This window comes from Bombus vancouverensis, chromosome 1 (genome assembly GCF_051014615.1).
Source record: "Bombus vancouverensis nearcticus chromosome 1, iyBomVanc1_principal, whole genome shotgun sequence".
NCBI lineage: Eukaryota > Metazoa > Arthropoda > Insecta > Hymenoptera > Apidae > Bombus > Bombus vancouverensis.
In genome coordinates, this window is record NC_134911.1 from 11091583 (window position 1) to 11358701 (window position 267119).

The 267119-nt window shown below is 34.5% G+C and overlaps 27 protein-coding genes and 8 long non-coding RNA genes across 86 annotated transcripts; 14 read left to right on the top strand and 21 right to left on the bottom strand.

Moving 5' to 3' along the window:
• The first annotated feature begins 11885 nt into the window (after positions 1–11885).
• LOC117153532 (protein SCAI) lies at positions 11886–36875 on the top strand. 7 transcript variants are annotated; one of them, XR_013058574.1, is made up of 6 exons: positions 11886–12291; positions 16766–17616; positions 24000–24413; positions 24744–24826; positions 24902–24964; positions 25305–27119. XR_013058574.1 is itself a non-coding variant. In XM_076619065.1 (4 exons), the coding sequence occupies exons 1-4, from the start codon at positions 12098–12100 to the stop codon at positions 27202–27204; spliced, it is 1464 nt and encodes a 487-aa protein (XP_076475180.1). In that variant the 5' UTR covers positions 11886–12097; the 3' UTR covers positions 27205–27327. The 7 variants fall into 7 exon arrangements, 3 of the variants coding, with proteins under 3 accessions (XP_076475180.1, XP_076475175.1, XP_033183563.1); XR_013058573.1 differs by having other exon boundaries at positions 24902–27119; XR_013058572.1 differs by lacking the exons at positions 24744–24826; positions 24902–24964; positions 25305–27119 and adding exons at positions 28734–32622; positions 32916–36875 and having other exon boundaries at positions 11891–12291.
• LOC143302788 (uncharacterized) lies at positions 27398–37758 on the bottom strand. The gene is made up of 3 exons (XR_013058577.1): positions 37666–37758; positions 28676–29064; positions 27398–27798 (listed from the first exon to the last, which is right to left on the bottom strand). It is a non-coding gene; the product is annotated as an uncharacterized LOC143302788 (long non-coding RNA).
• Positions 37759–37791: 33 nt separating this feature from the next.
• Positions 37792–49229, top strand: LOC117153528 (uncharacterized). 7 transcript variants are annotated; one of them, XM_033327652.2, is made up of 4 exons: positions 37792–38349; positions 41292–41643; positions 44082–45426; positions 45484–49229. In XM_033327652.2, the coding sequence occupies exons 1-4, from the start codon at positions 38174–38176 to the stop codon at positions 48384–48386; spliced, it is 4776 nt and encodes a 1591-aa protein (XP_033183543.2). In that variant the 5' UTR covers positions 37792–38173; the 3' UTR covers positions 48387–49229. The 7 variants fall into 7 exon arrangements, with proteins under 7 accessions (XP_033183543.2, XP_033183547.2, XP_033183548.2 ...); XM_033327656.2 differs by having other exon boundaries at positions 44082–47417; positions 47545–47584; XM_033327657.2 differs by having other exon boundaries at positions 44082–47360; positions 47545–47584.
• Positions 49090–63261, bottom strand: LOC117153530 (ubiquitin specific protease 47). 13 transcript variants are annotated; one of them, XM_033327660.2, is made up of 18 exons: positions 63173–63255; positions 61838–61892; positions 60713–60907; positions 60358–60610; positions 60111–60289; positions 59853–60027; positions 58310–58431; positions 58048–58241; positions 57761–57972; positions 57475–57695; positions 56854–57400; positions 56409–56777; positions 55881–56321; positions 55536–55792; positions 55090–55449; positions 54836–54996; positions 50801–54748; positions 50295–50522 (listed from the first exon to the last, which is right to left on the bottom strand). In XM_033327660.2, the coding sequence occupies exons 3-17, from the start codon at positions 60902–60904 to the stop codon at positions 54598–54600; spliced, it is 3834 nt and encodes a 1277-aa protein (XP_033183551.1). In that variant the 5' UTR covers positions 60905–60907; positions 61838–61892; positions 63173–63255; the 3' UTR covers positions 50295–50522; positions 50801–54597. The 13 variants fall into 13 exon arrangements, with proteins under 13 accessions (XP_076475142.1, XP_033183551.1, XP_033183554.1 ...); XM_033327663.2 differs by lacking the exon at positions 63173–63255 and adding an exon at positions 62352–62482; XM_033327662.2 differs by lacking the exon at positions 63173–63255 and adding an exon at positions 62283–62477.
• Positions 63262–63927: 666 nt separating this feature from the next.
• On the top strand, positions 63928–68971 carry Tsc1 (tuberous sclerosis 1 protein hamartin). Of its 4 annotated transcripts, none has more exons than XM_033327322.2 (15): positions 63928–64068; positions 64481–64749; positions 64824–65089; positions 65165–65398; positions 65464–65651; positions 65731–65843; positions 65901–66151; positions 66217–66534; positions 66624–66812; positions 66879–67122; positions 67201–67424; positions 67510–67635; positions 67710–67946; positions 68010–68106; positions 68187–68971. In XM_033327322.2, the coding sequence occupies exons 2-15, from the start codon at positions 64641–64643 to the stop codon at positions 68693–68695; spliced, it is 3105 nt and encodes a 1034-aa protein (XP_033183213.1). In that variant the 5' UTR covers positions 63928–64068; positions 64481–64640; the 3' UTR covers positions 68696–68971. The 4 variants fall into 4 exon arrangements, with proteins under 4 accessions (XP_033183213.1, XP_033183215.1, XP_033183214.1 ...); XM_033327324.2 differs by having other exon boundaries at positions 66624–66740; XM_033327323.2 differs by having other exon boundaries at positions 65913–66151.
• A 133-nt stretch (positions 68972–69104) lies between these two features.
• Sugb (Sugar baby transporter) lies at positions 69105–72522 on the bottom strand. 2 transcript variants are annotated; one of them, XM_033327328.2, is made up of 10 exons: positions 72334–72522; positions 71719–71830; positions 71288–71643; positions 71063–71212; positions 70725–71001; positions 70472–70665; positions 70019–70341; positions 69776–69951; positions 69531–69698; positions 69105–69418 (listed from the first exon to the last, which is right to left on the bottom strand). In XM_033327328.2, the coding sequence occupies exons 2-10, from the start codon at positions 71780–71782 to the stop codon at positions 69348–69350; spliced, it is 1779 nt and encodes a 592-aa protein (XP_033183219.1). In that variant the 5' UTR covers positions 71783–71830; positions 72334–72522; the 3' UTR covers positions 69105–69347. The 2 variants fall into 2 exon arrangements, with proteins under 2 accessions (XP_033183219.1, XP_033183218.1); XM_033327327.2 differs by lacking the exon at positions 72334–72522 and adding an exon at positions 72039–72298.
• Positions 72523–73234: 712 nt separating this feature from the next.
• LOC117153742 (uncharacterized) lies at positions 73235–84557 on the bottom strand. The gene is made up of 9 exons (XM_033328081.2): positions 83778–84557; positions 82667–82755; positions 82304–82468; positions 82112–82228; positions 81701–82033; positions 81064–81629; positions 80828–80973; positions 79388–80766; positions 73235–79293 (listed from the first exon to the last, which is right to left on the bottom strand). Exons 1-9 carry the CDS (start codon positions 83803–83805, stop codon positions 74974–74976), a joined length of 7143 nt encoding a protein of 2380 aa, XP_033183972.2. The 5' UTR covers positions 83806–84557; the 3' UTR covers positions 73235–74973.
• Positions 84558–84684: 127 nt separating this feature from the next.
• RanGAP (Ran GTPase activating protein) lies at positions 84685–88469 on the top strand. Of its 3 annotated transcripts, XM_076619083.1 has the most exons (6): positions 84685–84819; positions 85382–85510; positions 85643–86062; positions 86134–86936; positions 87002–87241; positions 87305–88469. In XM_076619083.1, exons 2-6 carry the CDS (start codon positions 85393–85395, stop codon positions 87524–87526), a joined length of 1803 nt encoding a protein of 600 aa, XP_076475198.1. In that variant the 5' UTR covers positions 84685–84819; positions 85382–85392; the 3' UTR covers positions 87527–88469. The 3 variants fall into 3 exon arrangements, with proteins under 3 accessions (XP_076475198.1, XP_076475194.1, XP_033183974.1); XM_076619079.1 differs by lacking the exon at positions 84685–84819 and having other exon boundaries at positions 85207–85510; XM_033328083.2 differs by lacking the exon at positions 84685–84819 and having other exon boundaries at positions 85207–85510; positions 87017–87241.
• Positions 87575–91415, bottom strand: LOC117153744 (phosphatidylserine lipase ABHD16A). Its single transcript, XM_033328085.2, has 11 exons — positions 91198–91415; positions 91070–91123; positions 90365–90675; positions 90101–90285; positions 89913–90027; positions 89690–89825; positions 89288–89452; positions 89052–89179; positions 88779–88978; positions 88536–88687; positions 87575–88469 (listed from the first exon to the last, which is right to left on the bottom strand). The coding sequence occupies exons 1-11, from the start codon at positions 91285–91287 to the stop codon at positions 88362–88364; spliced, it is 1644 nt and encodes a 547-aa protein (XP_033183976.1). The 5' UTR covers positions 91288–91415; the 3' UTR covers positions 87575–88361.
• An 898-nt stretch (positions 91416–92313) lies between these two features.
• mbf1 (multiprotein bridging factor 1) lies at positions 92314–94100 on the top strand. The gene is made up of 4 exons (XM_033327560.2): positions 92314–92700; positions 92792–92843; positions 93130–93290; positions 93376–94100. The coding sequence occupies exons 1-4, from the start codon at positions 92626–92628 to the stop codon at positions 93529–93531; spliced, it is 444 nt and encodes a 147-aa protein (XP_033183451.1). The 5' UTR covers positions 92314–92625; the 3' UTR covers positions 93532–94100.
• Prosbeta6 (proteasome beta6 subunit) lies at positions 94091–95355 on the bottom strand. The gene is made up of 4 exons (XM_033327558.2): positions 95126–95355; positions 94755–94944; positions 94417–94653; positions 94091–94344 (listed from the first exon to the last, which is right to left on the bottom strand). Exons 1-4 carry the CDS (start codon positions 95221–95223, stop codon positions 94159–94161), a joined length of 711 nt encoding a protein of 236 aa, XP_033183449.1. The 5' UTR covers positions 95224–95355; the 3' UTR covers positions 94091–94158.
• Positions 95356–95552: 197 nt separating this feature from the next.
• On the top strand, positions 95553–102005 carry Gmd (GDP-mannose 4,6 dehydratase). Of its 6 annotated transcripts, none has more exons than XM_033327546.2 (8): positions 95559–95702; positions 96064–96176; positions 96398–96640; positions 96720–96912; positions 96992–97224; positions 97300–97515; positions 97594–97662; positions 100619–101197. In XM_033327546.2, exons 2-8 carry the CDS (start codon positions 96123–96125, stop codon positions 100706–100708), a joined length of 1098 nt encoding a protein of 365 aa, XP_033183437.1. In that variant the 5' UTR covers positions 95559–95702; positions 96064–96122; the 3' UTR covers positions 100709–101197. The 6 variants fall into 6 exon arrangements, 4 of the variants coding, with proteins under 4 accessions (XP_076475284.1, XP_033183437.1, XP_033183439.1 ...); XR_013058602.1 differs by lacking the exon at positions 95559–95702 and adding an exon at positions 101872–102005 and having other exon boundaries at positions 95825–96176; positions 100619–100777; XR_013058605.1 differs by lacking the exons at positions 95559–95702; positions 100619–101197 and adding exons at positions 97805–97993; positions 98156–98472 and having other exon boundaries at positions 95830–96176.
• On the bottom strand, positions 98579–100094 carry LOC117153471 (forkhead box protein C1). The gene is made up of 2 exons (XM_033327557.2): positions 99008–100094; positions 98579–98762 (listed from the first exon to the last, which is right to left on the bottom strand). The coding sequence occupies exons 1-2, from the start codon at positions 99593–99595 to the stop codon at positions 98598–98600; spliced, it is 753 nt and encodes a 250-aa protein (XP_033183448.1). The 5' UTR covers positions 99596–100094; the 3' UTR covers positions 98579–98597.
• Positions 102006–102556: 551 nt separating the features above from the next.
• Positions 102557–107003, bottom strand: LOC117153465 (retinoid-inducible serine carboxypeptidase). The gene is made up of 9 exons (XM_033327539.2): positions 106872–107003; positions 105754–105983; positions 105016–105246; positions 104806–104916; positions 104471–104705; positions 104199–104348; positions 103882–103959; positions 103500–103654; positions 102557–103328 (listed from the first exon to the last, which is right to left on the bottom strand). The coding sequence occupies exons 1-9, from the start codon at positions 106927–106929 to the stop codon at positions 103272–103274; spliced, it is 1305 nt and encodes a 434-aa protein (XP_033183430.2). The 5' UTR covers positions 106930–107003; the 3' UTR covers positions 102557–103271.
• Positions 107004–108664: 1661 nt separating this feature from the next.
• LOC143302474 (uncharacterized) lies at positions 108665–112951 on the bottom strand. The gene is made up of 5 exons (XR_013058017.1): positions 112308–112951; positions 111329–112024; positions 110989–111191; positions 110001–110918; positions 108665–109907 (listed from the first exon to the last, which is right to left on the bottom strand). It is a non-coding gene; the product is annotated as an uncharacterized LOC143302474 (long non-coding RNA).
• An 8743-nt stretch (positions 112952–121694) lies between these two features.
• Positions 121695–128526, top strand: LOC117153461 (uncharacterized). Its single transcript, XM_033327535.2, has 3 exons — positions 121695–121855; positions 125517–125578; positions 125935–128526. Exons 1-3 carry the CDS (start codon positions 121841–121843, stop codon positions 127571–127573), a joined length of 1716 nt encoding a protein of 571 aa, XP_033183426.2. The 5' UTR covers positions 121695–121840; the 3' UTR covers positions 127574–128526.
• A 2067-nt stretch (positions 128527–130593) lies between these two features.
• On the bottom strand, positions 130594–133657 carry LOC143302791 (uncharacterized). Its single transcript, XR_013058589.1, has 6 exons — positions 132987–133657; positions 132754–132907; positions 132472–132554; positions 132264–132355; positions 131977–132090; positions 130594–131595 (listed from the first exon to the last, which is right to left on the bottom strand). It is a non-coding gene; the product is annotated as an uncharacterized LOC143302791 (long non-coding RNA).
• A 5795-nt stretch (positions 133658–139452) lies between these two features.
• Positions 139453–141741, bottom strand: LOC143302894 (uncharacterized). The gene is made up of 4 exons (XR_013058756.1): positions 141236–141741; positions 141088–141131; positions 140754–140995; positions 139453–140429 (listed from the first exon to the last, which is right to left on the bottom strand). It is a non-coding gene; the product is annotated as an uncharacterized LOC143302894 (long non-coding RNA).
• A 44-nt stretch (positions 141742–141785) lies between these two features.
• On the bottom strand, positions 141786–143867 carry LOC143302807 (uncharacterized). 2 transcript variants are annotated; one of them, XR_013058612.1, is made up of 4 exons: positions 143407–143867; positions 143117–143345; positions 142390–142607; positions 141786–142203 (listed from the first exon to the last, which is right to left on the bottom strand). It is a non-coding gene; the product is annotated as an uncharacterized LOC143302807 (long non-coding RNA). The 2 variants fall into 2 exon arrangements; XR_013058611.1 differs by having other exon boundaries at positions 141786–142607.
• Positions 143385–146524, top strand: LOC117153462 (uncharacterized). The gene is made up of 3 exons (XM_033327536.2): positions 143385–143494; positions 144410–144504; positions 144708–146524. Exons 1-3 carry the CDS (start codon positions 143471–143473, stop codon positions 146257–146259), a joined length of 1671 nt encoding a protein of 556 aa, XP_033183427.1. The 5' UTR covers positions 143385–143470; the 3' UTR covers positions 146260–146524.
• A 745-nt stretch (positions 146525–147269) lies between these two features.
• On the top strand, positions 147270–154153 carry LOC117153463 (methyl farnesoate epoxidase). 13 transcript variants are annotated; one of them, XM_076619118.1, is made up of 14 exons: positions 147278–148416; positions 148640–148782; positions 148924–149165; positions 149243–149346; positions 149430–149588; positions 149889–149998; positions 151150–151401; positions 151506–151794; positions 151922–152160; positions 152239–152450; positions 152573–152659; positions 152730–152871; positions 153210–153411; positions 153793–154153. In XM_076619118.1, the coding sequence occupies exons 5-14, from the start codon at positions 149437–149439 to the stop codon at positions 153815–153817; spliced, it is 1710 nt and encodes a 569-aa protein (XP_076475233.1). In that variant the 5' UTR covers positions 147278–148416; positions 148640–148782; positions 148924–149165; positions 149243–149346; positions 149430–149436; the 3' UTR covers positions 153818–154153. The 13 variants fall into 13 exon arrangements, with proteins under 13 accessions (XP_076475261.1, XP_076475233.1, XP_076475229.1 ...); XM_076619114.1 differs by having other exon boundaries at positions 148891–149165; positions 149243–149588; XM_076619103.1 differs by having other exon boundaries at positions 149243–149588.
• Positions 154154–154165: 12 nt separating this feature from the next.
• LOC117153464 (putative cytochrome P450 305a1) lies at positions 154166–158812 on the bottom strand. Its single transcript, XM_033327538.2, has 8 exons — positions 158529–158812; positions 157295–157549; positions 156618–156855; positions 155997–156156; positions 155791–155902; positions 155341–155521; positions 154866–155122; positions 154166–154537 (listed from the first exon to the last, which is right to left on the bottom strand). The coding sequence occupies exons 1-8, from the start codon at positions 158617–158619 to the stop codon at positions 154356–154358; spliced, it is 1476 nt and encodes a 491-aa protein (XP_033183429.2). The 5' UTR covers positions 158620–158812; the 3' UTR covers positions 154166–154355.
• A 740-nt stretch (positions 158813–159552) lies between these two features.
• On the bottom strand, positions 159553–169070 carry LOC117153459 (small subunit processome component 20 homolog). Its single transcript, XM_033327530.2, has 11 exons — positions 168912–169070; positions 168564–168844; positions 163211–168463; positions 162884–163139; positions 162198–162803; positions 161559–162122; positions 161283–161465; positions 160881–161208; positions 160379–160809; positions 160024–160293; positions 159553–159942 (listed from the first exon to the last, which is right to left on the bottom strand). The coding sequence occupies exons 1-11, from the start codon at positions 168954–168956 to the stop codon at positions 159793–159795; spliced, it is 8367 nt and encodes a 2788-aa protein (XP_033183421.1). The 5' UTR covers positions 168957–169070; the 3' UTR covers positions 159553–159792.
• A 120-nt stretch (positions 169071–169190) lies between these two features.
• LOC117153468 (splicing factor C9orf78) lies at positions 169191–170822 on the top strand. 2 transcript variants are annotated; one of them, XM_033327550.2, is made up of 7 exons: positions 169191–169295; positions 169488–169603; positions 169676–169784; positions 169856–170001; positions 170071–170289; positions 170381–170514; positions 170607–170822. In XM_033327550.2, exons 2-7 carry the CDS (start codon positions 169488–169490, stop codon positions 170771–170773), a joined length of 891 nt encoding a protein of 296 aa, XP_033183441.1. In that variant the 5' UTR covers positions 169191–169295; the 3' UTR covers positions 170774–170822. The 2 variants fall into 2 exon arrangements, with proteins under 2 accessions (XP_033183441.1, XP_033183440.1); XM_033327549.2 differs by having other exon boundaries at positions 169232–169392.
• Positions 170823–171303: 481 nt separating this feature from the next.
• On the top strand, positions 171304–175583 carry Flo1 (flotillin-1). Its single transcript, XM_033327542.2, has 10 exons — positions 171304–171810; positions 172130–172205; positions 172349–172439; positions 172532–172675; positions 172772–172891; positions 173464–173679; positions 173774–173961; positions 174023–174233; positions 174320–174484; positions 174560–175583. Exons 1-10 carry the CDS (start codon positions 171759–171761, stop codon positions 174575–174577), a joined length of 1281 nt encoding a protein of 426 aa, XP_033183433.1. The 5' UTR covers positions 171304–171758; the 3' UTR covers positions 174578–175583.
• Positions 175584–175722: 139 nt separating this feature from the next.
• LOC143302813 (ADP,ATP carrier protein-like) lies at positions 175723–177173 on the top strand. Its single transcript, XM_076619229.1, has 4 exons — positions 175723–176020; positions 176085–176343; positions 176400–176631; positions 176694–177173. The coding sequence occupies exons 1-4, from the start codon at positions 175867–175869 to the stop codon at positions 176976–176978; spliced, it is 930 nt and encodes a 309-aa protein (XP_076475344.1). The 5' UTR covers positions 175723–175866; the 3' UTR covers positions 176979–177173.
• Positions 177174–177432: 259 nt separating this feature from the next.
• Positions 177433–178546, bottom strand: LOC117153473 (uncharacterized protein CG1161). Its single transcript, XM_033327559.2, has 5 exons — positions 178343–178546; positions 178153–178271; positions 177930–178044; positions 177729–177869; positions 177433–177635 (listed from the first exon to the last, which is right to left on the bottom strand). Exons 1-5 carry the CDS (start codon positions 178400–178402, stop codon positions 177486–177488), a joined length of 585 nt encoding a protein of 194 aa, XP_033183450.1. The 5' UTR covers positions 178403–178546; the 3' UTR covers positions 177433–177485.
• On the top strand, positions 178515–179189 carry LOC143302816 (uncharacterized). The gene is made up of 2 exons (XR_013058622.1): positions 178515–178604; positions 178708–179189. It is a non-coding gene; the product is annotated as an uncharacterized LOC143302816 (long non-coding RNA).
• On the bottom strand, positions 179173–182817 carry Syx7 (syntaxin 7). The gene is made up of 6 exons (XM_033327553.2): positions 182386–182817; positions 181674–181798; positions 181539–181608; positions 181293–181467; positions 180398–180610; positions 179173–180324 (listed from the first exon to the last, which is right to left on the bottom strand). Exons 2-6 carry the CDS (start codon positions 181780–181782, stop codon positions 180076–180078), a joined length of 816 nt encoding a protein of 271 aa, XP_033183444.1. The 5' UTR covers positions 181783–181798; positions 182386–182817; the 3' UTR covers positions 179173–180075.
• A 661-nt stretch (positions 182818–183478) lies between these two features.
• Positions 183479–198628, bottom strand: ACXD (Adenylyl cyclase X D). Of its 3 annotated transcripts, none has more exons than XM_033327531.2 (21): positions 198440–198628; positions 195382–196136; positions 191086–191220; positions 190265–190485; positions 189439–189595; positions 189021–189170; positions 188827–188948; positions 188498–188745; positions 188061–188410; positions 187608–187888; positions 187347–187523; positions 187091–187271; positions 186925–187008; positions 186748–186846; positions 186501–186644; positions 186317–186412; positions 186109–186232; positions 185824–186033; positions 185565–185745; positions 185357–185492; positions 183479–185282 (listed from the first exon to the last, which is right to left on the bottom strand). In XM_033327531.2, the coding sequence occupies exons 2-21, from the start codon at positions 195487–195489 to the stop codon at positions 185118–185120; spliced, it is 3369 nt and encodes a 1122-aa protein (XP_033183422.1). In that variant the 5' UTR covers positions 195490–196136; positions 198440–198628; the 3' UTR covers positions 183479–185117. The 3 variants fall into 3 exon arrangements, with proteins under 3 accessions (XP_033183422.1, XP_076475319.1, XP_033183423.1); XM_076619204.1 differs by lacking the exon at positions 198440–198628 and adding an exon at positions 196230–196320; XM_033327532.2 differs by lacking the exons at positions 195382–196136; positions 198440–198628 and adding an exon at positions 192493–192788.
• LOC143302817 (uncharacterized) lies at positions 196660–198436 on the top strand. Its single transcript, XR_013058623.1, has 2 exons — positions 196660–197749; positions 198051–198436. It is a non-coding gene; the product is annotated as an uncharacterized LOC143302817 (long non-coding RNA).
• Positions 198629–201159: 2531 nt separating the features above from the next.
• On the bottom strand, positions 201160–207201 carry LOC117153479 (importin-4). Its single transcript, XM_033327565.2, has 15 exons — positions 207057–207201; positions 206598–206684; positions 206419–206526; positions 206198–206350; positions 205951–206136; positions 205580–205874; positions 205347–205504; positions 204671–205268; positions 204366–204601; positions 204070–204281; positions 203658–203998; positions 203417–203592; positions 203130–203332; positions 202726–203036; positions 201160–202628 (listed from the first exon to the last, which is right to left on the bottom strand). Exons 1-15 carry the CDS (start codon positions 207108–207110, stop codon positions 202504–202506), a joined length of 3243 nt encoding a protein of 1080 aa, XP_033183456.1. The 5' UTR covers positions 207111–207201; the 3' UTR covers positions 201160–202503.
• A 2686-nt stretch (positions 207202–209887) lies between these two features.
• Positions 209888–216874, bottom strand: LOC117153575 (uncharacterized). The gene is made up of 2 exons (XM_033327738.2): positions 214953–216874; positions 209888–211589 (listed from the first exon to the last, which is right to left on the bottom strand). Exons 1-2 carry the CDS (start codon positions 216157–216159, stop codon positions 211327–211329), a joined length of 1470 nt encoding a protein of 489 aa, XP_033183629.1. The 5' UTR covers positions 216160–216874; the 3' UTR covers positions 209888–211326.
• A 764-nt stretch (positions 216875–217638) lies between these two features.
• LOC143303006 (uncharacterized) lies at positions 217639–221762 on the bottom strand. Its single transcript, XR_013058965.1, has 5 exons — positions 220703–221762; positions 219881–220019; positions 219342–219589; positions 218682–218875; positions 217639–218607 (listed from the first exon to the last, which is right to left on the bottom strand). It is a non-coding gene; the product is annotated as an uncharacterized LOC143303006 (long non-coding RNA).
• Positions 221763–251720: 29958 nt separating this feature from the next.
• On the bottom strand, positions 251721–258691 carry croc (forkhead box protein crocodile). Its single transcript, XM_033327740.2, has 2 exons — positions 256603–258691; positions 251721–255755 (listed from the first exon to the last, which is right to left on the bottom strand). Exons 1-2 carry the CDS (start codon positions 257961–257963, stop codon positions 255629–255631), a joined length of 1488 nt encoding a protein of 495 aa, XP_033183631.1. The 5' UTR covers positions 257964–258691; the 3' UTR covers positions 251721–255628.
• Positions 258692–267119: the final 8428 nt, after the last annotated feature.

The window sequence follows — 267119 nt, forward strand, 5'->3', positions numbered from 1 at the left end:
AGTATGGTATTGTTATTGAAGATTGGTATTTGATTCTGTATTAATGATTATGTTTAAATATGGAGAATGTTTGGTTGTGTCCTTTTTTAGGTACAGCATACTTTTATAGATTGTTTGTTGTTGTTGGTGCTGTATAATGATGGGTTAGAAAGAACTGCATGATGGCTTCTTGGTGACTAGATAAGATTGGTATTTGATCTTTCAATGAAGTCTTAGGATCAAACTGAGGTCTGATTTATGGTTATTAAAGATTGGACACTTTTGCAAAGGAGGAAGATTGCCAAATTGTTCTATTTTAAACAGAATTTGCCTTGTTGCTTGTAATGTCTAGTGGTTGATATCCTATTGTGGTTTGATATATGATTTATAGTTGTTGGATGTTGAATTTGTTTGAAAAGAAGGAAGAATTCTGGATCTTTCTGTTAGGTAAAGTACTGTTTTGTTGACAATATAGATGAAAAGAAATTAATACATATATATATATATGATTTTTACAGATATATAATTCATAATTGTTGGAACTTGGTAAGATATAGAGTTTATACTGCACATTAATTTTATGGAAGTAATACATAGAATCCCAAGATTTGCAGTAATATTTTCCTTAATTATAGATATATTCTTCCTTATGATTCCATAATAAACATAAAAGAAAGTTGACGATAATTATTAACCATTTAAAATTAATCCTGAGATTCGCTGTATAATATTAAATACAATCGCACAAAAAGCCTGCCATTTATTGCACAACAGGAGGTGAACAAGAAAAAGAAAAGAAAAGAATTAATATTAATACCAGGGCATAATGCTATGCGCTTGATTCGATATACATATTCTATCTCGATATTTCTCTTCTAATATGCAAAATACAAAGTCCAAGGGGCAATGACGTTTTTCAGACGAGGAAAGCAGAAATACTAGTACAGCGATAAAAACCGGAACGACTTCCATGATCACGATCCATGCTTAATACATGACAAAGTTCATCGATGAAAAGAGAGGACAGCGAGGAAAACATGGATATTACCTGAACGAGGCGCTCTTCCTCTAAAAACAGGAATTCTTTAACGACGAAAATAGAGCCAAACGATAACCAGTGAACAGAACCCCGCAGAAAACAAGAACACCTATTTAACGATAGACTCGAGTAAGTCTTGAATTCTTCTTACTTGGTGCAACAGAAATTTCCGAATTAAACGGCAAAGAGAAAAGAAGAGCAAAGACAAAAATGGATGTAACCAATTAAAGGCTAACTTAAAATTTTTAATTTTAACTTTAAATTGTAGAATCTAGGTATATGAAATAATAATGAAAAAAATATCAAGTGGAATTTTTAGAATTTCTTTTTACAGTCGGAATGTCAAGGAAAATTCAACGATGCAAATTGATCGCGAAAAATTGTAAATGAAATGTTGCCTTAATTGATCTTTAATGGGTTAAGAAATCTTGCATAAGAGATATTATGACACGAAATAAAAAACGATGATACAAGAGAGACAAATGGGGCAGGATTTGTAGAATTTACGAGGCGTTAAAAAAATGAATAACAACGTGGTGTAGAGTGCGGGCCAATAAAAGAGTCGGCAGGAAAAATGCGAACGTGGGCGGTAATTTAGCGTTGAAGATACACGCCGGAGCGGTTAATACGCGAAACATGCGTGCAGACAGGTGAGGCTGGTGTTCACGAGGGTGTACACAGTGTATATCATAAACGCGAACCGGTAAAACCCGTGGGAAAGAATCGGGAATAATAAACGTGCCGATTTTTATTCGGCGGTTATCGGAAATTCGCCCACGAGGCGATAAATGTTCGGATAGTTCCACTACTGTACGCCTCTAAATCATTGTAGTTATTTTTCACGAATGGTGGAAGCGATATTACACCCTGTCTGGCTGTATGTATGAATGTAACGGTAAAATGATTTATACAAATCTCATAATCTTGTAACTATTCTATTTGACTTAGACTTAATAATCATTATATGCGTTATATATCAATTGAACATTGTTTATTAGCGTCCGAGATTGTGTTATCATTTTTTCTATACTTAAATGTTTTATTATGAAATTAACACTATAATGTATAACGTATTTGCTACAACAAGATCTTTTGTTCATGATGTTAATATGGAATTTTCTTATTGTCAAAATAAGCCTAATTCCAAGGCAAAGCAGGCAGATAAAACTCAGTCATTGTAGAGTCATTGACTTCCTAATTATCAGGGAATTTATTTCAGAGTCGTCTTAAGCTCTTATTTCCTATACTATTTATTACAATTTTCTACAACATCCTTACTTACTGTACTATTTATTACATTACTCTTATACAATTACAACTACAGAATCATTAACTCTCAAACTACATAAATAGTACTCTTATTTTGGTTAAAAATATTCCAAACTCTTACTTACTACATTGCTTACTAAGCTGTTTTCATATTACAGTTTCCATATTATAGGTACAATAATATATGCAATCACAATCAACTGAAAAGTCCAAAATGAGATCCAACTCACCGTCAATGCGGGGTCCTGCGTGTAGCCTTATCCAGCACCGTCAAATCCAGTTCGTCTTTCGCACCAGGTAGCTCAAACCGAGTCTCAAACCTTCACCTCCTCACTTGCAATAAAATCCCAACCACGATCTATATATACTTCACCCAATACTAAAACCTCGTTCCTCTTTCAAGTATCCTTCAATGAGAAGAAAACTTCAACGAGGAGAACCAAACCAGGAAGTCAGCAACATTGGATGAACACGCGGATTGAATGATAGCAGAGAGATTCAACGATACATAAAATAAAATCCAAAGGAAGCCGTAGCTTCAACTAAAGCAGACAGGTGAAACAGACTTAACAACCAAATGAACCGGCGTACGATGGCCGATAGCCGGCTATCCGAGCGGATTACAACCCCGGAGGATGTAACGAGGCTGCGAGAAACGCGTGGACCACCGTGGCGAACTCGGCCGCGATGCGACGGACGCACATTTGGCAGCGTCGTTATCAGTCGCGGTCCGACGATTGGCTGTGTATCGGAGCCTGCGCCGGGACGCCGGGAGAGAGGGTGGAGATGGCGGTGGAGGAGGTAGGAGGGTTGGTTGCTAACCCCCTCGTGCCCGGCTCTGGCATGAAGCGGCTCCTTAGAGGCGGGATCATCCACCAGGGTGGATCTTTCCTCTCCCTTCCTGCCTGTCCCTCTCGCTCACTCTCTCTCTCTCCCTTTCTCTCTCTCGTTCTCTCTCTCCGTCTGTCCTTATCTGACCTGTTTCTACTACTACGTTCTACGTCCTTGTCTCTCATATTTGTTTGGCGTATATCACTGTGTTTGTTGCACTTTGTCAGGAGCTCAATTTCACTTTTTCCATCATATATCTATTGTTTTTTTTTCTTTTTTGGATGCTTTGGATTTACAATAACGTCTTCGTTGGGGTGATCAGTCTCTTAAGAGTTTCTCAATCTTCGGAGGTGTTGCGTTTTGGCTTTCAGTTACCTTTTTTGGGTCATGGATGTCTTCGAATGGCCCTCTAAATATTTTTTAAAGGAAACTATTGTCGTGAGATCCACAAAATTTAATTAGGTACAATTTTTTAAGATATAGTTACGGATACACTCACAGATGGATGTTCTGTTTAAAAAAGTTGAAATGTATTGAATGCATATCCTTTAACTTTTCTGGAAAGGGACAGATACGGATAAGGATCTTTCATTGATCTCCGGATTTATTTTACTCCGAATTTTCCATGTTAAATACGATGAAATGAAAAATGAAAAATTCATTGAACAAAAGAAAGTAATTAATTTTAATATCATAATATAATACTATATTATTGGCTCGAATATTTTATGTTGGTATTTTAGATCTAATACACAGTAGTAAAAGCCCGATAGACGGTGAACGCAAAGCAGAAATATTAGGATGAAAAACCTGAACGATAATTAAGGTCCATGCTTAATGCTTGACAAAATTGTCTAAGCATAAAGGGAAAATATAAATACTGTTTGTTGGACATTCTACGATGGACAACATTGCAAAGTGTTTTGTAATACTTTTTTATTTTTAATATTTCATCTATTATATTTGCTACTTGATGAGAAAATTGAGGAAATTGCTAGTTCTTCTTGATGTGATTAAATTTAAATTGGAATCGATATGTTGACATCTTTATAGCGACTGAAGAAGTTAACGAAAAAGAAAGGAGGAGGGTTTTCAAGCAAAACAGAACGAAAATTGTTGCATACAAGAGCTGGAAGTTTGGCGTGCAGCGGTCATGGGACTTTGGCATAGGTTCAAGATGACGGGAACATTGAGCTTTCAATTGTACTCCGTAATGGGCCTTTACAATAATCCAATATTTCCAACTAAATGTCTTTCACCTCCGATTCGCGGGGATTTATCCACTTAAATCTTTCAACGCTGTAAAATAAGAGGATGTGGTAAGAACAACGTCTATTTCTTTGTAGCTTCAGTTAAGTGCACTGATTGGAAATGATGTTAGATTTAAATATGGAATTTTGAGTAAGCGTGGGATTAAAATTACTTTAAATCCAACTTAGATAAAGTAATATCCTAAATTATCCTAGACCATAGTTAGGTAAGAAGAATACCTATAAACTTTTATACGCCCCATCTAGCTAGTAACATTTCCAAAATAACAGATTGTTTTTATGAATAATTCAACGTTATCTGTTAATCTTTATGCGACACAACTGTATTATACTTTGCTTGTTATTGCGCTTAGATCAAAGATAGATCAATCTTTTCTCTTTAAATTAATATTTTAACCAAAGAATAATTGTCAAGAGAGATATCAAATGCTAAGAAAACCAATCTACTCGTTTCCATAAATTTAGCCATACAATAACAATACTATAATGACAATTCTAAACCAGAACTAAAAGAGAGCGATATCCATGAACACGTAGAGATTTCGTAGAGCTAATAACATTCCCAGGATAAGTAGTAAATTCGATTAATATATCAATGTTATCTCGTGATCTTTATGCAAGGTCATGGCGTATACGTTCCCGCCCTTCCACCGGGTATCTGCTTGTACGAAAATTATCTGATCTACGGCGTGCAGTAACAACGGGGGCGCGACACGTCGGACACGTGGCCAGGGCACGATTTCGAAAGGGTGCTGGCGGCCAGCCGCCGGTATATGTTCCAACATATCGTCGATAACCATGTATCGTTATCGTCCTATTCGTTAACCGTAGTGATCAACGCGAATTCACGTGTTATTGTTATCATTTTCAAGATCGCATTACTACGCTATAGAAAATCCGGTCCTATTGTTTTTCGTAGTTCTTCGGATCTAAATCAGATTATAGTTTGCAAATGTTTGTTGCTGAATTTGTTCTCAATTTGGTTTTAAGAAAACTATACATAGGTATGAACTGTCTCTTTAAACTTTAAACAGTCCTAGCTGTAGATCTTTCTTCTATTTCTTCCCAATGCCTATTCACCTAATAATATTCTTATTTTCTTCACAGATTCACAGGCCTGGAACCTAATAACGTAGAACCAATTTTATCCACGGACTTGCACTCAAACAACATTCTTCTACATCCTCAAACCATCTTACCTCTTTCAACAAGAAGAACATGGCTTTATCAACCGCCATCTCCCTTTATCTCAAAAAATTGTTACACCATATCTCACTTCTTATAACTTTTATCCGTAGATAGTGAGAAAGTGAGACGAGCAGCATACCGTGCATAGTCGATTATACGTGGAAACGGTTGACGATGGCCGCGACCGGAAGTAGCACGGATCCACAGTGATCCGGACACGAATACGCACTCATCGATCAGGACACAAAAGGTTCGATGTTTCTCGCACGATTGACATCGTTCCTTGCTTCACGATCGGAGGCTTCACGCATGAACAACGAGACACGGCTAGACATGGTTCGTGATTTCCACCGGAAACGAACTGGCCAAGGGGGATGATTGTTGAAACGGAGAAGAACTGCTCGATCTGAGACTGATTCTTAACGGTGATAGCTTTAATCGATTATTCACGAATCACTAGGTAAATAATAAAGAAATTTTTGTTTCTTTTTCTGCGAAATTGCAGGGGTCTGAAGGATTATTGGGTTGCGTTTGGTTTAGAGATTGTGCATCTGTGCGATGCTACAAATAGGGTTGAAAATTGCTGTAAAATATGAGAATTGATAAAGAGCGGCGAAAGTTTTCTCATGTCTTTATTTCTTATATTTTTTAACAACTTACTCTTTACTGTCGTGGTACCATCTTACTAATTATGGCGAATGTTTATCTCATTCAGAATATCATGTCATTTCAATACTTAGTTAAGACAAACCTAGAGGATAAGCGACCCACTTAAATTTTCCATTATTTTTAAGGCCACTGTTACGTTTGGAAGAAAATATTTATCTCGTACACAGTATAATGAATTTTCTCTCTAAAGACATAAAAGAATCATCATCATCCCAAGAATCACTTAACCAGGCAAACAATAATTTGGAGGACTCCATAGATAGAATCTTTTTCTTCTATTTAGAACAAAATATTTATTCTATTTAAAATAATAAATTACTCACTTCCAATATTTCATCCAGATATCATTCAACCAAAGAAGGTCATTTTCATATTCTTCTACGCTGAACAAGCCAAGATACCAAGAACAAGATAGCACTCAAACCAAATCACCCTTGGTTGGCAATAGAATTCTGCAAGAGCCCAAAATAGAGTCTTCCTCTTCCAAGAGAATCCGAAGGATAATCAGTTCAGGTCGAAAATGTTCTCTCTCTCTCTCTCTCTCTGAATCAGGATGATCCGTATTGTTGTCGGCAATCACGAACGGGTCGGGTACGGTGGATAGAGGCCGAAAACGAGTCTATCGGCATTTAGCCGGGTTTCGTGAATGTAAACTAGGCGTTTCCTGCACGTATCGTACAAAGTGCTCGATTCGCTGGTCTTTTTTCACCGGACCGATCGATAATGCCATTGCAAACACCCTGTATGTGCTCGGTTAATGTTAATGGCAGGGGCTGGCTCGGGTGAACGGTGTGGGTTGCCCCTTTGCCCGTGAGTTAGAGCTTCCTGAGGCTTTCCCCGCATCCACCGTGCTACCCTCGCCGACTAGAGGACTGTGTCTGGCTAATGGTAAAGCCAGGAAATATCAAAAGTCGTCTCTGTTACCGTTCTTTTTAGTTTTCCCGAGTTTCTTCTCTTTTCCCTGTCGTACCACGCATCGAAATCCTTGCACTTTAGTTCTTCTTTTCTCTTTTTTCCATTTTCTTTTTATTGGTTGATAGATAGGGATCTTGTTAGGGATAAGAAATAGTCGAAAGCTTGGAGAATGTGAAACAGTTATTTAAATATTAGTATACATTATCTTTAGATTTATTTTGATATATTTCTAGACTTGAAAGAATTAAAAAGATATTTAAATATTAATGGTAGCCTATATATTTTTGGAGTTGTAAGAATGTTTATAGAGATCCTTATCAGAAATTAAAGTCAAGAGTTATCGGCGAATTGAAGTGCTTGTGTTTGCTTCTTTTTGCTCTTGTTTGTGTGGAAAAATATAATACATTTTTTACTAATATTTACATAGATCGTTGCTACGTATACATAGATTAGGATAAAGAGTTATTAAGGAATTTGGAGAACAAAGGAAGTGCCTTTGCTCTTATTTGTATCAGAGAATATATCAAAGCATCACATTGTTAGCTTTTTTAGCTTTTAACTTTATATTTAGAAGGATATTTGAAAGTGAAAGAGAGTAAGAACATAAATTTATTTCTGTTGCCACACACGTAGAGTGAAGATGGTTAATTTTTAGTCATTTAGTAAGAAATATAGGAAAAGTATGGGCTGTTTGAATATTTTTATTCAGATACAAAAGGAATTTTTACGAGGAGAATCAGTTACTGCAACAAATTTTCTGGCTTCCCTTTCATTGTTCTTTCTGGTCGGTTTTCATCGAGTTAGCCGCGAGACCAGAAAGTAATATATTAAAGCACCCTTGATCTACAACGATACCGAACAGCGGTTAACGCGGTTATCATCGGTAACACGATCGTTGAAATGATAAAAAATGTATCTAACTCGAGAGAACAAATGTAATCACTGCTTGTCACGAACACAATGCATTCAACAGGTTAGTGCTGCATATTAAAAAGAGTTTATTCGCATGCTTATAAATCTAGCCCAACGTTCTGGAGGAAGATTTCTCTCGGTTGCTTCGCATAAGGTTCACCATACCTGCTAAAAATCTGGAAAAAGGGGGAAACAGGTAGAGTTATACGATTTTTATCATTGTTCTCAAAATAAAATATTTACAAATTATTTATTAATTTTGAACGTTCTTAACTAGGATTGTTAAGTCTTGAATAGCACTCGTCAGATTCCTTGGATTTTGAGTGATACAGATTGAGGTTAGGTTAGGTTAGATAGGTACAGACTGAATTCCAGAATATAAAATAGACTAAATCATCAAAGTAAAACAATATCAGTTTATTACAATTGAAAAACCAATTTCTCGGAGCTGAAACTTGTACAATAATTATTTAATAACTATTATCTTTAAGAATTAATTAATATCGATTATTGTACAAGAAACCCCTATCTATAATTCTATTCAAAATTTAATAGAAACCAAAATCTTCAAGGCACATGACTTAACACAGCTTAATATTACGTATAAAGATCGCAAACCTAAACGAACCTATGTTACAGATCTGTATCTTGTACTAATCTAGAGTAACTAAGCTCGAAGCATGGCTCGTAGTTGAGCGTAAATCTGGGACCCTTTAATTGGAAACAATGGTCCGACGAGAATAGATTAGAGCGTTGAAAAGGCGTGCACAATCGCGGCACGCTTCTGCCGCGCGTAGATTTCACCCGAGGGAATCGTCGATATCGCGTGATTTAATTTGTTACAATTAGGGCAAAGGGTCCCTTAGGTAGGACAGCGCAGAGTACCCGGCCAAAAGAGCGACAGAACGTGACAGACAGAGGCAGTACGAGCGAGTTCACCGCGCCCTGCTATTAATATCAGTTAACGACCCGATATGATCGCTCGTCTATACTCACGGACAGGCTGCCATCGGTAGGTTCAAGCCATGGGGTCGAATCATGTGCTTCATCCATGGTTTCGACCACGATTCACACTGACATCGATCCACTGAGTCACCGGGTAGAATCCATCCTCAGCTTTCCGGCTAAATCAATCTAGAATCTGTCGTGGTTGCCTCACCTGGAGAAGAATAAAATGGTCTGACTGGTTCGGGCTATTTATTAAGCATTTCCAACGGGCTTTATCTTGATACGTGGTGTATGTGGAAGTGAAGATTGATATTGGTATCGTTTTGCTTGTAAATGTTTGGAGATTTAAAAAGTGAGTCCGTAAATTGAAATATCTAAGTTACGAATATTTAAAAATAAATTAAATTTAAGAAATCTATATGTCCTTAAAGATTCTATCGAGATATTATTTTTCTAGTATTTTACATTAGCTGCTGCGAATACAACCAATAAAAGGTTAGGTTTAAAGTTGAGGTTAACAGTCCCTACAATTAATAAAATGCATCGTCTCCTTAAAAAAAATCAATAATTCAACGCTTTTCGAATATTCTCTCTTCCAAAATTAACACAAAATCTATATCTATAGGAAATGTAAGAATCAAGGATTGGCTGTCAAACCCTATGGACATAGGAAAAGCGGCGTCGGGTGCATGTAGAGAACGACCGATAACAATAGACAGGGGCCGTGCTCTATCTAGCAGGCATCCGGGCCAACGTCGAAACGAGGCTGGTGCCGCGCGCGGATTACCATAAGCATTCATATATGCAGCGGCGCATTATACTTGCATACCCGGCATAAAGGTGGCCGTGTCGACGCTCGTATTGGACAGCGGCCGCAGGTATATGTATTGCACCGGCTGGCCGGTCGGCCACTTACTTACGTGTACCGAACCGCCTTCACGAGTCGCTGGCACGCGAGCCTGATTGACTTGTAGATGAGGCGACACAGTCGATATACGCCAAGTCCACCGTCCGACTCTGAAACCCCCGTCATGGCTACCGATGTCCGTGCAATTCTACCTCCTCCCCCTTTCCCTATCGGTTTCTCTGTATTGTTACGAACAAACCACGGATACTTACATGTGTATACATCGATTATATTTTACGATATAACACTAGAAGTATCAGTTAGGATTGATGTTTTAGTATACTTTGATCTGTATGTATTATTGTTTGGAATGTGATTGAAAGTAGGTAATATATTATACACTGCATTATAGAATCGTTTACCTTTTTGTTAGAAAAATGAAGCGTATTGTATATGAGATGACGCGCTAATTAGTTAGGTTCAGAAAAATATACATAATGGGATATAGTGCTAGTATAATGTTTAGTATAGATAGAGCGGATTAGGTCAGATTTAACAAGATATATATTCCAGATAATTAATAGAAGCATTTAAATTATATATGTATTACAAAATTCACAATGTCTAAATTAATTATGGACAAATATTACGGAACATCGTCACATTCCAAAATCTTCAAAAACAACTGTCCATTACGAGGCGTCTTGAGACCATCGGTAGCCATGGGATTTCTACACCGTGGCCACGCACCCCCACGAGCATTTCCCGTCTCGCTCTTCCACTCCCTCTCGACGAACCTCCTTTTCCAACGTTCCCTCGCAGCCACCGACCGTTATCTAGTTAATTAATCTCCGCCGACGGCGGCAGCCGACTACCAGGGCGGCAAAACTCCCACCGTTTCTGCAGCCGTAACGAGCCACGACAACGAAAGTGTCGAGCGCCACCCCCTTAGTTCACTCCAGATTCGCGACTCTCCCCATCTTTTCAAACTGCGAAAATTTAATCGCTTTTAAAGAACCTTCGTGCGATTTATCGAAGGGGATAATTGAAAAATGGTTGAAGAAGTGAAATGATTTTGGAAATAATAGTGGAGTGAGCATTTGAAGATGAAGACGCGAAAAGAGCAAAGAAAAACAAATACTTGGTGTTTAGATCATTAGAGGTAATATTCTTTATTATTATTATTATTATAAATCTTTTCTTCATTGATATTATTATTAGTAGTAGTAACTAAATTAGTAACTAAAAATACCAAAAATACACGTTCTGAATATTCTTCTTGGTTTTATATGGTTGCGCTATATACTAGTTTATCAGTGAACTATATATTTCAAGATAAATATTTCAACAGATTCAAACATACAATTTACTCAGATCTACACGGCATATAATGCAAGTTGAAACTATAAAAATTACACTAAAAAATAGCGGGCATGGAGTGATTTGAAAATAAGAAAACAAGCGAAACGGGTGACAAGTAAATTATTGAAAGAATTGGATGGGCCACAAATGAAAGGAACAATAAAGAAGGTAGATTCTACAGATAAGGAATATAAACGTAATACATATATTTTCATATTATTCCCATTTTACTTACTCCAAATACGATCAATTTAAGTCATAAAAGAATTAAACACATTTCTCTAGCCAATCTTGATTATTCCAGTAACATTCAAAGGATTAGTTCTACACTGATGACCGTCGTTCCTCAAAATTCCACCAAATCCCGCTTTAAGCGAAACTCTGCTGTTTGAACTTCGACCACGGAACACCAGTGGCGACATCCTGCTCAACCTACATTCTCTACCACTCGCAAGATCACTCCGACGAGTCAACGCCTGATAACCTACCATCGAAACAATTTACCATGAAGCTCGTCAGATCCATGACAGTTACCCTCCGAAATAAATCTATCGATCGCTCGCGTATTCCGAACGAGGTCCAAGAGCGAGTCTATCGGCGGAACAGACAGATGTCTCAGGTCGACGTTGCGACGCGTGCGGGGTGGCTCGTGGCGTGGTGCTCGGTGGCGTGGTACGACACGGACGGTGCGCCCCCTGATGCGGGGTGGGCAAGTATTGATTGGGTCGGCGCGTTGGTCGCGGCGTCCGTGTCCAGAGTGCAGGAAGAGAGGGTGGCGGAATCGCCAGGCGCCATCACGCGGGGCCACCGCGACCGTCGTCTGAAGGGCCGTCCAGCCAGTGGCCGCGATCTCGATTCACCGAAAAGATGGTCATGATGGCTGGCATGGACGACCACGAGCGAAAAGTCGTCCTCGAGTTCTGCCACCTGCTCGAGAAAAGCAAGCAGCTGTTCAACGGGCTACGGGATTTACCACAGTACGGGCACAAGCAGTGGCAGGGTTACTTCGGGCGCACCTTTGACATCTACACGAAGCTGTGGAAGTTTCAACAGCAGCACAGGTGAGTGAAACTTGAAAAAAAAAGGAAGAAGAGGAATAAAAGCAGCAAGATAAGGAAATAGAAAGAAAAGAATGAAAATGACGAAAGAAAAGATAAGAAAAATGAAAAGCATCATGCAACATTGTGTCGCGTATATACCACACGGAGGCCACACGGTGAGTCATCGTCGGACGAGGGTGGCCGCTGGCGTGGCTGAAGCCATCGATCATACACGTACGACGTCCTCCACGCCACGAGGTCCTTCGACACGATCCGCGACTCTGTCAGGATAACGCTGAAACAGAGCTGTGTTCTCTTGGTGATTCCTCTATCTCCTTCGGAAGGGCCTGACGGGCCGCGGAAGCCCGCCTCGCGCAGAAAAGACACGCGTGTATCTACACGTACGTGAAAGACGTACGTAATAGGCAACAGGGATGTAAAACTGGGATCGGTTGCGCCCGTTCACGAAGGACCACGGCACGGTCCTTTTACGCGCTCGACCCACCATGTGACGTGAACGTGAATGGAGAATCGTGCGCGCGAGTGAACACGGTCACGCGTGTGTGTATATAGCTATCGTGTATCTCTGCCGCTTACTCAGATCTTCATCGCGATTTCCCTACGACATGTCGGTGCTTTTAGTGGGTTACACATTACTCTTCGTACATCTACAAGGACAGGATAATCTTACTGGTTTCATCAATTATCGTTTTCCTAATTTTATCACTTTCGATTTGGTATAACTGGACTGCGGCTGTTTGTACAAACGCTTTTGTTAAAGTTTTAGTTTAAGAAATGAAATTTAAGCTTTGAATATTTTATGCACTTTTAGGACTTTGCGCATTCCTTGCATTTTTGCATTAAATTCCCCATAAATATATAAACATCCGTAGTCTAGTAATAATGCTAGCATTATAGATATCTTTATACCTTATTAGGTAGATCTGACACTGCAACTGGAAGAATAGGATCTAGCCAGAAATTTGTTTCACTCTTTAAATATTAGAACGAGTATTGGACTTTGGATATTTTATGTATTTTGCGTGTTACGTACGATTTATACACTTTTGAATTTTTAAAATCCACAACCCAGATATTTTTATCGTTTGGAATAAGGATTGGAGATACGAAGAAACATCGAGCATATTATATTAGACTTTTATAGTTCTTGAAGCAGATTTTGTATAGCATATTGTACGTATGATATAATACGTGTGATTTAATTTTATAAAATTCAGAGTATGAAAGATAAGGATATATATATATATGTACGAAGGAAATATGAAATTAAATGACGTTTTACAAAATGGATATATTTGTGTGAGAAAATTATATGTGTGTTTAAAAGATACATTAATTTCAATTTAGTCTGCTTTCACGTTTCCTTTGTACATCTTCTCTTTTATACGCTGAATTTTGCGGAATGGAACTTGAAATATCCTTTAAAACGATCGCTTCAGGCTCGAGTGTTTCAATATCTTTTGCTGTGAATTAAAAGATACATCAGTTAACATAGAAACTGCACATGGTTTCTTTTAACATTAGATCTATCAATCTTTAATATGCACCTGGGAGTATATACTATATGGATACAGATGATTTCAATGAAAATAGATAGATACATACATATAACTATATTTAATAGTTTTCTATTCCAATAAATCTTGTATGTTTTAATTAATTATAAAGCATATTGTCAATTATTTTATTGTTTAATTAATTGTAAGATTCCAATGTTCTTGATAGTTCAAATCTTTAAAAAGATAGAGCTTCTTTAATATATTTTATTATTTAATCAACTGGAAAGTTCAATGCCTTTGGTAGATCTTGTATTACAAAATGGAGTTATTATTTATAACTTTGAAATTCTTCCATTTGCAATGAAGATTTCTACATCATATAATAGTTTATAGTAATTATGCATTAAGAAATTATATTTTCATCTCTAAAATTACTAGGCTCTGTTCAATTGCGTTTCAGATATCTTTACAGATCATATTACATGACTTTTTCTCGTAATACGATTCAGAATTTGCATGATCTTTATGTGATTTCTCCGAAGAGTTCTTGTACGATGAAAAGCACGTGACTTGGATTCTCGTGGCCATCGCTATGCGAATGCATCCATTTATGTTCAATCTTCTGTATGATTTAATATACTTATTCCAATAACTACGAATTTTTTGTTTCATAGCAATTATTAGTTATATTAGATTAATAAAAATATGGTAATTTAATCGGTTATTAGTATTATTATTATTAGTGCATGATTGAAATTAACAGGTCTTAATTCTTCAATATTTAATTATTGCAAATATTGTTAAAATTTCGTGTTCAACGTCATAAATTATTCACGTAACTTTTTATAAGTAAAATGCACCGTGAAGGCCATTGAAAGTATGAATCTGAGACTTACGTAAATGTTAAAATAGTTCAACGTCGATTCTGATGATCTTTCATTGGGGAATAAGTCAAGAAAGGTCAGTAAATGTCACCGATAATAATATTTTAATAAAGATTATTGAATATAATTTACGGTGAACGATAAGGGAAATACTATTTCAAAGGAAACTAAACCGTTCTATGATTATTCGCCACTTGACACAAATTGAATGAATACATAAAGTGAACCTTGAACGTAGAGTTTAAAGAATTGTTTAATTCTGAAACTGATTATTTACTTATTTATTTATATATTTAGGGTCAGTATAAAATACAGATACAATACATTTACAATACATCTTTACAATTTACAATACTCCTTTACAATATATTTTTTAAAAAAGCGAGTCAAAAAATATTTTTCATTCGAAAAAAATAATTTAATTTAATTAAAAAAATAATTTAACAAACAACTATCATAGCGCATGCAGTGGCTGAACGGTAAAAGCGTTTCCAATTTCTTTTCCTTCCGTTTCTTGTCTATAAATTACGACAGAAGGAACATTACGATCGCCACGAGGATCTGTGTCACGTGGTTTCCGTCGTACTCCCTGTGGACTATGGGGGTGATATAACGATCGTGCAAACGTTTGCTGTAGTCACAGCATTCTATAATCTGTTTAGTTTACATGTAACCTTAAAATCAGAATTAATTATTCACTGCGTTAGATGCAAAATGTTGAAAGTCTGAAAAATTAAAATCAAGTTTAATTGTTTCTCTCTAGCGAAACTTTTTTAATTACAAATCGCTTGTTTCACCTTTTTTCTGAACCGTTCATATATATAAAGTATCATAAATTATATATTATAGACCAATCACATTACTCCATCCCTTTCCAGTCATCATTTCATTCATAAACTCACCATAGTCTCTACCCATAACCTCTTTCACTAAGTAACAGTCGAAGCTAACCCTAGACCGATTTACTTGGGTGAGTTTGCTTCGTTGGCCCACTTGGACCACGTTACACACACGTCTTTATTTACCCTTTCGATTCTGTTGCACTGGATGCCCGGTAATCTTCAGCCCTTTGTACCTTTCCTTTTTGATCGTAAAGTGTCATCAACATGGGCCGGTTGGCTGATGGTGCGACTCGACAAAGAGTCAATTGTCTATCCGGCTATTCACACCGCTCGCGTTCGTGCAGACATGCGACACCCAACTGCTACGGTACATCTCCTATATACACACACGTACGATATATGTGCATACGTAACACGTGGCTGCAAGTATAGATAGGTAGACACGCGATCGTGCCGTGTCGACTGTTAATAAATATCGGGGACGCTCTTTCAGCATCGGTTCCACACGTCAAAACAATAGGGAAAAGTTTCTCGAACGTACGGCCATCAGTTTCAAAAGTATCGCTGGTATCTGAGCTTGTATTATGTTCCCCTGTTTCTCTTTTTTACCTTTCTTTTCTTTCCTTGTTGTTTCGTTTGTCTAGTTTTTTTATTGTGTTGCAGTTTCCTTGTACCTTTTTTGTCGCGGAAGGTTAGGTATTGAGACTTTGTTACTAGCGTTTCTTTGATCTTAGTCTAGGGAGGTGTGATTTCTCGTGAAAGAAAGTATTGTTAGGTTTTGCGAGGATTTTTTAATGATAATTGTTTAATGGATAGGGTTGGAAGTATTGTATTTTTGTAGCCTAGCTGGAGAAGGTTTTAAGTATAATATAGAATTTTATACAGCGTTCTCCATAGAAACGTTAATGTACCTCTCTTCCTTTATTATCTTAACTTCAAAACTGAAAATACATACAAGCAAAGAAAAACCAGTACCAGTTTTTTATAATTGGCACAACAAGATTATAAATCTCTTAATACTTAATATTTGAGCAATTGTATTTACTTCAAGCAACAGTTACTTAATAGAAGATCCAGAAAGACATAAAAGTATAAAATTATACTTCTTTTCTTATATCTAGTGCCTTTTGTTTGTTTATTCTTATGTCATTATTAACTCAATATATCAATCAACACTCCTATCAAAGCGCCTACCAGACCAATAACCATAAAAGGCGCGCGTGAACCCACGCGCGCCCTCTTCTTACAGGACGATACTGGACACGAAGTACGGCCTGAAGAGGTGGCAGATCGGTGAGATCGCGAGCAAGATCGGCCAGCTCTACTACCATTACTACCTTCGCACCAGTGAGACTTCGTACCTTCACGAGGCCTACTCGTTCTACGCAGCGATTCGCGGCCGCGCTTACTACAGCCGTGCCGCCAAGGAGGATAGGAGCGACCTGATGGTGAAGAAGCTCAGGTACTACGCCCGTTTCATCGTCGTCTGCCTGCTGTTGAATCGTATGAAGCTCGTCCGTGAATTGGTCCAAGAGTTGGATGCCCAAATCGTTGATTACACCAGCACCTACGAACCGGACGATCAACTCGAGTGGAATTTAGTCCTCGACGAGATCAAGGCGTTCGTGAAGGCCGAATCGGCCGTCGGAGTGGTGCACTCGGACTCGAACCCGGTTATACTAACCCACAGGTTGGGGCCCCAGACCTCGCCGCCAGTCGAACGTACGCCACCCATGTGCCTATCCCTGCAGGAGATCCTGATCGTTGGCAATTGCGCCGACCAGGTGAAGTTTAGTGAATTGTCGATGGACATGTTCAGGATGCTGCAAACGCTGGAGAGGGAGCCAAGGGACGACCCTAATCACCTGCACGATGCGTCGCCGGCAGGAAGGATGCCATTCAGGCCTGGCGCGTATCCTGGTGCCGAGAACGGTGCCCCGAGGCGGGACAATCCACACAAGTACCTGTTGTACAAGCCCACCTACAGCCAGGTACAGGTATTCCTCGCGAGCGGCTTCAAGGAGCTGCCCGCGAACGGAGCGCTGTTGCTCTACTTGTCCGCCGACGGCTGCTTCTCCACCGTCAAGCATCCGGAAGAAAGTGAGTGTTGCCTTTGATCGCGACCGATCACGCTTCCGCGAGTATCTTAGAGCCTTGGCTGAGCCGTTTTTACGTTTTGCTGTCAGGGAAGAGATATGGAATAGATGTAGGCAGCCGATGTAGGAGTAGAGCAGATTAGAGAGTTGGAGGAAGTTTGATAGATGGTTGATGTTAATGGGTTTTTCTTGGGAAGGAAAATAAGGAAGAGCGTTTTCCGTGGTTGCAATATTTCTGTTGTATAGTTAATCTTAATAGCTACGAAGTTTTATTAGCTTTGTCGATTAGAGTTGTTTCATAAAATGTACAAAAGCAAATCATCATTGGGCTAAATATTTTTGACGATTTCTTGAAATATATTGTCACCGACAGACACGTGTCTAACCTAATTTCAGAGTACTATAACCACATCCGTATATTGATAAGTATCATATGCAACACAAATCCAATATTTTATACGTTTGTACTTTCTCGCACTAATCCTAAAGCCAACATTTCCAAATCAAGTTTTACATAGCTTTCTTTTCTAAATCTAATACCGTATCTTAGTAAATTTGTAAAACTTCTCATTCGACAATTCAACTACCCCCACGACCTGAAAATCTCCAAATCGAAACACTTCACGCGAACTAATAACCAGTTGATCGATCAAAGCATGTTCGCCTCTTGTCAACGAAAATAGTTTCCGTTTTAAAAAGGCGGTTGGCCTCCGATCGATTTCGTTGATCGGCCGAAAATTACTTATCACGGTAGAGGGCAGTCGTTGATGCAAGGCTAAAACGAATCACGCGCTTGACGAAGCCGAATGCGAACGCGTGTCGGCATTTTCGGTCAGTTTCCTCGGCCGGTAATTCGACCGGTCGGGTAGAGCGAGTCTTCCGTGTCCTATCGATACGTCTAACTCTCCTAACGATCCTTGAACGACGAAGAAAGGATTTTTCCATGTCTATCATACAAAATATTCGTATTCTGTTCAACAAATTGAGTCTAGAGAGGCAAAACCACGTAACTAGAATCTAGAGAAGATAGGGTTGAATTCACAATTCTGAGATATTGTAAAATATATAGAAGCTATTTTTCCGTATATTAATCTTTTAACTGGAAAGAGTTAATTTAGCAAAGATAAAATCGAATTTAACGAGATATTTGTTGCTTTAATTAAATTACTGAAAAATGAAGCTGCTTCCTTTGTTACAGCAGTTAAATACATTTAATCAAACACGCTCAATTAAATATATATGTATACTAGTAAACCGCGGGTATTTATACAGATTCAAATTTTTGTGATTATAACTAAAAAGTTGTAAACTCTGTAGAGACTTTTTTTCATAAATATTTTTGAGAATATAATTAAAAAAGGAGATATTCGATCAGAAAATTGTTTTATCTATCAAGCATTATACACTATACTTTGAATATTTTATATATTTTTTGTATCATGTGTATTTTGTGCAATTTTGCACTTCCAAATTTCCTATAAATGTCTAAAAATCCGCAGTTTACAGATAAGCCGTGTCGCAACAATGTTACACGATGCCTACACCACCGCGCGTAGATCTACCTTTAAACGCATGCCACTAATTGGATCATCGAATCGGACTATCACCTTTCTCCGATTCGTTCAAGGGCTTCCAGTGAGCATACGACACACGAGCCGCACTCATCGTTGATTTAGTTACTGAAAGGAACGCTCTTTTCGTTAGTAGTATTCGGATTATGTATAGTCGAGTGGGAAAGACCGGAAAGTGTTTCTGCATTTCATCGGAACTGATGATGACGATCAGTTGCGGTAGTTAAATTTATTCTGGCCTTTGTTTTTTTCCGAATTTGGAGGATGGAAGTTTGCAGCTATTGTACTTGGAAGGGAATGGTATGCTTATATAATGTTTTTTTTTAAATTAAATAAGTTGTTGGAAATTGAGTTGAGGTTAAGGTAAAGCAATGTTAATCCTGTATGACACTATGGAAGTTACATGTATCTATTTGTTAAACTCTACTTTATTTTATTTCTACTTCATGATATTTTTATAATAATAATTAATTCTTATATTTTAGATTAATACGAATAACTATAATAATCTGTCATATTTTTGTTTCATAAGCAAATTAAGTTTTGGTTACAAAGGGTTAAAGAATAACTCACATATATAGTGGATAGTTTTTGAATGGATTCAGTTTTTTATAGGAAGTACAAAGAGCAGGAAATCTAATTATTAAGACATTTGTAGTAGGATATATTTTGTTTAGGCTATATTATTTACAGCTTTAAAGATTGGTTAGAATAGGAGGCTTATAGAGTCAGAAGCTTATATGTATATAATCATAGATACATATAGAAGATACCAAGATCTGCAGAAAAAATTATTTAGCTGTAGACAATGCTACACTAGCTTAGATGAAGTATTAACTACTATATAATAACAGTTGAAAATTTCACAGCATAAAAAATCAATATTTAAGTATCACACTTCCATACACAGATTCAAATGATATCTATGAAATTCATAAATCAAACATACATTTTGAAAAGGTATAAATATTTATACTTTCACGTATATAATTAAATGCATTACACATTACAGAAGGTAAAAAGTTCTATTTAAATTTGCAGATGAAATTCACATACCCCTAATACAAAAACTAGAACTACTAGTAATTTTACGAATTTCTGTTATTTAATAGCAACAAAAATTATTCATATCCAACCAATTTGTTGAGAACAATTCAATTACACGCCTAAAAATAGTCTCTTCTCATTAACACGTTAGAACCACATTGTACCACAAAGAAAATTCCTCAGTTTCACAATACAGCGTTCCTTTCTCCTTCAGAAATCAACGCCTTTAATTGGATTCGCGAAAAGATCAGTACAAGGTGTCCGCGACTCGAAGGAACTTGAAAGAACACACGCTAGCGTCCTCTTCTTTTTCGTCTTTAATTAGTGGGCATCCTCATGAAACTTTTATGCGGATCGAAAGAAGACATCTTGAGAGTCGACATACGAGATACACACGACCATGACCTCTCGCGGTGCATGTTGAATTAACTACATAGAAAATCCAGGTCGTTTAAATGGTTTCCTAATATTCCACGTGCCACGACGTTCAACCGCGACGATCTATTATCTTCCGGCCGATCTGGAATAGTTGCCCGTCATTCATCGCATTTCTGTCCTGGTTTAATTAGTAATTCGTATATTTAATACCAGAATTCGTTATGCAATGCTTTCGATGTCTTTTGTGATACATGTATAGTGGCTCGCGGAAATGTCTGAATATGTACTTGCTATGGAACCTTTTATGTATTGTTTGTGCTATATAAAACATTTTCGAATTTCATCAATAGTATAATTAGTAGACTGCTGATTTTTATGTAAATTCATATTTTCATGAATACAATTAAAAGAGTAGGATCTGAGCAGAGATCTGGTTTACCTGTTAAATATCATAAACAGTACTATACACAAAAACAATACTGTATCTTTATACGTTTATATGTTTTGTATGCTTTTGTATGTGTTGCGTATCATAACGTTGCATATCATTACGTATTTTTGTATCTCAAAATTACTGATAATTGCATAAAAATCAGCAATAAGAAACTACTGTTACTGTTTTTCTACTACATTTTCAAACTGTTTCGTATAACACACATAATACATTCATGAAAAGTTTCTATAAGTATTTACTTTCGCGAGCTACTATATTTCTGTGTGTTCTCAGTATTTGTCAGTGTCCGCATGTAAATGTAAACAAGTATTTATTGTCCTATGGGTATTTATTATCGCGTGTATCAAGTGGTAAATTGGTGGCAAAATTTTGGGATCGTGTTTAATTTTATATGCAGGTTAAATTACGCTATAAATATGATAATGTATAATAGACGTTTGTGTTATATTACAGATATTTTGGTTCAAACTTTGGATTATTAAACCTCTACTTTTCTTCCGTCTCGACGAATAAAAAGATTTTGAATATCTCATTATCTATCAACTTTCGTAAATTTGGAAAGTTTTTAATAATAAGAAATAAGAAATAAGTTTTTAATAATAAGAAAATTGTGCCACAGGACGTAATGAGGTTAGGAAGGTAAATAAAAATACTTTCCTTCAGAAATTACTATTAGTCATATTTCTAACTTTTATTATACTCAAAAAATTTCGTTTCCAAAGAGGTATATACATATAAAATAAAGTAACGTTGATATATTTTCCAGTATAACATGCGTACCTCTACAACTTGAGATGAAAACGTCCGCAAATCCATAACCTTCACGTGACCCGTTTTCATCAGTAGAACCGAAACACGCTGTAAAATTTGGCCACCTATTTCCAAACGGATCTTTTGTACAGACTACTTTATTCTGTATCACAATTCCTCTCCAGTCATCGAGCAATCTCTCTTTCTCCCTTCCTGCTGTTCTCTTCAAAGTACGTAACACTTTCCACTTATCGTCCATTTGTATGTTGCCTAAATGTTACACATAAAATACCTTTAAAAGGACGAAGGAGAAGTGAAAGAAAAAAGAAAGAAAAGAGGAGGGATAGAATAGAAGAAAAAAATTCGAGTCAAGACCGAAGGTCGAAGATGTTGAAAAATTTAGCAAGCTGACCACCAAAGGAGCGCTCGGAAGCCGGTATTCAGAGCGCAGTGAGGTTACAAGCCGCTCGAGAAGGCGAAAACGGTCTTTCAACGAAAGTAGAGTAGCGCATCCGTGTCAAGGTTATTCCGCGATAGAGATTCCAAGCTGTCGGCCCAGTAGATTCTAAGTTTGCAATCAATATCGAAATACGCGGTGACGCGTCGATATCGAAGAAACCCCGCCGGTTACATTCGACCGACAATTCTTTTGCCTCTTTTAAATAAATCTCGGCTTTCGGTGTCGTTAAAAATCTCACTTTTACGGTTGCGATAGATTTTACAGATAAACGTTGGCATTAGACTATGGATGTGTGTTCTGATCTCAATATATCAAATATGAAGACCATAAGGGATCAATATAATAAGTCTAGCTTCTTTGTTTTTTTTTATTTTTATGTTACATAATGTTAAGCAGAAAATATTTTAATATGGAAAGAAAACAACTTGTTACACTTAAAGATATAACTATCTCAAAAAAAGGTTAATATATCTTTAAAGCTCCGTAAAAAATCAACAACATGATTAGAATGTTAAGACAGTCAATAATTTTGGAATATTTAGCATAGTAACATACGTATAAACATAGATCCTTGTTATTTTTATTTCGGCTTTCAAAATACGCATTCACCATACCGTTATAGCATTAGACAAGAAATTAAATTTGACCTTTTAAATTTGAATAGAGAACATATATAGGGTATTTAGTGGAAAAAACTAGGAATGGTCAGACGCGCGGGAAACTAGGTAGAATTTAAAAGCAGAATTGGTACGTTCCAAAATGCGCGATACAAATTACAATGTCGTGGTACGATCTAGTCCGGACACAAATAAATCTTCCAAGGATACAGGCAACGATTTTGGTAACGCTCCAATTTCAAGCGGCGAGTCTCGAAAACCGACACGGTCGGACAAGCTTCTCTGCTCATTGTTTCGCCGAAATGAAGCTCGCTCTTTCAAGCCGGCCGCGCGTGAACAGCCGATGCAACTGATCGTTGTTTTATTTATAGAACGCTCAGTGCGAAAAACAGGCCTCAGCAACCGCAAGTTTCGGTTTTATTCGGTCCTTATGGAAGATTTGTTATAGCTTTAAAAAGATAGATTACGTTAGAAAATAATACTTCCGGTTTCAATGTTTCAAATCTCCGAACTTTTCAATTTTTTTACCCATGAGTTTTTAATTTTTAAATTTCGAAGCGCTGAGTGGTTAAACTTTCAAATTTTGAAGCTTTGAACTTTCAAACTTTTAAATTCGGAAGCTTCAAATTTTTAAGCTTCTAAATTTGGAAACTTTGTACTTTTTCAGGATTTTCAAATCTAGAAGCTTTGAATTTTCAATTTACTAGATTTTAATGTTTTGAATCCGCAAATTTTTAAATTACAGGGCTTTAAATTTGTACACTTTCACATTTGGAAGCGATAAAATTTTCAAATTTGAGATCTTCCAGTTTCCAAATCTTTTAACTTCAATGCTTTGACACCTCAACATTCCAACATTTATATTTAAAAATTTTAAATGCCTTAGTTCCTAATTATAAATCTTAAGCACCAAATCCCCATATTCCTATCTACGAATTTCCTAAATACTCTTTGTAACTCGAAACCTGAAAAGCCAAAACTGACATAAAACACAAAACGAAGCCAAGGAAGGGCGCGTAGCCCGATAGTTAGGGTACCGTTCCCACGTGACATCACGCCGCTCCACGAAACCGGAATTGCACGATGTTGATAAACCTTCCGATTTTGCAGTGGGGTACGACCTGGGTGGCGTGTCCACGTGTAGCAAGAGGGACCCGGAGCACGGGAAGAGGCCGACAGGTGGCAAGGAACCGCACTGCCTATACCCGGGTGACCTCTATCCATTCACAAGGAAACCGCTGTTCGTGGTCGTCGATTCGGACAACAGCTTCGTGTTCCAACAGATACCTCGTTATTTCGGACAGCCGTTGATGGTGCTGATGTCGCCCCAAGACACGCCGTCAACGTTACGCGACGTTCGACACGGTGGAAGCCTGTTCACTCTGTTTCTCCACGCCCCCCTAGCCGCGTTTTGCCTTATATGCAACATCGGCAGCCTGGCCGTGCACCACTGGGAGCGGTGCCAGCGTTACATCGAGCGATTCCTCATCGAGGCTTGTCAGCTCGTCACGCGCTCCAGATGCGGTAAGGATCCAGGACGTTGTTTTTGTCGCCTGACACGGCCTGCAAGAGCTCTGCTCTGGCTTCCTTCTCTGTCTATCTATCTCTGTCCCTCTTTCTCTTCTAATTGGATGGGGAACGGGGAATGGGGCATATCGGTGAAACTTTCTTGGCTCTGGTCTGGCTGCGTTCGATCCGTGGACTGGGTGATGAGAATATTGCTTTTAGAGATTTATTAGACGGATCTTAGAATATTTAAACGATTGTAAAGACTGTATAATAGATTTATGTTTTTTGGAATGACGATAATGGAAATGAATTTGATACAGTATTTCACTCTTTGGTTTTTTGTAGAGGATTTTGTGATACAGGTTTGAAGATTGTGAAGTCTCTCTAATAGGACATTTTGTAATTAAGAGACGTGGAATAGTGCGAAGGTAAATTAGATGTTATATTATTTATGTGCGAATGAATTTATTTTGGTATCATCTATCTTTTTTTTTCCTCCAAAGGGGCAAGGATCGATCTTCGTTGAAAGGAGTGTGGGCTCACAGAGAGGAAAGAAATCCACCGACGTAAATTTCTTTAATTATTAAAATCATCAATTAGCAAACGATATGCAATCATACATCAGATCTTTCCCAAATGCAAATCATTTACAAAAATTACCATAGTGTTTCTCCTTATATCAATTCACATCCAAGAAGTATGTTACAGCTCATAAGTATCGGCCCATTTATAGGAAACTTCTTTCTTGAGAATAACGTTTAAGCTCATTTTAAAAAGTAAATACAAGGTGTGTCTGTTAGGAATTGTAAAAAGAAAAACTCTTTTATGCGGATATTCAGACATTCAATTCCACGATTCTGGGATAAGCGCCCTGCTATTTTTCATAATCTCTTTATCTTTTACCAGATATCGTTGACCCACGTGGCGCGGGTGCCAAATCACATAAAATTGGCGTGACAGCGGAACGCGTTATCCTCCACAAGCAACGCCATCTTCTCTCAACATTGTTTCGCTCGTCAAACGACTATAAAGCATCCAGCAATATAATTTAAGTGGCTATAATAATCGACAAGCTTCCAGATTTGAACAGTTGAAAATTCAAAGCACCACGTTCGAAAATGATGAAGTTTAGAGTTTAAAATGTTGAGAACTCAAATATCTATCTATTCGATAGAAGTTTATATTTAAAAAACGCTATAAACTTCTCGATCAACCCGATGGTTATTCCTTAATAACGATTATAATCGGCTTTGCTAACGAGGAGCGCATTAGAAGAATTCTCGATCCCAGTCTTCGAAATCGTCTCGGTTCGTTCACCGGCAGCCAGAACGCGCCGAAAGGGATTTACGATTGCGTTCGAACGATAAACAGAGCTGGCCTAGATCCAGGTCGTGTTTATCGCTGAACCGGCAATCTTTCCTCCTAGACGCGTGGATCTAGGGTCGGCTACAAAGGGGCTCTCCATTGTTCCTCTCGCGACAGCGATATGTCGTGTGCGAGTTTTGAACGTACGAGTGGCTTCCTTTGTCGCAGGCTCTCCTCTCTCTCTATCTCTCTCTATCTATCTATCTATTTATCTATCTCTCACTCACTCACTCACTCACTCACTCTCATTCTCTTTATAATAATCGCGTCGTTAAGTAAAGCTTTGTGCGGATACGTTTAGTTCACTTTACCCTTAGAAAGTTTCACCGAAATCGATCGGGACAGCCAGCTGGCTGTCTAGCTTGACAATAATTCGTTCGAAAGTTGAAACAACAACTACAACAACAACAACAACAGGTTCTCTAGTAGCAGGCAACAACAGCAGCAACAGTAATATGCAAATTTGTCGGCCATATCTTTGGATCTGGAACCGTCGTCGAATTTTTGTTTAGAGGAAGATCGTGGACGTCAGCAGGCGATTTCCAGTATAGTATGACGAATTAAGAATCAATTTTAGAACTTCAGGAACCAAGTTAACGTAACGTTTCATTTCCAATTGTTTTAATATCAGTTCACATCAGCGATTTCTGTTTTCCAACGTTGTGACTATGAAAGGGAATTCGGTATATGTTTCCTTATTTCTTTCAGCCAGATTCTATCATTTTATGAAATTCTATAATTTTAAAGAAACGTACGTATCTGTGGTGTTGGTCCTCAATCGATTTCCAAGTGTAGTCCAACCGAGCGATCATGACAATGCTACTGCACGTAAATCATAAAAGTGGATGGATTTTCCCACCACTTTCTCTTTTATGTCATATGCTTCAAATTTTCAAACCACAGCGTGAAAGAAGAAAGATATGCTTTTCGTAGGAGAATGTTCTCTATCTGTATATGCCAATTGTCATAATTTAATTGTCTTCCTATTCTCGTTAATTACATCCTATGACATATGGGAACGAATAGCGAAATAAATGGCTGTACTGACGGTATAATGAATGACGGTAATGTAACTGCGCTGACGAAACAGTCGCAGATGCAATTGACTGCTTATCAAGAAAATTTTCTCAAGATTCTCCACTGCTTACTCTTCATTTCTCTTTTTAGCATCACGACCACCCGATTGGACTATACAGTTCCGAGTCTTACGAACAGAGTAAACTATCCTTGTCATGCATATTTTCGTCAGTTTAACCAGAGACAGCGATAAGGTGTAAAATAACCCATCTAACAATTAATCTAATTTTCTAATTTAATTTCATTTCAACGCGACTATTATTACTATCTACTATTACTCTTGTACTTTTTATTTACTTTTGTTTACTTTTTACCATTTTTAATTTCATTCATCTGATTATTACTTTATTCTATTTCAGATTAAACCGGAAAAATTTTGGTTTAGAGATACAATCTCTCCTCTTATAAACAAACGAAATTCTAGCACAATGAAGCTGTTTGTAATGCCAGGAATTATTTAGACAGTTGTAGTAGACAGGAATTATTTACTAGATGTTTAATATCAAAGATATAAGTGATTTTTACTTCCTATAATACAAATTCCATATTTCATGTTACAAATGCAAAAGAGGAAAGTTTAGATGAATATAATTGCCTTTATAGTTGTTATTCTTTCCTATTTTTTAGATAGAAGATAATATGTATGAAGGAACAAGAAAGTTTTTTCTTGAATAAGACTTGGACAATGTTGAATTTCGAGGATTGAAAAATACACCTTAGAAAAGATGTACCTGCCGGGTTTTTCCATCTGGAACAAGAGTTACCAACACTTCTTTTGCGTCGGGATCGAAATAAACTTGTCGCAAACATTCGTAGAAATCGGGAAAGTTTATTTGCCCGTAACGGAGAGTTCATAAAAATTTATCAAGTGCAAAAGGGTCGAGTTTGACGATGGAAGTTACCGGCGAGCTGACGTCCCCGATCGGAACATAAATCCAATTGCTCGAACGTCAAAATTCTGAAACGAAACGAACGAATGAGCGTACAAAGTGTTGGAAGGGTCTCTCCATGAATCGGTTGCCCGTTAACGTGCAGTTGGAGGTGTTTAAACCTTTCACTTTTCTATGGTATTTCCCTTCTCTCCTCCAATATTGAAATTATGTTATTTTATGTTTCCCTTTATTCCCATTTATCCTATTTCTTTTTCAGAATTCTGAATAGTAATATGGCAAGAAGTTAGAATATGCAGGAAGACAGAATAGTAAAATTGTGCGGCGGGGATCTACTTTTTAATTTAATCCCTTCATGCTTAGTATTGTTTATACGCAAAATTGTATTTTTCAATCGTCTTGTACTTGTCGATTGTAACTAAACGATGCTTATGTATAATTATTTTCGGTAAAACAGGTAAAATCTAATCTTAATGCGTCGTGTCTTCCTTATAAGAATACGAGGAAAATATGTTCTACCACTGATAAAAAAAAGAGTTTCTCCCACAACTCAAAAGACAGGATTAATTGTTTCGAGCGATAAACAAATTCTACGCAGTAATGTTACTACTCTCATGCAACAAACTCCCTCACAATTTTGCTATTCGTTATTCACCACATCTTTCTAAATTACAAAGAAGAAACACCACAAGCTTGAAAACATTTTCCTAAAAAAAATCCGAACAACCTCAAAGGGCCTCGTTTTAATTTCTAAAACCACCAAAGCTCTCTAAGAGCGAAAAGCAAAAAGAAGAAAGTGAAGAAAAAAGAGAAACAAATGTAGAAACTCCAACTGCACACCCATTGTACACAACCACGGAGACACTGTTACAACCATTTGTACATACGTATACATGTCCGCATGTATATCAAAAAAAAAAAAAAAAAAGAAAAAGAAAAACGTACCAGAACTCCGAGAGAAACCGCCTTGGACCTGACCGAGCGCTTTTATCGGTCCACGCAGAAACCAGCGTGTTGCAATTCTTCGGCGACGATTTCCTACGACTGTTGCTGGTGCGCTACGTGTTCTGCGACGTGGTGTTGAATCTGCACCGGTCGTTCAGGGGTCGACAGCAGAGGCCCCGTTGCCATCCACCGTTGCCGGACGCGGAGGTCCTCGAGCATCCCACTCTTCATCACCTGGTGCTCGATCTGGCCGCCTGTCTTGACTGTCGCGACCATTTCCCGGACAGCAACGAACTCGCCTGACCCAGGCATCTTTCCTGCCCGGCCCCCCATGAGTCCACATCTCTGTTGCCGCCGTACAGCCACGACTACGATTACGATTACTGTAACTACAATTGCAACAATAAAATCGTTACACTGAGACCTCATTAAATCGCGTCTAAACAAAAAAAAGTAAAAAAAGATTTAAAAAAAGAAAAGAAAGAAAAAGGAGAAGAAGGATAAGAAAGAAAATGAGAATCGAAGGAGTCGAAACAAAAACGATGTATGTATGTATGTATAGGAAAGGAAGAGAAAGATAAATGATAAGCGAAGAACGGAAGAAATCACGTGTGTACAGTCCACATGCACGTGTATCGTCGTTCGATAAATCACGGGGATTAATTGGCCGCTCGTGTTGAATATCGTCGACGCCGTCTCAGGGTAACCCGGCGTCGTACTTTTCGTTCTGTCATCGTCGTTCTCGTCGTCCGTTCGTCGATGATCTTTCGATGACTTCCGCATTCTCCTTGTCAATAGGTATTTGTCGATTGGAAGGTTGAAAAAAGACACACGACGCCGGGTAACGACGCGTTTTTCTCTTCTCTGCCCGCGAAGAAACGTGCGGATACGGAAGAGGAAGTGTTAAAGAAGGTGGAGGAGCAGGAGGAGGAGAATGAAACGAACGAGCGAAGAAATTATATTCGCGGCTTCGTGTTTCTCCTTTTAAGGACTCGTTCTATGTTAATCGCGACACACCGCTGCCAGTTTTTTGCTACGGACTAGTAAACGAAACACAAAACAGAGAAAAAAGTCTATATGTATATATATATATATGTATATGTATATATATATATATGTATATATATGTATGTATATGTATATATATGAACATACAAATATATATATATATATATGAAATATATAATATATTCTGTCACTGCGTCGATGGTAAAAAGAAAAAAAAGAAACAAAAAAAAAATTTGAACGAGAAAGATGACTAATTATAATACGTATGAAAGAGAGGGACATTGTGATTGTCAAGTTGTATGTATAGACGAACGGAGGAGTGAATTTGTACGCACTGGTGCTTTGTACGATTTTAAGAAGCTTTTAGCGTGTCGTCGAATGACTCGGTTCGGTTTTTCCGTGTTTTACGGTTTTCCGTTCGGTTCTCGGTTCTCGGTTATTCGGATCGCAGGCCACGCACCCTCCCAATTCTTCTCTGTCTCTTAAAAAGGAAGAAGAAATGGAAGAAAGATGAAGAAGATCGAAAAGAAACGAAAACATGTTGGAATTTACGGTGATTAATCAATTTATAGAGAAATAAAGGGAATTTCGTTATTTCAATATATGTAGAATACTGTGAATGCATTTTACGGTTTCCGGGTATCAAATTAGGATCACACGCAGAAGTTTTACATATACTATATCAGATAAATGACAAGTTGTCTTTGATTGTCCAAATTATTAATAATTACAAGCATATATGTAGGTAATTATGTATATGTAACAATTAATTTATTTAATTTATTTAATTTATTTAATTTATTTAATTTATTTAATTTATTTAATTTATTTAATTTATTTAATTTATTTAATTTATTTAATTTATTTAATTTATTTAATTTATTTAATTTATTTAATTTATTTAATTTATTTAATTTATTTAATTTATTTAATTTATTTAATTTATTTAATTTATTTAATTTATTTAATTTATTTAATTTATTTAATTTTTATTATGTCACGTCGCAGAATATTTGTATTCCCATAATCGGACAGTTTATTTGGCTTCAGTACTATTGGACATATTTGAAATCTGATCAAATCACTTGTTTACCCATTGTTGACCACTACATTGTTCAACTTAAAAGCTTTGAGTGGTCCTAATTCCATCATCCGGGACTGTAGAACCATTCGGACCGCGAATTATGCCATTACGCAGTAAACCTATATCCGACACTTCTCACGATACATACATATACATATGCAGTAGCTCACGAAAGTATTTGAATACTAATAAAAGTATGTGGTGCATAAAACGTTCGAAAATTTGATTAGCATTCTAACTAGACGCGATTGACGTAATTATCTTGATAAAATTTGAAAGCAATCTGAAAATGTGCATAAAAGTTAGAAGGTATTCGTTGCAATCATATATGCATATATATATTAAAAATTTAGTATACAGCATGAACAACCATCAAACATGTAATAAGCGTTAAAGATGGTTCCATTGTATATTGAGGTTTATTAATGTAATGAATAATTCATTGTTTATTAAATACCTTTATGACCTCTGCGAAATATATATTTGCACTAAATGTCTTGTAACTTTCATATACATTTTCTGATTTATTTTTAATTTTATCAATATGATTACGACAGTTGGATCTCATTGGAGTGCTGTCAAAGTGTCTTGCATAACACACATAGTAAATTCATAAAAGATTTCTACAAGTATCGGAATTTTTTCGTGAGCTACTGTACATACACATACATAATATATGCGTACTTTATTGTAGAAACGCGGGTCCGAGACTTTGCGATTCTATTTTCGCTGATGTGTCCGCGAAGCACAGGTTTTCCGGCGCTTTTTCTCCCTCCCTTTTCTCTCTTTCTCTTTCTCTCTCTCTCTCTCTCTCTCTATTCGTTCTCGTCTCGTAATCGTCACCCACGCAGACAACGTCTCTTTCTACGGCTATCCACCTGTTTTTCCCTGTTTGTTTCTCCCATTGTTATATAATTCCCTCTCGTGCAAGGTGTTTCCGGTTTTTCCGGATAAACCGAGGGCAAATAATACACCGGTAAAAATGCGCAAAATACATTTGCAGAAAATTATATACACACATCTTAAATGTAACTGTAAACGTTTTATCGCGAAGTTTTAGGCGAACATTCTCTTCTTTTATTATGTACGCTATCAGACAGAAATTTGGTATCATTTTTCTTCTAATTGCAACTATGTATATTGAGTTTTCTGCTAATCTTCTGATTAATTTGAAATCAGCAGCTTCTAAATTGCGGATTTCTATGAATACAACTAAATAATTATTATTTATTTCTTTTATTTAGGTCCATTTTAATGTCATAGTTCGTTGAACCTGTCCACAAATTGGCTACAATGTTGCAATAAATTAAACTAGTAAAAAGCGGATGTTAATATGAGTGATCTTAAACAGGAAAAATAGCAGCGTTGAAGACAATATTGAAAAGAATCTTTTTATCATCATCGGATGTCGGATCAAACTATGTAATCTTCACCTAAAAACTGTTTTTATTTTTTTTCACTATCAATGAAATTACAAGTGGAACGCCAGGTATATAATTTTCTTACAATATTACCATATTTCTTACTTTCATGTTTTCCTATTCTTTCTTCCTTTCTTTTGTTTAACCCTCCAATTTCATCTTGGCCATTTCACGCTTGTTATCTTCCTCCTCCGTTCATTTCGATTTTCCCGTTCACAGCTCTACACAGTGGCCCGCCGACGTCACAAAGTGCCAACCGCGAGGCTCGTTTATTTATAAGCAAAAAGTAGAGCGACCAGAACGCGAGAAAGAGTGGCTCTCATTGAGTCGCCGAGATGACGATTCGCCAAATTGAACTTGCTCTCTCCTATATGACGGACAATTTAGCTTACGGGATGAGATGAACAAATGGAAGACTAAGAATCATAGTGGTTGTAAGTTGGTTTGCTATAATTTACTAAAACATCAGTTATGTTTTTTCAAATCATAAAGAAGCACAGAATGCATGCAATATGCAAGAACACATAGGATATGTAAAGTACTTGTTATAATATGTGAAGCAAATCTGTACTTAATTGTGTTTATATTATAAAAATATGAATCTGCAGTTATATAACTTAATCAAGTATAAAACCAAAAGAATGATACATTTAAAAGTCGAACTACATATTAGATTCAAATCCTCAAAATCTTGACTTACGCCACTATGATTTCCATTTTTAAATAGCTGTAGAGAAAGACAAGGAAAGAGTAAAGAAAGAAGAAAAGGAAGATAAAGGATCGAGATGAAAAACGAAACAAGTTCATTTGTGTTCGTGTGTATATAGGAAATACTATGTACAATCTAGTCTTTATAAGAAAACGAGAGGAGAAGATAAAAAATGGAGTTAGAAGGAAAAAGAACGAGGGAAAACGGAGAGGGGCAACGACTTGAGAGCAGAGTAATAGCAGTTTTCTCGGACGAACGTTCGTCGAGTATTGTTGTGTTTAAAACTATACAGAGTGCCCCAAGTTTTTCTGCAAAACAAAATTGTTCTACGAGCAAAACTAAAAAGACCATAAATATAGGTTATTTAAAATAAAAAAGTTGTAATAAAAATTTTATTTTTATTTCATCTCAATGAACGAATTAACTGTTTCTATCAGTTCACCACATGTACTACTATTTGATTGGTATATCTTTCTTCTTTAAAGTTATTCATATCTACAAGCTCAATAGTATGCTAAAATATTATTCTTTTTTGGGTATTTCACATTTCTCCTATTCATTTTTAATGAAGCTGTAAATGACCTATATAACATTCCTTATTCATAGAATATATAAAAATTATGAACATTGTTTTGTATGAAAAATCTGGAATACTCTGTATACATGATTCGCGGTCACTGTATCATAACACATATACATGCACATGAAATCTCTGTCTATCCTCTATGTTTTGCAAGAAACGAAAAGGAAACAAGAAAGAAAGAAAGCGAGATCCAGAAGAACGTACGAAATACGCTTGCGTCCTATTATCACGGATACGACGATTAACGCAGAAGATTCTACATTTACCGTTTATAATGTCCAGCATTATTAAGCGAGCAATGTACCCGATCACATATGTGCATACTTGATATCAGAGACCATACGATTATCAATCTCTATGATAGTCCTCTGGTTCCTGGGTGTCATTTAATTCTACCATTTAATAGCCGAGTTTATTTCTTTGGTTTTTTATGTCTTACTGTTAATTTCATTTCATTATAAACTGCCGTTATTACATGTTATTATATTCTTGAGAATATTCAATCTTTTGTTTGATTATCGAAGAGAAGCATTTTTTAGGGAAATAAAACTAATTGAGGAAACTTTTTTGATAAAAAGGGTCTATAGGTTTATGGCAAATACATATACTTCCAGTTATAAGTATTGAGACACTTACATGTTATATTTATTGAAAGACTTTAACACATTTTACTTTCTTACATTATATTTTGATATAATTATAAACACAAACGTAACTAATATTTTAAAAAACTAGAGTCACTTTGTTATTTAATCAATTCACTATTTTGTCTTCTGGACCCTTTTTCAACAAGGCTCCTTAATTATAAAATTCATTCTCGATGAACAAACAGAGTATATTTAAGTATATTTAAGATTAATATAAAGGAGTTATAAAAATAGTAGTTGAATGAGAAAGCATATTTGGTGATTCGTATCACAAGTATTTTTGCATATAATTGGCGAATATATAAGTAGAAGATTTCTAAAGTCTTCTTGTAATATTGTAAAAATGATATTTTATAAATTAATAAGTAAGAATCTGCCTTTCTGTACAAGATGTTTTATAACATAGGGAACTATGTAGCTTTAATGGTAGATAGAGGACACGAAGGAATGAGAAAAGTTTGCATAAATATGTGCCCTGTTTAACCTTTTTCTCGAATCATAGTCATTTTTGTATATCAATAATGTACAGCTGCTTAACCATATGGGAAGTCACTTTCGACCTAAATTCAAGCCTGCGGTTGTCATGTTACAGCGCCGTTACACTGGATTACGTAATTGATGTTCCAAAAAGGAAAATCTATTTCTTTAATCGTCAATATTAACTGTATATATCGCTAAGTTTAATTTGCATTAATGTCGAAATGTATCGTAATACTGTAGTTTGTCTATATGTTAAAAGTTTCCCAATGTTTATGCATTTTTTAAATTTACTAAATTTATTAAATATTTGCTATTAAGTTTAAATACACAAAAATATAAAGAATCTACACGATATACAAAAGTGTCTAAAGTACTCTTTTCTCATTGCTTTTTATAGAGATACAGATTTGCAATAACTGTCCACAGTCTACTCATTAATAATTTAATGTGAAAAAAGCTAGAACTTAAGTACAAGGACAAACAGGGTTCGCGTTTACACCAACTTTTTTCATTGTTTTCGCGACTACATCCACCATCGAACGAGGTTCTACGTGTTACAAAACACCCCTGTATCATTGTTAATTATAGTACAGGAACGATAAATATTTTTCTCACTTGACATTCCTATGCTATGGTGTACTAAAACGGCAGAAATCTCCTAAAAATATTCAGAACTTACTATTAACTCGAATAACTACCTGCATTATTCCAGAACACTGACATCTTTCAATTTTTATAGTTCTTGTAATATTCACGTTTCTTTAATTAAACAAATTAATTATTATTAATGATATTTCACCATGAAAAAGAAATCATAACTAATTATATTTCACCATAATTCTTTTATCAACTGTACTAACACTATACTAAATAGTATTAAACGAATTGGCTGAAAGAGTAGATACTAAAAGATCGACGTTTACACCCGGAAGCCAGGACTATCCGTAAAAACAGCCAAGCGTATAAAGAGCCAAGAGAATCATGTTGAACGCAATGTTCGCTACTCTATTTTACTCATCGACGGAAACACGCGAGAGGAAGACGACGTGGCTCCATGATCGAGTGCCAAATCATGACATAATCATCAAATTTGCACGTTCGATCATTCTGCGCGACGACTCTCATAATTACGGCACAATATCTACGATCCTCTACGTTTCTTTCATGAATCCGTCATAATATACACTGCTAGCCATAAGTATATATTAGAATACCTACTTATATTTAATACAAATTAGATACTTTTCGTCCTTCCTATTTTTTAATTATTTTATTATATGATTATCACAATCTAGATTGCAGATTTATGGAAAATTTGATTGTAGAAAAATGTACAGAGTGTATATAATATGGGAAGATATATAAAATTTCTAATGTAATCTTCCCAATGTAACATTTAGAAGGTAAAACAAATTTTTACTTATAATTAAGTACCATTTTTGTAGTTGCATTCAAATATGAAAAATATAAATTCGCATAAAAAGCCTTATCCTAATTATTATAATTATAACATATAATTATAATACAATATAAAATCTCAAATAAACCAAAATTTGTTAGAGTTTCCCAATAATTGTAATGAATAGGTGCCCTAACATTTATGGCTGGCAGTGTAGCTTCGATAATTCTGATTCACGCGCCATCGACATCTGGCGATCGTCGATTATTCTTCACAAAAGATTTTGGATTGGTGTTTCGTTCGATTAAACGTTTTGTTCGTCCACTTCGTCTGGTTCGATCCGTTTGCTCCAGATACTTCTCTTGGATCTCGTGTTCTTTCATACCAATTGTTTTGTTTGAATTTCATCAGGTCGGGTTGTTTAATAGATGCGATTAGTGGATGAACCCGCGTTTCGATGATTTTTAAGAAAAAACGAGAATGTGAATGGGATATTGTAAATGTAACGAGAAAGTGCTTTGTCGAATACTTTAAGGATATATTGTAAAATATTATGGGTAAAGTGCGTTTTAATAATTCTGAAAAGAAAAAGAAATGTAAGATATGCGAGTTTCTTGAGTGATTTCGTTAAAAACAGCAACGGAACCCTACGACATAATTCGAGAAATTGTTCGACGATTCAAGAAGGCAAGAAATAGAAAAAAGGTATTAGTATCCCCTCTTTGAACGATCGGTAACTAAATTAACCTTCCATGTGATCGTTGTTTAATCCTCTATAACCAGGATTTTTTCAGTTATTGAAAGATATATTATAGTTAATTAAGATTTTTAACTGAATGACAAATAAAGAAGACAAAGTTTAAAAAAAATATATATATGCGATTTCTAAGTTTCATAGTGTTATAGAGGATTAAGAAGCTAGTAATTTTGATATCATGCTTTCCCACGGAAAAAATGAACCACTAAAACTAAAAAGTTAAAAATGCATACCTATAAGAATTCATTTCTAATGTTTAAAAGTTCACAGTTAAATTCAAAGAGTTAATATCTTTAACAATTCCCTGGAATTTCCTTGGAATTTCCCATCTCCTAAATGATCTATAAAAATTAAATTTAAATGCAACAAAATAAAAAAGAATTATAATATTTTGAACACTTAAACATTTTCGAGATGTGCAACCAATTCTTTACTATATCCAAACAACTAATGTCTTGAACATTTCTCTATAATTGTCCATCCCTTAAAAAGATCATTAACAAATCAGATTTAAATCAAATGAGATAAAGAAATATATACAAATCAAAAAATAATCTTAAACAGCAAAACTCAATAGGATTATCAACCAATTCTTCGTAATATCATTAAATCATTTTTTAAATCCAAAGGATTAAACATCTTTAACACGTTCAATTTAGAGTCGATATGTGTATGTATTTTTTTTAATATTTTTTATCAACAATCTAACATATGTTCTAGATATTCTTTAAGTAAAATCAAATAGGCAAAACTTGTTAATCTTCGCACTACTTTCCCCAAAATCGTAATCTCTAGAGCGCCATATAGGGAAATTGAATTCCCGCGCTCCGAAAGCGCCTTACATGGCGCATGTGCGAAAACCGTGTAATTGCCACGCCGTCAGGTGGTACGATGATACGCACATGCAGGTGAACTCTGGTCGGCTGAATTAATAGACATTCAAGACGAAATGTTTCTATAAATAATCTTGATGCCGTGATGCGTAGATGGACCAGAGAGGGTACAGAGTCGCCTAGAAGCCGCTGCAGTGGCGGGCTGCTCTAGGTAAACCAACTCTCCACTCTCTCTTTCTCTCTTTCTTCTATTTCGCTGTTTCTGTCTCTCTTTCTATCCTTTTCCCCGTGTAACATACGGGGTGGTGGTGGCGTCACGTAACATCGACTCACATATAACCTCCAAGAATCTTCACCAAGAACTTAAAGCAACTACGTGAACCAACAAACTAAAACTACTTGTAAAAGAGAAAGAAAATATACTAAGAAACGCAACGTGGATTCAAACTGGAGGAGGAAAGGGCGCGATCGTGAATAGGCCACACGCGACACTTCAAATCAGCCAGCACATCGTCATCAGGTAGGCAGAGAGGAAGAGGAGACTGGAGGTGGACAAGTGGAAGCTCAGGGGGTGGGGATGGAGCCGGAGCAACGTGGACGCACCTCACGAGCGTCGTCGACGTCGAGCCTCGGCCGCGAGGTCCGTTGTGGCTGTCAGTACTACCAGAGCGACTCGCTTCTGCCGGAACGACGTGCTCTCCACGGTAGACCGCCGTCCAGGACGATGCAGCAGCCACCTGCGGTCCGCTGCAGGTCAGTAATAAGTCAGACCAAACATTTTATTCTACCATCGACTAATAGACCAATCTTGGAATTGCGTCCAAGTATTTGAAACGCAGTTTGGAGCTTGTCTATTGATAGTTTTCTTATACCTCTGTATATATAAATAATACGTGTATATTTTTATATATGTGTACATGTACATGTATGTATAATGTTGTCTACGTGTTTCTAGTTAGGTTATATCTAGCTCCACGTTTATGTATGCACGACAATAACCAAGCAACGCTTTGAAGCAAATGCTAGTAATTTGGTATCCAGGCTAGTTCATTCCTTTTCCAGCTGAAAATAAATGAATATTCCTTCCGATTGGTATCCCACACGCATAGATACCAGTCGATGTTGTATAGGTTACGCGTCTCGACTATGCTCGCGTTCCACCGCAGCTATTTAAGGTTCGCCCGGCTGGCTATACATAGAATCCTCGGTCAGCTCGGTTCCGCGTCCAAACTCCTCTCGTATCCCTCTGTCTATCTTTCCAATGATGTATGTGGATATACCTATGGCTGGAGTCAGTGGATGACTGTAATGTACAGGTATATACATGTGTGCGTATATGTATATGATTGGAACTGTATGTGATTTTGAATGGTGTATATCATTGTACATTTATGTACGAATGTATATGATTGCAGGTGTTCATGATTGGAAATCTGCGTATATGTATGTGAGTATAAATAATTGTAAATGTACATGTGGATAAATGGTATGAATGTAGATATATACTTTTGTTCATAAGTTATTCAATATCTAGTACATTGAGGATAAGAATAAATTTTGTTACAATTATGAAAGGGAATTAACATTTGTTAACCATTTATATTACAAAACAAACTATATTATATTATAATTACCATATATCTTAAAACTTTGACACAAACTTTATCATTTTAAATATTTTCTTTAAAATTAGCGAGTGACTGATGGACGAGTATGAATATGAGAAATGTACACGTGTAGGTATAATTTGATGGATAGAGAGGGGGTTGATGACTGTCGGAAGCGAAAGGACGCGATTCTAACCAATCCAATCCAAGTTTAAACTCGATGAAAGGGATGGATGAATAGACACGACGCGATTAAGTGGGCATCGAGTCATTGTACCGCGATAATAGCAGCACTGGTATCGATGATCGGTCTGTGGAAAGTCGTGATAACGCTCAACCAATCAGGACAAAGATAACAAGGGATTCTGTGTCGAGGATTCTTCAAGATAACCGAGAGTAACTTGTGCTGGATGATTTTTAGATGCACTGTCGAGCGTATCCACCTTTATAGAAAAGCAGGCATAAAAGAAAGTAAAAAGTTTAACAAATCTAATTTAAATTGCGTATAAATATATTCGTACTGTTGCTGCAAGTATAGTTGATTGAAAAAATCTGGAGCTAGATATTTTTGAAAATTTAGTATTGGAAGGCTGGACGCCTTTTTATTTAAACTATAAGGCATTTCGAAATTTATGAGGTATGTAAGAAACTATCAGCAATATTCAATTTAATATAAACAATTTAAAAAATTATATACAGAGTGTCAAAGGGTTTAACAACCAAACTTTTTTAATATATTCCATCTTATAATCAGTTTTATAATTGTACGTCTGTCATACTATATAACAATTAGTCATAGCAATTATTAAAACTTCTTAACAAATTTTTAAATAATTTATGTTTATATAACATTTTGTGCTTGATTGTGTATCGAAAAAGTTTAACTGTTAGCTCTAGAGCACCTTATGCACATATAATAGCTGTAAAAATATTGTTTATTAATTGTTATAAAGTACAATTAAACTAAAATTTAATATTTGAAAATTTAAGAAAGATTTAGTAGAATTTAAAAATTAATTAATATTGTCACTGTAACAGTATTCCTGCCGCCCTCGAAGAAAATTATACCTAAATAAGGATGTGTCTTCCTTCAATATTGCCCTCCTGAATAAGCCGTCTGCAAATTAACCCTGTGATCGAAACATGAATACTCCAACTCACCGCTGGAAGTCTGCGGTCTGTCCGACCAGTGGCTACTTTTTCCACTGTGACGTCGTCTTTCAGTGAAACGAGCTTGAATTGATCAGACCTCGTTCCCTAGTGTTTGCTCAATAATAAGACTGACTCTGAAACTAACAGTATTCGTACTAATGGTACAAACGTAATCACGCTCAAGATAAAATGGATAACATTAACAGTTATTTAACGTAAATGTGTAAATTAGTTGATAAGTGTTTTTTGTATAATTACTCAAGTTCTTAACGCTCAAGTTTATAAGAAAATAATTAATCGTAAAAATTACTACAAAATAATAGCGATAGTTAAACTGATCATTAACTCCAAAGACTTAAGTTAGTACGTAACATCAAAGTTTCAAGTCGACAATCCATTTCAAAGAATTAAGTTATCAAGCATATAACATTAAAATTCATGCTGACAACTAATCACTGCACAAGTTAACAAACTTTAAGCTATCATAAATTGCAAATACCACTGCAAAGATCAAGAAAATGCAAGATAACAAATAAGTAAAAAGACTGTACTATGTGCAAAGATTAACAAAACTTGAATGACTAATTACCTATTATCACCGACCTAAAGGAACCATCTTAAGAGTTAACAAAATCTAAATTGTGCATCACATCCAATAAGCCAGAATAACTTTAAAAATTAACAATACCTATAATCATCATTTCAATCAAAATTACCCATTTATACAAAAGTCATCCATTACCTCCAAAAGAGAACCGCTTTAAGAATTAACAAAGTCCAAGCTACAGATAACATCGAACAAGATAATCTCAAAAGTTAACAATATCCAAATTGTCAATTAACCATTTGTATATGAACTAATTTTGAGAGAAAGAAAGAAAGAAAGGAAAAAATGCCGGTTAGAGCGAGAAGAAAACAAGTGACTTTTCGTAACAGCGAGCACGAGTACGAACCGATCGCGGCGCCGTCGCCATCGCCAAAGCCGGCGACGGCGCCGGTCGTGCGAATCACCGACACGGATGTGGTGCCCGTCGCTGACAGCGACGACAGCATCGACGACCGGGCAAGGCTACCGCCGGAGCTGACACGGGCCGGCGATGTCGTCCTCCCGTTGGACGGCAAGATCGAGGACACCGCGATGGAAGCTCGCGAGCTCGTGGAAACCGGCGACACCTCTGAAGAATTGGAGACCCCGCAACAACTGCAGGAGCGGCTCGAGGAACGATTTTTAAGCGCTGCTACTCCAGGCGCTGAGTCCAGGACTGATGGAGAGGTCAACACTAGTCAAGTGAGTAATTTTTCTCTGGATATATGATTTTTGCATATACTTATGTACAGTTTAATTTTATTGATAATTTTTATTTATAAATCTTTTGTTTACAGTTTTGATCTATCTTTTCTTTCTTGTAGGATATTTTTGATGTGTGAAGTAGGAATTGGAAACATTGAGAATTTGTATTAAAGTATCGAAATAGAGTATTGAATATTGAAAAGACAGAATTGTTAAATATATTTTCAATTCCATTGTAATATTTAAAAATTTTTGGGTTCCATTAGATTAATCATAATGAATTTTCTGAAGTTGATATTACCAAGTATCTACTATTAAATTAATGTTATTCTGTATTTTTAGTTAACTTGATATATTTATGTTCCTAAGATTGTACTACTAATTATTACTAAAATTATATACAGTATCTAATAATAACACACATCGCGTCAGCTGTAACTAAATTCTTCCAATGATACGGATGACGCACTGACAGTAGGTCACTAGAGCTGGAAGACTCAGTTTCTGAATACTTCATACCATACAATACAATAATACTTCATACAATAATAAGATTGAGTCAGCAAAATGTGGGAATTATTTTGATATGATGAATTCATATTCCTGAAGTTACACTCTTTAATATTAAAAATATCAGCTACATAAAGATCAATATTTTTCTAATTAATATTTTTTCAAACTTCTTATGCAAAGTTTAACCTCGTCTATATTTGAATCTATTTAAAATAATTGTTTTCTTGCTGGAAGTATGCAGACATGTTCCAGTTTACTTAAAACATTTACGTTTGAAATTTTCCAATTTTACATTTCTCCAATAAGAATATTTCCAACCTTAAATTTCCTACACATAGAATACAATAATAAAATTCAGACAAGAATTTTTCATGCACCTTATATAACAATATTCAATTGTTTTTTTCTTTCACCTTCCTACCTTAGGTCAAATTACTACCTTCATGATCTCGAAGCAAACATTTCCAAGCCAAAAATGAAAACCAACAATCTCCTTGGTCAGATTTACCCGGCAGTTATCCCAGCAATTCTCCCCATCCAAAGCAACAAATCAGTCAACGGTAACAAAGTATGTAACAATTACCTTGTCACGATTTGGACTCTTTTTTTTTATACCTTTTTCTTTTTAAGGAAGTAATTCGATGCTCATCGCTCAGGAGAAGAATTTTCCAAAACGAACACGAATTGAGGAATGTCGCGCGAATATTCATTCGTTTGTTGCCCACGAAGGCCTATATTTAGCAAAACACGCGTATAAAAAGCATTGGAGCCAACGTGTCACTGTCCGATGGCCATTGTGCAATCACATCGCGAACGTTCCAGAAAACTCGGGCTTTTCCCATTCGTTACACAATCTTATCTTGTCTCCTCATAAATCCTTAAAAGAGACCTACCGTATTTAGCACAGTGAATTGCCCTACGTTTCGTTTATTTGTAATTATAATGTTTCTAGAAGATGTTATCACAACGATTCTTAACATTTATTTATTTGTTTTTGAGAAATATTTTGTTAGATTGTAGATTCTAGATTCTAAAGTTCAGGAGAGTATCCGACCCCACATGAAAATTTTCTTCGGACAAACGCGAATTCACCATCGATGAATTTCGACGTGCATCTGGTCGGTTATGCAACACTTTAGAAGCTTTGGTTAGCGAAAAAATAATAATTGATGGATAGAAATGCAAGGTCTATTTTGAGACGCAGTAGTTTCCGCGCTCTTCGCGAACTCAAAAGCGTTTCTGACTCATTAATGTTGCGAGATGTCTTGGAAATGCAGTTTGAAAGAAAAGGAGGTGTAAACCCAGTGACAGTAATCTCTCATTGTGTCCATTTCTGCTTTGATTGTAACGACTGACTCCCGTTTTATTATTTGAGAATTTTGAAGAATATCAAAAAAATATGAAAAAAAGAAAATTATTAAGTTTATTCATTCAAAGATCGTTACATTATATAAAAAAAATATTGTTATATTTAGTAAAGAAGAAAATTTTATTGATCACAAAAGTGATAAAAAATTTGTTAGATTCTATTTCTGGAACTTCACTAAGGTTTCATACAAAATAAAACACAAAAGTATCACTATTTCTCCTTTTCTTATTCTTTTGTATCCTCTTTTCATTCACATCATACTACTTCTACCAAAATCTACCACCTACCTCACAAACCAATGTGCCCAATCTGTTTTCCTCCTTAAACGCTTCTTCAAACTCTAACATTACGTTCCTCAACCTGTAGAAACGGAATTTGATTGCATCAAACGCAATGAAACATCTCAACCATACCAAACATGTTGTCATCGGTAAGGTAGCTCACAATAAATCTCAAGCATCTCTGCAACGTCATCTGCATTCAATCTCGATCCTCACGTGAAAGAGCCATTCGATCGTTTGACGAATTAAGCATACCAATCTTTTTATTTCAGGCAGACTCATTGGCATTGGAGGAACTTCCTCTCCGTCGCGGTGCTCGCGGCTTGCCCCAACGTCTAAAAACGCAGGCTAGCAAGCTACGTTCCCGTCTGAGAAACATGCAACGACCCACGTTCGCCTTCACTGAGCGACAAAAGCAAGACAAGGCCAGGACGACAAGCAGCGGTCGCTCGGACAGGTCCAGATCCGATAAGAGACCCAGTCGAATGGATAGAATACGATCTTCCTTCTCAGAAAGACCTAGATTTAGCTTACCTGATCGTCCGAGGTTATCCTTGCCAGACAAATCAAAGTTTCATTTACCCGAACGACCGAAATTCAACTTTCCTGAAAAGACAAAATTTCATCTACCTGAGAGAGCAAAGTTCAATATCAAGAAGCCTAACATTCGATTACCTAACGCTCTGACTCGCAAGAAATCCCCTGTTCACGAACAGCGATCTACAGATTCCACGATGGGCTCCAAGAAGAATATTTTCGACTTTCCTACTTATCCGCGGATATTCGATAAAAAATCAAAGAGCAGAGGCGAATACGCGACCTCTACGCCAAAAGATTCGAGGGCACAGTCAGCAGAGAGTGCTACGTTTCCACGGACACGTAAAAGAACCGACAGATGGACTCAGAGATTTAACAAGACTACTGCTTTTGGCGACGAGGACCAATCGAATGAAGAATCTGCGGCAGAAAGGGCTCAACCTTGGCGACACCCTTCCATAGAGATGCCTAGATTGTCTATGAGCGAAGAAGGAGCAGTCACGATACCCTGGGAAGAGAAACACAGGGAGGAAGAGTTTCAATATATGGATTATGAACAGGAATCCCCAGAAATTTCTGATCGTCAGCCACATCCAAGGTCAGAAACTTCCAGGACAGAAGAAGAATCGTATAACAGAGATAGACCAGAGTCAGATCTGATATTGTATCCAACTGAAAAGGAAATATATCAACGCGATGCTAGAGAAGAAGATGTGGAAGAAGATCAAGAAGAATGGAGACCAGAGGAAAAGATACCTAAAAAGCAATTCAGACCTATTCCAAGATCCAGGTCCTTAGAAGAGGTTCTTCGAGCCAGGCAAGAAGGTTATGAAGGATCTTTTGCGATGATGGATCCAAGAAGATATGGAGTACACAAGACACCATCCGAAGAAGAAGAATACGAAGAAGACATGGATGAAGACGAGGAACCTGAACCATCATCCGCTCAATCGGACAGAGAACAACAACATTCGAGTGCCAGCTCCTGTGATCGACGTCGACATGGGGTTATTGAAGAAATTGATTCCGACGAGTTCTTCCTACGAGAACGTGGACTCAGTCAGGATGACATGACTCTTGGTAAATATTTAAATAGTGAAATCAGAGATGTTTTGAGAACAGAAGGAAATGTTTTAGCCAATGACGACATGGTACCAATTCCTCCCATGAGAAAGAGGTCAATAAGAAAGCAAAAAGAAGGTTCCGTGGAGTCATATGATGTAATGCCACCAGTCAGGCCAAAAAGGGATTCAAACAAGGTTCATCGGAGCGAATCTACGGATGAACAGGTCCGTGATCAAAGCAGTAGCGACTCCAGACACAGGATAGTCTACCAGACAGAAGGAGAACCTGCGAAACTTCCAATTGAACCGTTGGACGATATTGTAGTAGTGAAGCCTATGCGTAGAAAATCGAAATCCTTACAACGCAGTCGATCACAACTTCCTGTGGATACTCCACATCCACCATCACCAACGCCAGTGGCACCAACTCGACGGAAACGATTGCGTAAGGAACTTGAGCGTAGAAATGACGAAATAGAACCTATTTGCAATGGACACACCGATTGGACCAGTGATTCTGCCCCTGAGAAACCTCTTCCATTGCCACCTACAATGACCACAGAACAATTAGAGAAACAAGAAGTATACACAGTTGAAGAAATCATGACAACGAGTGAAGAGAATATTCAGAAGCTTGGAACGAGACTTCAAGGAGAAAAATATGTGGAGCCAGCACCTATACCACCAAAAAGAAGATCTAGGTCTAGGGGAACTTCTGTAGCACTTGATGAAGATAGGACATCTCATGGTGCAGAGTCATTGCCAGAAGCTGGTTATGTGGAGGAGGATATTCCACGAGATGACCTTGATCTAGGAAGAGAATTAATAGGTTATGCCATTATAGAAAAACGAGAGAAGCCACCTAGACCTCCTCCTCCGAGGAGAAAGAGGGACAAGTTTGCTACTACTCCCAGATCTGTTCCTCCTAAACGTCCCCAAAGAGCGTACAGTACTCTTGGCCCAGCTAGGTCTAAGGAGACTAATATATTAACTGACGATACTTATGATATGACCCTGCAAGAAACTGAGTCTACTCCATACATAGAAATCGACTCCGATGATGGAGAACACAAAAACCTCCGTAGCAGTGAAGTTCTGAGTAAAATGCAGGGACGACCACTGCCAGCTCCACCTAGACCACCAAGATCTAGAAAAGATAGATCTATAGAAAGATCCACTCGTGAGATACAACAGGAAATTGCTATGGAAACGACCACTGCCACGCAGACAGATCCCTTACCTGATGACATGGTGATAGAGGAAGAAGTAACACAGGCAAAGCTACTTGTAGCACCATCTAGCTCAGGCTCCCAGATTATGGTATCCACAGAGAGAATACCCAGTCCATCAAGTATGAGCACACCACCTGTTCCTCCTTTACCAATGTCTCAAAGACTACGTAAGGATGAACAACCAGAACCTTCATACGATACTGTCTCATTAAAATCTCCATCTCCAACTAGAGAAATGGAAGCTTTTGAGGACAAACACTTATCCGCGCCACATCTAGGTGAACCGATTCATAGCGACGAAGACACGCATTTAAAGTCCATTAGATCCGCCCTGTTTTCAGATGAACCTGTGAGGATCACCAATCTAGAAGTTGCTGACCTAAGAGTGGATCGTCTGAGCGTTTCCCAAATTGAAGCTGGTAAAATCGTTGCATCTGAAGTGGATGCATTGGTCGTTACTGCGTCTGAGTTGAAGAACATAGGTGGCAGCATGGAGGAGAGTCTGTCTCCTTCTATTATTAGGGAGTTGATGGCTATAAGAAGCCATTTGGAGACTGTGGCTGCATCCAGGGTTCAGAGTCAAAAGGAAGAGAGCAAAACGATTGAGGCGAAGACAGACATTCCCGTTGCACAGAGGCGGAGCGTCGAAAGGAAGCCTGAAGAAGAGTCAGTTTGTGGAGATGCAGAGGAAGAGAAACCAAAGAGCGAGGATCAAAAGGTTGTTAGAAAAAAAGCAAAGGATACATCAAGCACACATACACTATCGGTCGCGCAGGTAGAGGACAAAGAGTCGACACACACCCTAGCAATTTCGCAAGTAGTACCGAGTGACAAAGATACTCCTAGCACACAAACATTACTAGTTGGTCAGGGTACTGAAGATAAGTCCTTACGAATTCTAGATACAGAAACCTCTCTTTCATTGAGCCCGGATACTACTAAGGAGTCCAACATGGAAGAATCCCGCGTGTCCCTTCCCCCATCCATAGCGACCGCCATGGGAGAGAGCACGGAGCCCAGGGTGTCTCTGGATCTCTTGTCCGAAACTAGCAACGATCCAATGGACCCCACCTTCGACTCTAAACCTTCAGAGTCACAAGAATTTTTGACGTCACAGGAAAAGGACAAAGAGACTTCGCCAGAAATCAGCGAATGGAAAATACGAAAGTCAAGGTCCAGGTCGCCATCTCCAATAGGTATCCCTAGAACACGACAGACTGCTTCTCCAGTTAGATCACTACCACCTGCCATCTCTGTGACTCCGGACACACCAGACAGTATCGTGAGTCACGGCATTACCAACGAGATGCAGCCGCAACGTGCTGTAATTTCTTACACTTCATACACAGATCAGTCGGACAGAGAAAGTCAAAGAGAATCGTCCCAATCGCCAATTCCTCCCTTCCCTATAGGAGGTACTCATCTCATAGCGTTTCCAGCTTCACAAGTTCCCTCACAATTTTTATCCCTGGCCAATCCTAGCCTTGACACAGAACCGAGTATTGCAGACAGTACCAGACAATTGGTCAGAGTTCTTCGATTAGCTGGTTTAAAAGTTATGAGACATTTTGTGGGATATATGTCATCTATGGTGGGAGAGGAGTCGAGAGAGAAGATCAGAGAAGTGGAACTAACGCTGTGTGCATTGTTGCTTCTGGTTGCTGGCTTATTGATATTCTTCTTCAGCAACCCTAGAACAGTTACGCATCATCATCATTGGGACTATTTTAACCCACCAAAATAATAAGGTACAGATGGTGTAAGAAGACTATCTACAAATAGAATCTATGCTATTATGTTTGTTTCAATTGTCCGTTGCAAAGTGATTTTATATACGCATAATGGGCATTCTATTTTTACGATCGATAAGGAATAAGAGAATAGACCTAATACTTGCAGTAGAGTAATAAGTACACGTATTTAAAGACAATGAAGATTTGGTCATGCAATTAAGTAGTTAGGTTTGTACTCTATAGTTAATTGTTGAACGCTTGTTATGTGTTGGACAAATATGTATGAGTTACAGCCAATCAATTGACTGATCAACTTTTCCCAGGCGAATATTCATTATGTTAAATGATACATGTGAAAGAAATAACACCTACCATAATTTGCTATGAAAATACTTGTATTTAATTTCTTAAGCAATGAATATGTATAAATACAATGTATATACATACATATATATCATGTATGTGTATATGTATAATTCAATTACAGATACCTTATTACCAAAAATAAATTTTGCAACGACTATTTTTTTATCGACACAGAGACTTGTAGAAAAAGATCAAATACGAAATATCATCTAAAACTCATCGATCGACAAAGTATAATACGTGAAAGAAAATAAGATAAAGTTTTTCATGCCTTGTCTAACCATTTGACTAGATACGAATATACAATATCAGCGCCGCATCATAACAATTAAGATTTGAAGCATGATTTGAAGAAAATATTTTTTGATACCTTATGAACATTACAGGCTATGTACAATTTTATTTTAAAGTAAGATTCCATATACTGTAACAACAATAGACTCTAAGGAAACATAGAAAAATTAAAAAATATTGCGTTCACACAAAAAGATCTTCCTCGTACACTATTAAATCTCTCCTATCTTTGTGTGCACTTTTCTGTGAATAATTCGCCGCAATCGGCGACCACATGGAACTAGATGTAGCGTCAGTCATAGCTTCTATTATGGGTTGTCTTCGTGCCAGTGATACTTTCAACTGAATAGAAGACACCATACTGCCGTCCATTTCGCTAATTGCTCTTTCAGCAGCTTCCGTTTTATCAAACGTAACAAATCCACGGCTAAAAAGTAAATAAAATAAATAATTCAAATAATACAAATTTAAACTTTCAAATAGGATAAAATATCTGGAATTAATATTAATTACTTTTTTTCTGTTTCCATCGAGATATTTATAATATTTCCAAATGTTTGAAAATGCTTTTTTAAAAAATCTTCCGATATCTTGTAACCACATACAAATATTGTATTTCCAGCTCGTGGCTTCATTTCTTGCTTAGATGGTGGTTGAATATCTCTGTTAGTACGATCCTCTGGGTCTTGAGCACTCACAAAACTATCGTACAAATCTTTAACTCTTGGCCTTACTGTTTCTGTTTCTTCTTCCTCCATTTGTGTGGCTGAGAATGGTTGATATGAGCTCACCGTCTTTTCTGTACTGTTTAATTTTCTTACTAAACCACGTGGTCTTTTAAAAGATTGTTCCGGCCGTTTAGGAGTTTTTGGAGCAGTAATTACTCCAGATTTTATCAATTTCTTGGCAACTTCCCTGGCATCCCTAGCTTCTGTTGGCCGCTTTGGAGCTTGTGGTATTCGTTCAGCTTCTTGCTTTGGTGCTTTCAAATCTTGCAATGCCTTTTTCTATAAAAATATTAATATAAAATACATAAAAATTACACAGAAAATAACAAAAACCAAAAACATAGCCTGTAAACATATCAGTAACTTCCCATCATAAAATAAAATTTACTAAAATAAAATTAAATTAAAATAAAAAATCAAGTAATTTAAATACGATTTATTCTAATCATGCAAATACATAAATAATTAATTCGTAGTATTAAAAATTAAAATATTTATTACAATATTAAAATGTGTAAACATAACCTGTACCTTTCTTTTAAGCTTATTATATTTCGCTTGCAACATCAATTCTTCTTCTGTTAAATTCGAAGGGAAGTGTAAGTATACCATATTTTGCATGAAATAAAAACAAGTATAAATTTCTGTTTATCCGCACAAAAATTTTAAGGAAACATTCAAAGTCAAGGTTTACGTTTCACTTCACTGTTTGATGTTTCTAAAGATTTTGGCCACATACATATGTCGGCAAGCACGAAACTGAAAATGGGCGAAAAATTTCTTTAGATTCATATATCATAGATTTATCTCCATCTCATTTATAATAATATTATATCAAATAATACTATGAAATGAACAATATATATTTTCTAGAAATATTTTTTGCTCAATTCTAAAAAATTGGATAATTTTTAGGTTATGTTGGAATGTAAATAATAAATATTTTTTTAATCAATCAGAATTAAATAATAGCTTATAAAATTGCTAATAAAGTTACAAAACAAGATTTTTATTTAACTTGCTGTTGAGGCACGTACACAGCACAAGTCCAGTTAGCCCGAGGACCCGTTATAAAACCTGGCTATTTGCGGCAATTAAGATTTTCCAAACGGACAGACAGTCTTTGTCCCAAATTGACCAGTTGACAGCGACGTCAACTTCCCTTACTTTCGGAACGAGGGCTATACTATATATCTCGTGTCCTTAGACAGACCCCATCATAATTTTCCTCTGTGGCATTATTGGGACGAAAATTCATTCTTTCTTGAGATCCCATCGACGAAGGGAGCAGCGCCTTACGATCAGTACACGTTTGAGTTAGAGCAAGTATATCTTTCATCCCGTTGACCGTGGATTCGTCATCGAACCTAAGACTAACGTCACTAACATCGCAAGTGCCCAACCACCGCTGTTGATTGTCGAATCGGTAGTGTCCATACTCGTACTCAGGCCGTATCGTCGTTCTAACACAACGATGGCCGACTCCAAGGGAGGTCTATCAAACGCCCACAACCCTGTTCCTGACTCTTCTCCGACATATGAATTTGCGATTTTATCATCAAAACGATCGACTTATCTCTTCTGTAAAGTATTATATATATAGTTAGATGTTATATAAAATAAACAAAGCTTAAATCGAAGAAAATAGATTCAACGTACTATTTATTCAGTCCATTTCAAACGATTCACGCAAAGAAAGCATATTTAAGATGAATGAATGTAACAATCGGCTGAGATAAAGAGGAAACATCGGTAAAATTCAAAAAACAAAATTCAGTCACTTCGGTATTCAATTATTAATAATTATAAATAATAATTTGATTTCGTAATCATAGTGTATGATACAAAGAACAATATTCGAATTGTCGATGATGAAAAGAATTCGATAGAAACTACAATCGTAACTTGTAAAGTCCGCGCGCTACAATTATCGAGCGTTGAACTTATCCGCAAAAAGGATATAATATGATTCTTCAACGTCGTTTGTATACTCCTCCACTAACATAAATATACGTAAATATTTTAAATGTTTCAAACTATTACCAAAAAGACAGCGAAATACTCACGTCCAATTTAAATATTTAAAAAGATACTTAAGATAGTAGTAGGTACACGCAAATATCGCGAAAAATTAGCGAAATATTAAATATAGTCTTATCTTACAATAACGAAAAGACATTCCTTTTTGTTCGCGAAGAAAGTTTGAAAAGTATTAATTTAATAACACTCGAACCATCTAAACGAAAAAAAAAGAATTTCAAATTCATTAATTGAATCTTAAGGCCTTACAAACGATTCGTTAAATTGGTACAAATAAATATAAAAATATCAGTTTAAGGATTGCAGAGAATGCATAAGTTCTTTTTCAAAAATTTCCCAGCAATTTTATAAATTTCCAAATTTATTATTCGCACATACCCACTATTATGCACAAAGGACACTGTTTCAATATTTGGTAATTACAAAAACAATCATTAAACAATACCAAAGCCTAGTTCGTTAAATTACAAATAATTATAGATGCGAGATAATATAAAACTAGAGTATATTAAGTAGTAATGACAAACATGTAATCAATTATTAAACAAAAAACTATAAAACTATATGAAAGATAATTTTTTAAGTTTAGGTTTTTTAATTAATTTCCATTTTCAACTTTTCCAATTTCCTACTGTTTAAAATTTCTTTACATGATATGATAGGAAAGAATATTCATCATTTCTTCCTTTCTTATAGATATCGATAAATACAATTGCCTTACTAAAATTACTAAAATCTTAAATGTTTATAATGAAATGATAAATTATCTTAAATTTAATAAATTGAAATACAATTAATAAGAAATAGATAAATTCTTCAATTATTATAATGATATCCATCAACAAGATTTTCATAGCATTGAACTTACAACTTTTTTTGTGTTTTAATTACTCTATAAACATCTAGATTGTCATGTTTATAACAAGTTATCGTATGACCATACACGAACGATTTGAACTAGGCTTTCATGTAACAAATATATCATAAATATAAATTACAGCTATACGTTGAAAATTGTGAGAGCATTGTAAAATTGTCATACAACAATCGATATCAGTATATTTCAAAGGTAATACATATCTATACTATATAAATTCCTCCTTTTTTTTAATTTATAGAATTTTCAGTATCTCTCGATTGTTGATTAAGTAATTCAATGCACTCACTTCGTATGGTGAAACAATTGCAAAGAAATAATATAGATAAGTCTTAGACAGTCTATCAAAACGTTCTAATAGTGACAGGGAGTAACAACAACTTTGTATTTAACCCTTTCAGCACCAAAAATTTTCTAATAGTGTGGAATTAGCAAAAAAATGCCAAGTTGAACTGGTGATAAATGCAAAAAGGATGATGTGCTATGTATATGCATTGCATTATCATACATTTTAATACAAAACATATTTTTTATATGTATATATTTATATATATATTTATATATTTCTGTTTATGTATGGTGATATTGATATGAAGAAAGATATCAATATTTGATTCATAAGTTTTATTATTTACAAGCATTAGTCTACAAAATGTAAATTTGGTGAACTTCCTTCCAAGAGAAAATCTTTTATTTTCATTATATTCAAAACTCGATTCGTAGGAAATAGCAGCAATTGCCAAAAAATGGCTAAATGTTCTTTTTTGGTTTTTTCCTAGTGGTACAAATTTCCATGTACCAATAACGTGTAATGAATGATAAACATACATAATTAAATAAATTAAAATAGACTGTATAGGATAACATGCCTGGCCAAAATTAATCTTTATGTTCATATTGATAAATCTTTTTTTAACTTGATAGTAATAGCGTCAAATCTATGTGTAAATAATAAGTATTATGAAATGTAAAATTCTATTACCAATTATCAATAAATCTCATAAAACGTATCTGCTGATTCATTCAAAACAATAGCATGCATAATGTTGTTTCGAAGTAGTAATTTCTAACGAAATCCAAGCGCTACAACTACCAAATTAAATGATTGAACTCAGGACTTATGATATTATTATATTATAAGAATGCGATTTAACCTATACTGGCATTAAAAGGGTTAATTATTGTTGTGTCAGATAAATGTTTTTTTCTCTTTTTTTTATCAACAAATGAATATACTCTGTGCTGCATTTCGACATTAAAAATCTATAACATCTTTAAACAAGACGATTAGCTAAAACGTTTTGATACAGATATGTGAAGATATCAAAATTCTTAGGATTAAGAAATATATCAAGGAATTTGTGAAAATAATGTAGCTGCAGGAACTCCAATTATATGTACGTCAGTTACACACACACATATTGTAAGAAGTTCATAGTGTAAATTCGGATTATCACCAAGCAATTCAATTTTCTCCCCCCCCCTTTCTTTCTTTCTTATAATTCATTCTTAGTCAGCACTTGCATTATTTTCATCAGTATTTGTGCTCTTGAATGAGATTCTATAAGTCAGTAATCCGTACGTTATTGGGAGTATCATGATCCTTATGATCTCGAAACACATTAAAACGAAACGAGATAATCGAGGTCTGAAATCCCTTGGTAACGCGTAGTGTTTCACAAAGTCGAAGAATTTTACGAATCCGATCGATTCCAAGAGCCAAAAGGCTTTAGAGATGCGGAAGCTTTGAAATATTGAAGACTTACTGAAGCACAGAATATTTTGTAATTGTTGAGTACTTAATTCCACAAATACCTGACACGATTTAATCACTTTGTACGCAAACGTTTCATGCTCCCACACATGCCTATTTAACAATTGTTTTTCAGTGTTATTAAACGTATATTCAATGGAGGATCATTCACCGTCCAAATATATTCTAAGCGCTTTCTCTTTACGCGCATTACAACGTGACGCGGAAGAGAGTGGTAAAGAAGGTGATACTTCTCGAATTGCGATTTCATCGTACTCTTCTTGGGTTAATGGATGTGAAGTTTCCCTGCTATCTCTGTTAGACATAAATTTTACGAATCAACTATTCTGACATCTCATTGTAATCTTTTAGTGTATACCAGCTTAATTATTTCATGCATACCTATATAAGAACACAGCACCATCTTCAACATTAAATTCAACAAGAGTTGTTAATCCAATCCAGTCTTCCTCATTCTCAATTCGTACAATAGGCATATGTACTGAACCTTTCCCTCTTATTATATTTATATATTCTTCAGGTATATCCGATATTAAAGATAACTAAATCAAAATTCAATATAGTCATTTTATTAAATTCAATTACCAATTAGTTTTTTGTAATTAGGAAATGTACAAGATATTCAGTTCACTTACTTTTTTCATCATTTCTTTCAAGGTCGTTTCATCTAATACGATTTCTTGTGGTGGACCAATGTGAAATTTTATAGGATACCAGCGTCGGACAAAAACAATGACTTGATTGCTATTGGTAACTGGATCTTTATCAGGTAACTCTTGTACAATCATTTCAAATTGAGAATAATATTGGAAATCTTTAAACTTTTGATGATCTAAAAGAACTTTTGAAGGTAACACAAAACACTTTTCCCTTAATCGACATCTTTCGTATGGTATTTCTATATTATATCTTCTTTTCATTTCTGCAAGAATCTCTTTTTTCGCCTGCCCAACAGTCATGTCTTCCGAGACTATCCATTCGAACAAAAATTTGCTCTGTAAAAAGTGTCGAAAAGAAACATCATTTATGGTAAAAAATAAATAATTTTTATAAAAGATCTTAATAATTTGCGTATTCGTACCTTAGCCGAATCAAGGAAAAATTGATGTAATTTTACTGTAAATTCACCATTACGTAAAGCCCGTCCTATTTCTATCCAAAGTTTCTCTCCGTCTTCATAAGAAACAAGTTGACTAAGTAAACAGCTACATTCTGACTCACCACATTCATCAAAATAACGACAAATTTTAAAATATTCTGCAGGTACACCAACGTACGGCTCTAAGTTTTTCTTCAAAGTATTGAATATCATTCTTTTATCCACTAATACTTTCAAAACTGTGATCAAAATAATCATCATTAAATATCTTCCCTATATATTTCCCTATATTTCAAATATTTTATAAAACAAGTTTAAGATACATACATTTCTCATTATGATTTGTATATGGGGTGGCTTTGAAATAATATTCTGAATCATCGATGATATTATCCCAGTTTTCGAGTCCAACTTGGTTTAACATTTTAATGGCGCGATTACTTGTACTTGATGGAAGGTAAGGTAATTGAAAGTCCTCGTCTCCTGGAGCATCTCCAACTAAAGTTTTGTCACTATCACTGAGACTACTATCTTCGCTATTACTTTGTTCAGGAGTATGCCATTCCTCACCCTCTACCAATTGTGGGCTTGCATTTCTTACTGAAGTATCTTCAACAAGCTTTCCACTTTTTGAAGTCTCATTGCATTTTGTACTAGCATCTCGATGCGGTTCAGGAACGCTTACTTTGGATGGACTATCAGTCACAGGTTTTTCTTTGTCTTTATTCACTTCGTCTAACATTGGAATATTTAATTCTTCCAATATTTCTGCATTCAACAAAATATAATATTATATAACTATAATTTTAGGAAATATTATGTTAGTTTCATAATTAAATATAATAATCGTCTTACCTTTGCTTGAATTAGGAGGTAACTTTATACGTAGTGTTATAATGTTTTCTAACTGTTCAGCAATACCACATATTGTTGTTTCAAAGTAAGATTTATTACACTCGGCATCGGCATTCGTACATACAAAGACTTTAATTAAATTACAAAAATCTGCAACTGCTAATATAGCGTCATCATTCTGTACGAGTATCGCATCTGTTCCGTGTTTTCGTAAAACTATTTTCATGTCGCCCGGATCCATATTAATAAATTTTCCTACCACCTGCTTATATTCTCTCACTGTTTGTGTAAATAAACCTCGTACATTTAATGGTCCTTCAATAAGCTTCTTTCTAGATACGTCGACGACGTACACTTTAGTTACAATACCTATCAAATAACAGAAAAACATTATTTTTCTTTCTACTAAAAAGGTATATATACATATGCGTAAATAAATACATACCACCTCGTAGGTGTGGCTCGAATTTTTGATCTTTATCACGTATTTCTAATAATAAACTATACCGATTCACTCGATTACCCCAAATACTTGCAAACGTTTCATGTTCTCTACCTTCGTAACTAGCCACGATTAACTCATTATTGTGATCGTAAACAACTAAACGACATTGATTTAAGCTCACCGTTCCTTCCAAGCCAAAATTCTTATAAACAATCTTTGTCGTTTGAGCCCATGTAACATTAGGCGAAAAGGGAAGTCTAAAATTCAGTTTCTTATCTTCTGTAGGATGTTGACAATATACTTTCACCTTAGGTGTTGCAAGATCTTTTTCACGACTCTCCCTGTCGTTATCTTCATTTTCTTTCATCTTTTTCAACAATTCCTGTATATGTTTTGGAAAATCTTGCACTTGTATGGGCAAAGCATTGCGAGCAGAATCAATTTGTCTATACATGAGCATGTACGCATTAGTACTACTATAAGCTCCAGTAAAATATGACCTGGTTGAACCACCACCATACGTTTTCTGAATATCGTCATGAGTTATCTGTAATATAATCAGACATTTTAATACTCCTTTCTGAAAGTATTATATAATATAAAATAAACATTTGCAAATACCTGTGTTACGCTTTGATCATTGAAACAAAACCATTCGTTTGTTCTAAAATCTTTTATATAAGCATAATAATGACCACCACTAGCACTACCGCTATGAATCATAATTGAGAACAATTCATAATTGTAAGGTCCTTTTGCTGCATTACTGCTACGATTTTTTTCGTTTTCATGATTATGCACAGTACAATTTGATGTTGAAGGTCCATTACTCATATCTATACCTAAAAATAAACTACTTGAATAGGTATTAATTATGGAATGCATATAATTTATGGAATCAATATACCTTCATCATCATCTTGGTCATGATTTGTTGAATGATTACTATTAGGAAGACTGTTTTCACAGGGAGGACAATCATCATCTAATGTGCCGCTATCTGTTATAGAGTTATCGTCGCATTTCGCTAAACTAATATTTTCATCAGTACTCGGAGATTCTTGATTTGGCATAGAAGCAATAAAAGAATTTAAATTTAATGTATCTGGAAAAGTAACCCTAAAATTAAAAGTTTAGTATGAAAGTATAAGACTGATAAAAAATGATTAACAAGGACAATTTATATGCACTCACTTATCATTAAGTTTTATTCTATGAAAGGTTTTGAAATCAAAATCGAATCGTTTAAGGTGAAGTGTCAGAAGATAGGGAAATTTTGTAAATTTTAATCCTTTATGAGCATCACATTTTTTATTACATTTTTCGCAATGATACTGATTGCTTCCTTCTAAAATTTCATGTTGAACAAATGCTCTTAAAGCTTCTTCCTATTACAAAAATAAATTTTTATATAAATTTAATTCATATATTAAAATATAACATTATATATACTTACCACACTTGTGTATGCCACATTACTACCAAAAGGTCTTACTGGTAATGGTATATCAAGAAAAGTGTCTTCTCTAGATTTTTCAGTACCACACTCAAGACATTTAACATAATCAATCATCTTTCCTAACAATATAAAAATCAAATTAGAAACTCATTTCTGATATATCTAGATGTTTCAGATATATATATTCTATAGTCAAATATACAGGGTGGTTGGTAACTGGTGGTACAAGCAGAAAGGGGGTGATTCTACACGAAAAAAGAAGCCAAAAATATAGAATAAAAATCTTTTTTAATTTTTTTTTTTAATTTTTCCATCGAGACAACGATCTACAGTGAGATCTGTTATAACGTACCGCATGCGTACCGAGCGAAAATTCAAAGTCGATTTTCTCGAAAACAAAGCCTAAAACGAAAAATTTGTATTCTATATTTTCGACTTCTTTTTTCGCGTAGAATCACCCCCTTTCCGCTTGTACCACCAGTTACCAACCACCCTGTATATACCATATTTTCAGATATATATATCGGGTTTACATTAGAATTAGAGTTAGGGGCATGAAACGAATCTTTGTTCGAATTACACGTTGTCGTTATGCAATAGAGAAGACATTGACTAGTACAAATACGATTATTATAGAATTGGACAAGTAACAGTGGTAATTAGATACTCGAGAAACTAGTGACAATGATCCTAGGTTCAACAACGAATCCGCGGTCAACGGGATGATAGATGAACATGCTCACAATATCTAAGTCGGACTCTTTGTTGAAACGTGGAATATCCACCGAGGGGTACAGACACTAAGTCACTCGCTAATACGACCTCACGAGAGAATGACTTTCCGTCGCGATGATGCTGCGGAGGAAAACTATGATGGGGTGTGTCTAAGGATTCGTTGAGGATAGCCTTCGTTCAGAAGGCGAGGGAAATTGGCGTTGCTGCTAATTGGTCAATCTCCATATCGGTGGTTAGAAAAAGACGCTAACCGCCCTCGAGGGGAAGTTGCTAATGGGAGACGCCGTTCGTTGAAAAATAGGTCTCTCCTATTTTCCCGTAGTTGAGACAAAGACTGTTTGTCTGTTTGAAGGACTTTAGGTAACTAGATCTTAGTGTTTATAACGGCCCTCGGGCTAGCTGATCACGTACTGTGGAGACGCGTCGGCATCTGGTAACCATCATACCCGAAGAATAGGATCTGCGTGTGGTGAGCCACGGGACAGAAACCGTTGGAATGTTTACGGTCGCGTGCCGCTACAAATATTTCTTTTAAGGAGAGCTATAGAATTACTCCGTACCTTTGTTAGACAAAGCGTTCATCCCGTGACCGCGGCTACGTTCGGCGACTGGCTGTAGCCTCGAACCCAAGCTCATTATCACAAATCTCGAACAAATACAATCGGATCGAAAGACGACAATTGTTTAATTATGCCTATGATAGAATTTAGATTACGGTGTTAGGGGATTATCCCGAAGTTCCAAAGGGGAGGCTTCGATGTCCTTTCATCTCCGACATATATATACCATTTGGATAAATATATACCTTCATAAAGTCTGTTTATTAAATCAGCTTGTTCCGTATTTTTAAATTTTTGTTCTAAAGCATCAAACATAACTCTACATAGTTCTTGAATATCATGTTGTTGCCAAGCTTCTGTAGAATCCCAACCAAAACTTTTTGTTAGTGCTGTAGTTTCCACTGCTGATTTTGTTGATGTCTATAAACGTGCATATTTATTAAATATTTCGCAACAACCATACATTTATTAATCTTATAGATATCTGTAGATAATATTAATACCTGTAAATTTAAAAATAATTTCTGTAGTTGATATGGAATACTATTAGCTTCATCTTTTTCTGATCCTTCTACATATTCCCAATTATACAATGCATTCCGAAACTCAGGAGTCATATATAAAGCTTGTAATAGACTATTTAAGTAACATGTCATTGCTTGATTGACTAAACCGACATAGCCTTTAAAAAATAAACAATTAATGATAATACACATCTTATTACAAAAATATAAAATAAATATTACATACTTGTTTCAGACTTAATAAGACTTTTAAAATCAACATTATTATCTTCACCCCACACTGACGAATGATTAGGAGATGGTGGTGGAGGATTATATGCATTATATGCAGTCTGTTGGCGAAATTGCTTCTGCATCAAAATATCTGCTGGATCCATAACTACAAGTGTGTGCTTATGCTCAGTTGATGATTCTCGATCAAAAGAAAAATCCACACCAATTTCTGACATTGTTTTATCTTTCTTTTCTGATAAATCGATCTAATAGCAATAAAACAACTTTAACTTCTACATGAGCAAAACATTAAACCATTGATAAACGATTGTACTAACAATAGAACAAAAAGAAATATAATTACTAACCAATTTTCCACCTGATACTAAATACAACTTAAAACTGTCTGGTTGTATTTGACACTGCTCTCCAATATAAACATAAAGATCCTCACCACGGGTAGATTCATGAAGCAGAAGTCTGTCAGTAGTAAAGATTTTATTTTTAACTCCGGGTAGATTGCACTGAATGAAACATATTTGACCAGCTCTACAAACCATGGTCTGTAATAAAAAATTAGATACAACATACAATATTTGAATGAAATTTCTGTCTAAAAATAATACATATTAGATATCAAAGAAGACACAATATAGTACCTTATATAGATTCTAAAAAAATTATGTAATTTAATATCATTTTAGCTTACACAACATTAATTAATATTTGTTCCTTAGAAAAGAAACAAATTACTTTTAAACAAATTATACATTAATTGAAATACTTCAATATGAATAGCATGAAAATATTAAAATTCCAATAAATTAATTATACTTTACTTATATCATTTTTAACATATATCAAGATTATCAATCAACAAAAAGACTGAATAAGTATTACCCTAAATGTATGGAAAAAAAAGGAATAGTCGCTTTTAATTAACAAATATGATATTTAGAGATAATGTTACAAATGGATCAGTAATTTTCAGACAAATAAAATTGGCATTATGCCATACTAAAGGTAGAAAATGAGCGAGATCTACGCAACACAGTAAGATACTACTCTGCACAGTATGACACAGTAAGGAAAGCCTATAGAGCCTCCAGTTATATTTAGAATGTCTAAACGAAGACTTGGAAAATGGCTCTCTTCTCCGACATCAGAATTCTCCCCTCTTTCCCTCTTTCTTCCTCACTCTATTGCCACTTCCCTATTCTACACTTTTCTTTTTGTACAACTGCCAAATAAATGAAAGTGAGTTATATTAAGTTTAAAAAAAAACTAGACTTAATTTCCTAATGGAAAATTAAGAAAAGCAAAAATTACTTTTTACTACAAATACAAATGATAGTTTATGAACACAATGTGGTATAATAATTTTTTGTTAGTGTAATAAAATATAAAGAATAGTCTACAATTACAATGAATACAAGTCATTCTTGATATTTATAATATCTCTCAGCAGAGTTACATTCACTTTTAATACTTACTGGCAATATATATACGTAAGAGTCCAGTCCACGTATACTTCTTTATTGTTTCAATCTAAAAGATTTCAAAACAATATAAAATTGCAATTAACATTCCATCGAACTCAACATTTCAAAAAAAAATTTTTTAAAACTAACATTTTCAACTTGAGATATGTATATATAAAAATATATATCGTATTAAATTACATTTCACCAATAACTTCTTATTGTTACAGTCGCTGAAAGTAGCAATAAAAGTCACTTCTTCTTACATTTTTTGTAAACACAAACAAGACGACCATTCTTTTCTTTTATTCAAACCAACAAAACTAACGTTTTCTTTAATGAGGAATACGTGATCGAAATTTAATGTCCTAATCCTTAGCTAATCTCATACGAATAATGTGTTAAAACATCGTCATGTAACAGTACTTCATTTTCTTTTAATAAAAACAACACATACTGTAAACAAGTCACAATACGAAGAATCCACGAAACGCCAAGCATAGACAAAAATTTTTCACACTTTTACCGGTGTTACTGTGTTGTGGAGCCAATTAGACGAGAAGAGGACTGTGTTAGCGCGGTTGAAACGAAATGTTTATGCGATGAAAAAGCGATTGGCTAGACGAACGAAAATCGGCTGCGTAATAACTCAGGAGATCGGAATGCGCTCTCGTGCCAGTGGAACCGAGTTAAAACCCTCGGAGCCCGGACCTTCTGAAAACGCCGGAGGCGGATAAAAAATGATCCAGTATATGCATCACTAAATTTTCTTATTCTTTGTCATTATTTTTGAAAAATATTTTTTGCATCAGCTCAAATACATACATTTTGTTAGTGATATTATTTAAAAAAAAAATAGGTTTTTAGCATAGGCTCGAATGTGACCCGGTACATATATATGGAAATTTTGTTATCTTCTCGTCATTATTTTCGAAAAGATAGGTTTTTAACGTCGGGTCAAAATGACCCATCTTTAAGGGTTAGAACAAGAGTACAAACGTTTTCATCACACGACGAACGAAACTGTTGCCTGTCGATACGTACGACTGTTGGATTATATTAGTTAGCCTAAAAAGAAATGGAAACATTCAATTGATGCGACGCCAGTTTGTTTACTAATCCGACACTAATAAGAATAAACGTAATAAAAATCTTATGAAATAATTTGCCAAATACTCCTCTGTTCTTGTTTCATCTCAACTTTTTAAAATGACTTACTCTTGAATGACTCTCGCATTTCAAATTCGTTAATCATTTTTAGGTTCTTTTATCATATGGATGAATAAACGATGTAGTTTTCTTGTATGTCGATAGAGAAATTTTTCGGTGTAATACTTAAACTCTTACCGAAATCACTAAGAGACATGTGCGACGTTCACTTTACGCCATATTTTCTACACAACACAAGTTTAGTGCTGCCATGTAATAATGCTATTATACCAGTCGAAAGCATTTAAGCATAGAAAAGATGTAATGCAGATAAACGATTTGATGTATTTTTATAGAACTTTATTTGGGGAGTCTGTCTCTTATAAATTTAATATGTATTATATGTGTTATACGAATTAGTTTTAAATTTCATTAGCACTGTAACGAAACTCGAGAATGATGATTACATTGGTAAAGTTTGAAAGAAATTTGAAAATGTATATATATACTTGTATAATTTGTTCAACGAAACGAGGCAGTGAACGTAAACAAATCTTAATTGCTGCCACGATCATATAAACGTTTATACGATTGTGGTTGCTGCATTTAATTACAGCCGCAGCAATCAAGTTTTCAAATTCAGCAATCAAGTTCGTTGGACAGATCATAAAAGTTTTGTATGATAAGTTTTCTATTATAATCATGTTCAAATACTTTTATCGGCAACTGTATTTCTAAAACACTTTGAAACTCATTGAATTGGGATCATAGAGATATAAAGAGATATAAAGAGAAAAAGCAATATAGGAATAGAAAGAGAACATTGCATAAAGACCCTTCGTGTCCTCTCTCAGAGTCCAAAGAAAAAATGTTCTCTCTGTAAACATTTAATTATGGTGATTGTTATAAGATCCACTAGAAAGAAAACTGTTGAAATTTGAATAATTTTTGGAACGTACATGGAATTGTTGAGCGATCGTAGCGCTGCTGGTATTGTAGCAATATCAATGCGTACCAGTCTATGATATATCTGCGATGGTGTACAAGTCGCCATAGAACTCGTAAAATTGCTTGAAGTACTCGATGAATTTCGGGTAAGTTAACTTGTTAATTTTTGTCAATATAATCATTATCGAAACCAGGGTTTGATGCATTATTAAAAAGTCGAAGTGGTATTTACAAAAAGTATTTCTCTCTTGCAAACATGGTTCTGAATGACCTTTTTATGAATATCATAGGACCGAACCGACAAAATTTTTTTTTTTTATGCAGAATGAAATATTCATTGATAATACAAAAATATCGTATATGAAATTCTTCATTGAACGACCGAGAGATTCGTACCGTTGAAGATTATTTCAATGCCGGATTATAGCATCAAAATCTAAATGCCGATTTATATATGAAATTGACAGTTCGTGATAGTTGAAATTAAAAGAACTTTATTCTTTTTGTATTTCTTCTTCTGTATAAATCTTTTGAGATGTTACGCTCTTACTGTTACAGGTATTCCAAAATTTTTTCTGCTTCTAATGAAGCCAGTTTTACATAACAAATGACAGATGGATGAAATTAGATTTTATAAAGTCACTTCTACTTCCACTATATGATCAGACGATTAGGATAAGTATCATTTGTCCATACCGGAATATCAACTATCATCAAGATGAACATTAATTCAATAGGCATAGCTGATCTGTTTAATTTATTGGAATCCAACAAACTTGCGGAGGTAGAAGAAATAAAAAAAGTATTCCATGAACTTTTTTTATCTAGTAAGTAAGATTATGAATTGTAAGATATCTAATAATCTTGCCTTTTGTTTTTCATGATTTCTTAAATTTTTCAGCAAAAGACAATTGGTTGGTAAATGGTCTTTTTGATTATTATCTGTCCACAAATTCCTTAAGAGCTGTTGAGGTATTAGCTGGTGTTCGTGATCCACATGACAAGCATCTCTTAGATCGTTTGTCGGAAGCTCTTTCCAAATCTGGAAGTAGCAGCCAAAGAATTCAAACCCTTACTTTGTTAGGTCATATTGCTCGTCGTCAGCCAACTTGGTTATACAAGCTTGCCAGTCATACCTTATTTCGAGATTTACTTAGGTTACTTAAGGTAGAATTCAATTTTTCCAAAATAAGTAAAGAATATATTGAATTGATGATAACTCTCGAGTTAACTTGTTTTTAGATGGAAGCAAATACATTATCTCTTATGAGTGCGCTTCTTCTCTTGGTGATGTTATTACCAATGTTACCTGCTGCTTTAGGGCCATACCTCACAGAAATTTTTGAAGTATTTGGTCGATTGGCCTCTTATTATTATCATCAGTTATCATCCGTATTTTCATCTCCTGTGCGTTTTACTTCAACAACAATAACAGGGACAATAGATAAGAATCATTTATATTTATTACATTTGCAAGTAAGTATTAGTATTTATTTATAAAAGTAAGGAAGGTTTATTGATGTTTCTTAAATTTCTTGTAGGTGGGACTATATAATTTATTTCACAGATTATATGCCATGTATCCTTGCAACTTCATTTCATATTTGAGACAACAACAACAAGATCAACCTGCTACTTTTATCCATACAATTAGACCAATGCTAGATTCTGTGCGCATGCACCCTTTACTTGTTACTGCATCTAAAGATACAGAGATTTCTGCTGCTAGGTAGATATATTTCGTATTATGAAAGTAGTCGTAATTCAGAGAAAGGATTTTATATTTATCGTTCGTCCATTATTTTTAGATGGAAAAAGATGGAGCATCATGATGTTATAGCAGAATGTGGTCGTTTTACATTAGATAAATGTCGAGAAGAAGTATTTCGTACTACGAATTCACGTTCTACGCCACCTTTAGGTTTGTGAGTTTTATTATAATATATACCTATGAATATACAAATATTTACAGTATCAGTACATGTTCTAGATTACTCTTCTATATGTACTCCAATAAACATTAGTGGAGGGATAGCACCATCAGAAATCAGTAATGGTGAAGATGATACGTTTTGGTCGCCGAGTATGACAGTGCCGCCACATAGTCCGCAATTTCCAGTTACATCTCATGAACAACGGTCTACTCCTTCAACACCTAACAATAACAGAAGCGGTACGTCTCCACCAGAAGCTGCAGTCGAAGCCACTCCAGAAACAACTCCTGTTAAGGTATACTTTAGAACTTCCGAGAATGAACAAACTAAATCGGATAATATTTAAAATTGTGTACATAGGATTTACGAAAGATGCCGAAACCTACTGGTTCTTGCGCAGTTCGTGCTCTTACTGGATTTGGTAATGGCACAGTAGGATCAAGTTCACGACCATCCACACCAATCCCTTTAAATCCGTCTGTATCTGGCACCATAATTGGAAGTGGGGATACAAATAATGCACATGGATTTTTTTCGCACAAGCTAAGTAAAATCATCGCAGATAGACAAGCCATTAGTCAAACCAAGTCATCTATCAACGTTGATGAAGATGGAAGATTTCCAGAAATGAACACAAATCAAAATGGGAAAAACGATTCTTGGCAAGAAGATCAAGAGGTTCTGTATTTTATGTACTTTTGTATGTAAGAATATTGTGCATTAATGAATATTGATACGATATGTTTATACAAAATTGCATTGTGTAGGTTTTAGAAATTGTAAGCTCTCAAACTACTGGAAAATTTGAAAGTTCAAAATTAGTCGAACAACAAGAACACCATAATGAAAAAATGCAAAATGCTTTTGCAGATTTGTCTCAAAAGGTTTATCAGCTACGTTTGTATTCTCAAAGCCAAGCTTCAACACAACATTTAAATTTGAATTCTCTTTACAAAGTAAGATATGCAATATTTGTTGCAGAAAAAAATTTTAATATGATAAAAATATATATGCATTTACAGATTCGAGAAAGCAAATCTTGTCCTGATATCAAAGTTCATAAAAAACTGGAAGATACAGCGACCCAAACATCCGATTTGCTTCCATATGAAGATTTATTGCTAGGAATTTTGGAACAAAAGACGCAAATGAATTTACAAAAACGTTCTGTACAAGATACCGAATTTAGATTATCACCAACTGCAATGCTTGATCGATATGTTGAAACTTGCACGCATGGTAGTAATTATTCTGGCGAAAAAATGAGTTAGTAAAAAGTAAAGTTTAATAACAAGTCTTATTGTAAATCAACAAAATTGTGAATTAAGTATTTTTTCTTCGAAGGGACAAATGCAATTAAGCAGAAACAAAGAAAAGAAAATGGTGGGGAAGATGAAGTAGCAGAAGAAGATACTTTCGATGTCGAATGTGCGAGTCAGTTGTTACAGCTTATGCAAATGCAACTACAGTTCGAACGACAACGTAGAGAAGTACATGCCGAACGTAATCGACGGCTTCTTGGCAAACTAAGGGATTCGCGTGCGTTAGAAGAACATAATTATGCTTTGGTCAGTTGACATTATTTGTTCAAAGTAAGGTTCGGTAATATTTTTAATTCTTTCTATTGTTAAATACGAAATTCTTATTACATAGACTGATCGTTTAAAAATAATGGAAAAAGAAGTAGAGAGTTTAAAAACTGAATTAGAACGTAACAAGAGAGAAGCTTGTCAAGCTGAAGATCAATATAAAGATGCATTACACCACTGGCAAACTAAGGTAATGTCTATGAAAATTCTACTGATTGTATTACTAGTAGAAATTTGTATAGTAATGCGAGTAATAACGTATAGTGTGTAGAAGAACAACGACAGAATCAAATACTGAAGGATCGTCTTGAATCTGTGGAAGTCAAACTAAAGAATGAACAAAAAAAGGTAGCAGACTGTGAACAGCGGATTCAGTCTACGGAGGCTTCCCTGTTCGATGCAGGTCATCAACTAAGAGTAGCTTTAAAAGCTGCAAATCGCAGTAAAGAGCTAGAACGTACTCTTGATACTGTACAGAAGAAATTTCTTTTACTTGCAGAGGTATTATTAAAAATTATATATATCTTCGCATGATATATTAAATTTATTTTTATATATCTACAGGCACAAACAAAATTACAAGAAAGTACAGGGGGTCTTTCACCAATGACAAAACAAGAAGTAACACAAATACAAAAATCATACGCAGAAGAATTAACTAGTAAGCAGATTTCAATTATTCACAAATATAAGAACATATTTGAAACAAATAATGTAAAATACAAATTGGTGTTCGCATAGATTTACGACGACAGTTGGAGTCGCGAATATCTCTTGTAGAAGCTTTGAAAATACGTTTAACTGAACTAGAAAACAAAGAAGCACGAAAAGAAGCGCAACTTGTAGAACTGCAACGGCTTTTACAAGAAACAAAAGATCAACACGAAGCTGAATTGGAAGCCGTCGAGTCAAAATATAAAGCACAAGCTGAAATAAACCTTCTTCTCGAAGGCCGTATACTTGAACTTCATGGAACATTAGAAGCAGCAACTTGTAGTAATACTACTGTAAACAATTTAGCTTCTTCAGCATCGCCTAAAGAAAGATCACCTCCATTGTCGGCTAGTTTAGCCTCTTCCAGTGAGGGAAGTCTTGCCTTTATTCATTCAGGTACTGGAATTATAATGAATGACTGCTGTGATACTGCAGGCGAAATTCCTAATCTTCAAGCTATCGTCGAACCTGTGCCAAGCCAGGCTACTTCACCATCTCGTCAAAATCAGCAAAGACGGAATCCTAAACAAGACTAACGCTACGCAAATTTGACCACCGAGTCTTTTCGTATGCAGCTATTCCGTTCTGCACGCGTGCAACTGTTATCCAATGACGTGGTATTGAATCAGAAGAAAGTTATTTATAGCTTTTTATCGACATATTATGCGGAATTCATAAAAATATTATTATCGCGTGATTTCGATAAATAATTGAAAATATACTGGTAATTAATAAAATTACTAGCATGATATAATTTCACTCTGAAGAAATGAATTCGCAATGAATAAATGGTTGAGATATTTTGTGAGCAATTTTATATGTCTCAACTAAACACATCCTTGTATTACTTCCCTTCAATATCTGTTTGATATATATGATGATACATGTTCTATTTATCATTTTTATTTATAAATTTTATCGGTGGATTTAAAAAAAAAATGTTACTTCAGTCTAAGAAAAATGAATATATTACAGAACATGATATGATTTACAACTACGGTATAATACTGAATAATCAATATATAATGCTAATCAAAAAGATGAGTCACGAATGTGTTAAGAATTAAACTGTCTGATAATTATAAGAAAAGTATATTTTTTACTACGTTCAATCAAAATCATCATATCTAAATAAACAAACAATGAATATACCGAATTTCTAAAAAGAACACTGTCGTTTGCCTTTTATTAATAAGTTTCTAATTCGCGACTCATGGACATAAAAATGGCATCATCTGGATTAGCGTAATTTACCAAATCTGGAAAAGATCAACAAAGAAAAGATATTTTTCTTCAATTGAAACAAATTTCTTAAGTATTTAAAATTATTTTTATCAGTGTTATTTATGTATCCACATAATCGTTACTCACGATTATGACCCAAATGTACTGCCGATGTTTTAAATTTTCGTAAAAACAATTGAATCAACCAGAAGCAAGATAGCCACAATAACGCTCCTACCGAAAATGTTCTTAACGCTATAACACCGCCATATGTGTTCATTAACCACCCACATATTAAACTGCCACTTGATACTCCTGAAAAATAATTATGACCATACAAAAAATAATTATTTAAAGTCATTAGTTTTTATAATTAATTTCCTACTACTAACCAATTCCTTCGAATATAGCACCAATAAATCCTTGTATAGTAGCTTTAGTACCAGGTGGTGTTACCTTATCACCATATGATACCATTGTTGGCCAACAAAGACCTAAGGTAGGTCCATGAAGTATTTCAATAACTAAAAACCACCATGGGTTTGATATAGTACTGTATGCCATAAACCTGAAAAAATAGTACAATTAATAATATGAAGCTACATTATATATTTACAAGAAATTTCATTATTTACCTAATTGCATATATCAATAATACTAAACTCATAACATTCATGTGACCTAATTTTCGCAAAACATTTCCTGAGATAAAATTAAATGGTAGTTCTCCTAGAAAACACTGTACGCCAGTCAAAAGCCCTTGCAAAGTTTTCAGCCGTGTTATTTGTGAACTACTTGCTAGGTCTTCAATATACCAAAATAGAAAATTCCACACTACGCTAGTACACATTCCAGCACCTATGCACCACCATCCAAATGACAACACATTACCCTCCCGAAGGATAGTGAATAGTTCCCACAATATTGAAGGTTCATCCTCAGAGAGTTCTGGATTTTTCTGTAATGATACTGCTTTCTCCCATTACCTGGCAATTTTTTTATTCTTTTGATAAGTAAGAAGTATCAAACTTCTGTACTATCTACATTTTTCTCTACTCATAATATTATATATGGTAAAAGAATTTTACCTTCCTTAAAGTTGCAGACGTAGTAATATCAAAAATCATAATGACCAACATGATATAAAATATACAAGTATAATCTTTCTGAATCTTTCCTTCACTAAATAAGTCTACCAAATATCCTGCACTTATTCCAAATATGCCAAAACCAATGCTGCCCCACATCTTTTGTTTTCCATATTCCTTTCTTCTCTCATTTCCTGTAACATATCAGTATGAAAAGCATACTAGATATTTAATTAACATATATAGTACTAACCAAGGAGATTAAAGCATATAGCATCAGCTATGCTAACTACAACTGCCATTCCAATCCAACTTATTATAGTTGCCCACAGAAATGAATGAAACTGGTATGTTGAATTTTCTGTGGAATTCTGAGGCACATCAACTTCATGCAACAATTGATTAAAGGTTGGATTATCATGACATGTAGCTAGGCACGATGTTTTTACATAATTGCCACAAAATGGTGTATATGGTATATTATCTGAGAATTTGGCAGTAAAAATACGCACATACATGCATCTTTTTAGCTGTAAAATAAAGAGTTTAGCTGTTTATCTTTAAATATAGGAAATGTGCAAAATATCTTACATAAAAGTCATGAAATATGTCAAATGTTACGGTAGAATTAAATGTGTCATTATTTAAAATAGAGCTTGAATTTGTTAAGTCACAGAATTGAGGTACTTTCCAATTTGAGCACATTTCATGGTAAAGTTCTTTCGAGGCTTTGCACGATATCTAAAAATAAAACACATAAAATATAAATTAAACACATCTAATATAGTAGAAAAATAAGATAAAAGGACATCACACCTGACATGATACATTTAAGTGAATGATCTCTGTTATCGCATCATTTTTAATTTTATCAGGAAATCCATTTTTTGAACACATCTCTATAGTTGCTATTTTATTACAAGTAAGTTCAACATTTGCACTATTGTCTATTTCAGGTATAAAATATATCGAAAACAAGGCTATCGCAACTACAACTTGAAATATTAAAAACACTATCTTATGAATTTTGAATTTGTCAGCTAATGCTCCAAATAAAGGTTTTGCTACTAAACCAGAAATTGGTAATATCGTGTATATTGTGCCAGTTAAGAAAGGAGAAAAGCCTAACTGTTTTGCTATTGTTGGTAAGAATGGTACTATTGGTCCAGTAGCTGAAAAATAAAAAATGCAATTATACATAATATTCTATAAGATGTGATATTTAATCTGTAATATAATCTAGTTACCCGCATTGAATAAAAAATAATGTGTCTTTATTGGAAACAATTCCTTATTTATGCTTTCCATCATTTTGGAAGTACTTATGCCATGCAATAAATTAAAAATAGAAATTACAATCTGTAAACGATTTAAAAAAATTATTTTAATTCATCAACATTATAACACATATATTGATATTAATTAATGCCAAGTTCATCAGGTTTTATCAACTTTGTCTTAATTCAAATGTTTAATTCAGAAATCTGAGAAATTTCACAAGAATGTTTTTAAAGTTAAGATATTAGCATAACTATTGAAAAATATGTCTGTTAATAATGAAACATACACTGATACTAAATTTTAACTTCACGTAATAGTTTATTATAACGACTTTTCATATTATTTTAAAACCAGTCTAGATTTTTCTACAAGTGCACTTTGCCCTGTAACATATCGCCATTTTATGAAAACGTAAATCTCATTTGCTGCATGTGCAATTTTTGTTATCAAAATCATGAAATGTAGATATCAGGAGGTGGAACTCGTGGATATCATATTTGCATTCCTCGAGCGCTATTATGTTTCATTATCTGTATATTTTTGGAAGATTTTTCTATAATTACAATCTTATTGTTACCAACTTGGTACGTTATGGTTGTAAAAAAATGTCCTCTCTAGTCGCAATTAACTTTTCCTTAACATCATTTTCTATAATTGTGTGTTTAAATATTTGTATAAATGTTTCTATAATTTATCGTAGATTTCGACGTGTTATAGCATGAATTAATCACATGAGACTATTATTGCGTCGAGCTTATTTCAAAATGAAGACTAGTTATCTTCAAAACTTGTTAACTTGGTAATAAGAACGACTACCATTTCAACAATTTCAAATCAATTGTTATTACTACACTATACATAATCGATTAAAAGATATGACACAATATATAGTTACAATTATGTAACTATATATTTTTATTTGATAAAAAATATTGCATATCGTAATCCACAATTTTTTAAATTATAAGTTTCAATAATAATGTAATACGTATCCGATATAGAATATTATCGAATTGTACAATGCTACAAGAATACACATTATAGTATTTTATTTTTTGCCTAAGTATGTCATTCGAATAAATTTTGTAAAGACTGTAATAAATAATTATGAGACTATATTTGGTGAATAAGATAAAGAAGAACATCCATATACGATTCAAAATTTCCTGGGTATTGTCTCAAAGTGAAAAAAGAAATTTATTTTGTTAATGAATTTTGAATCAGCAATTTGTCCTTAATTCGTTTTAGTATCTAACAGTATCTAATTAAGATTATTTAATAGAAATGTATGAAAAGATATAATAACTCAATAAAGCATATTGGATAATATTGATGATATAATGCATCTGGACATGTGGCAAATAATTCGAATAGAAGTAAGTTTTATTTCGATTTCTAGAGGTTTTTGAATTATCATTTGCGCTATTATGTTTCATTATATGTATAATATACAAACCTACATAAAAACATAATTAAGACAAATTTGTAACAAACTGTGCTTTAATCTGTCATCAGATACATTTACAATATACATTTACAATATATATATATATATATATGTATATATTTATAAGTTTTTAATATTCCGCTTCCTTCTGTTTTTTAGCAATAAGGTGGGTTAATGTATGATTGCGGCGTATTACACTTTATTTCGTCCTCGACCATGAGATACGACGCACACTCATGTCCGCTCACACATACACACGATGTACATACATCTTTCATCCTTGTCTATGTCCCTACAATTTCCCATTGTGTTTTTATTCATCTTCTTTTTAATCTACCGCAGACGATTCTACAAGGTCATTGACTTTGTAAATCTTTCTTTACATCGAGCACATCGTCTATGAAGGAGATATGTATTTTATATACAAAGAAACAAATGTTCTAGCTTACACACTAATGAATCTATATACTCTACACAAGATACACCAGCAACAGTGCGCTCGATATCATACAGAAATCTTTTGAAAATCAGACGTCACGTATACTCTCTCTATATGTTTCTTGCATGTCTAGTAAATTTTTTCTTATTTTTTATTTGTTTGAACACAAAAGAGAGGGAACAATGTATTTTCCACAGGCAAGACAATTACGAGCACAGTTATGAAATGGGCCATCATTTTTCTTTTCTTTTACGTTAAAAAAAACGAATATTGCATAATCCGTATCTCAATATAGATTAAGAAACAAAACGAGACGCCATCGAGAGCGCTATAGATAAGAGGAACTTTTGATAGAAGGTTACTTCCAGCTACTAGCGACTCAACTTACGTCTAAGCTGTCGACTAGTTATTAGAAAAAAACTATCAAAAATTCCTACAATAAGTAGGCTTATTCTTTATGTACATATGACTACATAATAGAATACCCTTGAAAAGGTAAACTATTTTCGTTCTGATATATCGTGTAAAAATTTCAAAGATCCGTATGGTTTTTAATAAAAAAGGAAACAAACGCGAATGGGAAAGACAAGCCGGTGGAAAGACCACACATCCTGATCTCGCAGAGAGCTTTTAAAAACCCGTTATTCGCTAGTCAATCAGTAAAATAATATTTATAAAAGAAAAAAAGGAGAAAGAAGAGAGAGATCAGAAAAAATAAATGATCGAAAATCTTGCACCGCATTCTTTTTTACTGTTTGACCTTTCACGAGTCTGTAGTGCATCGACAATCTCAAGGGATATAGTAATCAGTACAGTCTTCCACCCTTATCACAGTACCGAGATTTTTCTTAAAAAAAAAAAAAAAATAAAAAAGTTGTTAATGAAAATAAAAGAAGTCATTCTGAATTATACGTGTATAAACGAAAAATAAATAAATTGCTTCATTAAAAAAGAAAAAGAAAAAAAATTAGGAAGGTCATTATCATTCTATAATACACAAGGACTTCATGCCTAGTCACATGGATTAAAGGGGAAAAATATCGATACCGTTTCCTTTTCCCTAGAAAGAAGAAAGTCTTGATTACGGTTGAAGAGCGAGATAAAGTTAGACGAAACAATATTTACAATCGCGATAAAATTTTTTATCGCATTTCACCCGAATGGTGAATAAAACACTAACGCAACTTGTTCGGTAAAACAGAAATCTACTGCCACTGCTATCAACAGATAACATATTCGAAATATCATTTCCTCCAGCTTCTCGATGGGGACGGTATATCCACCGAAATGTCACATACAATCGTTCCAAAACGCCCATTACAAAGATTTTAACGGCTAAAGCCAGGACGGTCGATGATGATGGGGCGGCGGTTGAAGCGCGTACAGGGAATGAATGTACTGTTGATAAGCGGTCGGATCCATCGTTAAGTTTGGCCCATGAGGCGTTACATAAGCAGACACAGGAGGCCCGTAAGCTGCTGATCTCTGAGCGGAATGAAGGAAAGGGTGAGGCGGATAATTTCTCGGCGGTTGATTGCTAAGCTTGTTACAGGCTTGTTGCGTGGCGTCCGTAACTGGCGGAACTTGCTGTTGTTGTTGTTGCTGCTGTTGCCTGAGCGCCATGCTATAGTAACTATTTGGATTCCGAAACTCATCCAAAAATGCGAACGCAGCCGCTGCAGCTGATGCGTCTTTATCGTAGAAAGGTGAACTGGTCGTGGTACTGGTTGACGCAGCGAAATTAAAGGCACTCCCAGCTGGTGGAACCATGGTGGTATTCTTTAGACCAATCGAGTCAGCTGATGTTCCCGTGTATTGTGGAAAACCAGGTATACCTGTACCAGATTGTGGTTCCGTGCTAACCGCCGACGAGACGCTTGTTACGTTTTGTTGCTCTTGCTGTTGCTGTTTGCTCTTTCTGCTCTTTTTCGTTTTCACAGGTGTCGACGTAGAACTACTAGACGCTTCTCCACCTCTGCGAGACGACGACATTGACAGAATACCCTGTGTATTCTTCGCTGCTGCCGTCTGCAAACTTTGAAGCAAGTTCAGATCTATTTCCGCTGCGCCGGATGCTGGACTACGGGCGTACGCCAGGTGTTCTGGCTTCGTCTGTGGTGGTCGAGGAATGGTCAACAACTGTTGTTGTTCTTTACCAGTACGGCTGACCAAACCTAGGCCTAGACGTGCATACGCTGGATTCGTCGCTACGGAATCGGCTAGGTTGCCGACAAACGCAGTGTCGAATTGACTAGCTGAAACTGCTTCAGGTTGCGGCAATGCCATTATGGGGTCGAAGCTAAATTGTTCCTGGCCCGTTCTCGCTGCCGTTTCCTGCGTCAAACCGCGAGACGCCTCTGTAGACGATTCATTGTAAATTCGTTTCTTCACTGGAGGCAAATTACTGGTCGAGCTGTTCACCGGTCCGCTGTTAGTCGCAGCCTTTGAACTGGCATCGAAGTAATGTGGACTTGGATACACAGGTCTAGAATTTGGCATCGGATAACCAGACGATTGGAAACCACTAGGATAAAGAGATTCATGAGTTGTCAGATTTTGTTGGAATGCTAGGATTTGCGACTGATCTTGCGTTGAGAGCTGTTCGCTGGTACTCGACGTCTTACCAAGGAACGACCGCTGTTGAGCGTACTTCTGAGCGTTCAGAGAATTGCTGAGGTCGGTGAAACTAGGCCGCTCCTGGGACGTTTGTTGCTGTTGTTGTGACTGTTCCTGACCGCCGTGCCTCGAAACAGACCTCTGGAGGTCGATATTAGGATAGTTATTGCCAAACGTTGGTGGGTACTGGTTTGGTGACTGATAAATCTGATGATTCGCATTTAGGTTTAACGATGCAGCCTCCGGTGGTACAGCAAAATTCCTCTGCTGCTCCGTGCTCGAAGACTTCTCTGTAGTATTAGATTTCAAGTAATCAGTCCGGTGTTCTGTTTCGTTTAATGTTGACGATACTGAAGACTGAATATACGAATGGTTCTGTTTATATCCGTGAGAATAAGTTGAAGGCGTCGACGCAGCTTGTGGATAATCTTCTGCGCTCTTTTGTGATTGTGGTTGTGGTTGCTGTAGACTGTAGTTTGTACTTTGTTGTGGAGACGGTTGCGAGTAATTCGAAGGCTGTTGCGAAGATTGCGACGCCTGTGATGTGCATGCGGACTTTTGCTGAGGTGACGGTTGAGAGTAATTGCGGGTTTGCTGAGGCGATGGCGCTGGTTGAGTGTAAGTATGTGATTGTTGAGGAGATGGTGATGGTTGGGAATAGTTACGGGACTGCTGAGGCGATGGAGACGTTTGAGAGTAGTTTCGGGATTGTTGAGGCGATGGTGAAGGCTGAGAGTAGTTGCTTGGCGGTGGTTGCTGAGGAGACAACTGCGAATAATTTTGTGGCGTTTGAGGCGAGTGTATCGAGTGTGAGTAATTGGCAGGTTGTTGAGGAGAAGGCTGAGAATACTTAACTGGTTGCTGAGGCGATTGTTGAGGCTGTGAATATGCTGCATTCTGAGGAGAAGGTTGAGAGTATGAAGGCGGTGCTTGTGGGGAATGTTGAGGAAAAGTTTGGATTTGTTGAGGCGAAGGTTGAGAATAGTTTCGAGGTTGAGGCGATGGCTGGGAGTAGCCTGTTGTGAGAGGTTGAGGTGAGGATTGCGTGTAGCTGGCAGAATGTGTCTGAGGTGATGGATGTGAGAAATTTGAAGATTGAGACTGTTGAGAATACACTGGAGGAGGTTGAGGCGATGGCTGGGAATAATTGGAAGGTGGCTGTGGCGATGGTTGAGAATAATTGGAAGGTGGCTGTGGCGATGGTTGGGAATAATTGGAAGGTGGCTGTGGCGATGGCTGAGAATAATTGGAAGGTGGCTGTGGAGATGGCTGAGAATAATTGGAAGGTGGCTGTGGCGATGGTTGAGAATAACTGGAAGGTGCCTGTGGTGATGGCTGAGAATAATTGGAAGGTGGCTGTGGCGATGGTTGAGAATAATTGGAAGGTGGTTGAGGTGATGCTTGAGAATAATTGGATGGTGGTTGTGGTGATGGCTGAGAATAATTGGAAGGTGGTTGTGGCGATTGTTGAGAATAATTTGATGGTGGTGGTTGAGGAGACATCTGGGAGTATCCAGACGACTGCTGTGGAGATTGTGCATATGGAGAAGGTTGTTGTTGTGGAGATGGTTGAGAATAATTTGGCGGTGCTTGGGGAGAGGCCTGAGAGTAAGGTGAATGCGGTTGCTGAGGCGAAGGTTGAGAATAATTAGCAGCTTGCGGAGATGGCTGAGAATAATTGGCAGCATTTTGTTGCGGAGATAGTTGTGAATATTTAGGAGTAGATGGTTGCTGAGGAGATGGTTGAGAATAATTCGATGGTGGTGGCTGCGGAGAAGGTTGAGGATATATCTGTTGTATGGGTTGTGGTGAATGCTGTGAATAAACAGGAGATTGACTCTGATTAGAAGATTGCAATGGTTGATTATATGACTCGTTTTGTGTCGAATTCTGAGGAAAATTAGTTTGAGGAGATCGCTGAGGAAATGTGGGTGATAACTGATGATATATCTCCCCAGAATTTTCTTGAGGTGATTTCTGAAACGTTTGATGCGACTGTTGGGTCGGTATCTGGGAATAAAGAGGCGCCTGTTCGTACGATGATGATGGATAGGCTGGAGATAACGGATGATTTTGTGGGGATGGAGTGGGGGGTAATTGAGCGCTGTATCTTGGAGGTGTAGCATAATAGGGACTATTGTAAGGGCTACTTCCCGTTGATAAAGCGTCCTGATAGAATCCGGCTCCTCTAATCTGTGGCTCGACCGAAGCCATTATCGGTTGACCTTGCGGAGATCGACCTGAACGTCCAGGTGGTGACTCCTGGGAGAAACTCGAAACAGATTCACTTACACTACTGCCACCGGTACTCATTCTTCTTTGTCTACCACAAAACACTTCCTGCAATTCACCATCCTTCTTCGTTATACCATCCTCTGACTCTTCGTCTTTCTTCTTCGACTTTGGCGCTCCGAATGCTTTAAACCAAGCACTCAAATTTGGTGTTGCTGTTTTGGGCTTCTGCGTGTCCTTCGCGTTAGATTGATTATCTTTAGACTCTTCTACAATGGCAGGTGTTTGCGTTGTCGTTATTCCGGATGTTTTCTCTTCTCTAAGACTAGACACCGGAACTGCAGGAAGAGTATTGTGGTCTTCTTCTTCATCGTCGTTAGAAAAATTGGGATTGGGCGAGGAAACTAAACTTTTACAAATTAACTGTATGGAATCCACATTTTTCAAAACAGTTCCTAAACTAAGTTTTGGTTCTTCGTCCGTGTTCTTGTTTGTTTGATCGTTGTCGCTGGTCAATTGCACGGTCATTTCAGCAGCATTAACGTTAGGTAAGTTCAATGGTTTTTTTAGAAGCAAATTTCCCTTACTTTTTCCAGGTTGTAAGCGATCAATCGTACGTTGGATCTTTTTGGGCCTGCTAGGTCCGTGAGGACCGAAGATTTTGATGGAACTTGGTCGTTTCCTTGGTGCTTCTACTTTTGGACCTGATCGGCCAGATTCGACGGACGAAGAATGAAATATTGGAGAATCACTTCCTGAAGAAAATTCAGAGAGTCTTGGTGCGTCATCTAACCATTTGTTGATATCCTATTCGGAGATAAAAAAATAAAGTGCAGTTATATACAAAAATATTAAGTTACGTCTATCTATATTATGTAAACGTGAAACAAACTATTCTTACATGAAGCGTCTGTTCTGTTGCCTGATTCAATGCTTGCATGGAGCTTTCTTCTTTTCCAAATCCTTTGGTATGTTTCGACTGAGCTACTTTTACTTTCTTAGTCTCAGCGACTTCTTGGTCTTGAGTCTTGACAGGATCTTCCATGATAGGAACTTTTTCTTCTTTTATTCCCTTTTTCAACTTTGGTCGTTTTACGCTGGATTTATCGCTGTCATGAAAGGTACTACCATTTGAAGGCACTTTTTTTGAATACATATTGTGAAGGTCGTTTTTTCCAGTTTTCTTCTGTTTCTCCTTCTCATTTTTCAATTTCTCCTCTCGCCTCCTCTCGCTTATTTTATCTTTTAAACCATCCAACGATTCTATATCTTTATCATCTATAAATGCAGGAATTTTCTTAGACGTATGTGTTTCTTTTGAATCTACATCGCTTTCTAAATCTAAATCTTTGGAATCTATTTCACTTGATATCTCTCCGTTTTTAAGTTCATCGTTTTTCTGTTTTGATTTTTTCTCTTTATCCTTAATACGGCTTTTTTCAGACTTCTCGTCAGATTTAAAAGCCTTTAACCCCGTCTTTTCCTTCTTTCGATTCTTCTTAACTTTGATATGCTGCGTTTTCTCTTTATTCTCCGGTAATGGTTCATTTTCGTGAGATTCGGTTTTCTTCAATTTGTTCTTCTTCGCGTTATCTGTAAATACTTCCGTCTCCTCGAGTTCCTTCTTCTCGATTTTCCTATTTTTACTTTTTACGACGACTAGGGGCTCATAATCTTCTTCGAAGTCTTCTTTTCGCTTCTTATTCTCTTTCGATTCTTTCATCGGCCGCACATTTTCCGCTTCCTTTTTTTGCTGATGACGTTCTTTATTAACTTTTTTATCTATCTTCTTAAACTCCTCTGATTCTTTGGATGTTAGCTTTTTGGTTTTTAACAATAAATTATTTTCGTCAACGTGTTTCCTTCTTTTTGCTGTTATGACACTCGATTCAGACATTGCATCCTCGCTTTCTTGCTCTTCTTGTTCTTCTTCGTTTACTGATTCTTCGTCCTTTGCTCTTTTACTCTTCTTCTTACCTCTTTTTTTCTTCGGAAGTTTATAATTTTTGCCCCGTTTTTCTTCTTCGTCGTTCTTATCATTCGCTTTAGATTTTCCTTTGCTTTCAGATTTATATGATTTCGATTTTTTCGTAGATTTTTTCGAACGTTTTCTATTCTGATGAGGAGACGAAATGCGAGAAGGACACGACGGAGATGCGGGAGTAGCAAGAAACGACTTCGGTGACGAAGGATCCTCGTCGCTAGATGTTTCCGATTCTAGGTAACGTCCCACTGCTTTGTCAAATGCTTCCTTAAGGTTAAATGCCATTTCTGTGTACTCTGTAATAGAAAAAAATATTTAATCATAAAATATGTATATCTTAGAATAAAAAATACTAACCATTATCAGAGCCATTATATTGCCTACAATTATCTACTATAAGTCGAAAATCACGTTTGAATTCACTTAAACTTTTGTATAAACCATTTTCAAGTTTCTCCTCCATTGTACTAAGGTCCATGGGTTTTCGCACCACGCTATAGTACCTAAAACAATATACATACATAAATAACAAGAATAATGATTTTTGTATTTTGAAAATACCTAAAATTATATATAGAACTTTAATATTATACCTTGGGGCATATTCTTCATCCACAGGGTCAATGAATGGCCAAGCATCCACATGATCTTTGAGACTTTCAAGAACTTTGTGCATTCCAACTCGACGTTCTTCTTCTTCAATTCCAAAAGAATATCCGTATTTATATCCGTAATTAGAGGATACATAATTTCCATCGCTATTACTTCCAATGCCTTTCTTTTTTTCTAATCCCTCCACTTCGTCCCTAGTATGAATCACAATTTGACCAACAGCTGAAGCCAACGAATTATTAGTTTGCCGTCCTTTTTTTTGAATCGGCGGTGAAGGTAAGGGTGGAGGTGTCTCCTCTTTAACATAAACATTCTTTGAATTCTGAGTCCCCTTTTTACTCCCTTTGTTTGTTTTAGTTTTGATCTTCGATCTAACCATGACTGTTTCCATCTGTGTCGTTGGTTCGTGACTTCGAAGTACACGCGAACTATTACGTTGTAACAATTTGCGCCTTTGCTGTTTTTCTTTTAAATCAAAAAGTTTCGGGATTTCAGGCATGAAATCCTCGGACAGAGTACGGTAAAGTTTACGTTCGGTATCGTACTCCTAAGTATTATAATAACATCGTTAGCAGAATCTAAGGAATAAAATAATATATCGTTTAATAGGACAATTACCGAATCACGAAATTTTTCAACTAGACGGCTCCAGTCCTGCTGAGTAAAGCAGACAACCTGCCAAACACTTTCTTTTGCTTTCCCGTGTATTAAACTGTCCTCCTTCTTCTCCTCCTCTTCCTCTTCCTCCTTCGCCACTCTGTTTCGTCGTCTTTTACGCTTTTTATCCCTAGGCTTACTTTTCTGTTTGTGCGAGATGCTGTTAGAAGTATCAATGTAGTCCTCCCTATATAATCGAGTGCCGTAAAAGTACCAATAGGCAGAATTCTTACGATCATGTCCTAAAGGTTCGACTCGCAGGCTATCCGAGTCCAAATTACCTAATGATTGCTCCTAAAAGTTACGAAGCATAAATACACTTGTAATAATTTTTATAAAAAATACTTTCCCAGGCATTTTTTATATACATACCACGTCTTCAGCGTCAAGCCGAAAGTCGCAGAGAGCACGTAAAATTTCTACTTTTTGACGGAGTGGTAGTAACTCAAAATCTACATCTGTATTAAAAGGATTTTCACATTTGTATTCCTGAGAACAAAATGAATCATGTATTACTTTTAATGATATGTATACTATATATATAAAAAAGAAGAACCAATTTACCTGACATTTCTTTCTAAAAAGTCTACGAAGAAACATCTGATAGTTAAAGGTTGAGATGTCATTGCGCGTGTCATTTGGTAAACAACCTTCAAGTAACCTGACTATTAGCTCCTGTACTAAACGTCCCTCGGTTCCACCATCCGTTAACAAAGCTTCTTCTAAATCCTAAAATAATAAACGATTAGTATGTATATGTACATGGCTGAAGAAACAAAAAATTGATGCAGCCATGACAAAAGAATGCATTAGCTTTTAAGAACATAAAGCTGAAATATGGTCTATTTAACTTCCTATAAGCTGAAGCAGTACTAGCAAATCTCATGAACAATGCCTACTCGTACAAGTCAGCATATAGGTAGATACCTCAATATCAAAGTCCAGGAGATTGAAGGCAGCCCTAAATAATGAGCAGAAGTGTGCTATACTTGGCACCTCCCACCACGATTGAATGTCTAAAAAAATAAAGGAACAATTGAGAGTTCCTTCATATTTTATTTCTTTAATCTCTGGAATATCTTTTTTTGTATGTGCTTAGAATATTTCAGAAGTTCAGAAGTTATTGACTCAAAAACTTCATTGATGAAATTAAATATGTATGATTGTGTAAATACAATACTATATAAAGAAACAACTTCTATTTTAATATCAAAAGTAATATTTACTTGTATATGTATATATATTGGTTGTAGAATTATACATGTACATATTTATTTTAAAATAGTAAAAAATATATATTTATATTTTCATCTCTGTATTTTGTTATAAATTATGCATTCTTGCTAAATATTAATTTTTATTTTATATCATTTATACTGTTATTTTAAAATGATATAAATATCTTTTAAAAATTTATATTTGTGATTTTTTAGTGATAATAAATTTCTAAATAAAAAAGTAACATTGGACTCATTTCTTAAAGTGGTAAGAATATATTCTAAATAATTCTTAACAAATATATAAAAAAGATATATAATTTCAAATAACATTATTTTCTCTTGTTAATAATAATTATTAATTTCTATGCTTCCTTTAACTTGAAAATACAATCTTTGATAATTCACTACATAACAAAACTACTATATTAATTAACAAAACCAAATATTTATAATAAGAAAAACTACATTTCAAATGAGCACAAAAAATTCTCTAAAAAACATGTCCCAAAATATAATAAGATCAAAACCAATAACTTGACATAACAATACTAATGGACAAAAATACGAATATAAACGCCGTGTACGAATACTCTGTATAGAACGTAATACAATAAGGAAAAATAGTAAAAAAAAAAACAATGAAAATGATTCTCTGTTGCTAAACTTGAGGTCATTGACAAGGGCTCTCAATCGTAAGCATCGATCTTCCTAGTAGTACATAATAATTACTATATAATAATTAGAGAAACAAAAGAACCCATAAGATATTTCATAATAATAGTTTCATCTTCATAACTAATAAACAATAAAAAGTTTACCTAGGATTCCGATGAAAGTGGGAAACATAACCCGTCCTGTGGCGGGCAAACCGGGCGAATCACGTCAGGGCGGATAAAGGTTGTTGAAGACAGCACGATGAATCGCGTGTTGCCTTGGCAATTTTTCCTAGACGAAACTTTATTTTTTTTTCCTAGAGCAGCGTGTGATCCAAACTGAATCAGTTATGACTGACGAAGAGAGAAGAAAAACGCAGAAGGTGAATGGTTAACGCGTGTAATAGCCAAGCAAAACACTTTTCAGCTCGGTGGAGCTGAATCGTTTTTAAAATACCGGGATACACATCAGAGGGCTATGACACCCATAGTCTTCGTAGAGATAAAAGAGCGGGCAATTCCACATAGCTTGGTCCTGCCTGCGTTAAACAGCGAATAGCGAAGTACATTCGTCCACTGGCAGTTCCCAAGGAACGGCTACCGCCGATTTTATTTTGGCTGCGCGACAACACTGCACGGGTTGCCAGCGATGCGCGCGACACTCGCAACCATTCTAATCGAGTAACACTCCAGCCTCAAAACAACCACCAGCTTCTTCTTCGACAATGAATCGTGCACTAGTTTCGATCCGTGACCACATTAACGCAAAATAAGAAATGTCTAACGTGTATATATGGTCTCACCGCCGCGACAGTTTCAGTTTTCCCCTGATTTTAAAATTCGATTTCATGTACGCATCTGTGTGCGTACGTGTACGTGTGTTATGTCGACAAGGATAGTTTTCTGAGACGCACTACGCGACGCACGGGTGCGGACTGTGCACTGGTAACTGCAACTGCGGGCGTATGCCTAAGAGAATGAGGAACATAGATTGGTTGATATGTTTCGCGCGAAATTCATTTAATTGAATTGTTGGTACTACTGTCTGGGTTTCTTTTTATTAAAAAGAAAAATCTTTATTGAGATCTTTATCTTCATGAAACTACAATAAAACGCACAAACATATAGAATTGTGTAACATTTAAAGTTCACGTCAGAAATATTAAGGCAGATTCTCGATCCACATTTGCAACGTATCAAGAGAGAGGTAATAACAGACATGTGCATTATTTAATAAAAGGAATCTTTTATGAATATTAATGAGCAATATTATTAGACTACAACACTATAAAAATAAAGCTGCGTTTACATTTTTTTATTTACATTTTGTTCTATATGTTACAATATGCAATTATGTAATAGTACAAATTATAATACATCAATATATAGATAAATAGATTTTATTACGACATAATACACATTTGCATTTTGTTATGACAATTTCTATGACGTATTCCTGATGGACTACTACAATCATAAATGTAAGCACGCGCATTGGCTGAAAATCTCACATATACGTATGTATGTGTATGTATCATACGATATGTGTAGTATGAGAAAATTACATTATGAATTTTTGAACAGTTGGTACATAACTCCCGCGTTTACTAGCGCGTGGTGATGCGTTGCATTTGTATCAACATTATGAATAAGCTTCGAAATTAAGTGTTGTTCAAGAATAGTGTTTGTACTTCGAATTATTTGACACTTTATGTGACGAAGAAACATTAAAAAAAGGTTGATCATTACAAAGTGTGATTACATTTCAGTAACTCAAACAATGTCGTCGTTCAATTTGAGCGATCTTGAAGCACAATTACAAGATATTACTGAAAATAATGCCGATAACGGTGTCTCTTTCGCAAAGAAATCTCTTAAACTTGATACTGAAGAAGACGGTAAGTTATTTACTATTTCAGTTTATACAATCTATTATCGTATATTTTTAGTATTTTTTAGAAGATTATACGATATTGTATAAACACTTTGAAGGTTAGGTGAACTAAGTGTTTAATTTTCTGTTTAATTAGCATTGGAAATAGTCAAAGCAATACGAGCATGTACAAATCTGGAGTACCTAGACTTAGAGGGCAACACTTTAGGACCACTTGCAGCCAAAGCTGTAGCTCAGGCATTACAAGAAAATGGTACATTAATGAAACGTGCTCTTTGGAAAGATATGTTTACTGGCCGTGTAAAGACAGAAATACCAAAAGCTCTTGAATATCTTGGCTCTGCGCTGTGTATTGCTGGTACTCGCCTCTTTGAACTTGACTTAAGTGATAATGCTTTTGGCCCAATTGGTATTGAAGGATTAGCCAATTTCCTAACTTCTAGTTCTTGTTATACTCTTCGTGTACTGAGATTAAATAACAATGGACTTGGAATATCAGGTGGAAAAATATTGGCAAAAGCATTATTAGATTGTTATAATAATAGTTTCCAGGGAGGTAAGACTTATCATTCATTCTGTTAGTTATTGAAGTAAGCAAATAAATTAATATATTGGAACATCTTTCAGGATCACCTGCCTTAGCACTAAAAGTATTTGTGGCTGGAAGAAATAGATTAGAAAACGATGGTGCAAAGGCGTTGGCATCTGTTTTTGAAAAGTTAACCAGTTTAGAAGAAGTTGTTATGCCTCAAAATGGTATATACTATCAAGGTATAATAGCACTTGCCAATGGATTGTCTTCTAATCCTGGATTGCGAATTTTAAATCTCAATGATAATACTGTTGGGCCAAAAGGAGCCCAAGCAATTGCTAAAGCATTACCAAACTTCCAAAATTTAGAACAACTTAATCTTGGCGATTGTTTGCTCAAAACACAAGGTGCTGTAGTTTTAGCAGAAGCGTTAGGAGTTGAAGGGAGTTATCCATTACTCGCAGAACTTAATTTAAGTTACAATGAAATCAGAACAAGGGGTGCCAATCCCATAGCTCTTGCTATGGCTAAGAAAGAACGTCTTGTAACCCTACAATTGGATGGAAACCATTTTGGTCAAACTGGCTGTACTATTTTGCGCGATTCGCTTATAATTTCTGAAAGAATTGGATCGTTAGGTACATTAAATGATGATGAAAGCGAAGATAACGAAGAATCTGATGAAGAAGATGAGGAGGAAGATGACGAAGAAAATGATGAAAAAGATGAAAGTGAAAATGAAAGCAAAGAAAATATAGATAATAATAAGGACATGATTATAAATGGTAGCATAGTACAACCAAAAATAACTATCGTGGAATTTTTAAAATCACCAACAGGAGAAAAATTATTGCTATTACCAGATGATGTAGTGCAAGATTTTATAACTCACGTCAAAGTAAGTAAATAATATTACATTTTTATTATTAACATTGCCAGCATTGCATTATGTGTAACATTTAGTTTTTTGCATTTCAGAATTTGTCGGAGAATGATGCATCTCCTGAATTAAAATTCATCGAAGAGTTTACAAGAATAATTATGAAAGTATCAGCACTCAGTACAACTGGCTATGCTGACGTGAGACTAAGAACTCAGTATCTTACAGATGCTTTATATTCAAAACTATGTTCTTTTGTAACAGAAAATGATCAGATTTCTGTTTGGAATAACACATTGCTAGTCAACCTAGGTTTAATAAAAGTAAGTATTTTATGTCCTTGAATTACATGTATTTCAAACAAAGGGATTTGTTTTATATTTCAGGCTGAAGATAAAAGTAGTGGGAAAATTGATTGGAATTTGGAAGGATGTTTCAAAGCGTTAGAAACAGTTAGTCAAAAAGACTATTTTTTACAAGAAACACGAAGTACATTGAAATTTTTTTTAGAAAATCCAGTAAAAGTGAACAAAAAAAAAGTTATGGATTCGTTTGAACATTCAAAAGACTCTCTTAAAGCTGTTCTAAATCGTATGCAAAGTACGTAATAATTATTGAATTATCTTTTGTATAATTGGTTTACAAAACATATGATATATGAGATATATCTATTTATTTTTAAATGCTTTGCAACTTGTAAAAATACAAATTATAAATTTTTGCAAAATAAAAGTGTTGCATCACATTTTTATAAGTTTTTTTTATATATAAACAATTACATATATATGCACATTACGATTTTCTTTTTCATTAAAGTAAAAATCTTAATTATAAATACAAATTCCTAGATTACAAATACCAAAATTGTATTAGACTGTTCAGCGAGTCGAATTAGTTAAGGCAAACAGACGCACGTGGCTGGGTAGGAGCGTATTCACAACCTTCAGATACTACAGAAGAAAATATTGATGCATTGTTCCTCATATATTTAACTACTTGGTATAGTAAAGATTTTTTGGTTTATACAACATATTTTAAATTGTGTACACCAAAGTTTGACTGGGTTCTCAGTCCATATCGTACATTATGCATATCATAAACCTCAGAAATCAAAGGAAATCAACATCTATCAGCCATTAACTAGAGTCCTTTGTATTTATCATGTGCTTAGCAATCCTAGCCTTACCTTTATTGACTCGACTCATTGAACGGAGTATAGAACTTAAGTAATGAATACAAAAATTTTAGTTGAAGATAATATCTTTATCAATTTGGAATATAAAAAACAGGTTGAAATTCTACAGAATAAATAACGTTTATCAATAAAACTTTACGTCAAATGCATTAAAAATTATTATGACTCTTAAGAGTTCCTATTACCATAAGAATAAGAATCTTGAATAAAACTCCTAGTAATTAGTCAATTATAATATCATGGAACTTTTATTCTGTTATTGACATTGCAGATGCAGGATTCCAACCAGGTTGAAACAAATCCACTGCTAACGGTGTACAATGTGATGATGGTTGATCCTTCATATACATTGTTGCCTAAAATGATAAAGACATAAATTACTAGATATTTATTTTACACATTCCTTAATCACATTTACATACAAGAAATACAATAAGCTGTTGTTTTGTCGTAGAATCACAGTCTTCTCCAAGTGTGGAGGGATACAGTACAATATCACCATTTTTTTTTATATCTGCTCCAATAAGTTTCAGACACTGTTTTTCATCAACCCTTACTGTTTCGATTATTGATTCTATAAAAAATATTGATATGTATTATTACATAATAATGTTGGAAGATTAACTTGGAATTTGTATTTAATAATCTTTAAAATTATTTCTTACTTCTAGTAGATATATCTGCAGATAAAAATCTCACTAAAAGTGTAGCACACCCTGAGGTTTCCGCAAAAATATGTGGATAACGTCGTATTAGAAGTTTTGTAAGCAGCATATTACCACGATTTCCTGATAAATTATTACCACTGGGGGTACATACTACTTCATCTTCTGTTCTTCGTATAAGCAATACCGTGCCATTATATCTTTAAAAAGAAGCAAAAATTATACATTTGTTCATATATATATACACGATGCTTCAGTAAAATTTTATAGTACCTATTTAATTGCTCAGCAATATTCAAATTGAAATAGTCCCTAATAATGTTTCGTACCAAACCCTCTAGCGACGAGGACATTGTCATAATAGCTAACGGAAGTACATCATCAAATGTAGCATCTAATACCTGTAAAACATAATAACTTCTTTATATAATAATTTTATTTTTCAAACAATTTACATAAAATTATTTGAATTAAATTAGTGTATAAAATGTGTGATGTAATGATCTTACCAAACTTTGAATAGAAGGATAGTTCATAGCAGCCCATGTTGCAGTGTATCCACCAATACTCCAACCATAAACAATTATTTGTTCCTCGGGGAATTTTAAATGATCGATTGCGAAGCGCATTACGCAATCGATAGCATTCTCTTCTTGAAGAGGATACGGCGCACCCTTTGTAGTCATTTTCATGTCTTACTGTTATCATGTTATGATCGTAGTTTGATTAAAGGAGAAGTCTTGCCATTACTTCAATTACATTTAATTTACATACATGATTGATATTAACTGTAACATTGCCAAAATTTCATCTTTGCGATTTAAAATGAGATATAATAAAGTAACAGCAATTCTTCTCATCAAAGTATCAACATAAAAAGTTGTAAAGTTTGATACAAAAGTAATACTTACAGTACTGCTACCAAAACCTGGGTGATTCCAACCCAATATAGAATATCCTTTACTCATTGGAGTTGATATAATACCAGTTTCATAAAATCCACAATTTCCTTCACAAGTGATAACCAACATGTTACCATTTGTTTTCCTATAAAATTAATATATAAATATAGATAAGGATAATGTATCAAAAAATAATATTTTTAGAAAGAAACGTTACTAATGTTTACATTACTTGTTACGTCTGTCAACGAATATAGCATCAATTTCATTATTATCTGCAGTTAACAATTTGTATCTTTCCCCACCATGTTTTATTAAATGTATTCTTCCTTTTAGAAGTGTAGATCCTATATTAATCATAAATTATATCAATAAATAAAAGATAATACAATGTATGCAATAATGATCTATTTAACTTACGAAATGCCCAGTTAAGAACTGTTACACTTCCAGGATATATCATCTTAATAGCAAAAGTATGAGCTACAATATACGATAAAAATTTACAAGGCAATGTACATATAAATTCTTTACCAGTTTGCCTTTTTATACGACCACTAGAAGCTGCAATTTTTTCTAAAGTCAACTTCCCTTTAGCTGTAACCCTATAAATACAAATTCAAAAAATTATTCAAAATCAGATATATATTAGTTTGATATTAGTTTAGTAAAAAGAATATATACTTTTCTATATTTCTGATGTCAAAATCTACAGGTCTTGCCCAGAACTCAAATTCATATTTATCAAGTTCTTGCTTTGTTTCGACATTATAATGTGCATTTACTTCATTCAGTGTTTTCAAGAATTTCAAATATATTGGATTATTGGCTCTAGAACAACCACGAGCTGCTAATGATGCAATAAAAATTGCACTAGCACTTGCTGCTAATTTGCACAAGAAAGAAATATTCTCTGTTATAGAATTGCTGTGTTGATAGAAAAAGATAGCCACTAATGGAATTGTATATAGACTTATGGACCAAATTGCTGCAAACTGAAATAAATTTATTAACAGATTTGTTTCACAGACGGGACATTTGTTTCCATTATGTAATTAATTTCATGATAAACAATTATCATAATTAACAGACTGCAAATTTTTATGCATTTATATGAGAACTGAAAATACAAAATTGCAATAACATAAAAAAATATATGACACATCAAAAATATAATACTTTCTATAACACTTGGTAATAAAACAATTTTCCACAGAGGTTCCAAATTTTTAATTATATTTTCGAGAATATAAATTTGCATAAAAATCCGTAGTCTATTGACGATTGATGATATCAATTTCTAGAAACACAATTAATATTCTTAATGGATCAGTTTATGTTATTAAAAATAAAATTTGAACATAATCTTCCTTTTAATGAAATACTCACGCAAATTACGATTTGATCACCCCATCGTTCTAAACTGTTAGGCTCATATGATTTCTGAAATAAATTAATAAAGACATAACCTAAAAATACACTAGTCTAATAAATTTTGTGCAATTATTAATAAATACCTCAACTAAACGACCGATCCATGTTATTTCATAAACTTTAAAAAGGCGAGGACCAAAATTACATTTCCAAAGTGTGCGAATGAAAGACATTTCTCATTTGTTTCAAATATTTCAAACAAATCAACGTTTCAAATCACCAATGTAAAATACGGGACACGGCAACTTAGCAAATCATGCACATAACATAAGAAAACAAACCGTTACGATTGGTAACGTATTTGTTGGATAGATGCGATCATATGGTCTAAAAAAAAAAAAACACTATTAAATTCGTTTATGATGAATATGTTCTGCCCTCTTTCTTATATAACAATAACTTATAATGGTTTAAACATAATTGTATCATCGAATATTATAAAATTTCTACGAACACTTGTTGGTAAATTTCTAAATAAAATTGATTTGATAAAAATATATAGTTTTACCAAATTTTGTCTCTTTAATAATTTATTATTTTGTTACAATTTAAAGGAAATAATGAAAGTTCTATGTTTTACAGAATTAGTAATTACATTTTTATTGTAAATTATTATTAGACTTTGGATGTTTATCTAATTTCATATTTTAATAAAACTGACTATAAAGAAGTGGGGCTTAAATAGAGATTTGTTTCATCTATTAAATATTATAACGAACATTTTAGTTTTGATATTTTATAAATTTTACATACTAGGATTTTGTATAATATTGACTTTAAAAATTTCTCAAATATATAAAAATCCGTGGTCTAGTTTTTACATATTTTCCAATTTATTGTCAATTATCCATATGTATTATAAATGTATAATGATCCATAGTATAATTATTACATATTTTTGAATGTATTGTTAATTATCCGTACTTATCATAAATGTGTAAATGTGATTCACTGTCTAATTTTTTTGTTACCTGTTGTAAAATTTATTCAACATTTTTGAAAAAACTTTACAAATGATCCCTATCAGATAAACACAAAAATCAATAAAACAAGAAACATTCGCAGAAACTGCTTATACATGAAATCGTTATAATTTTGAATAATATATTTATAGCTATTTAAACACCGCGGTCATTTGATTTATACGCATTTCGTAAATATAGAAAATCAATTGTATCTATGTATAATAGTGCATGATCTTGCATAACAAACGACCTATTGCAAAAATTAATAACTAGTAAATTTTCAGTAAAAATTTATAGTTAAACGAATAAAAAATAAAAATTGTATCATTCGAAGCGTGTGTTTGAAATAGTATGCGAGGAATTGGACAATTTGGTTGTGCATGGGTCGATTCTGGGTCCGTACGTTAAATCGTGCTTTTTGGAACGTATAGAGAAGTTACTGGAAGATTCAGAACAAGTATATACGATAGTGGATGTGGATAGTATTACGTGCGACATTGATAATACAATTTTTCATTTCTATCGGCATATTCAACTTTTTTCAATATGTCAGATTGGAATACCGCTCCTATTACATTACGGAAACGTCCACCAAAAGCTTCAGTACTTAAATCAGAACAGGTAACTTTTTACGGTACATATTTTCCATCTATTTTGTCTAAGATGATCCCTAGACCAACATCTATTGTTGTGTAATTGTATTTATTTACAGGCAGTGAATGCTGCACGTCGTCAAGGATTTGTGATCGAAACACAAGCAAAATGTATGTAATTCTCAAGATTGTGTATTCTTAAGATTTGTATTATTAAATCTTAGAAATACATATATATATGTATACATATAATTCTCTAAATTTCGTTTCATTTCAAAACATGTTTCATATGTTTGAATATTATGAGGCTAATATGATGCAATACAAGACATTGAGTTTCATTATATTATTTACATTTTTTTCTTGGCATATTATATATATTTTAATTTATTTGAAAGTTAATAAGTAAATTGTTTTTTCCTTTGAAATATATAAATAAATTGTTCTTTTTTGTTAGGGGGTGGAGGAACAAATAAACAACATGTAGCTACTAAAAACACAGCTAAGTTGGACAGAGAAACAGAAGAGTTGAAACACGACAAAATTCCACTTGATCTCGGTAAATTAATTCAACAGGGAAGACAAAGTAAAGGATTATCTCAGAAAGACCTTGCGACAGTATGTTATTATTTATGTAACTCTTATACATATTTATGTTGTTATGTAAGATATATTTATATATATTTGTTACTTTTCTGTATAGAAAGTAAATGAAAAAGCACAAGTCATCAATGATTATGAAGCAGGTCGTGGAATTCCAAATCAAATGGTGATTGGCAAAATAGAGAAAGTGTTGGGAATCAAATTGCGTGGTAAAGATCGTGGTAAACCATTATCACTTCCTGGGAATAAAAAGTGAATCTTGAGAGGAACAATCTGTATTTCTTACCTTTATATATTGTTCCCTACACAGAACTGCAAGAAATATTGTAGGATTGAGAATGACTCTCACACTCTTTACCTTTAGTTATTTTATTATATACTTTAAAATAAAATATTATTTTATTAAATATATTACTGTCTATTGTAAAGTAGGTTGTTATAGTACGCCTTTGTGTACAGAGTACAAGGAGTGCATTCTTATTTAATTTTTAAAAGTTATATATGTGTTCAATCTTCAAATATGCAAACATTAATTTATGAATTATAATTTGTCTACCGTTTTGTTATATTTTTAAAGTACATCCGACTACTATTATTGTGATATACATCTATGAATAATATTTTACAATTTGGTTAATGTAGGCTAAATAAAATAGTATTAATGCAAATAGAAGTAAAAGGTCTATATGTGTATGCATACAAATCATTGGTTTGATAGCATTTATACACACACATACACACTCATTTCAATGTATAATACGATACAAATCACAATAGTTGTATATAAAGATAAGAAATTATTAAATAAATATTAATTATACTTTTTTAGCGTTAACTTTATTCATATAGAAATTTGATAGTGTATAAATTTTATTTCACTCCATTAATCTTTTCTCAATTCAAAGGTTGAATCCTGTATGCCATCTTTTGTTATAATTTTGATACTTATAGAATCACCAGTGTAAATATCTCTTTCTGCAGCTGATATGAAAACATCTTTTATAATTGCAACAGCTTTTTCTTGAGTTAAAGGGATAGGTTCAACACCTTCTTGATTTTTATATCCAATCTAAAGAAATATATTACTTTGATAGGTAGTTACAATCCAATTTAATATAATAATAGTACTGCTGTTCACTACCTGATTGTCCAGAAGAGGCTGCAGAAGAGCACCAGCAGAACCACCTGCTCTATATTTTGTTACTTCACAATGTCCTATGGGATCATAACTGTATACACAACCTTTACCATCCTCATCTAATCCACCAAGAATGTTGCTCACATAATAAGGAAAGAAACGTTTATAATATAACATTGTTGATAGCATCTGTGCAACTGCTAATGTTGGCATTTCTTTTTGGTGTTCATGTTCATACATCTATCATACATAAAAAAGGTTATTAAGAATTATTAAGATTATTAAGAAATATTTTAACATTAAACTGTAGTAATTAAAAATGAAACTTCATCAAACTTTACCTGCATTCTTGCAGACAAAAGTCTAGTTAAAGTGAGCGTATCGCACCAGCAGCCTGAACAACCCAAAATAGTTTTAGATGACAAAGGGAAGAGTTTTTGTTGTTCACGTGTATAAATGGAAAATCCTGTACTGAGACGTGTATCTGCTGCTATTACACAGAAATCATCTCCTGCAAGGGCTATGACACTCCTATAATTATAACAAAAGAAATTTCTATATAAAGTGAATTTGTAATAGTTTGAATAATTATATTATTACATTATTTAAAATTCACAATTATATTATTTATGATAGAAAAATATAATAAAATATATAAATATATAAATATGATTCATTAATATTAAGAAGATATAGGTTATGTACAACTTACCCTCCGTTATCAGCGTACGGACTGAAACTTTTCATTTTTGCTGCTTGTGTCTCGTAATCAGGTAACGATCTTCCCGAATTTTCACTTAAAAGAGCCATTTTCTTTAATGTTATTTTGTAAACTAAATCTTAATCACTCCTCAACCTGAATGACAATACACTTTGCAGTGAAAATGGCAAGCAAAACAGCACTTTTCTCACATATAAACATGTATGATTGTCATACTTATGATTGGCTAGTTCATGCTTATCTCTACACGAATACACCAATGGCAATAAAATTACTTTTAAATTTTGCAAGTGTACAACAAATTACAGGTACTTTCAAAAGAACTATAAAACACATATATACATACTTACGCCTTACATATTGTATAACTTCTAATGCTTTTAGATTACATTATTAGCTTGTTAATTGGCCGCTTTTATCCCCACTATATTTGACAAATGTCTAGGCGCGTAATTCTAGCATTATACGTGTTGAGTTGTTCAAAAGATTCGTAGCTGTTATCATTTTCTATTAAATAATGAAACATTCAAATAAATACTGTTTTTAGTTGGACATTAAAAAGAATTAGGTAGGAACATTGAAAATTCGCTAATAAAATAGATTTTTCTCGCATATAGTATAGTCTCATTATTATTTATAGCATCTGCAAAGTAATATAGTTTAATTTGGAGTAAATGAGGGATATGTAATTGTTAAATCAAATAATACAATTTTATTAATTCTAAATTAAATATTATTCTTTTTCTTCTCTCCACTTGTATAAACTCAAAATTGCGAACAGTGTTGAGTTTCTATTGGTTATCGTACCTATTCTATTAACCGTATTGCTGTAGATATCTGTAATGTGAGGTTTATAGCTAGCATCGGAATGTATTGCACATGAATGAACGCAACAAATTATCTTATCAGTATTGATAACGTTCGGACAGGTTGGCAAAATTGAACGATATTGCAGAAGAATAAGACAAGTTTTTAATAGTGTATCGAGATGGCAACTGACGGCAGAAGACGCGTCGCATTAATTACTGGTATTACCGGACAAGTAAGGTTGCCATTTCATACTTTGTTGATATATAGTGGCTCAAGACTGTATTTGGAATTTATCATAGAAAATATTTATGTATCTATTACACGTGTTTCGTAAAACATCTTGAAATTTCATTGTGATAGAACACTATCTTTCACAGATACGTGTTAATTTTTTGTATTCTGTTTGGGAATTATATCATCTCAATTTGTTATATTACTATGTTTTCTTTCTAGGATGGTTCCTATTTAGCTGAATTCTTATTGGAAAAAGGATACGATGTACATGGTATAATTAGGAGAGCTAGTTCTTTTAATACTGCCCGAATTCAACATCTTTATGCAGATCCAAAATGCCACCGCCAAGGCAGAATGAAGCTTCATTATGGTGATATGACAGATTCCAGTAGTTTAGTTAAAGTGATTAGTTCTGTGCAACCAACAGAGATTTATAATCTTGCTGCTCAAAGTCATGTCATGGTACACATCTATTTTTGAAACTGTATTTTATGATTATTTATAAGAGTTTATTTGGCAATGTATTATTATGTTTTCATAGGTAAGTTTTGAAGTAAGTGAATATACTGCTGAAGTAGATGCAGTAGGAACAGTTAGATTATTAGATGCAATACGTACTTGTGGCCTTGAAAAATCTGTAAAATTTTACCATGCGTCAACATCTGAACTTTATGGCAGAGTAACTCAAGTACCACAAAATGAAAAAACTCCATTTTACCCTCGTTCACCGTATGGTGATTACATATAAATATTATCTTATGTTTAATTTTATATATTTTAAAATAACATTAATTTGAATGTTAAAAATTTCAGCTTGCGCAAAATTATATAGCTTCTGGATTGTGGTAAACTATAGAGAAGCATATAATATGTTTGCATGTAATGGTATATTATTTAATCATGAAAGTCCTCGTAGAGGAGAGAACTTTGTTACAAGAAAAGTAACTAGATCTATAGCGAAGATACAGTTAGGTTTACAAGATGTTCTTGAACTAGGAAATTTAGATGCTAAACGAGATTGGGGACATGCAAAAGATTATGTTGAAGTAAGAGAAACATATATTATTCTTTATAATACTGGAAATATTCAGAAAGTTTCTTAAAATCTGTATACTTTACAGGCAATGTGGTTGATGTTGCAACAGCCAATTCCGGATGATTATGTTATAGCAACAGGAGAAACGCATAGTGTTAGAGAATTTGTGGAGGCAGCATTTCTATATGTAGGTCGTACTATTAAGTGGGAAGGTGAAGGTATAAACGAAATAGGACAGGATGCACAAACAGGACAAGTATTGGTTAAAGTAAATCCTAAATATTTCCGTCCGACGGAAGTCGTAAGTATTAATTATATGTAACAGTAACTACACAGTATTGTAACATTATAGATTAATTATAAATATTTGCTTGTACAGGATGTACTTTTGGGTGATGCTAATAAAGCAAAGGAAAAAATTGGCTGGAAACCTACTGTTACGTTTGAGGTATTTAATTATTAAAAAACTTGATACTAATATTTATAATAAATATAAATATATCCATAAATATAGTAAATATTTATATTTATATATAATAATATATAATAATATATAAATATAAATATAGTATTAAGAAGTATTATTTTAGGGTCTTGTAAAGGATATGATGGATTCTGATTTAGAACTAATGAGAAAAAATTCAAATGCCTGAAATCATTGTTTATTGATGATAAGAAGTTGATAAGGGAGAAGCTGAAATTATCAAGATAAAGATATGATAGAAGTTAATGCATTTTTAAAATACATTCTATGTCTCCATGAGACAATAATATTTAAAGTAGGTTTACTATATTATAAGAAATTCTAATATAATATATATTCTTGGGTCAGACATAGATGAGCTTTCTACTACTTAAGATACAAAAAAAAAGTAGCTCTTTTTAGTTTATTTACTACACACATACACATGTGAATACTAAATATTATTTAATTTCATTAGGTATAATCTCCATATACCATATATTTTGTAAAAGGATCGTCATAGATTTGTTATTACTCGTTTGCTGTTATGCTTTAAAGACTACATTCTAGAAGTTAAAAAATTATTCAACTTAAAAAAACATTTAATTGCTGAAAGATAGCACAATTCTTGTATACAACAAGTCTTCCTTGTACACACACTATAATTTTGTATATAATGTACCATATTTTAGATTAATCGTTAAATAATACTTTTAATCTTTATATGCAACATGCGATATATAATTAGAAAAATAAGCACATTTTTGTAATAAACAGCATTTATTTTATATTGTATTCAAGAATTTTCGATAACCTTAATTCAGTATATCGAATAAGTATACAATAACAATATCAAATCAATTATTTATTTATTTTACAATTAATTATTTTTATATTAAAAATGCATAGTTCCTACACATTTAAATAGGAGATTCGTTTGTGGATTTTCGCAAGATATTCTCGATCGTAAACATCATCGACTTTACACAATGTCCTTGAGCTTGTTCAGCATTTTTCTCAATTGTTTCACATCTCTGTTCATCTTTTTCCTTGCGTGTCAAATTGGATATGATTTCCGGCGAAACCTAAAATAACAAGGTATAAATTTACAAAAAAAATATAATCATCTTCCACATTATCTAAAAATTATTCCAACACTTGGATCAAGTAGACCCAGTTTCTTTTTAAGAAGGCATTGTAAGAAGCTCTGAAACCAAATTCGAAAACTAAAAAAGAAGAAACAAAGAAAAATGGAAAAAGGAGTGAAAAAGAAAAAAGAAATAGTAAAATAAAATTTTTTAAAGATACAACTCAATTTGATTTTGCATACCGAGACCACCGTGTGATGCTGTTCCTGTTTATCCTGCGTCAATCCTCGTTGTCTCCTCATCCTTCTTCTTCTATAATTACCATGCTCGAACATCTCACTTGCAGAAGGATCTAAAGTCCAGTAGCTTCCTTTACCAGCTTGATCTTCTCCATTATCGTTTCCAATCACTTTATCCCTTGGTATCTTCACAAAGCAATCGTTTAAACTCAGATTATGCCTTATACTGTTCTGCCATCCTTGACGATTTTCTCTGTAATAAGGAAACCTATCCATAATGAATCTGTAGATCCCTGAAAGGGTGAGTCTTTGTTTAGGCGAAGAATTGATTGCCATGGCTATTAAAGCGATGTATGAGTATGGTGGTTTCTCATAGCGTGGCTGTGGTTTGTATCTTAGTAGAGGAAGGTCCCACGAAAGAGGCACGCTCCTCGTGGTCAACACATCCGGGACTAAGTTATAGCAGCTTGGTAGAGGACACATGGTTGGAAATGTTTCTTCTGTGCTCCAAAATTCGTAACTTCTGCGTAGATCGCAGTTGTAGATCTTCGACAAGGAGCAGGGGTGGTTTTGGTAGCTGTTTGGCTCCATTAGAAGATGGAATGATCAAAACATTTGATGTTCGTGCACTTTCTTATATTGTTATCGATATTTCTTCAAGTTATAAGGGACCGAAATTAGAATTTTTATTATTATTTGGATTTTTAGGATTGAAATTGAATTCTTTATTATTTGGAGTATTGGATTTTTTTAGAAGCCTATTATAAAATTGAAATCTTTGTAGTTTCATACAATTTCACTATCTCCTTCCTCTCTTCATGTTCTTATGCGTTATCCTCGTCGATCTTCGTTCTCATCGTCATTACCAGTGCCATTGTCTAAATTTTCAAAAGTCGTTTCAAGACTGTGATTCACACAGATACAATTTCACAAGTAAATAGCCTAAATCGCAAGCACTTCGTTCTCTGTGTCCACTTCTTTTGTCTTCAAGGACCAACAAGATCCAAGAAAATCCTCGAGTACCTCTACAGTCGAACCATGCATTCTTTCAGATTGAACAATCACCTAGAGAGCACTTCACAATCATTCACAATTAGTTTTATGATCTAATATCGTAATTCAACACTAGAAATTATAATTCAATTGTTCAACACCAAGAAGAAAATTTATGAATAATTGAACCGTCCAGGGAGGAAAGTAGTACAATAACAGTACAATGACAATATCTTCAAAAAATTAATGAAGTTAATTCCGTAACGCATTGTGGGTGGTATATAATCGCATGTATGTAATTTCGGTTTCCGCAGAATATCGGAAGGTAAACAAATTGGCCAAACTGAAGACATCCAACGCAAAGTAAACGAAAGAGGTCGATTTACGTCTTCCGTCCACAATATTAATAAACTTAAACTTACATATGTAAAGAAATAATACAAAATTTTCTTATATCATCTACCTAATTAAAAGAGAGACACACTTGTGTCATTTTTCCACTGATATCCTCAATTGTACTTCTTAATAAAAATAATTACTTTTGCTGATTGCTTTAACTTGCTTTGTTAAAATGACACGACTGGTTCTTCTAGGTGTTAAACGTTGTATAATGCTTTTAAGATTGGAAACACTGAACCGCCTCGAACTGGTCCGAGTTCGTATACGTCGATGACTGACTACGATTTGCGGCTGGTTAGACCAATTCTCTAACGAAGGGTGTTTAATTTGACTCGGAGATTCAGAGGATGGACCAGCTCCGCCCATCGTGGCTTCCTGGAGGTACGTCGTTCGCGCGTTTTCAATGCGAGGGAGGCGTCGCGTTACCTATCTGAGACCCGTGGGTACATGTTTTATTGCTATTTACACATATGCTGTCCCAACACCCACGCCGGCAGTAAACGAGCCGATATGTAAACAAAGTTGCGGTAATTATACCGAAACCGTGCCGCTTCTTGGAACCGCTCTTGTCTTCCTCTTCTGTGCTCGCCACCCTCTCTTCCACGTTAGCGGGCCACGGTGACTTTGACTAGGGGGAAAACCGTCAAGTCACCCCTTTTCCAACGAAGTTTCGCGATTCACTTTCTGCTGGACTAGAAAGTAACGTTATAATTAATATTGGAACTATCGTATGTCTGAACTACTAACTGCTAACTACTAATTATTATAAATTTGGAAAATTTGTAAGTGAGTTAGGTATAAATTTTGTATCAATGAAATCCAGATTATACGCATATAATCTTATTAAAATCTATCTTATTAAGAATTTATCTTAGTAAATTCTAGATCTATAAAAGTTGTATGTGAAAGTTAAAATTGTATCATGAATAATTTAGATCTACATGTTTCAGGTTTATCAAATTTTTGTTTAAGATAAAATTGTATTATAAATTTTATTATTTATAATCATCCTATATAATTATATTACCTATAATCGGTCAAATTAAATATCCTTTAAACAGAAGCTATCTATGTTTTCCTATTCTACTTTTATAGATCTATTTTACAATTGAGACAAAGCGTTATCAATAAAGGTTAACTTTTATCAATGCAGCTATTAAACGAAGATATGTTCTTCACTTATCTTTGACTTGCTTTTACTAGGTTTGTTTCCACATTCTTCTTAATGCTTTTATTATCTCATTCTTAGCGATCATTAGTTGTCAGCATGCTGTTGTTATTAAAACAAATCAATATCAAGATCTTCTATTATAAATACTCCTACTTTTATTATATTCAAATATTTCTCTAAATTTTATGAAACCTTGATTCCTGAAGATTATCTAAAAAACTATCATCACATGAAATAACATTCTGCCGGTAATTTTTAACGATCCAGTAACTTAAAAATATTTCTTTCAATCGTGTTTTTGAAGAGGCCAAGCTACAGCTACGGCCGTAACCGAAGATGAAGAGATTGAGGGAAGAAACGTCGTTATTTGTTTGTTCGCCGTTTCTGGTGCCGTCCTTCGAGCTTCGTTCCATCTTGAAATATTAAGAAACAAATCACCGTGGATCTGACGGCGGAAGGAACCGGCGGATTAGCGTATTCAAAGCTCCAAAGTACCTTGGTCTCGTATCCCGGGCATCCTCGGTATGTTCTTCGAAAACAACCAGAATTGTCTTCGTGGTGTTAATCCTGCGCCTCTGTTTTCCGTTCCTTAAATCATCCCGATGGTATAAGTAAAGAAAAACATTTACAGAAGCTGCGGCAGATGGTAAAAATAATTTTCGTCTGAAAGAAAGTACATTTCTATTTTTTATTCAATACTATTATACTTTTTTATATTTATATTTTCTAGTTTTATCGGAATATTTTTAATTTTTTTTTTTTTATTATTTTTAAATTGATATAGTAGTATATGAAATATACTACTATAATATATAAAATTCCTGTAAAAGATTTTTAATTAATTTCATTTAAAGTCAAGACTTATTATCTACTCATTCAAATTTTAGATCAAAATATTGAGTAGTTATTTTTCCAGTTGTAGCAAATTTTTCTAAACCATATATAATTTAGGTAGGAGTATAGGAATTTCAACTGCCATTAGAAGAAACTTTTAAAGAATTTCTTTATATAATATTTTAAAGAAGAACGTAAAGATATAAAAATTCCTATGAGCGTTTTTCGGTGATTGGGCTGGGAAGAAAGATTTTTTCCTATGTTTTATTTACAGGATCGGGCAACCGCAGAAGCCTTTCCTCTTTATCGGCGATACTGCCCCGCAAGCGCAGGCGGTCTTGTTTGCGGATCGTTTCGTTTTACTGCCCAGTATCCGCTCGAATCTAAACAATCGTTCCTTATTGACAAAATCGGCGGGCGTCTGCGGCTTAGCCAGTTTCGGATTGTTGCTTCTGCGACGTTTTACGAGTGTGGGAAAATTCACAGCGCGAGCCAGAACCACGTCGTTCCGGTAAACCATTTCGCCTCAGGGCCCCGGCTAAATCGCAAAAAATAAACGAACAGTCCCTCGTGGTGGTGAATTTTCTTGGAAATAACGAGCATCGCTATCTTGCTGCGGTTATATCAGACCTTGAAAACGGACAACGCGATCGAAGAATCTGGTAATCGAATTTTCTTTTTGGCCATTAGTAGTTAAGTGGTTTGTTTGTAATTAACATAGCGAATGTCGTGAATTTGAAGTTTAATAAGTATGATACGGTGCAAAACGAATTTCTGTAACTGTCTTAATTTATTTAGTTCGTCCTAATTTTCATTCATTCAATGTTGGGTTCCATTTCATGCAATCAGCCGTTTCAAATGATTTGCTTGTTATTTTGTAAAGTCCTTTAATATCCATGCCATTGCTGCTGGATTATCCTTTGGTACCTGCATGATGAAGTAATTTTTATATAACATCTTTATATGAAATAATTATATTTATATAGAATAATCAGTTATAAAGGATGTTTCATAACATGTGGGACTAACTTCAATGATAAACAGAGGGTACGAATGACAAGTTATGAAACAACCTGAATGGTTAGATTTCTTATTTACCATGTGTCCGGCTCTGTTGACCCAGTACATAGAGAAATTGCCATAAGACTTTACATAGCCTTCGATGATGTTCTCTACTACCAAGGGAGCTCTGTCGGACCTGTGCCAGGAATTAGCGTCTTTCCACTGCATCTTTTCAACCCAGCGTAGAGTGCCTGCATCGTTGTGTCAATATTATACTTTACGTAGTTATCGCAAAAATTATAGTTCTTTGAAAGTGATGCAAAACGATTGCGCAGAAATGTATATTACATTTTTTATAAATAGTTTTCACATGAAATGTTTTTCATAATTTTGCAGTATTCTTTCTTTTTTTATTATTCTACTATTAAATCAAGGAATTGAAGAGATGTTAAGGTGATTATTTTAGAAATGAAGATACCTGGAGTGTCAACGATGAGGTCCATATGACCACTGATTACCACAACCTTTAGTTTAGTTTCGTTCAACAAACTTTCCACTAGAAAAACAAATTCGATATTAATTGATTAAGATTCTCTATTATTTGTAGAGAATGGTGTTTGTTTGACAGTTGCACATAGCGGCGACATTGTTTTGCTCGGAGTTTATTTATTGTTACATTATGTATGTCCTAACGATGTTGATACTCCGAGGCAAAACAACAACATGATTCGAATTGTCCTCTAGCTCATGTGCCGCTACATATTCTTAATGTTTCTATTATCTATTAGACAGCACCTATATGGATAACAGGCTTCATGAAATCTTCTCTTAATTTGCTGAACACCAGACCGGATTGGGTGCTATGATTAGAAGGTAGATTAAGGCTTTTTTTTACAGGGCCGTTCATCAGCTTGCTTAAGGATTCCTGGCTGAAGATGGAATATTCTAAAACGATCAAATAATTCTTAAAAATTATCGTCCTGTATAATCAATTAATATTAATATTATTATATATCGTTATGTATGGATCATTGACAATTATATTAAATAATAAATTATATTTTTACCTTGAGCAAATGTTGGTTCTGACACAAGCCTTTGCATAAGGGAGAGTTGATTGCTATCGGGTTCTATTTTCGTTAGAATGTTATAGAAATCGATATTATTAGTAACTTCACCAATCACTCCTTCGGTATAGCTCCACAGCTTGGTTGCGTTTGTCCATCTTTTGCTATCTACGGCCTCTTTTGTTCGTAGAGCTGCTTTGTTGATCTTCTCATAGCCGTCAGTGTCTACCATACCCTACAAAAATATTTTGCCAATTAATATAAAAAATGGATAGTGTATAGATGATGTAAAAACTGAAAATATAACTGATAACATTAAAGAAGGTTTGTCGTACTGTGGCGAGTAAAAAGGGCGCCCAAGTCATCACGGAATCAATGGGGGAGATCCAGGCGTCACCAAGGGCTACACCCTTCAAGTTACTCTTAATTTTTTCTTGTTGTTGTGCCTGTAATTTGAAAAAGAAAGATGAAGCAATGGTAAAAGGAACATACATGCAAAAGTCGGATATTAAATAAAATAATTTAATTAAAATATATTACCTTACCTTGTACCATGAAAGAGCAAATTCTGCACCCATTTTTCCTCCATAAGACTCAGTGGTGATATATGTGGGCACATCAGCGAATTCCGGTAGCTGTTTCAAGAAACCTTTTATACATTCCAAGAGATCGTGTGCGATCTCTGCATTCGTTGTCGTATATCCTCCTAGCGTAGTGGTATAACTGAAGCCCGTGCCGACTGGGTTGTCGATGAAGAGAACGTTGTAATCTTTCACCTGTGAATGTTTCAATATTTATTTATGATATTTATATTTACTTAATTACTCTTAAAGCTTCAAGAAATTATTTCAGAGATATTTTTATTAACGACATTTTTTTAACTAACTTTCCGTGTACGTAATGAAAATACTAAATGTAATATTAATAATAATCTTCGATAGACTTTTATAAAAAATTCTATGGTTTGTCGGAAATATTGATTTATAAAGAAAGTATATATATACTTATATAACATATCAATCTCTAGTTTTAATGTTACATTAAAACTGTTCAAACCGTGAGAGCATTTTACCGAAGAAGATTAATTTCTTTTTAATCACGACTAAATCATGAAACCGGACATCTATTTACTTTACCAATGATCTAATTTCATTTGACGAATTTCAAGTTAACACCGATATCGGGGCTTGCTTAAATGGAACACGATAAAACAAGAAAGAAAGATCGACCAAATCGATAAGTTTTAACTCATGTTAAAGTCATCTGTTGACTTTCTGTCCTACCCAAGTGAAATTCCTCGGCTTCAAGTTGACGTCCAGAGGTCCAAGTTCCTCAAAGTTACCATAGGATGTGGAGGATGCCCCGGGTCCACCTTGCAACCAGATGATCAACGGTTTCTCATAGTAGGATGACACATTCGCAGTGGTATAATAAAGCCACCAGAACATATGCGAAGTCGGTCGTACTTTCACGTATCCCCATTCTTGTTCTCCAGGACCAAATCCTTTTTTGGCTGTCGAGTAAAAGCGTTGTTTGATTAGAAGCGTAATCTTTGGCGTATTTGCATAAGAGTTTTAAAGATTTCGTAATTTCTAGTCGAAGTAAACGAAGGATAGATGGTGTTAATATGTTGACGCTACTAAAATTACTAGAAGTGATCATAGTTGCGTTACTTCAAAAAGAAATGCCACATTACAGAATAGCGTGTGGAATATAACGTTAATTCTTTTCTTATTTATTTATTTTTCTTTCTTTTTTGTTGAAGAATATCTGACCTGAATTACAACGACTGAAGAATATGGTGCAAGGAAGTGTAAAGACGAGTAGCTTAAACTATGCAGATTTTAACTTGGATGTCTACGTATATTTGCTGAGCTTTAGAATATGACAGTACAAACAGGAATATTCTTCTGCAGAGTAAACGATTTAGTCACTTTTGCATAACTATTGACAGAACTTTTTCTTTTTTGTGGATAAATGAGTAAATGATATCTCGTAGAACATTAGTGTTTAGTTGTTTGAAAAAATATTTGAAATAAAGTATCTCAATTAGACTGGAAAGATCTAGTTTGAAAATGATAATTTCATAAAGCAGGAATTTAAAATAGAAAATGGTGTTGTAGAAATCTAATAAATAGGATATACATATTTATACTTAAATATCATATTTTATTAGCACCATATCTTAATACATAACAACATCCTACTCTATCTTGAAGCATATTTACAGTATAGGTACTATTATATATTGCTATTATATGTACATGTTATACATTATTATATATAATATATATAATAATATAATAAATATAATAATATAATATATATAATATATATAATAATGTATACATATAATACTTAAATATAGTACCTATATTATACTTATCCAGATTATACTTACAAAGGGCTTCGGAAGCGAAGCACAGTGTTACAAGCAGGAGTGTCAAGAACTTCATCATTGTTGCTTGAATAACAGACAATTAAAGACTGAACGTTTATACCACGAATCTCGACAGGATGGTCTTATCTACCATTAGCGAGCGATTGATTAGATATACAGGGACCGATTAAACCCGCTGTTTAAGGTTTCCACATTTTTCGGTGACCCAATCTGCTGCAATCGAACGGGGTGATTTCCTATTAATGATATCCCATTAATTCCTTCCACTCGAAGGATTTTGTAAATGATTACCATCCTCCTCAGGTGATCGCACTAAGCTCATCAGCAAGTCACAAGCGTATAAATACCTCGCCTTACATGTTGTTATTTTGTTTCCCGTTAGTCGATTCTGTCGAATTGTACGCGACTCTCCAACTGCTATTCGGGACATCAAGCTGGTTTCCAGAAATATTTAAAAATAATGATAATAAAAAAAAAGAGGAAAATAGGGACGAGTACCGCTTTCACGAACGAAATGTAAATAACAGTTATTCCGTGTGTACCAGTTCTGTGCAACAGGTTTTACGGTTTTCTGACTTTTTAAGTAATTTTTTAACTCCTGTTTAACATCTATATATTTTTCCTTGACATTTTCTGGAACGTCGTCTTATACTTTTTTTATGTTAAACATTTTAATTTTAACTGATTAATTTCTTCATAAAAGAATCGATCAATCTTATTAGTTGAACGAATAATAATTTACTTTTTATTTCTTTTCGATATCTTTAATCAATCAAAACGATAAATTAGCGATTTTCTATTTTGTACGGGCGAGACAATTGATCATTATGATTGGTAGATCAACTATAGCTATATAAATAATTATTGTGAAATCAAGCCATCCCGTCGAAGGTCAAGTTTACGGAGAATTTAAGAAAGAAACCTGAAGAACTCGCTAGTTTCTTGATTTCGATATCATTGATGTAACTCGTAATACTTGTATCTATGTGTTAGAGATGTATGGAACAGGAATTGCGGCTGATTTCTGTGTCAACGCTCCAGAATGTGGACATAGATACGAAATCTCATAAAAACACGCATTTGTCGATTTAAGCTATCGGATGATTTATTACCTATCAGAAATTCTATTATTTATGAAATCTGTTTCTTCCTGGGAAAATGTTTCCGGTATAAATACGATGGAATTCTTAAAATTTCCCCAACTAGCATTTTGGATCCACTTTTATACGCGTTTATCTACGATGAGCCTTGTTACCTTTATTATTGATTTAGTCATATGATTATTTTATTAAATACATTATGTTATTATTATATTATTATTCAGTCTACTATTCATATCAATATATATTATATTATCATACCACCATTAAGACTTTTCCTAAGAATTTCTTCAAACTCTATTATTGCGAAATGCATGTTTTCACTCTATAATAATCTCAACAATCTTTCTCGTGAGTCGAAATTTCTTAAGGCTACAAGCAAAAGTCACAGTCATCCACACAAACATTAGTTTGTTAACCAATTAACACATTCATCTCTGCCGCACAACGGTGAAATTTCATTTCCGTTTTCCCTCCTTCAAAACATTCTTGTCTTATTCTTTCCGTGCTCGGGTCGCAGGTTTTCATTCGCCTTTGTTGTCGAGACTGATCTCATTTGCATAACGTAGGAAAGATAATACAGAATCCGAAGAAGAATGGAGAAAGACGATGAAGTTGTTAGAAAATTTGAGAATGATGTTTAATTAGTGAATAGTACTTTCAAGTGTAAAACAATACGAGCTGCTCGGAAATGGAAGAATTCTGATTAGTGATGATATTTAGAAATGTCTGAAAATCTCTGGTTCAAATAGCACCAATACAATCATTTTTTCTAATATTTAATTCTTCAGTATATGTGTATATAATCTCTACAATTTTTAATATGTGTATGTATAATATGTACGCTGTATTAAAGTATCTTCAATATCTGCAAAGGATTGAAGAGTGAATAAAAAGGAAAAAGATACTTTAGAGAATATGGACAAGCGGACATAAATCTGTACCTATACGTATCTATAGGTACCTATATGCATAGTAAGATAGTGAACAGTTTGTAGAATAAACAGAGATTAATGTACACAGTTTGGTTGAACGAACCTTATTTCTAAGAATAAAGAAACAAAATGATAAGATGGGAATAGCTACCGTAAAACATTAAACACACACGTGGTTACTATTTCCTATTGATGATTGTTGCCTTCGGTTATCCTTGATCCCTCTTAAAAAGAGAAATCGCGGTTGACCAGTCGATTCGTAGAAAGAGATCCACAATTACAGGTTCTATGCAAAATTTCGCAAAATTTCCCGGATACCATTACCATTTTCTGTGTCCTCGATGCACATGTAACATGGAACATTGTAGTCGAGGATATTGCAAATATACTTGTTTTTCTTATTCATTATAATTGAGATTTTCTTCTGCTTTTTCTTTTTCGTTTCTTGTTATTATTTGATTTATTGTTAGATATTTACTTAGCATCTTGTGGATTCTGTTGGAATGCAAAGGTATACATATATGTAGTTACTATTTTACGACACGGACGACACGTGTGTACGTGTTACGCAATTTGCTGTGTTACGAAGTTGAAGAAGTGAGGCACGTCGGATCGTTTCGTCGTTAGTCGTTATGGAAATTCTAGTCACGAATCGAACATTGAACCGTTTCGGAATACAATCTTCTTTCGTATTTCGTTAATCGTAGCAGCTTAATCAGATGGGTGTTCATTCTGAAATTTTACGCATCGTCAGTCTTTCTTTGTTCCAATATTTTTGGTAGCTTTCCTTGATTTTTTAAATTTTACGGTGTTGTAATTATAAATAAATGTTTTTAGATATATACTTAGTATATATAGATATATGCCTAAAATAGATTTGCCTTATTTCTGACTCTTTGGTTTTCTTTCATAGATAATTACTGAATTTCTTCGTCATGAAGGGGTTACAGACAATAAGTCTTCCAAGGTCGTTAAAGTATATTAAGAAGTCCAGTGGATAACTAAACATACAAAAAAGGTACATTTCCATTCATTGTGTTTCGCTCGACTATCCTTGAAGCTAGCATTGAGAAATATTTTTTTCTTAATCGCACCTCAACGACGAATGCTCGACTGATGACGTTGCCACTTTCCCCTCGTAACTATTTTTCACTTTCAAAGTGCGTACGCGATCGATAGGGAGCATTTCTCCGGCGTTTTAAACATCAATTTACTCGAATTTGTTCAGGGCAACAGCCAAGCGATCGATTATCGTTAATCTTGCTCGTTATGATCGCTTCTATTAAAGAGAAAATAATCAGCAACACTCTTTATCGCAGCACTCGAACTTCTTGACACTTCGATGGCATTTGATTGAATTGTCAACGAGATAATAATTAATCTCATAATAGTTACAATTGAATTGGATTTCGTAGAGTTCGTTGATTTCAGATTTTTAAATACGGGTTGATTGATCGTTAACTTGAAATTTCTTATCACTAGCGTGTTTCTTTTAATTGGAAACATAAGAAATATCTTCTAAGATCTAAAAAGTGATGTTTGTGAGAATTGTCTGGTATGGAAAAGATATCTTTATATTAAATTGTTGAGTTGAGTATCTTAAATGAAATAGTATATTGTATCGGTATATTATTAGTCAATGAAAGATTGACTTAATTTATTTAAATAAAATATTACGTTTTTATGAAATACTACTTTTGTGCTCAATCATTGTTGTGGTCGAATAGGAGCTCTCTCATGAATGCAAATGATTAGCTTGTACCTCATCAATACCACTCTATTCTTCAACTCACAGCTATGAGATGACAGGTATGATAAATTGCACTGACACAGCGCATAGTCTTACTGAAAATATTTATAAATAAGTTCTATGAATTTTCATTTAATGTACATACTATTATCTGAAAATTCTTTGTAATGGTACAAAACAAGCATGGTCATTCTTTCCTCCTACTTTTAAAGCACCAATCTCGTACTATTTAATTTTATCAAATCTTTACCCAATTTATCATCTAAAAATCAGAATAAAGAAATAAACTATCAATCAATAATAATACGTGATAAATAATGCACAAACAGTACCTCCAATAAAGAGGATGTACACGTATTATACAAATTATGGTTGTGGCTTCGCTTCCAAATTGAAAATAATTATCCTTATATAAGTCTCTTCCGGATTCTCTTCAGGAAGAAGCAAACAATTTCGTCCGGGCTCTATGTCGACGTTGAACAAAAAATCGGCAGCTTGCGTAACCACTAGTATTACCCACTATATCGTGAAAGTTCTACCGAGAATTAAGAAAGGAATGAGAAGAAAGTGAAAAAAATGATGTGTTTAACGAAATTTTATTTATAAAAATTTTTCTTGCTTACGTTTTTTCAAGTTAAAGTCATAAAACTATTAAAATAATAATTACCATACCTTTGAAAAGCGATACACAGAGAGAAATATTTCCCCCATATCTTGAAGAGGCGCTGGAAGTTTTCTTTCATTGAAGCGTTTATTTGATCGTTTATAGGTGTTTGTATATTTTCAATTCTACAAAAAAGAGAATTTTTATTTGATTTTTACTTCTGAGTGGTAAAAAAGAATGTAGGAAATTAAGAGTCTAATTTTTATACATCTTGTAGTATCTGTTTTACAACCTTCTTGTTGGCCATTTTGAGTGTCCGATAATACGGAATCAATGATAAGATCAATTACATATCGACGCTGAGTATGCAATTAGAAAGATTAGTCAAACCGTGAACGTTCCGTTTGGATAAGTTCAAGTAATAAAGATAATGGAAATAATAGGCAGGATGTGACGATTGAGATAGCGAAGAAAAAGGCGATAATGAGGGACGAGTGTCGATTGACGAGAATTCTATGTTTTCCTGAACAACGGTCTCGTAGCGTAAATGTCGATTCTTTCAGAAGCGAATTAAGGGTGAGAACAAGGGTAGCTGATGATATTGTATGTATATGCAGAAGAAATATGCAGAAGGAATATTAATTGTATAGTCACACGGTATATGAAGATGTTTATAGTTATTCTATTGATTATAAGAGATCCAGTGCTTTGAATTATTCTCCATTTTCATGTTCAACACATTTTTGGTTCATCCATTTTGGATTCTGAAATTGCATTAAATATTATTTCAGTAATAATATTACAGAAATATATTACTTAATTTAAATATTTACATATACTTATTCTTTAGGCTTTATTTAATTATTTAAAAAAAAAATATCTTTATGACTACTGAAGTATTAAAATTGAAAAAATGAAAAAGTTCGTGGTACATTAAGAGAGACATCAGATTTGCAGTCGTACTTCCCGGTCGAACTTTTACTCACGTTCGGAATGCAGTTCGTACATGGATTCTTCATTATACACTTTAAAGAGTATTTCACTTACGTATTTGACATAATGGTCGGTAGAAAATCCGCCTTTTTCATTGTAGGCAACTAGATATGTCAAACATTTGTCTTCTCTTTGGTTTTTGAAATAAACCTGCAGAATTTATTTATCTACTTCATGATAAAAGTTTTTCGTAATATATCCTGTAAACATATATTCAGAAGAGTGCAGTTACTTCCTTAAACAGAAAAATTCAAACTTGAGTCATTAATTTTAAATAGAAATGTCTAAATTCAAATTCAAATTTTTAAATTTAAATTCAAATTCAAATTTTTAAATTTAAATTTAAATTCAAATTTATATTCAAATTTAAATAAAAATTTTCAAGTCAAGGGTCTGGAAGTCTCGCGCGCGACACTTACTCTAATCACCAATAATAAAGATCGAAATTGAGGAAAACCAGAGTGAAAATGTTAACAGTTTAACGTAATCGTTTTGCAGCTCACGTGGCCGCTTGTGTATTCGAACAAATCTAAAATCACAGTACGTGCTACTTATACATATCGTATTTGTTGCATGCAAAACAGTATCATGAGTTTCTAACGCGTTTTCAGCCATTGAATTCTCAAGGATTTGCAACAATTATATAACATATTACAAACATAACTTTCTAACAATTCTAATAAAATACCTTTCAACATTGATGAAACACTATCGTTGTTCTGAATATTAAAATCCAATTAAGATATTGTTACATTTTTATATTTAGACATTTGCGATTCACTGCTTTTGAAATGTAAATCACTTTAAATATTCATTAATAGGATACAGATAACAGCTGATCAAATACAAATATTTCATAATAGGTAAAGAAGACCAAATGAACCAAGAGTTTCTTAATGACTTTTAAACTAATTTTTAATCCTAAATCCAGTGCTAAACATGGAATATTAGGAACAGGATTTGTAAACTTTGACAAACTTGTAAAGAGGCTATATCAACAGTTCGATCGAATTCTCGAAAACACGAAACAGCATCAGTCGTGTATTTTCGGCGAATTTTAATGATCTGTTAGTTTATCCTCGCAGACGAATGGCGTGGAACGGATTGGTATCGTATATTTCCACAGACACGCCTCCAAAGGAACAAAAGTTTTCGCTGTCTTCTTCTAATCGTATCGTTTTATGCATGTTAAAAAGTGACGAAAATATTTATGTCAATAGATAACGTAACATAAAATAAGTATAATACAAAAACATTTACCTTTGCAATATGTTACTATAAAAATTTATTGACATAATGATTTTCATAGCAATTACGTTTAAGACTATCATTAGCGGGAAAGAGTGTTATTAGCCTCGTTGAAAATGGTAAACCGGAAGAGGTGCCATCGTGAATATCTTTTCCTCGTTGATGACCACTTAAGAATCTACTTATTTAGCTAAAATAGCTGGTTTGACCACTGTGGCTCGCCTTATCAATATAGAAATCGTGAAATAAAGTCTGATGTGATGCAACTGCTTTGTCGGAAGCCAATTTAGTCTTCTACAAAAGTACTTACAAACTTATATTAGATGCGTCTTATTAATGAGACATATCTAAATAGGTAGAGGAGAGTATTACTTTCATTCTCACAGACATTTTACCGTCATTCTTCACACGTTCTGCAAATTAATCTGAGATCACCGCCGACTCTCTCGTATTCAAGTTATTCGTTCCTTCCCATTTTGGTTTTGTCATTGTATCTATTAAAAACTAGACAATTTCTCTAATATCTTTCTAGCCTGATCAAGGTTAATTTCCATGTAAATCAACAAATCAATTTAAAGCACTACACTGACAATTGGTTGAAAACTTGTAATAATAGTAAATGCTAAACTTTAATTATTGCTAACCAAAGAAAATTTTGTCGTCGATAATAAATTGTTATGATTTCTGTACGAAGGAATTTTGATGAGGAATATAACCTCTTAAGTAAGTATCAGAATTCTTTTTATAAATGTAATTTAAAAGAATTGGTAGAAGCATAAAATCGTTGGATAAAGACAGAAAACAGAGAAGTAAAGTAATCAACGGTGCCCGTACAATAGTTGACGCACAGTGTTACAAATATGACAAACCACTACATGTGAATGCAACTAGTTAGTTGATTGATTGCACAAGCCACCAGCAGAATCGCCCGCAGAAACTGTTAATACACAGGGAACCGAAACCGAGTAATCGTTTTAATTCTACCCGTTGAAGCTTCCTGGTTAGATCAAGAACTTCTTCACCGGAAAAGTAGTTGTTCCTAATGTATTGTTCTGATGCTGTAAATGACGTTTAAAACATTAATTTTCTGCATTATTGTGATGGAGGCAGTGGAAGCGCATTTAAATTCAAGAGGTTTATTATTCTAACCTAATTTGCAAGGCGACGTCCTTGTGAATACTAATGAAATTAATCTTCCCTTTCTTCATCGCTTGGATCACATAATTGTTGCTACATAAATACGGAAGGAAAGTCTACAGGAAAGTGTGCTCTGTAGTGGTAACCATTAAGATTTTCCTGCACGATGGTAAATATTAATGCGATTTGTGCATGCGCAATAGATTCATATACGTTTTTTATATAATGTAACTCTGAAATGTTTAAAATTTAATGAATTCCGCAATAAATAAATTTACTTTTTTATAATGTAATCTTAGATGTTTCAAATTCAACGAATATAATAGTTTTAAAGATTCCATGAACTTTTAACAGTCCCACCTGTGGATCTTTCTTTTACAAGAACATCTAATTGTGGGAAGTACGAATTCCTATCGATTAACTGAAGGGTGCTCAAGATAAAGATCTCCGATACTACATAAACATTCTTTTTTGACACTGAATGACGTTATACGTAGGCATTAAAAATAGGATTAGCTAAAGTTACTTTCTCCGACTGTTTATCTCTCATCTTCTAGCGATATTCGATACTGTCTAGAGGCCACACACAGATTTTGTATGATGCGCATCTGTGCATTATTACATGCGCATCGAATATGGAGAGAACTTATGACGATTGATCCTTGTCCACATACATTTTCAAAGATATGAACCACAAACAATATTAAATTTCAATTTTTTTGTTGTAATATACTAAACTCAACAATAATTCATAGTACAAAAGAAGTTTATACTTTAATTTTTTTAATATTTTTTAACATAAGGAGCTTAACTAAATATGAAATGAAACATGAAGTTTAAAATTGGCGCGTACTCACGTTTCGTAACGTTTCGTTCAACCTTCGTAAAAGCAACAGATAAGGCAGGAAATTCATATTGATTAAACGAAGGAAAACGTAAAAACCTACTTACGTTTTATTGCTCAATTACTTTTCACAACTATATATTTTGGCATGGCTCGAATATTTCTCTTTTACTTATCATATCACCAATGAAAAATGAATTATATACATGTATGTATTGAATGGTTAGATATTACTATGGCTTATAAAGTATTTGGACACTTTCATAGAAAACATTTATGTTTATATTGTATGTATTACAGTGGCTATAAAAGCCACTTTATTTATATACTATTGTATTTATTATAACATTTATATATTAACCAAAGCTCATAATACCATGAAGTTCAAAATATTTGTAAATTGAATAACGTAACGTTAATTAATTAATTCGCAATGAAAGTAGATTTTTAGAAATACTTGTTTTTTAAAAAGTGAAATTTGCTTTACGATAGTCTTCACATATTTAAAGTATGTTTTGATATGTAATCCTTTGAAAAGATTAAAAGGTAGGTATGACATCAATCTTTTTCCCTACTTACCATATTGTAGGTTATTATACATTTCATAATTGTTATGTCAATTTAATTCGAGCTGCTTCTATAACAGTAATCATATACAAATCACATACATTTCGAAATGATCCCGAACGTAGAGAAATAAAATAAGACACGATGTAATGATCCCTTTACTTTTAAAACGAACTCTTAAGTAGCGAGGGACGATGATCATGCTTGTTTGTAGAATGATTCGGATCTCCGCTCCAGGCACAGTGAAAGTAACCAAGCACCATTATCCTTTGGAATATAAAGTGCGGAGAAGACAGCTGCAACCCTAAATCGAAAGAAAGTCAAAGTGACCTGATCATGAGCATAATGACGACTTTCAGTGGCTGGAATCTTTCACACGTGTATCTGAAAATTTTCATCAGGAACTCTATATTTCAAATAGAACCACAAAAACTATACTGTTTGATTTTTAACATTATACATACGTTTCAATCAAATGTTTATGAGAAACGTAACAATAATTATTTAGAAGGAAAAAATATCGGAAATTCTTTGAAAATAGAATAATGAAAGTTGGCAATACATTATTACGTCAAATGGACAATATATTATTTAACACACAACTAGTATTTTTGGATTAGATATAATTACAGTAATTTGAGATGGATTACTTATTTTTGGAGTATTTAATATTATTTTGTACTCAACATTCTGTTTTATTACATTTTATTTATTATTTTATCCCATAGACTGAGAAAAATAAAATTAAATGCTCCAAAATTAAGGAATCAAATTTAAATTATTATATTAGAAATTATTACATAATTATTATATTAAATATGATTCAACAACATGTTCTTTAAATTTTATTTGTAGAGGCAAGAACGATTAGTCAATTCTATATTTTAAAATCTATAAAAACAAAGATTGAAAGAACAAGAAAGTAATAATTGGTCTAATTAGTATTTGTATTTAATTACAATGATATGCACACGAGCGTGATGCATCATACTGTTAGCTGCAATTTATTATTGATGCAGTGACGTGCACTTAAAAGAATTAATGATGCTGTGTTAATTGAAACGTCTAATTTTCCAAGGAAGAATGGCGATTTTCATTTCATGCAGAACGCTTGAACTTTCACTCGAAAATACGAAACACATATACTGGCGCGTGTATCTCACGGTCTACACTCGGTATGAAGATGATAGCAGGGTCAACGGTACTTTTATTGGAAGCGAGAAACTCGCGGTATTCTCTATGCTATTTTCTCTGCTGATGCATCGAGATCAAGAAAGCAATAGTTTACGTTCGGAGCAATTTTTGGTCGCGACCTAGTATTAGAGAACTTTCCTTCAGAAACATTATTTCTTGTAAGGTCAAGAGGATTTACTTTCATTTCCTTCAGAAATTGTACCTATGCTTCAAAATTTTATAATTATTATTTGTATTTATTTACTTTAATACATAAATATTTTAAAATTTACTTTTAGTATATTATTCTATCAATATTATTTTTTAGGAAAAGATTTTTAAAATTAGAAAAAAGATTAAGTAGTAAGATAATTTTAGGATGCATTATTTTTTTCCATGATTGTTCTTCTGAAAAATATGAATGCTATCTAAATAACAATATTCACTTTTTTTTTTAGAACAAGAGGATCTTCAAAATTAAAGGCAATATTGAGAAGAAGTATAATTTGTAAATGCATTTCATCGAATAATAATCACATAATTTCACCAATATACACTTTCTATATAACAAGAAAATTTTCAGAACAAGAAAGAATTCTGAGAAATAGGGCAATTTCAAGAGGTACATTATAATACTTACATTCATTAATGCTCAAATATCGGAAGCTATTATTTTATTAATATTCTACATATGTATGTTCCTTAGTAAGTGTTTCCAGGGGTCACAAAGAGTCTTACTTCCGTGTCGTTCTAACGCTGTTACGGAAATAAAGGATGGTACCGGTGAAAGGTATTAAATCGAATAGCAGGCCACGAGGAGAATCTAAAGAAAGTCAAAGTGACTCTTTAAAAGGTACAATCGAGTTGATGTAGTTTCTTGGCGGTAAAACGTTTATTGTGTGCACTTCGTTTCAAACAAGTCGTTTGTGAGCTTCTTCTCACGTTGTGGCCTCCGATGCGTTTCTCCGATTTGTCGCGTCCTCACCCACATTCTAAGTCAGCTAAATGCACTTCCAGGTTGGAGGTTCCAATATACTTGCTTCTGAATGTACTGTGTGGTTTCTTTCTCTTTTCTACTTTAGAAAATTATAAGTATTTTTCCCCTCTTTCATTAAAAGAAAGTTTGTTAAAATTTTATGTTGAATCATGTTTCTATTATTGTTAGTTATCGTTATTAAATGAGTAATAATTTATTAGATATAACAAGAGAGATAAGTCGACCATGTGCTAATAGAAGTATGAAATGCATTTATACGAAAGGAAAACAAGGAAATAAATGAAAAGAAAATGAAAGGAGAAACAGTTATAGCTGTTTTAAAGAGGTTTAAAAGGAGAGCTGAAAAATGAGCCAACATTATTAGAATACAAATAGGTTGGCTAGTTTCCATATTACGTTGAGGGAATAAATAAAACCGGATTTAGAATTATTGAGAGATATGAGAAATAGTAGGGCATATCAGTATGTCTAAAAGGAATGTGAGCATTTGCATAAGGAATTGTAAAACGTAGAAAAATTTATGTCATGTTATTATGTATTGTCTGTTAAAAGATAATAGATGTTTAAACTCATTAAAAGAAAAGGATAAAAAAGAATAGTCCTTTCTAGAAAGTTGAGTATTAATTGTCCTTTTAAAGATTCATTTTTGAAATTCCAAGAGGATGTTGTGGAGTAATTATTCAAAGAGAAAGAACCATAAACTATTGGCGATGTATTAGTAGGAGCACGCTTGTAAATTAGTCGATTGTTCTCGTCAAATCCAGTCGGACATTCTGCAGATTTTTCAAATTTAAGCACTAATTAAACAGCGAAGGATACCAATTTCGTACAAACTGTTACTATAGATATGATTATGATATAGATATGATAGTCTGATTTCCATAAATTTCAGTAATTATCTTTTAATTAAATAGTTACTTGTAATTTAATGATTTGATCATAATTCCTGTATTTCAAGATTTATTAAAATATCAGTCTTAACGATGAAACTGGAAGAGGATCCAGAATTTTCGTAAGTCAAAGTTGAAATGCTGAAAGCTAAGAAATACTACAAAAGTTAAGGGGATGAAAAATATAGGTAAGATTAAAAATATTAAGAACACCATCCAAGGCAGAAAAGTTCAGAAGATTAAAGATAAAAAGAAAGGCAAAATCAACAAAGTTCAAAAGATTAGAAATAGTAGAAAGGGCTGAAAAGCTGGAAAAGTGAAATATGTGGGGAAAATGAACAAATTTTGAAGATTAAAAATAACATAAAGATGAAAAGTCGATTATGTCAATTTCTCTCCATATTCGACAAGAGCTCTGCATGCTTCCTCTTAATACCTGCGTCCTTTCTCTCGTTTTTAGACGTGTTCTTGTCTTCTTCACTCTCTTGAGTCAATCGAAACAAAAGTTTCATTACGAGTCGATGATCAAAGCACGTTTCCATGACAAGTAAGTGAATTTCGCGTGCTCCCCGAGGGTCATTAATATTTTATACGGAGTACGACCGATAATGTTCCCATTCCTCGTTCACAACTCTCACATCGTATCTAATCTTTACCGACAGTTTGCGTAATCGAGACAGTGGTCCCTGCTGCGTGGTCGACGGTTGGGCAACGAAATCTCTAACAGAAGACAGGTGGATCCAAATTTCTCCCCGTTCTGGGAAGGAGAAAGAAAAATTAATCGACGATCACACGTGTTACCAAATTACCTGATCCCTAAAATGAGATTGGAAATCGTCATTAATTCAATATTTGAAGATAAACGAATCTGTATGACGATAAGCAACCAATTAAGATTGGTAAAGTGAATGAAATTTGAGAAAACTTCTAGAAATTTAGAATTAAAGATTATTAGGAAATTGTATTTACCTAAGAAAAGAGCATGTTGGGATGAAAAATATTAGATGTTTCAAATGTCTGACTTAGTCAAATTAAATGTTCCTTATGGAAATGAGAGGAGTAATGGAAGAGGTGGTATCGTAATAATTCGTCAATTATCTATATTGGATTGTTCGTAAACTTTCTAACAAGATGTTAAGAAAATTTTATAACAGACAATATGTTTTTATAAAATCAATATTTTGTTAAATGTAGATCTTTCTTATCGATGTATTTTAATCATCATGCACCATGGCACAGTTTTATAATTGCTTTCTTGACTAATTTCTTGTCTTTTCTTTTCACTAATTTTCCGAAATAATTTTTACAAGCTATTTTATTATTTGTCAAAGATTCATAATAAAAAGTTCTTTTTCGGATTGTTATTCCAGTCAAATATACAACACGACATAATATAAATTTCCAGAAGCTTTACGAACTTTCAAAACAATCCAACATTAAATAATTCATCCCATTGTAATCAATTATACTTAAAATTATATTACATGCATATTAAGTATGGTATATCTGACTTTCAAGGAGGCTACAATCGAATGATTAATAGAAATTATGACATTGGAAAATACCAATTGGTTGCCGTTTTGTAACGTTCAGCGCTTTCCTGGGATTACATGCGAGTCGGAGATCCAGCGGGTATAGACGATTGCATAAAACGCTTTAACTGTTTTAGCAGTGAAAGCAAACAAATACGCAACCGTACAATGTTCTTTCTTGTATATACTCGGATACCAGGATTCAAGAGACTGGCTTATCTTTAATGAGTCAATTCTACAATGTTAATTGATCTTCTATGCGTAGAGTGTAGACAGATGTAGATTTTTCATGCTGCTGCATCATTTCCTTAATTTACATCTACAAGATGAGTTCTAATAAAAATGAATTCGAAGTTTGCCAAAAATTTTTTCTGGGAAGATATACCAGGGTTTTATTTTCTTATTTTTGAAAATAATTTTCTTAAATAAATTTTCTTATTTTTTTCTTATTTTTGAAAATGAGAACTTGGCAAAAAAAAAGAAAGCTATATTATGTACAATGTACACTACAATTTTGTTGCAGTTTCAATTTCTGGTTAAAGTATGTATTTGCAAGGGATTCGAATTTCCTTGATCAAGATTTGATTAGACATGAAAATGTTACATAATCTTGAAGTATTTGAAAAGGCGTGAATCTACTTAAAAATAGGACTTATTATCTTCTCTCTCTATATGCTAATAAGATGTTTCAATCTTTATAGTTAAATTTTTACTTAAAATCCTACTAACATGTTTTAAAATGTTAGAGCTTTTAGCCAGCAACCTGACTCGAAAGTGTTCACCTGTTTAAACGAGTAGGACGAGTAGCACAACGTTCTGAAAAAAATCCACGTTTCGCGTCTGGTACGGTGATGGCACCCAAATGCCCCTTTTACCTTCGACGATGATCATAACGCGTTGTAGATCCCCTCCAGAGGTGAGTTGAGGATGTAAGCGCCACAGAGACCCCCGTATAGCGTTGCGGATGCACTCATGGATATACCCCTCCTCGAAATATCTCTATGCTTAGGGCGACTAGCCGTCTAGGCGGAGGAAACATTCGCTATAAAAGGCACCGTAGCCACGAGGAATTCGTCAGAGGAGTGACGAACCGTAACCAAAAAAAAAAAAAAAATATATATAATAATAATAAAGGCGGCAGCCTTTGCCGTTTTTTCCTCGTCATCGCGCGGTGAACGACACCCCTCAAACTTGTGAAGATGCGGTCTAGCCTGGTCAGTGTCCAATTTTTGTCATCATCTTTGTCACTATTGTTTCGTGGCACGGATTCGTGTAGTACAAGTGTATCTGTGGAACAAAAGAAATGTGATATCTTTTAACGATACTCGCGGAGGAGTGATGAGAGAGTTATTGGAACCGAGCTTTGGTGAATTAACACGTTCACTGCGAACTATGCGAACCATTGGATCGTACGGATAGGATACCGAATTAAACGTGGAACGCAAGAAATCACAAAATTGTGGAAAAAGATAAATAATAATTGTTATAAAGAATAGTAATTCACGCAAAGTTTTATAACATACAGACAAGTGTTATATGGGAACTGTTCGAGTAGTTCAAGAAAAAAGTGGTACAAGTGACAAAATCTTTAATTCGAGAGATTGGTAAAGTTAATAATTTCTTTAGTAGAGAAATTTGTATGATTTTAAATATTAGGTTATCCGAAATGTTTCTTTCATTTTATAAGGAAATAATAGAAGCACAATGCTTTTTGTTTTATATTAGTTTATTGAATTATGCACGAACATAATAATAGAAATATAATGAAATTTATCATACCTAATTCAATAAAATAATATAAAACAGAAATTGTTGTTCATCTATTATCACTTTATGAAACGAAAAAAACTTTTCGGACAACCTAATATTAATATACTATTTCGTTATATGTATTCTATGCTTATATGTATGCTTCTTGTATTTATCTTGTTGGAAGAAGAAACACTTGTATCATTTTTCACTGGTAGTATATAACATTGTAGTTAATGAAATTCAATCATTGCGATCCACAGTGGGCGTGTTAATAGAGTTTTGTTCCTCGAGATATCAAGTAGAATAGTAGGTTGGTTTTATAAGTCAGGGTGACAGTGAATCTTGGTATCACGTGTCTCAATGTATCATAGCATTATAACGGTTGGTCTTCGTGGTTATATAGTGATTCTTGGTTCTTTGAAGATAAGGTTGAATTATCTTGTTAGGAATATTGAACTTGTCTATACTAAAACATGAAAATTTTGCTCATCAAAAATTTCTAAATTCCTTGATTTTTGAATCTGAAAATTCCAGAAATCATGAATTGTAGATCAGTAGGTATCATTTTGATGTCACACTACTAGATTGAAGAACTTCTCGAAAAGTTCAAATTGCAATTCTGAATGAATATTTTATTAGCAGGTTCCGTTTCCTTCTTCGTGTCATACTACTGACCTGAGGAATTTCTTGAAAATCTCCCTCGTTTATCTTCTCTGCGAGTAAGGTTACAGTTTGAAATATTGATGAAAACCAAACTATATAGTTTCGTTCACGAATAGTTGGTGAAGTTAACATTCCGTTCGAGTCACCGAATTCAGTACGTCGATGCTATTTTCTAGGAGCTATCCTAAGTAAGTATTCTCGTCGCTTCACGTTGTGCAGAATGGAAAGTCGACCGTTGTGCTCGTGCCTCGAATGATCATCTTTCGTAAAATTGTACCAAAGATATCAGAAACTCGTTTACCTTCCACATTTAACCCAGTTACGGAAATCTGTTTCCGTAAAAAAATTCCAATTCCATTAAATTATTCATTTCTACAACATTTCTTTTCTCAAACGTCATTCCTTGAAATTTGTAAGCTCTTCACATCAATTCTTAGTGATTGTTCAGCGGTTTATCTTTAATGTATCTATATGTGAAAGAATATGCCGAGATGTCACACTTTTGCCTTTCTATCGTTAGGTTAATGTCATTTCCAACAACTTTCCCAATACTTTCATAAATTTGGATTATCGACATTATCATTTATTCAATCAATTAACAGACCATCAACCTTGATACAAGTTAATATGATTAAAATTTGTCTCTAAAATTGTTAGTTTATTCTGAAACTATTACCTATAATAGCATAGTGATAATCTTTTTTAAACACTCTCGACAATAGCTTATTTGCTAATCTCTGATTTTAAATTCTAGTGTCGTGGTAATGTTCTCAGAATATTTTCTTATTAAAAGATATCGTCTCTAATAGCATATTTTTTAATCTGAGACTTAAAAGCCTGTAACAATATCATAATTCTTTAAAAGACTTTTAATCTTAAAATGTCATTGACAACGGTGTATTTTTTAATCAAAGACTGAAAATTTCATTCCCTAAAAAAATTAAAAATTGAAATTAAAAATCGAATAATCTTCGGGTTATTACTCTCCTGGATCGGTCCGGGTATTGATCTTGACAAAGCAACTGTGGCTTACGGTAATCAACGTAACAGGAAGGCCAATGGTAAGCCGGTTCACCAAAATGGCTGCCGACCAAAATAAAAAGCAAACACGTTTCGGAGCGAGAAACGAAACTGAGAGGCCCACTTTCCCGTCGGTCTTCCTGGCGTTAATGAACAGCTACGAGTTTCACGATCAAGCTCCTGTTTCCACGTTGGTAAAGGGGAAAAAGAAGAGGAAAAAGGGGGCCACCGTTGACCCCATTCCTGGTCTTGTTTATGTCCGTTCGTTAGTTTGCACGCGGTCACTTTCATTTTTGAGAGAGACGATTGTAAACCATCCTACAAGATATATCATTCGTAACTTTTTAAGGACGTTTGCAGAAAAAGTGGTTATCGATCTTCTCCATGAACTGTTTTTTTTGTTGAAAATTACTCTTCTCTTTTGGTCTTTGAGTTTTGTTTTTATCGTTATTTTTAATCTAAAAAGAAAAGAGAAGTATATTATTGGGATGAAGTTGCAAGTGTTGCAAAATTTTTGTTATTAAAGGTGAAGCTTTTGAATGTAACTTCTATTGTTCTGGGAGAAATATGAAAGACAGATTATTTTGCAATTGCAATTAGCTTTGTCAGAGGTTGATACTATACAGACACAGTTCACAATAAAAAAAATTGTAACTTTGATAACTGTATGTGATACCGAACAATGAAAATTTTAAATTTTGTTCTTCTTTTTGTGTTTAAATTTGCGTCATATTTAATTCACATTTGTTGGAATCAATATCGATTTGATTAGAATTAATTACTACTTCATCAATTGTTAATTCTGAATGGATTCATAATCAAGAAACTGTTCAATTAATTTCACTAACAACGAGCACTACACCTCTACAAAGATATCTCTATTAAAATTCTTCTCCTCTTTTCAAATTTCAATTTTAGCGTATGGAATAAAGTATAAGAGGTACTTGAACGCTCGCGTGATCGATGGTCAAGATGTAAAGAGAGATAGCGCGTGAAGGTCGAGCGGAATATAGATTGAAATCAGCCTGTAATTATAAGTATAATGCTCGTGTACGAGGTACTGTTTCAGTTAAAACACAGTAGATTGTATCTGCAGTTGCTTGAATATTTAGAGGTTGTTACTGTGTTACTAGGTATATACCTAGTATAATTATGTATTATACAGTCACTAGAGTCACCTAGATGACTAACGTACCATGATTGGTTCATTTGCATCTTTGCTTAGACGATGAGTGTATTTTCTTTCGATAGATGATACCGACTCGATTTCATTTACATTTCCGTAAATATTATATATTTTACTCCTTCTTTATTGTTTGTATACTTGCCTATCTCGTATGCCTGATAATAAATAAAGATGTGAAATAAATGAATAAATTATAGATGTGAAAGGAAGTAATAATTCTTAAATAATTGGTAATTAAAAAATAATCTTTGCAGTTATTCCTGTGTTGCTTCCTTTTCGTCTCTGCTCTTGGGGACCCGATAAGGACCAAGAAAGAGTGAGTAGATGACTTTGTAATTAATTGGCGAAATAAATAGCTGTGAAATTTGTAACAATAGATGTATGAATTAAAAAATCGTATTTAATTAATAGTGAATAGTTAGCGGATATTTATACATTTATGGGAAATTTAAATACGTAAAAATATATAAAAAACCAAAAGTATTCGTTATAATATTTAGAGGATAAAATAGATTTTTGCTTAGATCTTATTTTTTTAACTACGTTCATAAAAATATGAATTTGTAAAAACACATGCGATTAAGTATTTTGTATTATATTGTATATAGTAATAATAATAATATTATACAAAACAAATATTTTAATATAGAAAAAAATAATTACAAATTTCAGAGCACCTCTAAGCCCACCTCCAAGCCAATATGGCCCACCTGCGACTTCTTATGGAGTTCCAAATGTAGGAAGCTCCTACAACGCACCATCTGATTCTTACGGTGCTCCACCACCACCATCTTCCTCCTATGGTGCACCTTCCTCTTCTTACGGTGCTCCATCAGGACCATCCTCTTCCTACAACGCACCATCATCCGGTTATGGTGCTCCATCAGGTCCATCCTCTTCTTACGGTGCACCATCGTCCAGTTATGGTGTTCCATCAGGTCCATCCTCTTCTTACGGTGCACCATCGTCCAGTTATGGCGTTCCAGCAGGCCCATCCTCTTCCTATGGTGCTCCATCCGATCACGGTGTTGATCACGGTTCTTTTGGAGGCGATCAAGGATATAGTAGCGGTGGATCCTTTGGTGATGATCATGGAAATGGAGGTGGTCATGGATCTTTTGGAGGTGACCATGGATCCTTTGGAGGTGGTCATGGATCCTTTGGAGGCGACCATGGATCCTTCGGAGGCGATCATGGATCCTTTGGAGGCGACCAAGGTTCATTTGGAGGAGACCACCATGGAGGAGGAGGAGGAGGAGGAGGAGACCACCATGGAGGAGGAGGAGACCACCATGGAGGAGGAGGAGACCACCATGGAGGAGGAGGAGACCACCATGGAGGAGAAGGAGGAGGAGGAGGAGACCACCATGGCGGTGGTGGTAGTGGGGGATTATCAACTTCCTATGGTGCTCCAGCACAATCTTATGGCCCCCCAGCACATTCTTATGGACCACCAGCGCAATCTTATGGACCACCAGCGCAATCCTATGGACCACCAGCGCAATCCTATGGGCCACCAGCTCAACCTCAAGGAAAATGGGAGAAGAAATTAACGTGGAAAGCAGAATGGAAGCAGATCTGGAAAACAGAACAGAAATTAATTTGGAAACAAGAATGGAAAAAAGTTCAAGTACCTGTTTGGAAGGAAGTTCAGGTTCCAGCGTGGAAAGAAGTTAAGGTACCAGTTTGGAAGAAAGTCCAGAAACCTATTTGGAAGGAGATCCAAGTGCCAGTGTGGAAAGAGGTCCAAGTACCAGCCTGGAAAAAAGTTTGGAAGCCAGTTTGGAAAGAAGTACAGGTACCTATATGGAAAGAGGTTCAGGTACCTGACTGGAAGAAGGTCTGGGTTCCTGAATGGATTAAAATAGGTATTCCTGGTGAGCAATATGTTGGTAAGGATCATCATGGTTGGCAGTATACCAGTCATGATCTTTGGAAGAAGAAACTGATTTGGAAACCTATATGGAAAAAGATCTGGAGGACAGAAAAGAAGCAAGTCTGGGTTAGTGAGAAGAAACTAGAGTGGAAAGCTGAATGGAAACAGATCTGGAAAACTGAAAAGAAACAAGTTTGGGTTAGCGACAAGAAATTGGTTTGGAAAGAGGAATCGGTTCAGGTCTGGGTACCTGAGAAGAAGCAAATTTGGGTAACACAGAAGAAGCAGGTATGGAAGGATGAGTGGAAGAGCAAATGGGTGCCAGTGTGGAAGGACGTACAGGTACCAGCGTGGAAAAAGATATGGAAGCCCGTTTGGGAGAAAGTTTGGGTACAGACTGAACCTCACCACGACGAACACCATGGATACAAGTAAAACTTCTGCCATGAGATTCTTCGTTCGATCTTTACTCATCTCGACGATAAAATCGTTCATCGTTGTTCACATTTTTTGCTAGTATAGCTGTAGCCTGAGAGCGGGGGTCAAAGGTTCGCGAATCGCGAAAGTCGCCATCCTTGCGTTCTTTTTGTTCTCTTTCGCCTTTCGGAGAAAAAACGAGGACTCCGCTGTTGTTTGCGATTACGGTAACGGAGTCCAGATTTTCTTATTTTATGTCTGTAGGAAGCCATGTAAACCATGTAAAATCACGTGAAAGTACCGTGGAAAATAGGAGACTTTATTCTTGGCAGCGAAAGAATGTCACGTTAATGAATAATTTTATAATAGAAAATTTTGAAGTTATTGATGTCTAATGATTTTAGAATAGAAGAACAATAATATCTTTCTCTTTTTTGGAGAAATATCGAGAAATTATTTTGCTGCGAGATTATTACTCGTATTCTACCTTTTTTTCTAGGTGAAATGTTTAATTAATTATTTTTTTCTTTTGAATATTTGTTTCGGGAGATTATTATCAAGAGATCTTATCATTTGTATTCTGTTTGTTGTTCTGATTGAGATTTTCTGTTCAATTATGTTTCTGATTAAATCTTAAATTAGAGACATTACTATTGGGAAATTAACATTAATATTCGTGTACAACAGAACCTACTGTCGATTAGCAAAAATGTAAAGTCTTTAAAATAAATTCTGCCATGCATCTTAAAGGAACCGGTAGTCAAAATAGGAAATTTTATACGATTCCGCGTTACATAGTAGAGTAAGAATCGTCATACGTGCTTGAACAAGCCATGTATGACAAATCGAATATAATTATTTTCTTTGTTTACTTGTAAATAACGATTCCTCACGGAAGTATATGTAGATATAGATATTTTTGTACAATGTTTGTGTATGTTACCGTAATAAAGTACATTTTTTTTAATTTACGAATTCTTTTAGTTTCACGTAAAATATAATATGTGAATATTCCAATTAGAATATTTATAAATTTTATGTTATATTTTAATATGAATAAATGGAGAAATATTCGAATCCTAAAGGAACTAGTAATTGAAAATATTAGAAATGTAGAATTAACTTGTAGTATCCACTTTTATGAGTAAGGTGTATTTTATTAGTTTGTTTAATGGATTTTCGCCTTTAAACAAGCGTTTCTACGCAAAGGAATTATTTGTTTACGAGTAATTAATGACTCGAAGCTTCTCAATTCCTGGTAGAACAATGTGCGGCTCCCAACGAATGGACGTAACACGAAATAAATTTCTCTGTTTGACAAGAGAAGCTACAGAAAATTCATACTGGATGAAAGTGAGTTAAAACTGACTAAAATCGTAACTGCCACATCTATAGAAACATTTAACTCCAACTGCAATTGCAAACAACTACAAATTTCGATTGTCATATGAAGTTTATCGTAATCATTTCTATTTATCATTATTAAACACAGATAATGTTTGTTTAAAAATACTTTTACAGTATATAGCTTTTACTCATGCGATAAATCGGAATACATAAATCTTTTTTATAAATTTAAGGCGATAATAGCAGCAGTCGGTGTATGATTTATCTAATCTACTACACTTGTTCACTTTTTATTTTAATTAATTATTTTATTTGTTTGAGATAATCTAAATTGTTATTCGATTAGATACACGTATAAGATATAATATACAAGATTTTCGTTTTAACAACATTTCAGATACTTGTAAAGTTATATGATTTCATTTAAAACACTCGAGATAAATTTGTTTGATTACAACTTCTCATAAACAGAAAAACTTTGCAAATAAACATGATTTAGCGTCTTCTACAAACAGAGATTATTAACGCAATATGAAAGCTCTTCTCCTCCTATTCTAACAAAACATTATTATTTTATCATCCAAGTTTGTAGAAATTTTATTAAAATAATCTTTAATAATCATTCTATTATTCGAGAAAATACTTCTTATTTCTTATTTATACTACGATTATGAAGATAGTAATTTTTATTGGCCCACCCTGTAAGTAAAAGTGCGAAGATCTTCTCGATTCCCAAGCGCAGGCATTAGGTCGCAAACACAGAAGAACCGTGTCCACACAGTTAGAGATTAATTCCCGGCAGATGAAAGCGCTTAGTTTCTACGAAACAAGAGGAAGATCCGACAAGAAGAGAGATGAAAGATGCTTTCTAAGGATAAGATGAGATTCAAGGGAACCGGCACATCTCAGGGTCCTCAGGGTCGCGATTCATCGCTCACGACCTTTACTTTCTCCAGTTCCCGTGCGCGTGACAACTCTTGTAGGATGAGAAGAGTGAAAAAGACGAGGAAGACAGCGGAGAAGATGAGAAGACGCCGGAAATGGTATGACTGGCCAATCATTCCCGAAACTTTAAGATGAAAATATAAAGGGAAACGACTTTCGAAACTGAAGAACAAGTTTTATCGGTCATGTTGTCACTAAGAAAACATATTAGAATGTTAAAACAGATTTAATACGATACGATCGCTCACGAAGCATTATTGTGAAGATTTCATTGGAACAAGCATCGTTGTAAACAATGACTATGCAGATATTTATGCAAGATCTGACACATCACGTTAGAATTTAAGATTCTTACATTATACTAGACATTGAAAAGTAGAATATACTTTTTATACCCAATTTAAGTATTATAAGATTATTCACTTTCTTGAGTTAATAGGGTTAATATAAGAGTTAGATAGTTCACCCCATATAAATGCCTATATGTTTATGATTGAAAGCATAGTATAAATCAGATCGTACCCATTGATGAAGAAAACGATTGATCGAGGAAGGCGAGACGTTCCACGACATTTGAGATATATCAACGCTTAATCGGTCAGTCGTGGGACATAGCGTAATGAGAAGAAAGTTTCAGCAAGAAAATGAACAAGGATTAATTGTAAGAGCTGCTCATTATGAAAAACGCTTTTTTCGATGGATCATTCGATCAGTTGACTCAATTTGATCTAATGATGATCAAAAAGTGGTGAGCAAAAATTTACACAGTTCGTTTATCAATATTCACTTTCATATGATTTTTCTACATTTAATATGATTTTTTAATATAACATGATTAATAGCACTTTGATATGATCTTTTAATACCATTTTTTCTATATATCCAAGATAATCTATGATATATTCCCCCCATCCTTAATTTCTTTTAATTATCAACTCTTATATACAAAATATCGTTTTCTTCTTCTTGTATTATGTATCCTTTATACCAGTAAAGAAAATATCTTCTTAGTACAATAGCAAATAAACAAAAGAAGATTTAAAAATAGATACAGCGGCAACATCATAAATAGGAATTGTATTATTGAAAGACTTATCTTTATATTTTCTCTTATGAGAAAGATAAAAGATATTTCAGGTTTTCCTTTATAGATTTTACTTCCTTAAGATTACATTCCTGGTACTTTTGAAGCGCTATAAATACATAATAGCTTTCAACTTTTCATTTCGAATAATAATTACAAGCCAAATTAAGTCCAATTTGGTATGAAAACTTTCTCCATTTATATGTTCGTTACTGTATGTAGGATACATAACTTATAAATTACGTCATTCTATAGAGGGTTGAAAAATGCCGGAAATCAATCATGAAAAGCACAACCTTCTGTTTTCCTCATTACGTCTTGACCTTAATAGCGAACGTCGCTCCTTTACTTTCTTCATCGCAGTCTCACGGTAATTTTAATTCACGATACATACTTTTTCTCGCGCACGCTTGCAGGTCTCTTGTGTGAAGATATAGGAAACCGCTTTCAAACATTCTACAGGTGGAAGCATCCCAACGTGAGGCAGATGCGAGTAAATGCAATTATCATATAATGACCGCAAGACGAGTTGGAAGAAGAGCTCCGATCAATGTGTCGTTGGTTTCCACGAACGGTGAAAGTGCCGGATCCGGTAGTGGGTGCTGTGTATATATCCTGGCAGCATACTCGAAAAGCTTCAGAAATCTTGCGTTTACGAAGAAGTCTAGATCGGGCATAAAATAGAAAGAATAAAATAGAAAGTTAGAGAATGATAAATAAAAAATAGATGATAATAGATGGGATTAATAGATGAGATAATAAGTGAGTTTGGAGAACATTTGGGAAGAAATGGATTTTGGAAAAATTTAAGAATAGGCAGATTTGGAATAGGTTTAGGAGAAAATCAATTTTGAAAACTTTTCAGGAAAGCAGACTAAGGAAAATGTAAAAGAAATATAAGGCCTTGATCAATACAGGGAGATTATATAAATATATAATATCCCAGAAAAAATGATGTGGATTTTTACTATATTTTAATTAGAATTTGATTTAGAACGTGTAATTAAAATTTTATATACTTTACGATCGGTATAATAAATCTTACCTTTGTTTACACTTGTTGTGTCAGATACATTATTAAATGTTTTACAAATAGCAAAGTAATTGCTAGCTCGTAAAATTAATGTGAAGTTGTTTGCATACTTTACTTTCTATATTTCTAAAAAAAAAGCAAGTGTTAATAAATCCAAATTCTCTTAAATGTGTTTAAATATATCTCTATTTCGAAAAAAATAATATGTGCAATTTTTGGAATTGTAATATTTCAATTATTTATACTGGAATATGTAGTTTTCTCAGTGAATCTGAGAAAGTGACGCTAGATAGAGTTACCTGCAGGTTTGTAGGAATTTCTCTCATGTTTTATGATGTCACTTTATCAGCATAATTGTTGTTTCCGCCGTAAAATCAGAGGAAACCGCTTTCTATAAAAACAAACCAAATTTAGAAAATAATATTATGCATCTTGTAAAATAATTTAAACGTTTTAAAACAATTTTTAAATTAAGAATGAAATATTATTATGTTCGATTTAGCTTACTCAAATTGATCGTATATTAATTATTAAATAAAATCAAACAATTTTCTCTTCGTTCATATGTATAAATGTATCCATGACCATTGCTGTAAATAAATAAATAAATATTAGTGACGTTGACCAAATAATCGAATTTTTAGAAATTAAAGCTTTTGATATTTTTGCATGATGAATCAATCAAGTGTCCTTGCGCTCATAATCTATTTGTAGCAAACCGAAACATCGAAAGTTGTTCATGCTTTATGTATGGCGCGGTACGAAGACATATACGATCACACATATTACCCAATAGAAAGCGAATCGTTCATACGTTGGATTTGTGGCAATTGCGATCTATCAACATTTCTATCATAGGATTAATGACCGGTTTGAAAAAATGGCAAGCATCTTATCAATAACTTAACATATAAATCTTGCGATACTGGTTTCTTCGTCAAGTCTAAAAAGAATGTTATTATGAGATGAATATGATAATGTGATAAATAATACTGATAACCAACGAAAAATAACTACAATACCTAATTTATAAACTTTTTACCGTATCTTAATTTCATTTCATATTTTTCTTGCAATAAATTGTATTTCAATAAAGCTGACATAATTTCATTCACGTACCATTCAAAACTTTCTGTCATAATTATAACAATATAATTGCTTGTGTATGCATCGAATTACAATTACATGCGGTTCTTTTGAATCTTTTCTTCGATGAAAAGAGTTCAAGTGTTTCTTTCGAAAGCTGAGCATTGGTGCCTTTTAATCATTGATCAATTTTTCGTTCGCTACGCAGAATGCGAAAAGGCGAAAAGTACGGTGTCATGATCATCGTTTACTCGGCAAGGCCACTTTCACATGGTTTGCCGCGATGAGAACGAGCAGGTATATATTCTTCCTTTGTTCATCCTCGGATTTTTTATTCAGAGCTCTTTTTAAATTTGCTTATTCCTGTGGCGAAAGTAGGGTCTATAGATTATCGCGTTTAATACGTATCTATTGAAGATTTAAGTACAACTATAAATGTCTTCTTCTTGAATTTCTTCAATTACATAACATGAAAACCGAAAGACTATAAAAACTTCGCTTGAAACGTCAAGTATCATAGAACTTAAGTACTTCAATATTTAGGCCTTATAAATAGATATTCCAGAACTCAGCCACAGTTAATGATTGGAAAGTTCAGGTATCTCGTCATTCGGGTATCCTAGAACTTAGATATTTTGTAATTTAAATATCTGAGATGTCTTCATATGTAGATAGAGAATTTGAGTACCTGTGTATTTAATGATTCGAAGATTCATTATATATCTTGTCATATAAGTATCCCGGAAATCAGGCATTTCAATATTTTTAAATTCAAATATGAATTGCGACGAATTTTATTCTATAAAAATTTCGCAGTTGGTGTTTGAGATTTCAGGTACCTTGAAATACCTGGAAATTTTCAATTTTTAGTTGAGCTGTTGTAATAGTACACAAATATTTCATTTATAAAATGATTTGTACCCAAACGTTCAGTCCCACAGTAGAATAGACACGAAAGGACTATCGATAGGATAGTTACGTGAGCTGTACCGTAAGCGGATAACTAGTTTATTTGGTTTCGTATTGTATGTAACGTGGAATCATTTTGTAACGTGCATGAAACATACAGGTCAATGGTAATGATAGCTTACTTCGTTGCCCATTAGAAACGTAATTTCACCCAGATAACGCGCATCGCTGACCGCGAATGGAAGCAAATTTCACTTTCGAATTGGGATCAAACGCATTCTACCGCACAACCGTGTATCGTAATATAGTCGTCTTATTTACTATTTCAAGAATTATTCACTCTGGATTGTTACTCGAATAATTACATGTCCGTAAATGCTAACTAAACAATAATTACGTCAATACTTGAGCTGTTGAACTACATACAATTTTTTAATAAATAGTGGCAATATGTTTAAATCGTATTGTCTGCAACCAAGATCAGTATATATATGTATAGTCTACTATATAATTCAAACTTTATTTAAAATGGACTTTGGTTTGCTAAATTTATAAACTAAACATTATCCCACACATATTCTGCATTTATCTTTCCTACTTATGCATGCCCTATCCTCATTTACTATGTATAAACTACTTTACTAATATTGCATGTTCCCATTCGTATATCTTATTTTCCGTTTCTATTTCTATAACTATTTTTATTCTTTCTTCTAGTACTTTTCTAATCTCCTTTTTTTCTTCATCTGTTCTACCTTTCTCAATCACTTTACCAAGAGCAATATTTGTTCGAACGTTTCATTATTTAATAGAAAATAATGACAGCCCAACAGTACAATTTATTATTTTCTTATTCTAATGCTAATAAATCCTTTAAAAAGGTTTTTCTGTTTGTTTTTCTATTAACATAGTACATCAACGTAATGTAAACCACATATAATTTAATTTCGACGATCAAACAGAATTTCTAGATCAGAACCGTTCTGTGACATTCAACTGAACACCCAATTAAACATCCAGATTTCACCTGCTCAGGGCACATCATTGATTACAGGAGTTGAATTTAACTTTCGAACTGAAATCGTCTCGAACGCATCGAGACACTGTGGGTCTATACGATGCAACCGCAGCTCTCTACCCGTATACGTGAATATCCCGGAAGTTTGACTCTGACAACTCGAAACATGACTGAAGCCAGACGTTATAAAAAAGTTACAAGAATATTCGTAGAAATTCCGGAAGATATCCGGATAATATCTCCGTCGGAGTTATACGTGATTATATAAGCAATCTGGTGGATTTACAATCTACGTAAATATGGGAAAAAGTTTACATCTGCTTGCATACAAATCATGCGCTGTTATGCATTATTAATAAGTTCCTTTCAGAGAAAGCGATCTTCATTTCTTCCTCGAACACATTTTTTTAAACATTACTTATTATTCATGCAAGTTGTAAGTTGGTTCTAGTTTAAGGAGATTTTGTTCAATGCTATCGGAACGATGAAATCCAATAACTATAAATAACAAAAAGAACCTGTATGAAACATATCGAATATTGCCTCAAACTTGAAAAGTTCTATTCTATTTTTTATTCTTTCCAGATTAAATGAAGGCTCAATTATTTAGTTCTACATCAATGTTTATATTATTTAATTTAATATATGAGATTAATTAAATACCTAATATATTTTTTTAGTGGTGAAAAAAGCCGCCAAAGCCAAACAATTATCAAAAAATAAATTGTTCTTATATGTGATTGAAATATCTAACAAATATTTCCCAATACTTTTTTAATATTTTCCAAATATTTATGAGATATTTTCCAATACTTTCTATGGATAATTCGATCCATTTGTATTGTACGAAAGTGCCATTAATTTCTTAAGGTGTCGGATGCATCCATGCGTACACCAGATCGAAAGCTCATGACTCCAGGCGATTGTTAATTGGTTCGATCACATTGCCGCGTTGAGACGTAAGTTTCACTTTCAACCCAGCACAGCCTGCACCGTCTTCAGATGCATCTTCAGCTCTCTACTCATTCGTTATAGCGGAAGCATGCACTCACTCGTTTACAAGTCGAAAACCGAAGGCAGGCACGCGTTGCTTTTTTTCCTTGCCTGTTTCATGCTAAAAGGATGTACCACCATTGTGACTTTCCCATCGTGGAAATTGCCTGTTCGGCTGGGAAGCAGGAAAGAAGAGGCCGAGTCACATGAGAAAGGGATAACTATCTGAACTTGGTGACCTGCAGGATACATGGGACACATTTCCTTCTTACTCAGCTGTTTCTATTTTCAGTGGCGTCGAATATTCGTAGAATTTTCTATTTTTACTCTGCAATAAGATGGAATATAATATTTGATGTTTCTTTCCTACATGTTTACTCATGTGTTCTTCTTTATTTCTGATATAGTAAGTCATGAAATATATACAATTTTCGTAATATATTATTTTCTACATAGTAAGGCGTGTATTGATTACAATCACTTACAGTCACATTTTGGTATCACGAAGTAAAATAATGGTAGATTGGAAAGCAGGTATTATTCAAGAGTTTAATGACTGCGCCAATGCCTCTTATTCTTCCACATAGCTTTACTTCCACCGCATGAAATGTCAAGGAGCAACATAGAAATTCGCTAATCGTGAACGGGCAGATTTATATCTGTCACTGGTCAATGTCTCCTATAAAACTATCCTCCGGACAATTTCAGGTTCTTCGTGATTAACGATATTAACACGAAAAACTTAAAAATACACGGAAGAAAAAAGAAAAAAGATGCAGTAAACTTTACCTTGAATCTCGAGCCATGAAGTGAAATCCTTGTTACTTAACTTCGACGCATTCAACATATAGCACATTATTTGGCATTTTTTTCATTTCACTTGCGCTCTTAATGTATGAAGATACATGAGCGATTTAGTCGAACGTTAAGTACAAAATATTTTAATACTACTCGTGAAGGTTAATGACAGGAGAAAATTCCATGGAATCGAAGCTTATTCAAGCGTGCTTGGGTAACCGGCCGTGATCTTAATAACTCTTCCTGCTCTCTGAGAACATTCCAACGTTCATATAGCTGTTACAATATGTGAAAGTTAATCTCGACGATTAGCGCATTCTGACACTCTCCACTGTCTGACAGTTCTGACAATTACGTTTTACACCTTCCAACGCTCCTTTGTTCATCCTCGTTTTCCGATGTCATTCAGGATCTCACCAGACAAGAGAAAAATCTTCAACGCTAGTTTCCTAAAATGTCGCTGGATTTCTGTAGAGAGTGGAACATCCGGTTTCTAATTTACGCTGCACGAGGATAAAGATATCTATCGAAGTGTACGCAACTGCGTGCCAGGAAATCAAAGAGAATGAATACGTAACCCGTGGCCCGAAGAAAATTCATGCAATTCACTTTCAAACAAGGATGTGACAATGCCTAACGCTTTCTAATGAGTAGAACAGATGCTTGTATTAGACGTTTATTGTCTACAAGTGCTAACTACACGATAGCAACTCAAGTACTTATTTCAGAATTCAACTAATCGAAGATTCGGAAGAGAATACATACATGAGAACTTGTATATTGAAAATTCAGGCACGCTTAGATTTAGATGTATTTGAAAGCTCAAGTACCTACTTCAGTTACCTCGGACTTCAGACATTACAAAAATTATGTACTCGGGATTATCGATGTTGATTCAAGTATTCTTGGATTCAGATATACGTAAACTCAAGTATTTTTCGTACCAGATACATAAAAACTGATACGTCGGGAACTGAGATACTTTGGAAATTCAGATGTAGTACTAGCAACATTCATACCATATATTAATACACAAAAGTAGCGGAAAAATACATATCAAGCTTAAGAACCCTTTGTAATCAATCAATGAGAAGTTACGACGCTGTAAATTTTAAATAGTTCCTTTCATAATTTTCTTAAGTATGTATCTTAATTCCAGGATATGGACTACGAATGATGGAACACCTTTCACTGACTTACCCACTTATTAACAGGGGCGACCCATCGTATTTCTAGAAGGCATTACGATTCGTAATGGAATGACGAGATTGATAGAAGACCAGAGTAAGGCTGTTACATCAATTGCCCGGCGGTATTTGTTACTTTCACTAAACTTCCACACGCCGGAACTGGCAGATATTCAAAGGATCTAACATTAACCGAACTATATAACGAACGACAGCATATACCAAACGTCCTAATTGAATATCAAACACAGTTTTAGTTAAGTAACACTTGTTGAACGTTCGGTGAAAAAAAAATACTATGAAGTTCATCAACCGATAAAACCCTACAAAATGATTCTAAAGTTTTCCATGCAATGAGAAATAAATTTTCGCAAATAAGTAAATAATATTAGTTCTGATTGAAATAAAATCTTAACAGGGATACTCCACATTGAGTTGCTTTCTAACACATTCTCGTGTCTTCACGCACAATTTTTCTTTCAAATCACGTATGCCACCGATAGTGCACGCTACTATTATACTTATCTGACAAGCGTTGAAAATGTCAGAAACATGAATGGAAAGTTCAGTGTGTACTAAAGACAATACACGTGACACGAGACCTGTCAAAGATCATATTGAGCACTACATGAGATTTGGAACTTAAAACGTGATAGAACTTTTGAGTTAAACATAAATTTCTTTGTTTACTGCTAGCTCAAGATCGCAAAATATCGTTACAAATAGACTGCTGGTTTTTACGTAAATTCATATTTTAGAGAGTATAGTAATCACAAAAGTAGAAAAAATAGCAAAATGGAAAGTTGTTTTACCTATCGAATATTATAAAAGGCACTATATTTTACATATGTTCATATATTTATATATTTTATATATTTTTTCATATTATGTAATGTGCAATTATGTACTGTACAGTTTTGTATTTTCTAATTCCCTATATTATTCGCGTGGACACTTTGATTGGTGAAAATCATGGCGAAGCATTAATTGTTAATGGATGGCGGGTAACAAGGATTAGGTAACGCGATAATGTTTGTTTATATGGACATGCGAACGTGCGTAAACGAGCGTACGTGTATATGACCATGTAGTATGAAATCACCACGGACACCTTTCACTCCCGAGAAATTACATGGACAAAAAATCAAAGACAAATGAAAGATTTTCGAAGTAAAGAGACATAATTATATCTTGAAGACTGACGATACTGTAATCATTTAATTTTACCGACAGAAAAAAGTTAGGATGGTGTACGAAATATTAGAACGTGTTCTTAGACGACTACACGTGTTCTTGTAGGTAGAGTAACATTCTGATAGAGCAAGTTTTATATCTCTGCTTTTTAGAGACGAATTATTTCTTTAGAAGAAATATTCTATTTTCTTCACTTTCTTAAAAACTAAACATTTTTAAGAATTCTTTGAATAATTAGTAATGAAATTCACTATAATTTTTATTTTTTAAAAGAATTATTTTTATTTTTTAAGAGAACTAATAGAAAGCAAATACATTGTGGAATCAGAAGAGACTATAAGCTCGAAAGATATCGTGCATAAAATAGGAAGGATAAACATTTATCTTGTATATCTGCTTGCTCGTTTCCTCGATTATTGCCAACTATTTGATATAGAGATGCAGTAAATAACATGAAGAAATCACCAGCGAAGAAATTTGTGTAAAGATTTAAATCTATTATCCATTACTTCAACGAAAGTGGCGGGAACATCTTTTCGAGTAAACTGTTGCACAGACAAAATAGGATAAAGTATCACGCAATGCAAAACGTATTCTGTCCTAAATGAAACGAATATCATAAATACTTACATTGCTCCTTATCATAAAGAGCAATTTTCTAACAATGTGAGTTTTAAAAGAAGAAGACGGGTATTTACATCTTTTTTCTTTCATAAAGTTTATATCACTTCTCCATACTGAAAATAAGTAACGTAAATATTAATATTATTCTTAATTGCAGATTAATCTGTTAATCATATGGTACCAATTCTTTTATCTTTCGTGAATAAAACTTTTCTTTCTAACTCTCAAAGAAGAAAATAAGAGGAAGACCTAGTTCTACTTCTGATAAGAACTAAACTAAGACACCGTTTCCGGGAACGTGAAGCAATCGTTTGTTTTTCGTAAACCTTTTTACCGGAGCACGTAACCCAAATATCGAAGAAGAGACATTTCGAGGAGCGAGACTACCTCGAGGGACGAGACGTTTAGAAAGCAAGCCGTAGGTATTTGCCCATAAGTCGACCATCTGGAGTGCAAATACAAATTTCTAAAATATTTCGATCCTCTATTTACCGTCGCGCCTTAGGAAACGTCTCAAACGTCCTTTTTTTACTTCCACCCACGCGCCAAATGATGGATGACAGATTTCATATCTTCTTCTCCGTTTCACAGTCCTATATATCCTTACTATGATATATATGTGCATACATCAATATTTGCCATTGCTAACTCTCCTTCTAAAAAATAGGAAATTAATTAGCGAAACTTTACCAGATAACAGCCAATGAGTATTTATTCCGCGCCGGGCTCTTAAGTTGTGACACGCAATGATAAACATATGAAGAACTGAAAGTTAGAACTTAATAAGAAATTCTAAGAATGACGGCTGTTAGCTTTGAACGTTTCAGGTTGGGCCTTTTTCTCAGGGTCAAAAGAAAATGTTAGTATCAAGCGGAAACTAATATCGCAGACGCGGAGGAATGGTGAAACGTCGGTCTGGATTGTTCTCGCGTACAGGTTTGAAAATCTGGAGCAACCGCGCGACCAAATGATTTACGAACCGGAATAGTTGGAACATATCCTAGCAGTTTCGTTTGCTTTCAAGTGTTTGGCTTCGTAGAATAAAGAATTCACTTTCATCCTGCGAATACGTGTACCTGTCGTTGCGTATTTCGCGCGAAATTAGACAGTTATCACTTCCAGCTTGGCTCGCAAACCCAGTGGTGTAGTACAACATATTAACACGCGAAATAACTTTGGAATACGTTGGATGGAATCGATATCCACTTCAAGTCACTAATACCTAGGTTAAGTAAAATAAAGACTTCATTGTCTAATTAGAGATATCTACTTTATGACATTTCTTATTATTTATTATCATTTACTTATTCTTACCATATTTCAGATTTTGCATCAAAGTGATGATCAAAGTGCGTCAGCTGAAAATGGAACCAAAGTAAAAGAAATTATCATTAAAGTGAAAGAAATATTTTTATATCATTTTTATTGAGTATGCTTTCTCATAACTTATTTCGTTTCCTACCTTCATCGTCCACTATTGTTTCTCTGACAGCCTCATTTGTGCCATTATTCTTTTAAATTACATATATTCCATTAAATTTGGAATGTTGACATATATTTCGTGATTACTAATGGTTAAGATCTCAAAGAGGTAACAGGAGTCGTATCTTTTGCATTGTAATATTTTTTCCCACTTTAGCGTGAACTTTCACTGATGCAGGCGTCTGTGATTATGAACTTTTCAAATAAAACGCAACGCCACCATAATCCGTGTCCGTTGTTTCGTTTCAGACAATTAAATCTTGCGAAAGTATGTAACATATAGGAATGTGAGTCCCTCTTCCAAGGAGCAAAATTGTGTTGTACATAAAATTGTATATCTTGGACATATTTCAATCAATGATCTTGAGACGAGATATTAGATTAAATAAGTAATCACTATATTTCTGTTTGTCTCGTGACTGTTGAATAACTGAACGGGTAGTAAAATTGCGTAAACGGAATCTCATTCGGAAGTTGATCTATCCAAACCGTCTGCGTAATTAATGAAACAGAACGCATTAGAAATCATTAATGAATAAGGACGCATCAGGAAATTTATTTTCACTCGATGTAAAGGCGAAACCATGATTGTGCCTAGCAGCAACAATTAGTTCCGCGATTTTCTATACGACACTTTTATGAATACGTACTTTTCCTTATTAAAAGAAATTACGGATTAAGGAATATAAGTAGAGATTCTATAATTTATGATACAAATTTCTATTTCTATATTTCTATTATTCGCAACACCTTTTTCTTCAGCTCTTAAAAATCCAATTCCTTTTAGTCTTTTACAGGTGGAGAAACTTTTTCTTACTTTAATGTATGCTCCTCAATCACTGAATCAAGTGGCAAAATTTGATGTGACGTCGATCGTACGCCTTCCGGCGCTTATCAACGATGACAGGATATGTGAAAGGAAAAACGATGCTGGTCCAGCCGTGGGGCCTTTCAGAAGAGAAACCAGCAGTGGATGTGAAACGGTTGGATGTCCCGAAATCGGTCCGATCATACAAAGGGAAAAAATTTACATGAAACACGAAGTGGCGCCGATCGATCTCTTTTTGCCACCACTTTTCCCTTCTCAGGTAATCTGGAACACCAGGTATAACCTTGCTACATAACCTTGCTTACCCGTGAACTTCGCCTTCGCTGGACAGAGCCGCGTAAATACCAAGAGAACGAAACCGTCAGGCTCGCCCGACCGGATCGCGTTCCCGATCACTTTCTCCGGAACGATAGCCCATCGTGGTATAGTATAAAGTAAGATCGCCAGTCTGCTCGTGGGAGGTGGACTCCGGCAAGGAAGAAGGAGAGCGAACGTAGCGATGGGATTAAGTCCCTTCTGAGCTCTACAAATTATTTTATGGATGTTTTTTGTTAGCGTTACTATGAAATATGGAATAGGATACTAATTATAGAATATACAATATCAATTATGAGGAGCAGAGGATAGGTAGAACAGATTTTGTATTGAAATCAGTTGTGGAGATTCCTTTTGAATTCTGTGAATAGTTATATGAGTAAAATACATATCATGTACAGTATAGTATCAATATTCTAGTAATATTATACTTAGGCTAAAAATGTTGTGTAACATGTATAACGACATTTTCTGTCATATTAATTTTCCTAAATAATATAGCCAGTATCTTTATATTAAATGAAATATATTTAATTAAATTAAATTATATTAAATTATAAATACATAATATAATATATAAATTACGTTTTCTATTATACTGCCCTGATTATCTCCAAAAACGACTACTTAGTTTAAGAAAGGAAATAGCATTGAAATTTGAAATATTGTAAATATAGATCCACAAAAAAGGAAAACCTTACAAGAACATGATAGTACCTTCATGTAACAAACTGTGGTCAGCCAACAGAAAAGAATAAAATCGGTTCCATCGCTAGGTAGTCAAGTTACGGGCTTTCCGTAACGTCGTCCCCTCGGAGCCCACCACCATCGTGTCTCGATTTCCTCTGACTATGTGGACTGCCTCCTCCACCAGGACGATTTTACCACCACCTTCAGCACCTGGCCCAGGCGCACCACGTCCACGAGTCACCTTCCGACGATAGCACTGGGGGAGAATACGCGCCTATATAACAACGGCGTTCCGCTGATTGGACGAAGTAACTTACGTTTTCCTGCACTTAGGGAACAAGAGTACGCGGCCCGAGCCCGACGGGCGGCATTGCGAAAAATATGAGGATTCGCCCGGGATGCGTGGTTAGTTTTTCTTTTAAAACATTTGTTTCGATTAAGTTTCTCGACCTTATCCACAAATCGTGATTCTTTTAACTATCGCATCTGAGTAAGGTGGATGTTCTCGAACGATTTCATCGTAGCAAGGGTGCAAGCGAAATAATCGGTGATGTCTTTGAGATTCGTCATATCTGGAGTAAGTAGCGAGTGTCATGATTGAAGAATGGTGATCGACTTGACTATTAAGATCATCGTACTTGAAGTTTCTGGTAAAGTAATGTTGATTACCATTTAACGATTGGGCCAACGTTAGACGCTCCAGGTTATTTATCTGAAAAATAGAATCTATGGTTAATTTATATGGTACTATGTAGATCGTTTTTAATCATTTTGTTGTCCAGACATAATATAATAAAATATAGGTAAAATGTGCATACCTTTCATGAATAATCATAAATCTAGAAAATAATATCTGATAATATAATTTAAGTTTTAAAATATTTAATATTGCAGAAACATTGAACTAGATATTTCTGTTATTTATTACAATTTTAAACGATCCTGTTTTCTTCGATGCTCATAGTATTTCTCCTCAACCATGTTTAACAATTCGAGAACAACGATGGACAGAACCGGAACTGTAGGGCGACAGTCACTATTTGTCTACAAACGTGTTACTTGATTATCGATTGGCAACGAGTTTCGAAAGTGATGTACCATAAACGAACAGCGGTTAAAAGTCATGACTAGAATATTACCATAAAAAAATCAAAATTTCTCCGTGTCTTGTATTGCATGTTTCAGTTTTCTTATCAAGATTTAAACGTAATTATATCTGGAACTCAAAAATAGTTAAGGCAAACGGCGTTAAATAGTGACATTTGCTAGCATGTTACTTATAGAGAAATTCTGTAATAGCTGCAATTACGTTGTTCACAGGCTGCACTAGTAGTGCTACTGCAAGCCGCACTTGTGGCGAGCAAGGCAGTGGATCAGAATCAACTGCAGGAACAGAAGTCTCAGCAACAAATTCCGTAAGTGTACATTTCATTATTTTTACTAAAAACATAAATAGAACTTCATTAAAATCATTCTTACTATATACTATTTCTATGATCTTTCAGGATTAAAATATTTTTCTTTTAAACAATTCAAATACTATAGTAAATATCATAGTAATACTATAGCAAGTTTACTAGTAAATTATTATAGTTTTTTAAATAACTTTTGAACATAGATATGGCACAGCGGCACAGAAGAGATGGGGTGATGATTTGGGAGGCCATGGTGGCGGTTTAGCTACCGGTTACGGTGGAGATCTAGGTGGTCACGGTGGAGATCTAAGTGGTCACGGTGGAGATCTAGGTGGTCACGGTGGAGACCTTAGCGCTCACGGTGGTGATACAGGAGGTGGTTTCGGCCATTCTGGAGGAGGTGGCTTTGGTCACTCTGGCGGTGGTGACATCGGCGGTGGTTTTGGTCATTCTGGAGGTGACATTGGCGGTACTTTTGGCCATTCCAGTGGAGGTGACGTTGGTGGTGGTTTTGGTCATTCTGGAGGAGGTGGTGGCGATGGAGGCAATGGAGCGCTCGAAGAACACCATGACGATCATCACCATCATCACCACGATCATGGCTATTGGAAGAAGAAACTGATTTGGAAGCCAGGATGGAAGAAAATCTGGAAACCAGCAAAGAAACAAATTTGGAAGCCCGCGTGGAAGAAAATTTGGAAACCCGTGTGGGTACCAACACAGAAGGCAGTATGGAAAGACATTCAGGTGCCAGCTTGGAAAAAAATTTGGAAGCCCGTGTGGAAGGAGATACAGGTCCCAGTGTGGAAGGACATTCAGGTACCAGCCTGGAAAAAGATTTGGAAACCCGTTTGGAAACCTATAAAGGTGCCAGCCTGGAAGGAAATTCAGGTGCCCGCGTGGAAGAAGATCTGGAAACCGGTTTGGAAGGAAATTCAAGTACCAGCGTGGAAAGAGATTCAGGTACCAGCCTGGAAAAAAATCTGGATCCCTGAATGGGTGAAAATCGGCATTCCTGGTGAGCACTTCCACGGCACCGATAACCATGGATGGCAGTACACTAGTCACGATCTGTGGAAGAAGAAACTGATATGGAAACCACTATGGAAAAAGTATTGGAAACCAGCGAAAAAACAGATCTGGGTACCGGACAAGAAACTGGAGTGGGTGGAAGCCTGGAAGCAAATCTGGAAGCCGGCCAAAAAGCAAATTTGGGTAGATGACAAGAAGCTTATCTGGAAGGAAGAATGGAAGCAGATTTGGAAACCATCTAAGAAACTTATTTGGGTGCCTGATAAGAAGCTGGAATGGAAAGAGGCTTGGAAACAGATTTGGAAGACTGACAAGAAACTTGAGTGGATACCTGATAAGAAATTAGCCTGGAAAGAAGCTTGGAAACAGATTTGGGTACCAGCTTGGAAGGAAATTTGGGTTCCAGCATGGAAGAAGATTTGGAAACCAGTTTGGATATCAGAATGGTTCCCCGCAGACGACCACCATCCCCATCACCATGGTTGGGAAGACCGAAAAGATACAGAGACTCAAAGTTCTCAGATAGTTCCTTATAGTTCTGATGCTGCTTCAAAGCAGAACGCTCAGGCTCAGCAACAGCAACATCGAATCGACGAGAACAAGGTTAGATGGGATAGATCTTCGAAGACTGAAGCTCCATCGATCAGTCAGGACCTGGTGCCACCACCAGCATCGAAAAATCAAAGCGGTCAGACAGCCAACTTTGGGTTTACCAATCACTGATCGAGCAGTATAAAAATCTATAGCTTGTATAAAAACCTATTCAAGAGTATTGTAACATAAGCCGCTGTATATATTATCTTAGTCGTATAATAAGTTGTAGAGAGTTAAGTTTTCGAAGGATTAATCGACTGACACGGCCCTGACCCTAACGCGTTCTATCTTTATGTATGTATATTTTCTACTCCCCCTTTTTATACAATGTTGTTGTTACTTTTGTTAACCGATGCCGTTACAAATAAAGTTGATTAATATTTTGTTAAGACAATTTTGTTATTATTTCACCTGATTATCACACATATTTTTTAGAGGTATTACGAATGAAGATTATAGAAAATTATAGTAAGTCTACATAGCAAAGAAAGAAAAGCCTAATAAAGAAAAACTTCCTATTATTACAAATTTTCACATGGCATTGCTCCACGTTAACTAAGTAATATATAAATTCCAGAACCTACTCAAGATTAGAACATTCCGCAAAAGCAAGAACTAAGTAAATATTTGCTACACGAATCATCGACAAACATAACTTCAATATTTTCTTATAGTATTTCTTCTCGCTTCTTTTTCATATATTCTATATCCAAATCGTAATCTACACTAATACGCCGGTATTACCGGTACAGTTTGTTAATACATATTTCATTAACACCATCGCATTTCGCTTCGTCATCCGAGGATCCACTCGACATGACGCAACATGGCCACGCGGTTGTAGCCGCCGCAGCTACTGAAAAACCGGAGAAAGTTCGAATCTGTATGGAAGGAAGTCGTGTCGGGTTGTATATGGGAGACCTCGACCGTAGAGAAAGTATCCGTGCACCCACACATATGAGAGTGGTGCGGCTCACATGCACTCAGCGACATAAATTAATTCCTGCCGCTATACTGTATTCTCTTTGAGTTATCCAACTGCTTTATAAAGCCGGGTCTGCACCTGACGAATGAACGCAAACCTTTACAGTAGCTCCACATTAATTGGTTGATTGGATTTTCCTTCTTTAACAAGAGATCGCTATGCCCACCAGTTCTTCAAGCCAACTTTGAGAAGTAATCCAATATCGTTACAATAAACAAACATAGATCAGGTATTTGTATACATATAATTCGTATTTAATACGGAAAAGCTACAGTCTCAAAAAGCTAAAAGTCTCATGAAAGTATTTGAACATCAATTATAGAAAACTTTTATGTAGGTATACATGTTATGCCAATTTAATATATTGTACCTATTAACCAATTTAAAATTTCATAGGCAATACGAGACCCGACTATTCTGATTATATTTGATAAAATATGAAATCAATCTAAAAATGCATATAAAAGTTACAAGTCTTTTATTGCAAACATATATTTAGTAAAAAGTTAGTACATACACATGAATAACCATCTTATACATGTAATAGGTGTTAAACATGCTCCCATTAGACATTGAAGATTATTAATATAATAGATAATTCACTGTTTAAACACTTTTATGATCTCTACGAAATATATAAGTGTCTGCAAGACAGAATGTCTTGCAACTTCTATGTATTAGTTTCAGATTTGTTTGAAATGTATCAGTATAATCATAATAGTCGCGTTTCATCACTTTCATCAATTTCGGAATCGTTTCGCATAACAAAAGAAGGTTTCTATAAATATTCAAATACTTTCGTAAGCAACTGTATACTCCAGGTTTTTTAGAACTCCCTTGTTAATTGATAAAGTCCAGAGTCTAACCTAACCTATGACTAGTGGAAGCTTCATTGCAATTTAAATCACACTTGGTGTGTCATCTACTAAGCAATCATGTTTGTTGATGCTTATCACGTTGATTCATTGATGTCGTTTATGTTTGTTCGTATCTGTTCATCAAGTATAAACTCGGCTTAATAGGTTGTATGTATGTGTACATTGCGCAGTGGAATCGGCCTCAATGCACGACGAGAGAAACTTTTGCTTTAATCCAACTATACCGCAGGGTCAGACTTTTCATCCAATGTGTTTCGCTCGGGGAAGAAAATAGAATTGGAGAAATGTCGTACACGTATATTTTCTAATCGATCTCTTCAGCCAATGATTTCCACTTTTCTCCGGACCTCTTTCTCTCGTTCGTTTCGTTACAATTTGTGACAACGTTTTATCTCCTTGACGTTCATAGGTTCGACGAACTAGGTGAGATTTTGTTAGGAAATAATATATTTGATTAGAAACATTTACCCAAGAATTTCTGTGAACCTAAAATATTTCGTATTATTTACTTCAACTGACATGTAAGAAACTTTTTAATGCTGTTTGGTTTGGAATGATTAAGAGTTAGGAAAGATTTAACTAGAATTAGATTTTTCACCGTTTGTAGTTTTACGAGCTTTTCTTAAAAAACTGTTGGCCTTTTTAGCAATGAATTCTTTTAAATAGCTTCTATAGGCTCTCATAGAGTATTTCATCTCTGGCCTATATATTTGGAATAAGTTTTGTGAAGATTATGATAAATACATAATAATGGGACTATGTTATACTTGGTGAATGAGACAGATAGAGGTATGTATATATCTTGGTATGTATATATGAGATTTAATATTATTTTACTGAAAAAATGAACCTGTTTTATTAATGAATTTTTTTACGTTTCCCCTTAATTTTCTTTAGTATCCAACTAACAGCAATAATACTATTTGCTAGGAATTTATAATAAAAACGAAACGAACCTTTCGGAAGAAGCCAATATATACATATTTAGAATATCTTTCAGATGAAACGATTAAGTGTCCAAGGTTATTTCCTTAAGAATATATTCTTTTCTACGTTTCTGAAGGTGATTTTATGGTTAAATGGAAATCTTGCGAGTTCAATACCAACCGATTACCACAATAGTAAGCAATTTTACGAGTTTACGAGAGCAATGAGGAATTAGGACGTATTAAGTAAGTTTCACGCGCATAAACAATGATCCATTAGCGCCGCCTTCGAGTAATTTCTAACATAAATTACGATTGGTTAGGATTGGCGTGAATTTAATGGCGGCGAAACCAAAAGTGGCTGTATGTGATTTTTTCCTAGCAACTGTACAACATTTTACTCTATTAGAAAGCGGTAATAAGGAAAGTATTTCTATATATAAAGATTAAGTCTACATTCGTAAATACATAAAACTTATTATATTATTTTTTTTTTCAAAAAAAAGAAAGCGAATGAATGAAGATTGAAAACATTTATGGAAAAGTTAAAAACAATGTTTATTGCTACTACTTCATCGACGTGTATCTGCAAACATTGCTCATAAAACATACGTGTCCAAGCGCACGACGTCGACTTATGTTTGTTTTAAAATACATACTCAAACACGTGTAGGTATATCAATGTGTAAACGATTGTCTAGAAAGAAAATTACGATATAACATCTTGCATGATCATAAAATCTAATTAAGCGCCATATTAAATAATCACATGTGAAGCAATGAATATATTCCTATAATATAATATATTTTTATGAGTAGTAATATATCAAATGATTAAATATAAGAGAAACATCATTGATCATTTTATATAACACTATTTTTGATTACAATATTTATAATGATCGAATTTTGATCTTTGATTTAGAAAAAAGTTGTAGGTCAGAGTTACTTTCCAAAACTTTCCAACAGAATTATTCGAGATCGTGGGTGTATCAGAAAGTTTCGTGTTACTGCCACTTCATGTTACGGAAGGTCAACAACAACACGACATTACAAATGCAGCGGATATGATATAATTAGTAGGTAACCATAAATTGCAACTGACAGAAATGCAAAACCTGTTGGATCGGTTAACTTCAATTAGTTTATTTAACCAGGAAATAATTCAGCAGCAACTTCGAAAGTACAGTTTCTATGGCGCCTCTTTTTTTGTAAGCTATAATGAAAATAAACAGGTAGTCGGTTCTTGTTATTTCAGTATGTTTCATTGACCTTAGTGAGCTGAATATAAGCTAATGGAACAATTATTATTTTAATTATCCATCATTTTTTTCAGAAATCGTATTTGAAAAGTAAAAGGAGAAATAATATTTTTTTTATTTGTGGTTATTCTCTTTCATTTCAAGAGGAATTTAACCTCGTGTATTCAGTATTCCAAGCATTCTTCATAAGTAAACTGCTTATAAATAGACAAGTAGAAACCACAGACCATTAACAACCACCAAATTCACAGAATTTTCATTCTTCTTCAATCTTTTCAAAAATAGCGTTTCAAATTTGAAATCGTTGCTCCTCTTAAATAAACAATTCACAGTACTTTTCTTATGATCGAAAGCGTGGAGACTTTCGCCGAAGAATTTCTTCTACGATATTACATAAACGACAATGATTGTTAAGTTCAACTAAGCGATTTATCTCGCGTTGAGTTTTTGTTGTATCATAGTCTTAAAAAAAGAAGAAAAGAAACAGATAACATTTTTTTAAACGGAGCACAGAGTGAGAAGAGCACCATGAAAAGGATGTGTCAGACAAAAAGATATTTTTGTCAGAGGCCATGGGTGTCACGCCGATAATATCACAGAGTGCCACTAGAATCGTTTTTGTTACAATACGTATATATGCTTGGTATAGTAGCCGCATTTGAAGTCCCGAGCTGAAGTATCAGTGCATTTCAAGATGCTCTACGTGACCATCTCTCTTCTCCTTATACTCCTTTTTATGTTTGGCGTTTATGATTGCATCAAACCGCACAACTTTCCTCCTGGTCGGTGAACAATCAATGTGTAATTAATAGCAAATATATTAATTCCTAACTTTAACCTTTTTTATAAAATCTAAGACAAATTTTATGAGAGTAATAACAATTGCTTCAACTTATTTAGTTAGTCTAATAAATTAATATACTTCATCAGTTTCTTTAATATTCGCATTTTATTCAATATTCGAATAGGTCCAAAATGGTTGCCAGTGATCGGTTGCTTCTTCACGTTTCGACGATTGAAACTGAAACACAAATACACTTATTTGGCTCTTCAAGACCTGAGGAAAACCTACGGGCCGATTCTGGGCCTGAAATTAGGGAATCAGAAAGCCGTTGTGATTTCGACGTACGATCTGGTAAAAAAAGTTCTTCTTCAGGAAGAATTCAATGGAAGACCGGATGGATTCTTTTTCAGAGTCCGTGCGTTTGGAAAAAGGAAGGGTAGGTAATGTTAGTCTTTTTTTTAATTCACAATAAAATTACTTTAGTTATATTTAGAATATTCACTTCAAATTTAACATATTCTTATTAATAAATTTTGATAGGAATTTTATTCACGGAAGGACCAATGTGGTCTCAGTGTCGTCGTTTCACGATGCGCCACCTTAGAACCTTTGGCCTAGGTCAAGCAATTATGGAGCAACAGCTGATTGTCGAAGCTGATAATCTTGTGAATTACCTTCTTCGTGCCAGTGTCAAAGGTCCAGTACCAATGCATACAGCTTTCGATATTGCAGTTTTGAATTCTCTTTGGTTTATGTTCGCTGGACACAGATTTGACTATGCAAACGAGAAATTAGTAGAAATTCTCGAGACCGTCCACGATGCCTTCAGGTAATTTGAAACAAATTTTTTTTAGTATCATCACATCGTAGTTAAGAGTGCATAAGGTGTATGTTATACGAATGTAAATATAAATTTGCATACTTACACGAGTATATTCATATGCTTCTTCTCATAGATTGATGGACACAATGGGTGGCATTGTTTCACAAATGCCATTTCTACGCTTCATGATACCAGAATTATCTGGTTACAATGATTTAATGAGAATACTTCAGAAGCTTTGGAATTTCTTAGACGAGGAGATTAATATCCACGAAAAACGACTGTCTGGAAATCAACCGCAGGATTTAATTGATGCTTTTCTTTTAGAGATTTCTTCAAAAAATACTGAGCAAGGTGATTCCATTTTTGATCGTGAGTATCTCCTTTTATTTATACGATTAAAATATGATAACCTATTTGTTACTAAAGAATAATTTAATTGTTTAAAAGGGGAAAATTTATTGGTCCTATGCCTGGACCTCTTTTTAGCCGGTTCAAAGACTACGACAGATACCTTAGCGACCACTTTCCTATTTTTATCTTTACACTCTGAATGGATTAAGATACTCCAGGAAGAACTAGATATCGTCGTAGGTAGATTAAGATCGCCTACTTTAGAAGATTATTCATCGCTACCTTTGATGGAATCGTTTCTTGCGGAAGTAATTGATAGTTGGAATTAATTATACTATAACCATAAGATTCCGCGCTTTTTATTATCGTAACTACTGATCCATTGCACTTTTTTCTTTTGAATTATATAAACAGATCATTATTACGATAGGTACAGAGATATTTGATCTTGGCGCCACTTGGAGTACCTCACAAGACCATGAAGGACGTAACTTTCAGCGGATATAGTATACCCAAAGCAAGTATTACAAATATAAATGTCCCGAATAAAAACATCAGTCTATGTATTCTTTATTATGTTATTTTAGAATACTATAATTCTCCTGGATTTCCATAGTGTGCTAAATGATCCAACTTATTGGGACCATCCAGAAGAGTTTCGACCACAGCGATTTCTCGACGCAAATGGCCGATTCTGTCAAAATAATGCTAGCATACCATTCGGTTTAGGTCAGTCTCCATACACAAATCTTTCTCACTATAAAATTTGTATAAAATATTCTGTAAGAACTGGAAATTCATCTTGACAAATTTGATTCGTTTCTTTTCACTTGAAACATTTTCGAATCTCATATATGTATACACACGCATATATACACACAGCTCATTAATCCGGAAATAATTCACCAGATAAAATCATATTTTTTAAGTTTATGTAGTTCTTATTGCCAAATAGACGTCATTTAAATAGAAACTCAATGGATAATATTGTAGATGTAAATATTTGAAGTCTTTGCATATTCTGAGGTAAAATGTTCCAGAATTAATGATGTCGTTCTGCCTTTTAGGTAAAAGACGTTGTCCGGGTGAAATGCTAGCCCGGACATCCTTATTCTTATTCTTCGCCTACGTTATACATTACTTCGACATTGAAATTTCACCAGAGCACGGCAAACCCGATCTAAATGGATACGATGGTTTCACTATATCACCGAAATCTTATTACCTCAAGCTTACGGCGAGATCTGATGTTATAAACTGCGCTACAATGTAAATATTATAGATAATTAGACTAAAATATTAAGTGTAATATGTCCTATATGTTTTAATAATTTTATTGAATACAAATATGAAAGCTGGAAATTATATAACTGAAGATTGTGAGTAGTCTTCTAAGAATAAATTGCTATTCTGTACATAATAATTGGGATACCATATGCTTACACGATGGCGATTCAATATAATTCATTAAACACCAGAGTCGAGGAATGTGCTTTATATTATTTAATAGAGAAATGTTTTTATTCTATTTATTAAGTAATATCTCCGAGTGTATGATTTCCTAATTACTTCAAATATATAATAAAAAAATTTTGAGAAGAAAAAGAATCATCTTCAATATTTAAATACAAACTACATAATTTTTATTAGCTTTACAGAATCTATTTTCCAGTGACAAGGAAATATTTGACAGGCATGTTGAAACCTAATATAAAAGGACTGAATCGCCACGTGGCGTGCGAGCGAAGGTACATTTGGACTTCTGCGAAACGAACTGATTTCGTCGAACACGTAAAACGACCCGTAAAGCGACTTTCACGCGGTAGAAACAATAAACAATATTCAAGAGAAAAATTTGTTGAAGTCAAACAAACCGAGCTTCTATCCACGGGTGGAGCTACTTCAAAACAGAGAAACGTCACATTTAACGTGCATCGGCAACATCTTTATCATTGAAACAATAAATCGAACAAATAAAAATAGGTATATCCAGCCTGGATACTAAAACAAATGTACAGAACAATATATTTTACCTTGTCTTTATTGTTTTATTCTTCATACTGATCAATTAGCATTTTTTTCATTTACCATGAACATTCTATTGAAATTTTCTGTAGGAATAACTTCCTGTTAATTACGTGATACATGGAAGTTATAAGTGTAAGAAATTTAGCAAGAAATTATACATATATCAAGAACGAGGATTGCAGGTATTAATATCGTGGCGTCACGAGTACCTCATAAGGCTTTGGGGACGATGTCAAGCCGTATATAATTTCTACAGAATTTGGTCCTTTGCCGGGAACTGGACGTAGATTATACTTCTGCATTATGCCTGTAAACAGAATGAATAGTGCGGACTTCGCCAGTACTTCGCCTGGACATCGTCTTCTTCCTGGAAACAAACACATAAAACTATAGAAAGTATCGATAAATAAAATCATCTTTTTAATGATCATAATGTACCCAGTATTTTGCGTCACTGTTTCGTTTAGCTCATAATGACTGCATTAATTAACTTCATGAAAGGTATTTCTAACTTTCATAGAGATATCCGGAAACATAAATGAACAGCGCTATTATCTTATTTACGTTGTTATGTACTTTGATAAAATGACATTGATGTGGATTACATATTTTAAAAAATTTTTACAATTCTACGATGCTAGAAGATTTTTGGGTATTTGTAAAATACATTTTGCAAGTTCTAATCTATTTGATACCTTTTCCAAATTGCAGAGAATATGTATCTGGCTCGAAGACGTCATTTTTAATAAATCTTTCAGGCATGAACTTGTGTGGCTCTGGATAGATATTAGGATCCTTATTGATGGAGTACATATTGACTAAAATGGTGGTATCTCTTGGTACCGTGTACTTGTCAAGAATCGTATCGTGAAGAACTCGTCGCGGCCCAATTATAGGGAATACTGGCCACATTCGTTGCACTTCGCTTATTACAGCCTCCACATATGGGAGCCTATAACAGTAAAAAATTTCATTTTTCTCGCATACTACATTACTCTAATCTCTTCATCGAACATACAACTTTTACTCTTCTACACAGGAATTACAACAAAAATTGTACAAGAAACATAAGATAGAAGATTCAACGAAAAATTAAAGGAATTAGTAATTTCAGCTAAATCCACATTTTTACATAGATAAATTCGAATATTTAACAGGAAATTTGATTACTTCGCTTTATCCTCCACTTCAGGAAGTCTGTCACGCGGTATCACCGAGTCGATTTCCTTTTGTACTTTATGCTGCACATCCTGATACACCGTCATAGTTAATAACAGAAAGTCCAAGGTTAAACTCGTGGTCGTAAAACCAGCAAGGAAAAGATCAATCAACAGTACCACCAATTGGTCATCTGAAAAATATGTTATGTAAGAAAACGAACTTATACGATTGGTAGGATTGTACGCGACAATTTCTAATGAGAATACTTTCTCTTTCGTGAATATTTCTATGAGTATATAACATCAGTATTCTTAGAACCAAAGGGAAATTAAAAATTATCTATTTTTCAGTTCTATGAAAAATACTAATATTTTTTACAGTAGATAAAATTCTGATAGAATTAAAAGATATGAATGTGTTTACGAATATAAATGAAATAACTTATAAACTTGATCGCACCAGTGAAGATAGGGCTAGATTCCCCATGGTTTTTCATTTCATGAAGGAACATGTCAATTACATCTGCTTCAGTTCCCGGCTTGTATTTCTTCTTATGCTCAATGATAGTTCCCTGTACAAAAAAGACGTTCATGTATAACAAATTCATTGTTAAACAGCGTATTTAATAAATGTAAAGTCATAATTGATTTACATCATGGGCATACCATTAAGAAGTCCTTGAGTTCTTTGTTCAGCGTACACAAAAGATTGTATCCTGAGAACTCAGGTGCAATGTAACGAATCCAAGGGAAAGCAGAGATAAGTCCGCCCATCATGTCAAAGACTTGTGCTCGAGTTTCCATCAACTTGATAAAAGACTCTATTCTGCATTGGAAAGAACAATCAATCAGGATTGAATGTATTTCAAGAACGTGACCTACTTTTTTCGCTTCGAAATTCTTGTGGATCATTACTTTCGTTTCTATAATGATTTATTCCGTGATTTTTGTTCTTTCTTTCAAAGAAGAAATATAAAGGAATAATAATTCTTCTTAAATGAAGCGAATTTTACAAAGCAATAATAAAATAAAATCATTTCTTTCCTTTCTTCTGTTCTATTTCTGTTTTTCGAAATTCTTCAAAAGATTTTGTAACAATTCTAAATGAAGAAAGTAAAACATGTTTTCATGAATAATATAATTAACTTACATTACATAGAAAAAAAAGGAATTTAAGCAAACGTGTAAACGATTCCAACAAGTCGTTTATACGCATAGGAGACCGAATACGTGAAAACGGTGATACACAAAGTAGAGAAATCCAATAGAACACATGTATTTATGTACCTTTCGCCCCTGCTGAATGATTCTCCCGTCGTCAAAAACCAGAGGACGTTTATCACAGTCGGTGTAATCAACGGTCTTAGTTTGTGCGGACCCTCTGTATTCATCTCATTCAAAAGTAAGGTCAGTTCCTTTCTAATCATTTGCGCCATCTCGCGTTTTCCAAAACCGAAAACCCTCATGGTCCGCAACATCCAGCTCCGTAATTCCTTCCATTCTCCTCCGTCGTTCATTGTGATGCCTATCGATAATAACAGGAAACGATAATATCGCTAATATTCGAATCAAGTTGCATCTATTTTGCACATCTGCTATATTGCGAAATATTATAATACGTAGTTACAGCAGGACGTTGATTATCCAAATTAATAAAAATAAAGTTTCAACAACCCATTTTTCATATATGATAAGACAATTGGAAATAAAATAATTTTTAAAGATCAATGTTTATGGAAAATTAATTGTTGTTAGTATAATTGTTGTAGCTAAATTTCGCATTCCATTTGAAATAGATATTTGTATGACTACATATCTATTTGATGATGCAAATGAATAAAAATCATCAAAATATGCTCTTTTTTTATTCGAATGATCTTTCAAAACATCTTGTACCAAAAAATTACTGTTTACAATTTTTTCGATTCAACTGATCTATTAAAAATAGTCTTGAACTCTAGTACCTTGCTTTTTGCCCATATTTCGAAGTTTGATAAATTCGTTCCAAGGTCGTCCATCGAATTCCTCATTCTTCAGTACCGTTTCACACAGTTTGCTTCCAGAAATGACCAGTACTTTTTCATTACCCATAGTTACGCTTATCACATCGCTAGCATACCGTTTCGAAAGTTCCAGGAACGCTTCGTGCTGTCCCCCAAATTCACGAATCAAACGCTTCATTAGAAACTGGTTGCCGAAAATCGGCCACGAGAATGGCCCTAAAAAATAATAAAGCTTTAAAAAAAAAAAAGAAAAAGAATACGTTTCATGGTCTTACATAATAAGCAATATATATACTATATACTATTATATATACGATATACTATTATCTATACTAATAAATTTTTAAATTTCAAGAACGAAGATTAGAGCATTAAAAAATAATTATTTAGGTTTTAAGTAGAATAGGAAGGGATCAAAAAATTCGAAGAGCTTTATTTTATAAATGTTATAGTAATTGAAAATAAATAATACTAATTTATTTATATAATAAAATATGTACTAAATAATAATAATAAATTATATTATAGATATCGATATTATGATAATAATATTTCGAAGATTTTATAATCAGTGTCGAAAACGTATTATAGATCATTCTATTACTCTAAATTCGAATATGTATGCAAATATTAGTACAACATGTATTACTCTTTATATTTTGTATAGAGAATAAAAATTTCTCGGACGAAAAAAAAAAATTAATTCGGACGAAATAGATAAGCCTCAAGAAGAATTAGTTTCATTAGAGGAACAATAAAGACGCTAATTTAAACCAGCTCAGTGACCCAATCAACCCGAGTAGTGTATACATCCGCATGATTTACATTCACCGCTAACGGCTTCATTGGTAGATTAACTCTTTTAGTTCATTCATCTTGATGAAATATTAAATTAATGATTTTATACCTCAATAAAAAATTATAAAAACTTATCATAACTAATAATGATCTAATATTTTTAATCTTCGTAACATAACACATTATTATTGTCAATTTTATTTTACTGTAAAAACCAAAAATTATAAATATTAGCAAGATAAAACTCTTAACTATATTGTATATCCGAAATAAAGGTTACGTAAAAATTATTAAAAAAGAATACTGATTTGGTGTATAATGATCCATACACTAATTTTGTAGGATGTCGACTAAGCAACGTGACTCAATATAATTGATAAGAAATAACTTTGATTACCTGGTGGGGTTTTTCTCGTATGTTGTCCGACTACTAAATAAATAATTAATAATATCAGCGTTACTATTGCTAGCAACACGGTGGCAAACATCCTGCAACGTCCCACACGAACTTACGATTCTATACTCGAGCGATCAATGAAAGCGTTCGAACTAAAATTGGTTCTCCCGAAGAACGACTGGACGATAGATCGATAGGTTGAAATTTTTCGTCCACAACTAATATGTCAATTCTTACGTTTCAATTCCGGTTTCAGCTTTTTATACCGACCTACTGCCGATAACATGGATTACCCGATAAGCACGAATACTTCTAAACCGTAGTTAAGCTCTTGCTTATAAACATGTCAAAATTCAAAAAATGAAAAGATCCCAGTTGCCGATACTTCAATACTATATAATTAGACAAAACTTTGCACTTACGTGTATTGTTTTTAATGTATTCATGTGATCATGGTCACTTGATAATAAGAAGCTTTTTAATTATATGTATCCTTTGAGGAAGTTGTTAAGAGCGGATAAGTCCCTTATTACAATACATAAATAAACTGGATTTATGTATTGTAAAATTAAATAGGTTTTACTATGTCCAACAATGTTCAAAGATTATTAAAACTGTAAACAGCCTTTCGAAATTTTTAATTCAAATCATTGATCGATGTGATCCGACATTTATAAAATAAATTACAGCAATTAAATTTTGAATATCTGTGTATAAGGGTAGTTATATGTATTGTAAAAAGATCTGATTTTAATTATATTGAGTTGAGTAGTAAATTCGTTCATCCTTCATCTTCACCAAGGTATGGATGTGAAAAAATTTTATAAAAATTATTTGAAGAATATAAAAATATGCCCCTCTGAATTTTTTTTATAAAAGATATGATATTTATAGAAATTATATTTATAGAATATTTAGGAACAAAATAAGTTAGTTCTTCATGAAATAGATTTTATCACATCTATATAGCAAAATGAACTTATAACTCAACCTAATATTTTTTAATATAATATAAATTAATGTATTCTCTTATTATACAATAAACGTTCATTTAGTATTATTGAAAAATAATTAAAGACATACATACATATGTACATATTTATGTATAAAATCTACATATTATCTATTTTTAAGAAGATATAGTATGACGTAAATTGCATATGTATATACATTAGATTTGCAATTATTCTAAAAATACCATCAACCTGACAAATAAATATTTTCTTGACAAAATGTTTTATGGTAACAATTATTTTTAAAATATTTATATGATATCCAAATCGACTTCTTTTCTTGCGCGTTTTTTCATTCTTTTCTTCCCTGTCACTCTGTCAGATCTCCTTTTTTTAGCTTCTTTCTTTTTCTGTTGTCTTGCAATTTTACGTTTGGCAGCTAATTCTGGATCCGTTACAAACTGTAATAAAAAAAATTTTAGTACTCTTAATCATTTCTTACCACTTATTTCACAGACAAGGTAAAAATGTAACAAATTTACCTGCTGCGTACGCATCATCTTTCTTTCTGCTTTTTTAATATCCAAATTCTGTTGTATTCGACTCAATAATCTAGTATATTCTTCGCTACCTAATCGTTTCTTAATCATCACACTCGCTTCTTTAGCTAATCGTCTTAAAATGGTATTTTTTTCTTCTGTAGTAGATATTTCACGCACAATTGGTGACATAATATTAAAAAGTATCACATTTAAATATTCCATGGGTATTGTAGCCACAACACCGCCAACCCACTTAAAGAAAGCAGTCCGCTGAAAAAAGAAATATCACTTGTATTCTAATTATTTATTTAACATTATAAGGAAGTATACATAAGGATAATAATGGGTACTGTACCACTGTTATTGACTTAGGAGCTTGGGTTATTTCTATATTTACAGCCTTTCTCAGCCTTCGAACAAGCCAAGGAAGTGATAACTGGTTCTTATCTTTATCTTTCATTTCATTGACTTGATCTGTAGCAGTATTAATCTGTTTTACAGACTTTAATATTCTCGCGATAAAAATTAAATTTTTAACAGTCTGATCGGCTAATTCTTCTAACATCATATCAGGCTGTAGTTGCGCAATTAGGTCTAAACTTAAACTTTTTATAACGGTAGTAGGATCGGAATACATGTAACTGGTTTCTGCTTCACATTTTTCAGGGTTTTCTAAAAGGTCTATAATTTTATCAACGTCATGAACAGCTAAAATAAATCCGATCAGTTGAGACGCTGCTAAACGCACCCATGTATGAGGATGTGCCAATAAGGACTGACTATATTCTGAAATACGCAAAATTCTGTTAATACTAAACACTCACGAATTAGGTAATATAGTAATACATTAAACATACCAGCAAACGAACGAATAGCATTTTTATATTCTTCACTTTTGAGAAATGCCGTACAATTTGCCGATATTTTTAGTAACAATTGCAACACTTGAAACATATGATGATCTTTCATTCTCTCTGGATCTTTGATATAATGCTCTTTCTTTAATTGCATTTCCTTTTCTGTATGTAACTTCACGAAACGACCAGGTTCATTGCTATCATTAAAATCTGCATGAAATTGTTTCAAAAGAAGCGGTAATATTTCATCTAAACGAGACTTAAAAGTGTCCTTTTCTACTGTTACAAATATACCGCATAACTGAGCACCCAACGTTCGATGCATTACCTAAAATAACACGTAATCAAGTAATTTTATAACGTTAAATGTGTACTCTTAAGATTTAATTTCAACTAATTTACCTTAAGATCTTTTAACCACGTTACAAGTATATCAAAAAGTTTGCTTCTGTTATTATAAGGTATACGTGTAATCATTTCCTTAATACATTTAGCGCACAACTTGCGACATATTGGATTATCATCATTTATCAATCTTACACCCACCATTATAAAAATGATATCCGACTTCAAGACCAAAGTTTTCTGAAATTATGATTGATATATAAGTTATGAGTTTGATTTGTTTCTTTTAATCAACAGAAAAAGAGGAAGAATGAAAAAACTAAATGTACTTACTACTGGAAATCCTGTAACAATACTGTAAATCATCTCTAAAGCACTAAGACGACCTGGTTGCATTTCATAGCTAACCTGCGTCAAATAAAATGCTATATGTTTCTGTAAATGTTTACCAAGAGGATATTCCATCAGATAAGAATAAAAAACGGAGCGAGATTGTACTCTAACGTGTTCTAGTTCAGAGGTAATGCTTAAAGCAGCAACTTTTTCCATAACGATATGCATTTCAGGAAGAATCATTTTTCGAGCAATTATCGCTTTGAGTAAACCAAATGCTGTTGCTTGCTTATCAGTGTTGTGCATATCTTGTTCAGCATACATAATTAAGGCTTTCAACTGATCTATACTAATTACATACTGTTTCACATCACGAACAATTACAGACATACATTTAAAACCAGCCATCACTAAATCAAAATTATCTCCTTTACTTAGGCCAGCTGCAGCATATTTATGCAAGATAATAAAGATAGATGAACAAATATCAGAAATTGTTTCTTGTATTGAAAGCAAATCCATTTTAAGCAACCAGTTTAAACACTGTAAAGCTAACGTGCTTAGCTGAAAAAATATAATATCAACATATCAAACAATTGATCACGATTATTATTTACAATAAGAATATAATAAATTTACCTTCACATGTTGAGATTTTATGCATTCACTGATGTGTGGTACAAATGGATCTATCAGGGACTTAAATTCTGTATTAGATATTTTGTCTCTTTTTAACAGAATATGGAAAAGTTTTAAACCAAATTCTATGATAATGTGAACATTGGTGTTCTTTGAAGTTTTTGAAGTAGCCTTTATGCCCATTTTATTTTTTGGTTCTGGAGGTATAATAAAGCAATCTGGTTTCTGTCTACTGTGTATTTCTACTTCCTTTTCTGTTAATTCTTTATCATTCTTCTCAGGCTTAAACTCAGGAATACTTTCAGAAATTACACCATAAAGGAATATTAACATTTGTTCCAATGGTATAAAGATATTATCAGCTAAACCTAGTACTATGTTTCTGAAACATTCCACAACCTTCTGCACAGTTTTATGCGAATGACTTCTTATAAGCACTTCTTTTAATGGTAAGATTAAATCCACCAAACATGATTCAGTAATATATTGTGCTAATATATGAAATATGTCATAACTTTTTGTAGATTTTGCTTCTGATACGTTTTTCACAATTCCTATTACTTCTTTCTCTTCTGCTGTTAATCCAAATAGATCTACTTTACATACCTAGTTAAAATACAAGAATATATGAATATTAGATATATCATAAAATTTAGATTTTAATATGTATTTACAATATTACTTACAGATAAAATACTTTGAAGATTTTCATTGATATCAAATTTCTGAAAATATGGTTTCAGAGCTACTAATACTGATTGTACTGTAAACGCGAGAACATGAACTTGAAAACCTTTTGTTAATAAAGTATTCATTTCTCTTAAAAGATGATGAAGATACTTCGGGCCAAGAGTTATCATAATTTTTTGTAATATTTCTCGAGTAACACGTCGTACAGATTCTAAACGAGATTTCAAGAATGTACATAACTTCATAAAGATTCTGAAACAATTTATTATAATATTTTAATAATCTTTTAATTTTATATAGAGGTGTATATACTATATACTTACCCTGGTAAATTAGCATCTAAAATATGCCCAGGTAATTTCTGTAGTAATTTAACAAAAGCAAGAGCAATTGGAACTCGCATTAGTTCTTCTTCCTCGTTATCTATTGCAATTCTTTTCTTGTTAATCTTGTGACTACTTTCGCGACTCGTTCTCGCTATAATGGAACAATGGAGTTGAGGTAGCAATTCCTTGGATATACTAAATACGACTCGTCGTGCTCCATTCTGTGAAAGAATGATCTGTTTTTCCATTACAGGTACTTCTTTCTGTGTTTCATTTTGTACTTTTCCTACAGTTTCTTCCACAGTATCTATATTTTCAGAATTTAAAGATTCATCTAATTTCTCTTCTACTTGTTTTTCATTATTTTTATCATCACCTTTTGCAACACTTTCTTCTTCTTTCTTTTCATCAGAAATTATTTCTTTTTCATGATCCCTTTCAATTTCTTTGTTATATTTTAGTACTGAAGATTCTTCTACAAATTTATATTTTGACAAATCAAAATGGAAAGAATCTAAAATGCTAACAATGACTCTAACAAGTTGTTTCTGAAATTCAATAGAATGTCTTAGCTTTTCCAAGTAATGTTTCAGAATAATCTCATATTGATGCCATGGTAAAAGTTTGCATATAGTACCAACTGTTCCTATTGCAGCATCGATAAGACTATTTTTATGAATAAAAGCTTCATTGCATAGATATGAAGAAGCAAAAGGAAGGACAAACTGTGTTAATGTTCTCGGATTGAACGGCTTCTTCAACGTTTTTGCTATATTACAAAATTTAAGAAATGCTCGAGCTCTCCTGTGCAGTTGCAAATGTTGCATGTTTTCAAAGAAATCTACTTCGGGATCCGCCTTATCAGTTAATACAGATAAATCTCGTAAGACGGGATGGACGTCTGAACATTCCATAGCCAAATGTCCCAAAAAAGCTATTGATTGAAGCCTTACGATTTCAATTTTGCTAGTTATCCCTTTTCTTATAAGTGGTAAAATTGTATTGTCCATTAAATAACGTCTATCTGCTACATTTTCTTTATGTTTCTGTGCCAATTTACAACCAAGTAGCTTAAGATACTGTCCTGCATTATCTCTTAATGCTAGATCTGCTTCATTTTTAAGAATGTAATAACAATTATAAATAATAGCTATGCCAAACTCTAACGTAATCTCATCCTTTTCTATTGCATTATTAATTTCAGAAAATGCATCCAATCTTTTTTGAAAATCTGGTTGATCGAGCCACCTGCGATCCCATGCATTAAGTGCACTTACTAATTCATAATTTTTTATTAATATCCCATGACAATCGTTTGTAGACTTTTCCACAATTGTTTTATAGAGTTCCAACAGGAGTTTGCGAGCAGGAATTGCAGATATTGCACCTAATAAAGGTAGAATTGCACGCACGTGCGTTGTTGGTTCCTTCACTTGCTTTACAAGGTTTATTGTGGTTGTAATCAATTCAATAATCGTTTCTTCTCCCTCTCCAGCTCCAGCTTTTTTAGTCAATATTGGTAAAGTAAGAGTAAGAAGTATATCACATGCATGTGCATCTTTCACGAATTCTGAAATACGTGATAAAATCACAAGTTCTGATTTATTTATTCCCTTGGTTGATTTTTCAAGTTTACTTTTAATATATTGTAAAATACTGAACACGTGTGGGAGAAGAATAGTAGATCCATAATTAACTCCATTAGATAATGCTTCTTCATTTATTTCAGATAAATTATTAAGTATAGGTGTTAAAGGAACAAAAGGTGTATCAACTTCCATATCATTTTCATTTGTCTTTCCGTAGTCTTGTAGTGTTACCATTTTCTCAATCATTTCAACAATAGCACTGATAACAGGTGTTTCAGTTTTTGAACCCAATAAAAGTTTCATTATGTAAGGAAGAGAACTAACAGATTTATTATCTTCGCGATATTTTATAAATAACGGATAAAAACGTGAGTTCTGGCTCCATGCCATAAACAGCCTCAATAATGGAGTAGGACTGTGAATACCTTCTATAGGTAATTTCTCTAACCATGGAAATACAGCTACATTAAACAAGGCATCTATTTCATATTTATTCCATTCATAATCTTCAAAGTGACCAAAGAACCTTGCTAATATTGAGATGGAAGTGGATCTTACATTTTTAATAGATTGTAAGAATCCAACATGAACTTGATCTGATTTCTGTAAAATTCCAGTTACTTCTGCCAGAATGCATATTACCAAACCAAGTAAGTAGGGTAACAATTTCTTTCCCATCTTACTACCAAATTGTTCTATTAAAATTGCAAGTAAATTCGTGGCACTCTGCAAACGTTTAGGTGGAATAATGTTACTCAAATCTACAGTATCAATAATAGTTTGTGTAAGTTGTTTCAAGTTAATTTGTTGATCATTCATCTTATCTAATTCAAGCATGTATTTCTTGAAAGGCTTAAATGCCATGTTGGTAAATATGATCATTTCATTCTCTTGAATTCCAGATAGAAAACGTAAGATCATTTTTCGTTTTAAAGTACCTCCAGCTTTACCACCAGTTCTCATTCCTGTTTTTGCAATCATTTTAGCATAAATTATACGCATTAATATAGGTATAAATTCATTGCGATGTTCTTCCAGTATAATATTACTTTCTTTATCGACTTTAAAATGTGTCAATTCATTTTTCATGTTTTTTTCATTAATTATACTAAGCAAATTTTCCTTATAAGGTATTAAATATTTCTGTTTATAAGTGAGAAGACAATTTAAAGCACCCTTTTGAATGTCAGGAACTTTTGATGACAGCAAGTCTAAATAAATGTTCTGCATCTCTGATTCCCTATATAATGTTCTTGGATTTGTTATCTTTTCAAATACTTCAAGTTGAGCAAGTAAGAGCTTCACTTTATAATTCTTACTTATTACAATCTTATTTATCTGTCTAGACTCCATATCTATTTGTTTCATTTTTGTATCTGTAGAAATAGTAGCTTCCTTTTTTTCTTTTTCCTCTTTCTCATTTTCTTGATTTTCTGCAGATTCGTTATCACTTTCATTTTCTTCATCAATTTCCATGTTGTTATTAGAAACAATTGATTCTTGACCTTTTAAGATACTGCAACATCTTGCATCTTCAGAATTTGACTTAAAAAAGTTGTAATTTACAAAATCAATGAATAATCCTGTTATATCTCTATTCTTCATCTCACAGAAATGTGAAAAATTTGTCATACATTTCCATAAAAGAATTTTATGATTTTCATAGTCTGGTTTGTCACTGCATTTTTGCACAGCATTTTCTATTGCAGAAATAACTGTACATTCAAATAATGGTTTATAGTCTACAGTTACTTCATGATTACATTTTAATTCAGTTAAAAATATAGGCCAAAACTGTTCATATTCCCTGATTGCAAAAGTAGCTATAATCTTACTTATAGGTCCCCAAAGTAAAGAAAAATTTATATACAGATTTCCTAGTAAATATCGTAATGGAAGTTCATAATACTTCAAATCTAAATTTATCATTGCTTCATTTTCATATGACAATGCTTGTAAATGCAGCAATTTACTTCGATAACTATGTACTGATATAGGTTCACATTCTGCTAAATACATATGTTCCATAACACCTGTTTCCTTCTTCTCATTCGTAATAGACAATTTTACTTCACTAATATTGGAGAATAAAAGATATAAATGAGTTACTATTAAGCGAATTTCACTAAAGGGTGAACTCAATTTTTCTGCAATACTACTGTTTAAGTTTTCAAACACAGTTCGATTTATATACATTTCTCGGTATTGTGATGTGCTAAAATATGTTACACATAAATCTACAGCATTTAAAATGAATTTATTATCAGGATATTTGATAATAAGATCTAATACTTTTATATCATTCTCTTCCATAAACTGATGCAAAGTTTCTGATTCCAATATGTGAATTGCGGATTCTAAAGATATTAAGAATGTCAAACATAATTTGATCATTTCAGTTTCTGTATTGGTATCGTTTAATATCCGTTTATATAAAGATAATATTCCCCTTTTTAAAATATCCTTAAATTCTGCTGGTATAGGCTTCAGATGTGGCAAAATAATTAACATTTTTAATGCATTTGTTGATATACTATTATCCAATAAAACTTCTAACTCCTTCTGTAAGTAGTTAATACTATCAGATTTTACACCTCTTATATCTAAGATGTATTTTGTCCATTTGTTTAAATTGATACCATTGAGACATAAAGGAACTTTTGCATTAACTATCTTTGTAAACAGTTGTAAAGTATCATCATTAAAACCAATGAAAATGCTATGTCGTATTATATGTGGCAATACCAAAGTTTCGAATGATGAATAATGGATTAAACTTTCAACAGCACCATATAATAGTTGAATATTTTTCACAGACATAACTTTAAGTAATATTTGGCTAGATGTTTCCTGCATCAATCTAACATTGGCTGCCAAAAGAATAGTAACTGATACATTTATAACTTCTCGTAACACATTGTCTTCATTTTCAAAAGTATCTAAAATATGTGACAATTTTTTAATCAGAGGTACAGGATCTATAACCACTTTTCCATTTCTATGATTAACAATTATATTTATCAATTGCATCAAAAGAATCAGACTTTTCTCTTTTCCAATTTTTGATTGAAACTGCTTAGTCTCTTCAATTGATTTGTCCATGACATTTAAAAGTACAGACCAAAGTACCTGGCATTTCTGTGAGTGTATACTTTGTAGCATACAGTTAATAATTTCCTTCAATAATTTAAACATTAAACTTTGATTGAGAGAATCATTATTCAATCCATTGAAGTATAATAAAAGCATTTGTTCTGCACATGAATGAAATTGTCCTGGTATACCAGATATTACTTCAAACAATAATTTACCACATCCTGGTATTATATTTGGGTTACCTTTTAATATATGCAATACTGTCTTTAAGAAAGAATCTTTATCTTTTATCTTACGTACCACAAATGCAAAACTTTCAGCTGCAAAGTTGTTTATATAAGTTGGCTGTGTATCTGCCAACAATGGTAGCAACAGATCAAGTACAGTTTTTACATTTTTAACCAGATATTTCCATAAAAATTTAAATAAATAAGCTAATGATGTGAATGTGTATTCTATTTGTTCTATGTCTTTTGTTTTTAATAACTCAATGATAACAGTTAAAAATCTAGGGAAATATTCATAAAAATCCTTTTGTAGGTCTTTAGACATAGCAACAACTAATCTGCAATGAAAAATTTATATGATAATGCTTGTTAAAAGCTATTTTAATCCACATTTTCCTTTAAGTCGATGATAGGTAGAACTTTTAATTTAATACTTACTCTAAGATTGGTTGTAGAAACAAAACATCTTTCTTTGCTAAATATTCTATCAATGTATCTACTACAAACTGCTTTTGATTAACCAATTGTGGAAGCGTTATGATATCACGAACTTTCTTTTTAAAGCTGCAGTAACCTTCAGTAAGGTTAAGATAATTCCATTTCTGTAGTGTTTGATGAAAATACGTTTCGATTTCTTCATCGTTCTCCTCGTTTCGATGTGCAACACGGTGAAATACATCGACGTCGATTTCATTTACTCTTTCGGTAAATGTTTTAAACTAAAATAGAAGAATAGAAGGATAAAAAATATTTGATGAAAAACAAGTGATTATTTACGCTACATACTTGAAATGTATTTGTTTCTTTATGACGAATTGGCTTATTCTTCATGTTGATAAAACATATGAAAACTTCTAAGTTTATATTTAGTTTCTCATATTTAATGAATTCTTTAAAGTAATTTTAATTGACAACAATCTACTTTCACGTGTATTTCTCACGTGTAACTAAGTAGCACAAACAACCGAATAGCTACATCTTAGATAGGAAATTTTTCTGTTAAGAAAGAACTAGGACTTCTAAAAAAGAACTAGAATTCTTAAAAAGGAACTATAGAATATTTTCTAGTAACATTCGTATCTAATATCTTTATAACCTATGGAATACAAATGTTAAGTGCTTTTACAAACTGCCTAAAAGTCTATAAGATAAAAAGTGTCACTTTACAGTGTACGATAATCTGTTAATCTTTATCTTTTTCTGAATGCATTCATCATTAATTTACAAATTTACTATTATGATATAAATAGTTGTTTACATATGTAGTGTAAGACATAAATCATTAGTTTAAAATCATATTTAGAAAAAGTAATAAAATATGAAGTATATACATTTTTTATTTACGTATTTGTTTTAAAATAGATGACTAGTACAGAAGAAAAGAAAATAGAATTCAAAAAGAAATCAAGGAAACCGATAAGGAAACGACAGGTTTCATCAGATGAAGATGACAATGAAAATGAAGAAGCCTCTGTTAGGTAAATGACAAATCCAAACACATTAAATGTAGTAGATTATACACTTTAGTAATAAATATAATATCTATTTAGGGAAAAAGTTGAAGAGATGAAAACTATACAAAAACTTCGTGAAAGACCAAAAGGTATAAATGTTGTTGGATTAGCCCTTGGAGAAAATGTAACACCTGATGTAATGACGGTAAACAATAATGAAATTAATAAATAAAATATAATAACTTCTTTCCTTCTGAAAGATTCTTCTTTCTTCAGTCTGACCCTTTTAATGTAAAAACTGGAGGAATGGTAAATATGACTGTATTAAAGAATACAAAATTGAAACAAAATGATGCATATGAAACTGGAATTGGCACACAATTTAATGCAGAGACTAATAAACGCGATGAAGATGAAGAAATGTAAATATTGCATTTATGATGTTAATATAATTCAATAAATACATAATTAATGACTTCTAATTTTTTTAGGGTAAAATATATTGAAGAAGAATTATCAAAGAGGAAAAGCAAAACTGAAGGTACAACTGAAAATGGATCAAATAACGACAAAGGTTCTTATTGTTCACCAGAAGAAGCAGCTTTGCAAGCAGTACCTGAACATTTAAGACAAAGCTCTGCACACAGAAGTGAAGAAATGCTTTCAAATCAAATGTTATCTGGTATTCCAGAAGTGGATCTTGGAATAGAGTATATGATTTTATAATATACACTTGATTCTTTTTAACACATTTCATATAAAAGAATGTTTTTCTCATTTATAAATTATACACCTTTTCAGAGCAAAGATTCGTAATATCGAAGCTACGGAAGAAGCTAAGTTAAAACTGCTTTGGGATAGGCACAGAAAGAAAGATGGACCCTCGCAATTTGTCCCAACAAATATGGCTGTGAATTTTGTACAACACAATAGATGTACACTATCTACTTCATCTTTTATTTTATCTAATTTATAAGTCAACTTCTATAGCATATAATAACTTTTATTTCTTTCTTATTTTTTTTAGTTAACATAGAAGATACAGATTTCCAGAAATCAAAACAAGATTCTGATGAGAGAAAAAAAGTTGCAGCACCCAGAGATGATTACAAGAGTAAAAGGAAAGATAATGGAGAAAAAGCAACTGATGATTATCATTATGAAAGATTCAAAAAACAATTTAGACGATTTTGAAATTATTTGTAAATAGAAATAAAGGATATAAGTTATATGTAATGAAAAATTTATTATTTACACATAATATGTATCGTTAAATTTATTGCTGTAAATTTTTTTATCTATATTATAAAAATTATCGAATTATCAACTCATTTGCATCATGACTCTACTTAAGTTAGTGTGTTCAGACAGCGTCGCCCAACTGACAGTTGGCCCATATCACGCGCAGCCGTATATCAGCAGTTTTATTATTTTCATTAATTTCAACTTCTTGTGTATTTACAGTTACACCGCTCACGCTTGAAAAATTATGTACAATCGGCGTATGATTTTGGGGTTTCCATACAAATCTCTATCTACAAAACTACTGCGTTGATCAACTTCGCTGTGATCGCTTGACGAAATATGACGGATACGTCTTTGAGTATATTCTATTTCTATACTTGAATTCAAATCGTCAAAATAATCAGAATCCATTCGGGCAATTAAATTTTATTTTAAATTATAAAATTAGTTTATTTTTTAAATTTGGATTTAGATTGACACTATTTACTCTTAACGGCAGTTAAAAAGATCTACACAATAATAACAAAAGTAAAATTTGTTAAGAACGCAACGAAAATAGCTCAAATGCTCGTACATTAACAGCAAGATGCGAACGGTGTCATACGCGGAATATTTCGGGACTGGTGATAAAAGAAAATCGCGGCTTGCAGAATAATCCGTGCTCAGTGATAGGAGACGATCGTCATGCGCGGAATATTCTGCTTACGGATGTAAATGGATTAATACTTTAAAATACGATACAGAACTTTATTAGGTATAAAAGCTTAATAGCGAGCGTGTAGCTGTGACGTGTATTGTAAACTCGGCATAAGCTCCAATACGATCTCACAGAATGACGACATCGTAGCGACGTCAATTGACTGTAGAGGGATTATACCGAATTTCAATCCCTTTAAACTTGCTGTAACTATTGTTTTTCTTTACACCCGCGACTATGAGTTGTGGATTCGTTACTTGTGGCCCAAACGAGGCTCTTGTAGTATCAGGTAATTATATCAACCGATTTCTATTGCAAATTATTCGGTTTCAGTACGTCTTATTAAGCCGACATAGGAGGAGCACTTTGTCAATTAACTGATTTGGAAAATTTAGTTCGTAATAAAGTAGAAAAATTAATTAAGTGGTATATAGATTCATTATTTTCCATTAATTCTGTCTGGTTGATTCTAAGTTATTTTACTATATGATTTAATTGTATATTTTCTCTTTAAATGTATTTTATTTTATACTATAATATAATAATACCAATATAAAAAGAAGATCATATAATACATTAAAATTTGTCTTCACTAATTTATTTTTAAGGATGTTGCTACAGCAAGCCTCTACTAGTACCTGGTGGTCGAGTATTTGTTTGGCCTATTGTCCAACAAGTACAAAAGTAAGTTGTTACACTTATTGAATAACGAAATTAAAGCTCAAAATTATATATAGTTGAATTTTGGTTTTTGTATTGTATATAAAGAAATGATGTAATAAATATTTGATAACAGTTCTATTGTAATTGAAATTTGTATTTTTTAGAATTTCATTGAATACTATGACTTTACAAGTAGAAAGTCCAACTGTGTATACATGTCAAGGTGTACCAATATCTGTAACAGGAATTGCACAGGTATTAATTTCTAATATAATTGAAATATTTACATATAAATGTCATAAATAAATGACTATTTATTTACCAAATGTCTATGTATTTGTTCAAAGGTCAAGATACAAGGCCAAAATGAGGAAATGTTATCCACAGCATGTGAACAGTTTCTTGGGAAAACTGAAGAAGAAATTCATAATATTGCACTTGTAACATTAGAAGGACATCAACGGGCCATAATGGGAAGCATGACTGTAGAGGTATAATACATACCATTACATTAAAATTTTTTAGTTAAGTTGTTAAATAAAAATAAATATTAATTCCATTTAATTTCTTTTATTTCTACGAAATAGGAAATATACAAGGATCGTAAAAAATTCAGCAAGGAGGTTTTTGAAGTAGCAAGCAGTGATCTAGTCAATATGGGCATTACTGTTGTGTCCTATACTTTAAAAGATATTCGAGATGAAGAAGTAAGTTAATTTTTTCTTCCTACTAAACAACATTTGATTCTTATTAACGAATTCAGGAACAACTTTTATGCAAAAATTACAAAACAATTGAATATTATAAAATGTATAAAGTCTTTTTGATATGAAAAGTCCCCCTTTAAGTGCAATTGTGCAATATTTATAAGTAATTTCTTATTAATATGAGTTAATGTAGTCCAATTCTTGTACATTGTAAATTGAATACATTTTTGTTTTGCTACTTGCAGGGGGCAAAGGTACGTTCAAATTTTGTTTTATCACTACATATAATGCTACTGCACTGCTGTTCAAAGAATATTAGTACAGATCATTAATATTCAAATAAGAGGGAACTAGAGCATATCTCAAGTGCTTGCTTCAGTGGTAGCACATATATTCTATACACATTTGCAAATTTCTGTGTTTCAAATATGTGTGATATTCTTATTGTATGCTGCCTTTAATTCAGGTTGAATTCAAAGTAATTGCTAAAATGAATGTTATTACATAAAATTCGTAATGAAAATACAATGTTATTAATCATATCATATTAAATGTTTATCGATCATTTATAGGGATACCTGAAAGCTCTTGGTATGGCAAGAACAGCTGAGGTGAAACGTGATGCGAGAATCGGTGAAGCAGAAGCTCGTAGAGATGCTCAAATTCGCGAAGCCATCGCTGAAGAACAAAGAATGGCTGCTCGTTTTCTTAATGATACCGAGATTGCTAAAGCGCAGCGTGATTTTGAATTAAAGAAAGCCGCATATGACGTTGAAGTGCAAACCAAAGTAGGTTTTCTTATCTTCGTTTTTCTTTTGTTCTTTCTTTTTATCTTTGTCATTGTTTCTATGAATAGCACATTGATTTATATCTTAATTATAGAAAGCAGAAGCAGAGATGGCATTTGAATTGCAAGCTGCAAAAACTAAGCAAAGGATTATGGAAGAACAAATGCAAATAAAAGTGGTTGAACGTGGACAAGAAATTGCAGTACAAGAACAAGAAATGATGAGACGTGAACGAGAATTGGATGCAACTGTACGACGCCCAGCTGATGCAGAAAAATATAGGTAAGTTGAGTGACTTTAGAAAATTGATAAATAAGTGTTAATAAATATTATATATTCACAGATTAGAAAAAATGGCTGAAGCTAATAAACTGCGTTTAGTAATGGAAGCTGAAGCCGAAGCAGAAGCCATCAAAATTCGTGGTGAAGCAGAAGCCTTTGCCATTGAAGCAAAGGCTAAAGCAGAAGCGGAACAAATGGCAAAGAAAGCAGCTGCATGGAATGAATACAAGAGTGCTGCTATGATAGACATGATGTTAGATACTCTTCCAAAGGTAATTGAAAAAGAATTTGTATCTTAATTTCAAAGATTTTTTTTAACTAAGTAATGTAAACGCCTCTTACACCTTATATTTCATAGGTTGCCGCTGAAGTTGCAGCACCTTTGTCACAAGCCAAAAAGATAACAATGGTTTCTAGTGGAAGTGGAACTATTGGAGCAGAAAAGCTAACTGAAGAAGTGTTTAATATAGTAACGCGTGTACCGGATTTGGTTAAAAATTTAACAGGCGTGGATATTGCAAAGGTATGCCTAATCATGGAAAATAATCGTATTTGAAATATACTGATAAAAGAAATCATAATTATAATTCTTTTTCAGTCTGTTCATGCGGCTTAATCGAATGGTATAAGAGTTTTTAATACTTCCTGACCACATTCATACTCGTATTATTAAGTATTAAACGAGTCTTTGATATACACGTTTATTTTAATATGCTGTTGCATATTAGAGCCAAATTATAAGTTTTAACTTTAGTGACATTTCGTTGGATAAAACGTTCGGTACTTTCACTGCCAGTTAATTGAAGATAACAAATCACTTTCTATTAATACCAATTGTGAATGAATATTTTACAAGGAAATATATTCAAAATGGTATACATTTTTAAAAATAGATTATAAATTGTGAATATATTCGCACAACATCCGTATCTCATTACTTGAACGATATACAATAGATAGCAATAAATGCCTAAGTTATACAGGCAGTGAATGTGTGTTTTATTTAATGGATATTGGAAACTCAATGGATAGTACAATTTTTATTTTTATTTGACGAAATAAGTTAAAGTTGTACCAAATTTCTATGTTTATTATATTTCTAATTAGTCTTTTATGCACTTAGGAGAGAAAAGAAGCAAATACAAATATATCTTTTCGAATTTCATATTGACCAAAGATGGTCCAGTTTTGTCCATACATATATAACTTTGCCACTATGTGCCAGAACATTCCTCTAAATATGCTATACATACCTTTCAGTAGTATTAATGTAATTAATGGGTATGAGCATTTTAGAACTGGAAGTGCTAATATTTAACACTTGTTCAATGTGGTTTGATGTTAAGTAACTATATCTAGTCCCTGAAATTTAAATATCTTTACTTAATGTTTAGTTATACTTCTTATTTTCCTTTAAAGATGCATTAATATATTTTGCGCCAATTTTAGCTAGAATTTACTGTGATCTAAAACTCTTTGTACGAAGAAGAATGATAGTCATATATAGTTCTTGAAACGTGTTTGAGAGCTTTGATGACAAAATTTGTATGACCAATTTAACGCCTTAAATTAATGAGAAGAAGATTCAATTTTATGTAAAGCGATTAAACGTTAAAACCAAATTTCCTGTGTATTAATTTGCCCATCCCATTGCTATAAGTCAAAAACAAAAACAAAAAACAATAGAAGTTACAAACTAAACCATTGTAAAAAAGCTCATGACATATGTGGGTTAATATTTATTTATAATAGTTTCAATATAATGAAGATATGTTTTATGTCGAAATAAACATAAAATCATTTAATCTATGAAATTGTGTTACCATTATGATCCCTAATTTCAACTAATTTTATCTTTGTAAACTGAAATTTATCTCTAAAGACATGTCTTAAAAAATTTATAATATGGATGCATACAAGTCATTTATAATAGATTTTTTAGCTGGTGGGATATCTGCAGCTGTATCAAAAACTGCAGTAGCACCATTAGAAAGGGTAAAATTATTACTCCAAGTTCAACATACTTCAAAACAAATAAGACCAGAAGATCGGTACAAAGGTATGTTTCTCAATACAAAATAAAATAATATTTTTATGGTTTACCATAATTTTCATTTTATTAGGAATGATGGATGCATTTATACGTATACCGAAAGAAACTGGATTTCTTAGTTTTTGGAGAGGAAATTTAGCTAATGTAATTAGATATTTCCCAACTCAAGCTTTAAATTTTGCATTTAAAGACAAATTCAAAGCTATATTCTTGGAAGGTGTTCCAAAAGATGCATTTTGGAGACAGTTTGCTGGAAATTTGGCTTCTGGTGGAGCTGCTGGAGCAACATCTCTTTTATTTGTGTATCCACTTGATTTTGCACGTACAAGGTAATACATTTACCTTTATGTAGCTCTCGATAATGTAATAATGATATACTTTGCAGATTGGCTGCAGATATTGGACAAGGAGATAAAAGGGAATTCAAAGGTCTGGGTGACTGTATAGTAAAAATTTTCAAGACAGATGGCCTTATTGGTTTATATCGAGGGTTTAATGTAAGCGTTCAAGGAATTATTATTTATAGAGCTACTTATTTCGGTCTTTATGATACGACAAAAAACATGCTTCCTGATCCAAAAAATACTCCCCTACATATTACCTTTTTAATTGCGCAAGTAAGTCATTTTTTATTACTTTAAGATTATTTTCAAACTTTCAAATGTAATATTATTTACAGGTAGTAACAACAGTGGCTGGAGTTATGTCATACCCTTTTGATACAGTTAGAAGACGTATGATGATGCAATCAGGACGTAGTAAAAGAGAAATCATGTATAAAAATACATTAGATTGTTGGATCAAAACAGCCAAGGCAGAAGGTGTTGGTGCTTTTTTTAAAGGTTCACTGTCAAATATTCTCAGAGGTACTGGTGGAGCATTAGTTTTAACATTGTATGATACACTCAAAAACATTTTTGAAGATGTATTACGTGATAAAGACTCGTCTGCAGTGTCCAAATAATGTTAAATAATTTCATATTCAAATTTTGAATGATTGTGAATTGATCTAAACAAGTAAAATTGTATTGATTTTCTACAAATTGAGTATTACTCATGCTATGGAAAGTAATGTACTAAAATTATTTATGTAACAATTCATGAATATCAGGCTGTAAAATAGTTCAATTTATTTTTAAATAAATATTTCATAAAAATATATATACACTTACCAATAGAAATAACACACTTTAATACTTTACTGTTTGATACACTACTCAAAGAATTTAGAAATCATTAGTTATGTATTTGACGTAATATCAATATAGCATCCATAATCAGATTTGTTAGCATTTACAAATATCTCAATTGTTTACTTTTATCATTTCATATAAGGAATTAAACATATTTATATGTAAGATACTCTGAAAAAATTACATATACAGAACTGTAAATGCCATCAAATAAATGTCACAGCCTTTGTATTGTTATTTATTATATTTAATTCCTTCTATAAACAGAATTGTACACTTTAATTAAGCATAGTATGCCGATCGTAAATGTTACGTCTCTGTTCACGAACTTGACGTTTCCATTTATCTTGTTGATGACCGACACGATTTAAAACATTACCTCTTTCGCCCATGGCATGAAATGTTCCAGGAGCTGTTGAGGAATCATCCTAAAACAAAGATGGTTTAAATAATCATAACATATCAAAATAAACATCTGATATTTTAGACTTTAATGTATATAATAAACCATATTAACTTACATCTTCATTATTGTGTTCATGATAGCCAATATTTGTTGAAGCTTTATGAATTCTTTTATTTAACAATGGATCCAGGCAAATCAAAAATAACATATAAATTACTAACAGAGATATAACCCAAATAACAAGTATCACTACTATCTGAAAAGACAAATTACTTTATAAACTTTCTACTAAATGAGAAATAGTAAAAAGACTTACTTTAATAATGGTAGTATTCCTGTTTTCATATTTACAATCACATCGTGAACAAAAAATTTCTTCTTTACCTTTCAACTGATCTCCCACTTTTGATAATACAACATTTTCACATTTACTGCAGATTAAAATTTACATAAAGTTACATAAAAATAACATTGATAACTTATGCATGTTACATATATGGGATTAAGCTTCTTAATTAAGTATTAGGAATTTCAATTACCATTCAGAAGGTGGAACATTTATAATATATGTTTTTCGTTCTGACGACGATTGTGTTGTATTTATAACGGATGGAAGACTAGGACAAATGCATTTGCACCGTTTATCATCATATTGCGCCTGTAATTCGTTTGTAGGGATTATGTATCATGACAATTAGATTTTGCTATTTTCTATGTTAATAACCTAACCTCAGATCCTGACAAACATATTAATACAATCGTAGTTACACCAAAAATGTGCTTCAACATTATATTTTTAAAACTTCTGTCTGGTACGCGTTCTTTTTTATTATTTCGATATATTTAATTTAGAAGCGCAAATGTCAAACAAAACAATTAATGCACTTCCATATTGCGTGAACATAGACGTAAACCGTTGAACGACACGGATATAACTGGTGAATACTTACATAGGTAGCATGTACATATACATGTATATGTAAGTAGTAAAGTAAGTATTAAGTACATATGTACACACAATCGATGAGTCGCATCACATTTCGATATGAAACGATATGACACGCATTTTATTTCAATTAATATTTTTTACATAGGGGCGTCCTGCCGCTGGCGCCAACTCCCAGAACTCACCAGTACCATGACATGGCAGGCACAAGCAGACGCTTGAACGGTGCCAAGAATAAACGCTTTTTCACAAAAGCATTGCGCCTATCAACGACGTCCTTTGTTCTTCCTTCTTCTGCCTCGAAACTTGATATTCGCAACACATGCTTTTCCTTTTGTTATGAATAATCATTAAACAGCATAATTAATGTTATGATTTCTTTCGACATTATAAATTATTCTTTTGTACAAGACTAACTACTATAGTACTCGCGTACTATTTGCGAACTTCTATCACTAATCTTATTGGCATTTAATGAACTCGTTATAACAGCATTATCTATTTGTGCAGCGCGAAGCCTTGTTTGGTATTCCTCTTAGCACGCGGGAATCATCGTAAATCTTACACATGTATTGTAATATGTATAAAATGATAGACTGAAGATTAAAGTAAATTTTTTAATACATAAGATGATTTAATATATACTTTTAATATTACATTAATCAAATATAAAACAAAGTAAAAATTTGTCTTAAAATAATTTAATAATTGTTAAATTCAGTAATAATAAATCATTTTGTTCAAATTTGATATATGTACTTCATTTTACATGATTTATTACATTTTGGCTAAAATAAATCAACATTCTTAAATATAATACAATTAGCTTACATTGATTTTTCATTCATATACTCTGCTGTTTCATAATATCCGCATTGATTTTTTTTTTATCTTAATGTTTACTTAATGTTTTGTTAATCTTAATGAAATAAGAACAATCTCTGTTGTATGTTCGCAATTTGCATACTATATGATGATTATACCGATACATTCACTCTTTACCGATTCATACAATTCACGCGAGATTCAGTTTTTAAAATGCAGGCTGGCATCGTTCAAAATGAATCTCTATATTCACATATTATAATCCATAAAATAATGTGAAATTATTGATCACAACTATATCATGAATAGACCTATATACGTATATACGTATATATTTATATATTTTTCTTTTTTATATATATATTTATGCACTAATATTACACATTGAGTAATGAAACGTACAAATGGACTGGGCAGTCTTAGACTTGCCGTTGCACATCTTATTCGTAAAATAGATCTTGCACCATTTATTATCACAATTATAAGAATGTTATTAGTAAGATATAGTACGATGCAAGTTTTTTCCATTACGTTCACTTCCATTGATTGATAGTACTACTCTTCCCTCATATTCGTAAAGCGACTTTAATTAAATCAGGAGATTTTTCAGAAAATACACCAAGTATGGTACCTTGCAATTAAGATGCAGTGCAGCTATGTCTTTTACCGTCATTTTGTACCATCAAATACTTTAAGAGCTTTGCCAAGCAATGATTCCGATTAATATAGACAGCACGACTGCTCCAATAAGAACGAGTATGCATTTTTTCTTGCGCAGTTTATTTTTATACATAGTTGCTTGTCTTACATGTGAAGAAGCTTCATGGACAGATACTTCTGTTCTTTCAACAGAAGCCTCTATAGAATCAATGACTTCTCTTTGATCATATACTAAAGCACCAAGATCTTTGAAAATTTGATTGATGTCACTAATATTATCCTGCAAAATAAATAAATCATTATAGTATCGGCTCAGAAAATTCATAACATATCATTAAAGTAAAGAAATGTACCTCCAACTGTTTTATACTTGCTTCTTGTTCTTCCAACATTCGTAAGTTTTGTTCCTCTTTTAACTGCTGTTGCTGTATTTGCTTCTGAGTTCTGCTATCTTGTAACTCTATTAATGTCTCTTGTTTCTTCTCTCCAAATGGAGTAATACCTGCACTTGCTTTTGCTTTTCTAACCATTTCCTTCTCTTTAGAGGCTGCAAGCCTTTGCACTGCCTAAAAGAGTTAATTTATACATACTTATTCCCCGCGGTTGATCTTTGTGAGTCGTTCGGAGTTCATTGAATTTTGCGCGTGATATGCCGACTAATATAAAACGATTCGAAAGAACACTCCATGTTGGAGACTAAAAATCATGTATTTCAACAAACAACTATAACTGCTAACTAACTAAAGTGAGTAACTATGAATGATAATGAAGACTAACTAACGAAAGATTATGACTATGAGTATGAGTTGCTATGAGTGATAGATAAATGACCATCCGTCGTGTGTGATCCGTGACCGTCCGTAGTGTGATCTGTCCTTGAAGCAGGGGTGAAGGAGTTGGTGACCATTACATAGTGGCTTGGCAACAGGGTCATAGCACTAAGAAGTACCAAGAACCGTTATGCTCGGTAACGAGCATCTAAATCCTAGAAGACCCTTTGGGATATAATTGTATAATACTTTGCTATCTATCATGAAAACTATCATGACCGATTTCTAACAAACAAATTTTCACGAACGTGTGCCACTGCCACATGTGGTATGTGGGCTACAGGCCACCCTGCTAAGGAAATTTGCTGAATAAAACAAATTAGAAATACATGATGCTTCGCTATATCATAATGTTCCTCTATTGTGTTTCCTAATAATGTAAATGAATATACACGGTAAAATAACAAAGTAAACATACTTGGAAAGAATTTAATGCACTTGTAAATTCATCTTGCAAACGTTCCCTTTGCATTTTACGCTGTCTCTGTTCACCAGGACTGGTAGATCCTGAATTATTAGCCAATATAGCCAAGTCTCTAAGATGCACACTAGTATCTTTTGCCAGCTGTTGTGTATAATGTTGTATTTGATGCCTAAAAAATACATTATATAAAATATGCATTCATAGAATGCAATTGATTAACACTTCTTGATAACAACTTACAATTGATTCCGTAGCTCTTGAGAGTCTGTAGAGCTACCCAATTGATTAACCATCTTTTGCATGGAAGATACTGTCAAACAGAAATCAAAATGAATATTGAATATATCTTTCAACAAAGAAAGTTCATATATTTACCATTTTGAGATATCTTCAAAATTGACGTTCCAATTGTCTGCGATAATCTGCCAAAATCTTGTTCCCTTGCGGGTCCACCATTGTGGTATGACGAAAAGCCAATATCCATGTTGACTTTTATATTACTTAAACAAGATTAGAAATATATTAAAATGCAATTGAACAGTACTTGTAGAAAACACTATAGGTGCCAAGATTGAATAATTTTAATTTTGAATACTGTAATATAGAATTCAAGTGTACTTTTCCTTTCTAAATAGTTACTAATAATGCTAGAGGATGATGTCATAGTGCCGCCACTATAGAAGAAAATATAAGCGTCAATAAACATTAATTAATTGTATTTTGGCTTTTGTTCATGCCACCTATGTAAGTGAATGGAACATTGAGTTTTCTTTACAATTAAGAGGTGGCACATACAGGGTTTTCTATGGATATACTTTTCTCTTTCAAGAATTTGGACTACATTAATGCATAACTTATTTTTCTCTCTTGAAAAACTTGTTTCTTGGCACTTACAACGTTTTCTACAAGCAATCTTTAATTATTCTTTATGTGTGACAGTAACCTCCTTCTTAGAGGTTATATCCTCATTGATTAACGCATTAAGATAATCATTCGCAATAAAAAATCACTTTCGTAATTTACTCTAGAGGCACACAGGATTCGATTTGAAGGTAATATCCTTCGGGATAAAAAAGATTATGATTACTTATTCTCCTGTCCAGTTTTTCGGCGCGTGAATCAGAGAACTCCAAATTTTGTAGAAAATCACAGATGATACGATGACAGTTCAAACGTCAAAAATGGTAAAGAATTGTTATCTGTCTATCTTATTCCACTGTTGTCAACAAAATGACCAGCAAGTATGATCTGTTTTCAAGATGACTCATACGGTTACCATCGAAAAATTAACGATTTCTCTAATAAAAAGACTTCACACGCATCGACCTTTTTGTTGTTGCTCGAAATAAACCAAGTTCACTATGCGAAGCTCTAAAACTTCGAGTAAATCGATAAACCCTAAGCCAAGTCTGAATGAATATAGTCGTCAGTGTCACCATCTGTCACGGTGTACACGTAGTTCTGCACACGAATTGTATCGAGATAAATAAACGTCACTCCCGATCGAAAAAACAAGGCCATTACGTATGTGAAACCACCGTAGCCATTTGCTGAAAAATTGGCGAATTATTTTAATATATATAAAGGAAAAATTCATAAAACATGCATGCATGTAATTAATGAATCGTGTAAAACGTATGTTATTACTACTATGCTTTTTAACCCTTTTATGGATGGAAGAATTACTTTTTCTACTAATTAGAACTTATTAATAATTATTAAAAGATATTGTTACTATAAGTTAATTAAAATTTAATTTCATAAATATCTATAGTCCGATCCTACTGTGGAAGACTGTCCTCGTAACCGTAAGAAAATCTTAAAAACTGCTATATAAAAATGTAAGAATATTAAGGGTTGGTATCAAAGAAATTGATTTAATAAAATAGATGCATGATCTCTTTAATATTCTTTGTATTGAAATGAAAAACTTTTTATACAGTTGATAATTAGTAATTTCCGTTTTAATAAAAATATCTCCTAATTATACTGTTGCTATGGGTAATATTCTTTATCTCAAGATCTCGTTCCGACAGAAATAGAAAACTATAGTGTTAAAAAACTAAGAATATGTATGACTATAAAAAAATAATAAACGAAGAAAAAAGAACAATAGAACGAGGTAAGATATCACGAGATTAAAAACTTATATGAGGGAAAACTATAATACAATAGAGATATAAAGAGTTAAATATTAAGAGTTTTATTGGATTGTATATATAGATATCTGTTATAATGCTCTTTTACGTTTGTTTGTTTATAAATTACGTTTGCACCTTGTGTATGTAGTAATAAATACTTTATTTCAATCACATTGGTCGTTATTTTTAATATTTAAAAAATATATACAAAAATATTTACAAAGAAAGAAAGCAGCGTTTGTCACGCTAATAATATAGTCGATAGAAAAATAAATTCATAGTTCTACTTATAACCAGGATGGGGAGCTCAGTTTATAAAATGTGTGGTTCATAAATTAAGGAAGAAATGATATATTTAAAAAATTGCCGTATCTGTTCTACTGGAACGATTCGTAAAGCGAACATAATGATTTGGGCATAGTTCGTAGGCATTATTGTAAAAATCCATTGATATTACGTGACAAGAATTATTTTTACTTATTCATTAAACACGAATCTCTTATGTGTTTAGATTCGCGATTTGCGAGGCGACTTTATATTTCTATTAATCATTTTGCTTAGTCGCTAAAAAGCAATAACCTTTATATAATTAAAATTCCACCCTGATTTGTTTAATTACTTATTAAGAATTTTCACAAAATATTTAAACTATGCCTGGAAACAAATTAATAATGAGGTTGTGATATCATCGCATGATCGTATTTAAACGAAAATTTAGTGTTCGACATAAATGAAATAGAACTTAAAGCTGTCCAGGTATTTCAAGGCTGAGTTTTGAAACTTATGAACATCTTTGATATTATGAAATGTTTTTAGCTTTACAGTGAACATCGTGAAAATACGTTTATAAGTACATCAATTTTCAAAACATTCGCCCATTGTCATGACCCTGGAAAAACCTATGTCAATAAATATTTCAAACTAGCTACCTTTTTGTTAATCAGATGCGGAGCATTGTATGTACATTTAACATACAGCTAAAGAACATCATTATCATTCGCATGCATCAATATAAATAAAATGTTATATTCTTGTCCTTTTGATTATCTTTCGAATTGTCATTTGCAAAGAGTCACTCTTGAAAATATTTTTATCATCAATTACAAGACCTTCATACTTTCAATGGGTTGTGCATTGTTTAGGATAGCGTTTTCCAAGATCACCATTTGAAAATTATTTTACTTATTTACAATATGAATATTCAAATGGCCGAATGAAATAAAGTATAGCGTTAATAGATTTTCACGTAAAACATCTTTCACGTAAATGAATTTGTTTACAAATTGGAAAACGCTAATAGAAGATATTTCAAATGTATACTATTATGTATAAAGCTGTTTTTACATATATAATGATCATGTAAAATCATTTTCAATTTCTCTATGTAAAAAAATGCTATTAAAATTATCATCTTCGATTTGTAATAATGATGCATATATCATTTTGTCGATAATCGGCCTTATGGCATATAATTGCAAACATACTTCACACGTGTAATCGATTGAATAATTTGAGGTATTCCACATAGTGACGCAGCCATTGATTGCGTTCTTTTCCCTCGATTCTTTGGTCTTTTAAATTTTCTTTGGTTTTTCTCTTGTGTCTCTATATGTTCACTTAGATACCTAATATCTCACTTTTCACATTATGACCACAATAATTGATCAGAGCGTTTCGATCACAGACTAGTCTCCTCGATAGAATCCGCTCTTTGAAGTTGTCGGTTATCGTCGATACCAACAAAGTATGTTGTAACGAATCCTTTCGGTTTGACATACGTTTCTCCTCGAAGGTGACACTTAACATCTTGCTGTTCAAGAACAGCCGCAGTCTCTGCCGTAACCTATGTAAATGATCGTTATCCAAATCGAATAAAAAAATATACTTCTTTAAGCTAAAATTTAGTTTTAATCGAACCTGTATTTTTCCTGGAACACCTGTTGTATCCATTCTCGATGCCATGTTCACAGCATCACCCCAGATATCATACAATGGCTTTTGAGCGCCTACTACTCCTGCTGTTACTTCGCCATGTGATATTCCAATTCTTAGTCTGAAAAAATATTTTATTTTCATAAACAATTCAGATAAATGAATACAGATTTATACAGACATAAATATGTACCTATAAGGTTTCGACGTGTAAAAAGATTTCCTCTTCAATTTATCTAGTACTGCCATCATCTCGGCTGCGAACTGAGCCATAACTTTTACCACATTGTCATTGAAATTTTCCTCGCTTACTGTGCTACGCATCGAATCTCGTCGACCGGCTTCTAATCCACAAGCTGCCATATAGGTGGTACCTAAGACAATCGTAACGTTCTTCCATTGTGTCTTTACAACGCGTTTTAAAAATTCTTGTTTTCGTTCTATTCATTTACCAGCAATTTTGATTTTTTCAATTCGACAAACGTAGCATGGCTCAAATAATAATTTGTCAAATTCACATATGATCTCATTTAGATCTGCCAGAGTATTACTTCCATCAATGGATACATCCGTTAATGAAGCAAACATGACGGCCACGTTATTATGAGCTTCGTGATAGGGCTCGTTTTCTTCTGTTCTGTTCATGTTCAAATAGAACTCCGCTACATAAAATTTACACGTGATATAATTACGATCGTAATTGATTGCATTTTCATATTACTTAAGAATTAACATACCAACATGTTCTGGTAAAATATTACGGAGTAGAAGTTTATTAGCGTTCCTCGTATGGAATGCTTCATCTTGTTCCTTGGTCAATTGACGTTTCCATAAGTAGTCCAATCTGCTCAGATATTCTGCCTGAATAAATTTTTACTCGAGTTAATATATACGAGCAGTGTATTATTGAAGAAATAATGCTCTTGTCAATTTAAATACGCTCACCTGACGATCTATGAGATGCAACGAAAAGGCAAGGAAAACTATGCTTAAAATGTGAGCCAGTCTTGGTTCTAAATATGGATTCCATCTTTCGCCTGACTGTGAAAAAAATTGCAAATAAAAAAGACCTGCCACTAATTCACTTACAAATACCTTAACAAATTAAAAAAACTCTGATTAGAATTACCTGAAACAAATTTGAACGATACACCCAAACATTCCACGAATAAAATATCACTATTATGATGCCTATTACTAACTTTAGGATATAGTGGAGTCTCAAAAACAGAAAGCTTGTCAGAATTGCCAAAGAGCAAGTTTGCGTCATTTGCTAGAAATAGTCGTTGAATGAAATTAAAAACATTGTTTGGTGTTCTGGAAAGTTAAGCTAATAGAGAATCTACAGCATACAAGTACCTACTAAACAATCTTACCCAAGGTGTAGCCACACAATCAAGTTTCGTACCATCAGGATCCAACACGCTGGATGTTATATTATTACTTGCAAGCTCATTCACATTTTTGCATTCAAACTAAAATTATATAACAATTGAATACTTTAATTAATAATCTAATGTTTAACATAGTATATATTTATACTGTCAACCTACAATCATGTCAAACATGGCGCACGTTGCTAGCATTATCGTTATTACCAAGTATAGTACTGTCCTGAGGAATGCACTCCAAACAACCTACAGTATAGTGTAAAAAATATAATATAATACTCAATACTATAAAAATCACATGAGAGATGAGATATACAAGAATATTAACCTTTATGCTAGTTTGATATAGAAAACACAATAATTTATTGCGAGGATGCGGTATATGTCCTTCATGTTCATCATGTGGGTCCTTATATCGGTTCCACGCGAAGTGCATCCAAGCTATCGGCAGTAAAGCAATCAGAAATAATATCGCTGTCGCGTAACTAATCGTTGTGCTCAAATGCCACCTATAAATTAGAGTGTTGAAAACGTTCTCAATCTTATTCGTATTAATAATAAATATTCTTGCAAGGAAAACGTACTTAGAAAGAGAAAATGTAGGCACCAGGTAAATGAGTCCCATAAAAATCAGAACGAAAACAGCGGAACCGATATAAAATTTGAACAGTGGGTCTGGTTCTTTCAGAAACGGTATCTCCCAATTCCATTGTTGAAATGTTAAAAATATTGGATTCATCTCTTCCCACTTGCACCATTGCCTAGAAAATCATCAAAAAAATTCATCTTCAACTTTATATAGAACGCGTCAGAGTTGCTGAATGAATCAGAAATCGAGTATTTACTTCCACTTGGTGAGAGGCATTTTCTTAATAGCATTCTCCATCTCCGCATCTGCGGCTTTGAGCATCAGATGATAATCTCGCAAACAGGAGTCCATAAAGTGTGTACGTCGTCTGCAAGAGCCGGCGAACATATCAACGTGATTATTTATAGTAGCAGTAAGCCGTCTACTGCTTCTTGAGGCAGCGTTAGTAACGCTGCTTCGTACGTAGAATCTCACGTAATGCTTGTTGGACACCGGAGGGGTGCTTGGAGGCATGACTGTCAAGGTGTTCTCGCTGTTCTGCAACATGGTTCGCCTGTCAACGATGCGAAACCCTCGACGGAAGTTCGTTCAACGATTAAGAAGATATTGTCAGTGGCGTAGGAATTTGTTCGAACGTTGTTAAGTGTAAACAAATTTTTCATTCACATTCGCTTACCACGGGCTTCCTACGCCACTGGGAAATACGCACCTGCGTAGACGGAGGGTCTGGAGTCGAAGGTGTTATCAAGTAACTTCGAATTCCGTATTTCTTGAGAACCTCGTCATTCAAGGACTCCACAGGAACACAATCATATTCGTTAGCGTTCACGAGGTCTAATGTTTGCTGTGTAACATGAACCTTTCCGGGTTTTCCTGTTTGCTCCATTTTGTTAGCTATAACGACGTCGCGTGACCAGACATCATACTGCCACTTGTTGTTACCCAGGATTCCCGATATTATGTTGCCCGAGTGAACTCCTATTCTCATATTTACATCCACACCGCTCTCGCGACGTACTTTTGCTCTCACATCTTTGATGATCTTTATCATATCAAGGCCTAATTAATTAAGCTTTATTAAATTTCTAAGAAGTGAAAGTGATAAGAATGGATAAGAATATACATATTTTAAAATAAATAATTTACCTAAATCTACGCAGTTTTTTGCATGCTGAGAATTCGGAGTTGGTACTCCGCTTACGCAATAGTAACAGTCACCTAAGAATTTGATACGTAGAACATTATGCCTTTCGGAAGCCTCATCAAAACTACCGAACAAATCGTTCAATGTCTCTACTAATTTTCGTACGGGCAATGTCACGGTTAGTCCGGAAAAATTCACCACGTCAGCATATAAAATGCTTACGTTGTTGTGCGTTTCGACGCATAAATCACTAAAAACCAATGAATAATACTTGTTGCAAGTTTGAAGTCTTTGCGATAAAAGATATTTACTTATTATGGAATAAACATACTTGTGAGGACGTCCTTTGGGAGGAGGTTTTTTATGTTCTTCTATAAATCTAAAAATGTCCCTAAAATCTTTCTTTATCTTTGCAGCAATATGTTGAGGCAATATACTCCGCGTAAGTTGCTCCTGAAAATTGTTATTCGTTTTTATGAGAAAATACTTAATCATGTTCTAAGAAACTCGTTTATAGAAACATACTTCCTGATCTTTCTCATAATTCAACCGCAGTGTCGATTCCACACACTTGCGGTGATCTAGGAACGATCGTCTGATAACAATTTCATTCATAAATCTGAAGTACAATCCAAGACCATTTACGCAAGCAAAGTATATAGTGTCTGTAACGATCTGAAATATTTATAAATCAAATTAAAATATTGCAATAGAAAATTTTTTGATAACTCAAGAGAATAAAATAATTTTAAAAAATGTAGCTCTTTATACTTTGATTTTAACTGTTGTTCTGTGAAAGATACCAAGACCTATCTTTCAAAATGACAAATTCACTCTGTCAGCTCATTATTTAATCATTCCGAACAGTCTGCTATTTGAAGATACATTTATACAGTTTTTAACGATCCGACGTCAATAAGCAGCAAACGTATGATATTTTTACCTTTGTGCTATAATCGAATGTGTTTCTGTAAGTGATTAACAAGAGAGTGGCTAGGTAACATATGGTAGCCGTGATCCCGAGTACGAAAGCGTGTAGATTCTCCGTAAGAGGCAGGAAAACGTAACACGCCAGGAGCGCGTGAGTCGCGTACGCAGGTCTGCAAAAAAAACAAACACGATCACATGTATATAGACGAAACGTATATAAAAGTTCATGGTTGTGCATTCATTAGCAGCAAAGGTAAAACGCAATTAACTGATCGCTAAATGGAATCTGCTAATGAGAATTGCACATTAGCTTAATCCTGGTATCGATTACTAATTATATTCATTCTCAAATCCTCAAACGGATACGTACAACAATAAAAGAAACAAATTAGAACTAAAAAAAACGGAGGGCAAGAAATAAACGATGCAAGGTATCAAGATATAACGCCAGCGACTTCATTAACTCGACCTGGGTGGAATAATGAAAAGATAACAATTTATGATACTAGCCAAGCTTTCTTATCTGTTCTGGAACATCTATTTTTAACACAAAAAATCATTACGATTTACCGATAATTTAAAGATAAACGAGGATACGACCGCCTAGGGAATTATCTCATGGAACCTCTTACAAAATGTTTCGCGCAATGAGATTAACATCAATTTTGTCGATCTTTCGCAATTATTATACATACTAACAGTTTTGAGGAAGTAAATCCAAAGTACGAGTTACAGAAAGCCGACTGTACCAATGAGAAAACCGAAGGTTGCGAATAATAATTAAACGGTGGCCTTGTCATGATTAGCCGGGAACTTCCCCGTTTTCTTATCGGCGTTACCTTATCGGTGGTATGTCGTCGTTATAGAGGAGGGTGTAGTACAAGGGAACGGCCAAGTCACCGACTACCAGTAGCACTACGATCAAGCAGGACAACATGACCGGTAAATAGGTGTTCCTAGCGATAATTTTCGACCTGAACGAGATTGCGATTAGCGGGCATAGTAGCGCGCTCACCAGACTGCAGATCACCACATCCGGCACACAATTCTCTATGCTGACCTACGAAAAAGTAGAGTAAATTTAGTGTCTCTTCTTTTGTCTCTCTCGCTCTCTAAATACTTAAAGCCCAACTGTACTTTTAGCTTTACCGATTAATTTCTACGTAATTTGAATGTATCCCGTGCGTGACTATTATTAGGAATAAAACTGGCCACTCCTTACCAATGAAGATTATCGATTCACTAAGAACTACAATTGTGACCTGAGTATACAGAAGTAATTGTAATTGCACGATATTTGCAATGCTATTGATGGAATTTAGAGGAAAATCTAAGTCGGATAAGTTGCAGTTTTTAGTACGCCTTCTTTTTTTTAGTATGAAAAATGAGTAATATATGGAAAATTAAGTATCGTTGTTTTTCTATCAACATTATGTTTTAATAAGTAAGATATTTTACAGATACTAGAATCAATTGTTTGTAGAAGATTTTAATCATTATTTGAAATAATTTGTATCGCGATAATCTAATTAAAGACGAAAGGGGAAGTTTTAATTAATAGGATATATTCTTCATAGTGTAGTGCGGTTCCTCGATAACAACTGGATACGTAGCTTCGAAACGGAGCGCCCTATTGTTTCATATTCTGTTTCTCACTTACCATTGTAACCAGAATCAAACAATACGTGATTCCGAGGGCCAATTGCAAGAGTACGAAGAGCGACAGATAACCATACTGAATCCTCCTTTGGTAAACCGTGAATAGCTTCTCTAGGCCCTTGTATTTGAACTGTTTCTGAAAGTGAAAGCTCACATCAGATTATGTATTCGGTGTGTGGCCGAACGATTGTTTGAGCTTTCTAAATAAGCTAATCATTATCACCGTCAACGCAACGATATTTTATCAATAATTATCTAATTAATTTTCTAACGTTTTTATAATAAAAATTGATGATAAAACTATGCATCGTCGAAATTTAAAAAACAAGGTACATCATTATTGATAAGACGATATTTTATCGATAGCGATCTGATTAATTTTCTAACATTATTATAGAAATAAAACTTGATAGCAAAAATTATGATTTGTCCAAAAGAAAGCATGAAACATTCTTTAAAAAGCATCGTTTGTAAAAGAGAGTATATTACATTTAAGTTAAAAATAATGATTAATAACTGAAATAGCTGCAAGTACGCGATATACATTTTGCAATGCATTCCATCGACTTTCACCCGCGATCATTTAAATTTAACGCCTGATATAGCACATGATTGCCTCGTTAGCTTCCCAATGACTCAGAAATTGAAGTTCCTTAGAATTCGACTAATTAAAGTTATTAACAATAACGATCAAAAAACCAAAGTAAATGTGCAGAGATAGAAGAAGCGGGAACGATAATTAGTAAGTATTCGAACGGCTGCAAATGTTCCATTCCTGTCAGGTGTTTGTATAAAATGAGACTCGTCTGTGTATTTACAATGAACGAGCAAATACACGGCAAAAGAAAGAAAAATACTTAAGATCGAGGAGATTATCGATTTTAAGGAAAACTCGTTTTATATTGTTCTAATATAAAACCAGTTAAAGTACATTAGTAGCAGCGACACTTTTTACGCAGATGAGTATAGCATTCAACACATAAATCTTACAATTAGAATCACACGTGTTTGCCACATAGATCTTTCGAAGAACGTGACTTTTATATATGTACCTATACGCAATTACATATCATTTAGTGAAGACCAGTAATGGAAATCTCACACGATTCTTATTCTCTTAGTAAACATACATTGAGACACAAATGAAGAGAGACCACAGTAAAATTCCAGTCCTGGAAAAATACAAGAAAGATCCTTCGATGTTACCTACGCTCGGACCGATATGGAATCACATGTAACTGCGTCACAGAAGAAACACAGCATCGCGAGATATTAACTTAAAAAGGTGTTTAAAAATCTATAGCAAACACAAGTAACGATATTACAAACTAAAGATACTAAAGATAAATAATAAACTATCGGAATTTGATTAACCATCTTTAAAATAAGTCACTATATAAAATCACACCTTTCTGTCAAAATGGTACTTCCTCTTCCTTTCGTTTTATCAAACAGGACAGTATCTTAAATCGATTCTAAACTTTCTCAAACTTGTAATTTTATATTCCAAGAACTTGCTATATATAAATAGTGGTTTCACGCGACACGATTAAATAGTATATATCCTTTTATGAAGAATAACTATTATTCGATATCGAACGGAAACCACAATAGCCACAGTAGCCACAATTTCATTGATGGAAGAGTCAAAAAACTCGGCGTTACCAACGTGCGCGTATCTCCGACAGTCACCGGCTGTCTGATGTAAAATCACGGTAGCTGACGTGAATTATGCGGCTCGTAAAGCACGATAAAAATCGTAGCGGGTATCGCGGAGCGCAGCCGCGCCTCCGCACGATACGGCGTGGGTCTCCTTTTCACGGTTTCCTGCCGCAGGAAAGCGACGATGCCAGGCGAAACTCTCGAGGCTCTCTCCACCGGGAAACGAACGAGTTCCCGTCTACATTTCGCGCGTGCGTTTTCGTATCCCGCGAACCTTTCGTCCGGTCCGGCGAATATTGATCTTCAATCTCTCGGGCCCGACCACCTTTTTCTCTGTCCCTATTCTCCTTGTGTGTAATCGTCATAACATTGCTGTCTCCGTTTCTCGATCACAGTATCTAAATTGATTGTGAGTTAGCAGTATATATATAGTCGATATAGGCAATATGTTTGTGAGGATTTTAGCGAATATACCTATTGCTATCCTTAATCACAATGTGCTGTTTATTATTTTGACACATCTGAGAAAACTGAAGTTTTGCTATTCTTTTGTAGTATTTTTGTTTTGTGTTTTCTTTGTTCAATTAAATTTTTAGCGGCTTATATAATATATCTTTGCTTAATAGAAAAGTTAAATTAAAAATGAAATTAAAAGTGAAGTTAAAAAGTAAATAATCGTTTCTAGGATTATCATAAATTAACAAAGATTCAGTATATCGTTAGTTGTTCTTAGAATTATTTCAATAGTATCTTAAGAGAACATTTCAGTCTGTAAATCAATTGAAGTTTCTGTAATTGGTATTTCGCGTAAGTTAACAGGAAGTACTAAGTGAATTAAGAATCATTTCTGAAAAAATTTCCAAATAAAAACAGTGTTCCAGTATGGGAGTCGTTGTGATTCCAAGTTTCATTTTTGGGCACAAAATATAATATACTAGACAATACTAGACATAAATCTTAGATATAATCGATATTGCGTGAAGGGATTGGAGAGATCAGAAAATATTTAGCATTCCAGTGGCAGCGAGATTAGAACTTTCGATAACGTTGCTCGTCGATAACGCGACCATCGTAAACTGTTTTGGAAGTTAGCAAGAATATAAGACCGCCTAGAAAAGATAATCGTGTACTTGTTTATGAACTAAATTCCTTAATATATGATAGATGTATGTACTTACATATATCTTCTAGATTGACGGGAAATGAAATAGTTTTTCTATTTGAAGGATACGAAGACGAAGATAGATAACGAAAAATGATATCATCTTTGATATTCCTATATCATTCAACGAGGAAATGTTTTAATGATTGCCAGGAAAATGGCGTCAGTTTGGAAACTCGCAACACTTCGATATCAAACGCTTCCTCGCATCATTGAATTACCACGAAGGACGTGATCCAGATTGAATAAATTTTTCTCTATTGCGATTATCAAAGGCAGTTGTTGATATAAGCTCGATGATATTGTAACAAATAAACTGTTCGAACGATCGTTCGCCATGAAAAAATCCAACTTTTCCTTGTAATCGATAGAATGAGAAAAAACATGATATAACATCGGACTACTCTTTAATTTTTAGCGTTAGCGATTGCATGCAGTTGAAAAGTTATCGAGACCCGTCTTCAATAGATAAAGCCAACGATAGTCAGTCGCAATTTCACGGAAATCTTGGCGACATTACTAGATAGTGATTTTTCGCATTCACTAATGCTTCCGTGGCCTTCTCCTTTCATCCTAATGTCATCCTTATAATTCAATTATCGTACGCGTCGGAAATGTTTTGCAAAATGTATGAAACACGGCTAAGCAGGCGGAAATGTTTACTTATGACTAGAATGATACGGAAATAAGACGGATTATCTTTTGGTCGAAGTACATATATCGACTTCGAGCCGAATGCTATTACGTGAAAATACATTAGATTAAATTCGTTGCTCTCTAATTATCTCGTTTATATCGCGAATATAATCATCAGCGACTACGAAACGATATTTCACAAACATTTTTCAGACGCGAATGAAATTAATAGAATTTTCTAGAAATGTCCTTCCACGGGACTTTAATATCCATCCGTTGAATTCTAATGAAGCTCGCGAGTAACTTTACTCGGTTTAATTCATGCGCGTATCAGCTTCACACACTGATATATATGATACTACCATCGTAATTGAAATATATGATTGAAACGTATGATTAAATACGTGTATGTATTCCTTTTCTGATAAAAAAGAATTCATTTATAATTCTAATTAGGATCGCTCGCTTATTATGCAGTGAAATGCTTAATCGCAGAGTAAACAACGCGTTTAACCCTTTCGTTCCAAGTGGTAGACATAAATATTTTAAATTACTAGAAAACTAGGAGGAATATTATGTCACTCCACGATTTTGTGCTATCGTCTTCAAGCTAATTACCAATATACAGACAATGCACATTTGCACATGTTACGACTAAATAGATAACCGTTTCAAAACAGCTGATTTTTGTCTTATCTTCGATTTGGGAGAAAATATTTGTATTCGGAGATGAAAGAGTTAGACGGAGTTGTTTTCGTTCTAGGATATTCGATATTTCTTGCGACGTTTGAACGTTACCGGTCACGATCACGATCAGCAAACAATTGTTGCACTCACTCGCAAACTGGAGCAGGTCCACTCGTCGAGGCTATTCGGGGAGACGATTCGGCCATCGCCCATGTGCAGAGAATTCAAGGATGCACGAGTGACCAGACCCACGTCCATTTTTCTCGAGAGATTGTTCTCGAGTCCTGTTCCTTCTTTTCTGCCAATCAAAGAGACACAATCGACGACGATGACCAGGACGACGGCGACGACAAGGGCAACGACAACGACGACAACGACAACGACAACAACGACCACACAGTTGTTCGATCCATCGCGGCTACAATCCACGATCCGACTGATCGTATGTGAAAATGACTCACCCTGAATCGACTCTCGGCTCACTGGCCGTGTGCTTCGTGTTCTATCGTGCTATTCGTGTCGCCTCTAAAGTACTACCGCGTTATACGGTTATGTCGTTTTATCGTGATAAGGGAAATGGGCCACTCTAAACGCTGGCTTCCCTTCTCTGTCTATAACATTTCCCTCTTCGACTCCGTGGACGTTTAACGAACGCGTGGTCACGCTTTTCCGAGCTTTCAGCCTTTCAGAGGCGCATACGAGCACGTGATGCCTCGCTGCCAAAGCGATAAAGCCACTTGCCCGTTGTCCGAGATCACGCTCGTGATTTCATTCCGCCGGTTTGTCCTTTTAAGCCGCACGACCGATGTTCGTCGGATTCGTTAGTCGGGTTCCTTTCGATTCCGCGAAACCTCCTACGTTCGTCGTTTATAATTCACATGTGCTTGTCCGGCGATCGTTCACCACTGAAAATAAAATGATAGATTCGTGTGAGTGTCTCTGTAAGAATGTAAGGTCGTTTAACAAAGAGATCGTTAGTGAAATATCATGGATCATACAGTGCTATTTTAAATAAGCGTAAACGTAGAGTGCACGTGAATTAAACGCAAGAAAGATTGAGAAGAGTAACATAGACATGTGTTTGCTTTAATGGTATCCATTATCGTGATAGGCAACTTTCTCTGTCAGATTCACGCTCGATGCATCTTCATTAGAAGCGACTCGTGATTAGGAAGGATGAAAGATCCTTTCGAAATTTTATCGAGCTCGTTTCATCGAGACTCGTTCCATATTATCATTTATCCTTGATTGATCTCGATCCTCGGTCGATAATCAGGTAGTCTCCTGGTATACATATATACTGAGAACTTGATCACCTGATTGTGACGCAGGTTTTGTACAGAGGTACGCAACTGATGCGAAGTTTTATGTTTATTTTCTTCTATCGTGTAATGCATAATTTCCCTACTCCAACGACATTTTAAAACTACTCTTCAACAGCTTCACTGATAATCTTAAATCTATTGTAATATTCGTCAATCTGCAGAAAGAAAAAAAAAATTATTTAACAGTAAATGTATAGATAGAATCGATTCATCTCGTATTAGTATATACTTATTGGCGCGAAAATGATATTTGCAAGCAACAGTTCGGTCATTGCGTTTGTTACCTCACGCTTGAGTATTCCTTGCTGCCGGAAATAATACATGCATCTATGAGTTAAATTTCTACCGAGAACTGTGAATACGCATATTTTAATTTGCATCGAGTCGTTTAAGAAATGACACAGTCTTATTTTAAACTACTTGCAAAGGTAAATACAGAATATGTATATATAACCTTGACTAATAAATTTGTGATTTTCGAGACTGCAAAGAAATGAATGAAGACACTAAAAATACCAGCCATAAGAATATTTAAAATATCATAATACTTTGAAATATATTAAAACTTTCAACTACAATTGAAAATATTCAGCCTCTAAATCTCTAATAAAAATTTACACTTGGGAATATTGATTAATTATTAATTGTTAATTGATTAATACAAACTATGTAGCATACTTGATAGAAACAGCAGTTATGGAGCGTCAAACGATACTTAAAGTATTAAAACGATAATAATTAATGTCCAGACTCGTACAAAAGTCTCCAAGTGCAGATACAACAGATCTACTCATATACGTGCGAAGAATTGCAAATCATGCATGCTGATTCAAAAACTCGACGACCTCCCACCGCGTCTACAACAAGTCAGACCGTCAGACGTCTTTTAATCGTCGTGTCTTAATTACATCCTGCTCTCGTTCCTTCGCATGTGAGCGAAGCCGTGGACGCTTCACGTAGCCCTTCGAGTCGTTTCAACGACCAAATCCAATCGATTCATTAAATAAATGACGGTAGAAGAAAGGATACAATTAGCTTGTTAGTCAAGCAGGATGTTTTCCGCACTAACAAATAAACCACGAAGGAACGAATCGATTATTATACCGTTCAAGACAGCTAGGAAATTATTGGCTCAAATGACTTCATCAGTGGGTAAGAATTCGATGCTTAAAGAGCTCCAGTATTCTATACAGGTAATCACCAAATACATATAATCTAACATAAAATATTGTGTACAAATATATTTTTTACAATGATTTATAAACATAGCTACCTAATCCTCCTTTTCGAATGGAATCTGCATAATAATTGCGAAATAGCGAAGTTAGTGATCGTGTAGACTGTGATCTTTCATCGATCATACTTTTGCCAGAAACATCGACTATTGTTAGATTATTAGCCGGATAATCGAGCAATCGACTGAGTCATGCTATTGATTTCAGTCTGTAATTACAGTGTTAAAAAAAGAACGGTGTCTTTGTAATTTTATGACAGGATAAAAAGCTGTTACGACACCATCCGTGAAGATAATCAGTTCGTTTGTTCATCCTGCAATTCAAGAGGATCGAGCATCGATAACCGGTGAAACTGCATTGTTGAAGATCCTTTATTCATGTGTAAATATTTACACCAATATGATGTGCAAAATAGAATATAAAGCTCCGTACATAAGATGCATAATGAAAGAAAGAAGTGTGCACGATAATCAAGTATGGCAGCAATACATCCAACGAAATATTCTACATCCCTAATAAATTAGATAAAAATAGATAAATAATTTGAACATACACGGACCTTCAGAATAACTACTAGAGTATTATGACAGCTTTTCTTTTATATTTAAGTAACAAGTAATAAAATTAATATGATCGATGATTACTTACCAATATTATTAGAACGATATCTCCCTATGATTCTAATTTCCGCCAAACTATCCAGTATAGTAGCAGACGATGTACACGTTTCCACTATTTAGACACGTTGCTCGGACAATTCATCGATGGATCACACGATTTAACCGCGTTGAGCCGCCGCGCGCAATAAACCACTTTCGTCTGACGAAACTTTCCACTAGCGATATCTCCATGAAGCATGGTAAGCTCGGCAGGTACACAGTCGGGCCACGGACATGGGTCGTACACCTACGACTCCTTTTCGATTCGAGTCATGATGGAGAACCCAAGGACACAAACCAGCATCAAGCACTCGATATGCGTGCACGTATAAGGTGTCCAAGAATTTCAGTACTCTCCGGATTTATGTATCTACTTCGACGCCTTATTGTTAATTACTCCTTACAATACGTTCCTTTACGATCTATTTCTTATATGAGTTGGCCAAAAGTCATATTAATTAACTCCATAAATTGATAAGTACAAAGATAAGAATTTATGCTTATTTGCGCCACTTTCCTACGGCAAATAAGCTTATGGAAATACATAATTTGTTCCTTCGAGTCGTTTAATATTAATCATGTATCTAGGTAGTCAAATTGAGAAACTTAGAAAAGATGAAGTTGGTTAATTCGACTTCTGCAAAGCTTGTATATTTATTATATATGAATCTATTATATATTATATATGTATGGTAATCATCGTAAGAATGAGAATATTGATTCATTACAATATTTCTCATGAAATCATTGAGATTTAAAAATTCCAGTTTAAAAGATTGCATTTTGTATGAAGTATGAATTTGTCTGTTTTCGATCAATAAGTCAGGATTTGAGTACAGATCGAATATTTTAGCGTACATATAAATAGATGATGATATCGGAGTTTAGTTATTTGTAGACCAATCGATATTTCAATTTTGAATATCCACTTCTGAAAATTCTTCCCGCCCGTTCATCGATGCATTGTATCGCGAACGAAATCTACGCTTACGCAACTGGCAGAGCAGGCATTCTTATGCTTTCTAAACACGAGAAACATTGTTAGAATTAGTCTGAATTCAAGGAATACTACATTCAAGAAAAGGATAACATTTATGGAAAGTTTAAGTTACACGTAGTAACGTAGTAACATATATGCTCATTTTGCCAAACAGGTTGACACCACAAAACAAAAAATATAAAAATTGATGAAATTATATGAGATAAGTATCAATCTAGTGCTTTGGTATTAAAACTTAAAAAATTTCAAAAAGTGAAGTTAACCACTTTGGCTTATGATGTACATATACAAGTCAACAAAAGCATATTAGAATTTTAATACACCGTGTACGTAGGTGCGTATACCTGTGGGTACGCACACAGTTAATTCATCGATGACTAACACACTCGGCTCAATGGCATGAAAAGAACCTCGATAACACTTTATGACTTCCGTCGTCTCACTACACGAAGGTCGTCGTTCGACAAGTTTGTGTGTCAAACCGATATATAAAAACGAGACATCATCTGATTGTGAAAATCGTTATGACAATATATGAAACACTTTCTCAAAACGAGTTGCACCCTTTATAGGAAATACAGTCGGAGACAAAAATTAATGCACAGATGGTGAAAGTAAGTATCAATGAAGTTTAATGAAACTAGTGCTATTGTTATACATACCTAAGGCTTATCTATTATATGCCGTTATAGTACGTAGATTATTTAGTAAATAACTTAAATTAATATTTACATTTTTGTGTAAACAAGCAAAACATTTAACAACACATCATTGATACATATTTCCACTATTTGTTCACTTATTTTTGTTTTCGATTATATGTTTTATATTTCAATTTCGATTCTCGTTTTAGGGATCGTTTCGATTCTCGTTTTAGCGATCATTTCGATCACATACAAATCGATTTGATCGATAATGATATATTTTTGTTTCTTGGGATAAGTACATATATTTAATCATTATTGAAATTATTTTGTTATACATATACTGAGTTTTTTATATATAAAATATCTACTAATAAAAATAATAGATAGATGAAAAAAAATAATAGATAGATAAAAATTAAAAGAATAAATAAATAATAAGTAAATAATAAAAAATACGATACCTGTATTATGATGCAACTCATGTAATGTTTGTCTATGCAATCGTATACGTATCATTAAACATAGATATACATATCTATGTACGTACGTAAAAGTAATATTTTTGTTTAACGAATATGCAAAAAATTGTATATTCTAGTTTCTCCAACAGACTATTTTTCAAGAAGATGGGCGTCATCGTAGAATATTTTAATTTTGAAGCACATGTATATAACTGTGGATCGTAATCCAATATTTCTATCAATTTCTATCTGTGCTATTAATCCATAGGTGAACAATAATTTCCTACTTCGATTTCTGGCAATCTATTTTATCAATAACAACGATCTCTATTAGATTCCCAAACCTTCGACTTGTAATTGTGCACTTTTTATATTAAAAAACTTGAGTAATAACACTAACGATTTAGAGAACTTTTTAAACGGAAAAGAAAGATTATAATTTAAAAAATTCAATTATAGTTCATGTTGTTAAGAATCATCAATTTTTATCCAATTAAAAATTGCCATTCATTTCTTTCGCGGTTACAATTCCGTTTAGGATTTCGTACTCATATTTCCCACACAAGTATTAATTTAATGTATATATCATAATGTACATATGTATAATACTTCATCAATATAATATACAAACAAACATATACATACAAACTTTTTTCCACTTAACACTATACAGTGGTGAACATTGAAATGCTAATAATTCGCCATTAACATGATTCTCTCCCTAATCTTTGCACAAATATACCATAATTATATCTTATACTTTTTATACATTGAAATAGTATGTGATAAATTAACAAGACGAATATTTGATAATTTTATGAGGGTACAACGGCCCGTTAAGTTATCTCGTACTCTTAAATAAAGTATTAATAATGTGGTAAATTTAACGTCTACTATAATTTTGACAATATATGTTACTGACTGCAACGTTCATTCGCTATATTTATATATTTTTAATTAAATTAAATGAATATAAAGTTATTCACAATAGTAAAACATTTCGACCAATTGTAGTAGTACAAACATAATAAGCATGTATAATCATATGTTTGCCTAAATAAACAACGCAATAAATTTTCTGTCTTCTGTTAATGACTCATAATAGCAATATCGAAGAAATTTTTAACTCTTTAATAAATATGAACTTCGATAAAATTAAATGGAAATTTATATAATTTAATAATTATATAATGAAAAAAAATACAAAACCTGTTTGTAAAATCAATGTAGTGCAACGGTTTTATTTTTCAAATGATACATTTGTGTTCAATGTATACACATAATGCTTCATGCTATATGCACCACTCTTGATTAGAAACAAACAGAACGTAATAACAAATGGTTCGGTTCTAGGTATATATAACAGCTCTAAAACTTAGTTTCCAACAAGTAGATGTGCAATAAATTAATTCTTTTAATTATTCTGATTATATTTTTATATCAAGTTAATTTGTGGAAGTCAATACTTATTATTCAATAAGTCTGCTTGTATTTATAAAAAAGAAATTAAGAAAGAAAAAAATTGTGTAGACTAGAATTTAATATATGTTGTCTAGAAAAAGGAAGAAGTATTTCCATACTAGGTGTATTTCTCTGTAAAATCATACAGTATTACAAAATATGAGCACCAAAAAAAGCTTTAATAGTATACTGTTACTATTGATGTGATTAATTGCACTTATTGACTGTTTGATATTATATAAAAAGAAATATAATTTCCATAATTATGATGTTTATAAATAATAGACACTGTATGGATGTATATAAAATTGTTAACTAGTATAACTAGTATTGAAATCTTCAATTCATTAGATATAACTTAAAAACATGAGATATATGGCGCATATCACTTCCGTTGATATGCAAATGTCTTCATCTATCAGTCTGAATGTTTGTTGCAATCCGGAACAACCAAAAACAATAGTTTTCGAATCCATGTTGGAACCTAAGAAAATATGTACTGAATGTTCGTGACAACTTCCGCTGGAAGATCGACAAGCACGGAATTCCATTCATCTGGGAAGTCCCGCTGGGCAGATTTAACGAACTCCACAACAATACTTTTCGCTTCTGCATAAAAAACAAATATAACATAATTTAATATATATTACGATAATTTCATAATATTTTACTGCGTAGAATAATAAAAAAACATAGCATAGCATACCATCATCTGTAGTTCTGTTTTCATGTAATATGCTGACTGCAACTCTGAGTAATATGTTCATGTATGACCGTAAAATGGGATGACCAGCTTGATATAATGTTAATATACTTCTAAAAACCGCCTTATTCTCTTCAAAATCTTCTTTTAGTGGCAACTGCTTAACAAAAATTGGAAATACTTGATCAAGTGGCACGTTCATATAATTAACGATGATAAGCCGTGCAATTGCTCCAACTATATTATCACGTGCTCCTGCATGTGATTCTTTATAAATCGCATTTGACAAAACTGTTAAAATATCGGGAAAATGCCTATTAAATTGTTGTTAAGAAAAAAAGAAAATTGTATAAAATATTATAATAATGATATATTAGATAATTAGATATGATATATTAGAAGGATACATATAAGCATTGCTATGCAATGCAAGTTCGCCAATTCCATATATTGCGTTATTTCGAACTTCAGCGTTTGGATCATCTACAAGTTTCAAAAATGTAGGAAGCAGGATATGTATGAAATTAGACGTTTGTTGTTTAAGGGCTGTAAAACATTCTGAGATTGTACCAACTGCAAAAGATCTTTGAGCTTCTGATTTGTTTCTTCTCTGAAAAGATTGTTTAATTTTTAAATTATGATATAACAATTTATATTAATAAGTGCATATCTGAAAATAGAAAGAGTCATGTACCGATCTTTCTAAGAGCATTGGCAACACAGTTTGAAAATAATGCCCAAAGTCTTCTGGTGGGACTACTTTTCCAAAATTACAAAATACGTCACCCGCACATTCAACTAATAATTCATCCTGTTCAGCTTCAATATCTAAGTCTTCTGCTTCTTCTTGATCTTGACATTCCGTTTTTCCTGTCAAAAACAATTTTCTTTGTATAGTTGAAATAACAAAAATATAATCTACATTGAGTCTTTACCTGACATGACATCAATGACACAATTCATAATAGCATCTTTATGACCTTCTCCGATAAGAACATCTGATTTTATTTCTTTTAGAAGTTCTGCATAAGCATCTAAGCCACTAATAGCTACTGTTCGTTCATCACCCAACCTTATCAATTCAGACAATTTTGGAATAAATACAGAAAGAGCTTTTAATAATGCTTGTTTTCCTTCGTTAGTATTAATATCTGAAAAACTAAAACAAAACTGTAGAATGGCATCAATGACAGCTTTACGAATATCTTCTTGTGGATAATTGATTAATTTGAATGTTTCCTCAAAAGATTTTTCGAGATATGGCAGAAACGCTTCTCTAAAACAAAAAATATGAAACTATTAGAAAAAAATATAAGATCAAATATGAGAAAATATTAAATATTTTACCCTGTATTTTCCGCAATTTCTTTTAAGGCTAGAATTGCTTCTTCTTTTTCTTCAATGTATGCATTCTCAACACTATAACCCGCCACATCGTCGTCATCATTATCTTCTTCATTATCTGTATTTTCAATATCTTCTTCATCATTTTCATTTTCATTTTCACTAAGGTCATCATAAACCGGAAAGGCAGAAGTTTCGTCCTCCTTAAAATGAGGCTGTCAAAAATAGAACGGTATAAGCATGAATATAATTAATTTGTTTTTCCTCATATATACATATTTCACAATTTGCTTGCATACCACTATGCCTTCTGAACTTTGTATGCTTGTAATCATATACTCAATGATTTCTGGTAAAGCACCTGCTATTTCTTTTTTCATTATCGTACTAATTGATGCAAACAATCCATAAATTGACTTTTTCAAATCCGGATCTTCTGTTTCTTTCAATAACTTCATTCCGAAGTTAAGAGACCTATCAGCTAAAGGTGCAAAATTTTTATCGCCTATTGTTCTTGCGATTACTCCAAGGGTATCTGCAATATCAATTAAATATTAATGTCATTGATAAAAATTACATGAAGTTTAAATGTTCTTATTCATACCAACTGCTTGCACTTGAAGACACATAGTTTCTTCTATTTGTTTTTCTGAAAGATAACCATCGAGAATAGTAATGATTTTTTCAAAATATGGTAGCATGTGCTCTTTACTCGCCATAGCAGCTGAACCTATGGCGCTCAGGGCAAGTTCTGTAACATGGACTGGAGTATCCGTACTCAAAATTTCAAAGAGTCTTTCCATTAAAGTTGGTAAATACGGTAAAAGACTTTCATTCAAATTTTCACAAAACATTTCCAATGCATAAAACATACGATCAACCGAAGGTGGTTCTTTCTTTTCTTGCTTAATATGCGCGCATATTTGACCAAGATATTCGAATAATACTGGTAATAATTCGGATGAGTATTGAGAAATATTTGGCTGTAAGTGTTCAGAAAACTGCCCAAGGGCAAAGAGTGCAGCATTACGCACTACCGGAGTGGGATCACTAATTCCTTGACAAGTGCAACGTAAGAAGGATTCGAGATATTTAGTGCGGATATATTCTGAACAACCTTCTGCTAATAGCGCCATTGCTAAGTATGATGCTTTCTTTGCATATACATCTGTACCTTGCAGGCTAGGTTCTATGTATTGCAACTATAAAAATAATAAAAGAATAAAATATTAGATATATTTTACAAAACAAAAAATTGTTACAAATATTTTAAGTCATACCAGTTGTGGAACTAGCTTCTCTGGGGGTAAATGAAGTGCAAGTAAATCTAAAGTTTGAGTAGCACATGTTACAGGAGTATTGTCTTCATTATCACCACTGAAGTAAACCTCATCATTGTCATCCTCAGGTGGTGTAGACATAAGATTAAATAACATATCTATAAAATTGAATTCATAAAATATATATTATCATACAAGCAAAAATGTTTGTTTACAATGTAAACACATTTTACCTAAAATTGGTTCAACAAGTTTATGTTTGATTATGGCTTTCTTTTTTGTTCTAGCTAACCAACCAATAAAACCAACTGCTTTAACTCTGAGGGCATCATCTAATGCTTTGTTACCAGCAATAGCAAGGCACATAGTAACAAGAGCTTTGACATGTGGTGCTATCACAGCAGCTCCATGTTCACATAATTCATCTAATAATTCAAAACATTGAATAGCTTTATCTTCATGAGAAATAGTAAGAGATTGAATTGTGGTCATTATTTGTGGCATCACTTGATGATAAGCATTTATCATCTATAGAAATTGTTTGTCATTAGATATAATTTTCTATACTTTCAATCAATATTTAATCATTATATATACAACTCACCCTTTGATTGCCTTCAACAAAGGGAACAAGACTCTGCATTGTTTTTAAAATATAATATGCTACAGGATTTCCCAAATCTTGTAGACTATTTAATGTTTGTCCCAAAAGATTTGCAAGTGATACAGCATGTATAGAATAGGTATCAGGTGCAATTTCAGTCATAATAGACAAGGTATATGTTCCCAACTATAACAAAATTATATATTACGATCTTACAATATATAAAGTAATTATTATCATTTCATACCTCTTTATTTATTAAATTTTCACTAGTAATCAGTTGCTGTACAAATTGCAAAACTTCTGGCCATTCTTTATTAGGCAATTCATGTTTTACAATTGTGCCTATCAACTGTGCAATCGCATTCTTTACCATTTTTTCTGGTTCATTAACTAATGCCTAAAAAATAAAAAAATTATATTTGTTTTCATTAAAATAATATATGTTCCAAAATAATAGTTTCTTACCTGCAAAATTACTGTCTTAAATTCATTGCGTATATGTTGTGGTAATTTCAACCAATGTTTCCCTTTAGCGTAACGCTTCCTTAGCAATACAGCTGCATATTGCCTTACCTAAACATAGATAATTCTTTGTTATGAAACATAGCAAAAATAAAACATTTGTAGGAATCAAAAATAAAAACCTGTGAATTTGTTGACGATACAATAAGTTGACATAATGTTGGTGTACTTTCTGGCTTCTTGAAAGCTTCTCTAAGTTCTGCAGTTCCCTGCAAATATTGTATCAATATATTATCTTATATATCTACTTATGTGATGTAGATATTAATGACTTTGGAAGATATACCAATTAGCAAAGTGTATGCTCATCCTTATTTAATAAAGAAACTGAAGGAGTACATGACATGCATATTAAAACACTAATGATAGCAAGAAAAATGAAGACATAAGAAATAAAATGCATGGTTACTTGTGTAAAACAATTTATAAGACAGAAGTAGTTATTTTTGTTAAAATATTAAATATAGATCAAGTAAAATATTTCGATCTTCTGCTTTAAATGGTTAGCAATAGAAGCAAACACGTGTTTCGAACATTACAAAGTTTCCTTTTTTTATTACACGTCATTTCACTAAATATACCTGCTGAATAGATGTGTTATCCGCTACAAGTAACTTTAGTAATATCTCCTCCATTATTAGTTTAAAATTAGTAAACAAAATATAGATTTGGCAGTATTTCCGAACAAAGTAGCCGGCTGTCTACTACCGCTTTTCTGACCTGTTGGTGACGTAGTGACATCTTTATAATACTCTAATGCGCATGTGCGACATTCTGCTGTATAAAATACCTAACAAAGATTTCTCAGTATCAATTATTTCTATCGCAGATTAGCTTAAAATAATTGTAAAATATATCATATTCCATAACACCAATTCTTATTAGAGAACTATTTCGACACTTTAAAGAATGTTCATTTTCTACACTAAAATATCATGGCTGCAATTCAAGAAATTTTTAAAATGACTGTACGAGATCCGAGTTCTGTAGATGGCACTTAAAACGTTACGCATCACCGTGCGAATACAAATTTGTTGTTTCAGAAGTTTCAAGGTTTTAGTTTAAAATAATTTATTATTTTGTATATTTAATTACAATATTAAAATAATTAATAAAGGGATTAATTTAATTATCAAGATAACTAGGAGGTAAGAGAGCAAACGAATTAAGCGTTAAAAAAGAAACAAATTTAAATTTCAATGTAACCTCAATTAATAATTATTAGGATTTTTGGCTATTAATGCTTTTCATATGATATACAGATATTTATCATATATTTAAAAATGGACAAAAATTAAATGCATTTATAGAAAATAACAAAATGTATAATATTAATGTAAAACACAAGAAAATGTAAATATTTTTATTTTTATATTATAGGACAAAATATTACCAATATTCCCTTAATCTATTTATGCTCACCAAAATGAACATACAAAATATCCCACCAGTCTGAAATATCCTCGTTATTTCAAGTAATAAATAAAATTTTGTTATTTATTATTATTTATACTAAATATATATATTTAGTATTATTTATAAAAGCTGTAAGGTTTAAAGTAATACATAATATGATAGTAATGGTTTCTTTACAAGTTAAGAAGTTGAGAGAATTTAAAACAGAGAAAATTCAACCTTGTTCTTTTAAATAGAATGATTTTTATGCTCAAATTCAATAGAAAGCGAATTCTAAGTGTAAACGTACTATGGTTTAAATTTGTCCTAAATGTTATTGTTCCTTGGATATTTGATTTTATTCATTTTATTACTTAAGTAATATTTTATTATTTGATTGTTTGATAATTAATATTTTATTTTTTATTATCTGAAATTTATATAGTCTCCATATATATGTCCATAGAAACAATTATTGCATAAATTTACAAAAATCATTGAAAAGGAAGAATTGAGAATTACAAACGAAATAAATCTAAGAAGCAATGGTATTGGCGAAGATAATTTATTGTAAACAATAAGGTTCCTTTTTATTATCGACAATTTATGGTTGAACTTTTTGTTTCCTAATCTATGTAGTGTAAGTTGCGGAACGTTTGTTCCGACTTCGTCTAGCCTCGGATCGCATCGAGCAGTTTATTATTTTAGAGCGAACCCCTTCCTCTTGTATTCCTTGTCTTTCTTTATTCTTCACTCACCCTTCTTTAAATTCGTACCCTCTCTCTGTTGCTTCTTCTCTTTTTATGAACGCTTCGATAGCAAGGAGCTTTGAGATAATGCAGTCTCTCGAATTCTTTGGATCGCAGTTTTAAAAATCCACGTACATACGGCATTTCGTAGAAAAATCCGACTATCCTTGGACTTACACTGAAAGTCATTACCCTTTATTGTTCCCATTACTTTTGAACTTAGTAACAAGCTTTTTTATTTTACTCCACTACGCAGGATTTTCATCAGAATCATCACCCACTATGGACATACATGTATATGCGCTAGAAATAGACTCTTTAATTATTATGATTATGATATATTAATCTAAATATAAGTTCGTGTGAAAGAAGTCTATGATATGATAGGTAGGTATAGTTACTATAAAAGGATGTTATTATAATAGATAGATAATATTTGAATTTAACATTAAAATTGCCGAATAAAAATCTCTTCGTTTACCAGATAACACTAACAAAAAATAGAGGGATAAGCTTTTTCCTTAGACAAAAATGTATTGCAGAAATGAGAACACCATGAACCACGGGCCAAAGATGGCCTGTCAACGGCGTCATTGAGTGACTTCGTTTACACCTCGTGCATATTCGTCGTCTGGTTTACGTGCAATCCGGATGACGCAGTAAGAAGTGGTTCTTTTCGTACCACTTTAGTATCTGGACCAGGCGTTATTGATTAAGGAAAAAATCGGTCAATAAACCCGCCAACGAAACGGGACAGGATATCATAAACCTTACTTCATAAAAAATGTGATAAGTAATATATAATTACAGTAATATGTAATTAATCCATTATATCGTTAAGAAATAATCATTTACTTAATAAAAGATTTAAAATTCATTATAGAGAATGAGAGAAAATTTTGATTGTAAAATAGTATGACAATGAGATTTGAATACATTACTAAAGGAAATCAGAGTAATTTTCATTCCTTCACGAGCAGAATCCGATCTGCGGATCGAAGAAGAGAAAAATCTTAATGCGAAATTAATGTCGGTTATGAATCTGTTTCGTGTAAGCCGACACCACATGCGATCCGCCATCTCGCATAACGTTCTCTAATTTATTACATAAGCAATCCCGCGCCTCTTGATTCTCTAAGCCGATTCAAGGAAATCATCGATAGATAGCGAGGCTCGAATCGTCAAAACAAAGGTCCATCTATCTGTAAGTGACGACGGAGCAATGAAACTCGTGGTTGCAATTATATTCAAGTATACCAGCACAATATATTTTACCCTAATCGTAAGTACATTGTAAACATATTTACCATATACTTGTATATAAATACAAATTGAAACAAAATAATAAGAAAGAAATGAAGGAAACAGTATACTCGAATTTAACATTCTGATTCATCTGCAAGTTTCCCATGCTTCTTTGTATCTCCTCCCTGACCGCGATAATAAAACCTGGATCAAGTGTCATCGTATTATTTTTGGACGTGACATCGAGATCGATAATCAAACCAAATTTTCGCGGAAAAGTGTGGCACGTGATTTATAGGAAAGCTGATAAAAGGAACCGGCAATATTTAAACACGTGATGAGAAAAACTTTCCGAAGAAACTCCATATTACTCAAATAAGTGCATCCTGGCTAGCCGAAAGGAGCCTCTGACTTGTTCTTGTCATTTTTATGGCAGGGACCGGCAACAAGCTGTTCCAATAGAACTCTGTCGCGTTACTACTGCATAGAGCACGTAACTATCGTTCACGACCATATTATCTCTTTTTATAACCTTCCTAAGAAAGATCCAGGACTACTGGTTCGTTTTTGAGTCCTCGAAAGTAACAGTAGAATCTTTGCTGTTCGGTCCTTTTTACATCGCTTTTTTACAACGAAAAAAAAAAAGGATAAAAAGACGAAGCAAGTTTCTGAGATCGTAAAACTCGCTCTCTTCTTCGAGTCTTCTTTTCCTTTTTAAGTAAAAAATTATGGAAATTACCAAGGAGTCAAATGAGTTTTATTTTAAATAAGGAATGATCGAAGCTATGGAAATGAAAATCGTAAAAACTTTAATAACAATTTGTCATACGGGCTAACAAAAAGCATAATGTTGTTACGCAAGATGACGCTAACAAGAACCGGAATTCATGGACGAGAAGTAGGGACTAGGAAAGAGAGTTTGCTGCTATCAACAAATCCTTTATCGTCACCGCAAAACCATTGTTTGACGTGATTAATATTTAACTCACTCTGATACATCATCGGCAGTTATAGATTGTCTTAATTCGTAGAAATATCTATTTCAAAATCACAATGTATCATCGTCGATCCACTAAGCAAGATGAAAAAGCGGCAAAATGTGATTCAAGCAACATAGAACTTTCTCCTACTGTTTTCTCCTTCTTATAGCAAAGGATGCTTTAATTCTACATCTTTGATTCGCGGCGAACGGCTTAAATTAGTAACATTTATTCGTAATTATAAATATAAATAGGATTTCAATCTACACTGTTATCGAAGCGATCGTTTGAAAAACAGATTTCTTCTTTTCTTTACAAACTTGTACATCTGCACTCGAATAGATTTCATTCGCAATAGAGTTTCAATAGTGAATATTGTTAAATATTCGTTTTACCGCACTGTTTCGAAATTTCGTCGACACTAACGTTACATCGTTAATAAAAAGTACGTTGTTCCTCTTTGTTTCAGATAGTCACACGTTTCACATACTGTATTTGATCTGATCGTAGTACGTTGGCGGTGTTGTGGCTGTATGATGAATGTTCGACGAAACTGTGCCAGGTATATTTGATATACTCAAGCCACTACTCAAGCTGCCGATATTGCTCAAGTTAAGCGAGCTTAGAGAGCTTAACGAGCTCAAAGTAACTGATCCGGCCGGATGACCAAAGTAGGATGGTTTGCGATCAATGAGTCCACCTCCAGAACTGTTTGAATTGGAGTTCGAGCATTGCATCTTTATACCTGAAACAAAAGTAAAAGAAAAACAATTTTGTAAATAATCTTTTCAATATTTTTTAATATTTGGAACTTTGTGACATTTCTAAATTTTACGATATTTCAGTGGAGAGTGGAGGTGGACCACACATGAAGGGACAAGAGGAAATGAAGAGGAGAAGTGAAAGACCTCATGATACGAAATCAGTCCTTGTATAGGTATGATAAATCCGAAGCTCCGGCAGCTCTCAAGTAGTTCTTCAAGTACGCACTTCACTCGTGTCTCGACTCCTATCTTTCTCTCTTTATTTCCCTCTCGTACTTGTTCATCTTTTCTTTTTTACAAACTTTCCTGCATACTTATATTTTACATCTTTACGAAAACAATCAAATTCTGCCTTCATCAAGAAGATAAAGAAAAAAATGATACAAAAACGACATTAGATATTATCTAATCTGAATGCCCTATAAGAAACGTAGCAATGCATACAGAAATCGTTATAGTTAAAAGTAAAATTATGCACGAGTTGATAATACCGAAGTAAAATCGCTGGTTTTGAAGGTAGCACGATTAAAAGCGAACGATGGCATCTCGATGGCAATTGGAATTTGGTTTAATTCCAGATCGAAGGCAAGTGTAACGAACGTCTTAAAACAGCGTCGTGTGTGGTCTCAATGGCAGTGCCGTCAGTCAAAATCTCTCTCGACCTCTCTACCTCCGTCGAATCCAAAGTTTTCTGGCTGCTTGAGCGATCTGTTTCTGCGCTCGTGCGCGCGAATTTCTCTGTCCTTTTCCTTTTCTTTCGAACACGGGACACGTACCGTGAATCGAAATACGATGGCAGTAAAAGAAGAGCACAGAAGCGGTTGCCTGAGCGAATATCAGCGCCCGTCGTTGCCAACAACGATGCCATAGTCGCGGAGTAGAGAGATCGGCTCCAGAAATACATCCCGAGACCGGGGTAGAAGAAAAAGAGAAAGAGGAAAACTGGGGCCTACCGAGGCGTCTGCAGATTGATCTCGTTTACACTTTACTGACTGAACGAGAAAAGAGAAGGAGGAGCAGGAGGAAGGGTGCGTGGGTGGTACGTTTATCCCTTGTCGATGCCATGGTGTATCGAGGTAGAGAGAAGGAATAGATTGTACTTATAAACGGGAGTGCGCGGATGAGAACGATCTGTTGATCTAGATAGCAAATATCGATTCTAGAGTAACCTCATCATAGATATCAGAGTTTTTAACCCTACTCACAAATATTCATTATTCATAAATCTCAAAACTATAATGAAGAATTGTATATCTCAATCACGAAAACACGTAAAAGTTAAAGTTTCCATGACAGAGGATTATCAGGAATTATGAATAAGCAATAAAGAGCTACTATTTTTAAAAAATAAAATTAAAATATAAAATATACGGGGAGTACAGTATTATATAGAGTTAAAATTGATCTGCATGAGTTTGATTTCAAAGAAACATTATTTAATTTTTTAAATGAAGAGTTGGATAAAATACTATTAGAGTCGTATAAATTTCGCAGAAGCTTACTATTAATTCATCATCATAGATAATATGTCTACATTGAGACCGCGGAACCACAGATCGAAGTCAGTTCCGTGGAAAGGTTTAATAAACGAACCAGCTAATGTTTGAGGTAGCTACATTCGATGTACTTAGATTAAAGAACATCTTGTTTACCCCACTTGTAAATGTTTACACGATAAGCGATTTGAGACCTCACTTACCAGCACGCGACTACCGGTAACTGATACAAAAAAACCGTGTATTTTCGTTCACTACGATCATTTGTTTACCACGCGATCGAACGTAGTAACTGTAGTAAACTTTTGCATTCATGAAATCGTTTCATTCATAAACGTAATGAATAGAACCAATGACTCTAGAACATTATTCTTAATGCGTCAATCGTAGTATGTAAATATTTGTAACTCATAATACAACACGCTTAACGATACACAGAATATTACAAGGTTGAACACATATATAGAATACATAGAATATTACAAGATTGGTAGAATATATAGAATACATGGAATGCTACAAGATTGTATAGCACCACGCTCGTAGTGAAACATTAGACATTAGCCATATTACGACATAGTTAAAGACTCGATGAATTTCTCTGAGCCTTTTACTGCCGAAAAAAGTGGATGTTTAACGAATGTGCCGCCTCTGTGTTAACCGATTCGAGTTTCTACGCTAAATTAATCTAAACGGAAGACAAGCTGAGATTTCGTGTCATGCCCCGTTACACGTATAATGTTACGAGTTACGAATTACGACTTCTCGCATGGGCGTGACAGAAATGTCACCCTGGCTAATAGGTGCTGTCAGCTACGGTGATTTCATGTCTGTCGGCTCCGCGCGAAGAGTACTTTCGACGGTGCTATTAAACGGAACTTGACTTTCAAATTTATTGACTTTTGAATTTTGGCTTTGACTTTTAAATTTACGCTCTCAGGAAGTTGTTCCTTCTCTAATGTTATTTTTCATATTGCCTTACGGTGTATAATTAACGGTACTTATAATTAATATATAATATTTAACTATTAATGATGATAAAAATAATTTTCAGATAAGTTTTGGGTGCATTAATCTCAAGTGGATCTTTTATTGGATTTCAAGCTTGGAAAATGTTCAAGACGGACCACAGTTGTTCTTGTGAAACTCGTCGAAGAACTTTTTAAACGACTAGACTATGGTTCTAAGGAAACTGGCGCCTGTATGGTCGTAAACAGTCTGCGATTTTCCATATGGCCCCCCGACTGTCGTGAATTGTCATTGTTGCCTTCGACTTAAGAAAATCTCCTGCTAGTCTTGCAACTCTTGATTACAAGATCAATATCTACACTTTCAGAAACGTATAAGCAGGGCCTTTAATTATACTCATTATTTATACTCAATCATACATTTTTCCAACTGTCTTTCTGATCTGAAAATTATGTACCTATTTTCCTATTTTGTTTAGTATTTTATAGCGAATCAATCATTGTATTAACAAGAAAAATTGAACTTATAATGAATCAAACATCCTATTACCTAGGAGAATTGTGAAAGGAACAAAGAACGTAGTTGGTATTAAAATTACCAATGCAATGCATTCAATTCACCATGTTATTTTCCGTGTCCTTTTTTCAGAAATCTCCTCAATTATTGAAGTCTATTATTTAATTTCGACTTAAGTAAGTATACTCCTGACAGAGAAACCCAAACTAAAAACAGTTTCTTAATATTTCAATATCGTCTGATCCTCCAAACAAAATATACAATTTCACTTATTTTCTTCTTTCGTATTATCTTCATTATATCCCTATGCGTATGTACTTACAACAGCTAAAAATTATCAAATAATATTAAATAACAACTTACCATTATCCGTTACAGGTGTCTGGCACCCACTGTGCGGCGAACTGACGTTTCCTACGGGACTGTTGTTGCCTGTCTGTTCTGGGATTCCCTGCATAGCGACGTTCACGTTGCTTCCAGTATTGTTGACCCCGGCGAGTCCGTAACCAACGTAATAATCTTGTCCAGGTGCTTGAGTAGTTGGTGCGGGATTAGACGGGCACTTATAGGTCATCATAGTTTCATTCTCCTTATAAACCGTCTCTGGATGATGCTGTTGATGATCTTTCACGGAGAACCCGTCCGTAGCTCTGTACGTCAACTGCTCCTGACTCCTCGCCGCATATCCAGGCTCGCTCTTAAATGCTACTATTTCTCCGTTTCTGTATACAGACGGTTCTCCAGTTTTGTATGTGACTTCCGTCGTCTTGTATGTTACTTCCGATATGGGCGGTGTCTTGTATGTGGCCTCAGGATAGGACCAATCAGCGGAGACCGCGGCACCAGGTGCTGCGTACATCGCATATTCTTGATAATTTTGATACTGATTTTGATATCCATTCGCGTATTCCATGGCTCCAGGTGTTAAATTTTCGTATCCGGGAGTCTGGACGCCTACTGGACCACTCGCAGAAAAGTATTGAGGATACTGAGGCTTCAAGGCTTGGCACTTGCGACGGAAACCTCGTGGTCGTCGACGAAAGCTTCCTTCTTCAAACATATACTCTGTCGAAGGATCAATCGTCCAGTAGTGACCTTTACCTGGTCTTCCTAAACCCTTTGGAAGCTTGATAAAACACTCGTTCAAGCTCAAATTATGGCGTACTGAGTTCTTCCAGCCTTGATAAGCGCCACGGAAAAAGGGAAAGTGTTGCTGAAGAAACGAGTAGATCTCTGAAAGGGTTAATCTCTTTCCTGGACTCGCCTGAATCGCCATTACGATCAGTGCTATGTAAGAGTACGGAGGTTTCTCTTGGCGCCGCGCTCCAGGCTTCCTAGGTAACTCTGTACTGGCAGGGTTACACATCAACGGATCTAAACTCTGATCTTGGTTCAGACTGTTGGACATCGACAAATTGGTTCGAGGTACCACCGATGTGGAATTGGAATGAGCTACGGTAGACTGGTCTTGGATATGTAGATTCGAGTCACTTTCGTTCTTCATCGTGACTCTCGCGTTGTCCACGTTGCTTCCGCGAGGAGTCGACGGAACGATTACCGTTTGATCCATGAAGTCCGTCGAGACCAGTCGTCACGCTGTAGCGAACATTCTAAAACTCACAACTATAGTCCATTCACCTCACTGTAAATATCCTTAGAAATCTAAGGTGTATGTCTAGTTGTATATCTATGCTATTCTAACCACAATAATTTCACGAATTCCAATTCCAACGTATCTCGTACCACGGTAAATATGATTTGAAAAATGATCCGTAAAATTTTTAATGTCTTCCAGCAGTAATTTCGTACGTATACTGTCTTTGTCACTCTCACTATCAATCGCAACTGCGAACACGATCGAGTTTCGCTGTATTTACCGTTTATGTTTGCTGCATCGGCCGTTCCCACACGTCGTGGACGAATTCGTGTGGCGGCCACGCGTTTCCAAGCGTAATCACAATAAGGAGGAAAGAGGCCGTTATTTACGTGTGCCCGATGTAAATTGTTTGCACGAACGGTGGGGTCAATTATTTAGACTTGCCACTTGGCAGACGTTGCACTGATGCGCCACTAAGTGTTTTCGGATGACTGGGCCTCGGGATCAACTCCGGACCTGGTGGAAGCTTGGTACGTCGCGATGACGCGAACCACGCCGTCACGAACCAACCTCGTCCCCGGTAGGCGTGATGAACCGAGGGGACGTGGCTTGACTTTTCATTGGTCGATCAACAGTGTACGATACTAAAGCTCGCGTTCACGACCAATAGCGACTGGTTTCTACTACGATGTCACGCCTGATAGAAATAAGCTCCGGATACTGAGAACAACAATCGGGCACGCTGTGATTGCTTGACGAGAGATTGAAACGAAGAAGATTGCATAACTTTCCTCATTCTCGTTGTTGCAGTGAGATCTCGACGGTGTTTTGTTAAATTAGAGCTGATTTAATTAGCGAAAGACATGGAGATTTGTGCAAAATGTTTGGTGTTAATTCTTTGCATACCAGTGTTATATGAACGATATTCTTTTATCAAGAGGAGTCCTTAAAGTCCTACATGGTTTCTCTTCATTATTGCATTAGTTCCTGTTATTGTATTTTTGTTGTGGCTGCAAGCCTGCAAGTTCTATTAGTATTATAGATTCTGTATTCTGTTATGGTTTTTGAGTGATTCTACTTTACTTGGTATGTTAAGGATTAACATTGAATGGAACTTTGATGGCCTAGAAAGGATCCCATCTTTGTTATTAGTTTTAATTAGTTATACACATTATGGACATAAAAAAAAGAGTATTTCAAGAGAAGTTGCTTGTCAGTGTGATATATTATTTTCACGTAATGCAAATGGGATTGGATTTATCAATCTTTCTCTATCTCTATAAGAGATTATAATTAATTTCCGAATAATTTTACTCATAATATGGTACTCGTGAGTTAAATAAGACGTTCCATTTTATTCTCTTGTATTTTCTGATAACTGTTTTCGTTAATCCTAAGAAAATGTAGGTATTCAGAAAAGTGGAAAAGATATTGCATATATATCTTAGTTAACAGAAACAATGCATAATTATCGATATTCATTTTTCGGTGAAAAAATACAATTTCCTTATTTTAATGGTATCTACAGAAGCGACTAACTCGCGAGCAATGAGTTTTACAATTTCAGGATACGCGCTTGCAGACGGTACGAAAAAGCTCGAAGAAACGATTGGTTCACCTGTTGACCAACGAGAAGTTAGAGCTATGCTCCGCCCGATCATAGAACCGCCCTCCATTTTCTGTTTTAGGTTCCTCTTGGAATTCGTACATCATCGATTATCCTGAAATTAGGGCTGATTATCTGGAAATTTTACTCGTGATGTCAGTTCCCGACAGATCTTAAGCGTCATCACGCACTTCCGTTCGTGGAACACAAAATGTCGGACTTCCATTATACCTTCTCATTTCACTTGAATCAAATTTCGATGAAAAAGCAAAATTGTTGTTAACACGTTCGCGATTTCAAGAACTAATTGTGCTTTTCACCTGAAAATTGTGTGAAATTTTCTGGCATAATTAATTCCCGAAATCGCGAAGAGCTCCACATTTTGAAGATCAATGTGAATAGGTGGAAAATCTTTTTACAAATTTTTTAAGTACTGTATGCTACATAAAAAACGATATACATACGTACTTGTTAGTATTAATTTTATACTTCGAAACAAAAGAAGTACAATTCATAAAACATGTACGAACGGAAGACACAAATGATCTTCAAGAGCTTCAATGTGTCGACTTTATGTTACAAACCGCGGATATTGCGTTGGTACTGATTCTTGAATGAAAATGGAATAAAAATGATCCGTACTTTATTTTTTCAATGGCGTTATGTCAGCTTATTATGATTGTTTACAATTACGCCAATGAATTGAAGTGTCTTATCGCATCTGGTGAAAGTATCATTGTCTATCACAGGAGAAAAAGTATTATTTTCTTTTATTAAATTAGATTGTTAGATTATTGCGTAGATATGCGCGAAATCTAAAATTATACACCCTTGTGTTATTAATAATATAGATGATATATAAAATACGTATCTATATATAAGTACTTACATATAATTCATTATGAATTTCGTAGTCGATAACGTAAGACGTCGCTTTGTAATATTTACGAAGGAAGTCTCTAAACTTTCTTATCATAGTGTTCTCGATCCAATGACCCGCTGCACATTAACTCGTTGATCGCAGTCAATCGAACCAAAGTGTTTACATATCGATACACGTGACGAGGTATCGGGTAACTGGTCCTGAAAGAATTGAGATCGACGTTTATCAACGATCACGATTCCAAGTACGTGCCTGGTTTCATTAGAATCTCCTGATGGTTTTGATCCATATAGGCTCTTCTATGTAGGCCTTTTTATTTAAAATCTTGTAATTAGTCTAACAAAATTGCAATAAACTCTATACGAAATTAATCTTAAATGATTCCAAAACCACTGTATAGAATAATAATATCCAATAATAGTAACAATATTACAATATAATAATTACAATCCAAAGATAAATGTATAACAATGCAAACATCGCTAAAAATCTCTCTCTTGAATTTTTGTCGTTATCATATAAGTTATGCAATATTTAGAATTGAAATTATAATTCAGTGAAAATTGAAAACGAAATAGCAGATTAAATTACGAAGAACGAGCCTGAATATTTCCTAGCAATTGTTCTCTATTTATAATAATGAAATTCCAAGAAACATATGGAAACCTGGAAGTGGAGCATCGAGAGGGCAATTATTTAATGTCATCCAACGTCTATCCGGTGATATCGTACGCCCTGAGCTCTCTAGACCACGAATTCTCAAGAAGTTTGTTTGCCTTACAGCGAACGAACCGACGAAAGAGAAGCGTCACGGCCATCTTGTCTTTGCCTACTTGAAATCGTGCAACGTGTGTTTCGTGGTTCTGTTAACTCTTTGCCACACTGCTCTGAATGCCTCTCGCTACATTCTTCTTCTATAAATCCAAAAAAAATTAAAAATTAACAGAAACGTACTTCCAAAACGTATATAGCTTCTAACTGTAAAAAATACTGTAAAACAAAGTAGCTACATTTTTTTCAATTAAATTAATTTAGAAATTATTCTGACAAATTTAAATGTTAGCCTGATTTAGAATAACGTAGCTTTTAAAACATCTTTACACTTATAAAGAAATTAAAACTGAGTATTTCAGTATACTCTTTCAGATTTATAGAATATTTAATAGTGGACCTCGTGGCTTAAGGGTTGAAAGTGAAGTACTCGCCCTTCCTTGTTGAGAGCACCCTCCGAAGAACATTTAGAAGTGTTTACCATTTTACTGCTTCCAAGATTTCCCCGTGTCGTTTTCTGCGACAGTCTCAAGTGCCACTTGAAAAAAAACTTAATTCAGTTCTTCGAGATATCTAGGAAAAAAGGAAAGAGCACGTTAAAGCGCAGAGACCAGAGTCTATCAGTGTCTCTATATCTAGCTACATTACAAGAAAGAAGATTATTGTCTATGGAAGGATTTAATAATTATCGTTCACCGTAAGAAAATAAGCGTCTTAAGTCTACGTAGCGTCCTTTGAAGGCCTCGAAACGACCATTTCTTTCTTTCTCAATAAACAACGCCACTCTTGGGGCAAATTGCGACAGTTCCGGATCAGTTTTTTTAAGATAAAACGGGGTACAAGGCGCCGACGACCAAGACCACCCGAAGAAAGCCAGTTTCGGTCGCACGTGTTCCCGTAGGAAAACCGCAGACCGGAACCAGACATTACAGGCTGTCTGTCTCACGTGCACGTTACGAACTTTCTCGTCTGTTTACATCCGGCGTCGCGGCCATTTTGATTCCTCCGGAGATTCGCTTTCTAAGCAAAAAAGCTTCGAGTTTCAAGATCTAGCAAATTTTGTCCTGGTCATATAGATCTCTTAATAATTGTAGACTATAGCAGAATAGGATTGTGCGACTTCTTTCGTATAGCAGAATTTCCATTTAGATTATGAGAACATAGATTGCATATGTGTAAGTTAAAGATTATCGTCAAAATTTTCATTAAGTCGAACAATACATAAAGATAGAAATATTTAAGATTGGATACTTTACATAATAAGATTCCAAACGTGAATTCCTGTGAGGCAAGTTCAATTTGAAAAGAGATATTCTTGTTTCTTCCTAATCTCGGAGAGATCTTAATAGATAGCGAGTAGAAGAATCGTTTTTGGTCAGTGATGTTGGCTAATTCGTTCGCGTGCTTCCGTTTCGTCGATTCTTCAGGGATTTACGCGATCCGGCTACACGACGAGACCGAAGTTAGAGTCTCACTGCTTGTGGAGAACACGTGAGGCCCTGACGGCCACCCAAGCGGCCATCAGACGCGCCGACGATATTCTCTGTTTACACAATACCGTAATTTTATACCGCCGATCGTGGGTGCACGTTACGAGCCTTACGTTCCTGTCGCATCTTCAACCCTATGCTCACCATCAGATCTGTTCGCGTACCTGTTCAATCCAACAATCGTTCTTTTTACACTGTAGATTGGAGATTAGAAAATTTATCGAAAATAGTTTACATAATTCAATCATATATAGTATAAATTAAAAATATTACACTTGTTCCCAATTTTTGAACATTTGTTTGTTGATCAAGTGTGAGGAATGTTGATACTTTGCTCGAAAAGTATACATTAAGTATGATGTATGGTTGAATACATTAGTTGCACCTCGAAGTGAAAACAACTCGGCTTCTTTTAAGGAAACGGATATCTTTTTTCTGGTAACGTGTCCCTGTTTTGATTGGGTCTTAAACTGTATTCAAGGCAAACAATTTTGTCTCTTCTCTCTTTTGTTGTGCCTCATCCCGGCCGCGAGGGAACGTGACGCCCGGTAAGTGGAAGGGGTAAAATGGAGCAGCACGTGGTTGCCATACCCGACGCCTTGCGTTCGTTCAGTACACCAATCTTCGAATCCTGTTAGTTAACCAGAACGAATAGAATTTCCTTAATTACGATAGTTACAGTTTATATTATAGCATAACTTTCTTCGATTAGATCTGAATTCTGAAAAGAATGGAATATTATTTAGTATAGGATTTTCCAAACTTTTATGGCCCGAGAGCCACTCTTAAAAACGATAATTTCACGCGTCTCACTGGAAGATCATAGGAAGCGTAATTGTCATCGAGAATTGATTGATAAGCAATTCGAAATTGGTTTGATATAAATCAACGAGCGGAGAAGAACTAAACAGAAATAGTAATTCACATATGATGCTTAAGTGAAATGACTTTGAATTGATGAGTAAAATTCACAAATCTTCTAATATCAAATGATATGAAATTATATAAAATTTTCATTAACTCTTAACTAGTAGATATCGTTTGGCTATTGGGGATTGTAGCAATTTAGGGATAAATTATTTAGCTTTTGCAATGTTTAATTCAATTTAATTTTATTACTAATCTCTACTACGGAGAATGTAAAATAAATAAAAAAATCAAATATTCTAAATTTTACTAATCTATCGTGAATTATTTATAGTGGACTGTAACCCAACGATACCATTTAATACGAAATTATTCTGGTTTCAATATTTATGAATAAAAATGCTTCTCTTTGTTCTTATCTCTTTAACAAAATCCTTCCAGATGATACGACGTTACGGCGTTTAAGATACTTTAAATTTCATCTATATATTGTCATCTACATGCTAGCCAGCAACGTGAGTGTCACCACCCAGGTCGTAGGTACTCGATGGCGATACGCTTTTTCCCACGAGAATTCTTGAAACGTTTCGTAGACAGTGGATGGACTGTTTTCACCACTTCAGAACATCGATTAGCATTCAAGAGGCACAGAGACATTGGGTGAAAAGGTACTACGTCTGAGTTGGAGGTCGCGTGCAAATCATCCACGGATCGATCTATCCAGAAGCTCGTAAATTTCCGTTGAACCGTTGGTTCGTCCTGGTTTCTTCGGGCGCCGTATAACTCCCTTAGATTTCTGCAGTCCATCCTTGGCGTACAGTGTCTGGATAGTGTTTCTTTTGCGTAAGATCAGGCTCGTCGGTGGAACAGGCCAAAGAGGAACGGAGAGAGAAGACCAGCTCTCAAAATAAGACATGTTTATCCGCTGATGCTGCTATTTTGGAAAGCGCGCAAGTCCCTCTCCTGTACGCGTAAGTTTCTATCGGAAGCTCCCCTTGGTTTCCTGCGGATACTCCACGAAAGCTCGGATTTCACGGTGTTCGTACGATTAAACGGCACTTTTCTGAAAATTTTCATATTTCTTTTCATTTAGATTGTTCCTATAAATGTGTAATTTTTCTTATATTAGCAATTCATTTGATTTTCTCATAAATACGTTTAATCCTTTTTAGTTTCCCAAGGAATTGCAGTAATATTTTTGTTGATTATTTTTATATCAAAGTTCGTTGGAGGTGAGTAGTAATAGCGTTTGTCTACGAATGAACGCCTTCCTGCTGCGTAGAAATTTTTCACTAACCGGGCCGCACCCCCGTGGAGACTGGTTGTTTATGCAACGTGTGTACCCCACTTAATCCACTGTTTTAGTGTTTAGATCTCGACTACCGTAGGGGGTTGTTCTGACACGACCTCTCCGAGATTCCGTCGTCTTGGGTCTTCGGACTCTTTTTTCCCCTCCTGTTTTTTCTTTTCCCGCGAAAAAGAAGAAAGGCAGAAAGAAATGGATACTTGTGTACACGATTTAATTTTCTAAGTACCGGCAACGGTATTACATACAACTAGCCAAGCATTGGGGTTGTAAATCATAATGAGTTTGGGAAGATATAAACAGAGATAGCAATACCAAACATCTTACTAACCTTGTTTGAAGATTTTAACAAAATAACGAACTTTTTATAATATCCTTTCCTTTCAAAATTTTGTTTAATATTTGATCATGTTTTGTTCATCTGTTAAACTCTATATTCCCTATAAAATGAAGTAGGTGCATAAGTATATCATTTAATACGTTGAAAGAATGTTGTGCAACGCTTCATTACGATGATATACGTCATAATATACATACATTCTTTATAGAAACTTTCTCATGATATAATTCGAACGATTTACTGTTCGCGCTACCACAATGTTTAGGCAATTACCATTGGAATCTGTAGCCGGACGCTTTATTTCATATCATTCACAAGGCTACGATTAATATTCCCTCATAACCTGGAAATAACATCTTGACGCGATAATAGAAAACGAATAACAGGTAATCGCGAAATCTACGGAACATAAATTACGCTCGCCCTGATATACCCCTCTCTTCGTGCTCGTTCGAGTTAGAACGAAGAGCGTTACAGCTGCAGCCATCTTGCCGGACCGACGTTTAACGGCATCGTTAAAAATTAACGACCGTTTGTTAAAAGACTCGGTCTACCGGAATAGAAACTGAGCACCGTGAACATACTGCGGCCTGCGTTACGAGTCGATGGTAACTACGCGCGATTTTTCAATTTATCAATTAGCCAACTGAAAATCATATTGGTGTAAGATACATGTTGAGAGTTTGGACATAGTCATATATTTTAACTTGGGACCTTGGGATACCTGGTAGAATTATACAGGCGTATAAAGGATCCTTTGCAATTTTTCTGTTTGGCAAATCATATATATATTGCAATATCCCCTACTTTTTATTTTAATTTTTCTTCTCTCACAATTGATTATTTTGATTACTTGGTCGTCTAAAAATCATAGATAATATCAGATATGGTTTAGCTTTTAAATGTATTATGCTTTTAATATTATAATAAATTAAATTATAACTTTATTCTGTGTTACGACACATTTTCATGATCTGTAAAGGTATAATCAATTTTTTACTATAATAAATACAGAACAATATTTTATGAAAGCTAGTGGTAAATTGGCTTACATCACTATGTTTCTTAACCCTCCAATTTTTAAACACCACTTCGGACGAAATATCTTTAAGCACTGAAAAATTATTTATTTATTGATAATTATTAAACAATACAGATTTTGATATCGATAGTAAATAAAAATATGGTAGGCTACATAAATAATAATTAAGTAATAATTACTATCAATATATGTAATATTATAGACATGTGTATACTTACTTATTTAAAGATGATCTAAAGGGGCGTAAATATTATATAGGTTAGAAAACACTATGAGTTAAGCATTTAAATCGAGCGATGTTCTCTTCATAGTAATGCTTTGAATCGATCTTAAATCGATGGTTTTCAGCAACCGCAATCTTTGCGAACCGAACGCCATCTTCTAAGAATCTTCTTCGATGAACCGGAAGTTATAAATCTTAACTCTTTCTTCCACCATTCGCCCTTCCTATCGATGAAAATCTTTAAGACAGATCTTCTTAAAGACGCTGGTTGTAAAGTAACTAAGAAACTGACAATACTTTCTCCGCCACCTTATGTTTACAAGACAGAGTATCGTTACGAGCTTTCGGACGTGAACCATCTGTTTGGACTGTCCAGCGGGAAGATGATACCAAAAAAGTATCTTTCTTTCCTGCATCTTAGTTTTTGCGTTATTCTCGTACGATTCTTCAAGGAAATAAGAATAAAAATAATTTTTAGCTTTTTTACAATTCTATTAAATTGTAATATTAGTAATAAGAGTCGTTTCCTTTCTGAGTTTATATGCGTAAATGTTTCAATCAGAACCATATAAAATGCTTCACAGCAATATAAATACGAAATAAATTACTATTAACTGAATGACAAGAAGAAGCTTCTTTTTAGATAATCTAGATTTAAAGTGGTTAATTTCATACAATCTGTTATCGATATAGCAGTTCACACATTTTGAAAGTGAGTTACAGTCGACAAAGTAGAAACAAATAATGATAGCACTTGAATGTTGGTAAAGTAACTTTCATTTTTCTTTACTCCATCATGCTGTCTAGGGAAATCTACTTTATCGACATTATAAGATACGTTTCCACCTTTAGATGTCACCGAATACCTGTATTGATAATAAATTAATCTAATCAATATGTAATAATATAATATTTCAATATAAATCATGAAGGTGAAAATATACAAATATCATAATAACAATTATACTATTTGAATCTTATACAATTTAAAGAATAAAAAGATATGAATTTCAGGAATCTGTAAAGAAAACATTCAATTTCTCACAAAGACTGAACTCATTCTTACTCTGGGTATTGAAAAATTAAAAGATTACTTGTCGTAAAAATTCATAAAATTATGTGATACTTGGCATAATACGCAAAGTTGAGTTCTTAAATACTTTATCCCAGACTAAATAAAAACATCGTTCGAACCCCCTGTTTCAACCTGTTCACCGACTGATTTCGTATATTTTCTGAATCAATATTGAACCTTCCGCGTGACCTTGGCACAACAGGTAGGTTAGTTAGATCGAAACAGGTCTTGCTCATCGCTTCTTTTTCTCTTTATATTTTTACTGAACGAATTATAGTCATTTGTTCTCGATATCAAATTTATGTCCGTCAAAATCTTTCGTCTTAATGATCGATGGGCCAGTTTTCAATACCCAACCAACTATAATGCGCGATGCAATTTACATATGAATAGAAACACAGTGAGTCGACGAAAATATTTTTTCAGTTGCTGAGTTGCAAGTTCGCTGAAATAACCCTTTGCTTAATTCTACTCGTTCTCTTTTTTCTACCGATTATCAGGTGCAATTAAGAACTCTTTTTTTGCGTCAACGTTTTGCAATATTTTGATAATGATGCTATAACTCGTTACGCAATCTTTTTTTTGGGAATGAAAAGATTTTAGCCCATTAAAAACCAACATTACGTTAACACAACATTTTACTTTCAAATCTTTAAATTTTCAAATTTTTAAATTTTCAAGTTCTCAGATTTTCAGTTATTCAGATTTGTTATTTTATAGCTACCTATTTTTTACATATTACCTCATTCCATGTTCCTTAATGGTTTAATACTTATATTTAATGATTTAACAATAATTTATTAATCAAAAAGAAGATAAGATAACTATATACTTTACTTTCCAGCAATTGTGGCTTCTATCATTTTCCATCTGTAATTCTCGATACAGAGAGATCGTTATCAATATATTACGATCTTTCAGAGAGACTTGTAAAATAATGAAATGCGGAGCCATTGAGAATGAAAACAGTCACTTCACGGCTTAAGGACAATTTCGAGGAAAGCGTCTCAAGAGTTTCAGTTGAGATGTGAAGAATAAGGTAATTCTGTAGGTAAGGTTGCCAAGAAGGTCGTGGTAAAAAAAAATAATCGAAACGTCCTGGAAGCCATCACAATTAACATAGCTGGCAATAAAATAGAAAACGTATGAGTACACATGTCACGCCAAGTCTAAATATTCGATTTCGTTTCTGCCACTTACGAATCCTTCGAGTGTTCTCACTCTTGAGCTAAACGTTGCCACTTAAGGAATCAACTTGCGCCACTTTCTGCTCCAAAATGAAAGCACTTTTCTTTTATCGAATATTTTCCCTTAATGGCGTAAACGACGCATATGTAAGCACAGAATAATTTCGACAATAATCGAATTTGTAATTCAGTTTTCACCAGTTGCTATTCTTATTTTTAAATTCTGTAGTTTCTTCATAATTCAGTCAGTCACATTAAATTTTTATTTGTAGATATAGAATTCGTAATTCCAACAATACTTGGAATTTATTATGCAACTTACCTTTGTCACCCGATATGGTTATGTTTCTAACCTCTCCAACATCCAGTATTTTGGAACGCACCACAACTACACCTATATGCTTGTTAGCGAGTATGAACGTCATCCGTGAATTATATCGTACTTTTTGTTATCGAACAAGAGAGAGAACTAATTTGGACATCTAAATTTGCTTTCGGTAAAACATGCTGCGAAGAACATTTGTTTCTGTTCAGAAGGGAGTCTACACCGTGTAGGTAGGTGGTTGCCACGAGAAAACCTCTACTCCAGCCATCTGGAACGACTTAAAACACCAAAAAGCACGAGAGAAAAGAACGAACTAACCATCCATGGTCCTTCTCGATGTCCTTTTCTTTGGCCTCGTGCCCTTTCCCTATCTGCGTTCGGAGATGTACGTGCACAGAAAGCGACGAGTCGGATCTAAAAGAACGGTCAATATTTCCATTGACAGTGTGGCTAGATTAACTTGTAAATGGGTGTAGATTAACGTCTGGATTATGGATTTGATGTGAAACAATGCCACCAGTCGCTGAATGAGAGAAAAGGACAATTTGAAAGTTGTCATTTAGCATAACCTACATCAATCTTTGGATTAGACGGATTTAGTCGAATAATGCCACCAGTCGACTTGACGAAAAATCCTTTCTTATCCACAACTGCCAGCCTAATTTAGGAATTATTACTCAAATTTTTACTCATGCTATTTTCTAACGGGATTTTTGTTAAAGATAAGTAAAATGAATGAGATAATTCACGTATAGTCTATTTACATATATATAATAAATACAAATATGAAATAGGTTACAAACACAATTATATGAAGTATTTCCTTAAAGGAACCAAGAGCCAAAACTGGAGATGAAAATAAGTATAGATGCAAAATGAATGGAAATAGATAGATTAGTAGGCCTCATTGATTCCGACAACGAGCCCCAATTTCCAAGACAGATTCATACTATTCATACAGAAAAGATTCATACTAGCATATTTGGGTGAGTACAAAAATGACCTGAACAACCGTCAATATTTATAAACGCAATAAGATCTGCGAAAATCCCAAACGGTTGTTAACAAGAAAATTGTTTATAAAATTCAATAGCACAGATAAAACAAATAAAAAGACGTAATAATTTACATCATATAAATTATAGTGTCCTTCAAGGAAGAGGAAGGAACAGAGGAAGTCTAGAAGATTCGTGAAGAAGACGGAAGGAGAGAGAGGCCGGAAAGAAGGTAGAGAAGGAAGAGAAGAACATCAAAGAGAAGCGACAACGGATACGCGTAAACCTTGAGCTGCGAATGCCGAAAAACCGACAGAGGTTCGAAGTAACTGACGCGTTCTCGGGAAAACTCATCAAAGAGCCGTGGATGGATAAATGTAACCGCCCGTTTAGCGTGAAACCCCTCGCTAATTTTAATTGCTGCCTGATTTACGTCTCGATACGTTCCTTTTCGCTCTTCTATTTTTTTCTTCTCTCTCCACTTCGTGCTACGAAGATCCCCTACTCCCCAGTGCTTTTCGCACATATGGGTAGACGTAGACGTCGCAGCAAGGAACTCGTTCTGTGGCCGCGAACGCGACGGCTCCCGTGAAAAAATGATAAATGCCTCGAAGACAAGCGGATACGGATTACTGTGATTTGTCGGTACTACAGGGCAACGATTTGTCACGGAATTTAATTACAGATGCCGCGAGGAGTGGTCTATGTGTTTACCTGACATACGACCTCATGCAACTGTGGTTATATGGTACAAGACATAAATCACATGCTATAGAATTGTTCTCTAGTTCAAGTGTTTGTAGATGTTAAACGATACAAAATTGAGAGGAAACAAGACATAGATACATCGAATTTTTATGAATTTTTCAGAAAGCTCAAAAACTATGGTCATTGAATTATTAAGGAATGTAACTGTCATGTGCTCTTATTGAATGAAAAAGACACATAGACCTGAAATGAACCTCTGTACATAATTGGTGAACAAAATTTCTTTTGTCTTGATATTTTTCGCTATGAATTCTTACTTCTCATAAATTCTATTTCTTGTAAGTCTTCCTTTGTAACTTACATCTAACATAATAAATTTAATTTCAGAAAGTAAATGAAATGGAAAAAAGGAGAAGAAAAAAAGCGAATTCGTGTTGTGCACTGTCAAAAGGAGCAAGTCTCGTCGATATCTAAGTTCTATCTGTTTTCTAGTTCAGACGTATATATTTCAGTACAGAACTAGATTCCATTTTCCTCGCACGGCATTCTACCTTTCATACGTACCCAAGGGAACACGGAAGCGACCTAAGTGCGGACGCAATATTCAGTTTGGTTTGATGCCACAGTCCGTCACCCCTGCGGCTGTTTTCAGACAAAACAAAGAAACCCATCCCCCCCCCCCCCCTCCACGTCTATATTCCCTCGTTCCTGTCATCGTTGTACTCCCTTCTCGTAGGGCGGTACTCTACCCCACCTAGCCATCCTTTTCTTCGTCGACCTGCGCCTTTCTTCGATCGTGGCACTCGGAAGTTTGGGGCTGCGGAAGCGGACATTAGGGGAGACAGTAGCGTCATTACCATTGGCTCACCCCTAGACATATAATTATGAAAATGATGGGGTTTGGAGAACGATGAGAGTAGAAGTGCCATGTACTTTTTATCGAATTGAAGGAAGTGACTACTACGTTAGCAAGAACACGCATAAGAATTAGTATATTGAAACTAGAATATGATTCTGGCACGAATATTTATGGGAAAGAGAAATATTCAGATTTATTTGGTGTTACGCAAAATATAGCGTCAAGTTGGATTATACTATCCGAAGCATGGAATGTTTTAGCAAGAAAATTTGTTTTTAGAAAATGACACATTCGTATTAAAATATTTTGTGTTTGTGAATGCGATCATATTTTATTTCAATATATTGTATTCTGTTTTCTTCGTCCTAATAACCATGCATTGAAACAAACATTTTATATAAATACCACTTCTTACAATTATTATGACGAATTCAAAGATCAAAGAAATAAAACATGATCCGATAAAAACTATGGAAAATAGTACTTTTAGGTATTATCGGTTTGACCGAGTTACCAAGGATTTTCAAATATTCCCGAAGAAGGAAAGAAAGACAAGGATCAGCTGTACTGTGCGAACGTCGCCGCAGAATACTGTCTTCGGCAGACAGCGTGGCACCGAAGGTTCTCTATCCTCGTTTTTTTCTCGGGCGTGGCAATAAGGAAGTGGGCCCGCTGCTTAAGAAAACAGAGAGCCGCCAATATCGGGCAGGGCCTGCCGACTGCCTGAGAAAACAGTGAACCGTTTTCGGAATCCTGTCAAGGATACGGGGTGACTTAGCTTTCCATCATGAATGAAAACCTCAATGCTCGCAAGTTGTCACGAAAAACGCCGAAACGTTCCCCAAGCAACGGGTACGGGCAGGAATATTTTCGTGGATCGTACTATGCTTGGACTATTGAATCTTCTGAACCGCATATCTTAAATATAGATTATTCCACTATTGAAACTTTCAACATAGAAAAATAATTAAAAAATGTTTTGCAAGAACTTTTAATATTTTTATTACTTTACATTTTCATTCATTGAACATTTATATAAAACAAAGTAATATAAATCTATATAATTCTTATACATTTCAAAATATATATTTTGGTTTATTAACTATTTAGTTATTTTATTTCAATTATTCTGTTCTCATAGTTCATCGCCCGGATTAACGGATGAAAGAATTTACATAAAAATGAAGAGATAAAAAAGCGTTGTAATACAAGGTATACAATGAGATCTGCACAAAAGATGGACTTATTGTCTCATAAAAAAATGCAAGCTATCGTCTTTTCGGAATGTTTGCCACAAGACAGCGTGGCACCAGTGGCCAGAAAATCCGTCCCAACGCTCAGAGTAGGCGGTGACCGCTTAATTAACGGCCTGACGAAAGGCAGCGGCAATTAATATGATACCAGCTTCCTTCCAGGCTCGGGACCCCTTGGTCCAGCTTGCACGTGTGAAAAATCCAAGGACAACATTTATTACAATTTGTGACATGATATTCTTACTGTGACCTTTTCATCGCTGCATTGTCGTAGCATGTAAAACGATATGGTAATTAAATAAACAAACAATGTCAGGTAGTGAACGAGGCTTTACTGACAAAACAAAGTATCATTAACATCAATCTTATTTGCTTTGAAACAAAGCGTATTTGTTTCAGGACATAAAGGACACTATCGACCACATTAATGGAAAACAAATTATATTTTATATAGCAAGTGGCAATACATCTAATCCTTCCTGAAGATTCAAAGACTTTATCATAAATTTTATAGATTCAAATAGTCGATAACTCTATTTGCAATTAACTCTGCTACTTTCTTTCGATCACTTTCGATCTAGTTATATATATTTTTGTAACGTTAGAAAGATATGTTCAGTTAAGACAAAATATGGAAAAAATGTTATCAATATGCATAATTTCCAATTTTAAGTTCTAGTTAGAATCCCAATTTTAAACATTTTATTAAAATATTACAAATCTTTTCTGATTTCTAAACCGAGAACAAAATTAAGATATAAAAATTCGACTTTCTAGCCAGCACTTCCGATTCGTCCAGCAGTTTGTACGCACCTTATCAATCTCAACCGTAAAACAAAACTCGTTATCATCCTGTGAGCGACACCAGTCCTGTCTTTTGATTTAACGAGTTACCTTACGACCAACGAAAAGTTCGGTGAAGGTGCAACGCGAATATTGTGTACTTTTGCGTCGCGAAACCCATAATGGGACTTAATGGAGCTGACTGTCAGTGCAGAGTTTCTCCTTGTCTCGGTGGCAAAGTGTGACTGGACAATATATGCTCGGTAGTCATGCTGCCACCGTTATTTGACAGGACGTGTCCGCGCACACGTGGACATACGTACATTGTATGTACCATAAATGCACATAGTAGCAGAAGTGTAATGGTCGAAGGAAGCGAATGTCAAAACGGTTGAAACTGCGTTGTCAATTGCGACAAGTAAATTGTAGGTAACACAGTGAAATACCTACGCATTGCATAGTCTGATAAGAAGTTTATAATTGACAATTATTTTTAAATGAAGGACATAATGAGTAATGTATATATAAAGTTATAATTATTTATAATATTGGCATACTTAGTAGATATTGAATAGTTTCTGTTTCATATAATTTATATTCATTTTTTACGTTATTCCAAATTTATTATTGTCTCATTTATTAATGTTAAATATTTCTTTATACTTTTTTTGCGTTGACAACCCAACAATTGGCGATTTTCTTTCTCTTCAACTATTCTGTGGTGGCGAGTGTCGAAGTCAAGGTATTCTCAGAGGCTCAGTGTTTTGACATGATGGCACCTCCAAGGATAATCCTTTAAACGACCTCAACGGGTGGTCCCCGCGAGTCACCTTGCTAGGAGGACCTGCCCTGTCGCTTCTGCCTCTAATCCCGTGGGCCAATCCGGCACACGAGCACTTTCTGTCGTTCTCTAAGCAAAGAAAGTCTGCGGTTAATCCTGCGAAAGTCTGAGAGCCTTACACTACGCGCAGTTCCTGTGTACTTTTACCGAATTAGCGTATCTGAAAGTATGAAAATTGATTAGATCTGACAGATCTCTTATTTGCTGTATCTTATTGAATTTTTATTATCCTATTCAATAGTATAGAATCTATAGATGATAATTTTTCGTAAGAAAATATTTGACATATATTTTTCTCTATCGTAGTTGGAACACAATGCCATCATTGTCTTAGAATATAGACGAATACTGTTACAGTCACACATATGTTCCATGATGATGAACATTCTATAACCTGATATTCGAACAGGGATTCGATTGTCAGGCCGAGAATCGTAGAAACATATGAAGTTTGAATGGAACTATAGGATTTGCATTCGATTCGATAATTAGGAACTGAAACCTAGTACATACATCTCATTTTGAATATTATTCAAAATTAAGTATTCGAAACTTGCAAAAATTAAGATTACTGATAAAAGAAAGCTCTGATTATATTATTTTCTTTAGTTAATAGTAATAGTCATTTAATTTTGAGTTTAATTTAATTGTATGAATTTTATTTTTGTCAGGACAAAAAGAAATAAGTGGAAGGATAAAGATGAGAATAAGAAGAAAATTATCGGCTACTTGGCCTCTCCAAGGCTTGCGTTTTCTACGGGTGAACCTTTGTCTTCATTTCCCGGCATCCGGTTCCGGTCCTTATCTTACGTTACACATGTAACCTTCTATGCTATTTGGTCCATTGTTGGCCACATGTGCCTCGTCTCAAGAGGTTTGCTTATGTTGGCCCACCTAACATAGCAAAGCTATGCCGAGTCTCGAGTGTAAACTCCGCCGACAGACCGATCCTGGAATTCGATTGCATCTAATCGTTCTCTGGCAATGATATGACTCTATTTAAGTAACCGCAATAAGTTCAGGGCATGGTGAACGACTTATTTCGCTATTTCCTACAAAATATAACACAACATAGAATTAATTTCATTATGGTAATATTTATATTCCATCATTCGTAATTATTTAATATCCTCTTATTTGTAATTATTGTCTTTCATAGTTTATTTAATCCAAATTTAATGATAATATCAATCCAGCGACTATATATATTTTTTATTTAGTAGAGAGATTTTTACTTACGTTGTTTGATAATAAACGCTACAATTCAAGACGAAACTGTTTGTGTCCCGAGAATATGGTTACCCAAGTGCAAGCACATGTATACGAGATGTCATCATAGAAAACAAGATTTCCACGAGATTCGTGATCCTGTGGTTTCCGGATCGACAGAGCGAATGATGTTCATCCTCGCGTGAGTTCGAAACTCCTGGAATCTCGTATAAAGTTTCTACTACCGTCGAGTTTCCCGGAATGTACCTGCTACGAGATGAAATTAATTCCTGGTTAATCTCCGCAGAATGACTATGAAAAATCCTTCATGGTCATAAATCAAATGCATCCTATTATTCGAACATATTTTTTCTTCGAGGTAAAAGCTTTTATAAAATAGTAATATAAAAAGAAGAGATCCACCAACACGTCACGCTTGCAATTGTCAAACTATTATACTAATAAACGTATCTTTCTTAACTGCCTTAGATAGATATCGGACAGCGTATTCTAAACACCATATTGTGGAAACTCCAAATAAAAATCTCAGTAATGGTAAATATGTACAGCTTCTTCCTTTCTAAAAGACACGATATTATGTAATAAAATCTAATCTCCATAATATTTACAGTCTTCATCATCGTCGCTAATAACCATAACGTTACAGTTACCATACCAAATACCATAACGTTACATGCAACTGATTAAAACCTATTAAAGGAAAAGGAGACAAAGAAGATAAAAATTAAAAAATTGCAATCGATGAAGTGTGAGTATTCCTTTTGATCAATCGAATGTCTCTCAAGTAACAATGAAGTGACACAATGGCAGGGCCGAATGTCAAATCCAGCGGAGGCTGCCGATCAGTCAGTGACATCTAATAAACGAGTAAATAATTTCGGTCACGTACCACTAGCAGGTACTGTCACAATGGCAGCTCCTTAAATAGGATTATATTAAGCTGTTTCACCAGCGATGAATGGCGAGTCAAATGGAGGATCGTCGAGGATGTTTTGGTAGGCGCGACTACGTGAGCAGTCGATGCCAGTGCCGATGCTGTGCCACCTCGGAGCAGTACTGGCACACGAAGAACACGAAGAAGAGGAAGAAGGTAGCTGACAGGTGAATGGTCATGGGCATCTTCGTCGTCTCTTGTCCATCAGCATTCCCACGTCCTGCAGAACTAAAAATCGCTGTCCTTTCGTTCAGCTTTTCTTCGTACTTTTCATGTCCCTTTTCTAACTCTGAAATTCAACGCAAGTGTCGAGATTATCGAATAAGGTGGTATTAAAGCGTGATATGTGTAGAGACTGTAGTGGAAAATGGGGTGATTATGTCTCATACGTATTTTGGCACTTTTAGTATATTAGGATGGTACAATAGTACAGATCAATAGGTGTTATATAAGTTATTAACTTATTAGAATCTACCATATTATCGATCGATGAAAATTGATCAATGATTATATAACAAAATACTGTTTTAATATTTTTTTATTTATATGGCAAGCTGTAATAGGTTCATTTGAATTTTTGATTTTTGAGATTGTATGTACACCGAATATTCTCGAAATTCGTAACTAATTTCGTCATCAACATGAATTTGTCATTGCAAATTCTCTGAATACCACAATCACAAATCAGTCCTAGACGTTTCGACGAAAAGGCCAGTATATCGAGCGCGCGGCCCGTTAAACTTTCATTTTGTACCGTACTCTGTTACTCATTTGCTCGGACACGTACACTTCGATTGAACTTCTGCCCATAAAACAGGGGGCTTTCATCGGATACAAGGCACCCAGTACGATCCGAAAATTTCGACGAACTATTTTGAAGACGCGACGGCGATTTAAAAAGCCCGCCAATAGGAGATTCTCGACTGTCGACCTGTCGTTGGATCGCCGCTCTTTGTCGTCGAATTATTTTAGCGGCCGATATTTCCATCCGTACTGCCACCTAAGCGAGGCTTCGAGCCAAAGTCAACACAGAACGAGCATCCTCCTTCTCGCTTCCTTTCAACCCCTTTCTTTCTATCTTGCTTTTCCCCATGAACTTCCAGAAACGAAACAGAATTCATGGATCGCGTATTTAGCGACTTCTCGTGTATGCATAACGCAGTAGGAAAATATCGTTGATATTCCAGGATTTCCAAACTTTAATTACGCTACATCAGATCGAAATGAAATTATCGCTCTTTTCAGTTTCGAAGTTAGCATGTTGGCAGATCATGGCATAAATCATTTCAAATTTCATGTAGGGTTTTAATATTCTTTGTACCAATTTCTTCGCACTTATTGTACTACTCTTTATTTTTCCTCTTGTATCTGATATGATAATTCGTTTGCCAGTTGATAAATTCACAAGAATTAATCATAGAATCATTTCTATACTAAATTCAAATATTGTTTGAATTTTAAGTTTACGAAATAAATATCGTTGCCTATATCGTATAACTTATAATAATGGGATAAATTTATGATACAATGATAAGGTAACTAAAATAATGCGTTACATATCATTTAGCATGATCTTTAATGGAATGATCGATCCAAAACCTGCAGTAGAGAGGGAAACGATCATCTGTAAAACGATACTATGGTTTGTTAAATGCACAGGTGTTGGCTTTTATTTTTATTTCCACGTTTCGGATAACTAGACGGCTTGGCACCTAGCATGCTGCCGTCATCGAGGCACGAGCAACTATTATTCTTCCGGTCGATTCGTCGATCGGCGGAACATTTTATCGTTGATTTATCTGTTGTTTGCTTTCTCAGTACGCGCAGAAACACAGCAAACGACCGATTTATGAACGGCCGATATAGGGACAGGATTTGAGAAGTCGCACCGACGGTAACTTTGCTACAACGAAAAACGGGGACACACGGTTTTACGTGTTGCATCATGCATAGAATTGCAGATTGCTTTATTTTCATAAACTTGACGATCCGCACAACGACAAAATGCTGTGCTATTTTGATTGCTCGTTAATCATTAAACGAAATGACGGATATAGGAGTACATAAGTAGATATACATACATACGTGGATGAAAACGAGTGAAGATGTAGGAGGATATAGATATACATGAACGCAGATGATGATGTAGGAGAATGTACGAATAAATGAATGCAGATGAAGATATAGATGGACACGGATAAAGACATAAAAGAACGTGAATGTAAATGAATGCAGGTGAAGATATAAAAAAATCTGTGATAATGGCAAGAATAAAAACTTCTGTAATAAAGGGTTATGTACTTATCATCGATAAATTTGTGCAATTTCTTTAGTGATATTACCTTAGTGTGCGATATTACCTTCAAAAATGATGGCAACGGTATTAAATATATCGCTTTCTCGGTCAACATTAGGGGAGCAACCATGCGGCCGTGTATTCTTAACGCTGAATCGTGAGTTGCAACGAGTCGAGTCAAAGTGATTCAAGTGGCTCCGCACGAAGGCAAATATTTAACAGGGAAAGATGAATTCCATTGGAATTCCACGGTGCCCGTAGACAGCACGGCACCATATCGCTACGGTTATCGATGGCGTCACTCGATAGAAAATTTGTCAAATGAACTTAATTTCTTAAAAATTTCTAATAAGAAGTTGAAAACTTTAATCTCTAATCTAAATAAAGAAAAAAGATATTTTAGTATAGGAATTTGAGGACTAAAATGCTTACTGGATTTTGCATCCCTTTCCTAAATTTCCTACTAAACAAAACCTTCTTGTTCTCTTCTCGGTTCTATGTGACTCAAAATGAATACATATTATATTTCAATAGATATTAATATATAAATAGGATTCAAGTTTCGGTTTTAGTATTCAGCATATTTAATCTTTTACTTTTTGTTTATTCCACACATTTCATGAATGAGATATTCCTTTCTGAAATTTGGAAAGAAGAAACGAAGAGAACAATAATGTTAAAATATCTCAGACTTTACAGATCCATACGATTTCCTCGTCATGACATAAAACGTATAAAAGTTGACTGATGAATGAGCGCAACATCTCACTGCCAAAAAGCCAACGAGATTCGACGATTCACGAGCATCGTATCGAGCCGATTATTTATACTATAAGCAAAATACCGGGGCTCCCGGGCACACGGTCGTGTAGCGTCGGCCGCACTCGTAATTCGAACGGAGGATCATCCGGCGGTGCTGGCCTGTCAGAAAACGAAATACCATCCGGTCCACTTCGAGCCTCCACTCGAGGATGGGGTATTATGAATGAATCCCCGAGACGGGGGAAGAACGGGTGCAGAGAGAAGAGAGAGAGTGATTCGAGTCTCTCGAGCCTCTCCAGGCTCAATGGAACCGAGAGAAAAAATCCGTGTGGTCATTTTTCGATCGCACAATGAGGCTGACTGCTCGCATCACCTCTCTCGTTGCTACTTCGTCTCGCTACTCGCGTCTCCATGTTGCTGCGTCACAACAGTGACACATACAGGAGGGATTCCTGACTATACTTGGTGGAGACTAGCAACGAAGAAGGGGGAAGAGGGTGCGAGCGGGACGAAGAGGAGAAAGAGAAAGAAATTCGATGTGGCTTCACAATGAACCTCTTGGATGACTCGCACCAAGGAAGAGGTTCCATCCAGGTTATTTATGCGATCTCATTCTGAGACGAGGTGACACGACCATGTCCCGTAAACAATGCGATCTTACGAGAGAAGAATGTCGACTGATTCGATTAACGGCGATGATTGGTTGTATCTTGACTTTCGTCCGTTCCTCGGCATTCCTTGCGCGCCTCAACCGGATGAAAGGAACGACCGTTTCATGGTGTATCTGTAATATACAGACTTTTAGTCCAAGTGATAAGTATACGCGCTTCTCGTTGCTGGTAAATTATTCAGTCATTTTTATGTCTAAAGCGAAATCGTAAGTTTTCAGAAATAGCGGCGAGTCACGTAAAAGTCACACGATATCCGTTACCTCGATCACGAAGCTTCCCGATCGATCACATGGCTTTATGCGAAAGCGTGATCCAGACGGCATTTCGAGAATCCTTCGTCGATCCATCGGTCAAGTCGTTGACATCTTGACGATGCGCAAGGAACGTCTGGCGTCACGTAAAAAAGCCGTTCGTCTTCAGGAACGCATCCACCCACCGTCGACAGGTTTGACGCCTTCCGAGGGCCTGATGTGGGGTCTACGGTTTACCGAACCGCAGGCTATACATATACCGAGCGCTCTTCAACGACCAAGCTGTTTCAAATTTGCTTTTGAAATTTAACGGCTGTTAATTACGGCACCCTTAGTTAATTTTTGTAATAGGGTCCACTCATTTCTCATGATTAAGATTGATCAACGATGCAAGATGGAAGGTAATACCGTAATTGATGTTACTTGTTCGATATCACTTGGCTGACAATTTAAAAATTCTGTATTCAAATATGTTCAGGTAGTTTCTCCTTAGATATGCATAGAAGGATATTGTAAGTGTTACATAATTTATGTTTTCACAAGTCCGTTTTTGTCGTTAGGACAAATTGTTAGGTATTAACAAGCAGCGGAAGCAATTCTTGGTTACGATCCGTCTACCGATTTTAGCAGAACAGGAAAATGTTGTTGGGTAGGTGACCCTCGCAGGAAATAAATGATTGAGAAACCAAATGTCATTTGTGTAAACATGATCATTTGTCTCATGAACTGTAGTAGCTTGGTGCAGTCATTTGGTTAAAAACGGAAGTACCGTTTTAACATATTTATATTGTTCTTCATATTAAATACCTAAAATTAAAAAATTAAAAATTTCAAAACTTCAAGGATATGAATTTAAATATTTCAAAATTCAAAGATTCAAGAATTTGAATATTCAAATGAAAAATTTGTAAATCTTTGGAACAGAGAAATCAGCATCATGTACAAATATTACATACGCTAACTGTTACTATATATTTCAATTTCATTTCATCTGGACGAATCATCTCATTGGATCCACTTTGCAGTATTTATTTACATACAAGTGCACACTTTCTTTCGATGCGTAGAAATTTAGATTTCTACGGTTGTCACTCCCATAAATGATTCTGACGGTTGCAGCCAATTTCCTCCTCTGAAAGGAGGCAAGCAGTGCCAACGCTGGGTGGGTTCCGCTATCAAACGGTTGAACGCCTTCGAAGATGAATGTCTCTTGTCTCTTCTCTGATTTTTTCCTTTCGTCGTCAGCCCTTTCTCCTTCTACTTCCTTTTCCTAACCGGCAACTTTCAAGCCCCATTACTGTCTCTTTGAAACACGCCACAGTAGCCCAATGAGCTTTTTTATTGTTTTATTAGCGGCTACGGTTCGAGGCTCGCGCAAAAGATTGCCGAACATTTTGACAAAAAGCCGTCTCGACTTTTCGTTTTGCGCCACTGCAACTGACTTCGTAAATATCTATCTTTAATATCCTCTTCAACTTTACAATCTTAATTTCGGCGTCTACGCATGTCTTTATGTATGTATACGTAAACGAAACCTCGAGTCATCTTTAAATATAATTAAATATCTATATTTTGTGATTAACATCCGATTGAGTGCACCATATGCTCCGTCTTACTAGCATATCAGTTAACATTGGGATTTCCCGGTATCCGTGCAAAGTTCAGACGAGACTCGACTGACGCCGTGTTTGTTGACGTATCGACTTTTCCAAAGAAGATCTTTGATTTTGATCGACACGGAGATTCACGTTGATCCGGGTTATTAGTGGAGTCTCTTGGTCCACGGCGAGTGCACGAAATGCTGGAATCAAGATTTAAACAAGCGTCACGGTTAGAAAAACTGGTGAATCCGACTCCGACGGTTCGTTCATCAGATCTGGCTTCTAGTTACGTGCAAAATTTATCTTTTTATAATTGCTTGTCGCTCGCTTCATGATCCCTAGAGCGATTATTATTTCAGACTAGCGTGCGCTATCTAATTTTCTTGATCTTCGGATGGCATATCTGTCATAATATGTTCTTAATATTCAACGAGCAGCCACGACAGGTTGCGTTGTGTCAACATAACTCATTGCCAGTATCAACAAGAAACGGTTACAGCTTACGTGCGTGTCCAAGAAGATTCTACATGATCTCACAACCATGATCTTCCACCTCATTGTCATAACGGAGAAAAATTTGATAGTACTTCAATTACTTCATTTTCGTTTTATACTTCATAAGCATCTACTTGATTATTTCTATATCAAGGAATAAGTTTGTATGTTAATTTTCTGATAATGGAATTTTATTGATATACAAATTTATATAGAAGAAAACACATACTTGGGCAGTAAGAAATCAAAAGGAAAGATGAAGCAACAGGGTGAGCAAAGAATTATTCAAAAAGTAGAATGCTTTCTTGTATGGAGCAAAGATTCTTATTTTGCCTGCTTACAGCCTACGTTCGGTCTTCAAAGTGTACTCGTCAGACAAGAGGAAGTGCTTTTTGTCCTGCCTGCGCGTCCTACGCGTATATTTAACTTGGCATACCTACTTCAACACCTTCTGCCCGCAGAGAACGATCACTTCTTTCTTCTATTGACCATTTCTTTAAAACGTTCGCTTTTTAGTTATAACTAAAAAACAAGAGGAAAGAAATAAATGGCTAACCTTGAATGTTAACCAATAGCGCAACATCTTAGAAAAAATAACAAATTCAATATAAGTTTCAAATATACATTCATTTTTACTAAAATCATTCTAAGCATAATAATGCTGTTAAGAATGATTCTATAATATTAGTCTAATAATAAGTTTTTATAGCAAGATTCTATTCTTTTCAACAATCATGAACTCAAGATTATGTGTACTTGTCGCACGCAGAAGCAGGTATAGTTACATTCGGTCACGCACTGAGAATATTTTGTCAATCGTCAGTCGTGCTCGTTAGCGGCATCCATCAGTGACGCGGACGCGTCTCGACCGCGACGCCTTGACTTCTCGAAATAATCATGTAAACGCATAGAACTCACTTTTTCTTCTTCTTCTTCTTCGCTCTGTCCCAGTCATGTTGGATAGATGAAACATAAATGCACCATGTCTGGAATTCGTACAGAACTAAATGCTATTTTCACTATCCCAATGTAAAAGCTTTCTTCCATTTCCAACAACAAATTTCATATAAACAAATAAACGAGCACCGTTTTGAATCCATGAACAGCTGCCATTTTCATCTGATAGTAGACGAGAAGAGTTTGTCAAAATTGTTAACAACATGATTTGTTTCATAATCCAATCTTTTATTAGTTTGATTAATGTAATAATATTTGCACCTATAAATTAATACATTGACTATTATAATGATCAATGCTGGACGATATTAAACTTTTTATAAGATTAAATTGGCGGGAAAAATGAGCGGCGTATATATATGAATAAATAAGATCCAGAATGCGACGACGATACTCACGATGGTTGTTCGTTCGTGCAGGTGGTTTTGCACGAGGACACGAAGCGGTGCTTGCCTACTGTTTTCAGAATAAACTAGCGAGCTTATACTCATAACAAGAAAAATATTAAATCACCGTCATCGCCTGTACCACCCTATCGAGGCCCTTATCTGTGTAACACTTTTCGATAGTAGAACCGAGTGTCGAGTCAAGAAGCTTATTTGCGCTAACCTCGCCCCGATTATTTTTATTTTCACATCGAAACATTAATACATAATAAATTTACACAGGTTTTGATTGTTGCTGTTTCGTGTGAACGTTCACCACTTCGTTGAAAAAATACTCACCCAGAATAATTCATGGCTCGTAAAGCATTTTGCTGTCACGTTTAACACGCAAAATTAAAATAAATCTTCAGTCCGTGAACAGGCCTCTATGCTCACCACTAATGAAATCGTATCTTCTTGTTTCTTCCTGTCAAAAGATATAAATACACCTATTTTCTTTCGTTGCGTATCGCCTTAATGGATAAGAAATTGAAATTGAAATAAATCTTCTACAAATAGGCGCCTATACTTAACACAAGTAGAATCGTATCTTCTCGTACCCTTTCCTGAAAGATATAAATGTGTCTAATCTCCTCTGTTGCGTATCGCCTTAATGGTTATAGAAACGTTTGCTATAAATTTATTCGCTTGTCATAGCATGAATTCTATATGTATACCATGTACGTATATACCAATTTCAGGTCCAAGGCTTTAAGCCATATCAACGACGCACTGATGCACCGGTTGAGCCATTATGAACGCTGGTAATGCTATTTTGAAGATAGGATGACCTGCGGCACAATCCGCGTTGTGTTCTCGTTCTACCGTGACACCACAGGAGGCACTCGTATACAATAGGTTTTGCGTAAGGGTACGCCAGGTCCATGACTAAGGAACGCTCGATTTACCGTGAAATCGGTGAATGTAACCGTATGTGCACTCGCTTCCCCTCTGTCAACACGATGATCTTTTTCAGGGGATTGTGTTTGAACAAGAAAGTTGTTGGTATCAATCCATTTTCAATTAAAGTTAATTGTTTAGTAATCATGGATCATTGTTACTGCTAAGTGCTACATGAAATTGAGGAATGCATCTTTAACGATAAAAACACTAACACACATAGTGATATATAGAAGAATTACGCAGATTACACTGTCACTATTTCAGTATTCGCCACTTTTATATTACAGGTAATATTTAGCTAACACATATAATCTATATAAAATGTTTCCAATTTGTATAATTTTATCAATTTCATTAATGTTGGTGGAGGTTAGAAAGGTGGAGGTTCTTTACGATCATTGACAACTGTAAAACACAAGTATAAGGCTATGCAATAGATATGTGTTCTGATTCTGACGAATGAAAACCTAATATTAATCAGCTTTAGTTATTACATAGGGTGATTCTCTCGCTGAGAGCCAAAAGGAGAAGTCGTCGATTACTAATTAAACAACGTTGCGACATCAAAAGCCGATACCGCCTGTATTTAGTATATGTGATTCGTTTGAAATCGTTATTTTCACACTCTTGTTTTCACTTCTCACATATGTACACATAGAGTGATGAAGGTAACAGCGACTTCTTTTGAGCCCACCAATGAGAAATCACTCTGTATTAAATTTCGTATCATTTGGTTACTTTCATATGACTACAAAAATTTGATATAATTAAAACGAATTGTAGATACCGATGAAGAACGTTTCATTGGAAAATCAGCATTCACTATAACCGTTAGCCTAATAATTCAACCCGACGTAAAAAAGCGTAAATCGATCGAACAAGGATGCGGCTACCTTCTCACGGGAGCAAGCACGGCGTAACTATCAGAACACAAACTCGAAACAATCAGTTCATTGTCTGGCTCTCATTGTATATCTTTCTAGGCTGGGAGGATCGCATCCACGGGCCTGAAGGTGCATCCACGTACAATACGCGCGCGCGATGTGCGCGTAACAAAGTAACAATACAATCGGTAGGCGACAGGAGGATATCACGCGCACCACTGGCCACCGGCAATGACTTAATGCTATTTGGAGACTGCGGCCTTCCTCTTGCACGCCATTATGCACGCGTGGCGGGTGTACTCGTCCGTGAATGCTGTAACACGAAGCCTAAAGAGAGACGCCGCGCCGACACAACGGAAATGTTTACGGTTTCGTGGGTCGCTTTGGGTCGCTTGCCTGGCAAAATGTGAACCGATTTCTCTCAGATGAAGTTAAAGATGCCAACTCACATGGTGATTTTCCTTTGTGTGACGCGTTCAATAGAATACAACGTTCATTCGCTGCGGATAGTTTTAGATCTATTGTCAAATTATAATTTGTGTAATATCGTTCTTAATTAACTCAGATACGCTCAGATTAGGCTAAATTTTTAGTTATTATCAGCTGATTTGCCAAAAGATAACCATTTTTCTTAAAAAATGTTGAATAGTGTAATCGATGTTGAGAAATCTCAAAATAAAATTATGCAGTCTGCAATCATCCTTTGAAAATGTAATGACAGAGAATTTAAGTACAGGAAGACCATTTACTGATGAAGTTTTGGTGAAGATGCAATTCCAGGAATATGGAACCGGTTGAATGGTTTAATGGCATTCGGTGTCAGAATCTCGTGGGACGTACGTACGTGTAAACAGGCACGGTGTCGGGCAACGTGCCGTACGGGGGTTGAACACCCTAAAATTAGCCCCGGAGCGGGACGCGACGCGTATACTCGGACGCAGTACATATTGAATGTGGACCCACACGCATGGAGAGCGTGAAAAAATGCTTACATTATCATCCGTAATTTTGTAAACACACCGCGGGTTGTACGGGGACTAGACTATGGGATCCCGTTGGTGCACTCGTTGCGGGTGGCCCAAGAAACCTACCGTCTTCCGTAGTTTCCACTCTGGGAAGTGGGTCTCCCGTGGAAGACACATAAAAAATGCTATACATTACGATTAAGAAATCCATGTGTACTCATGTGTTAATAGAATAAAAGATGGTGGTAATTTCTATTAATAATATTTATGTTAGGCTCCTTTTGCACAAGATTAATTCATTTATTTAAGAAAGCCCAGGTATAGTAATCATATAAATATTTTTAATAATAAATTACAGGTGTTAAAATTTATATTATTTACTGAAATATTAAGCCAGATAAATACAGTTGTAGTAAGTAATTTGTAATCTTTACAGGACGAAGGAAATACATAATCATGAGTCGAAAAATGAAATGAAAACGCTCTTTTCCATAAATGTGAAAATCATGATACCAGAGGAATTATTTCGTCCCTATGGTGGTCGATGTTGTAAACAATGCAGAAAACAAATATAAAGTATTCGCGAGCACAGTATCATTCGATGAAGTTGTACCGTGAGGGACGAAGATGGGTAGACGCATACGGTTAATTAATTGCCTATTTTAAATTCGAATTACCATGCTATAATAACGTGTGATGCGTTAGGGTAGCCTCCGGGGTTAATGTCATGGACGAAGAAGATAGATGCACGGAAGGGATGGAAACCGGCAGAGACATCAGTACATCGACGTTCCTTGATACGTTGGTAGGTGTGCCAATTAAATTCGAAATTACTGGCGAGAACGAACAAACTGTTGCGACGTGTAAATGTGTCTACCAATGTGTTCCTGGGAACGTTTCGCACAACCGATTTAGCATTCAACGTCATAATGACGTTTGCATTTTCGACTGGCGCCATTGTTTACTTTATTTCGAATTAAACCGCGATTAAGTGTGATCTCATCTACAATCTACACGAATATCCATACAATGATCGTTACGTTTCACTGTCCGCTTAGAAACTTTTGACAGCAATTACATACTCTATTTACCGAATGAAACGTTATCTAAATTGGAACATTTTCAAAATCAAGTTAATCAAAGTCTTTAGCCCTAAGTAGTTGATTACTGTAGGATAATAAATAATGTAATAGACAAAAATTGAAATTTGAAATTGATTGAATTATGTGCTTGTAGTAAAATCAGTATCAAAGAGGAAATTGCCAGATGCAGTGTTAAAGTCAAGTTCATTTACAAGCATTAAGTAATTTCTTGAAAAAAGTGAAGATGGATCTTGTTACTTATTACACGATAATAATTCTAAGAAAACTTTCAAGTTTTAAATGAAGAGATACGTTTCGTAATAACTATAGCAATATTCGGGAAGCGAGCTGGCCAAGTTCGATAAATATTTTTCTCGACAGAGATACTCATAACAAACCCGGGCGATGGTCGTGCACCGATAAACCGCTTTCGAGCGATTTTCACGATGGTGGTCGTGGCAGGGCGATGCTCCACATCCAGCGACTATCGATCTGTTCTTGCGGCTACCATTGGATAGCAACGGACCTCCGTTTCTACACCGACACGAACCAATTTCCATTGGTCCTTTCTTTTATTTTTACTTTTCGCTTTATCTTTTTTACCAATTCTTTGTGTCCTTTTTTCCTCATCTGAGAATGGGGCAACCGAATGCGCGGAGAAAAGAAAAATTACGAGGGAGATAAAAATATAGACGTGGTACGGAATATTGTAACTTTCTCGAACATTTGTAATTGCCAATTTTAATTGGTCCCTGTTCGTTTCTCATCCCCACACCGTTCTTTTCCCCCATTTCTTTCCCCATCTTCCCCGTTATCTGCGAATAGCTTTTTTTCTTTTTACCCTTTGCTCGGACAGCGCCACTGTGTTGGATGTAAATGAAATTCTATTTATCCACCACCACGCTCGGCCAGACTCTTCCGTACCTTTTTTTTCTGTTTCCACGTACACTTGCCTCTTGCTCCCGTGTGACCCTGTCCATTTGCTGGAATACGACGGAATGGAGATTTTGGTTCGTCTCTGTGAAAGTTTGTTCTAATGGACCAGGCGCCTCGCTCGATTATACTTCGCTGTTGCTCCAGCTCTAGGTGACTATTATTTTACTCAGTTATTTTTCTAAAAAAATATTATATAATCTCTAAATATGATTTTTCTCCTCTAATAGAACTTTAAGATAAAAATCATGTATGTACTGGAATAAGGAAATTTTTCGGATAACTTAAGCTGATTAGATTAAATATTCCATCACTGGATTATAGCATGTCGTCTTAAGAATATTGTAGAACTTCTTTTTTAATATATTTGAAGCCGTAGAACTCTGATTGGATTTATAGAATCATGAGATCGTGTGATACGTATTGCATCATTTAACGATTATAGTATCCATATATCACAATATTATGAAATCTCATTCTCCATAACCTTAGGTCGTAGAATTCAAATAGAATCATTTCAGGATTGTAAGACTTACATATTAATTTCTAAAAACATTATCTTGTTTTAGAAACTCAACATCATTTTCATTTGTAAGAAGCGAGACAAATAAATTTTACAAATAGAATGAAGAAAGGAAGAGGGAGAAGGAGCAGCGACTGCGACGATAGAAGTCGACTACGTGTATCGAGGTTAGGTCACGGTACTCCAGCAGCGATTCCAGTTTCGCGTTTCGCCGCGGGTCTCTGGGAAATGCACACCTGTCGTCTTCCCCTGAACGAGCAGACGATGGCGATGCCCCCTTTCTCTTCTACGCTTCTCTCTTGACGATGCGTTCGTTCTTCTCTTTTCATCCTCGTCCTCACTGTGTTGGTTATATCTTGTTTCCTTTGTTTGGATTTTTGCGTCAGAAATATTCTTTGAAAACTAACAATCTATAATCGGGAAACTCTTACGTATTCCTTATCTGCTTTCTTTTTTTCAATGGAACCTTTATTTATATGCTAGTAATTATATAATAATGATAGTAGTCTCATTAATTCTGAAAAATATACTGATATTATTATAGGTTTCTCGATTGTTTCAGGATAATCCACTATTAAGAAAATGATAACAGTAAAAGTCCTATTACATATTTTCATTTTCAATTTCCTTGTTTTTATATAATAAAGTCATATAATAAAGATGTCATATAATAAGGATCAATCATACCTTAATTCTAACCTATTGTATTTTATACTGATTTAAGATTATGAAGGTTAATAAACATTCTAATCTAAACATTAATTTCTCTTTTTATTGTAAACCATCGTTTATTGGAAATGAGACAAGAAATCATTAGCGTTTTCGTTGTAACCTATAACCTTCTTTGTTACAGTTTTTCTGCTCCAAAGCACAATTCTGTAAGCTATCACTGACCGATTCTCGACGCAGCATGCATTTCATTGCTGGGTTGCTTAGAAAAAAACGGTTGTACGTAAGTCGGAAACGAAGAAGGTTTACGCTGTCGATTCTCTTTCTCTCTCCATCCATTTCGTAGAGCGTACTGTTTGTTTAAGTAAGCCGACGGCCAAACTTTTTTTCTCTTTCGTTCTCTTGTTTGAAATTGATGATTGCATGGAACCGCTAATACCGCCGCAACGGTTACGCGGGAAGAAACAGAAAAAATGAAGTAACGATAGAGTAGGAGGAAAGGGCGGGAAAAAGCGAACAAGAGGACCGCGAGTCGACGTTGCAGCTTGAGAAATGATCGTCGTTCAACCATGGTTTTTCCGTCAACGCAATGTTTACGCCACACGTGGGAACGTAGTTCCAACCGTTTTTACCATAGAGATTTTACTCTTCAAAGCGAAACTTTTTCCGATCCACTTTGGTCATTTCTATGGCACGACTAGTAATTTGGTAATCGCAAGGCGTTACAAAAAATCCCAGAAGAAACATGTAGTATTCACGAAAACAAGCAAAAAAATCTCAATGAACATGAGCCTAAATACCATTAATTTCAGTAGTATAAAACTTTTTAACAGTTTCGACATTTGAAAATTTAACCGTCTCAGTATTTGATAGGAATTTATAAAAAAAACCTAAGTTTTTGAACAATTTAAATAATAATTACCGCGTTTAAACTACGTACAGTCAAGAACAAAAATAAGTGGACAGCTAGTGAAAATACATATGAACAAAGTTTCATTAAATATGACTTGATTACACAAAAATGTCAATATTAGTTCTAATTATTTATTAAACAATCTATATATTCTAAAGGTATATAATGTATGTACATATTTCCTTCCACTATGTGTCTACTTATTTTTTACCTCGACTATTCTTTTTATTGGTAACATGTCACGTGACCCGTCAATATAGACTAGGTAACGCCATGTTAATTATTCATCTAGTGGGCGTATGTCATTGTAAGTGAATAGAGCTATGTAAAGAATGATTTCTGTTCTGTGACAGTGACAAAATGCATCTTGCGGTTGAAGACCAAGAAGAATTAAAAAGGATCAAGTTTCAAAGGAGATATGGGTTTTTCCGAGCGATTTCCGAGGCTATTTCACAAAGAAAGGTACGATAACCATTTAGGTTAAGAATTAAACCAGGGGGGCGGGCATTCTCCACAACGTATTTGCACGCTGCAAGGTGGATAATTTTAAGTGTTTGCCGTTGAGATAAAGATTGAGAGCCGGATGACTTCTGCACCCTCGAATTCTGCCGCTCTAAAATTGCCCCAACCTGAGTCGGTCGCATGGAACCGCGTGTGTTTGCTCGGTTTAGAGACTAATGCCAGCCCACCATCCCGACAGTTTACATTCCGTGCAAATACCTCTTCTGATGTCCATCACTTTCGCCTGTCGATCGCTAATTCGATTCTGCCTTTGATAAAGTGCCTGTCACAAGCAATTAATAAACTTTACCATAATTTTCTGTTAATTCAACAGGCGTCACGTTACCATTCGCCATTTCGGTTCTTTAAGTGATTTTCAATAAAAAAAAAACACGCATTGTTTTTGCACCCTTTTGAATTTGCCTTCAATTCTCGTATTTTTAGGTTAGGTAGAAGTTTTTAATAAATCCCGCCATAATTTTCATTCGCTATGTTAGTTTCCTAAACAATTTCCAATAAAAAATACGTATTATTTTTGTATTCTTTTAAATTCGTTTCCAATTTTCTTGTTTTTGAGTTAGGTAAAGATTTTAATAAAATACAGTTGTAGAAACTAAATGGAAGAACTAGCAACGAAAGAAAAAATATATGGCAAATTTCTGGAATACCTTTTAATAATTACGCTAGAATTGAATGTGATTTGACCAAAAAGAAATTACACATAAAATATTGCGTTAACGCAACGTTGGTTCTTAATACATAAATAGCTAAAACTCTGACGGAATTTGGAACCAACGTGCATTTTAGAATAGGGCACACGGTTATGTTCCAAGAGATTCTCGACCCTGGGTTTTCCATAAACCAAAGACCCTTAGGCGAAAGGAACAGGATAGACTAACGCGTGCTCGGAGAGATTCTGCTAACTGGTCAATAGGTATATACTCTATCTTTCGGCGAACTAACGGATTGCCGGCACGAAACGTCCTAAAGCCCAGCTTTATCCTGAGCACGTGTTTCGGCAGATGCAGTTCAATATTGCCTCGAGCGAAAACCACCGAACAACCGGACGAAACTTTACTCGTTAGTAAATCGTAGAGCTACTGTGTTAGTTATGGAGCTCTTTTTCATATTAATAACGAATATTAATTGTTAACGAGACTTTCGAATGCAACCTCTAATAGTTAAACATAACCTCTTTATATCTTAATTTTACGGAATACTAGATTATAGGGCAACTATACTATGTAATACTTACTGAACTTTTTCTTATACTAATAACGCCTGTCTTTTGGTTATAACCTCTAATAATTGGCTTTGAACAACATAACCTCATAATAATCTGTATAATTAACAATGTAAATCATCGGCCATATTAATATCAAATGAAATATCTTGTAATTTTTATTATATATTTGCAGATTTGTTGCAAACTTTAACAATAGATCCATAATAGTCGAGACTCATAACAGTGCTATCTAATCAAATTTGCCAAGTTACAAGACAAATTATGTACTTAGTTTGACTCAATTAACTTGATCGTACTTTTTATTATTAGCATTGAGCTCTGCAAAAAGAATTCCATCGAAATTACGCAGGCATCGATGTCGTTCGATCATACAAATACATATCTCGATGAACAAAGTCGGCTGGACGTTGCAAGATATTCTTATCTTTCCATTATCGCCCACGTCGATACGGAGAAATAACGTTTCGTGAGTCGTGACTAGAAATAATCGAAATCGATCTCTGAGATGCAACAAAGTGCCAACCAAAATGCAGCGGTTGTATATACAATAGTCGAAGCATCTGTTTGAAAATTTCGCGAAGCTTCTAAACGAGTTCACCTTTGTATTATTTTCGCAATCCTAAACGATGCGTTACTTTTATATTTTTTCCCTCGTAAAATCGTTCGGTTTGTTAATCCGATTCAAACGATTGTTTGACCATTTCTCCTTTTTTTTTTAATTCTACGTTTCATCGTGTTGAGTAAAACGAATATTTTTTTCGACAGTATCGAAAATTTTCCCTCACAATAATGGAATTAATTTTGATCAATGCTACGGATAATTAAATGGACCTATTATTTTCGCAGGTGTTTATATCGATCGTGTTTCGTACTGTATACATTTACACTTTTGTGAATACCGATGTTCATCGTTGAAAAAAGAAGAAAAAAAAACGAATTGTAACGAAATATTTTTTTTCCAAGCACTTCTCTCTCCGTAATACCAACAAACATTCGATACGTTGAACAATAGTTTTACAAGTGTTGTATCGGTCGGTATCGCCGAACCGTGAGACGTATGGTGGAGCAAGGAGAGTTGGATAAATCGAGAATTTCGTGCAAAGATACCTCAAAAAAATAACACAAGGTGTTTTCGTTACGTTTCATTACGTTTATTTCGTAAGGTTTTCGTATTCGCACGACTTATCCTACGTTAATAAGTTTGCGATTATTATTACTAATTCGTAATATCAATACGTTTTCTGTATATATAGATCTGTCTATTTATACATATATAGCTTTATCTATACAATCTATATATCTAATATATATATATATATGTGTGTGTATATATATACACTCTTTTTAATAATATACACGCAGAGATCTATCTACGATACGATTTTTTCCGTTTCAATCGTTTAATTATTCACACGATCCGTTTTGCAATAAATATATATTATATCTTAATCCTCGGTAAACTACCAATTTCGTGCAACCAAATCGCGCGCATTGGTTGCAAGGAATAACGTTACGCGAATAAATGCATAAAATGACGAGACACACAAACGCACTACCGAAAACGATCGTATTACTTTTTACGAATTTTTATCACCTTTGTCTCGTTCCATTTAATTAACTAGCAGAAAGAACTTTCATCGTTTTCATTGAATGTATAATTGGCTGGGGCTGATATTTTGAGGTTATAAATTAGAACATTAAGTCCGAGACGGATATACGAAAAATAACTATTGTTTATTTATTTGTTTACTGTACGTACATCAGAATAACATACGTACTTATAGGTTTCTTTCTGTTTCAATTTCTTTTATTTGCCTGTTATTGCATAATTGTATCGTATTAATAGAGTATTATTTGTACTTGCTAATACGTAAACACTATTTATAATTATAAATTGTCAGATTTCAGATTGAAACACCGATCGATGTTGTTTTTATGTAAATAGTTTAAATCTCAAACTGTAAGAATTATTTGTAAATCAGTATTTAAAATTGTGAAAAATAACAAATGATTTAGTTCTAAAACCTTATGCAATCTTTTTTATATCTCTCTATGTATAATTTAAGCGTCTTACCAAAGATTGAGTAATAAAATATTACTGTTATTTATTTAACATTACCATCCTGAACGAGGTTCGTGGCTTCTTATCTCCCCTTGCGTGTCTCGAATTACTATACAGAATTGCTTGCAAAACATGTACATAAATGTTAAAAATTTTATAACCTCACTATATCACTCCCATCAATTGTATCCATTATAGCCACAAGAACGTTTGATGCGAATTATCGATGTAACTTTCTTCATCCATCAATTCTTAACTCAATTGAGAAAACGACTTTGCTACAGTGACTATTCTGTATCAAGTATAATAATATTCCATTAATCCTCGATTGTAAATACCATTATGGTATATTCTCATTCCCAATATGGCGTCCAAGATTAAGAGCTATATAAAGAAGATCAATAAATATATAAATAATATTCCAACATATTGCGAATATTATTAATGAAATTGATTTTAAAAACTATCAAAAATGATCACTAAAATAAAATTTATCAGTTTAAAAATTATATTGACATCGTAGTGCTAAAACCATCTGGTATATTAAATTGCATTAATAATCATCCATTTCTTTATCAATTCTTCTATTTTATAGTCTAAAAATCTGTTTCTAAGTATCTTGAATATTGATCTCGTGTTTTTATCGGAAATGGATAATTCCGACAGGGACACGTGCACTGCCTGAAATATTTTTTTCTGTCTCATTAATTCGCTGCAGGTTTGTACAGTTGCAATGTGTGCAGGATCGTTCGTATCTTAGTGCAAACAAGATCATCGCGAGAAGAAGGAATTTTGAATCGGCCAAAATTACCGTAGATCAGTAAAGAGATCTGCCTTTGTTTGCTCAGGTGACGACGATCATCACTGATATTCACATCTGTTTTCACGCCACATCTCGCGTCATTCGCTCTTCCGATTCATTAATGAATGATCCAGCATGCAATAAAACTGATCACGTAAGTATTTAGAGATCGAAAGTATCATCCCGAAACCTCAATCTGTATAATACTGCCCTCCTTATACGTTTACGTAGTTAAAATGTCCTCTCTAATATTTTCTGATTTTTTTAAATTTGTTGGAATATTTAAAGTCTTCCGTGTCCATTGCTTTAATTCTTGCACTTTGAGTAAATTAAAGCTACAATTTCTGCATTTTAAGTAAAGTTACATAGATTGTTACGAAACAATTATTAAATATTTGTAATTGAATAAAGGAGACTATAAAAAGTAAAACCTCAACTTTCCCGAGTTTCTGGAAATGTTAGATAGGAGCAGAATTTGCTTTCGTTATTAAACTGCTCTACAACAAGTCCAAAGCATGAAATGAAAAATGCTGACATTTGATTTAAACGATAATTTATGTGAAAAGAGAAACTTTGGAGAAGAAAGCTAAGAAGTGCATTACAAAATAATATTATTTATTATCAGATTCTCAATCATCGAATTTTCTGCTATTTATGAATGAAAAAAAAATTATTGCTGCCAGCCGCGGCCATTTTGAAGCTATATGTCAATCTGCTATCTCCTCAGATCAAGTAGTACATGTGTACTAAACTTTTTACGCCCCGAAGAAGGACACGTGTTCACTGTGATCGCGATAATGTCTTGAAAATGTCAAGTATGTATAACTTTAGTTGGCATACAACGATTCATTTCCTTCGTTCGTTATTTCTCGATCGATATACATACATAGAACCGGAATAAGATTCGATAGAGTATAAAATACCTCGAACTATATGTAGTTCCACTCCAACAACATATCTCTAATCGAAGTGGAAATTAGCGAATGCTGTTGCGTTGAACTATTCGCACAATTCACTGCAAGCATTTTAATAATTGACAGACTCATAAGAAAAACAACCTTTGCCAAGAGATACAAAATTTTATGATTTCATTAAATATAATTCTTCTACAATATGAATATAAATATATTTATAGTAATTAAAAGACAGCGCCAATACCTAAAATGTATTTTTCTGGATGAGAAAGAAATGCAGCTTTCGTATTAAAAAGTGTAAAAGTTTATTATTCCGAATATTAGTTGACTATGAATATATAGCACATTCCAGAAAGTGATTTGATTTTGATTAATCTCAAATTGCTTTTCCTTAGAGCAGTCCAATCTCATTATGGCAGTCCATTCAGTTGTTTAATACGAAGAATATTTCATTAAAGGGACTGAAATAAATAAAAACAGAAATAAAAGATGCAGGAGATAAATACGAACAAGGATCGTTTTTGTCATGAGTCCGTCAATTCTCTCCTATTCGTTAAAATCCTTTTTTACTGCACCTATAACGTGCTACGTTATACATTCATTGTACTATTATCAAGTACATGAACGATGAAGTATCTACAACTATTTTCGTATCGTTTAGTTCGTATAGTTTCGGCAAATTGAGATTCAAATTGATATTACTTTCACGCCGTTTTATCATGGATTTCTAGACTTATCTAATTCCACTCTTTGGCGAGCTCTTCCGTGCACGGGATCCACTCTTGTTTCACATAAACCAAGCTCGGGTCGTAGTGCTCGGTGTGATGTTCTTCAAGGCCTCGGTGATGAGGCCTTGAATTTCGGTATTCTCAGTACTTATGCAACGTGATGGGTAGATTTCCGCTAGTGTTGACAGTATTGCAGTCTTGGTAGTATCTGTGGTACAAGGGTGGAGACGGAGCTGCGCTCGATGAGAGAGGAGTTGGCGGGCTGGATCTGAAAATTGTGGATACTTTACCACATTTTCCAAAGTCGTTCTTGCAAAGGAAAACATCCATGGATAATAATTTGTAATATATGTAACACTGTTATTACATTTTTTTTCAAGTAATTCAATTTTGTTACATTTAATATCTCACTAGGTCATATTATGGTACAATTATGTTATATAATTTATGTTACATTATAGTTATTTTCTCTCGCTCACATTAACATAAAGGTTTAGGAAATTAAATGTCTTACTTTTAATGATAAATATCTATTCTGCTCTCGCTAGAATACGTTATAAAATTTATATTATGCTATATATTCGCACATCACAAAACTGCACTTTTGCTACATTTTAAGGCAATACAATTTAAAATTGTAAATAATTAATCTTAATACGCTTAGCCATCACCAATCTCACTACACTATCTACATATATTGTAGTACAATTATATTTCAATATTATATTCATATTACTTATATTATACTTATTTATATCATAAAATTTCATATCGCTTTAATTACAATACAATCTTTAATTTCAAGTACTTAGATCCTTTTATTCTTTTATACATTTACCTATTTACTTATAAAAGACATCTTTGGAAAGAGATCTTACAAAAAATTTTTTTTAAGTTAAGAAAAAATGGTAATAAAACAAACAGCGAAACAATGAATAATTTTGATCTAGATACATATATGCAAAAATTGTACTTTCGCTACAGTACAATTGCAAGTTCTAAATAATTAAACTGTTCTGCTTTTCGTATACTACAATTCATTAGACATCTTCCCCGGATAAAGGATAAACGACGGTAGTACAGCGAAAGGATCCACCAGTGATTTCTGTTTTTACCTGTAAAGCTGACAGCTCGGCGATTGAGTATCCTGATAAATGGCGGCGGCGTCGGGACTGGCCGCCTCCTGGTACCATTGCGAGTGTCCCGCGGTGTTGTTATGGTTTCTCGAATTGTATTCCGTATGATCCATTATGTAACCAGCCGTGGGCGTGCAATAAGGTGCGTACATGGTTCCAGGCGGCGAGCCGTTGCTCCTAGACACGGTGCTGCTGTGACCGTATCCAGTAGTCGCCATCATTGCCGCGACGGCGGCCGTCGTCGTGGTTGTAGTCGCGCAAACGGAGGGCAGGTGGTCCCTGGAGACCACCCCCGAACCCATCGACTCCCTGCTCGTCATAATCGAGTGTGAGTGAGGGTGAGTATGTTGAAGACCGTGAGGATGATGCGTATGATGTGGATTATCCCTTGTCATTAGAGCTGCGTTGTTCTCTCTTGTCGTCATCAATGCATCCACGCTAAAACTAGTAGGATCTAATCCCATAGACACATCTTGAATGCTGTCTTGATGAACCTGATGAGCTTGGTGCACTTGATGACCCAGAGCAGTTTGGATGACGCTTTGGCCAGCTATTGCGACGGCTGACGTCGTCGTTACCGCTGTCTTTGTGTCTTGAATAGGACTGTGAAGACCGTACTTCGCTTGTACAGCCATGCAATGACTACCAGCGTCGTTTACCGGCTCCCTTTTCGGTTTACACAAAGTCGTGTCCAGGGTGCCCAATTTCTTCGTAGACGCATCCGACGGTGGCGCTATTACAATGTTACTAGGTTTCGTCTCGTCCTGATTACGTTGCTTCTCGGGAACCAAGCCTTGTCTCTTTAATGCTTCTTCTTTCTCTTTCAGGGCATCCTTCTTTTTAAAGCGCCGCCGACGCCTTAGATAAGAACCGTTATCGAACATATTGTAGCTATCCGGGTCCAGCGACCAGTAGCTTCCTTTACCGGGCTTCTTGTCATCCCTTGGCACCTTCACAAAGCACTCGTTTAAGCTGAGATTATGCCTGATCGAATTCTGCCAGCCTTGCTTGTTCTCACGGTAATAAGGAAAACGCTCCATGATAAATTGATAAATCCCGTTTAGCGTGATCTTCTTGTCGGGAGCGTTTTGGATCGCCATCGCGATCAAAGCTATGTAAGAATACGGAGGTTTTACCATATCCTTACCGGGATGGTGAATGTGTTGCTGGGTTATGCCTGAGACCGGGTAACCTGCCGCCGTCGCGTAACCGCCGTACCGGTATTGTTCGTAGTATCCTGGTGCGGCGCCCACTCCTGGATACGACGGAGTGCCCATCCCAACAGGAACCGCCGTTGCGTGCCTGTAATATGCATTCTGCTCGCTGAACAGCGTATGCATCTTTACAAGTGCACTTGATCTTGGCTTTACTTTAAACACGTGGAGGTGATTTTAAAAAAGATTCAGTAGCGTCTGCTCTGTGATACGTGGATCTATATAGTATGTCTAGATCACTGGCTATATATATTTGTAGAATAGTTTTAACGTAACGACATTTTTATTTAATACGTTAAATATCCTATATATCCTCCAAAGACGGCAGTGAACTTTGATTTTTACATTCACTCACTGATTTCGATCAGTCACATTTAGTTATTTACACTTAGTCACTAAACAATTGGATGGTGGAATCGATATATGATGATATAGGGAATTTCACTAGATATTTCTGAGCAAGTCGATACAGTCACTCACTGAAACTTTCGAATCGGCATGGTAGCCACTCGGTTCGATAGATCGTCGGCGAATTATCAATTCCGTCGGCGGTAGACGGAGACGGCGGCGTTCGTTTACTCGTTAGACCGTTTAAATGGTGTTTTGTTGACGCTTCGGAATATCTCTGTAGTCTGTTGGGAAGTTGGTCTCCGTCGATCGAGGAAGAGACAGGCGGCGCGGCGTGGTGCAAGACAAGGGTGCATCCAGTGGTCGATGCAAGGCTAACCCGTAAACCCGCGTGCACGCGTATTATGATACACAACAGGCCGGAGTTTACTCAACCCCGAGTAAAAACACACTGGGGCCTCGGCCTCGCGAGCGAACGAAGTGTTCGGTGTCGGGCAGCACGGCTGCGCGACCCGTACGTGCCGCTTCTCTTCGAAAAATCACGAGAAACCCCGTGACGGCCTGCCGCCTGTTATTCAACGGGCCACGTGATTGGCCGGCCGCCAATCATGTGACTCCACCTACGTGAGTCGACGAATCAGAGGGCTAGTATTAAAGGGAAATTCGTGGACGCCTCTACGGTTAGGTTGCCAAGGATCGTGCCACACTCCTAACTCAGTCACGCCCTCGTGACTCGCGCAGGGCCGACGCAACAAAAGCGAGACAATGAGCATCGCCCTGCGTGTGGTGTGAGAGCACACGCGAAATTTTTCCGCGCGCGACTACGCGGCCGTCGGATACTTTTACACCGTATACCCATCAATCGACGGATTTTACAAGATCGAAGGCTGGGCGTTGGATTATTGAGTTTCTTTGTCCAGAGAGTTTTTGAGAGTTTTGATTACGTTGTTTGGTTCGACAGATAACGACGGATTTGGTCGCGGGATCACGGAGAATTTAGAAGTGACGACCACGTGGTGATTTCGTTCTGATCGATTCGCGTTCCTCTTACCTATAACAGTGTTCATTTTCTGGGGGATTGAGTGACATATTTTTTAACTAATCGGAGTTTTGCAACTATATACATATATATGTAGTGGTTTAAGGTATATTAACGGATACTGTTTAATTGACTAAAATATAGTGAGGTAGGGTAGTTATCAAGGATTATATGTACAGGAAAGAGAATTGAATTATTTTGTGTGATATTAGAGAACTTTTGAAATTCTCATCTTTAACTGTAGAAATCTTCAGTTTACTGTTTTAGGGTCTTCGTAAAATTACCAGCAACGAATATATTAATTTATCACTGTAATTATTATTGTGAACTGTCTTTCAAATCGAATTATTCGATGACAATACATGTCCATATTTTTCAATTAATTTTCACATAACTATTTATTCAACTGTAAAAATTCAATATTTTTTCATCAAATTTCTATCTGGTATTTATAAATAATTAATAATACGTGTTTTTGCGTGAAACTTCGAGCTGATAATTGTAATTCTATTGATTTTATCTTCGTGGTACCGTCGAAAATAAGAGTTGCTTGTATTTTATAGACGTTCGTTTTGAAAGACGCGACGAATGGAAGTACGACGCGGTTCTTGCGCGAGAAATACAGATAGGTGTGTAATCCGTGGACGAAGAAACTCTAGAAACCCCCGGGGAAAAGGCTCTCGAGTGGTAGAGTTATATAGATAAGGGAGAGACATCACGTTCTTATAGACGAGGGATTCAATTTGGCGTCTGTTTTTCCAAGGGTTCGACTCCAGTCTTGCGAAAACACTCGAGAGGACACCTCGGCTTCCATCTTAGCGTTTCCACTGGGCTCCTCGTGAATCCCTCCCCCCGAACTTCTATCCAGGTTCTCAAAATATCTTCGATCGTCGCGATGTTCCACTTTTTCGTTTCCAGTTCCGCGAACCGCGTGCCACAAATCACGTGCATCGTCCGCGACAATTCTTCAAACCCATCGATACATCGAATAACAAGCGACGAATCACGCCGGAGTTTTTCACTTTGAAAATAATTTATTTTAAAGAATAATTCTAATTAAAAATAACCGTAGAGATTGTTTAGGGAACGTTTTGCAACCATTTCGAAGATCTCAATCTATCGATCAGAAACGCAGAATTCAAAGTATCTATGGCTATTATCGTCAAAGAAAATGTGATTTTTATTTGATGTTTAAAAAGGTTATTATCTTTGTCTGTTTGAAAAATCTCATTTGAATGAACCTTTTGTTGACAAAATCTCGTTTACTTTTGTTTTCGATAAACGTACTTGCGTGTTAATATTCTTCTGGTTTCATGGAACAAGGTGAAACATTTCGCCATTCAAAGAGATTTTTTATTTTCGCATTTGTTTTCTGTCTGACTACAATTCCATGTTTAATGTGGTTCGAAACGGGCGTTTTAAAATGTTTTTTTCTCTTTCGTTGCAAATCGCGAAAAACAAATGATCTTGAGAACCTTCGGCGCGTCTGCAGACAATTGCAAAGTTTGCAAATTGCGGAAGTCTTGGAGAAAACGAGAAGGAAGGTTATCTTAAGAAAACATTTCATACAATAATTCATCGTACTGCCGATAAAAATTGTTTGACGTCGGTTCCTGTAATTTCGCGGATGACGAACACGAACGTGTGTCGCGATAAGAGACAACAATGTGACTAATTTTAAATACGTTGTCCTTCGCCGAAATGATATTCGAAATTTGCGCGATTCCAACTCCTTAAGAAGAGAAATGCCGATAAACGTTAATTTCTCTGTTCTTCTTCAAATTTGTTAGAGCAGCTCGAATAACGGCTAGGACAACTTTCAATAATTTCACATGTTCGCACTTATGGTTTCACGTGTTCTGGATTCCGCGGACTCTTTACGACTGACTACGACTAGTTCGAAATACTATAATCGCCTGATTAGATGGCGTTCTTTGACTGACTATCGTCCCTGTCTCGTTGACAAAATTGAACAATTATCTCTTAGAACGTATTATAATCATTTCTTAGGAACGTATCAGATATTACACGATCCTATTTTATTTTCTCCCAATTCGTTAAACCTATGGAGAATTTATCTCAAGCTGACTCTATTGTCTTTATCTCTGATCTCTTTCATTTTCCGCGCATATAAGCGTGAGTTCAGTGCGAAACGGGAAAAATCGATGACACAACCTGCGACGTTTAATTTTCATTTAAATGAGACAACGTTCATTGTAGGTGTTTCGATTCGGGTCCCTTTCGACCCCTTCCCTCCTACAGTCCCTAAGGCTACCCACACAGGCAACGCTTTCCAACTTTCGGCCAAAGTTTAATTGTCTTTTGCTCGCGTTCTATCTAAATTCGTCGCTCGCCACAGCTGTAGCTCCTCCAACGGCTAATCCGTTTGATAAGACTGTGCAGTTAGAAAAATGAAGAGACCGAGAGATGCTACGCGTGTTATAGCGTTGTAGGCTGTCACTTTACATTTTAACTCAAATTATTCCCAAACAATTAACTTTTCCAAACACGCGTCGTTATAATAAATCCTTTTGAATTTGTGTAGCGTAAGAATAACTGATTGCTATGCGCAAGAGTTACACGTATGAAAATTACACAACAAGCTACGATATAAGTAATAAAAAGGTCGGTATTTCTTGAAGAGAACCATCGAATCTAAACAAGGCGCATAGAAAAAATTGTCAAGTAGACCACGGTGAAGTTTTAATTTCAGTGGATCTGATTCGTATTGTCAAGCGTAATCGGCAAAAAGGCGGCTCGAAGCTGCGATGAACGATAAAAAAGACAATAATTTCCATGCTCCTTTTCGCGTTGACTGGTCGACAAGCACCTCTCGCGAGGTGTTTAAGAAATTTCGAGGTCTTTCCAAATAAACGACCGCCATGACCTATCCCATAAGATCGGCGTGGATATGGCCGGGGCTCTTTTTTGCCCGGCAGAAACAATAAACCGGGAATTTCGTGGCCTCGCCGGCAGCATTGCGTCACGAGCCTCGTCAAGAAAAGTACATTTTCTTTATGACGCATGCTGTTGGCGAATCACAAAAAAAAAAAGAAGAAAAAAACGTTGTTACGCGGATGTTTCGTGCTCTTTTTTTCGAATGTCCCATGACGTTCCTTAGGCACCGTTTTCAATGCCGGGAATTGAAATCTCCGAGTGCAGGGAATGTTTTACGTTGGGCACGATAAAGGCAGATAGCCTTTAAAAACGACATCGCTTGGAAATAAATTCATAATCCAGGAGGAAAAATAAACTCGTACGCAAACTCGAAATCTCCGAAATCTCTGGAACAGTGACTGTTTTCCGTTGAACGGAATAAGGTCAGCTAGCCTCGCAAAACGCCATCTCTTGAAGCTAAAATTGTAATCCAAGAGAAAAAACAAACTCGCAACTCGAAATCTCGAAATTCGCACTGATAGATCGTTGGATTGCTTTTTATCATTTTCATTTAATATTTCAGCCTACGCGCCTATTGGATTGTGCAGATTCATATTTTTCATGTGTGCAGCTAAAAATTGGATCCCAAGTAGACGACCGTCCTTTGTGATCCAAGAATGTACACTTCTGTGTAATCCTTTTTTGTTAATAATTACATTATGGAAATTGATACTTTTACGAACACCTATATAATTTAAAAAAATTGTAATTAGGCGGACAATCACGTACTACGACAGATACGTAGAAGAAAGAATTTTAACTATTCCTGTAGGATTCCAATGTTTGTTCTTTAAAACTCGGGACACTCTTTGTGCGAACAACGCCACTTAGATTAACGATATTTACATTCACGATAACCTTCATTTTCTTACATTCTCGACACTGTGGCGACCTATGGTGTCGTCAAATTCCAAACATGTTCAATTAAATGATGAAACAGCTGAACAGAACTTCGCATTGACTCAGTCAGAACGCGACGATCGTTATCAGATTCGTCTGTTCTCCTTATCGATTTATTCTGGCAAATATTGTGCTCTGATCTGCGGTATCTAATTTTGCTCAGTTTGAAGTTCCTTTCTCTTGCCACTTTGAGACGCTACGTTATCCCATGAAATTGCTAATAAAATGCGGTAGCTAGGTATATCGGGTTGGCAACTAAGTGACTGCGGATTTTGTCATTAGGTGGTAATGACAAAATCCGCAGTCACTTAGTTGCCAACCCGATATAACGATAAAAATGATACTCTCGCGCGTTAATGTCGATCGTTGCATATTCGTTACTATGCTACGATGTTCACGCAAATTCAAAGAAATAAAGCTTGAACAATACTTTGCATATTTCATATCTTTCATCGTGTGTATCCCGCGCGCTTCTGCAGTTTCCCATAAATTTTCTAGGAATGCGTAAAAATCCGCAGTCTGAGCATTACTAGGCACGAATGTAGGATAATATAAAACAAGTAATAAGCATAGAATAGTATATCGTTTTGGAATAATATATCGTGTAAATTTGGAAAAGTTATCGAGCGGAGGAAACGGTATAAGGTCAGATGATCACGAGGCATTTACTTAAGAAAGTTACCAACTGATCGATTAGAATTCTCATCGAGTTAATTAACAGTCTATTAGACGACTTTTCGTTCCGTCAGTCAAAGTGTCTGTCGAATCGGACGAACGTGTGACGTTCGAGGTCGCCATCGAAGACGACATTCGTTCGAACGATTTTCACTTCGGTTTTTCTTTGAAGTTTTTTGCGCTCGAAGGCTGGCTGTTAGTCCGCGAGTATTGGTTTACACGAGTTCCTGAGTTCGGTGGTCCCGAGAATTAAATTTCATCGTTGTATAAACAACTGGCAGCAGACGAGAGGCATACGGAATACGCGGAGACTTCCTACGAGTTAATCCGATCGGATCATACGCGCCTCGATGTCGACTCGTTCCCTTCACGCGAGCTTTTTCGCGCGATAAAAATAGGTGGGAGTGTTTGAGTTGCTCCTTCGGATTCGATTTCCATTCGTTTTAACATGTTCGTAGCATGCAACGTTTATTAACATACAATTGTGTATTAACAAATAATTTTCATAAAATACCTTTCTCTATATCCTGGCACTTTACGTGTCAGTTTAATATGAATTATTATTTTAATTTATATTAATTATTAATTCATATTATTAATTAATATGAATTATTATTTTCATTCATATTAATGTAATTGTGGCAAATTGAAGTATGCTACACCGTAACATTCGATTTTTGCAAAATGTTATGTCGTACTCGACGCCTTTTTTGAAAATCTTAAGCATCTAAGCTATTCGCGTTGCTGAGCTTTTGCTAATCCATCAAATCTACTTTGTCTTAATTGTTCTAAAGATTTTAGTGACGTGGCTCACCACTGTGCCAGTTAATACGTTAACCCTTTCGTTACTGAAGGTGGCTTTAGTTAAAATTTTGCACATTTAATCTCAATGATTGATTAAATAATAAAACAGATTCGACGTGGAACCGATTGACAACATATTGAATTTTATAATTGTTCTCCTATAAGAGACAGAAAATGTGTGTTATTACGTTTTGCGCCAGCAATCTTCAACTAACATTGTGAATTATGTACTTCTGCTTTATAATTTAAGCCGCTACGATCAGGTGGCGGTTACATTTTCTCGTAGTATTCCCAAATGACGTAACGAATATTATTATAAATAATTGGAACTCTTGGAAAAAAGAAAGGAAATGAAAATTATTATAAATTGGTATTTATTCTTATTTCCAAGAATTCCAATTATTTATAATAATATTCATTTTCTTCTGAAGATTAGCTTGCTCAAACAATCGTACCTTACTCTGTACCCATAAAGAAGAGTTGAGAAACCGATCAATGTGAGTTACTGTCCATTAATAAACGAATCGAGCAAATATGCTGCCATTGTCAGAATTATCGGTCGACGGATCGGTTTGGTTGGATTACGTTACAATGTCCATATTCAAACAAACACAAACTATTCCTTGGACCGAAGATTTTTAACAAGGTACCTCCATGACGCAAGTCGGTTTCAATTAAAAGTAACTTACAGCGACTGGCTGGCGAGGCCTTCGTATAAAGAATCGAACGTAAGATACTCGTAACAATTTCATTGGAATAAATTTCACAGAGTTTCGGCATTCTTGAAAATAATCAAACAGCAACCGGCAGTTTGATCAAAGATCTAGCAGGTAGTAAGTGGATCGAATAGCTGGAACGTTTCTCCACGCCGCAAGAGGAGAAACTTCCAGGTTGCAGGTTCTTGTTCTGCTGCAAGTTGCTCGTGTTTGTCTTTACAGGAACCAACAATTCTGCGTCGTATCTTCGACGAGCTTGTAACTCGTCCAGGGTTTACGCAGCGCCGTTTCCGCGCGTTTTCATGCAAGAGAATATGACGCGCGCGCGCCCGATGCGATCCGCGCATAAAGATAACAAACACGTCGGTGCAGCGTGTCTGCTGTTTCTCAAATCGACTAAGAGAAAAAGCTAATCTGGTTAGCATTACCACTTTCCGGCCCGATACCAGGTCCGATTTTTCGCCGCGGATTTCGTCTCGGGATCTAAATCGTAGGTATCAACAATCGAACAAGTTCGGTTTAAAGAAATAAATTTCCCTCTTTGTTCACCATCACGCGAAGTTTACCATTCGGTATCGATAGTTACGATGTTGCCTCTTTGAGAATCAATTTATTATGGACAGAGGGAGAGTTACATTTTATTTCTTTCGCATTTCTCGCGGCAAAACTGGTATTCGGGTTGACTCAACTTTCCGCCAAACAAGTTTACATACTTGGCAATATTTATTTTACTTTGCCGTCGCGAGTGTAGCTAATATTTATCGGTACGAAGGTGGACGCTACAAGAGGCTATGGCAATAGGACGGTCGAGATGATGGTGACAACGAATTCAGGTTCGATAACGAATCCACGGTCCACGGGAGGACAAGTATCAACGTGCTACTCGATTCGGGTAACTCCTCGATAACTCGTCCAACGACTAACTAACAAACTAACTCCTCGTAATCCGAAAGAAACTGCTCTTATATACTGCTGTGCCCACTTCTCGGGTCAATCTTTGTTTTTAAGGAGAGCCATATAATCATTTCATACCTGCGTCAGGTGCACGTCCCTCCCGTGACCGTGGCTACGTGATAATCCCGCTATCATAAGTCAGATTGGAACATTAAAACTATTTCTTATTTTTATTACTTAAGTGCAGCTATAGTAAAAGTCTGGACTAGGGTATTGCGGTTGTTCCCAACATTTCGGACGGGAAATCTCGATGTTCTTTCATCTCCGACATATTCATTAAAACATCTCTTTATCATCTTCCCCAAATTTATCATAAACTTCTACAGTCGAACTGTTCAACGATTACGTTAGGGTCCACCGTGTATACTAAAAAGTGTAGAAAAATGATGTCTCTACGCGCACGGTTTTTTAGATCCATCTTAAAGTTTACTGTAAGTTCGTGTCATCTTCGTAGCGTAAATAAACTTATGGGAGTAGGTCACTCGTTTATCGAGGATCGAACGTTAAATCGCGATTAAATGTTCGTAATTTTTCGCGAACAAATCTCCCTGTTTCTAAGTTCTTTTATATTTTTTTCGAATTGGCCAAGATACGGCAAGATGTTTGGCGAAAAAATTAATCAAACGATTCCAAAGTATTCCCTTGTATTCGCCAATTAACAAATATTTTCAAAAACCGGAGAATATAAAGAGGAGATTTTTTACGAAACAGTTTAAAGTCGTTTAAATTAATTTGTTCGATATAACGAATCGACGGTTTTTTCGGTTAAAACGAGAAACCTGGCTCGCGCCGATAGGATTGAATCCGGGCTGGTACGAGGGTGCGAAGTTGAAAAGGGCCCAAGCGGAATTCAGGCGGACAATACGTACCGGGTGGCAATTTCACGCGACACGTCTCACCATCAGCATA

Coding starts and splice junctions, on each gene's coding strand:
- LOC117153532 (XM_033327672.2), top strand. CDS start 12,098: ATGGTCATGATGGCTGGCATGGACGACCACGAGCGAAAAGTCGTCCTC. Junction 17,617..23,999: donor CGTCAAGCATCCGGAAGAAA/GTGAGTGTTGCC, acceptor CCGATTTTGCAG/TGGGGTACGACCTGGGTGGC. Junction 24,414..28,733: donor CGTCACGCGCTCCAGATGCG/GTAAGGATCCAG, acceptor CGGTCCACGCAG/AAACCAGCGTGTTGCAATTC.
- LOC117153528 (XM_033327651.2), top strand. CDS start 38,174: ATGGAGCCGGAGCAACGTGGACGCACCTCACGAGCGTCGTCGACGTCG. Junction 38,350..41,291: donor CCACCTGCGGTCCGCTGCAG/GTCAGTAATAAG, acceptor TTTTCGTAACAG/CGAGCACGAGTACGAACCGA. Junction 41,644..44,081: donor GAGAGGTCAACACTAGTCAA/GTGAGTAATTTT, acceptor TTTTTATTTCAG/GCAGACTCATTGGCATTGGA.
- LOC117153530 (XM_033327661.2), bottom strand. CDS start 60,904: ATGGTTTGTAGAGCTGGTCAAATATGTTTCATTCAGTGCAATCTACCC. Junction 58,432..59,852: donor AATAAACAGACTTTATGAAG/GTATATATTTAT, acceptor TTATATTGTTAG/GAAAGATGATTGATTATGTT. Junction 55,793..55,880: donor TACAAATCATAATGAGAAAT/GTATGTATCTTA, acceptor TTTTGATCACAG/TTTTGAAAGTATTAGTGGAT.
- Tsc1 (XM_033327322.2), top strand. CDS start 64,641: ATGAACATTAATTCAATAGGCATAGCTGATCTGTTTAATTTATTGGAA. Junction 65,652..65,730: donor ACAGAGATTTCTGCTGCTAG/GTAGATATATTT, acceptor CATTATTTTTAG/ATGGAAAAAGATGGAGCATC. Junction 67,947..68,009: donor AATTTCTTTTACTTGCAGAG/GTATTATTAAAA, acceptor ATATATCTACAG/GCACAAACAAAATTACAAGA.
- Sugb (XM_033327328.2), bottom strand. CDS start 71,782: ATGATGGAAAGCATAAATAAGGAATTGTTTCCAATAAAGACACATTAT. Junction 71,002..71,062: donor ACATATTTCATGACTTTTAT/GTAAGATATTTT, acceptor TTTATTTTACAG/CTAAAAAGATGCATGTATGT. Junction 69,952..70,018: donor TTATTGATATATGCAATTAG/GTAAATAATGAA, acceptor CTATTTTTTCAG/GTTTATGGCATACAGTACTA.
- LOC117153742 (XM_033328081.2), bottom strand. CDS start 83,805: ATGTTTCCCACTTTCATCGGAATCCTAG. Junction 82,229..82,303: donor TTTTTAGAAAGAAATGTCAG/GTAAATTGGTTC, acceptor TTTTGTTCTCAG/GAATACAAATGTGAAAATCC. Junction 80,767..80,827: donor ATATAATGGCTCTGATAATG/GTTAGTATTTTT, acceptor TTTCTATTACAG/AGTACACAGAAATGGCATTT.
- RanGAP (XM_076619083.1), top strand. CDS start 85,393: ATGTCGTCGTTCAATTTGAGCGATCTTGAAGCACAATTACAAGATATT. Junction 85,511..85,642: donor ACTTGATACTGAAGAAGACG/GTAAGTTATTTA, acceptor CTGTTTAATTAG/CATTGGAAATAGTCAAAGCA. Junction 87,242..87,304: donor TCAACCTAGGTTTAATAAAA/GTAAGTATTTTA, acceptor TTTATATTTCAG/GCTGAAGATAAAAGTAGTGG.
- LOC117153744 (XM_033328085.2), bottom strand. CDS start 91,287: ATGTCTTTCATTCGCACACTTTGGAAATGTAATTTTGGTCCTCGCCTT. Junction 90,676..91,069: donor GTGATCAAATCGTAATTTGC/GTGAGTATTTCA, acceptor AATTTATTTCAG/TTTGCAGCAATTTGGTCCAT. Junction 88,979..89,051: donor ATTGCTGAGCAATTAAATAG/GTACTATAAAAT, acceptor TTCTTTTTAAAG/ATATAATGGCACGGTATTGC.
- mbf1 (XM_033327560.2), top strand. CDS start 92,626: ATGTCAGATTGGAATACCGCTCCTATTACATTACGGAAACGTCCACCA. Junction 92,844..93,129: donor GATCGAAACACAAGCAAAAT/GTATGTAATTCT, acceptor CTTTTTTGTTAG/GGGGTGGAGGAACAAATAAA. Junction 93,291..93,375: donor CTCAGAAAGACCTTGCGACA/GTATGTTATTAT, acceptor TTTTCTGTATAG/AAAGTAAATGAAAAAGCACA.
- Prosbeta6 (XM_033327558.2), bottom strand. CDS start 95,223: ATGGCTCTTTTAAGTGAAAATTCGGGAAGATCGTTACCTGATTACGAG. Junction 94,654..94,754: donor TTTTGTCTGCAAGAATGCAG/GTAAAGTTTGAT, acceptor TATGTATGATAG/ATGTATGAACATGAACACCA. Junction 94,345..94,416: donor AGCCTCTTCTGGACAATCAG/GTAGTGAACAGC, acceptor ATATTTCTTTAG/ATTGGATATAAAAATCAAGA.
- Gmd (XM_033327546.2), top strand. CDS start 96,123: ATGGCAACTGACGGCAGAAGACGCGTCGCATTAATTACTGGTATTACC. Junction 96,641..96,719: donor CTGCTCAAAGTCATGTCATG/GTACACATCTAT, acceptor ATGTTTTCATAG/GTAAGTTTTGAAGTAAGTGA. Junction 97,516..97,593: donor ATTTCCGTCCGACGGAAGTC/GTAAGTATTAAT, acceptor TTGCTTGTACAG/GATGTACTTTTGGGTGATGC.
- LOC117153471 (XM_033327557.2), bottom strand. CDS start 99,595: ATGGAGCCAAACAGCTACCAAAACCACCCCTGCTCCTTGTCGAAGATC. Junction 98,763..99,007: donor AGCATCACACGGTGGTCTCG/GTATGCAAAATC, acceptor TTGTTATTTTAG/GTTTCGCCGGAAATCATATC.
- LOC117153465 (XM_033327539.2), bottom strand. CDS start 106,929: ATGATGAAGTTCTTGACACTCCTGCTTGTAACACTGTGCTTCGCTTCC. Junction 105,984..106,871: donor CTTCGCTTCCGAAGCCCTTT/GTAAGTATAATC, acceptor TTTACTCGACAG/CCAAAAAAGGATTTGGTCCT. Junction 104,917..105,015: donor TTGCTCTTTCATGGTACAAG/GTAAGGTAATAT, acceptor TTCAAATTACAG/GCACAACAACAAGAAAAAAT.
- LOC117153461 (XM_033327535.2), top strand. Junction 125,579..125,934: donor CCGATAAGGACCAAGAAAGA/GTGAGTAGATGA, acceptor TACAAATTTCAG/AGCACCTCTAAGCCCACCTC.
- LOC117153462 (XM_033327536.2), top strand. CDS start 143,471: ATGAGGATTCGCCCGGGATGCGTG. Junction 143,495..144,409: donor GGATTCGCCCGGGATGCGTG/GTTAGTTTTTCT, acceptor CGTTGTTCACAG/GCTGCACTAGTAGTGCTACT. Junction 144,505..144,707: donor AAGTCTCAGCAACAAATTCC/GTAAGTGTACAT, acceptor TTTTGAACATAG/ATATGGCACAGCGGCACAGA.
- LOC117153463 (XM_076619106.1), top strand. CDS start 149,437: ATGAAGATTGAAAACATTTATGGAAAAGTTAAAAACAATGTTTATTGC. Junction 151,795..151,921: donor ACCGTCCACGATGCCTTCAG/GTAATTTGAAAC, acceptor TTCTTCTCATAG/ATTGATGGACACAATGGGTG. Junction 153,412..153,792: donor GTTATAAACTGCGCTACAAT/GTAAATATTATA, acceptor AATTTTTATTAG/CTTTACAGAATCTATTTTCC.
- LOC117153464 (XM_033327538.2), bottom strand. CDS start 158,619: ATGTTTGCCACCGTGTTGCTAGCAATAGTAACGCTGATATTATTAATT. Junction 155,522..155,790: donor ATCTAGCCCTATCTTCACTG/GTGCGATCAAGT, acceptor CATATTTTTCAG/ATGACCAATTGGTGGTACTG. Junction 154,538..154,865: donor TTCTCTGCAATTTGGAAAAG/GTATCAAATAGA, acceptor GTTTGTTTCCAG/GAAGAAGACGATGTCCAGGC.
- LOC117153459 (XM_033327530.2), bottom strand. CDS start 168,956: ATGAAGAATAAGCCAATTCGTCATAAAGAAACAAATACATTTCAA. Junction 162,123..162,197: donor TAAAATCTCAACATGTGAAG/GTAAATTTATTA, acceptor ATATTTTTTCAG/CTAAGCACGTTAGCTTTACA. Junction 160,810..160,880: donor TGCTATTCGTTCGTTTGCTG/GTATGTTTAATG, acceptor TGCGTATTTCAG/AATATAGTCAGTCCTTATTG.
- LOC117153468 (XM_033327550.2), top strand. CDS start 169,488: ATGACTAGTACAGAAGAAAAGAAAATAGAATTCAAAAAGAAATCAAGG. Junction 169,604..169,675: donor AATGAAGAAGCCTCTGTTAG/GTAAATGACAAA, acceptor ATATCTATTTAG/GGAAAAAGTTGAAGAGATGA. Junction 170,515..170,606: donor TTTTGTACAACACAATAGAT/GTACACTATCTA, acceptor TATTTTTTTTAG/TTAACATAGAAGATACAGAT.
- Flo1 (XM_033327542.2), top strand. CDS start 171,759: ATGAGTTGTGGATTCGTTACTTGTGGCCCAAACGAGGCTCTTGTAGTA. Junction 172,440..172,531: donor CTGTAACAGGAATTGCACAG/GTATTAATTTCT, acceptor ATTTGTTCAAAG/GTCAAGATACAAGGCCAAAA. Junction 173,680..173,773: donor ACGTTGAAGTGCAAACCAAA/GTAGGTTTTCTT, acceptor TCTTAATTATAG/AAAGCAGAAGCAGAGATGGC.
- LOC143302813 (XM_076619229.1), top strand. CDS start 175,867: ATGGATGCATACAAGTCATTTATAATAGATTTTTTAGCTGGTGGGATA. Junction 176,021..176,084: donor ACCAGAAGATCGGTACAAAG/GTATGTTTCTCA, acceptor TCATTTTATTAG/GAATGATGGATGCATTTATA. Junction 176,344..176,399: donor CTTGATTTTGCACGTACAAG/GTAATACATTTA, acceptor TATACTTTGCAG/ATTGGCTGCAGATATTGGAC.
- LOC117153473 (XM_033327559.2), bottom strand. CDS start 178,402: ATGTTGAAGCACATTTTTGGTGTAACTACGATTGTATTAATATGTTTG. Junction 178,272..178,342: donor TATGTTTGTCAGGATCTGAG/GTTAGGTTATTA, acceptor AACGAATTACAG/GCGCAATATGATGATAAACG. Junction 177,870..177,929: donor GGAATACTACCATTATTAAA/GTAAGTCTTTTT, acceptor TTGTCTTTTCAG/ATAGTAGTGATACTTGTTAT.
- Syx7 (XM_033327553.2), bottom strand. CDS start 181,782: ATGGATATTGGCTTTTCGTCATACCACAATGGTGGACCCGCAAGGGAA. Junction 180,611..181,292: donor GTGCATTAAATTCTTTCCAA/GTATGTTTACTT, acceptor TAACTCTTTTAG/GCAGTGCAAAGGCTTGCAGC. Junction 180,325..180,397: donor CAAGTATAAAACAGTTGGAG/GTACATTTCTTT, acceptor TTTATTTTGCAG/GATAATATTAGTGACATCAA.
- ACXD (XM_033327531.2), bottom strand. CDS start 195,489: ATGGACGTGGGTCTGGTCACTCGTGCATCCTTGAATTCTCTGCACATG. Junction 190,486..191,085: donor GTTTGATTCTGGTTACAATG/GTAAGTGAGAAA, acceptor ACTTTTTCGTAG/GTCAGCATAGAGAATTGTGT. Junction 186,413..186,500: donor ATCGTTCAAATTTGTTTCAG/GTAATTCTAATC, acceptor TTTTTTTCACAG/TCAGGCGAAAGATGGAATCC.
- LOC117153479 (XM_033327565.2), bottom strand. CDS start 207,110: ATGGAGGAGATATTACTAAAGTTACTTGTAGCGGATAACACATCTATT. Junction 206,527..206,597: donor TATCGTCAACAAATTCACAG/GTTTTTATTTTT, acceptor ATCTATGTTTAG/GTAAGGCAATATGCAGCTGT. Junction 205,505..205,579: donor ACTTGTTGAACCAATTTTAG/GTAAAATGTGTT, acceptor TCAATTTTATAG/ATATGTTATTTAATCTTATG.
- LOC117153575 (XM_033327738.2), bottom strand. CDS start 216,159: ATGGATCAAACGGTAATCGTTCCGTCGACTCCTCGCGGAAGCAACGTG. Junction 211,590..214,952: donor GACACCTGTAACGGATAATG/GTAAGTTGTTAT, acceptor CTTTTGTTTCAG/GTATAAAGATGCAATGCTCG.
- croc (XM_033327740.2), bottom strand. CDS start 257,963: ATGCATACGCTGTTCAGCGAGCAGAATGCATATTACAGGCACGCAACG. Junction 255,756..256,602: donor CCGAGCTGTCAGCTTTACAG/GTAAAAACAGAA, acceptor CACAATTTTCAG/ATCCAGCCCGCCAACTCCTC.